This window comes from Heteronotia binoei, chromosome 1 (assembly GCF_032191835.1).
Source record: "Heteronotia binoei isolate CCM8104 ecotype False Entrance Well chromosome 1, APGP_CSIRO_Hbin_v1, whole genome shotgun sequence".
Classification (NCBI taxonomy): Eukaryota; Metazoa; Chordata; class Lepidosauria; order Squamata; family Gekkonidae; genus Heteronotia; species Heteronotia binoei.
Window position 1 is genome coordinate 246,525,700 of NC_083223.1, and position 287,127 is coordinate 246,812,826.

Below are 287,127 nucleotides of genomic sequence, written 5' to 3' on the forward strand. Positions count from 1 at the left end.
ACTAAGGCCTGATTTAAAGGTGATGCTGGCAAAGAAAAAGCTGGCACCCATGCCACTTTGTAGTCACATAGCCTTACAATTAAACTGACCTCCTGCCCTTTGAGAAGCAGGTACAAGTGCACAGGGTCAAAGCACCTCCTGAGCCGCTTTGGATCTCTGATGTGCTAACTAAACAATGTTGTCTACATTGGTTCTCAGGCTGCCACCTGCTGGCTGTTCTCCCACTTAAATTAGCTTGCCTGGCCATCAGTTAGAGACTTATTCCTGTTCTGTTATAGCTCCCACTCTGCAGAGTGGGTGGCCTGAGGAAGTGAGGTGGATGGCATCTCTAGAAATCTTCACATGGCACTGCAAGATAATAATAATTTTTCAGACTACAGGTATTTTATATGAAACGAGGTTATTTTTGAGGCTTTATTTTGTATGTTTTGAATTGTAATTGCAGGTATTTTATAGGAGGGAAGGGAGTTGAGGTTTCATTTTGTATATTTTAAATTGTAATTTGTAAACCACATGGCATAGCAGGATAGAAATACTGTAATAAAACACTTTGCATAGGCAGAGCAAGATCCGAGTCTAGTATCACCTTAGAGGCCCACAAGATTTGCAGAGTAGAAGCTTTTGAGGCCAATGCTCCCTTTGTCAGAGTGTTGACTCTCAAAAGCATATACCCTGGAAATCTTGTGGGTCTTTAAGGTGATACTAGACTATCTTGCTTTTTCTAATGCAGTCCAACACATGCCACCCACCTGAAACTTCGCACAGGTAGCAGCTCCATTTAAACAGGAAAGGATGCTATGTGAATGTGAACTCCTGTAGACAAGTGTTTTGCCTCAAATACCTCATATTGTAATCAGGCTTACAGCATACTGTTATGATTCCCAACAAGTCTGGAAAAGAGTCTTAGACCCCTTTAATAGTGGCTTAATATGATGCTATTTATCGCCATGCTTCAGCTGCCCATTTCCACACATTCTAAGGGACAGGACATTTTTTTCTCCACGTCCAGTTGTCAGCACCATGGGCCACAAAGCCCTGCTGTAGCAATTCATATCCATTCCTCAGAACCTCTACTGATCTGTTTATTTTTGAGATTTAGATCCTACCCTATTCCTGCAGCAGGGGGCTTGAGGTGACTCCTAGCATTTTTAAAAAATACATTAAAATCATACACTTCATCATTATTAAAACGGTCAAAACCTTGACATTCTCTCAGTACCTAGAAATGTGCAAAAGAGAAAGTGTCTACCAAACCAATAACAGATAAAAACAGGCTTAACCAAAAGCCTACTGGAACAATTCCACCTTGCACATCTTTCCTCTGAAAAAGCACACCACCAAGATGGGTTATACGATGGAAAAAGGCCTCAGCCTTGGTAGAAGCAAGACTTCCCAAGGACCAGGCACTGTCAAAAAACTGTGCGATGATGAGCACAAGCAGGTGGGGGATTACATTGGGATAGGCAGTCCTCCAGGTATGCTGTTCTCAGACCATTTAGGGTTTTAAAGGTTGTTATAACCAGCACCTTGAACCTAACCCAGAAACAGATTGGCAACCAGTATGGCTGCCCCAAGATTGGCTGTGTATGAATAGTCCAAAATGAGCCGGCCAACAGCCTGGCAGCTGCATTCTAGACCACATGAAGTTTCTGAAATATCCCCTAGGGCAGCTCTGTACAAAGCACATTGCAGTTGTCCAGTTCAAAATGGATGCGACCATGGCATGGATCACTGTCAGGCTGGGGCAAATAGGGGGTCGTTTGGCAGGCTTGGTGTAGAGAGAAAAACTCTGACCTTGGTGCTGTGGACACCTGTTTGTCCAACAGAAGTGAGGAATCAAGCCATGCCCCCAGGCTCTTTACTGAGTCCCCTGGACTTTCATGAGTCTCTGCTAATTTCTTCAAATACACTTCCTACTTGCCCAGCAGGGGAGTTGGGTGTTATCAGCATATTGATAGCACCCAACCCCAAATTCCTGACAAGTTCCACTAGAGGGCGTGAGCGTGTGTGCATGAAACAACATGAGGGACAGGACCAAACCCTGCGGAATACCCCGATCTAGTGCACGCAAATAAGGTTAACCAAGACCAAATAGTCAACACTGTGACCAATTTCGTACTAGACCTTTAATCCTGGTTTAGCCCTGTCCCTAAACTGACATTCTACACTAAAATCACAGAATCATAGAGCGGGTTTACCTGATTCTATGATTCTAGTGTAGAATGTTAGTTCGGGGACAGGGCCAAACCAGGATTAAAGGTCTAGTTCGAAAATGTGTCAAATGCTGCTGACATCTAATAAAATCACCAATGCCAAACCGCCTTAAAGGTAAAGGTAGTCCCTTGGGCAAGCGCCGAGTCGTTACCGACCTATGGGGTACGTCACATCACGACGTTGTCTTGGCAGACTTTTTACGGGGTGAGTCCAGTGGTATCTTTAAAACCAACGACGTTTTATTCACGGTGAGCAGTAAATCAGCACAACATATAGCATAATGAAGATGTTTTGACAGATTCAGGAATAACGAGTTAATTTGCATGGTTACCATTTGTTTGGGTTTAGTTCCGAGGGGAAACATAACGAAGGAAATAAATATGTTTAATTGGAGATTGATGCATCCTTAACTGTGGGATGCTGACAGTAATTAACGGAGTCACTGCCATTACGCGCAATCGAGCTTTATGTATCCTCTGTCCTATATGCCTATCTAAAGTCCACCTTTTGATTTTACTGTAGCTTCCTTTAACGTGTTGCTGGGCTCCTGTATCTGCCGTTTTATTTTCGCTGGAAAAACTAACTCAAGCTGCTGCCCCACCCGGATGACGATTACGCGAGCGCAGCTTTCTCAGGGAATTTGTGAATCAAAGGGTGGGAAAGCTGAAAAGAGAAGGCGAGATCTTATTGGATCCCATAGTTTGATTGACAATAGGAAGGCCGAGTCAGGGAGGAAATAACCCTCAGGCCGCGCTAAGGAGGCGGGACTGACAATAGGAAGGCCGAATCAGGGAGGAAATAACCCTCAGGCCGCGCTAAGGAGGTGGGACATTGTCAGGTTACTAGGGAATGGGTGTATCGCCTCTTTCAAGATGGTGGCGGGATGACGCCCAACTGCCGTCACGCATAGGCTGATCTCGGGCGGCGAGCGGGAAGAGAGGGGCGGGCTATGACAAAGCGGGGGAGGGAGGCGGAGCGAAGTACGGATGCCGAGGAGGGGGTCGCGCTTTCCAGTCACTCACGAAGCCGGGTGGTTCTTCTGCGCATGTGGGGCCGCCGCTGCTGCTGTTTTCTGTCTGAAGGTGGGAAAGGCGAGGCGGGAGGACGGAGCGACCCACCAACCTCGCGCTGCCCCTCTCCCTGCGCCCCAGCCATGGCCGGCTACGAGTACGTGAGCGCCGAGCAGTTGGCCGGCTTCGACAAGTACAAGGTGGGCATTTCGGAGAGGGGGTGGGGGCTCTCCCTTGGGGTCCCTTCGGGGGAGAAGGAGGAGGAGGAGGAGCATCTGGCAATAAGGGCGAGGGGGCAAGAGGCGGCAGAAGGGAGGAAGGGTGCTGAATGGCGGCTCCCGGGAATTTGCAGAGGGTAGCATGCCGAGCAGGGTGCTAGTAGCAGCACATGGTTTGCATGCAGAAGGTCCCAAGTGAGCTTGGGTAGAGAATCGCTGCCGGGTAGGGACGGCGCTGGGCTTTGCTCTGGCTAATTCCTACGGGGTGCATGTTGATGGGCTGTGGGGAGCCGGCTGTCCGACAGTCTTTGGTGCTTGATATCGCACTTTATGCATGCGGAAGGTCCCTGGTTCAATCCCTTGTTGTCCCCGATTAAAAGATTTAGTTTAACAAATCTGGGAGAGTCCTTTCTCTGCCCGAGAGCGCTGGGCTGTAGTCTGATTTGCTGTGAAGGGTCTCCATACATTACGTTGCAAATACGCTGTGATGGAGAAGGCGTCTGGCTTGGGAAACTATAAAGGGGAGCATGATATGATAATGCATGGCTGGGTGCATGGTAATGCCTGGCTTCTAGGTAGAAGGTTAAATCTCTGGGGCTTGAAAAGACCTCCTTTGGGTTTCTTCTTACCTGAGTCTATTGACAACTGTTGTAGCAGTTTAGTCAGGCCATTGCATGAGGTATTTTTATATGTGAAATTATTGTGCAAGACATACTCTTTGTGCACAGTTCCTTTCTACTGATTGTATTTCAAAGAGAAGCCTCTACATCGTCAGTTCTCCTTCACCTTTTCTTCCTTGCCTCTCTCCCCCCCACCCACACACTTAATTTTGGGTAATATAAATGGCAGTGGCTGGATTGAGGATGTAAACTACATATAATCCCCCCCCCCCCATTGGAGCAGAGCACTAGATTCATTCTCCTTTCCAGTTTCCCATTTCCCTGTTACAATATTCAGGAGTGTATTAGTGAGGAAGCTCATTTTCCTCCTATCTGTCCTGTAAGGCATTGCCCCTTTTTGTATGTATCTGGTTGGCAACATCAGCAGGCTCTGCATTGGCAAGAAAAAAAGGAGGTGGAGGTAACAGCAGCAGTGCAGAGATAACCTTCCACTAAGGTATTTCTGTGCTTTTCTGCTGCTTTCAAAAGTACAGCTGTGTAAAAGCAGATGGAGTGCTGAGTCTTCCTAGCTTCTCAGTGTCCTGTGTATTGTTGATGTATCTAAGGTACATAGTGTGAAACCTACTTGGCTTCCTGTGTGAATGGATTTATGTGCAAGCTCTTCCCCAATTCTCTTCATGCCATCTTTCAGTCATGGATTTTACTTCTTCCCGCTTTGTGTAGTGATTAAGAGCAGCTCGACTCTAATCTGGAGAACTGGGTTTGATTCCCCATAGCTCCACATGTGCCCAGTTGGGTGGTCTTGAGCCAGCCACAGCTGTCTCTCAGAGCTCTCTCAGCCCCACCTAACTCATGTCTGTTGTGGGGAGAGGAAGGCAAGGCAAATGTAAGCCGCTCCAAGACTCCTTTGGGTAGTGAAGGGCAGGTAAAGCCAACTTTTCTCCTTTATGTTGCAAAAGGCTTGCCTATGGTATACGTGGAAAGAATGTAGAAGACACGGGAAAAGGGGTGGAGGTGCAACTACACTTGCCTCTGGGATGTGCTTTCCTCCTACGCCCTTGCAAACAGTGCCAACAGTGAGATGTGTGCAAGTGATACAGTCCCTGCCCTATGAGCTTCCGATAACTGTTGGCTTTCTCTTCTTCCTGATCCTGTCACAGTGATCTTTGTGAGGGATCTTGCTATAATTAAAGCATGATAACCATAAGTTTAGCTTGTTGGCTGAAGAGGTGAATATGTGCTGGGACTGTACCTAATGAAAGTCCTTCTGTATTTGCAACAGCGGACAGGTGAAATTGCATGACTTCCCTGGCCTACTTGAAGAGACGCAGCACTTTTATCCTTGCAAAAAAAATCCTTCAGAGCACTGCTTGCCTGCCTTTTGGCTAACTATTAAGGCTTAGTAGAAGCTGATATAAAACAAGATGGATAGCCATGTTTGTTGAAAAGAGCAAAAGTCCAATAGCATCTTCAGGACTAACACAATTTGTGGTAGTGTATGAGCTTTCATGAGTCACAGCTCAGTTCAGATACACTTCTTCAGATCTGAAGAAGTGAGCAGAGATTCAAGAAAACTCATACCCTGCCACAGACTTTGTTAGTCTTTAAGGTGCTACTGGTCTCTTGCTCTCTTCTAGATCCTGGTATGTGTTTGCTACTTACTACTAGTTTGGTCACATCATGAGAAAACAAGACTCAGTGGGGGGTGTGTGTGGAAATAATGCTAGGAAAGTTGGAAGCAGTAGGAAAGGAAGACTCATCATGAGATGGATTGACTGAATAAAGGAAGTCATGGCCTTCAATCTGCAAGAAGCCATGGCCTTCAATCTGAGCAAAGCCGTTAGTGATAGGACATTTTGGAGGCTGTTAATTCGTAGAGTCACCATAAGTCGGATGCAACTTGACAGTGCATAACACACACACACACTTAATATTGTAGTATGTGGAGCCTGGTGATGTGCTACATGTTCTTGCACCTTTTAGTGCTTTCAGTTTAGCTGTTCGGTTCAACAAAGTAAATCAGATGTAGTGCTGATTTTACTGTATAAACGTTTGATATTTTTGCCATTAATCATTGAATGCTTCAGTTTTAACTGAGCTGTGGATGTTGCTGATGCTTTGCTTCGGTAGCTGGTAGCACAGATTTCCCTTCGGGAGTTTGGTTTTACACAGTTGCTTCTCTGTGGAAGTCCTGTTGAGGGTGGTTGTATGAGTTACTTTCACTTGTTGATTGCAGGGGTAATGCAAAAGATTCTTGTGTTGTCTTTTCCTAGCAGGAACTATCCCTATAAGAGACACAATTTTTTCTCCATTCAGTTATGCTCCCTGGAACTAACCAAGTGGTGCTGCTGTAGCAAGCACACATGCTTCTCTGTCTATGGTGCAGTTTGCCGGTAGCTGTGGATTTGTAGTGGCCTGTCAATGTTACTGGGTTTTCTTGGTATCTGACTCACCTGAGAATCTTCAGTTGCACATGGGCTCACCCCAGATAATTTTTTTTTGAGCCAACAGGTGTGGTTCATGGTTGCAAAACTGGTGGTGGTAATTCTCTCGTAGCTCTGAGAAACCTTGGCAGTTGCGCCTAGTTTAATTAGGCAGTGCATCAAATTGTTATTTATGTTGGCAGCCTCTTTATCACTTTAAAAGGTTTATGCTTCTCTGTGCCCCCAAACCCATTGCTAACACTGGAATAAATTTCTCATTAATTAATTGCATATATATTAAATGTAACGGTTTATTCTGTTTCCAAAGGTAGATTTCAAAAATCTGCATATTTTGAGTGAATATAGAAGTGAGATTATGGCCTTCATATGCTCAGTTATTCTTTCTATTTTGACCTTTAACTTACATTATCTACCTTGAGTTGAATGGGTACAGACATGGGTAGTGTGTTCTTCTATGTCTCACTGTGTCTTCCTAGTGCATTATCAAGGGTATGGTGACTTGACAAAAATGAATGGGCCTTCACAAGGCTGAGCTTTTCGGGCAAGTAATTTCTATGTTATGGGGCTAAATTATGGGAAACTTGTTGACTGGTTTCTTTATTAAACTGAATTCAAGCATATATAGGCCACATTGGTGTTTCTGGTATGTAGCATAATTATTCACATTTAGCCGATTGCTTTCCCTTTTGAATTGGGTTTTCAGCAGATCAAGTCTCCACAGCAACAATTCTTCCTTGCCCCAGTGGTTTATAGTGCAAGGGAAATCACAAGTAAAGCTACCTCCGTTTAGCAAAAGAGCCTTCTGCTATTCATTTGCTTTATTTATACCCTGTCTTCCTCCACAATGCAGACTGAAACTGGCCTACATTTTTTCTCCTCCATTTCATCCTCACAGCAGCCCTGTGTGGTAGGTTAGGCTGAGAGAGTGTGACTGGCCCAAGGTCGCTCAGTGAACTTCCACTGGAAATTGGGGGTTCAATTTGGGCATCTCAGATGCTAATCTGAGACCTCATCAACCACACCACACTTGCTCTGTATCTAGTTGCCATAGAGATCTTAGTTGGCAGCCTCTTTATCAAATCCAAATTTGTTGAAAATTTAAGTTCCTTTGGAGCTAGTAAACATAAGGCTATCACCTGGTTCTCCTTAACCCTTCTGTCATAAAAAATGTGCATGCCGTTGTTTTGCGCCAACTGAAGTTGTTGAACCATCAGAAAGGAGGACCAGCAAGTGCATCACAATAGTCTAGCCTTGCATTTACCAGTGTGAATTTGCTAGGACTGAACTGAAGGTGTGTAATTGCAGTCTTTTAACCAAAGAAACTGGAGAAAAGCTGTCATGAATGTTGTGGCACCTTGACATTCCAAGAATAATGGTGCAGTCTTCAGAAATCCAGGAGTCTTACCTAAACTCATCTTCAGAAATATTATTCTGACATCTCCAGTAGCTTGCTTGTGGTTTGTTTTCCTCTGTTCACCGTTGACACTACTTATATGAGTGCACTGCTTACAGAAATAGTATTTGACTGGAAGATGCTACCATTAATGACAAATTAGATGCTTGTAAGGTCTAAAGGAAAGTCCTGCTAAAGGATAAGAGTACAAGGGAAAACTTGTCTCCAGTTAAGAGAATTGCTGCACACTGTAGAATGTCTTAATGGAATAATGTTTTCCAGGTAAAATGCTTCTGTTCTTAAAAGGTGGTATCATTTTTCCAACTTCCTCTTCTTGGCCAAACTTCAGCTTCTCCTGCTTTCCTCAAATCTGGTATGCATCTTCTTACTGGTTATACCTGTGACCCTAGGGTGTTTGTTTCTCTCCTGATCTAATATTTCAGTGGCTAGGACTGGAGCATAGGGCACTGTTTCTGAGGGTAGCATAAGATGAAGATTGTTTTTATCCCACGCCTGTAAGCAAAACTTAAGAACATAGTGCCTTGTCCAGAACAGCACTGTTCTTTGTCAAGAGCAGCTGGAAGCCAGGAAGAATTGACAATTCAGAGTCTGGATCACAAGGAACTGCTGCCCCATTTTCCTGCAAGGGTGATAGTGTCTCATCAACAACAACAAAGACATTGAATAGTGGCACAGCTTTTTAAAGGTTACATTGCAGCTCAGCACATCTCTTGCTTCTGTCCTGTAACTGTGGTGCTTTGCATCAGGTTATTTCTTTTTCCCTTTGTAATGAATGCAAAGTCCCCTGAGGTTTCATTCTTTGTATCAGTTGCTCTGACAGAAGAGCTTATGGAGTGATCTGCTATCTTTGCTCATTCAAGTGCTGGAACAAACTCTTGCTTAAATGAGTGGGAGGTTCAGGGAAGCAGATGTCACAGACTCTCTTGCTAGCTGGATACCTAGTTGCTTCATTGCCCAGTGCAATTCCCCATCTTCTGTTTGTAAGTGAAAGGCAATTGCTGATACCTTGAAAGTTGAGGCAAGATTGTGAAACAATCACATAGGTAAAACCTCGCTGAATGAAAGTGGTGAACCAGTTCTGACCCAGCTGGGTTTGTGATCCTTTCCCAGTCTCAGGGGGATGTTGTGTAGTGGAGTTGCAATAATTGTCCCAAGTTATTAACTTTCACAGTTATCCAATACAGATAGTGGATGTCTTTCACTATATTTTTTTGTGTTGATCTAGGGGACCTTATTAGTGCCATCTGTCTAGCTCTCCAGTGAGTTCTCTGCTTCAGCTTGTGATGATGATGTTTGTCATAGAAGCCCTGTTTTGGGATTTCAGCATCTATGCCAAGTTCATCCTGTTGAGCTCTGGCAACGACTTCGTGGCCTACATAGCAGCAGTGGTACTCTCCCAAGTTGTTTAGGGCCTGATTGGTAAAACCTGGTGTATGTTGGAACTTCTTCACCAAGCAGAAGTTGGTCTGGTTATGGGACTTGAATGGAGACCACTTTCATGGTGATATCATTATCTTCTAAAGGTTTCTGTTGGTGTTAGCTCTCCCCTGACCCTGCATGGAGATGAACACATTAACTGTCCAAAGATGGATGGATCTTTTTTGCTTTCAGAATGCCCTGGGGAATAGTGGAAGTCTTAGCAGAGTCAGCTGAGCACCTGGTGGCAGCTTAGAATTGCATGTTGTCTAAGTCAGTAGACAGGAACATTGCAGGCTTCCCATGCTGTCTCTTTTAGGCAAGGTGATTTCACTGATGTGACAGAACAACTCCAGAGCATATTTTCCTTGAACCTTTTAAATCTGTTTTCCAGGCCAGTCATGACATTGCTTTAGTATTGACAGTGGATGATCTCTGGATGCAAAATGGAGAAGAGGAATCTTCCTTATGAATTCTGCTGGAGCTGTCTGCAGTATTTTTAAAAAAGTTGTTTTCTAGGGGCCATACTGCTCTGTTGATCCACCTTGGTCAGTTTTGGAAACAGATGCATCAGTGGCAGTTTCCTGTAAAGGGCTTAATTGAGCATCCATTTGGAATTTTGCAGTAGGATGTCATAAGAACATAAGAGAAGCCATGTTGGATCAGGCCAATGTCCCATCCAATCCAATGCTCTGTGTCACACAGTGGCCAAAAAACCCAAGTGCCATCAGGAGGTCCATCAATGGGGCCAGGACATTAGAAGCCCTTCCACTGTTGCTCCCCCCCCCCCAAACACCAAGAATACAGAGCATCACTGCCCCAGATAGAGAGTTCCATCAATACGCTGTGGCTAATAGTCACTGATGAACCTCTGCTCCACATGTTTATCCAATTCCCTTTTGAAGTTGTCTATGCTTGTAGCTGCCACTATTTCCTGTGGCATTGAATTCCATGTGTTAATCACCCTTTGGGTGAAGTACGTACTTTTATCCATTCTAACTTAACTGCTCAGCACTTTCATTGAGTGCCCACAAGTTCTTTTATTGTGAGAAAGGGAGAAAAGTACTTCTTTCTCTGCCTTCTCTATCCCATGCATAATCTTGTAAACCTCTATCATGTCACCCCTCAGTCGACGTCATCCATATTTTGAATACTATACATTTCTTTATCATCACCTCTAAATATAGCTGTTTCTGCCCTGAATCAGTGTTTGGAGGCCATAGTCAAATGGAAGATGACAGACAAGCTTAAATCAAATCTAGACAAAAAATATTGGTTGGCAAGGCAGATGTTCTTGAAGGGACTTGGTTGGATGGATTCAAGTTGTTTCTGTGGATGGTATTAATAGACTGTGCTTCCAGACCTAGACTTTTCTTTTGAGAAAAAGTTTGATGCTGCCAGGAGTGCTTTCTATAGTTTCTGTCTAGTTAGAAAGCTCTCTTCCTTTTTGACTCTGCCAGCCTAGCAACATTGATTTATAGAGTAGGAATCCAGTAGCATCTTAAAGACTAACAAAATTTATCACAGGATATGAGCTTTCATGAGTCACTGCTCATTTCTTCAGATACAGCTAGAATGTGAGTTCAGCTGTTCTATATTTTGCAGAGTGGAATGTTTTCAGATGCTAAATGACAATACCCAATGTGATTTGATTAGCTGTGTTATGTAGAGGAGTGGTAGATGTGGAGAAATCAGCACTGGTAATGAGACAGGAAACCTTAGCCTTGATTTGGTCCAGGAAGATGCATTGTCCTGAGCTTCATTATCAGTTGCAATTCAGCAGCCTCTCTTTCTCATTTCCCTTTGACATTCCTTTGTAAGAAAACTGCTACTTTTAGCAACTGAATGTCCTGTATCTTCCAGATTGTACTGTTCTGTGTTTACATGAAGCTCCTCTTGAAGGTAAGTCAGAAGCTTGTGCAAAATGTGGCAGACCACCTTTTGGCAATGATAGCATGCTGTACAATAGCATTGGTCTTACATTGACTACATGGGTTGCCTGTTTATTTCTCGATGCCATTCAAGGTGCTGATTTTAACATTTAAAGCCCTTCACAGACTGGAATTCACATACTTGAAGGACTGCCTCCCCCATTTAAGACAGGTCCAGCCACCAACTCTGCCAGCCCTGTGCCTTTTTCAGAGAGAGGTATATTGGTGTTCCATAAGATCAAGACCTACTCCGTAGACTGGCTTACCCAAAGAGATGCATAGAGTTGCCAAAGTTGCACGGTTCTGGAGCAACGGCATATGGCTGTTCAGTTTTGTTTGCCAGTTTAATTATATGGTTGATGGGCATGAAATATGGTTTGGAGTTCTGGGGTTAGGCTGAATTTTTTTGGTAGATAGATCTTGGTGGGCAGCCATGCCAGTTTGAAGCAATAGAACAAAGTAGGAGTCCAGTGGCACCTTTAAGATCAACGAAGTTTTATTTAGAATGTAAGCTTTCATATACATGCATACAAACGCTTACATTCGGAATAAAACTTTGTTGGTCTTAAAGGTGCTACTGGACTCCTACTTTGTTGAATTTTTAGTTAGCTTTCCTAACTGTTAGCTGTATTGATGCCCTGCTAACAGGGCACAGTTGTTGTTGTTTTTTAATGGAAATTGGTGTATATTATTTGTTGATGCCTCTGTGCTACATTTAGCCTGCACCTAAAAATCCACTCACAAGATAATTGGGTTTCTTAGCTCTAAGCTTTTTACGATATTTGAAAAACGTGGTCATAAAGAAAAAGAGAACTGGTAGTTTTCAGGTGGCCAGCTTCAGTTAGCTGTATTGAAACTTGGATCCACTGGACTTTCCTCTTCGTTGCTTTTGTTCTCCCTGGAAATAGAGCCGGGGAGAATTCAAATCCTGAAAATTTCCCCTAAGCAGGGCAAATGATATGGTTGCTAAGGGATTCTAGGAATTGGATTCCATATCTTGTTTAGCACTGGTGCCTTGTGAAAAAGCTGGGGTTGTGTAGCAGAATGGAAGATGAAGAATAAGTCAAAGTGATGGCAAGGTGGGGGAGTGGCTATGGTTTTGTAGGCTGACATGATCCTGATGAACAGAAACCTTTTGCAATCTCTTTTTACTTCCAGAGAGTTAAGCAGCCATAGACCACGATGTCAGGCTTTCCCCTACATTTCTGGGGGTAGAAACTTTGATCTGTCCAAAGTTCTGGGTGACTTTATCCTGTCCTCTTCCATAGGAGTAGAGAAGGAACCTTTTCTAGACACCAAGGCCCATTCCATCCTTTCTTCTAAAGGTGGCCACCAAACATGCCTGTGGAAAACTTGCAAATGAGGCTTGAAAGCAGCATCCTGAATGCTCAGCTTTTAACATATCAGACCTTTTATATATGGGGAAAAGGGTAAAGGTAGTCCCCTGTGCAAGCACCAGTTGTTTCTGACTCTGGGGTGACATCGCATCATTACATTTTCATGGCAGACTCTTTACGGGGTGGTTTGCCATTGCCTTCCCCATTTATGCAGGGACATATATATGGGAACAAAGGGACAATTGTGCAATCAAGAGTCTTTTGAGCTGATCAATAAGAAGTGAACTTGTGCCTCTTTAGTGCAGAAGTGGAGGAATGATTGACAAGCAAGAGAGGTAATGACATCCTTTATTTCCTTCCGTTGTATGTGCTAGCAGTGAAGAAGCAGGATTATTCTTGTTTCCCTTCAACCATGGGTCTCTCATACACCTTGAGATTATACCGTTAGTCTTTTTAAAATTATTCAGTTATGTTATATAATAACCTGAACTGATCGTTTCTTTTTTATTCCCCTCATGTGTTCATATCCCCCTCTCCGGTCCAGCAGGGTCTGGTGAGGAGAGTGGCTTAAACATATTCCATGTGTTATGGCTTACCAGTGCAGTTTATTCTGTAATACTCTCAGATTCCCTTGGGATTTTTAAGGCTAAAAATAATTTGTTCTCCTTAGTGGATAACTTTGATGTGTAGCAAACAAATTAACATGATGGCTGCTGTGAGAAAAGAATCATCTGATCTGCCCCTTTTCAGAATGTGGGAAGGTGTTAATGCATGTCAACTCTGACTACTAGAGTATGTCTTCATCTGCAGTTCATGCATATCTGTATTGCTTTTAAAAAATCTCTAGTTTGTTTTTAATTTGGGGCAAATCAGTTTAGAGTTTTGTCTGCCATTCAAGCTACCTATCTAAAATGTGAACAAATGTATTTCTTTAAATGGAAGGCTATGGTAGAACCAGAAAACATAAGAGGAGACCTGCTGAATCAGACCAGTGGGTCCATATATTCTAGCATCTTTTCCCACATAGTAGCCAGTCACTTCCTCTAGAGGGTCAACGGCAGAGCATAGGGTTGAGACCTTCCCTGATGTTGCCTTCTGGCACTGGTATTCAGAGGTTTACTGCCTCTGAACCTGGAGGTTTCCCTCAGCCACCTTGGCTAGTAGCCACTTGACAGATTATCCTCCATCAATCTGTCTAATCCCATTTTAAAGCTGTCTGTCTGTAGCCATCACTACATCCTCTGGCAGTGAATTCCACATTTTAATCACTGTAAAGAAGTATTTCCTTTTGTCTGTCCTGAATCTACTGCCCATCAGTGATCCATGTATGCACAGAGTTTATATGTTAGCATGTTTCAATGTGTTGCCCTCTGCAATATTTCATGGGAGGTTTCTGAAGATCCCTTTGTAAGGAAAAGCCCTCTACTTTTCATACATATGGACATCGTGATCACCAGTATGGTTGCCAGGGTGCCTGGAGTTTTGACTCGCACACATCTGTTCTAAGTAGTGGACTTTGCCCACAGTTTCTAAGGCTTATGTGGATACTATAAGCCTCAGCTTTGCAGCAGCATTCTACATCTCTGGACAGGTGTTAGCCAGAACTACAGACGAGCTTCCAGCTGCTCCTTGTGTGCCCAGTCTTGGCCGCTGCAGTAGAAGAAGCCATGCCGCCATGTTTCCAGCCTGTTTCCATGAACCAAAGGCTAACACCACCAGAATCCATCTTGTTTTCCTGATTCCATATCCAACAGCTGCTTCAATTTCTGCATAAGGCAATCAAGCTTATCCAGGCATGGATCCTGCCAGACCACTCAAGCCTTTGTCTAACGAAACCCAGGACAAAGACTGGTGCCAGGAAGAAGACTAAGGAAGAGGAAGACCAACTTCAGCCAAAAGCCAAGTTCCATTGTACACCGGGTGTTACCTAGGCCAACATTTGATTCTCTATTGTCACCTTTTTAGATAAGTCCATTTAATTTTAAGTGTTCCCCACCCAGTAATCACTTCTATTCTTCCCAACTGTCACTTTGGAGCCTCCCCCTGGTCCGTTTCAATCTGAAAGTTCTCTCAGGTATCCAGAATCCAGGCAAGTCCATTGGTCAAGAGCAAGCACCCAATTAGGTGTCACCAATGCACTTTCTATTGGCTACTGCAGAAGTCCAGCCTTATGGTCACTGCAGAGCCTCCCCTTTCTCCTCCCCTATACCTCCGAGCCCCTGAGGGTCTAAGGTAGTCTATTTAACCTCTGACCCAACTCCACTCATGTGTGCATCTAGCAGTACCCCAGTTCCGCTGTCTAGATCCATCCCCAATTCTGGCCACAGTTTTGGGTCCATTTCCCCCGTCCTCTTACGTCGCCATTGGAGCCTTCCTTGAAGACTACGATAGGTAAATATCACCCTGTTTGTCTACCCATGTGTTGTCTCTCTCTCTATATATATATTTCCTAGGACTGTATGTATGATTGTATGAGTATTCTATCTTGTATGTATGCCTATATTTTCTAGAATAAATTGTAATTGTTTTACTTAATTAGAGTCCCCATTATTTAAGCATTACTTGCTGGATGGTTAATCTTGTATACATTGGGAAAAGATCCCGAGTGAGCCAGGTGCCCACCTGACTTATTCCCCAACCTCGTTTTGAGGGCATCCCGAGTGAGCCAGGTGCCCACCTGACTTATTCCCCAACCTCGTTTTGAGGGCATTTCGGCTTACACCTTTACATGCAGAGGCTATGTGACTGGAAGAAAGGAAGTATTGAGCATGTTCTTCTATATTGTGATTATTTGACATTTGTGTTAAGTATTTAGATTGGTTGTTAGTGGATTTAATAGAAAGAAACGAGGTAGCTGTATGGATTTAATAGGCCAATCTGATAACAATATATCCCTTTTTCTTTTTTTCTTCAAAAAACACTAACTATTGACATGGTGGCAATTTTTTTATCTGGCTTCAAAAAGGCGTTATTTGCTTTAATTGTATTAAGTACTCCTTATCTCCTGTATACTTCTTAGTGTATAATGTCATTAAAGGTTGTTGTTGTTACTGCCCATCATCTTTGTTGGATGCGCTTGAGTTCTGGTATTTTGGGAGAGGGAGAAAAACGTCTCTTTGTCAATTCTCTCCATCCCATGTATAATTTTAGAAATCTCTATGTTCTCTCTTAGTCATCTCTTTTTTTAACTGAAAAGAGAGACAGGAGAGCCCTTTTAGCCTTTTCTCAGCATTCTGCTTCTTCACCCAAAAGCCTGATTGCTCTCTGGGGATAGCAGACATGTCTTTCCAAAGGACAGCTGAACAGAACTGTCATGAGTCCCCATCTGGTCCCAGTGACCTCCCATTTTAATCCAGTTTCAAAATCAGACAATATTTTGGGTAATCTCTATGGTAAGAGGAGGAACAGAACAGGTTCTGTTCTACAGGGGAATGACTGATAGGCTTAGTACAATCTAGAGCAGGAAAAGAGCACCTGTCCACAGAGGGAATGTGACTATTGCAAAAGTGGAAGGAAGTAGAGGAAGGAAGGAGAAAGTAGAGAAAGAAGTACTTTTCTCCCGTTCTCACAATACAAGAACTCGTGGGCATTCGATGAAATTGCTGAGCAGACAGCTTAAAACGGATAAAAGGAAGTACTTCTTCACCCAAAGGGTGATTAACATGTGGAATTCACTGCCACAGGAGGTGGTGGCGGCCACAAGCATAGCCACCTTCAAGAGGGGGTTAGATAAAAATATGGAACAGGAGTCCATCAGTGGCTATTAGCCACAGTGGGAATATATATATATATATGTGTGTGTGTGTGTGTGTATATAATTTTATTTTTGGCCACTGTATGATACAGAGTGTTGGACTGGATGGGCCATTGGCCTGATCTAACATGGCTTCTCTTATGTTCTTATGAAGGGAAAAATCACGGTTGCCTTTCCCAGGAGTAAACAAAAGAGGAGGAGACTCTTGAAGTAAAAGAGGTCCATGTCAGGCCGACATGGCTTCAGGATCTATGGAAAACTGTAAACTAGGAAACCAGTTTATTCAGGTTGTGTTGGCTTGCTATAATTTATCTGTTTTGTATTTTCCCCATGTGCATGAAATCCTTCTGGTTTCTTTATTTATACCTTGCAAGTATTTGCATCCATTTTCCTTTCTTATTCAGTTTTCCACAGATAAAGCTGTTTAACATAGCTTGTTTGATTCCCAGATTGCTTGGGTGTGAAAGGACTTGAGTCACCTTAGGCCACCTCTGAAGTGCACTAGGCTGCACTGGGTGTTGACAAAGATGCAGAAGTGGACCTTGTAAATGTGAAGGGGCCTGTTGTTTCAGGGGCAAGTAGCCAGATGGGAGACTGGTGATGTATAGCTATCCATCTCTGGTCCCCCCCCCCCAATTGTCCTGGAGTACCAGGGACAATAGCAAATCACAGATTAGGACAAGTGGTTTAATAAGACAGGGTTGGCCAAACCATGCCTCACAAGCTAATGAAAATGGGCTTAAAAGATGCCCCTTGTGTTAGGCCTATGGTTTTTTTACCTGGCCTAAAGATGAAGGCACAAGGTCTCTGGCAGGGAACCAAGATCAGGCCAAGCAGGAGCTGGATAGCAGAAGCCTTGCTGTCCATGAGGTGTCCAAAACTTAGCATGATCTAGGTCAGCTCTTCCCTTTTGAAGATTCTTTTAGGTGATGTTTTCCTCTTAGATGTTGCCAGTGTCCTGTGCATGCAAAGGATAATGAAAAACCTGGAGACAGAGATGCTCTGTTTCTCCTTCTTAACTAAGTGTTAAGAAGGAGAAACAGAGATCATATATTCATACGTATTGAATCTGGTAATGCTGCATGTAGGTCTTTAAAGGCCAAAAGGGAGGGAATTCAGTCGCTTTGTCCCCTGGTAAGCAAATAGTTAACTGCTCTGGCCTTTTGTGGGATTAGCTTTTGCTAACGTGGTTTTTCTAGGTCACAATTCTGGTTTTCTTGCTAACACTTCAACTGCCCTATATATGCCCATATGTGTGTGTGTGTGTGTGTGTGTGTGTATGCCACACCATGATTTGTAGGCTTTCTTTTCTGGTTCTTTGAGGCAACTGGAGAAGAGGGGTGGGTTTTTTTGTAACAATATTATGAACAGCCTATTGGCTTTCCTCTTAACCTTGTGTTTTGTGTGTTTTCCCTCTTGGCTTTGTGGACATCTGTGATCTGTCAACTAAGTGCTCAGTTTATACTTATACTTGATGTTGGCCTATCGGAACTCAGCGTGTTCTATGGAACATAGTTTCAGAGGGTAGGCATGTTGGTCTGTGGTAGATAAGCTCCTTTCCTACATGTGTCTGTTGAAGGGAGTTTTGACTCTTGAAAGCTTATTCCCTGGAACTCTTATTGGTCTCTAAAGTGCAGCGGTACTCAACTCTTACTACTCACTGAATCTTCAGGTGAGTGGCCAAAAGGGACGTGTCTCATTGAGAATGAATAGAGAGAAGGATTTTGAGCCACCCAGCCTTGGTTTCCAGAACTGATCCAGTAACACAACTTATCACTGAATTAGTTGCGGTGACTTGGCATCTCTTTTGTCACAGTTCTTTCCTTTTTATTTGTGTTTTTGTAATGCATTTGTATGGCTTGTGAAGCAGTAAGTGTTCAGAGTTGACCAGAGCTGCTGTCAGGAGTATCCTGTAGCATACTGCCTAATTTTTTAAGAATGCTGTAACTTTTTCAGAACTTTCCAAGAAGATGATGATGATGATGATATTGGATTTATACCCCACCCTTCACTCTGAATCTGAGTCTCAATCTCCTTTACACCACAAGAGACACCCTGTGAGGTAGGGGAGCTGAGGGAGCTTTCCCAGAAGCTGCCCTTTCAAGGACAGCTCTGCAAGACCTGTGACTGACCCTAGGACATTCCAGCAGTTGCAAGTGGAGGAGTGGGGAATCAAACCTGGTTCTCCCAGATAAGAGTCCACACACTTAACCACTATACCAAACTGGCTCTCAGGATCCTGGTTGGGTGAAGTTATGGCTAGCCTCCTTCCCATTCTTTTCTGCTTCTGGGGACCCTGCTTTTTGCATGTTCTGACATTACTGTTGGAGCAGAGCTGCGTGTCATGTCTGAAATACCATATGTTACAAATGTTTATTTTGTCCAGCACTAATAATAAACATTTCCTTGTGAAAATTAACATCCCTGCTACTGAAAAGAAATGGGTAGGGGGAATGTGCTTTTCTGGGGGGAGGGGGGATTTTCCTATTTTTTCCATCCTCATTGGCTCTTGCATCTCTATTGTAGATAAGCTTGCAAATATTTAGATAATGAGTTGGATCCAGACTAAATTTTCCAGTGACAGACTAGACTGATCTCCAGAAATGCTGCTCCCGAGGACTGGGGACTCTGAGGAATGTGGGTGGATCTGCAGCAGGAAGAGAGAAATGGTTGGAAACTGCCAACTTAATCTGGATCCATCCTTATATCTACCAAAGCCACAGGAACCAGATGTGGACTTCCAGTGACTTTCTGCCTCTGCTGTACAGCCTTCTGCCCCATGTCTGTGCACTCCTCTCCAGCAGCAGAATGGATTTCCTTTAATGAGTTGCTTCTCTATTAAGGCTGTGAAAGGAGGACAGTGTGTGTGGCTGTCATAGCACTATGAAGGTTTCTAGTGCTATCTTTAAAGTGATGTGTGTGTGTAATTTCGGTATGGAAAGAGTAAGTAGCAGCCTTGTGATGTTCCAGTCCACCGTGTAATTAATAAAAAGTTTCCATGTGACTCATGAAAATAATAAACTGCTTTTGAAAATCCTAGCTGCGTTGAACAAGGATCTGCTTTGAGGCAGGAAGGATTCACTGGGGTGGGAAAGAACTTTTTAATGAATTGTAATAAGCTATAGCCACTCTGGCCCCTTGAGAACAGCTTCTTATCTTTATCCAGCAGCCATTCTGTATTCTTCTTCCTTACTGGACAGCACTATATCTTTTGGAAAGCAAGCTCACACCTTGAATAAAACTTCATTGGTCTTAAAGGTGCCACTGGACTCAATTGGAGAGGGGAGAAAATTCACAATGGCCTCCCATGAAACCTGACACAGTGCTCTTATCTGTATGTCCCATTTTCTATTAGGTTGGGGCACAGTATGGTGTTATCAAAAACAATCCCTTAATTGAATATTATTGAGAATGGTCTGTAACTGAAGGCTTTTGTTGGGGGGGGGCGGTGTGGAGAGAGTCCAGATAATTGTCACTTTTCCTAAGCATCACATGTGCAGAAGGCTGTTTGTATCACTAGTGACACTACTAACATGCATGCTTGGCTGCAGTTCCTTGCTACTTTTGTCATCACCAAAACCTTCTTGGTCTTCATTCATGCTGATTAGGAAGGTATTTAGAGCATAGCTTGTGAGGCTACCTTGCATAATTTAACAGGTTAGACTTCTCATGTATGCATGTAATGTGTGAGGTGAGTTACTTCATCTGTGTGACAGAAATGTGGTTGCAGAGCAGAACCTGTGTTTCCAAACATCTTCTGCCTTTGAGGTATACCTTCTTGTTGGCATATGTGGCTGCTGTAATATCACATTCTGTCTTTCCCTGAGAATTTGTAGTACAAAGGGAAAAAAATCCATTGTACTGTGACCTTACCCCAGAGGGCAAATGCAGAGCCAGTTAATAAATTCCAGGATTAAGCTTGCTTGTTTGTCAATGGGCAGTTTGTTTAATCTGGTGTATCTGTGCTATAAAGTCAGTTTGAGGGGTTGTCCTTGGTTACTATCTCTGCTGCTTCCTTTGGACTTGATATGGCTTTACATAACTGAGGCTTTTCTCTCTGGTTTTCATCTGTTAGGGCAAAAGTAGCTGCATGATAGGAAAAAATGGGGTATAGCTGAAGAGCTAGGATGGCATATTGAAGTACTAATTTCTACAACACCGAAGCCTGTCTTATGAAATTCTAAGAACACTACCTACTTGGGTTCAGGTGAGGACTGCCTCAGCAGTTCCCAGCATGTCTTTGGGCATAACACAAAAAGGGAAACAAAGGTACAAAGGACGGATCAGAACTTGTGGCTTACTGTATTTTTTGTAAGCCTTGGAATAAACTCCATAAAGTAGTTGTGATTTTTAAAAAACAAATCCTTTGTGGAGTAGGAGGAAGAAACATGCTACTCTCTTAAGCTTCTGCTCATGGGCTTCCTGATTCATGCGAGGAATGCACATGTGACTGCTGGCAGCAGTTGGCAAATGCTTTCAACAGTGGTTTGAATTGTCAGGAGGATGGTGGGCAAAGTCAGTGGGCAAATACTCCGGAGCAAAGGAGCACTTGAGCACATTTTTCTCCACAGAAAAATTACTTTCAGAATTCTATCCTAAAGTGACTTTTGATGCTTGTGAAGACCCCTCTCATGGGCAAGTAAGAGATGCAAGAACTACAGGACACTACACTGTTTCATGACACTGCTGTTTCATGCAACTGTCTCATGCGTGTTGGTAGCTGTACTGTATGAGCCAGTCTCGTGAAAGGTAAACCAGGCATGTGTGTCTGAGAACTGTTCTGGATCATGGTTTATCCTGGTTTGTGGATACAGAGTTTAAAACTAGTGTGTGGTAGAACAGCAGCATCCAAGCATACATGGAAGTCCCCTAGGAAACAGGAGTCAATTTTGAACCTGAGTAAATCAATGCCCAAGCGTTCCTAGGTCCATACCAAGACTGAACTCTCTGTCTAGGGTAGTGATATTCTGTATTCTTGGTGCTGCGAGGGGCAAAAGTGGGAGGGCTTCTAGTGTCCTGGCCCCACTGGTGCACCTCCTGATGGCGCCTGGTTTTTTGACTACCGTGTGACAGAGTGTTGGACTGGATGGGTTATTGGCCTGATCCAATATGGCTTCTCTTATGTTCTTTAACCCTGTTAATCCTCTGCATAAAACTGCTTCGTCTTCCAGCTGGGATGCACCAGAGTGTGGTGGGATTAGAGGAACATAGTATTCAAACCTTCCTGAGCTCAACTGACTATAAACCAGGAGCAAAAATCAATAACTGCACTTGAACTTGCTCGTTACTATATTTGCCAGGAGGCGGGCAGCTAGATTAATTGCTCTGTAGCTGCACGAATCGTCTGCTTTTGTCCCAAGGGTTCTTGATGTAATACAGTGGGCAAATCATGCATTTTGTTCCCCTTGCACGCTAAATACATAACTTCAGATGGCTCCAATTGAGGTGGGTTAGCTTGAGACCTGTTCACATGGCTCCTATAGGAACATGCAGAATTTGTGATGTGTAAAATGCTTGAGCATGACTAAAGCAAGCACATTTGTTGTATAGGGATGATGTGGCTTTTAAGGGAATGCTGGTTGGATGAAGCTCCCTTTTGACTTTACTGTGCAGCAGACTCTACAGAGGGGTGGGGTCAGTGGCTCAATGGTAGAGCATTTGCTTAGCAAGCAGAAGGTCCCAGGTTCAGTCCCTGGAATCTCCAGTTAATAATAACTTTATATTTAACTTTATATTTCTATCCCGCCCTCCCCGCCAAGGCAGGCTCAGGGCGGCTCACAGCATAAAAATACATTATACATCGAGTTATACTTATAAAATCATGGTTAAAACAAATTACAGATTATATAAAAATTAACATTAACAGTATGGTGCTATAAACATTAGATCTTCAATAGAATTCAGTAACTAAAAGCATTTTCAACGGCACTTCCTAGCTTGTCATTAGTTGAAGGCTATTTTGAAGAGGTGAGTCTTACAGGCTCTACGGAATTGATCTAAGCATTGTAAGGCCCGTACCTACGATGGCACACTATCGGCCGGTCTTAAATTTGCCCTTTTTGGGCAAACTTATCGAGAGGGCAGTGGCGTTGCAGCTACAGAGTTTCCTGGAGGATGCTTCTGTCCTTGACCCCTGCCAGTCTGGTTTCCGCCCGGGCCATGGGACGGAGACGGTGCTGGTCGCCCTGGTGGATGACCTTCAGCGGCATCTGGATCAAGGCGGCTCGGCGGTGCTGATGCTGTTAGACCTATCGGCAGCGTTCGATACGGTCGACCATCGGCTCCTGGCGTGCCGCCTTGCCGACGCAGGGATTCAGGGGCTGGCCTTGCAATGGCTTTCCTCTTTCCTTGACGGTCGGGGACAAAGGGTGGCGATTGGGGAGGAACTGTCCCGGAGACACACGCTTGATTGCGGAGTGCCTCAAGGGGCGGTACTTTCCCCGATGTTATTTAACATCTATATGCGCCCCCTTGCCCAGATTGCCTGAAGGTATGGGCTGGGTTGTCATCAATATGCTGATGACACCCAGCTCTATCTGCTTATGGACGGCCGGCCCGCCTGCGCCCCAGAAAATTTGGGCCGGGCGTTACAGGCAGTGGCTAGGTGGCTTAGGCTGAGCGGGCTGAAGCTGAATCCGGCGAAGACAGAGGTCCTTTGCTTGGGTCGCTGCGGCCCGGGAGGGGAAATCCCCCTGCCAGTTTTTGACGGCGCGCCGTTGATAGCGGCGAGCAGGGTCAAGAGCTTGGGGGTACTATTGGAGCCTTCACTGACAATGGAGGCTCAGATAGCAGCCACTGCCAAGTCCGCATTCTTTCATCTTAGGCGGGCGAGGCAACTGGCCCCCTTCCTGGAACGCGACGACCTAGCAACAGTGATCCATGCTACGGTCACCTCGAGGTTGGACTACTGTAATGCCCTCTACATGGGGCTACCCTTGTGCCGGACCCGGAAACTGCAGTTAGTGCAGAATGCCGCTGCCCGGCTGCTACTAGGGCTCCCAAGATGGGAGCACATTCGGTCGGGACTCCGGGATCTGCACTGGCTGCCGATAACATTCCGAATCCAGTACAAGGTGTTGGTTATTACCTTTAAAGCCCTATATGGCCTAGGACCTGCCTACCTTAGGAACTGTCTCTCCCCACACGTTCCCCAGAGAGTACTACGATCGGGTTCACAAAACCTGTTGGTAATCCCCGGGCCAAAGGAGGCCTGCCTAAAATCCACCAAGGATCGGGCCTTCTCAATAATGGCACCTTACTGGTGGAACCAACTGCCGGAGGAGGTGCGGGACCTAGGGCAGTTCCGCAGGGCCTGCAAGACAGCCCTCTTCCGGCAGGCCTATAACACCTAACTGACAATGAGAAAACCTTCTGGATGGAACAAAAATGTACTTGCAGACCGCTGGTTTTATTTTATTTCTGTTTATTAATTATGGTTTTAACTGTATTATGTAAATGTTTTTAAATTGAATCTATGTAAATTACAATGTTGTAAGCCACCCTGAGACACTTCGGTGAGAAGGGCGGGATATAAGTTCAAATATAAATAAATAAATAAATACCTCCTATGGGAGTTGATTCCACAGCAGTGGAGCTGCAATAGAGAAGGCCCGATCCCGGGTGGCCTTCAATCTGGCCTCCCTTGGCCCAGGGATATTCAGCTGGTTTTTTCCAGCTGACCTCAGCGTTCTCTGGGGCTCATGTGGGGAGAGACGGTCCCTCAGGTTAAAAGTATGAGGTAGGAGATGATGTGAAAGACCTCAGCCTAACACCCTGGAGAGCCACTGCCAATCTGTGTAGGCCATCCTTGATATATCAATGATGGCCTAATTCAGTATAAGGCAATTTCATGTGTTCAAACCAGGGCTTAAGTGTGTAATGTGTGAAATAGCTTAGAGGGGTTAAGAGGAACTTGGAGATTCAGATGTGAGCTTCCATCATTTGAACTAGACAAAGTATCAATCAAAGTCTGACTGCCAACAATAGTTGTAATTGAATCAGTGCCCCGTATAGAGCTTAGAAGGGAGTAGTTTTAGGTTGAGGAAGAAGTTGGCTCAGTCTAGCAGCCATATGTGGAATCTGAATTGATTTTGTTCAACAAAAATGCATCCTCTGCTTGTCCTCCAAGAACCTTGGAGCACGATTTAAGTCTTGCTGCACATAAGGCCTCTGCTCTGCTTTCTAGTGCCCACAAATGACTCTCTCTAGAGAGCTTTCTCTTTGGCAGCAGCAACCTCATTTTGCTAACATGTTAATAGGCCAGCATGATGTACTGCAGCTCAGAAGGAAAATACTGCAGGGTTTGGCATGTTTTATCCGTTTGCATATGGTTCTTCCCCACCAGTCTCACGCTGCAGTAAGGAGAATTCAGCCATTTCACCTGTAGCAAGCCAGGGGATGTCTTATCTTGAACTTGGTGCTAGTTACAGTGCATCAAGCTTCGAATGGGGATAGTTTTCCTTTCCTGGTGGACTGTGAATGACTGGAGAGGCAGGCAACTGTTTTGCTGTCTCTGAGGAAGGGGGGGAATCCATCAGATAAAATTCTGTTTACAGAGAAGCTGGATTCGCTGAGGTTCCAGGCATATGGCACTCCAGATATTCTGTGCGTTTTCCTCTACTTGCTTGAAATTGTGAAATGCACACTGCCCAGCTATAGCTACAGATAAGGTCCTGATCTGGAGCAGTTCTGGCTTTCAGGGGGCAAGACAGAGTAAGCATGAGTTGCTTATGCTGGTTTTGGAGATCAGGGGGCCTGACCTGGATGGGAGGTGCCAGAGCAGCACACAGCATAGACAATATGTTTGTGAGTTACTTTTCTTTCGTAGTGTGTCTGATATCACCAGTGTCTTAGTAAGCAAGGAAAGCTGGGCGTCCTCCCTTCCTGATTATTGCAGGAACATGACCCTGATGAAGGTAGCACATGTTGCAATCCAAGCTAGGAGGCAAACATGTTCAAGTGTAAGGCCAAGCCTCTTATTTGCACTGTGTTTGTTTAGAACCCAAGCCATTGCTTGAGCTCAACATATGAAGTTGCCTTATACTGAATCAGACCCTTGGTCCATCGAAGTCAGTCTTGTTTTCTCAGACTGGCAGCGGCTCTCCAGGGTCTCAAGCTGAGGATTTTCAGGCCTACTTGCCTGGACCCTTTTTAGAGATGCCAGGGATTGAACCTGGGACCTTCTGCTTCCCAAGCAGATGCTCTACCACTGAGCCACCGTCCCTCCCCTTTGAAACCAGAAACTGCTTTGAGCGTGAAAGAAGCCAAACAGATGAGTGAAGAATTTAAGGGATGCGTTTTGCCTCCTTTGCCACTGGACGCCCTGCGGCTGCACCCCTTTGGGGCTCTCAGAGGGGCCGACAGTCAAACTTTAGACAAAAGGTAACGTGGGGCTCCCAAACATTTATCAGGCAGACACATGGATTACAGCTGCTTGCCCTTCTTGTTTTTAATTGTTGTTTTGTCAATTTGGGCATTATGCCATATCACTGCTGAGTCTCCCAGGTTTGGCAGTGTGGCATGTGCACTGAGCCAGCGGCAGAGTTTGTTTTTCTGTGCAGTGATTCACAAAAACTGCTTGCTGGTCATTAGATTCCCAGTCAATGTGATCATTATATAGGTCCATTATTTTTAACCATGCAACTGAGGTAAGAGTGGAATTGAGAATTCTTTTTCCATGCACCAGCAGCTGTAATTAAAAGCCAACCATGTTCAGCCCAAACTAAGTTCACTTTTTTATTTAGCTACATGACATCACCTGCCTGCATCCCCCACAAGGTCTCTGAGTCCAGCATATTGCTTAATCCTGTGATGCAAGCAGAAAACACAGTGGAGATTGTATTAATACTGAAGAAACGTTATCAAATGGTACCCCAGTTCTCTTACTGGGGACAGAGGTTTGGTTTTAGTATTATTTGGCAAGTGTCTTGACTAATTTAACTTGCTAGAAAATGGGACTGATTTGGAGATGCATGAATTGTGGAAGAGGCTTGCACACAAGACAATTGTCTGTCTGTCTGTCAGTTGAGCTCTGGCTCACTGCCATTGAGACTGAAGCTTATGTATATGCTGAGCAGAGATTAAAGTCTATAGGAAGCATCCAAAGGCCATTTCCATTGCCACAATCTGTGGCGTCTGTAAAGTCATGCCGTGTTTACTATTAAATACGTGTAGTTCTTCTATGCCTTCCAATACACAAGTTCAGCTTGTTTTAGACTTCGCTTTTTGTTGTTGTTTTGGGGACCGAACAATTGAATTATGTTGAAACACCATGATCTGCCATTCTGTAATAGTTCCCTGGGGTTTGAAAATCATAGGGAAACCTCCTAGAAGTTCGTAGCTGTCTCTTACCTTCTTTCTCCTTGGATCTGATCTCTTGTGCTCTGTCTTTTAGCAAGAAATTTTTTGTTGGGGTCTGCTTAGTTAAATAGCCTGGGATAGTTTCAGCTGTTAAAATAAGTCTCCTTCCCCAAAACTGGTTTTATACATCTCTTAATATTTTCATACCATAGTCCGGACAGTCCTAGGCAGCCTGGCTACCATATAGATCAGTTTCCAAATAGTCATCAAAAGCAGCCCCAGATACAATCTATTTCACCAAACATCTAGATCAGGTACCAGAGAATGGATGCCTATATCAAGATTACCTTTTCATCCAAGAATGGTCCCAGTTGAAGAAGAGTATGTTTTTATTCCCTTACATTCTCTACCTTAAGGAGTCTGAGTGGTTTACAGTTACCTTTCCCTTCCTATCCCCACAACAGACACTAATTGTTATGTAGGTTGGAGCTGAGAGAGTTCTGAGAGAACTGTGACTGGCCCAAGCAGTTCTGTCCTGCAGAGAAGTAGGGAATCACATCCTGTTCTCCAGATGAGAGTCCACCACTCTTAACCACTACACCATGCTGGCTTTGCTTTTACTAGCCTTAGCTGATAGATCTTCCAAAGTGTTGCTTTTGACAATATACCAAACATTCAGACTTAGGCTCTAGGTAGGAAGATGACACTGCTGCTCCCATCTCTTTTAAACTGTTGGTATAGGTACACACACACACACACCCCCGGCCGCTGCCATTTTAAGGCTTGACAGCATTTGGCAAAAGGAAATGCAGCACTGCAGTTCAAGTGTGTGTCTGAAGTTGTCTCCAAAGACTGTATTTGCAAGCATTTGTGTTGCAGAGTTTTGAAATAAGAGCAGGTACTTCAGTAATGGAAACAGAACCAAGCAGTATGAACTCTGGAGTTTACACAAGTAATTACAGCCCTGTCAGGTAGACTTTAGACCTTGATAATCTCATTTGTCCTCATCCTCCTGGAATTCATTGACAAAAAATAAACCTGAACACAGTCAGTTTCTTTTTTTTTTTTAATTGTGTACATGGCTTCAACAGTGCCATGCTTTTTCTACCGAAGAATGTTGGCAAGTGAGGCAGACTTTGAAGTGCAGAGAACTCTTCTTCCTTTCATTAACCCATAACCCTGACTTTAACTTAAAGGGCATCTACCATGCTGTGTTTTTCTCTTTTCTGTCCTGGAATATTTCCATTTATGTTTCACATGAAACTGCATTTCTTGCATGACTATGTCTATGTAGAAATATTATTTAAATGGTGGTTGACGATATAGGTGGGCATGTCGCATGCTAACAGGGGTGATATCCATGTGGGAAATCTTATGATGTGAACAACCTGCTGTTCCCATAAGATCACAAATGGAAAATCCAGGCTGGCTGCCATATCCTCCCAGACTGCTTTCACCATGTTCCTGTTTTTATATGCTAATTATTATGAACTGTATTGTTTATAGAGTCTGTCGAGTCTGTGATCTACTTTACATAAACTTGCAGTAATCTTTTAAACCAACTCAGGAAATAAGGTGGCTTTTTTATCCTTTATTGCTGGTTGGGGGTGAGGGGAGGACTGAAGTTAAAAATGAGTGAGATGCCTGATAAGTTCATGGCAGAGGTGAGATTTAATTTTGTGCATTCCACTTTTGCCCCTAGTCTGTAGGTTAAGCAGACATTATTTTTATTTTTACAACATTGACAAACATTAGTAACTAAACTCAAGAGCTACTAAATAAACATCTGCTCCCACACATTCAGTGACTTGGCAAAGGTTTCACTACTATGAGATTTACTATTGACCTTCATGATTTAGAGGCAGGTTAACTGTATCGGGTGCATCCTATGAACCACCAGTACAAGGCCCTCATGAAGATGGGTTGTTCCTTATCTTCCAACCCCCCCCCCCCCCCATCGAAAACCTGGTGCTGGAGGTCAAGGGAGTTTTGTGGACAAAATACCTGGAGGTGTAGGGAGCCGCAGTGAGAGGGGGTGTAGCAAATTGCTTTAGTTCCTTCTTGCATTGACCGAGGAAACAGAGCAAGCTTTTTCCACTGATACAAATGGGAAGAGAGGCATTTTGTCTGATGTGCCACTCCACTGCAACCCTGCCTCCAATGCTATTTTGTCCCCAAGGCTCTCTTTGTCTGTATTAGGTTTTTGGTTGTATTACTGCTCTTGGAGAAGACAGGGGAAGATCTCCCAGTATCAGTCCTTCGGTCATAGTACATAGCGCACCCAGTACATTACATTTTCTGCAATGATAGTGTGATAGCCATTTGATTAAAATAGGCAGTCTGTGTTGAATTAGAAGCTTATGGATGCAGCTTATGGATGGACTCTGCTCTCAAGTAAAAGCATTTCCTGCCACCCAGGACACTCTCAGTTATACTGATTCTATTGCTACCAAACAGAGACATAGCTGTGCTTTCCTTTTTTGCCATGAAGTTGGCAACCGTCTGGGGTCTTCAAGGCAAGAGATGTTCAAGGATGTTTTGTCATTACCTGCCTCTACATCATGGCCCTGGTATTCCTCGGGGTCCCATTCAAATGTTAACCAAGACAGCCTGCTTAGCTTCTGAGATCTGATTAGATTGGGCTAGCCTGGGCTATCAAGATTAGGCCTAATTTAGCCCCTGTCAAGAATATCCAATATGGTTTTACAAATATGGTTTGTATAAGAAAATGCCCTTACATAGAGGCCTGCTGATTGTTTTGCTGTTCAGCCCATTCCATTAACATTCTATGCAATACATTTACCCTGCCCTATCTTGTTAGTCCAAAGTGTCTTCCTAAATAGGCCAGAGGACCAAAAAACTCAGCCTACCTCTCAGCACGGTGGTGGTTATGAAGATAAAATGGAGAAGATGATGATGATATTGGATTTATATCCTGCCCTATGCTCTGAATCTCAGAGCGGTCACAATAGCCTTTACCTCCCCCCTCACACACACACACACACAACAGACACCCCCTGAGGTAGGTGGGGCTGAGAGAGCTCTTACAGCAGCTGCCTTTTCAAGGACAACTACTACGAGAGCTATGGCTGACCCAAGGCCATTCCAGGAGCTGCAAGTGGAATGGGGAATCAAACCCAGTGCTCCCAGATATTAGTCGGCGCACTTAAACCACTACTCCAAACTGGCTCTCTGACGTGATTAGGAGATCAGGGATCAGCTGTGGAACTAGGGTGATGCCTCTGTTTGTGTGGCTGGGTGGTCAAGCCTGGTCAACACTACTTTTTATAAGTGGATGATCCCAATGCGCTTACAGTGTTTTTTCCCCTTAGAACAAGGGTGAATCTTATTTATTCAACCACTTAAACAGTTAACCCAGACTGGATAAACAAATACTGTGTTCCTTATATGCTGCTTCATCTCTCATTCTGACTGCCTGATGGCAGCTGTTCATAGAAACCTTCCACCACATTTTCCCTTCTCATCCTGGTACTGGCATAAATAGTGATCCTTCTGGTCCAACTCCTCTTTGTATGCTGCTACAGTTCTTCTCTGTAGATCAGCATTTTGGTAGCCCCTCCTTGTCTGTGCTGGTTGAGTAGTTCTCGTTTTATCTGAAGAATCTGCCAAGGTAGATGCTGCTGCAGGGCATCCTTGTTTAAAGGCAGTCTCCTCACCATACGTCTCCAATCAATATGGCAAGCTTTCCTGCATGTTTGACTAAACAGACTAGCAGTGTAGGAGAGAAGAGGGATGTAAAGTGCTTTGCACGTTGTGGAGAAAGGCAGGGTGTAAATTAAGTAAATAGAAGGCTTGCAAACTCAACACATTTATACTTATTACCTAAAAATAATAAAGCTGCTCCTCTCTTTTCTTCTTGTGTGCTTTATTTCTCTCATGTTATTTGTGGCTTAGTGGTAGAGCATCTACTTGGCATGTAGAAGGTTCCAGGTCCAATCCTTGGCACCTCTACTTAAACAACCACATAGCAGGTGATGTGAAAGACCTCTGCCTAACACCCTGGAGAGCTGCTGCTGCCAGTCTGAGCAGACAATATTGACTTTAATAGACCAGTGATCTTAATCAGTATAAAGCAGCTTCTTGTGTTGAGATTTGTGTATCCTCTCTAGCTCTTCCAGTTGTCAGTTTTCAACACACATTTCTCTTCTCCCATTTTTTTGGTTTTACTGTTTTATAATCCTTTTGTGACTCAGTCTAAATTCTGTCTACTGAAGCCAGAAGCAATTATATGATCCTTCATGCTTTGGGTGTTTGCACAAGCTCACAAAAGAACAGTTTGTGTAAAGATGCTCAAATAGAGTTATTTGAAGTTCTGAAGAACACTTTCAAGGTAAATAAGCCCAGTGCATTTTCAGTCACGGTCTTTAACAGCCTGATCCATATTTGTTATATAATATGCATTAACTTTTTATAGTCATCAGATCTCTTTGCTTTCCCCTTCTATGCTTGGGAGCCTGTGGGAAAGAAGGGTGGAGTGAAAACAATGGAGAAATCAGATAAGCCGTGGTACCAGTTTCTGCTTTCTGCCACTTCATTAGTCTTGTGTGGGCACTATTTTACCCACTGCCAGTTACTAGCACAAGCAAAAGACTTCTTGTCTTGCTTGCTGCTTTGAGCCGTTTTTGCTTGCCAAACTGGCTTCTTTTGGAAGATGGGGGAACTAACCCTATCCTCTCTCTTCCCCTTCCAGAAAAGAGACTCATAAGTCCACTTACTGATGAAATAGGAAGAACAAATCTACAAAGAGCACATAGTCTGACTCCCTTCCTTAGTGTAGATGTGCTTGCAGGAGAGGAGGAAAGAACAATCACTGCACACTTCACCTTGTCACTCTAGCCCCATGACCTATGTGGCTGTTTATCTCTATGTGCAATTCTGCAGTTCCTTGAATTCTTTTCAGGACTTTCTTTCCAGGATTTAGAAGGGGCTGCAAAAACCAGGAGGGGGAGAATATACATGGAGTTGGAGGATGCTGTCCATTATCAGTTGTATTATGTGATAGTATTTGATTTTGTTAACTAGTTTGTTTACAGCATTTGTGTAACACTTTTCTGCATGCTCAGGGCCACCAAGGCACCCAGCAGTTAAGAAGAGCCCTGCTGAATCAGACAAATGGTCCATCTAGTCCAGCATCCTGTCTCTTACCAGTTACTATGGAGGGGTAGGGATGGGTGTGAACTGGGAAAATGAGGGTTTGTGGGGTTTCATGAACTTTTCTGAATAACTGATTCAAAGTTTGTGATACAATGTGACTTGCAAAAGCCCTTTAAAGGGTTCCCTTTAAATGGGGTTCGCAAGCTGTGCTGCTACTATGACACAACTCTCAAGCGAACTCAAAAGTGCCTTGTGAGATCACTCGCTGAGTTGCGCCATGGCAGCACAGCTTGGAGAAGGCATTTAAAGAGACCGTAGCCTCTTTAAATGCCTTCTCCAAGCCCCGCTGCCATTACCAGGGCATCTGTTGACATGAACCACACAAACCTCCCAAAGCCACGGGGGGCGGGGGGGAGGTTGTGGGGGCAGGATGGCACAAACCAAGGTTTTCGTGATCTGCAAACCAGCCTGGTTCGTATTGAATTTCAGTTCATAATTCAGTTTGTGCCAATCCCTACAGGGTGTTGAGGCCAAAGCCTTCCCCTGATGTGACCTCCTGTCACTGGGTTTCAGAGTTTCCTTTAGTTACCATTCTTATAGACCTAGCCTTCATTGATCTAATGCCCTTTTACAACCATTGATACCTGTGGCCATTGCTGCATTCTCTGGCAGTAAATTCCATATATTGATTACCCATTAAGTGAAGAATTATTTCTTTTGTCTGTCCTGAATCTTCTGTGCCTTAACTTCATTGGATGCCTCTGAGTTTAGTATTGCAGGGAGAAAAAGTTCTCTGTCCACTTTTTCTACCTTATGCATAATTTTATAAACCTTTATCGTGTTCCCCTCTCGTCATATCTTTTCTAAACTGAAAAATCCCGGATGCTTTGACCTTTCTTCATAGGAAAGGTACTCTAACTCCTTACATTTTATAACTTTGTTTTAAAATTATCATAAATTCTTAAACAAAAATAAAACCTAAATTACATATTAGAAGCACATAAAATAGTAAATAGTGCAGGAAGGAAGATCATTGAGGGAATGCCAGATGAAACAAAAAGATCTTTATCTGCTCATGGAAGATGTCAGCAGGAGGGGACAGACATATCTCTGTGGAGAGAGGTCTGGAGCTTTGGTGCTGTGTCTGAGAAGCCCCCTCTCAAGTTGCCCGCTTCCACCTAATCTCACACAGCAAGGACTCCCAGACCTCACAAAATGACCGTAGTGGCTGAGTAGGTTTGTATGGGAGCAGGCAATCCTTATTTGGAAATGATTCAAGCAGTTGGAGCAAAAACAAAAGAAAAGTGCAAAGTACATGCACATGCTATAATATGTCGCTTGAAAGGTCAGTAAGATTGGCTACCCTGGTGGACATAGGATTCTAAATTGTTTGTGCTTTTGGAACTGCTTGGTATCTTCCTCAAGCACAGGAATAAAAGAAAATGGCATTTGGGTGGCGATGACTGCATATCTTGAAGGACAAAAAGATGCACTTGACAAGTCCTGGTTCAACAAGACCAGCTATGGCTCAAGTTTCAAGACTTCCTTGGGGTAATATATTTTTTAGCAAGTATAACAAAGGCATAAGGAGCGATTTTTGTTTTCAGTCTCCAGTTGCGTAAAAACTCCTGTAAGAAAATACCTAAGTGGCCGTATTGTTTGGTTGTATTGATAGAGGTGCTTACCCAGATTCCTTTAAACTGGATCACGTTAAAACTGGATTTTCTGTACCTTGTGTGAAGATTACATTACTTTTTGTGGACAGATTTGCTTCTCTGTTCTTCTAGGCCTGGCTGACACACCCCATCTGTTTGTTTGGGGTTTTTTTCTCTGTTTCTGTGAAACTTTCCAGTAGTAATCTTACACTCTAGTAGTGATTAAAGGCTTGTAATGGGAACATCCTGGAGGCTGGACTGTGGCTGCCAGAATTGTCAAGGGCAGCAAACTGGTTGCTTTATCAAATGGGATAATTCAACTGGCTGTGAAATTAAAGTTGACTCATCTCCGCAAGGGCTTGTGTGCAAAGTGGCACATGTAACATGGTCCTGCTTTTAAAAAAATCAAAGTGCTACACCAATGTATGTGTAACCAAAAATCCGAACCAAGGAAAGCTGGATTCTGGGTTCTGTGTGTGTTATCCTATCAAGCATATTAAGGTAACATGAAAGCTTATACCCAGAATAAAACCATGTTAGTCTTAAAGGTGCCACTGAACTCAAACTTTAATTAGAAATAGACATTCTGCTCAGTGTACCGTCTGCTTGTTTGTCCACACTCTTAGCGTGAGCTGCCTGAAAGTCTTCTGGCTGTTCTCCCTTTCTTCTAATTTTGCCCTGAAGGTGTTGCTCTGTCTTGGGTCACCTACTGGGTGCCATGACTCTGCCTTCAAACACTTTCTCAAAAGCCACCTTCTCCCATAACCCCTTGACTTAATCCCCTGGTCCCTGTCTGTAACACAGCTTGAGAATGTCTAGTTAGCCATACTAGTTCACATCCTAAGAACATAAGCGAAGCCATGTTATCTCAGGCCAATGGCCCATCCAGTCCAATACTCTGTGTCACATAGTGGCCCCCCCAAAAAAACCAAACGGGTGCCATCAAAAGGTCCATAAGAACATAACAGAAGCCATGTTGGATCAAACCAATGGCCCATACAGTCCAACACTCTTTGTCTCACAGTGGCCAAATTTTTTTTTATTTATACACACACACACACACTGTGGCTAATAGCCACTGATGGACCTCTGCTCCATATTTTTATCTAACCCCCTCTTGAAGCTGGCTATGCTTGTAGCCGCTACCACCTCCTGTGGCAGTGAATTCCACATATTAATCACCGTTTGGGTGAAGAAGTACCTCCTTTTATCCGTTCTAACCAGACTGCTCAGCAATTTCATCGAATACCCACGAGTTCTTATATTGTGAGAAAGGGAGAAAAGTACTTCTTTCTCTACTTTCTCCATCCCATGCATTATCTTGTAAACCTCTATCATGTCACCCCGCAGTCGACGTTTCTCCAAGCTAAAGAACCCCAAGCATTTTAACCTTTCTTCATAGGGAAAGTGTTCCAAACCCCTAATCATTCTAGTTGCCCTTTTCTGCACTTTTTCCAATGCTATAATATCCTTTTTGAGGTGCGGTGACCAGAATTGCACACAGTATTCCAAATGAGACCGCACCATCGATTTATACAGGGGCATTATGATACTGGCTGATTTGTTTTCAATTTCCTTCATAATAATTCCCAGCATGGGGTTGGCCTTTTTTTATTGCAATCACACACTGTCTTGACATTTGCAGTGAGTTATCTACCACAACCCCAAGATCTCTCTCTTGGTCAGTCTCTGCCAGTTCACACCCCATCAACTTGTATTTGTAGCTGGGATTCTTGGCCCCAATGTGCATTACTTTGCACTTGGCCACATTGAACCTCATTTGCCACGTTGATGCCCACTCCATCAGTGGGGCCAGGACACTAGAAGCTCTCCCATTGTCCCCCCCACCCCCCAGCACTACTACCTGGTGGTCTGAAGCAACAGCAAAGTTTGAGTCTAGTGACATCTTTGCAACCAAGTTTAATTTTGTGTGCTCACACACTTCTTCAGACACATTGAAACAGACTTTGCCAGCTGTTATATATAGGTGGGGGACTTAGTTGCCAGGAAGAGCTAATTGGAGTCAAGATGCATAAGTAGCAGTGATAAGTATAGTTAAGATTGGTAAATAGCAGAAAACCAGTAAATAGCAGCAAATTAGCGTACAAATAATTAAAGAGCTAAGAAACAGATGTGAGAACTGAGTGACTTAGCTTGTGTAGTGAGATAAGAACCTGATATCTCTTAAGCCCTGGGTGTTACATTGTCCTTAGTTTGTTGTAATTAAATCAGTATTTTCCCATTTTAGCCTGTTTCTGAAATCCCTCTGCAATAAAACACCTACTTTAAGGCCCCCCCCCCCCAAGTGCCCTGGGAGGTTATTGTTCACTTCCTGATACCCTTGACCCACCAGCTTTGGTGTCCATCCTTTTAGCACACCCAGAGACTCTAAAATGTAATCTGGAAGAGCCAAGTACACAGATAACCTTTTATAAATAGGGATATCACAGCTTTGGTGAAATCCCATATTTTTGAAAAATGCTACTGAAAAGATGTAACTGGAAATCAAAAGCTTCATTTAAGTATAGGTGCCAAAATGAAAACAGCAAGACAGTGGGTTTACAGATGGAGTAGGCGAAGCCCCTTGAAAGTTATCTTCTTTTGAGGTGCATCCTCGTAGAGCCAGAAAGAAAGTATTCCATCTCACTGTGGTGTTTACTATATCCCAAGGTAGGATGCTGGCTATGGTGGATTTCTCCTTTCCTTTAAAGACCTCATTGATTGTGCCTGTGCCTTTTTTGTGTCATTCTAGATTGCTGCAAATTGGAGTGAGGTAGTAAATGGAAGGCCTTATCTTCTGGCTAAATTTTGGGTCAGGTGGCCCTCCAGTTCACTTCCACTTCTAAGGTTTTCATACAGTGCAAGCAAACATCCAGCTTGAGAGATCCTTTCACTCACTGACTCCAAGAGACCAGACCAGTCTTTTTCTAATTCTGCAAGAGGGATAGAGATAATGGGATATAAACAATCTGCCAAGTATCCCCCTCCATTAACTGAAATCTCATTACCTCCTAAATTACTTTGGAGTTGTGCTTTCAGAAATGATCTTGAACAGGTTCTGAAAATGTCAAAGGAACGTGATTATATGTAGGATCTTTTGGGTGCTCTGCTTGCCTTGCCTGTCTGAAAGAGGTTGCTGCTAGTACACCACAAAAACTGTCATTCCGGTTGGCTTGTTGCTTTTGATGTTAAGGTTCAGCACAGCAAAGGTTAAGAGAGGGATCAAGCTGGAAGCTTCATCAGAGATGGAAGAATGTCTTGAGTGGGCTGGTATAAAATTTGTAGGACTATTCAGATGTATGCTGTACATGGCATGTGGTCAGACCTGCACTGCAACATCTTCTGTTCTGAGGCAAGGGATCCTCGTATCTCACCTTTTAAATTTGAATGGCATGTACTTTCATTGATGCTCCTGAATGTATATTGATGCCTCGCAAGAAGATTGCATTGATCCCTTATATATTCTACTGGACAGTGGTATTCCCCAGATATAGATAATGTAATAATAATAATAATAATAATAATAATAATAATAATAATAATAATAATAATAATAATAATAATATTTTATTTATATCCCGCCCTCCCGGCCGAGGCGGGCTCAGGGCGGCTAACAACATTTCATAAAATTATACAGAGTTTAAAATCACATTAACTTAAAACATTCCAATTAATCAAGTATTATACAGGTTTCCAGCTGCTAATTCCATTTATAAATGATAATAGCGAAAGTCACCCAACAGCGGTCTCTCAGCCAGCAAAGGCCATCCTGAAAAGGGTGGTCTTGCAGGCCCTGCGGAACTGGTCAAGGCACCGCAGGGCTCGCACTTCTTCCAGGAGCTGGTTTCATAGTTGTGGAGCTGCGATAGAGAAAGCCCGTGTACGGGTGTTTTGGAGTTTGGCCTCCTTTGGTCCAGGGATAGTCAGCTGGTTCTTCCCTGCTGACCTCAGTGCTCTCTGGGGTTCGTATGGGGTGAGACGGTCCCTCAGGTAGGCAGGTCCTTGGCCATATAGGGCTTTAAAGGTAATAACCAGCACTTTGTAACGAACCCGGTAGGTAACTGGCAACCAGTGCAATTCGCGTAGCCCCGGCTGTATGTGCTCCCACTTCGGGAGCCCCAATATCAGCCTAGCCACCACGTTCTGCACCAGCTGTAACCTCTGGGTTCGGCACAGAGGCAGCCCCATGTAGAGGGCATTACAGTAATCCAATCTTGAGGTGACCGTTGCATGGATCACTGTTGCTAGGTCCCGGCGCTCCAGGAAGGGAGCCAACTGCTTTGCCGGCTTCAGATGGAAAAACGCCGACTTAGCAGTGGCTGCTATCTGGGCCTCCATTGATAGTGAAGGCTCCAGTAGAACTCCCAAGCTCTTGACCCGGTGCGCCGCTTTCAGAGGCACACCGTCAAAAACTGGGAGAGGCATTTCCCTCCCCAGGGCGTCGCGACCCACGCAAAGGACCTCTGTCTTCGTCGGGTTCAGCTTCAGCCCACTCAGCCTAAGCCAAGTTGCCATGGCCCGCAATGCCAGGTCCAAATTCCCTGGAACGCAGTCAGGCCGGCCATCCATTAGCAGATAGAGCTGGGTGTCGTCTGCATATTGGTGACATCCGAGCCCATACCTCCGGGCAATCTGGGCAAGGGGGCGCATATAGATATTAAATAGCATCGGGGAGAGAACTACTCCCTGCGGCACCCCACAATCAAGTGTGTGCCTCTGGGACAGCTCTCCCCCAATTGCCACCCTTTGTTCCCGACCCTCGAGGAAGGAGGAAAGCCATTGTAGGGCTGGCCCCCCAACCCCTATGTCAGCGAGGCGGCGGGTCAGTAGCTGATGGTAGACCATGTCGAATGCAGCCGACAGATCTAATAGCATCAGCACCGCCACGCCGCCTCGGTCCAGATGCCACTGGAGGTCATCTACCAAGGCGACCAGCACTGTCTCCGTCCCATGACCTGGATGAAAGCCGGATTGGCAAGGGTCCAGGATGGAAGCGTCATCCAGAAAACCCTGCAACTGCAACGCCACTGCCCTCTCAATAATTTTACCAAGAAACGGTAAATTAGAGACAGGTCGGTAATTTGCCAATTCGGCCGGGTCTGCTGTACTTTTTTTCAGGAGGGGACGGACCAAAGCCTCTTTCAAGGGTGTTGGAAAATGCCCCTCAGAGAGGGATCTATTTATGATGTCCCGTAATGTTGAATGCTGTAAGGCAGGGAACATTGAAGGGTCATCCGACTATGTATAAAGCTGTCAAATCCGTAAATATCACCCAAATATTGCCATGTTTGTCTTGTCTTGGCATAGACGCTTTGGCAGTTCCGGATGCTCCGCCTCTCCTGCAGACCCTAGAACATGCAATTGAACAAAATAAGCCAGTCCGTGTTTTATATCTATGTCTGAAAAAAGATGTGCAATACTCTATGGAAGACTTGCAATGTCAATGGAGCGAGGAAATTAACTGCCCTATTTACCCTTTTCAATGGGCAGCTATCTGTAGTGGTCTCCGCCATTGTTCGAAAGATCTTCGTTTGATTTTAATTCAACAAAAGCTTTTGTTCAGGATTTATTGGACTCCTCTTCGTCTGTATAAGCATAACTTGGCTGAATCCTCGGCTTGTTGGCGGTGTCTACGCTCAGAGGCAGGTCTGGTTCATATGCTGTGGAAATGCCCGATGTTAAAAAATTTTTGGGATGGGATTGCTCGATGGATGCAAAAGGTACTTAACATTGACCAGTCTATTTCAGCCATGCAGATATTACTGAATTACTTCCCGACAACCTGGTCACTGACTCGCTGGCAGCGAAGATGGGCGGCACGTGCGATAATGATTGCGAAGCGGCTTATCCTGCTGCAGTGGCGTGAAGACTTCACCGGCACAATTACTACTTGGCTAGAGGGAATGTATGCGTTGGCTGTGCAAGAAAGGATAGCATATCGCCGGCAATGTCAACAACAACAATTTGAAGAGATTTGGGCGGCTTTTCTAGAAGCATCTAATGTTTAAAGCTCTGCATTTTGAAGTCTGGGACTTGTTTACCCGGGGGCTCCTGAGCTGGGGAACTGGCACGCCGGCATCTAATTAACTTGATCAGTTCAGGCAGTTCAGATTAGGAGAATATGTGGTGGCGGTGCACAAGGTGTTGGATGAGTGCCTCTGTTCGTTCGATGGAATGAATGTCCGTGATATGCTTTATGGAAAACTTAATAAAGTATAAATAACAAAAAAAAGGCAGGGAACATTGAAGATTTGGAGCGAGTGTTGTGTAGTGGTTATGATGTCCTGTAATGTTGAATGCTGTAAGGCAGGGAACATTGAAGATTTGGAGCGAGTGTCGTGTAGTGGTTAAGATTAGCAGCCTCTAATCTGGCGGACTGGGTTTGACTCCCTGCTTCTCCACATGCAGCCAGCTGGGTGATCTTGGGCAAATCACAGTTCTCTCTCTCAGAACTCTCTCAGTCCCAGCTACCTTGCAAGGTGCCTGTTGTAGGGAGAGGAAGGGAAGGCAATTGTAAGCCACTTTGAGATTGGTTGTTGTAGATTTTCTGGGCTGTGTGGCCATGGTCTTGGCATTGTGAGACCTGACATTTCACCAGCAACTGTGATTGGCATCCTCAGAGGTGTAACCCAGAAAACTGAAGTTCTCTCTGGGTCAAATTGCCTTTGAGATTCCATAACATAGAGAAAAGCAGGGTATAAAAACCAACTGTTCTTTTTCAAAAGATCCAACTCTTTCTCTCCTGTAATTCTCACTTGATGGCACTTAACACACACATACAATCTGCAACTGGCCACAGGTAAGTGGTTCTTTGCAAGCTACTTAACAAAGGGATGTGAGTCAAAAGCGTTGGGTAGCCCTTGACACGTTCCAAGGCTCTTTTGCCTATCTATATCCCAGGAAACTTGATAATGTGCATATAACAGGTCATATGGATAGGCCCAGATGAACATATGAACAGTTAAAGCTTCTTTATACTAAATCAGACTCTTTATCCATCAAAGTCAGTAGCAGCAGCAGCTCTCCAAGGTCTCTGGCTGAGATCTTTCACATCACCTCCTACTCGGTCATTTTAGCTGGAAATGCCAGGGATTGAACTTGGGACTTTTCTGCATGCTAAGCAGATGCTCTGCCAGCCACAACCCCTGATCTGTGAAGACTTCCCTAGACCAGTAATACTTAAATTGTGTGATGTGTAGGTTGCCCTGTAACTTGAGAAAGACCTGTGCCTGAGGCCCTGGAGAGCTGCTGCCAGTCTGAGGAGACAAACAGACCAGGGTGGACCAGTGGTCTGATTCAATATAAAGCAGCTTCATATATAATCTTCATGATGGATTGCTGTTTTTTCTGCACCTGTATCATGTGTTGACCCTTGGTCTGTTTAGGGTGCCACAGGTTGGGGTGCCAGTATGAGGCTTGGAGTTAAGACTAGAAAGGGGATGAGTCTTTTGAGAATAGTCTTTGCAGGTGCTAGGAGCTCGATATAGACCTCTCAAGAGCTGTATCTGAAATTGGAGTCATGTTGTATATAAGACCTTGCTGTGTTAATATCACAGAGTAAGAGAAGCAAAATGAACCTCTCTGAGACCAGAATTTGCTGGCGAAAGGTGTGCAGGAGCTTCCAAATAGCTGAAAGTTGCTTGGTAATACGTTTGGCAGCAGTGAAGAGGATGCATCTTTCTTTGTATCAGTTAGAAGTGGGGTTCCTAAAAGATTTGCTGAGGCCTTCAGCCTAACCTCTTTCCATCTTTGTCTCCTTTACAGTACAGTGCCGTGGACAGCAACCCCCTCTCCCTGTATGTCATGCACCCATTTTGGAATACAGTGGTTAAGGTGAGCTGTCTTCCTTCGTTTTGATTTCTGCTCTTCTGAGTGTGTCTGTGCTTGAAGTGAACCTGCTTTAACATCCCTGTAAGTAGAGAAATCTCCAGAGCAGCCTGGTGCTTCCTGGTTGACAAAGCTCCTGTCTCTCTGTCTGTGACTAATGCAAAAAAGCTTGGCCTCTCAAAGGCGATGTTAAGTGTTTGAAGACGCAATCACGTTATGGTGTGGATGTTCCTGTGCTACGTGCACAGAGGTGACTATTGAAAACTAGCCTTGTCTGGTACTAACAGTCACATTCTGGTCTCTTGAAATGCCACAGAGGCCTTTTGTATATGCTAATTAATGTGGGTTTTTTGCATGTGTTCTTACTGCTTTTCCGTAGATTTTCCCTACGTGGCTGGCCCCAAATTTGATAACGTTTAGTGGCTTCCTGCTGCTTGTCTTCAACTTCTTCCTCATGGCATACTTTGATCCTGACTTTTATGCATCTGGTAAGGCTGCCTCTTTTTTTAAAAAAATGTGTATATGTTTATGGACACCAGAATGATAGACGTGGGAGATGCATGTTCTTGGCACTGTGTCTCTGCACCATGAAGGGTTCTGATTGACGTCATTCACCGTGGTTTGACGGCAGCAATGTGAGGGTCCTAGTAGTATGTCCCTGCATGTTTCAGGAGCCAGACAACTTGGTTTTTCCTTGCAGGGCTGCTTTTGAGGAAGGTGCAGGTGAAGGTTGCCCCAATCTCTTGCCCATCTCAAGAAGGCGGGAGAGTAATGACCTGTGAGAATAGAAGAAGTCGGCAGGGAAGATTGAGGCTCTACCATTGTTCACTATTTATCTATTCCCCTGGGCTATCTTCATGCATGGAAAGAGGAGATGTGTCTGTGCTCCTTGCCATGGATTGATCATTAGGAATGGTTCTGTTGCCATTTGTAGACCACAGATCTCCCCCCACACCCTGCACACACACCATTCTGATTGGCTGGCACTAACAGGGTCCCTAACATTTTTGAACCTGTGGGCAGCTTTGGAATTCTGACCCAGGGTGATGGGTGCAACCCCAGAATGGCTGCCAAAGGAGGCAGAGTCAACCACAAACTGTCAGGGAGTGAGGTCAGGCTTATTGAAGAAGAACTCTCCAGTATTTCAGGCAGGAGCTCTGTTTAGCAGACTGCCTTTTTAAAATGAACACCCTGTTTAAAAACATTTTCTTGCACGCACACACACACACACACACACACAGTTTACATACAGTCACACAGTGAAGATTCTTGTGCTGTCATATAGCTGCTGCAGACGTGATTCTTTAAAAATCTGCAACACCAGTCAGAAGCCCTGCTGGGCAAAAGCCCTGCCTGGCCCTTCCCACTTTCAAAAAACTCTTGATGGACCCCAGGAAAGTTGTCTTTGGGTGGTGCCCACAGGTCCCGTACCTTGATATGTTCTCTTCCTTAACTCTTGATGGTGTCATTATGTTGGGAATCTAGTGGCAGCAGCGTGTTCGTTTCCTAAGTGATAAACTCCAAAAATATGCTTTGGATTGTGACACATAAGGAACTGTCAATTTGGCGAGATGGCATTTCATGAATAGGTGACAATTGATCTGACTTTGAACAATCTGGAATGCGGTCATAAACCCGCATCAAGTACAGTTCTGCTGACCTTTCCTTTAAGCCAGAGCCTTGTAGTCCCTTTTTCTCCTTGCATTCTGTATCACTGTCAGAGATGCATCTTTCCCTGCCCCTTCTTGTTTCCTTGCTTTTCATATTGCCATCCTCATCCTCTGTGAACCTAACCTTGACAGTTACATTATTGCTTGGCTTTGTTTCATTTTCAGGTAATATATTCCAGGACGGTATAATACTCTCAAAAATCATTGAGAGAGATTGCAGGAAGTTTCTGCTGAAGAATCTAAGATCATGGCCAGGATATTCATATTTATTTTCTGAGAATGTCTAAGGGTCAGGAATTATTTAGAGAAAGGGTCAGTCAACCAGACTGGTGCATCAGCAGAAACTGGCAACAGGTACTTCCCTGGCCATTGCTGCAAAGAATCTGTGAGCACCTCCAAGCTGCAAACCTGATTTTTAGGGGTGGGAAGATTGCATCCCCCATCCAAAGCACAGTGTAACTTGGTTCCTGGATTAGCTGAAGCAACAACCGAGAGACCCTTAGGTGGATTAATTTTTTTGTTTTTCGCCACATCCAGTCCATTACTGCTTCCAGGCACAAGCTCCCTAGAATTTGTTGGGCAAGAAAGATAGGGCCAAGTGTCGCCTGCTCAAATGATCTCCCTTGATTCCTTCACATGGAAGTTAAACAGTAAAGGGATAAGTAACTTTCAAAAACTGTAAACAATGAGTACCTTGATGGTGACACTTGTATGGGGCTGGGAGGGAAGAACAATCTCAGTTTTTAAGCTATGAGCATCTGATCTCAAAGATTTCAGGTTTTCACAGCTGGTAACATCATTAGGGTTTGTAGAATCTTTCGGGATCAGAGCATCTGATCTGTTTAGATGTTAAAATAACATCATGACTTTAGCACCAAACTAACTTTGATTGTTTTTAATTACAAAATGAGTAATTTTATAGAATGTATAATTTATAATATGTATTGTTTTAATTGTTGGTAGTGAATTTATGCTGTGAGCCACCCTGAGCCTGCTTCGGTGGGGAGGGCGGGATATAAATCAAATCAAATAAAAATAAATAAATAAAATAAATAAATACCTGGGTCTTTCCCCCCAGCCTTGGTTCCTTAGCTCAAAGGAAGCAGATTTCAAGGGAAGACATGGATGAGTCCAGTTTCTCCTTCCTTGACTGTATTCCCGGGTAAAGGTGAAAACTTGGGTCCTAAGGAGAGTTGTGCTTATGGGAGGGGTTGTGGCTCAGTGGTGTAGCATCCAAAAGGTTCTAGGTTCAGTCCCTGGCATCTCTACCTACCAACTGATCTTTTTAGCTTAATGTGGATGATTTCAGACCCTGGAGAGCTGCTGCCAGTCTGAGTAGACAATGCTGATCATGGTGGTCTGATTCAGGATAAGGTAGCTTTATGTGTGTGTAATGGAAGGCAACTTCCCTTCTTTCTCATTGCAGTCTTTTTGATTCTCCCCCCACCCCCCAAAAAATCATGCTCCTTGGTTTCTAGGCCTGAAGGAAAGCGGAGGTGGGGGGTGAAAGTCTGCAGCAGGAAGGGTATTGCAATAATGTAATTTCCTCCTCCACAAATGGAGACCTGTTCCCTCAGAACAGCTGCTGCTGCACCAAGGATACACCATCCAAGCCAGTGCCTTCAGCACTAGGCAGTGTTTGCATCCTGTGAAACATGTATGTGATGGTGCAGGGTTACTCCAAAAACTTTGCTTCTGCAATATATTTTTAAAACAGGCAACTAAAAGTTCAGAGCAGATTTTTTTTTTTGCCATTGAAGAGGTAAATTCCTGATGCCTTTTGGAGATTCTTCCTCAGGAACTTTTAAAACCCAACTTCTTATGGTGAACTAGGGTGGTTGTTTCCTTACCCTGGATCAGTACATGACAGTAGTGTTGGGAGGTGGCTCCTGTGTTTTGCCAGAAGAATTTATAGATTGAGAGCCACCATGTTTTATTGGCTCAATTATCAGACTGGGGTCTGGGAGGCACTGGTTGAAATCCCTGCTCTGACACAGAAGCGTAACAGGTACCTTGGGCCAGTCACATACCCTTTGCTTAACCTGCCCCACAGGATTGTTGCTCAGGTAAAATAGAGGAAGGGAGAACAAAGTTGTAACGTTTAAATAGAAAATCCCTTGAGGAAAAATCTCAGAACAAAAGAGCACCTTCTTGTAATTGCTTACAGATTAAAAGAGTGACATGCGTCACTTGAGGAGGTAAATTCAATTAACATAGTTCTGTATTAAATGGCAGGACCTACTTATGTGCTTACAGTTACTACCTCAGGTAAGATTTCCAGCCATCAGCCCTAAACATGCATTGAACCAGGGAAATTATGCTTTTCTGCCTGCTTTAACTTCTGACAAATTACAGTAACTAGATGGGGTTGATGAGGCTGTAATATGTGTTTAGTAATCGTGTGTGTACCCCTGACCTGGATAACCCAGGCTAGCCTGATCTCATCAGATCTCAGAAGCTAAAGCAAGATTGGGCCTGGCAGGTATTTGGATGGGAAAACTCCAAGGGATACCAGGGTTGTGACACGGAGGCAGGCAATGGCAAACCACATTGGAACGTCTCTTGCCTTGAAAACAGTATGAGGGTTGCTGTAAATTAGCTGTGACTTGGTGGCAGTGTCGACCACCAATTGTGTACATGACCCCAGAGAGACTTTCAAAGATTGTGAGATCTGCACTTGGCCTTCTAGACCTACATTTCCTTGTCTTTAAAAAAGTAAAGGTAGTCCCCTGTGCAAACACTGGGTCATTGCCGAACCATGGGGTGACGTCACATCATGTTTTCTTGGCGGACTTTTACGGGTTGTTTTGCTATTGCCTTCCCCAGTCATCTACACTTTACCTCCAGCAAGCTGGGTACTCATTTTACCAACCTCAGAAGGATGGAAGACTGAGTAAACCTTGAGCCAGCTACCTGAACCCAGCTTCCACCGAGATCAAACGCAGGTCGTGAGCAGAGTTTGGACTGCAGTACTGTAGCTTACCACTCTGCGCCACGGGGCTCCTCTTCCTTGTTTTTAGCAGCCCTTAAATTCTAACCTTAAGTCAAATTCAGCTGTTGTCTGTATTTGCTGGATGCTCTTTGGAAATGTGAAGTGCCCTGAGAGGACAAGAACTTGAAGGCATTGCTTTGGCAATCCACTGTGAAGTTAAAACAGGCTAACACATTTAATACCCATCCAGTTTCCTTTGGATGCCCTCTTAGAGTGCTCAGAAGGAAGTGGGATAAGCAGTTTTCGGAAGAGAGCCACATGCACAACACTCCTTGCTCAAGTGGAAGCCCTGAAATTACTTCTAGCTAAATGGAATTGGCTGTACCTCCACTGTCTTTTCTGTCTACATGCCGAAGACTTAGCATAAGGTTTCTATTCTGGGGCAATTTTAAAAGGAGATTGGATACAGTTGTGCAAAACATCTATTGTGGATTCAGTTGCTCCATATGCACATTGCTGTCATTGCATGAATAATTGCATTGAAATACTATATTACAGGCCTTGTGCTACCACGTGTTTATTTATTTATTTGTGCAAACTGAACTGCACTAGTCTGTTCACATATCACTGGATCCAGCCTGTTGCAAGTTAAGTTCTTCTAAAGGCCACAAAGTAGGTTGGTTGAAGGCAGCTGAATGAGCTGAGTGCCAAGAGAAGAAATAGCCCCTCGTCTCAAGTGTTCTGTGCATATTTCTCCCTGTCAGCATTTGTTGTGCCATCTTGCATACTTAACTCTGTTCTCAATGTTTTCTTTCTGCAGCACCTGATCACGTGCATGTCCCAAACAAACTGTGGGTCATAGTGGGCCTTCTCAATTTCATCGCTTACACGCTAGGTAAGAGTTTACAGCTTCCTGCATGTTGCATCTATATGTAATAGATAATACGGGCAAACTCCCTGAACTTGAGTACCATATACTTTTCATGGCCTTCATTCCAAAATGCGCACTCAAGGCAGGCTTTCCTCCTTTTTCTTTGGTGTGGAGCCTGCAGCAGCTGCCGCCTCCTGTAACCAGCTTGTGCTGTGATGGGGAAGGAAATTTCTCTCTGAGGCGGAGGAGGGATGGTTCAGAAGCCAGCAAGGTTTGGTTATTTCTACATTAGGGGATTCATCATAACTGAGTATTGTCCCTCTATCTCAGACTGAAGGCAGGCACGAGGCCAGATGCTGGAAGACACCAGCACCTTATTTTGAAGTAATCTTTGGCTGTGAAAACCCTTTAGGAGGAATACTTCTGAGTCTGTTAGTGAATTCTCAGTTTCCATTATGAATTAAGTTAGAGTCAAGATGGATGACAGCAAGAGGGAATTTGACACTGAGTTTTTTTAAACAAGCATATATGTTAGCTTTGGGTTTTTCCTAGTAGTTTTCTTCTTTCAATGCCAGTTGCATCCAATCACTTGGGCTGCAAGCAGTTTTAGACTGCAGTGAATGTTAAATCATGCCTCTTCTTACACTCTTTGTATCTCCCTTCCCAGATGGCGTGGATGGGAAGCAGGCTCGCCGGACCAAGTCCAGCACCCCACTTGGCGAGCTCTTTGACCACGGCCTGGACAGCTGGGCTTGCATGTTCTTCGTGGTGACGGTTTACTCTACCTTTGGCCGGGGATCGAATGGTGTCAGCGTCTTTGTCCTCTACCTGCTCCTGTGGGTGGTTTTGTTCTCGTTTATCCTCTCCCACTGGGAGAAATACAACACAGGGATTCTCTTCCTGCCATGGGGATATGACATCAGCCAGGTGGTAAGTGTTGACTCTCTCACCCTGCGAATTTCTAAAGGAAAGCCTAGGGGAGGAACTGTAGCCCAGCATGCATGTGTATTCAAGAAGTGTGTAATTATGCCTGTCAGTGGCACAAGACTATCACCCAGTATGCATCATTTGTGAAATAGTTAAGGGCTACCCAATTTTTATATATATATATAGGTGCCTTCAAATCACAACTGACTTCTGACAACCCCAGTCAAAGATTTTCAAGACAACTGAGAAGCAGAGGCAGTTTGCCCTTGTTCTCCCTTCCAAGTACCGACCTTGCATAGTTTACAAGATCTGATGAGATCTATACCATGCCACCTTCCTCCCAAGGGCTGACTGACCAGCACTTTGATAATAACTAGATTGCAATTCTGCTGCCTGTTTAAAGCCAGCCTATTTTAAATGTGTAGACACATCCTGTCAGATTGCTGGAAAATGCATGAGCAAGGCAAGACAGTGATAGCTGCCCTGTTTCATTCCCAACTTCTGGTGATGACTTTTTTTTTTAATATGGGGGGGCTACATTTCTAATTTTCATGGCTGCATCCATTTCAGCTTGTCATGTGTTATATAGCAGTTATTAGCACCATCTTCTGTGATTGTGAGCTTTTTTGTATTTTAAAAAAGCACCTAATTTGACCCAGAGAGATTTGACCTAGATAGAACTCCAGTTTTCTGGGTTACACCTCTGAGATTGCCAGTCACAGTTGATGGTGAAACGTCAGGTCTCACAATGCCAAGACCATGGCCACACAGCCCGGAAAATCTGCAACAGCCAAAGCACCTGATTACTGTTGCAATATCTTGTGGTCCCAACCTCTTTTACAAAAGGCATGTCCAGAAATCACTGCCTGTTGTCATGTGCTGCACAACACTACAGAGCAAAAGAGAAGCGTAATGGCATAAGGGACGTCTCTCTGGGAAGCATAAGGAAACCTAGAGAAGATGTTATGCAGAGAGCCTAGTGGCAGCCCAGATCCTAAAGCTGTTTCCTGACCTGTTCAGAGAAGAGGAGTTGTTGCTATTTTTTTATGTGTTGTAATCTTTCTTAACCACCAGCTGCTTTTAGTTTGCTGAGGATTCTATATACATTACACATTGCTGTTAAATTACATGCTATTAAACTGTTGAGAGTCAGCGCATGGATGTTTAGTATCAGTGTATGTAGACAGTTGCATTCTGTTCTTGATTTGTTGCTATATTAAATTATTATTATTATAATATATATAATATATTATAATATATTATTATTATTAATATATTAAATTACCAGTGTAGTGCTATGTGGAAACAGTTGAATTGATCATTACACAATTACACTTTAATCCCCCCCACCCCGGTTTTCTCAACCCTTTTGGTTTACTCTGCCTGAGAGCCAATGTGGTGCAGTGGTTAAGACAGCAGACTCTAATCTGGAGAACCGACTTTGCTTCCTCACTCCTCCATGTGAAGCCTACTGGGTGACCTTGAACCAGTCACAGTTCTCTTTTTCAGAACTCTCTCAGTCCCACCTACCTTGCAAGGTGCCTGTTATGGGGAGAGGAAGGGAAAGTGATTGTTAACTGTTTTGAGACACTTTAGGGCAGAGAAAAACAGGGTGTAAACACCAACTCTTCTTTTTTGGTTGGGTGGGTATTTTTCCCTTTTCTTGTGTGCTCTCATCCCATGGAATAGCTTCTGACACATGACAGATGTGATTGCCCAGGAGTGCCAAGGACATTGGGAGAAGATTGTTTTCTGGATTTTGGCCATTATTAGTTTAGTCAGCTGTGGTCCTTTTCTTCCCTTCTCTTGTTTGCTTAGCAGCATTTTGCTGTAAGAAGATCTGTCTTCTGGGCTTTTGAGAGGTGTTGTGGAGCATTTTCCAACTAGTAATTATGCTGGAGCCTTTTGGAAGCCCTTTGCATTCTTACATTTGTAGCCTCTCCCAGTTAGTAGGATTTTGTTGACTGGAAACTTAATGGTTTAATGGCTGATAAGGGAACTGAACCTTGGTTTCTTGTACCTGGGCCCAGCTCCTTGTCTCCCTCTGAAGAATGTTGGCTCATAAACTGCAGGTTGACAACATTTTGGGTGTGAAGGAATTTGCCCAAAAGAGTGCTAATAAATGCAAGAAGGTGGCTTCATATACCAAAACACCAGTAAACGCTGACATTTCCAGCAGTGTAGCATAAATTTCTGCCAGTCTGTTTTTCTTTACAAGCTTCAACCAAATTCCTTCTGATTCTCAAGACTGATTATTAGTTTTGGATTATGTGATTTCCCTGCAGCACTCACTGCCAGTGTTGGATGAGCCCAAAGAGAAAAGGGGGTTTGGGCAAGTAGATGACAAGCAGCAATAGAGGAATACGTAAGTTGGTAGAGGCTGTTGTGGATTTGGAAAAAGATGTTCACAGCTTCTGGACTTGCTGTTGCTTGGTACATTTACTTCCTGCAAGAAACTTTGGACAACATCAGTCAGTTATCGCTTTTATCCTTCCAGCAACCCTATGAGAAGGATTACCAGTTTAAGGTCACCCAGGTTGCTTTGTGGCCTAGTAGGGACTTGAATCCCAACGTTCCCTGCTTAAGAACATAAGAACCACCCTGCTGGATCACACCAACGCTCCATCTAATCCAGCATCCTGTCACACACAATGGCTGACCAGTTCTTCTAGAGGGCCAACTACAGGGCAGAGAGATCGAGGCCTTCACCTTATGTTGCCTCCTGGCTCTAGATTTCAGAGGCTCTCAACATGGAGCTTCCTTTCAGTGACCATGGCTAGTAGTCACTGATAGACTCATGGAGGATAGGTCTATCTCAGGGGTGGCCAAACTGTGGTTTGGGAGCTACATGCGGCTCTTTCTCACATCTTGTGTGGCTCCTGAAGTCCCCACTGCCCCATTGGCTGGGTTGGAGATGGCATTTGTTTTTTCAAATCACTTCTCCAAACCAAGCCAGCTGGAAGCTAGGAGAATGCATTTAAAGTTATTTTTTTATTTAATCAGATCTATATCCCGCCCTTGCCTGACGGGCTGTTAAAGTTGCTTTCCTTTCTCTCTCTCTTCCTTACTGTTTTATGGCTCTCAGACATCTGATGTTCATGTCTTGTGGCTCTCAGACATCTAACACTTATTCTATGTGACTCTTACATTAAGTAGGTTTGGCCACCCCTGGCTATCTAATCCCTGTTTAAAGCTGTTTGTTCCTGTGGCCATCCCTACATCCTCCTGCAGCAAATTCCACATTTTAATCACTCCCTGTGTTTGCTGATACTGCACTTGCTCTTCAGTTATGGGTGTGCTCAAGGAAAGTGGAAGAATTGACATCCAGCAATATCATAGAAAAAGCTAGATTCCAAAAGGAATGGGACAAGATAAAAGGCTTTAAATGAACCTTAGGATTTATAAAAGGACACTTTTGCATATGCTACAAGTTATCGTGATTATCTTTGCAACTAAAGCAAGCAAAGTGCTGCTTATCCCCCCCCCCCCCACCTGTTTCAGGTGAGAGACAGGAAGGCTGTGCAAGTGACTTGACTTGGGCCACCTGGTAAGTTTGTGGCAGAGGTTGAGACTCTAACCAGGCATTTTCTGGCTTGGAGCCCTCACACTCTTGATCTTCTAATTAAACAGTTTGGTTGCATTGTGTTTTTTGTGTGAACTTTGACCACGATGGAGTCTGGATGCCAGCTGCTCCCAATGCATAACCTTGAAAGTTCAGTTGCATGTTCCTGGGAAGGGATGACCAGGAAGAAACAGTTCTTGGAGTAGAAGAAGATGAAGAAGAAGATATTGGATTTATATCCCGCCCTCCACTCCGAAGAGTCTCAGAGCGGCTCACAATCTCCTTTACCTTCCTCCCCCACAACAGACACCCTGTGAGGTGGGTGGGGCTGGAGAGGGCTCTCACAGCAGCTGCCCTTTCAAGGACAACCTCTGCCAGAGCTATGGCTGACCCAAGGCCATTCCAGCAGGTGCAAGTGGAGGAGTGGGGAATCAAACCTGGTTCTCCCAGATAAGAGTCCACACACTTAACCACTACACCAAACTGGGAGTAGTTTCTCCCTCTGCAACTGCAGGTTTCCTCATGTTGTAACGAGATATGTGTAAGAACCAGTCTAATTGTTAGGCGGTGCTGGAAAAAAGATACCTGATCAGATCAATTTCTTCAGCTGCTAATGCTCTGCAATTCTTTTTCCAGACAATTTCCATAGTGTACATAGTGACCTCGATTGTGGGAGTGGAGGCCTGGTACAAACCTTTCCTGTTTAATATCTTATATAGAGACCTATTCACTGCAATGATTATTGGTAAGGAGCTCCCTGTTGAAGCCTGCTTTTGTAATTGTCACTTTTTTACACAATCCAGTGTTTTTGTTTAATTTTTTAAAATATTTGATTATTCTTGTTTTAAAACATATCAAAAGAATTGGGTCACAGCTAAGTAGCTGCTTGTTCTAGCCTAGCCCTGTTTAAACTTACTGACTCTCTCCTGAATACAAGCATCGTGTCCAGATTGGTGGTGGAACGTGCTGTCAAGTCGCAGTCCTGTGAGGCTTTCAAGGCGAGAGACCAACAGATGTGACTTGCCATCTCTTTCCTCTGCATATCAACCCTGGACTTTCTTCATGATCTCCTATCCAAGTACTAACCAGGGCCGACACTACTTAGCTTTTGAGATCTGTCTAGAGCGAGCTAGCCTGGGCCACCTTGTGTCCAGATTACAGTAGAGCTAGACTGGAGTAAATAAGATTGTAAATAATAATAGGGTTCTTAAATGAAATGGATCAATAATATGGTTTGGGTGATTCTAAAATAATGGCTGAGATTATTGCAGACTTAGCTGTGCTTGAGATCTGAATACTCCATGATCTCTCTTTAGATTAGACTCTCCCTTCCTCTGAAAATTGAAACCATGTGGGTAACTTCAACTGTTAGACTATGGGTGCAAGAGATTTTGTTGCAGCATTTGGTAGGGCGTGTCAGCATCGAACAGGAGGGAAGGTGCTTCCAAAGACTGCGCAACTAAAAAGAAGAGAAGCCTGTTCTATTTCTGTTCTAGGCCTCTAATGATTGCAGCTGAACTCTTGTCCTAGATGTTATCTGAGCCCTAAAAACATGGACAAATCACTTAGGTGGTTCCTTTCTGGCTCATCCTGATAGGCAAATGTGCCACTAGTCACTTGCACAAGCCCTGGCTGTCTCCCTTGTTTTCTCTGACCATCACCTTCAAGCAGAAATCCTTGCAAAATGGGTACCAACCTTACTGCTGCTCATTGGGTAATGAGCTTTTGATACCCTTTAGCAATTGTTTGGACTTGCAAATGATTGCTAAAGTTTATTAGCCCAACGTTTGAAAGCAGGACTGGTTCTGGTAAATTAACATTCCTTTAATGTCAGCATTTGAGTTTGCTCCTCTTCCCATTAATGTATCTCCCCCCCCCTTCACAGTATTGCAATTGGGTTTGTGCAAGTAGTGGCAACCTCTCTGTCTTTCCTTTTGTGTTTCTGTTAACTGAGCTCTCCGAAACACTGCTCTAGGAGGAGCAGGAGAGCTTTAGGAAGAGAGGGGGAGAAATGGGTGGAAGTTCCTGCAAGTTCTTGGCCTGAACCTGATACCATCAGCATTAGAACAAGTGCATTCCAATAACACTGTGACAATGAAAACAAACTGCAAGTCAGATCATCAAAAGCACCGCAACGGTCCCCTTATTGATTTGTTGGCTTGTATCCTGCTTTCAGTGAAGTCTGAAGCCTTTCTCTGTTGAATTGCTTTTGCGCTGAAGGAAGAGCTGCTTCCATCAGAGGAAAGATCCTTAGACCAGAGGAAGGCTTCATGCTTTCCTGAGCTAAGTGTTACAATGCAAACCATTGTTCATAATAATTATAAAGTGCCTCAAGCAGGGCTTTGGGAGAGGCACTGTAGAAATGCTCTCTAGGTAAATAAATAAGCAATAGATGAGGGTTTCTTTATGATACTGAACTGGCCCGGCCTGCTTCTCTAGGCAAGGCTGCTTTCCCTTCGAACACCAGCTGAGTTGCAGAAGCCTCTGGTCCAGACCTTCCCTGTGGATCTTAGCATATTGATGATGTCATAGATTAAACTGCAGCTGGATCCTCATGTCTCCCCTTTTCTTCATACAGTGAGTCATAAGATGTGTGTACACGTCAAGTTGCCTTATACTGAATGAGATCACTGGTCTATCAAGGTCAGTATTGTCTACTGTGGCTGGCAGCGGTTTTCCAAGGTTTGAGGCTTAGGTCCTTCACGTCAGCTACTACATGATCCTTTTAACTTGGAAGTGCCAGGGACTGAATCTGGGACCTTCTGCATGCCAAGCAGATGTTCCACTACTGAGCAGCAGCTTCTCCCCAATAGGTCTGAGACATGAGCTAGCCAGAACATTAAGGCGTCGTTTGGCTTCATTGCTTTGAACATTGCTATCATGGCTCACTATTAAAAACAAGCCATTTATCACAGGAGGCAAAACAGTATCAGATTATTGCTAGCTAATTCTATCAACAACTTGCAGCACCTTTTACCCAGCCAATGTGCATCCATGTATGTGGTAGACCAGTTTTGTAACCTTTGCATGTTTTGCCTTCTAGCAAACTGAAAGACTTGAGTTTGCAGCATGTAGGGAGTAGATGGTGTTGGTGCCTTAATGGGCCCCTTATAGTCTACCAGTATCTCTGTAAAACAAAGGCTTTTTGACACAAAAATTCTGTGTGTCTGGAGTTTCCTGTTCCATATATTTTAATAAGGGTTTTGAAACTTGTCAGTTTTCTCTTGAAAGATAGCATGCTTCCCTCTCTAGAGAATAAAGTCCTGAAGAAATCATTTAAAGGCATCTTCTTGTGGATGAAAACATGGATATGCTTGTGAGTTGCAGGTTCATCCAGAGATGTCTATAAAAGTAACCAGGATTGCATAGCCAGGATAAACCTCCCAAGGGAAGGCCTTTAGAACAGGTTTTGGAGCTTACCAAGTAATCACATGGACCTAAATGTATGTTCTCCTCACATTTTTGTGCATGTTAGGTACATTTGTTCTTATGCACCTAATCTGTAGGAGTGCTTTGGAGGGACCATAGCTCCGAGGCAGAGCATGCAGAAGGTCCCAGGTTCAATTGTTGGCATTTCTAGTTAAAAGGATCAGGTAGGAGATGGTATGAGAGACCAGAGACATTGGAGAGCCACTGCCAAAGTAGACAATAATGGCTTTGATGAACAGCTTCATACATATCTCCAAAAAGTAACGTGAGGCTGCTTTTTAACTTCAGAGCAGCTGTAATGTGGAGGAGGATTGCTGATGGATTTTGCTTAAAGGAACTTAGATGCTTCTGCTGGAGTAGTAACCTGCCCTTTCTTCCCTTAGGTTGTGCACTCACTGTGACCCTTCCCATGAGCCTGCATAATTACTACAAGTAAGTGCTTTCCAAAATCAAGTGTTAGTGCTTGATATGAGCTATAGCACTGCCTGGCCATCCATCCAGTGCCTTCTTGTGAAAGACACCATGGGTATGAATCGAGGAGCTTTCCCTGAGATAAAAAGGGTGGGGAATATTGGCTGTCCACTTCTCTATTCTGTTTGGCGAACAAAGCCAACTGCTCCATTGAGGTTCATAGCTTCAGCTGTGAAAATTTGGGGTAGGGGTAGGCCTGCCTTTATTGATACTACCGGACTGCTGTTTTCAGCCCATTTTGATGACAGATCTCAGTCCTGACTGAGGCATTCAAGTGGTTGGAGATTTGTACTTGGTCCATGGAAAGCACATGCTCTGCTGCTGATCTCTATTCCACTCTCTCCCCGCCCCCCCCCATCCCCCCTTCTTCTCAGAGACACAAAGAAACACTGGACAATTCTAGGCTTGGCACTGCAAAGCTTTGTTTCCCAGTCCAAGCATGGGGGACACCTAAAGAATGGCCAGGGTGGGGAAAAGGCATTGGCTTCTATGTGGGGTCGTTTCCTTTGCTCCTGCCTGAATGCTTCAGTGTCTGCCTGGGGGTGTGGCAGAGACCTGCTGAAGTGGAGTATATAGAAGAAGGGGAAGGGTGCTGTATTTCCATTATGTCAAGGTTCAGTGCTGCCACTTGGCCCTTTAAGACAGCTTACAATACCAGTCCGTGAAAACAATCAAATTATACCACAGTTTAAATCCCAACAAGAAAATACTTGTTTTAGAATGCAACTACCTTGGTTAAAAAAAAATAGCCCTCCCATTGGCAGGTAAGTAAATCATCTTTTCCCAAATGCTATCTGAAAACACTCATCTTTCTAAAAGCCACAAGCAAACTGGGGACACATCCCTTGAAAGAGGGGAGCCACCACTAGAAGGGCCTTGCTCTCCATCACATTATTTGATAATGCATTGGTAGTATGAGTAGTATGAGCCTCTGTTCTTTCCTGGATCTGCATTTTCAAGCTGCCCTTGAAAAAGATTAAAGGCATTTCCAAAGCTGTCTAAAATTCCCTCAAATTGGTGTTTCTTGCTAGTGCTAAATATTCTTCTCACTAATAATGCCCATTTCCACCCCTTCCTGCTTTTCAGAGCTTACTCAAACAAAACGTTGAAGCATGACTCCTTTTACGAGGCGATGCTGCCTTTTCTCTCACCAGTGCTGCTCTTCATCTTGTGCACCATCTGGATCTTCCAGTCGCCATCCGACATCCTAGAGGCCCATCCTCGCCTCTTTTACTTCATGGTCGGGACAGCGTTTGCTAATATTTCGGTAAATCCTCCCCACCTGTGTTAAAACCAACACACAGGGGCAAGTAATGTTTGTTGATGTAGGGCAAGTGCCTTGATTAGTTGTCCAAATTAATTTGTGGGGCAAGAAGGGGAAAAGCCTGCACTCCAGGATGAAAATGCCCTGCCTAGAGGTAATGAAAGGGGTCCTGCACAAGTTATGCATTCCCTACATAGCTGCATCCAAGATCACACCTGTTCATGCAGCATGCATTCCACAAGTCTGGGGGATTCGTGCATGAGCTTAGAATCAAACTAAGGATTGGTAGTTTTCAACCCTTTAAAGCTATAGAGCAGTGTCCAGAATGCATAGGTGACTGTCGGTGGAAGCTCAGATTGCCGAAGTGGGCTGAGTCGGGCTTCTGGTGAGCAGTAGTTTGGGTTCTCCATATGAAGCTGATTTTATCATCAGCCCATGGGTCTGTCAAAGATGGTATTATCTACTCTGATGGTCCAAGGTCTTGGATAAACATCAGTCATATTGCCTACTACCTGATCTTTTTAACTGGAGGCATGAAGGATTGCTCTGTGGCTGAATAGCAGAGCATCTGCTTCGCATGCAGAAGGTCTCAGGTGTTCAATCCCTGGCATCTCCACTTAAAAGGATCAGGGAGGATCTGATATGAAAGACCTGGTCCTGAGATCTGCCTGTCTGAGTAGACAATACTGATCTTAACAGACCACTGGTTTGATTTAGTGTAAGTTTCATTTGTTCATGTACATGTTTCAACCTGGGATCCTTGCTTTGCAAAGGAGGTGCTCTACCACTGAGCCAACCTTTCCTGTGATTACTGCTTTCCAGTTCTGCAAGCTACTTTTAAAAAAGAGAGCGAGAAAAGTTCAGCCAAGTATATGGAGAATAGGTCTGTCAGCAGTCGTGAGCCATGATAGGTATGTGGAACCTCCATATTCAGATAGCATTTGATGCGAAATCAACAAAGGGAGAAGGTTGTTTGCCTTTGTACCCAGCTTGTGGCCTGGCTGGAAGAATTTTGGTCTCTTTTGGAAACGAGATGCTAGGTACCTAATAAGCCACCTTGGTTGATTTCATTGGTGCTGTTCCACGTCTGTCTTGAGCTTCTGTAGCGATGGAAAGTGCTGTCAAGTCACAGCCAGTGTATGGCAACCTCACAGGGTTTTCAAGGCAAGAGATGAACAGGGGTGGTTTGTCATTACCTGGCTCTGTATAGCAGCCCTGGACTTACTTGGTAATTTCCCATCCAGATACTAACTAGGGTTGACCCTGTTTAGCATCCAAGATCTCATGAGATCAGGCTAGCCTGGGCCATCCAGGTCAGGGCTGCTCTACCATAATTAGAGAAAATCCAGATTTCTTGAGTATATGATTTTAGAGCATATGAAACGGCCTTCTTCCAGGTTCAGACCTCCTGATTCATTGTTGGACTGTCAGTGGCTGTGCAGAGTCTTATGTCTTTTCCAACATCTGCAGATGATCAGGAGATGCCAGAGATTGATCTTAGTACCTTCTGCAGGCAAACCGTGTATTCTTCTACTAAGCTTTTGCCCCTCTGGATTGCTGACACCAAGTTATTCAAAATAGGCCCAGGGCTTTTTTTTTTGGTAGCAGGAACTCCTTTGCATATTAGGCCACACACTCCTGATGTAGCCAATCCTCCAAGAGCTTACAGGGTCTACATCAGGGGTGTGTGGCCTAATATGCAGTGGAGTTCCTGTTATTAAAAAAGCCCTGAATAGGCCAACGCATATAGATCAACCTATCTTAAATTTCATGATAGAATCTGGATTCCTTTGGTATTTGTCTGCAGCCCGAGAATGATCTGGTTGTCCTCAGCTAGGGCTTTCTCAGCCCTGGCCCCTGCCTGGTGGAACACGCTGCCAGAGAATATTCGTGCTCTGCAGGATTTACTAGCCTTCTGCAGGGCAAGCAAGGCAGAGAGATTCTGCCAGGCATTTTAGTTGAGGACAGCAATAGGGCAGTACATAGCCTGGCACTCTCTCGCTCTCCTTCACTCCCTGGGAAAACCTCCAGGAGGCCTAGAAACTACCTTTTTTATCTGTAACTGGGAACCTTTGTATTGATCTGATTTTAACATTGGTTTCAACCTGTTCGTATTGTGTACTGCTGTAAGCCGCCTTGAGCCCTGCTCACAGGGAACGGGCAGCCAATAAATCCAATGGAATAAATAAATATTTTTGTCCCTGGGAGCATTGCCTGATGGCGAGCCCAGCTTTTGTGCCGCATTGTGTTGAGTCACCTTTTGATGCTTTCTCTCCCATCCCTTCCAGTGCCGGCTGATCGTCTGCCAGATGAGCAGCACCCGATGCCAGCCTCTCAACTGGATGCTGCTGCCGCTCGCCCTGGTCATCCTGATCATCATGTCCGGGCTAGTCCCGCAATACGAAACCCTCCTCCTCTGCTTGCTCACTGTCATCATCACCCTGGCGCACATCCACTATGGAGTCAGCGTGGTAAGTTTTGTTTCCCAGCAGCCATGTGTCTTCCCCGCTTTCAGACAAATAGATCCTCTGCATTTGCTCTCTCCCCAACAGGTGAACCAGCTCAGCAAGCATTTCAATATCCGGCCCTTCTCTTTACGGAAGCCCAACTCCGATTGACTAGACTTGGAGGAGGCGGTAGAAGAGGAGAAAGTCAGCCTGCAGTCTGCAGAGGTGCTGTAAATTCAGCCGCCTGTGTAAATATACTTCAGCCATCACCATGGAACTAAAATTGACCCAGTTTGGAGGGTCATGGGGAGGGGGCAGAGAACTCAAGAGAGACTGGCAGTAGAGACTGTTCTTTCCCTGTCCCCTCCATCATGCCACATGAGGGGGAAGAAGTGTCACAGTCATGAGTCTGCGTTAGACCAGCAGAATGCACCCCAGGCAGCCTGAAGCCCAGACATGAAGGCAGTGCCACTCGGAAGCCTTGAGACATCTCAAAACAAAAACCAGGCATTAACAGTGGCTCGGGAGCCACAGAACATCCATGAGCTGCACTGAAGATGTGGCTTTTTGTCATCCAAGAATGAAGAGGTGGACTTCTGCACAGGTTCAGTGATGCCAAGGGGCTTTTGTAGAAGAGGCTTGATGAAAGTCATTTGGTTGAAGCGTAACCAACATGCAGAATGCTCCTCTCTCTCCACACACACACCATTCTCCCCTCCACCTACTGCCATTGTGGCCCTGCAGATACTGATGCTGCAGAATCTTGTAAACTCAAATATGTCTGGAAGGGTTGTTGTTCCACCAATTGCGAGTAGTCACACTTGGAGCACGAGGTACTTTGGTGAAGTAGTCAGATTCTCCTACGTTATGTTTACTGAAAGGTTTTTGTTTTGTTTTCTGGTGTATGCCGTTAACTTTCTTGTGATAATCTGTGCACTCGCATCTACAATATTGTGGAACTGGGAGGCTCTTTTGGCAGGCATATTAAGTATATGTACACAAACCTTCCTAGTACTGTATTGTTCTAGTTGGGGAGAGGAGGTGATTAATTTGCATTCTCTTTTCTTGGAGGAGGGATGGGGGGAAATGCAAAAGAGAAACTAATTTCAGAACCCATCTTTAGTAGACCCCTCTAACCACATGGCTTTTTTCTGTTTCTCCAACTGGCAATATTGTTTTCAACCATTTCTTAATCCTAGTTAAAATTGAAACGATGGTGAAAATTCAAGTGCTGATTTTTTTCTCTTCTATTGCTTTATTTAATGAAGAATACTTATTTTTTAAAAATTGTGCTTGTATGAAGAGTGCAGCCTAAACCCAAGTTTCTTGGAAAGGCCGCACCCGGAAGAAACAGAGCGCAGCAAAGGATGTTCATATGTAATTTACAGCAGGGTAAAAGTTTCATGTTATGAAACGAAAAGGAGAATCCATCTTGGAATATCCTTCTTAGGGGTGAGATGTATTTCTATAGGGGGGAAAAACCAATTCAATTGTGAAATTACTATTTAACTTCTTTTTTTTAAAACTTGAATCATTATGTCAAGCAAGATGTAAGCAATGTAAAATTCAGGAACCGGTTCTTAACTCACTTTTCTTTTTTCTGTATATAGATTTTTTTTAAATTAAGTTTGACTATAAATTCTGTTTGTAATGTTTAATGTGCAAGAGAAGAGCAGATTCTGATAATTACTGGTACATTTTGCAAAAGGAGTAAGGGAGGAAAAAGAGGCATGGATGATGAAACAAATTCTGATTTTGCTTGTCTAGTGAATGTTGAACAGATGTGAGAAAGGGGATTTTCGTACCCTTTTTCATTAGATGACTTTGCACAGGAAAAGCAGTGTACAGACAGAATTAAGATGTGCTTGAGCAACTAATGGCTGTATCAGGCGGAATCAAATACAGTAATGGGTTGTAAATTGCACCTTGAAAAAAATGTAGAGCAAGGTTAAAGTCTTACAGAGCCATACTGCCCAGCTCTGAAAGCTGCTGATTCAGGGCAGGAGCAAGGCTTTTGTGTGTGCGTGTGTGCATGTGTGTTGAATCACTGCAGGAATGCTCAGTCCCCCTTCTCTTTCTTTTGAAGCAGGGCTTGTCTAACTGGGGGTTCTATGGCAGTGTGGTGGAGGCTGCTGCCTTGTACAAAGACTGACTTTTCACAGAGGGCAAAGGTTTTAATAGGGGGGAGTATATCACCTGCATGCAAAACCCTGGCTTGATGATATTGTGCAGTAAATCATTCCTTCAGTAACTTCCTGAAAGCATAGTCATTATTACCCAGGCTCAGTTGCACATGCGCATAAATGCGCCAGGACAAACTTCCGCTTGACAATGTTTCTGTGTTTAAGTTAACTGGCTTATTCCAAGGCACAGCTCTTGTCTGTATCCTTCTGTCTGAGTCCCTGGTTCTACTTTTCTATCTGTCTGAGCTTCTCAATAATAAGGAAATTGGTGCCTTACGTGACTTGCCTCAAGCTGAAGAAAGAAGTCAGCTGTCTTAAAAAAAAAAAAATTAACTTGCTGTCCAAGCTAAAGGTGAAAGGATAGTATCTTCTAGTATGAAAATAGGGAGAATGAATTTAATTTGTGCTGGTTGTCTTAATTGTAGTAATATTGAAAGCATTATTGCAGATTTAATGAGAATCAAATGCACCAATTTTTTTCTCTAAGTGTTTGTAGCACCTCTGTGAGTGTGTGTGTGTTGTAAGTATTCTTAAAATAAAGGTATTGTGTACTGCAGTGGGGGGGGGGCTGTGCATTCTGCCACTCTCTCCCCTGCATCCAGAGGAATTTGCAAAAGTCCAAAAGATGTTCCAAGCCTCCTTTGCTCTTCTGGATTCCTTCTGTCAGTAACTGGCATTTTTCTCTGCCAGTGGGGCAGGGGCAGTCATTTTGCTCAACCTGGTGTTCTTTTTCCTCGCCATTTGCAACAACTGCTCCATCGTGCAGCTTTGCTTTTTGTGGCTTCACTCCCTGCTCCCTCAAGAGCTGCTTTGATTTCTCAAGGCCTGCAGGCCTTCAAGAAACTGGTCTCCGGGCAGAGACCTGCTGCAGGGCAGATGCCACATCCGCATCCTGCAGGATCCATACTGTGGAGGCAGAACTGGGGCCAGGAATGCACTCCAGTGAAGCTTGCACAGGTGCTAAACAAATCCTGGAAGATGAGAGAGAAACCTGGCTGAGTCCAGGAAGTTTCTGTAGAATCAATTTCAACTTCTGCCATGAAGGTAAGAGTAAAACAGATTGGAACTGGATAAGGAATGACTAGCAAAACTTAGTCAGCTGGTCTACAAACCTGGTTGCTTCTAAGTTGGCACCAACTTTGAGGGGTGTACTCATTTGGGAGTGGACCCGAATAATTTGGGCTGATCTCATGAGGACTTGCTGGCTATTTCTGGACTGGATCTCATAGCAGAGTGCTGGGCAACGCTAACAGTAAAGTGCTGGCTTATTCCAGTAATGTGGATTGGGCATTGTGAGTATATGCAAGTCAGTTTGAAAGTACCCTTTGCAAAGCGATCCAAAGGTATAGAGTTGTATGATGGTGATTTGAGAGAGGTCTTACTCTTATAGGTTAGTTTCTACTGCACCTTTCCCTAGGTTTAGCACCAGCTTCTCTACCTATTGTTCTGGGACTGGAGGCATGTTCTCTACAGGAGGCCCATCTGGAAATGCAGGCATTTCAGGCTTTGGCTCTGCCTCTATAGCAGAAGGTTACATTAGGCCTTCCTCTAAAGCTGTATATATAATGAGAAAGAGGCTCTCCATCCTCTAGCAGGGGCAACAGATGTTGCCTCTTCAGACATGGGAGAGTTGCCAGGCCAAAAAGGGTTCATTGCTGATATTTCATAGCTGGAAAGAGAGCAGGAAGTCCTTTTCTCTGCACAGGACAGGGACCTTACCTTGCTTGCATTCAGAGTAAGCCCCTTCAGGAAGCAGGTGCCAGCTCTCTCACAAATGAATTACTCATAAATTCTGGATTTTTTTTGTTTTTGTGGGAGAGGGTCTTTCCTTGATCTTGGGTTTTTCAAAAAGATTATTTGCAGATTGTTGCCTGAAAGATGGACCCATTCTCCAACTGAGAATACTTGGAAAAGCCAAATCTGGCACATGTCTCTCTTCTCTTCTCCCCCCCCCCCCTCCTTCCCTTGGTGGAAATGTAAAAACTGAGTCCCATTTTGGAATTTGTCCTTTCAAGCAGTGGCTTGGTCTTTGGTACTCTCTGCCTGGAAGAACTTACCACAGTTCTAAGGCAAATAATTCTCTGATTTTGCAATGGGTTCAGTCCACCAGGCTTTGACCAGGACTGGCTGAATCAATGTAAACTGATTGTACAGATTATTATTAGGGGAAGAAAATTGCTATAGGAAGTGAACACTGTCACAGTGTGTGGTGGGGGTGTCTCCCGGCCCTCCATACTTTGTCAGGAGTCATACCTGTCTTATACATGCATTATTGGGAGGTTCCACTGTCTTACAATGGATTTGAATTCTGATCTATGAAATGCTATTACTGGTAAATATTTATTGTATTAAAAAAACTTACTATGAAAATAAACTACAATAAAAAATTTTCCAAGCTTTTTAAATATCTCTCTTATGGCCTCTCATGGTGTTTCTGTTGAATTCTTAAAGCAGATAATTTGAGGGTTAAAGCCAGGCTGCTACATGGAACAAGTGTTCCTTTACAGCTGGAGGAGGAGTGAGTGAGGCTGACAAGAACTAGCTGAGTTTCTAGGAGTCTAGGTGATAGGAAAAGTTTATGAAGGCTCTTTGGACCAATACTCCCTCTAAGCTGTGGAGTCTTGTGAGCAAAAATTCTACTTTGTGAGCTTCTGGCATTAAAATTGTGAGCGAGCGATTTGGTTACTGCATAAACTAGTTTGCTCTGGGGCCATCCTTCCTGAGCGAAGACAAAGATCTGGAGGATAAAAAACTGAGCTAGCTACACTTCTCAGCTTAAAGGGAACATTGCTTTGGACTTGTTTTTAAAGAGAATTTATATGCTGCCGCTTGAGTCCTCCTCAGAATATCTTGAGAGAACAAGGAGTGCAGCGGAATAGTGCAGTGATTTCAAGTGACCCAAGATTATTTATTCTATCATGCTCCATCTCCTGCCCCTAACAGGCAGCTTTATGTTTTCTTCTCCCCAGCCCCTATGGTAACCATACACACTCCATGCCACAGGAGGACTTTTAATTGGCAATTGGTAGATCACTACAACACAGTAACATTATAATCCATTGCTACCATTTGTTAAGTCCTCTTATGGATTAAAAACTGGTTCATTAACAGAAAACAGAGTGAGTATAAATAGGCAGTTTTCACATTGGAAGATAGTAAGCAAGGCTGGATGTTGGACTGGATGGGCCATTGGCTTGATCCAACATGGCTTCTTAATGTTCTTAATTCTGAAGTCTTTGTTCTCATAAGTCACCTTTTTGAGCCCCTCATCTCTGCAACAGAAAGGGCTAGAGACAAACTCTTACAACAGAGGCAAAATGCAAGCAGTACCAGCACCACCTTTTGAAACCTACCACTGTCGAATGAGGCTCCCAATCCTAACCTGGAAATGTGGTCCAAAAGGATGATACCATGATCAATTGTATCAAAAGCCACTTGAGAGATCTACCATGGAAATACCATAGATGCATGAAAGCTCAAGAATGGCATTTTTTTCAAGTAATCCCATTTTATTAAGCAGTGTGATGTATAGCTTCCTCAAACCCTGCAAGAGTAGTCTTCCTTCCTTGAGAGAATCCCTGTTTCCTGATAATGGAGGCATTGTTAGATGAGGTCCGAAGTCCAGCAGCTTCCATTCCACTACCACCCCTCGCTGTAGTCTTTAATCCCTTGCATGACATTGATGCTTGGATCCACAACTTGATATGTCATAAGCTGAGCTGCCTGCTTTCTCCCAAGCTGCTCACTCAGTTGCAGACACTTTTGAGTCACTCTCTGTGAAAAGGAAGTAAAATAATAGTTAATTCTACCTAGCTAAAATCCCACCCTGGCAGAAGATGGTGAGGAGCAGCTGAAATAAATAGATGTGTAGAAGGTGGAACCAAGAGTGGCACCACCAGCCAATGGAAACAGGAGGCAGCCCCATTTGAGTGTGGAGTTTCGGCTTGGTGTAGACCTGTAAGATACTGAGGAGGCAGAGTGATGAGGTGATAGAATGGCATGTACCATTTCAGATGGCTGGTGGTGTTTATGTTTATTTGAAACTCCTCTTCCATTAATAATCCATTATTATGGAAAACTAGCACAGCATTCAGTTAGGCTAAAACCTTGCACTCTGCTATTTTTTTTGGGGGGGGGGAGTTATAAAGGGAAGCATGAAACAATACTTTTTCCCCTGCAGTCTGAAATGGTGTAGCCAATTTTACCACGCATACACAGAAACCAGGTCTTTACAAGCAAAGATTAAGCAAACGGTGAAGGGTGGGGAAGAAGCCCTGTTTGAAAGCCCTGTTTTGAAGCCATGGGAATTTGGCATGAGCATAAACTGGCTTGACAAGTTGTCTAGTGCTCTGTTTTGAGGGTGCCTTCAAGAACATGCTGGTTTTGAAGAAGGCTGAACCTCAGAGCTGCTTTTGGTTAATTTGAATGACAAGCGTCACTCTTCTTTCCTGCTGATGCCGCTCTAGCTGTTACCTGCAAATGGGAGGTGCCCCAAAAGAACTAACAGTGATTAATATCATCAAGCATCATTTGAGGGATGTTCCTTGATGTGTGTTTTTTTCCTTGACGCTTTTGACTTTTAGGTTTGGTTTTGGTATTTTTACAGTAGAAAGGTGCTGCTCTTTTTGTCCTGCCACCAGCACAAAACAAAAGCATTGCTAGGCATTCTTTAGGTCAAGCAAAAAGAGCCCCACTCTTGGTTAATTTCCCTACTCTTCCAGTTTGGAGTCCTAGCAGCAGAAGCGAGAGCCACTGTCCAAGCCAGTTTGAGGTATTTTGTCACCCTAAGTGTGGTGTACTCATCACCATGGGGGCCTGTGCTGTCCCAGCTGGGCTCTGTGCCAAGCCTCTGGAAGCTAGATTGGGAGCTAGTCCATAATAGCACACAAGTTTAGGCACTCCTGTGCCTCTGGTGGCTGGCCATGAGCCTAGCCCCTGTGGTTTATCAGCATTGTCTTGCTTGTGCTGTCCCAAGCAGCTACTTAAGAGGAATTAGAACTGGCTTTTGTCTCTTTTATCAGCAGCTGGATCTATTACCTATCCTGTCACTTCTCTCTCTCCCTTTGTCCTGCTCCTTGTGTCTTCTGTCATCTCAGACAATTATGAGCCACTACCTATAACCTTTTTGAGCCTGAATTCAGACACAGCATAATGGCTGCAGGCATAAAATGGCTGCCATAAAGCAGCTGCCACAAGAGGGAGAATACAAGAAATCAGTAAAGTTTTTGGGCCAGTCACTCTCTCACCCTGGTCTACCATTCTGGATATTTATTAGAATTAAATGAGGGAGGGGGGAATAATGTGAACCACGTTGAGTCTCCAATGAAGGGCAGAGAGGGGTCTACGTATCTAAATTAAAATATTGTGGCAGGACTTGGATTTTCTACACACACTGACATGTCCCCTTCAAATCAGACATGGCCTTGCTTCCAAACCAGTTGAACAAATGTGTCTAGTGTTTGCGCAGTTTGAACCCAATAGGGGAGACCCTCACCATCTGTAATGTCCAGCAAGTCTTCCATTTCCTGCTGAATGCGGAGACAGAGGACTTCATGCAGCAGCTGCTGACGTAGGCTCTGTGGCACTATGCCCATGCGCTCCATTGTCTCCTCTGTCAGCCTCAGCAGTGCCTTGCCAGAGATAGCATGGTTGCTTGCTGCCTCCAGCAGGGGCCCCCCCTGAGCCCCCAAGGGTCTGCTGTCCAGCCAGGCACACACCTCTGATACTGTCCAGTGGGCCACGGATCGCTTTGTCTCTTCATCTTCTGAGCCCTGCAAGAAGAAGAGATTGGATTTATACCCCAGCCTTCACTCAGTCTCAGAGCGGCTTACAATCTCCTATCCTGTCTCCTCTCCTGTGAGGTAGGTGGGGCTGAGAGAGCTCTTGAGAGAACTGCTCTGAGTGAACTGTGACTAACCCAAGGTCATCCAGCTGCTGCACTTAGAGGAGTGGGGGATCAAACCTAGTTCTCCCAGATTAGAGTTTGCAGTCTTAACCACTACACCAAACTGGCTCTCCAGCAAAGCATCAATCTCTTTCAAAGTATTTTTTTACATTGATCTCAGTATGTATTCAATGCAATGATGTGTATTTGCATATCATCGGATATTACATTGTCGTTCAGCAATAACAATATTTGCAACTCGATTTTCCTGTGTGGGCAAGCCAACCCAGTTGCAAAATTATTTATTTTTATTTATTACTTCACATTTCTATCCCGCCCTTCCCAGAATGTCTCAGGGCAGGTCACATCAAGAATAAAACAATTTACATAATTTCAAAAACAACTAACAAACATAAAACAAACCAAACCAATGGATTAATTAAAAATTCAGATGACCATTTTGAAATCCTGGTCTGTAACTGAACAATAACAATAAATGACAATAATCATAATTCAATAATGTGTGGATGCAGTGTTGGTGGAGTCACTGCATTCTTAAGGTTCTCCATTAACTCCATTTGCCCAAGAGTCATATGTTCCTCTGTCCCCTTCTTTGCTTTAAACTATAACACCTTTCTCTTGGGAAGTAGCATTTTTAAATGGCAGAGATGAAGTATATCTGAGCCAAAACACAAAGCATTGTGTGAAAGTTAAGATGTGAAGAGGGGAGTGGTTTACTTCATATTACAGAAGTCTGTGAGTATCTTTAAAAAAGTAAAGGTAGTCCCCTGTGCACGCACCAGTTGTTTCTGACTTGGGTGATGTCACATCACAATGTTTTCACGGCAGACTTTTTTCAGAGTAGTTTGCCATTGCCTTCCCCAGTCATCTACACTTTATCCCCAGCAAGCTGGGTACTCATTTTACCAACCTTGGAAGGATGGAAGGCTGAGTGAACCTTGAGCTGGTTACCTGAAACCCACCTTCCGCTGGGATCGAACTCAGGTTGTGAGTAGAGAGCTCGGACTGCAGTACTGCAGCTTTACCACTCTGTGCCATGAACTAACAAAACGGATTCCAGCATCCGCTTTTGTGAGCTCACTTCATGCATCTGAGGTGTAATGCTTTCTGACTCATGAAAGTTTATGAGGTAATCATTATTTTTAGCCTTTATTAATCTTCGAGCTTCTTGATTTATTTTGTTGGTATAGCTCAACATTCCCCAGTTGTGGATCCTGCTTCAGTTTAGCTTGTGTCATGTGAAAGTTATCTTGAGGAGCTTATATTTATTGCCCTTAAAGTTATTCAAAACAGCCTTCAGAGCTACCATTTTTAAAGCGTTGCTCAAATTTTAAAAGAGGCAGGCCAGTGGTCTTGTTAAACTTCCTCCAAAGTGCTTAGCTCACAATTTCTGTGCTTGAAGTAGCTGCTGATGAGCTGTGTGCTGTTCAGCACTCTGGGACAAAGAAGACAGCTAAGTAAGTCTCTGGGAGGCCCTTGCTCCAAAGCCACCAGAAAGAGGGCCAGTTGTTTAACAAAAGGGCCTATGAGGGCTGGGGCTTTTTTTTTTTTAAGAAAAAGCCCAGTAGAAACTCATTTTCATATTAGGTCACACCCATTGGCATCACCATTTTCACACAGGGTTTTTTAAAAGAAAAGACCCAGGAGGAACTTATTTGCATATAAGGCCACACACCCTGACACCAAGCCAGCTGGAACTGCATTCCTGTGCATTCCTGCTCCCCCCCAAAAAAGCCCTCATTGAGGGAGACTGTTTTACGGGTGCTCAGCATGTTATGAGTGCAAGCTTTCATTAGTTTACTCAAACATCCACAGCAGCCAGGGCTTATAAGAAAAAGTGTTATCTTTCATCAGCATGGATAGCCAGATTTTCCCAGCTTCCAGCCCCCCATCTCCACTGCCAGGTTTGTGTTGGAAAATACCTAGAGACCTTGGGGGTGGATCCGGGAGAGGGCGGGGTTTGGGGAGGGAAGGGGCCTCAGCATGGTACAATGCCCTAGAGCCCACCCTTCAAAGCAGCCATTTTCTCCAGGGGAGCTCATCTCTGCCAGCTGGAGATCGGTTGTAAAAGCAGGAGATCTCCAGGCCCCACCTGGAGGCTGGCAACTCTACCCCAAGGCAAAAAGCATTCAAGCCAGGACAATGATGGAAGAAGAACGAGGTCTTTAAGAATTAACAAGACTTGAACCCCAAACCTTCCTTTCTCAGCAAGGGGTTTTTCCTCTCACCACTCCCTTCCGTTTTGCTTAATATTTATTCAAACAGGAAGCCTGCAGCCAGGCACCTGTTGAGTGTTGACTTACAACCAGGACCTAGTAAAATGTTACTGTAAATAGGAAACCATTATTTTAAATTGTTCTTTGTCTCAGGAAGTGTGTAGCTGGGGGTGGGGTGGAGGAAATGGGAGCTGCCCTGTCCTCTGTATGTTTGTATATAAAGTGCTGTCAACTCACTGCTGATTTATGGCAACCCTGTAGCGTTTTCAGGTAGTGTTGCCAGCTCTGGATTGGGAAATTCCTGGAGAGTTGGGGGTGGAGCCTTGGGGAGGACTGGGGTTGGGGTACATGGTCACAGGGTCCTCCCTTCAGAGCAGTCACTTTCTCCTGGGAACCTGATCCCTGTTGTCTGGAGATCAGTGGCAAGTCCAGGAGATCTGCAGACCCCACCTGGACATCGGCAACCCTATTTTCAAGGCAAGAAACTAACAGAGGTGGTTTGCTATTGCCTTCTTCTCTGTCCTCTGTATCCTCTGGCATTTGTCTGGTGAAACCAAAACACGGATGTCTGCCAGGAAGCAGAAAAATTCTAAGTTGCCCCTTTATGAAAACAACCCTTAAAATTTGCAGGCTATTCATATAGTGTTTGAAGCACTTAAAATCACTTGTTGCCTACAAGTGGGTAGAATTTAACTGCCAGAAGAGAATCTAGGTCAGAAGAGAGTTTGTCTGAGGATGTTTTGCTTAACAGAAGATTGGGTTGATAGAATTTAGAGAAGAGAAATATTGAGAGCTTAGAAATTTAGCTTCTGTCAGGCTTAAGCATCTAACTTAGAATCTAGTAGGTATAAAATTGTATAAGACTTTCTGTCTAAGAAAAATAGTGTGTGTGAGCCTTGTTATTAAAATTGGAAATTGTTGTAACTATAAGGTGTAAGAGTTCTAACTATAAGAGCATAGTGTGTAAGTTTGTTATCTATAACTGAAAATTGTTTTGCTTCCTTGACAAGCAGCCTGAATATGCTGTTTTTAGAGATTGCTGAAAAATAAAGTCTTATCAGTTGTGTGGAACAGTTAATCTGTGTCTCATGTATTAGACACTGGGAGAAAGTCTTGTTTTGAGAAACAGTGGTAAGGGAAAGTGTCTGTGTAACCATAAGAGAATATAAAAAGCAATTCCCTGAAACTACAAGCAGCTGCTGGCTCTGGTAGCTCAGGTGACTGGCATGCTTCACCATATTGGTTCTTAAATTCCAGCATTCAAGAAAATGTTGGTTTTCTGTCACAATGCTGCAGTGGACTTTCTGTAGCAAATTATTCAAATCTAATTCCCCACTATTGCATTTTGCCTTTTCCTAAGACCATTCATTAAATGTATCATACCAGTGGCCTATCTGCTCTAGCATCCTGTTTCATACAATGGCTAGCAGATGCCCCAAGAAGAAGGACAGAGAAGCCCAGGCTTCTACTCCTTGCCCCACCCCAAGAAATCAGGTTCCATTTAGCTATCATGGCTAACAGTCGTTGCTGGACCAATGATCCATGGATTTGTTCAATTCCCCCTCTTTTTTAACTTGGAAGCATGCATCAGTAAAGTAGCAAAGTTTTTTTTTAAGCCTGCCTTTGCAGTGATGAGAACTGTGAAATAGCGTAGAAAATCCTGGGGACAAGGGGGAGAAAGTCTGGGCTGGCTAGCTGAGCTGGACTTAGCAGTCGGGGTGGACTAGGATCTGGGAGACCCAGGTTTGAATCAACATTCTGACATGGAGGCTTGTGACCTTGGATAGTCATACACTCTCAGCTTAACCTACCTCACAGGGTTGTTGTTAAGATAAAATGGAGAAAGGGAGCATATTTAACTCACTTTGGGTCCCCAGTGGGGTGAAGAATGGTCTCTAAAGGAAGCAAATAAATAATGAACCCCAGGACTTTTTTTTAAGCAGGAACGCAGTTCCAGCTGGCTTGGCATCGGGGGTGTGGCCTAATATGCAAATGAGTTCCTGATGGGCTGTTTCTACAAAAAAGCCCTGATGATCCTCACCTGAAACAATAATACCCCCCATTTCCTCTTCTCTCTTCCATACGCTATCACCCCCCCCCAAGTACTCACACAGGCCGAATTCTCATTATTTCAAAGTCCATTGTAAAAACACGAGTATTTTGTCACCACAACTATTTTTGGAGAATTTGTGCCAAAATTAGATACAAATTAAGTACAGTAGCAGCAACTGGTGGCCTCTCAACTCCCAGTCTGGGGCCAGAGGTTCATGTACCCTGGCTGCCATGCACAGAATCTGACATTTGTTTAATTACTTCATCATGGCTTTGCATGGGCGGGAGGTAGGTGCAAGGCAGTTAGTTCAAATGGCCAGCCAACAAAAACATGAGCAGCTTTCTTCAGAAGCCTGAAGGTTCTTGGGCTGACATGAAAACAGAGACAGGGCATGTTATACAAATACATCCAGCACATTATGCACTCACCATCCAGCAGAGTTTAGAGCTGTTGTGCTAGCAAAGGTCCTTTTGGACAATATTCTTGTGTTCAATGTGGGTGGTGGACGGGGGTGCCCTGGGCTGGCTGGGCACCCGGAAAGATGAGATCTAAGGTGCAGCTGGTGTCCAATCCATCCCCAGATAAGAACCCCTCGGATTCATACGCAGCCTTTGGTCTGCAATAGACCCAGTCTTTGTGTCGGTCTCTAACCGTACCAGGGAAGTGATCTCAGCTCTCTTGCCTTCCCACATTCCCCATGGCTCCTCCTCTTCAAGCCCAAACAAGACTCTGGGCTCTTGGCTTGCAGTCAACAAACCCACACACCGAGACGCAGAACAAGTGGTAGTAAAGTCTAAGAAAGAAATCTACCTCTCCACACACACTCACACAACAACACCTGACACACTCATTTATCTAATCTGATGTACCCTCTTGCAGAAAAACATCCTAGTTTCACTTAGGCGTGCTCTTTCCATGGGCACACCCTGAAATTGGGTGTATGTACAAGCATACGTTGATAAACCTCACCTCTTCTTTCACTCTCAAGCAACTCTGGGCCAGTATAGTGGCTAAACTTTAGAGGGAAAGATGCCAGAACTCGCATCAGCCTCTGAGCTGGAAGCTTTGCCCCAAATCATACAGGAAGATGGAACAGGCTGAGATTGATTTATGGGAGGAAAATATGCTAATTTATTAATTATTCCAGAGCTTTTAAGTGATCCTGCCTTGTCCAACCTGACCTACCTCAGGCTCACAGGGTTGTTGTAAGATAACATGGAGGAGTGGAGAGAACCAAATATGCAGCCCTGAGCTCCTTGGAACAAGTTGGGGGTAGGGTAAAAAGGAAACAGAATAGAATAACTGCCATACCACAGCAGCACATGGTTGCCAACATTCAGGTGGGGCCTGGAGTTCTCTCAGAATTGGTACTATCTCCTGGCTGCAGAGATCAGGGCCTGTGGAGAAAATGGCAGCTTCAGAGGGCAGACTCCATGGTGACCTCTTCTCTGAGCTCCCTCCCCTTCTGTGTATTCAGCTCCAGTTCTCACCAGTTTGATGTAGTGGTTAAATGCCTGGACTCTTATTTGGAAGAACTGGATTTGATTCCCCACACCTCAACTTGCAGCTGCTGGAATGGCTTTGGATTGGCCATAGCTCTCGCAGAGTGGCCCTTGAAAGGGTAGCTTCTCTGAGAGCTCTCTCAGCCCCACAGGATGTCTGTTGTGGGGGGGAAGGTAAAGGAGATTGTAAACTGCTCCAAGACTCTGAGATTCAGAGTTAAGGGCGGGGTTTAAATCCAATATCATCATCTTCTTCGTCGTCTTCTTGATAGATTTGTGTGTCGGTTTTAATGGCTTGAAAGATGAGATTTTATTTGTATGTTTTAATTTGTTGGCCACCTTGTTAATAAATAATAAAATAGCATGCAATGTTAAAATCTAGGCTGGCCTGCTGATGTGTTTAAGCTACACTAAGTTTTACTGGTTATCTCCATAGGCCATTCCTGTCGCTATTTAAGAGCCCATTCCAGGATCCACTGCAATTTCTTGAGTCCACTCCAGAGTTTTGGACAGACTGTAATTAGTTTATTCCGGAAGTTGCCCAAGATTTTCTGGAGCAGAATGAAACCATTCAATTTTGTAGTGAATTTAGCATGTTGTCATCTACCATTTTTGTGTATTAGATATCATGAAGAGCAGGACACAAAGAGAAGTTATCTACCCCACAGGTAATATTATTTTAACCACAAAGATACATCGATGAAACCTGGAACTGAACTGGCTGCTAGCAAGGACCAAACTGAAATGCAAATACAGTGTTAAGCTGCTCTTGCCAACCTCCAGCTAGGGCCAGGAGATTTCCCAGAGATCAGTTCCTCTGGAGAAAATGCCTGGTTTGGAAGGTAGCTTCTATGGCATTATACCCCACTGAAGATTGGGAGCTGGAAACCACATTCAGCCTCTTATCCTTACCCACTAGATCTTCTCTAAATCCTGCTCCTTGGTGACTTTTCCAGGCCCAGCTCCATGAGCCTGAATGCAAATTGAGTCCCTGATCTGCATCCTGCCCGCTTTTGGTCCTCCACCTGAGCACACACAAGCCTTGGGTTTCATCCTGGCTGGATCTTGGACTTACTGCCTCATTCATTTGCATTTCTGAGCTGGAGTCAGCTTTAGCTGGCGGACATGCAGCGTAGGAAGCTCAGGGACAGACTTGCTGGAGGTCACTTAGGCATGATGCTCCCTTGTCTGTTTTTTGTGTCACTAATAAGCTGCCTGCCTCAAAGTTTGGGATCCGTTATGGAAGGAGCTGCACATGGGGTAAGTCTCACTTCTGCTTTTCCTAAATTTCTTTGGCCATCCATTTGCCCCACTTCAGCTCACAGATTTAACTTTTGAAATCTATATTCACCCACCTGCTTTGCCTTCCTTGGGAGCAATTGCACAATTGGGAACAATTGTAGTGAATGCCACAATTAGGTAGGATGTTGGGTGAAACATGGCTGAGTCAATCCTTCCACCTGAGCAAAAAAAAGTCATAGTTTTTGTTGTGATTCAGTCTGCAGAAATTTTTTTGCTCCTGCTCAGGTTCTGACAGGTCTTTGCAGTTCTTACCGGATAAAAGCTCTGGAGTGGATTAAGGGCTGGTGAGATGGATTAGCTTTCTTGGGTCGGAAGTTTCTCCTTGCTCTGAAAGGCCCTTCTCTGCATTGCCTCCACCAGCTGCTCTGGATGTACATTTGATGAGAGGTGGTAAGGGGGTGATTTTGGAACAAGAAGGTCAGCCTAGAGATGCCAGCCTCCAGGTGGGGCCTGGGGATCCCCTGGAATTACAGCTGCTCATCTCCAGACTACAGAGATCAGTTTGCCTGGAGTGGAGAATATGGATACTTCGGAGTGTGGACTCTGTGGCATTGGACCCCACTGAGATCCCTGACCTCTCCAAGCTCCATCTCCAAATCTTAAGGAGTTTTCCAACCTGGATCTGGTGGCCTATCCCACTGGTAGCTAAGGGAAATGTGGCAACCCTTGATCAGCCTCAATGTGCTTTTGGATCCCTGCAGTCCTGGAATTCTATGTCAGGAATAGGCTTCCCTTAGCATGACTGCTGAACAGCTTGCATGCCAGACCAGTTTGCTTGGAACTGGTTCTCTGCCCAAAGGACTGAGTTGAGTCATGAGGTCTCACCCCTACCCTTTGATTTCCTGGGATACCAGAGAGCCAGTTTGGTGTAGTGGTTAAGTGTACAGACTGATTCCCCACTCTTCCACTTGCAGCTGCTGGAATAGCCATTGGTCAGCCATAGCTTTCTGTGAAAGCTCTCTCAACCCCATCCACCTCACAGGGTGTCTGTTGTGGGGGGAGGAGATAAAGGAGATTGTAAGCCGCTCTGAGATTCTGATTCAGAGAGAAGGGCTGGGTATAAATCTACAGTCTTCTTCTATTTTTAAAGTAGGTGAGGGTCTCTTGACACATGGGCCAAAAGATTGCCTGTGTGTGCGCATGTAAAGTGCCAACTTAGGGACTTATCGAGACCTCACCAAGGAGCTTCAAGGCATGTGAGAAGCAGAGGTGGTTTGCCATTGCCTTCCTCTACAGAGCCTTAATTGGTCATCTCGCTTTCAAGTACCGACCCTGCTTAGCTTCCAAGATCTGACAAGATTGGGCTATACCAGGCTGCCTTCCCTCCCCAAAAGCTGCCAACTGGTGCTCTATGGGACTGAGAAAATGATGTGGCTTCTGCCCTGGAGGGATATCTTTGTTCTTTAAATAGGACAGATTGGGAGAAGCAGAGGATGAGTCAGAAGAGAGTCAGGCAGGAGGAAGTTTGATCTCCAGGTCACAAGGTTGTTCTCAAGGAGAAAATTACTGCTTTGGAGAGTGAACTCTATGCTGAGCTTATGGTAACAAAGATGTAGATAAATTTCAAATATGCACCATGTGCCAGTCAGTAGAAGCCAAAGTGAGTAATAGTATATAGTGCCTGAAGCACAAGAAACCCATTTTCCTCCCATTGAAGATTCTCTCCTGGATCCATCTTGCATGGCTAAATTTGTTGTTCTCCTAAAATAAATTGTGGCTGTAGGTGGCCACATTGATCTGAGTGTGCCTGAGAGAGAAGGAACAGCAGACTGAAACAGCTGAGACTATGGTTGCCAACCTCCAGATGGTACCTGGAGACCTCTTGGAACTACAACTGGTCTCCAGATGACAGAGATCAGTTCTCCTGGAGCAAATGGCTGCTTTGGAAAGTGGACAGCATGGCATTATAGTTCTCTAGTGTACCTCCCCTCCTCAAACCCCATCCTCCCAGGCTCCCCACCTAAAATCTCCAGGGGTTTTCCAACCTAGAGTTGGCAACCCTAGATGAGACTTGACTGTAGTCAAGACAAAATACCAGCTTGCAAAGAATCCCCCAGTCTCCACACCACTGTGACCAGGTCTTGTGCCCATCCATCCCTCTCTGCTTTGGGCTGGCAATGCATGCCCCAGAAACTGCATCAGACCTCCTGTGAGCCCCCTCCCCCTTCACCAGAGACTGAGTTTTGCATGCAGATGGGCATTTCCTGTCCTTCCCAGGAGCTGAGAAAAAAACATATGTAAATCTGAGGATGTTTGCTCCCACAAGTTGACACAGTTGGGGATGTTCTACAAACTGACCACTTCCTTGTGGGACCAGCAAGTAGGGGTAGCCAGTGTGGTGTAGTGGTTAAGAGTGTGGAGTCTCGTGTGGAGAACTGGGTTTGATTCCCCACTCCTGCACATACAGCTGGTGGATGACCTTGGGTCAGTCATGAGTTCTTTCAGAGTTGTTCTCTCAAGAGCAGCTCTCATCCAGAGCTCTCTCAGCCTCACCTACCTCATAGGGCATTTGTTGTGGGGAGAGGAAAGGAAGGAGATTGGAAACCACCCTTAGACTCCAAGTGAAGAGCAGGTTATAAATATAGTCTCCTCCTCTTCGAAACCTAAGGCAGCGCCACAAAACAAAATCCTCTTCTTATGATCCTTCAAATGGCCTTGCATTTAGTTTGCAGAGCTCTTTGTGCCGGGGCTTAAACATTCCTGGAAGCCATTTTATCTATCTTGGGGGCCCTGCCACTTGTCTTAGATATGCTGGGCTTGGTCAAGGCTGCTGAATACAGATCCATCCCCTTGGTTCATCTGCCTTAAACTAGTGATGCTACATTCTGCACAAATAATGTGTTCACAGTTCCTGTTTTATCTTGAATTGAGCATCCCATATTCTTGAATTACTGATTTGTTCATAATTTATAGCAAGCAGAATAGCAAGAATATTTGTACAGTTGGCAGAATTTGTCATCACATAGGCAGCTAGTCAGTAGCCACTAGTGGCATATACTCAAAATTCACTGCGTCAATGGGGATTGTAAATTTCGGAGTCATTTGGGAAAGCAAATATATAATTTCCCATCAACTGCAACAAGACAATTATGGGGAAAGACTGGGAAGAGTAATTTGCCAAGGTAGGCCCCAATCAGAGCCTATCTTCTAGAATTTGTTTAATCTTTTGTAGCGTGGGGGAAGTTCAACAAAGGATATCAGTTCCTGTGATCCTTCAGTTCGAGTCAGAAGAGCAACTGGTGAGTAAAGATAAGAGAACTTTAGGATAAAAGAATAAATCAGGGTTAAATTGGGGATGAGGGAAATAGGCTGTCTCCTAAGGCATCTGGAAGGAGGCTGCATGTCTTTTAGAAAAAGTTCTGCTCCAGGATAGGGAATTAATTAGCAAATGTGACATTTTCCACATGTATACCTACAGGGGATGCAGCACTTGCGTGTCACCTGGTTATGGCCACTAGGATGAACATGGCATATTCTGGCTTTACTAGAGATTCTTTATTAGGGATACCTGTGGCCTGCCTGGGGATCTTATGCGCTGTACCCCTGAGCTGCCCCTATCTCCAGTTTGCGTGTGTTTGCTACTTCAGGCACCATTCGTGGTACTGCCTACATCAAGCTGACCTCAGTGGCCCCTGCTACCACGGACTCAGCTGAGGCTCAGAGTACACTCAGTATTGTGAGTGTCCCCCGGACAGTTGCTGGCACAACAAGCACCATCATCAGCCTTGCTGTAACTACAGGTGAGTAGCTGACAGACCCTGCTAAAAATGCTCCAGAATCACCTATCAGCAACTGTGTTTGTCCCTCTGAATAGCTCTCCTACACTCTAACAAATCCAGCAGGGAAATATAAGCCCTGGCACTGTTTTTTTGTTCCGTCACATCAAGCCTCTAGTCCGTAGTCTTGTAGTTCTCAGTCTGAGTCTCCTGATGCATTTCATCCCCTTGCTTTGTCTACTTTGCCATCAGTGCAGTCTAGGAAGAAAGAGGGGGCACCACATAATGGATTCTAGGAGGGAATTCTAGGCATCGGGGCAGCAAGGGAGAATACAGTGAGGTGTTTAAAGAAGCGGGAGACCTGGATGTGGAGGATCTTTCCCTATCCTTGGCCCCTGCTGCTCAAATACTACCATTCTGAGTCTTGCAACAGCCTTGTGTTCTCTGAAGACACTACTGCAGGGGTCCCCTAGCCTTTTTGAGCCTGTGTGCACCTTTGGAATTCTGATACTGGGCAGTGGGTACAATCACACAGTGGCTGCCTCAGGAAGCAAAGGCATACAGATAGCTTAACTGCAGGAGAGAAAAGGGATAATTTTACAAAATACATGGGGAAAAGAGGAGTGTGAGAGAATAAAACAGACACTGTGCTGGCAGCTGCCACTGAAACATCATTATTTTAATCTGACCAGCCAATCTGATCTCCAATAGTCATTCAGAAGCTCTGTTGGGCAAGTGCTCTGCCTGCCCCCCCCCCCCAATTTTCTAAAAACACTTGGTGGGAGCCAGGAAATGTGTTGGCGGGTGCTGAGGTGTTCACAGGCACTGCCCTGAGGACCCTGCCCTACCTGTTATCTCCTTCACCCCCTGAGTTCTAGAACTCTCTATGTTATTAGAAATAACCTTGTGGTGCTTCCTCACTCTCCACCCTCACAAGTCACTTTTGGCATAAATATATCCTTCAAGAAAAATTTTCAAACTGCAACAGCCAAGCCAGGAGAAGTGCCAAAGTTGCTATAGTTACAGACATTAAAGCCATAGCCATTTCAAAACCTGTACTTAATTCCTCTCCTCCACCACTCCCTTCTTTTGTTGCAATCTGGCCTGCTGCCTCAAAAGAGGGTCTCTTGACTTGGTTTACAAATGTGACAGAATGGAGACTCCTGAAGAGGTCAAATGGGCACTACTATTTCAGGCTGCAATTGTTATGTGTGTGTAGGGGGGAGACCACGGTTTTCTCTTAAAAACTCCCTGCAAAATAAAGGCTTAGAATATTGGTATAGAAGGTTGTAGCTCAGCCCTTTACAGGCTATGCAGTTTTTGCAACCAAGGGATTATTAATGTAGGTGAACACTGAAACATGTAGTCTCTCATGTCTGCAGTCCAAAGTGGTACAGTCCTCAGCGTTCTGCTGCTTTACCTATAGACCAGGCACAGTTGATCCTATTTGTGACTGCAAGTCAGGTTGAGCACCTGTGACATGACTCATGTAACATGTACTGCATTATTTTGGCCTTTAATGGAGGAAGTGCCAGACAGCATCTGAGGAACCTGAGTGCAAGATAATTGTACTCTGCTACCTCCTACAAGCATTCCTGGTAGAGTGGTCCAGAGGCCTCTGCTGGTGGTGAAAAGTGCCATCAAATCACAGCTGACATACAGTGACCCGATGGGGTTTTCAAGGAAGGAGATTAGCAGAGGTGGTTTGCAATTGTCTACTTTTGCATAGTGACCTGGACTTCCTTGGTGGTCTCCCGTCCAAGTACTAAGTAGGGCTGCTTCTGCTTAGCTCTTGAGCAGTGTTCCCTCTAAACTGAGTTTCTGTGAGCTAGCTCATAGGTTTTTAGCCTCTGGCTCACACATTTTTGTCTTAGCTCAGGAAGGATGGGGCAAACTCAGAGCGAACTAATTTATGCAGTAGCTCACAATTTTAGTGCCAGTAGCTCACAAAGCAGAATTTTTGCTTACAAGGCTCCACAGCTTAGAGGGAACATTGTGATCTGATGAGATACGGCTAGCCTGAAGTATCCAGATCAAAGCAAGGCTCCTCTTTTTGGGCAGCATTTCTTCTGACTCCTTTTAGACAGGATGATAACGATGAGCATGCTAAAAAGTGTAAAATTAGAAAGTTTCACATTGTTGCCTCCAGTATAGCCATATTTCTAGCCAAAATGGGGAGCAGAATAGAGTTCAGGAGACATTTGAGACGTGGGGAGGAAAGTGACCAAGACTGGAAGTGGAGAAAAGAGTTGTCAGGGGAGCCTAGACCAAGTGTTCAAAGGCTCATGAAATTTCTGCCCGTCTGTTCTTCCCTTCTTTTTTTCCTTCCGCCCAGAGTGTGATCCATTGCAGAGAGGTAGCTGGAACTGCCGCTGCCTTCCAGGTTATTGGTGGAACAATGACTTCTGTGCAAATTTGCAGGCCTGTGAAGATGGTGGCATCTTCCAGCCCTTCGTCTCCATCCTCCTCCCATCCCCTTGCCAGTGTCTTCGCTGGACTTCTTCAAACACGGGTTACTGCCAGTCACTCTTCTCAGCCTGGAAAGGTAAGCCTCCCCTCCCCCCCGGGCTGCGCCCACACAATGGCTCTGCAGTTTTAGCATGATCATCCAGAAGAAGAAGATGAAGATATTGGATTTATATCCCGCCCTCCACTCCGAAGAGTCTCAGAGCGGCTCACAATCTCCTTTACCTTCCTCCCCCACAACAGTCACCCTGTGAGGTGGGTGGGGCTGGAGAGGGCTCTCACAGCAGCTGCCCTTTCAAGGACAACCTCTGCCAGAGCTATGGCTGACCCAAGGCCATGCCAGCAGGTGCAAGGGGAGGAGTGGGGAATCAAACCCGGTTCTCCCAGATAAGAGTCCGCACACTTAACCACTACACCAAACCAGCTCTCCTGATTATCATAGGGTGTGAAGAAGAGATGTTGGGTGGGCAGGAGAGGACACAGGGGAAATGTAGTGGCTGCTTGGGAATGCACCTCTGATTGCATCTTAAGGCCCCTCCCAACCCCCCTCTCCCCCATGCCTGATCCACACCCTCTTTCTTCATTTCAGTCTCAGAAAGTTCTACGCTGCCCCCCAAACAAGCTTCTGTGGGAGCCAACGATGACTTGACTCTCTCCTTCAGCTTGGGAGAAGGAGCCACTAATGTGAAGTGGTACTTGCTCAGTCCTGAGCGGAGTGAGGCAAAGGCGATCCGCACTGGGACGGAAGTGATGCTAGTGCAAAGCAGCTCAAAGGCTGTGCTGACTGTCTCCTCTCCCTCCCCAGACTGGGCTGGTACCGTATTTCTCTTCTCTTTTTCTAAGGAATGGGTCATTTCAGTCTAAAGCTGAGGCTGGGAGAAACTAATCTGAAATGCAACAATTCTCTGTGCATGCTCTTTTGCATTGGCAAGACCATCTGCACAAGACTGCTGTACACACTTTATTCCACCAGCTGTTAATTCCCCTGCATTTTCCCTCTGCTGTGTGCCATTGAAAGGTCTTAAAAAAACACACACACACAGCAATTATCATTGTGCTACAGGGAAATAACCTTACAACAATTTGAAGGAACCCTTCCTTGTGGCTTTCCAGTTTATGGGTCTAACCACCTACTGGCCTCACTAAGGAGGGATAGTTTCTTTTAGATACTGGGAAGAGAGTGGTCTACATGCAGAACAGGCACAAGCCTTTTACAGCAGGTCCTAATTTTGCATTCGTAGAAACTCTGTTTTCTTAAGTTCTTAGACTTGATCTCAGCAAGGGTAGGGGAAGCTCAACATTCTGTTTGCAGTCAAAAGAGGTAGGGCTTCAGGCTTTTCAGTGTGGGGGTTACTGAATGATTGAATCCTGAATAAATTATGCATGTGTAACAAATGTAAGGGAGGGAAGGAGGAATGGTATAGCTCGAGGTTGTCAAATCTCAGAAACTAAGCAGGGTTGGTCCTTGGGAAGGATACCACCGAGGAAGACTGCAGAAGGCAATAGCAAACCACCTCTGCTTCTCTCTTCCCTTGAAAGCTGGGACTGCCATAAATCGACTGCAACTTGAAGTCCTTTTACACCCCCCTCCTCAAATGCTTCTTTTTCTGTAATTTCCAATGCAAACCCTGGGATTATTTTGGACTTGAAGTAAACCTAGCCGTACCCAAAAGGCAAGCCTTGGTGCCATCCTCCCTCCCTCAATGTGCACCCCCACATATAGGTCTATGCGCACACGTTCAGTGCTCAAGGGCAAAGGGTAGGTGCAAACTGCTGAAAGTTCTGCCTTGTCTATTGCACAGGAGAATATATCTGCCGCTACTGGAATGGAAAGGCCCTACAGGAACTGAGGCAAAAGGTTACAGTCCCCCTTGTAGCAGCAGACATTGTCCAGACCCTGTCCCAAGTCTCTATGAACTGCAGTTCCCCAGATAGAGTGTCGCTGCAGTGCTGCATCCGGAACAGAGGGGTTGCATTAAATGCATCTTGGACTCCTGGAGCTCCAAACCCAGGTGAGTAAAGGGGAAGGGGGCATGCCCAGATCTCTTCATCCTTGGATGTGTCAGGAACAGGGTCCTGACAAGTTATTATACATTGCATATTCATTCTAGGGGACAGCAACTGTATTTTGGATTATCTCAGTATTTTTGTCGTTGCTTATTAGGCAGCTATATATTTTCCACATTTTCATTTATATTTCTTTATGTATTCATTGTTATGTATACTCCAGATGTTACCATATATAATCCATATATCCAGGGCTTTTTTTGTAGAAAAAGCCCAGCAGGAACTCATTTTCATAGTAGGCCACTCCCCCTGACACCAGCCAGCCAGAATTGCATTCCTGTGCGTTCCTGCTCAAAAGAAGCCCTGCATATAACCACATGTAACCATATGTAGTCCAGATATCCATATGTAACCATAGGGCCATATATAACCATTATTTTCCATTGGATTTATTTATAGGCTTAAGGATATAATAACATTACACCAATGGTAGTATATAAGAGTGTGGAAGATTGGGGCCTCCGGGAAATGAAAGCATCTGTGAAAGTTTATCACGTCTCTGTGGTTAGAGACAGATGTGTCTACTTTGTGAAAACGGCCTTGGGGGAGAAACATCAAAGTCTGGGAACGCAATTCGAAATAACTGTTGGTGGGAGGTTTGAGTGGGAGAATTTCTGGCCATTAAATTGTGTTTATAAAGGGCTGCTAGGATCTGGTTTATATCACCTAGTGCATGAGCACTTGTACAGGGCAATAAGATTTTATTTGTTAGTATTTTTGTGTGTGCACACATGCACCTGGAAGTCATGGCGACCTCTGGTGACTGACCCTTACTGGAGGCCTGGAGGATATTCAGAGAGGTGGCGGAATACGGCCTACCCTGTTCTCCTGACTGCTGGTATTCCAAGGAGGTCTCCCATCCAAGTCCTTGCCAGAGTCGATCCTGCTTAGCTTCCAAGATTTGACAAGATTGTGCTTGCCTGGGCTAGCCAGGTCAGGGCAATAAGATTTTGTGTGAAGTAAGAGGCATCTTTGTATTCTTGCCATGTAAAATGTGATCATGTACATTCCCAGAGTGCAACGAACTGGGTTGCCATTTTCAAGCCAAGGAGAACCTTCAGCCATTTTTCTCTCACACACTCAAACTACTTCCTCACTCCACTGAGCATGTGATGTCCTGTCTCTTCAGTTAACTTGGTGGGCTCTGAAGACCCGCTCTGCCACTCCCTTGTCTTGGATTCCTGTCCCAGCAGCGACACCATGTACCAGTGCACGTTTGAAGGTGGAGGCCTTGGATCCACACAAACCACTGTGGCTCTGAGCGTGATTCAAGGTAATGTGATAGATGAGGAAGACTAGAAGCCTAGGGTGCTTTTTAAAAATTGCTTACTTATTTGGCAAATATCTAGACCACTTTGGGGAAGCTTTTCCCTATTAACTTGCTTAACCCCAGTTTAAAGTCATCTGCCCTGCTGAACAAGATGCACTGGCAGTGAGTTTCACAATTTGACTTTGCCTCTTCTGCAGCAGAATGAGTTATGCAACTTAAGTGTAAGTATGCAAAGCTGTGTAAGTTCATAATGCATAATTTGACTCTTTGTGTGCATGTACATGAATACAGGTAGAACGCACACCTTTAGGAGGACAATCGCTGTGTGCTTGCTCTGTGCTTTTATTGTGCTGCAGATGGAGATCTCTTTTGCGCCGGCGAGAACCTGCAAGGGAGGTGGAATGTGACAAAGGCAGGGCGAGTGGCTGAGATCCTGTGCCCTGAGGGCAGAGAGGGGATGATGCTGCGGAGCTGCTTCTCCAACGGGACCTGGGGAGCCGTTCAAAATAACTGTACAAGCAAGGAGCTACGCTCCACGTTGCGCGAGGCTCAGGTGAGAGAGGGTCTCTCTTCTTACCTCCTTTGGGTGAGGGTTTCTTGATGAGAAAGGGCAAGCCAGGCCCCATATACTGTGCAGTGGGACTAAAGGCACAAAGACAGGAGCTGGGGAAGAAGGCAGTTCATACATTACAGATAAAAGGATCTCCTTTATTAATCTAACCCTTTTAAAAATCTTTTTTGAGCAGTGGATATTTAAATTTCTGTGGCAATGAGTTTCATAGGAATAGATCCCTTTCTCCTTTAACTCTTTTTGGTTTAATTCTGTTTAGGAATGGGTACCCAACTACATTTTTGTGGTTTGTGCCCAAATTACAAACTGATTTGAACCAGGAGGTTCAACCAGTTTATACAAGTGCTGTGCAAAAAGCAGGGGTTTCCCCCATGAAAAGCAGCCGGGAGCAGGAAGGTTGGAGCCATTTAAACCCCTGCTTTCTGCTCTTCCTGAACTACCCATGAACAGTCTTAAAATTTGCGGAAGTTTCTATTCTTACATCATTAGAAGCAGTCTCACTAAATAGAAGAAGAAGATATTGGATTCATATCCCGCCCTCCACTCCGAAGAGTCTCAGGGCGGCTCACAATCTCCTTTACCTTCCTCCCCCACAACAGACACCCTGTGAGGTGGATGGGGTTGGAGAGGGCTCTCCCAGCAGCTGCCCTTTCAAAGACAACCTCTGCCAGAGCTATGGCTGACCCAAGGCCATGCCAGCAGGTGCAAGTGGAGGAGTGGGGAATCAAACCCAGTTCTCCCAGATAAGAGTCCGCACACTTAACCACTACACCAAACTGGCTCTAAATAGGCAAACTGTCAATACATCTACTATATAAAGAAATATGTTAACTACACTCATTAACATTACTTCTTCAAGATCTCCCTTATTCTGAATAAAGCCTACCCTGTTCTCCTGCATATCTCTTATGCAGATAGCATAATTGCTGTGCAATTTGGTAGACTTGCTAATTTGGCAGATTTGCTTTTAATATGTTAGCAGGAGAAATGGTTTATTTATTTATTTATTTATTTATTTATTTATTTGGTGACTTCTATCCCGCCCTTCCCACAAGTGGCTCAGGGCGGCTTACAACAACAATAAAACAATAAATAAAGTCCAGCCAAAGTTTCCTACAGCCGCTGATTAGCAGGGCGTCACCCTCCACTTTTTCTTCTCCGTGATTTATCTTGTCAGCCTTGTTAGTCCCGACCGCCAGGCACGATAGTAAATCACCATCAACACTGTCACTAGAGCGCTTATCCGTCCGTGAAGAGAAGAATATACAAAGTTTTGTTAAGCCTCTTTGTTCTATCCGTCCTACCGCTCCTGGGAGTGGTCGGTCCTGCGTTCTCACCTCCAAAGGGAACAGAAACAAACGTATCCGCCTTCCTTTTTTTTTTTTCCCTTTCCAAGTCTGAGGAACCGCAAATAAACAGCAACTTCTCCACTATCCTGGTTTGAAAGTATACAGCTGAGCCTTCAGCATTTCATTGTGCAGCAAATCGCCTTGCCGCGGCTTCTCCTCCTCTTTCCGGAGGTCGGAGCTAAGTCGCCATTAGGCGCGCTTGGCTTCAAGACAGGGAGGAGAGAAACGTCTTCGAGACAAAACTCCTCCAGACGCTTCCCCTAGCCCCCTCAGTGTACTGGCCCCCCCAACAGGGGTCTGTACGGACAGAACGTCCCTCTGCGAAGCCAAGTTCGGCTCGTCTCTTCGGAGCTCCTCCGAGACGCGACCGCCTCGCTCTGCCAAACCCGGAAGCAATCGTCAAGAGGTGATTTAAGGAGGTCAAAGGAGACCAAGACTGTGTAATTGGAAGTGGTGGAGAAAAGAAGAAAGGTGGACTTTTGTTTGAATCACTTTGCTTGTGTGCTAATTATTGATTACCTTTAAGATATCTGTTAATTGGTAATTTTCTAAGCTGTACACCACTGTTAGTTAGTTACTGGTTATTAGTGGGAGAACAGAGGTTGGCTGAGATAAAATGTCGCAACAGGCTAAGTTTAAAGGTTCCCCGGGTCAACCCAAAACGGTGGCAGATTCCATAGCTCAAGACTCTCTTAAAGAGATCCAACAGATTAAAGAGACCCAACAGACTTTCTTAGAGGCCTTGAAACAAGTTCAAATAGAACTAAGCAAGCAGACAGAAGCTCTAACAAAAAAATTTGAGATTTTAGAGGCGAATTATAGAGATACTAAGGAAGACATTAATGAGATAAAAAATATTACAAAGTCAATAGAAGAGAAGTTTAGTAAAACAGAGGACAGAATAGAAGAACTAGAGATAAAACAGGAAGAACATGAGATTAAGCTAGCTAAGTTAGAGATGGTCCAAGCGGACTATATTATTAGGTTACTAAATATCCCAGAGGAGAAATTGGAGAATCTTTTGGATATAGTAGCTGAGGCATTGACTGAAGTCATAAAAATAGAGAAGGAGGATATAATAAAAGAGATTGATTTTATACATAGAGTTGGTACCCAATACGCGAAAAAGAACGATTTACCAAGAGAGGTTCACATAAAGTTTGTTCGTAGGTGTATGAAAGAACGTGTGTGGCGTGAGTTAAGAGATCAATCTCTCACGATTAAAGGTACAAAAATTAGAGCTATGAGAGAGATCCCGTGGATAATAAGGCATAAGAGGAGAAACTATACTAATTTAGTGGGTATGCTGCAAGACCGAGGGATAATTTACAGATGGATGATCCCGGAAGGGGTGTTGTTTACATATGGTGGTGTAAGATACAAGATTGACTCCCTAGAGAAGGTAGAGGATTTTATACTTAATCAGGCTAGAACGTGGGAGAAGAAAACGGATAGAAGGATCTCTAAAGGAAATTGGAGTCCAGGAAGGCAATCAGACCCAGTTGAGGTTCCAGATTATCGTTCACAAGAAGAAAAGACTGAAACTGAAACTGATCAAGCGCAAGAGCGAGGACAGAGAGAGACAAGAGCTCAAAAGAAAAAGAAGAATTTTTAAGGAAGATTAAGATATTGTTTAGATTCCTAAATGATGAATAGTTTAAAGATTTTGTCTCAGAATGTAAATGGTCTGAACTCGCCTCAAAAAAGGAAACGTGTTTTTCAGCAATTAAAGAAATTAAATTTGGATATTATATGCTTGCAGGAGACTCACTTAAGAAAACGGGATGAGGCATATCTTTTTAATAAGAAGCTAGGTAATATGTTTGTGACCTCAGAATTGGAGAAAAAAAAAGGGGGTTTGGTGACCTATGTTAATGAGCGACTGCAAGCCAAATTGATTTTTCAAACAGAGGATGCAAGGATGCAAGGTATAGAGATAATTATGGAAAAAGTAAAATTTTTGTTAGTTAATATTTACGCACCTAATGTTAAACAGACCCAATTTTATAGAGATTTATATACAAAGATCAGTGCATACAACTATGATGAGATTTGTCTATTAGGAGACTTTAATGCGGTCACTTGTCCCATGCAAGATAGAAATTCTATAAATCATAAAAAAGGTAGGAAAAAACTAGGTAGTAATACACTACCAGATAATTTTTTCAGGATGGTAGATGAGTTTACCCTGGTAGACCCCTGGCGAGTCATGTATCCAAACAAAAGTGATTTTACATTTTTTTCAGGCAGACATAATTCCTGGTCGCGTATCGATATGATCTGGGTGACAGCTGGAATAATTAAGATACTGGAAGATGCAGAAATACTACCATGCACAATAGCGGACCATAATCCGATTATGATATCTATAAAAGATGTTAAGAAAAGACCAGGATGGAGGTTTAATATAAAGCTTTTAGATGACAAACAGTTTGTGAAATTTATTGAGGAGATGAAGGTTTTTTTTCAAATTAATTCGCAGAGAGAGACTTCCCACAGATTACTGTGGGAGACTAGTAAAGCGTATATGAGAGGGTTAGCAATAAGCTTTAACACTTTTAAAAAACGAGAAGAGAATAAAACTTTAACAAACTTAACTGAATTGCTTAGGCAGAAAGAGAGTTGCCTAAAAGAGAAACCTTCGGTTCAACAAATTAAAGCTGAAATGAAGTTAGTGCAACATAAGATACATTTAATATTCTTGGATGAGATGAAAAAGAAGATTCAATATACCAGATCTCAATTTTTTGAAAATGCAAATAAGCCAGGTAAATGGCTGTCATACAAGATAAGAAAAGAAAAAGAAAAGAAAATAATAAGGGTCTTGAAAGATAAAGATGGTAGTCAGAAAGCAGCAGCAGAAGATAAGAAAAAAATAATATGGGATTTCTATTCTCAATTATATAGTAAAGAGGAGGTAAATTCCGACAAGATAGAAGCTTATTTCAAAGAGAAAAAAATGATACAGAAATTAACGGAAGAACAAAGGACTAGCTTAGCTAGTCCAATTACAATTGGTGAAATTGAAGAAGTATGGGCTAGATTAAAAAAGAACAAGGCAGCGGGACCGGACGGGCTGCCAGCCGAATATTACATATGTTTTAAAGAAGATATTATAATCCAATACAAAAATCTGATTGAGGAGATTTGGGAAACCCAGCTAATTCCGGAGTCTTGGAAAAGGGCAAATGTATCACTCATTCCCAAAACATCAAAAGATCTAGAGGATATTAAGAACTACCGCCCGATCTCTCTATTAAACATAGACTACAAGATTTATACGTCTATTTTAGCGAACAGACTTAAAAAAATTCTGGCAAATATAATTCATTCTGATCAGGCCGGATTCCTCCCGAAAAGATATATGCGAACAAACATCAGGATTATATCTAATATATTAGAATATTACGACTTACATAGAGAAAAACAAATGATTCTTTTGTTTATCGATGCCGAGAAGGCTTTCGATAATGTTAATTGGGATTTTATGATCAGAGCATTAGGGGAGATGAGTTTTGGTGAGATTTTTATTAAGAGCATACAAGCCTTGTATACAGAACAAGTTGCTAGATTTATCATTAATGGAGACTTAACAGAAGAGGTAAAGATACATAAAGGTACAAGACAAGGATGCCCACTCTCTCCGCTGCTCTTTATTTTACTATTGGAAATCTTAAATAACTTAATCAGGGCTAACAGCAAAATTAAAGGACTGGAAATTAAGAAAGAGTCGTATAAGATCTTAGCATATGCCGATGACTTGGTATTGATATCACAAAATAACAGAGAGTCCGTGGTTGAGATTTTAAAAGAATTAGAAGACTATGGTCAAGTCGCGGGTCTAAGAATAAATAAACAAAAATCTAAGATGCTTAACAAAAATATCTCTCCTCAAGAGGTGAGAGAGCTTGAAAGATTAACCGGATTCAGTAATGAAACAAAAATAAAATATTTGGGGATAACTTTCTCCAATAAGTGTAGCAATTTATACGATAACAATTATGTACCGCTGTTAAAGGAAATTGATTTTTCTTTAAAAAAATGGGCGAACATGAAATTATCTTTTATGGGAAGGATAGCGCTAATTAAGATGATGGTTCTTCCTAAAGTCATGTTTCTGTTTCAGATGATTAGTTTTGGGATAAGGAAACCCTTCTTTACTAAAATAGACCAATTAGTAAGAGCCTTTATTTGGCAAGGTAACCGACCTAGGATAAAATGGAAAATTTTAAAAGACAAAAAAGATATGGGCGGATTGGGACTCCCAGATTGGGAAACATACTATGTTGCATGCGTCACACTCTGGCTAAAAGAATGGATTCGGTTGGAGAATACGCGCATACTAGCCTTAGAAGGCTTAGATTTACAAGCGGGATGGCATGCTAACCTATGGTATGTGCAAAAAGGGCAGAAATATTTTAAAAATCATTTGATTCGCAAAACCATTTATGAAGTTTGGTTAAAAATTAGAAGATTGATCTATGCTAAGACACCAAGATGGATATCCCCTGAAGAGGCGTCAATTCTGCCTCAACTGTATAACTTCAAAAAGATAATTAGGTATCAGGATATTTTGGATGATAAAGATAATTTAAGAGAAAAAGAAGACCTAGATTCCAGGGGGATAAGCATGGATTGGTGGACCAGAAATCAAGTAATAACTAAATATAATTCAGACAAGGCGAAAGGATTTACAAAAGCAAATTTTGATTTTGACAAACTGTTATTAAGAGAAGAGGAGAAAATAATTAAGAAAGTTTATAATTATATTCTGCAAATCAAATTAGAAGACGAAGTGGTTAAAAACTCTATGGTGAAATGGGCGCAAAATTTACAACGTAATATTAGTCTAGAACAATGGTCCAATTTTTGGAAAAAGAACTATAAAGTGATAAAGCCAATTAATTATAGGGAAAATTTTTTTAAACTATTTCACAGATGGTACCTCACCCCGGTACAGATAGCTAAATTTAATAATGCAATGTCACCTGTATGTTGGAAGTGCAAAGTAGATATTGGTTCATTTTATCATATGTGGTGGAACTGCAAAGTGGCTAAAACTTTCTGGAAAAAGATACACTGTATGATAAAGGAAATTTTAACTAGAGATTTTGTTTTTGAACCAGAAGTGATGTTATTATCATTTATTAAGAATACAGTTCCACAAGAAGATGAACATATGGTGATTTATATTATAACTGCGGCAAGGATAGTGTATGCTAAATATTGGCGTCAGGAGAGGGGTCCGAACCTGAGTGAAGTTATCGAAAAAGTCTTGGATGCCGCCGAGATGGATGTACTTTCAAATATGCTAAAAGGAGAGTCTAAAGATGACGCTGTCAGAAACTGGGGCAAGTTTTATGAATGGTATCAGAAAAAAGAAAGTATTTCTATCACTGGCAAAACTGAAAAAACTGAAAAAATTTAAAAATAATGATTATTTAAAAATTATCTAAAAATGATTTGTTGTACCTATAATTTGTTTTCAATTTTAGAGAGCAGATAAAAAGTTATGTATTTGTAATGTTATGTAATGACTCAAAGTTAAATATTTTTGTTAAGATAGAAGCCGTTGACTTCCTCCTCAAGGAAGCTTAATCAACTTTACTTATGTTAACAACGTGTATATATTATGTGACTGTAAGTTGAGGAAGTGGGTGTATTATCGATATTGATACAAAGAAAATAAAAAACTATTATGCAAAAAAAAAAAAAAAACACAATAAAACAATAAAACAGTAAAATCAGAGCAAGTTATTACCTCTAAAATCAGACAATTAAAACCTAAAAACCTTAAAATTAAACATTAAACTATACAGTATAAACACAAAAATCTGGTAGCTACATTATCTCATCAGGCATAGGCTAACCGGAAGAGGGCTGTCTTACAGGCCCTGCGGAACTGAGCAAGGTCCCGCAGGGCCCTCACCTCTTCCGGTAGCTGGTTCCACCACATAGGGGCCATTGTGGAAAAGGCCCTGTCTCTAGTTGCCTTGAGACGCACTTCCTTGGGCCCGGGGATGATGAGCAGATTTTGAGTGCCAGACCTCAGTGCTCTCTGGGGAACGTGTGGGGAGAGACGGTCCCTCAGGTAGGCAGGTCCCAGGCCATATAGGGCTTTAAAGGTGATGACCAGCACCTTGTACCGGACTCGGTATATTATTGGAAGCCAGTGCAGAGCCCGAAGGCCTGGCCGGATGTGCCCCCACCTTGGGAGGCCCAGTAACAGTCGGGCCGCGGCATTCTGCACTAGCTGCAATTTCCGGGTCCGGCACAGGGGCAGCCCCATGTAGAGGGCATTGCAGTAATCCAACCTCGAGGTGACCGTGGCATGGATCACTGTTGCTAGGTCGTCGGGGGCCAGGAAGGGGGCCAACTGCCTTGCCCGTCTAAGATGAAAAAACGCGGACTTGGCAGTGGCCGCTATCTGAGCCTCCATCTTTAGGGACGGCTCCAATAGCACCCCCAGGCTCCTGACCCTGTCCGCTGGCCTCAGCGGTACACCGTCAAAAGCTGGCAGAGGGATTTCCCCTCCCGGTCCCCGACGGCCCAAACAAAGGACCTCTGTCTTCGCAGGATTCAATGTCAGTCCACTCAGTCTGAGCCACTCAGCCACGGCCTGTAGTGCCCGGTCCAGGTTTTCTGGGGCGCAGACCGGTCGGCCGTCCATAAATAGATAGAGCTGGGTGTCATCAGCATACTGGTGACACCCCAGCCCATACCTTCGGGCAATCTGGGCAAGAGGTCGCATATAGATGTTAAACAACATCGGGGAGAGAACCGCTCCCTGGGGCACCCCACAGTTAAGTGAGCGCCTCTGGGACAGTTCCCCCCCCCCCGATCGCGACCCTTTGTCCCCGACCTTCAAGGAAGGAGGAAAGCCACTGCAGGCATAGACAAAATATTCAGTTGTATTTGATGTATCTCATGTAATTTGCTATGGACAAATAAATGATTTTTATGTGCTTCTTTTAATAAGGATTTTGCTAAATCAACAACTTAATTTGTGCTTATTATAGACGTAAGTTAAATTAGATAAACTTGACATTGAGACAGTCTTGAAAGAAAAAATCTTTTTTCTTAACTGGTTTTATTTAATTTGTGTTTAAGAAGAACTGTTTAGATTTACATTGCTTTACTAGTTTATTAAAAGAATTATTTTTTTATTCTGGTAAAAGAAGAAAGGAAGGTAATATTTAAGGAGATTTTTATACTTGTAGGTAGAATGATTTGAGCATTTTTATTGGGAGGTGGAATTATAATTGATATATTTGTACTGGTTTCTGTTTCTGCCATTCTGTAAAGGCCCCTTTTCCCTCTTTTCCCCTCTTTTTATGTATCTTCTGCAATGCTTCTTTTTTGTAGTTTAAATCAATAAAATTTAAAAAAAATTGTGGAAGTTTGTGGTGGCTCTTCAGTTTTTGAACGTTAGTTCATGAGTGATGAACCAGCCAAAATTCATCAGGAACTTAATGTTTGTGAGCTGGTTCATGCCCATCCCTAAACTTGTCAGTCTATATTATGGTATGATTCCACTGACACACAAACATATATCCTGCTCTACAGTTACTGCGGGCAGGGCTGGGCAGCCCCGAAAGTGAGATCCCTTTCATGATTGAGTGGCTGAAGATGGAGATGATGCCCAGCCACAACCAGCAGATCTACCCTATGGACCTCTTGACTCTGGTTATCACCATGGATGTCATCTCTCAGGTGGCTATGGATTCCAACATGCGGCTAGACAGCACTTCTGTGACTGTAAGTGCACAGGGAGGGTCCATGGGCAGAAAGACCCAGGTTCAGTCCCCTAGTGGTTCTTTGACCCCAGCACCAATTTTTCACACGCCATTAGTGACTATTAGCCGCAGCGTATTGTTGGAACTCTCTGTCTGGGGCAGTGAGGCTCTGTATTCTTGGTGCTTGGTGCGGTGGGGGGGAACAGTGGGAGGGCTTCTAGTGTCCTGGCCCCACTGATGGACCTCCTGATGGCACCTGGGTTTTTTGGCCACTGTGTGTCACAGAGTGTTGGACTGGATGGGCCATTGGTGTGATCCAGTATGGCTTGTGTTCTTTGAACTTGGAGGTTCCATTTTCTGTCTTGACCAGTATCTGTTGATATGCTAATCTCTCTGTTTTCCTCAGATACTGGGTACTATCTGCTTTTTAAAATGAATGGAATGGCATGCAATGATGGGGAAATGCTCCTCTTGCTTTTAGGACTTGCTGGATGCTGTCAACTGGATGTTGGACTTAGACCCTGAGACCACATGGTCTGAGGTCCAGGCTCGGAGGCAGTCAACTGGCTCCATGTTCCTGCAGGCGATTGAGGGCCTCACTAGCCTTCTGATACCTCCAGCCCAGGAGCTCAGCTTCACCCTCCCCAACCTTGAACTCCAGAGCTCCATGTTTAACTTGACTTGGGTTGATGACTTCACCAAAACCTTTGACACGGATCCACCGCTCTGCTCTCATATCTCCAGAGAAGAGCTGGAAGACGTGGTGCAAAGAGAGCACAATATCATCGTCAGCAGCCTGGTACTGAAGAATATGGATCGCATCCTGCCAGGGCATTATGGGGCGGACTCCAGCCACGTCCTTGGGAGTTTATTGATGTTCAACACCATCACACCCCATAATGGGAGCGTGAGACAGGTCGATATTGAGATGATGTTCGGCCTCTGGAACACAACCCGCAACATGGAGGAGAAGCTGGCTGCCCAGTGCGTGTTCTGGGATCACAGCTTGCTTGAGGGGATAGGAGGCTGGTCTTCCCAGGGATGCCGGTCTTCCAGCACAGAAATGGTTGCTAATTGTTCCTGCCAGCGCCTTGCTTCCTTCTCTGTCCTCATGTCCTCCCACCTCATGCCTGACAGCTTTGCCTTGACCGTCCTGAGCAACTTTGGGGTCTGTGTCACTATCCTCACCATTGCTGCCAGCCTGTTAATCTACTGTCTTGTCTGGACTTCCGTGGTGAAGAACAAGGTCTGGACTAGCTGCAAATAAGTCTCTTTTGCACATGTGTGAGCACACACATATACTCTTCAACACTTGAGCTAGCTCCTTCCCTGCTTATACCAGTAAGACACCATTATATGGCAGGGGTGGCCAACGGTAGCTCTCCAGATGTTTTTTTGCCTACAACTCCCATCAGCCCCAGCCAGCATGGCCAATGGTTGGGGCTGATGGGAGTTATAGGCAAAAACATCTGGAGAGCTACCGTTGGCCACCCCTGCTATATAGGAAACAATGCCAAACGGTTCTGAGTGGCTCAAACAAGTGAGCCAAGCTGTATATTACCAATGAGAACAAGGCCCTCTTCTCTTATCCCTCTTCCCTGACCCAAACATGGGAATGAAGGAGTTTTAGTTCATGAGCTTACCCTGTTAACTTATTCCAAGGGAAGTTTTGTTGACAGAATTAAAAATCTAAAAAGAGCACTCAAGCTTATTCTAGACATGGAGGAGCATTAGTATGTCCTGTTAACACCAGAGCAGGTGGATAAATTAAGACTAGAGAGAGTTAAAAAAAATTGGGCCTCCTCTGTCTCCCAGTGAGTGGTTGTGGCTAGTTAGCAGCTTTTTGACAGAGCAGGACAATTTCTTCAACCTAACCCCAGGCCCTTCTCACCTGCCCCTTGGCATAGAGCTTCTTTCTTCTAAGCCCTGCATTGTCTTTCAGGACAAGAAAAGATGCTTTCAGTTGTCAGCTGCCAGCCCTGAGTTCTCTTGCTTACTCAGAACACTGGTAACTTGCACACATATAGCAACATCTTGGGTATGTAGAGTCCAAAGTCCTGTAGACAAAAAAGGTGACCCATGAATGCTCTGAAATAACCTTCGAAGGGAAGATGGGTGAATCCCTCCAGAATTCCATAGCCACATTGATCAGGGATGTTGTCCTGGTTAGTATTTCGGTAACAGAGCCATAATATATAAAACCTTCTTCTGATTCCAGATCTCCTGCTTCCGCTACACCACCCTGGTTAACATCTCCTTCTCTCTGCTGATGGGGAGCTTGTGGTTTCTGGGTGTCTCCAGAGCCAGTCATGAGAACAAGCTTTGTGTGGCTGTTGCTTTCTTCACCCACTTCTTCTACCTGGCCGTATTCTTTTGGAAGCTGGTTCAGGCTCTCATACTCTGCCACCAGCTGATCCTTGATTTCCACCACCCGTCCATCAGGACTGCCGTGCCTGCTATGGTCGCCGTAGGCTACGTCTGCCCTCTAGTCCTAGCTGGAGCTACGGTGGCCGCCTTCTTCCCTAGGCAGAGCTACCTCCAGGAAACCACCTGCTGGCTCAGCTTTCGCAGCAAAGCGATCTACGCCTTCTGTGTTCCAATCCTGGTCATTCTGACCGTTAACCTCCTGATCCTCTTTGTGGTGCTGCTCAAGCTGATGAGACGGTCGGAGGGGCCCCAAGGAGAGGAAAAGAAGGCTCTGCTCAGCATTTTCAAAGCCCTGCTGATCCTCACACCAGTCTTCGGGGTGACTTGGGTGCTGGGGATCATCACCATGACAGCGGCTGCCTCCCAGTCTATCCGTTACGCATTTGCTATTCTCAATTCACTCCAGGTGCGTAGATGCTTGTTAAGGTTCCATGGGGACTGTACCTGTGGTAATGGTTGTTTGCTGATGTGTGGAAGAAAACCGAGAGAATCTTGTTAAAGCTCAGCTCATAAAGCTTGGCCCACTTCTGCTAGAATTTTTTGTTTGCTGTTTTGCTCCTTCCCCACCCCCAAGCACTGGTTCTTATCTTCATAACCTGGGATCCACATATCCGAAGTTACAAACAGATGTGGCAAAAGATTGCAGATCTCAGTCAATATGATAAAAATAAATTGTGTGCACCACCATGATGCTGGCCACTTGGGAAAAGGATAGAGGACTGAACAGTAATCCCCAGTCTGGTGCCCACTTGGAGATCAAATGTAAGAGGTCTTGAAAGAACAGAAACTAAGAGAGCTTTGGGTCATTGCTGACTGGCTGACAAGACTCACAAAACGCTGACTTCTTTCTTGTGTCCAGAGCTGGATTTATGCATAAACAAGCTTCATAGGGCTTATATTATGAAGGGCCTCTAAGTACAAATTACTGACCTCCATAGGGCTTTTTTTGTAGAAAAAGCCCAGCAGGAACTCATTTGCATATTAGGCCAAACCGGATGTCACCAGAAGTGACATATTGCATATTCTGCATATTGACACAGTAGTGTGATCAGCTGCATTTCATCTATGTGTATTCTCACACAGCTGAATGAGAGACGTCATCCCTCCCCCCCAACACAGCCGGAGAGAAAGAGCCACGTGTGGTTGAGTGGGCAGCAGCAGGCCCAGCTTCTCCCAGGAGGGGACGCTTATGGGTGTCTTCGCGTCTCTTGCTCTTTGCAAGCCTGCTGGAGGCAGCAGAGAGGACTGAGCGCGTGGTCTGGGAGTGCATGGCTACCTAGTGCCTTCCCTCTACCAGAGACCATTTTTTTGAGCCAGAGCCCTGGCCAAGCCAGCCACAGCTATGTTCCTGCTAAAAAAAGCAAAACCCTTGAGCTCCACAATGGCTTATTGTTCCTCAGATCTTGCAGACTGAGAGCCAGCACTTCCTGTATATTTGGTCTTCCTCTTTTCCTACTGCCTTCAACTTTTCCTAGCATTAATGTCTTTTCCAGTGAGTGCCGAAATTCAATAACCTGTTATAACTTAAGTGATACCTCCATGTTAAAGCGCTCAGTCACACAAGTATAAAACACACCTCACAGCTGCAATCACTCCTCACTCCTAACTTATACAATCCTCTTAAAGAAATAGACACATTTTTATCCTACACTTCTTAGAGGTTCTTGGCTTACAAAACCTTAAAAAAAAAAGGCTTAAGCAAATAACTGCCACACCAAGAGTAGTTTTGCTAACCAGAATTATTCTCCTATCCAGGGGTTATTCGTTCTGGTCTTTGTCTGCCTAATGGACAAGGAGGTAAGTGCGTCCCTGCCTCACCAGCATCCGTATGTTGTTTTTTTTTTTGTTTAAAGCAAGAAAGCCTCACAGCTGTGGGAAAGGGTTGCAAACTCCAGCTTGGGAAATGGAGATTATGGGGTATTGAGCAGGGATGTGATGCCATAGACTGGAGTCTGCATCCCCAAACTGTCATTTCCTGCTGGGGAACTGATCTCTGTAGTAATTCTAGGAGAACTTGAGGTTCCACCTGGAAGCTGGCAACTCTGAGAGAGCTATTCCACAAGGGTTTGATGCTGTTGGGAGGGTTCTTCCTGCTAGCCTAGCTTTTCCTTGATTGTTCTCTTTTGTTGGCTCTGAAGTTTAGGGAAAGATCCTAGTGAAGCCTGACTGACTCTCCTGTGAGTGGGAAAGTCCAGGTGTTTCTGGTCCCATCCATATCTGTCCCTGTGACATCCCTTCAGTTTCATTAGAACATGATAGCCATTCTGTGTTTCAGGTCTGCTGAATTCCCAGCTTTCATTTTAGTTAGTCTCTAGCTCCATTAAGTGTAGAGATTGAAAGGCATACCTCTGGGACAAAAAGAGCTAGATAGTTCCTTTGTTTTAAAAAATGAAAGCTGGGAATTTAGAGAACCTGATAATTGCCAGTTTAAAAAAAAAAAGATCTGGAAAGCCCTGCTGATCCTCACGCCAGTCTTTGGGCTGACTTGAGTGTCACTGCCAGGTAACTGGGGCAGGCTGCAAGAAAATTGCCACCTGGGAGCTGTTACAGCTGCACTATTACAGCAACATCAGGGAAATCACACAAGTCTGCTCCCATGGGGAAAACACCCCACACTGATGGCAGGAAACACATGCGTCTTTTCCGGCACCAGTACCATGGTCTACAAATGCAGAAGTGAGAGGCAATCAAGGCCTGAAGCAGTAGAATGGATAGCATCTCTCTAGAGCACAGGTGAGGAAGTGCATTTTCAAATGCTCCCTGCATGTGGAAAACTAAACCAGGAGGGAATGGATTAGAACCTCTTTCTCCATTTTGCTAGACCTTTACTCGATGAGCATTCAAACCTGTTGTCTCCTCAAGTTACCTGCTACCTTTTGTTTTAAAACTAATTTTTCAAGCAATATTTTTGGCTTTCAAAATAAAAGGCCAGTCCATTTTGCCCCTGGTTCTTTTAAGCTTGAGTGAATCAATGCATAATTTGAATGGACATAAGTAGCTCCTTTTGCACCAAAGTGCCCTAGAATGGAAGGCACAAGTAACTACTAAGGGGTACCTGTTTAGGTTGCAGTAACACTGCAAAAGAAAAATGCCCAAGGTCATGAAAACCTGTCAACTTTGTGTTCCTCTGCTGGCACCCAAGGTTGGTGTGTTTCCTTGCAGGTGTGGGAAGCTCTCCAGAAGCGCCGGTGCTGGTCACGCACACATAGGATAAATTTATTTCAGGTAAGCAAGGCCCAGTAAAGGAAGCCACAGCCCCCAGTTTGCAAGACCTGAGAATGGCTGTTAATGACAGGACATTTTGGAGGACATTAATTCATAAGGTTGCTAGAATTTGGAGTAATTGAGGGCAATTAGCACAACACACAAGCAAGGCCCATTCTGGCTGTTTCTTCTGGGCTTCCACACCATCACCCAAAAGATAATAAAGGGGCTAAGAATTGTAACCTTGGCTTAAGACTGACCGATTTCCCACTCGCCTTACGCCGCTCTCACGTTTCTCTTCTCAGTGGGGCTTCCTTCCAATTTCACACTATCTGCCCCGGGGCTGCAGCCAGCATCTGCATTTTTGCGTGACCAACAGAAATTGGTTTTTAGCAGTTTGTTTGCTGCGATGCTGGTTGCAGCCCCGGGGCAGATAGTGAAATCGGAAGGAAGCCCCGCTGAGAAGAGAAACGTGAGAGCGGCGTAAGGCCAGTGGGAAATTGGTCTCCATTATCCCTGACAGATGCCTGTTCCTTTTGGAAATCTTACAAATGCCCTCCTTTCAGCTGTGTCCATTGCTGTGCTGTAGAAAGGCTTCCCTTCTTGACCAATGTTTGTCTCTCACTTGCAGAGAGTGGGAGGTGGGCTTACATGGTGACGAACTTACCGGTTCCTGGGTGAAGCAGCTGGGTCTGCCTGCTCAGAAACCTACAGGGCTCTCACACAGAATTGTCTACAATGTTCATGGAGTCCTAGCTCACCTCTGCTCTTTCCCTGTTTTACTGGAAAGGAACGTGTCAAATAGCAGTAACCTCTCGCCAGGCACAAGGAATCATGTCATCAATGCTGAGGGCTGGCAGGAAGTTTAGTTATTCCTGTACTGTGTCTGAGGTGAGATAAAATGGGCCGTGGAGTACAGCAGGGCAAGACAGAATCTCAGAGCAAAAAGCCAGTCTAGTTCCATTGTTTCCCCTTTTATTTCAACTTGTGTTCACAGATCAAAGAGTGAAGCTATAAATTCCAGACTCAGTGGCTAAAGAGGTTGGAAAGCTGGTGAGGTAGGTATGCGTGTACATGCATGATTCCTGCTTAAAAAATATGCAAACCACCCCCTCCCCGCAGAGAGGATTGTGAGGTTCAGGAATAATATTTAAATAAGGAACCTCAGGAAAGGACCACTTGCAGGCAGCTAAGATCTAAAACTGCATAGCAATATCCTACAACAGTAATGAGGAAGAGGGCTAATTCTTTGCAGCTGCTCTGGGTAGGAGAATCGAGAAGAATGGTGAGCTTTAAAAGACAAGGTCAGAAGATGGCCTTAGCTACACCCCCTGCTCGAACAAGCACGAAACAGCAGCCTCTGCCTGTTGCCCACCCTGGTCCCCTAAACCCATTGTGCAGTTCCCCCACTTGCTTGCACGGTTCGTTTTAAAATCACTGCTTCAGCCCACCAGAACTAAATTTGCCATCTTCACTTTTAAACTGGTGCAGGGTTAAAACATTTGCTGTTCTACCCAAGTTACCAGGGTCACAAGGATCTTACTCTCATGTCCCCCTGCAGACCCTCATGATTAGTTGTATAGGCAATGAAGTTTCTAATGCAGGGAACAAGCTGGACTATATGATGCAAGGATGAGTTCTTGGCATTCTGTGTATTATGGAAGACTATCAGGCACATTTATACCCCATCTCAGTTTAGGGCTGCATACATGATTCTCCCTAGCCACGGCAACATGCCAAAAATGAGTCTGCTGGCATGTTTTCAAAGGAGTCAACTTCAGCCTTCCCTACTCTCTGTGCAGTTCGGACCTAGGCCATGGCTAAATGAGCACAAGGAAGACCAGATCTCAGCTCTAGAGGTGTTTCCCTCTAAACTGAGCAGTGAGTCATTAAAAAGGGGAGGGATGGTGGCTCAGTGGTAGAGCATCTGCTTGGGAAGCAGAAGGTCCCAGGTTCAATCCCTGGCATCTCCAACTAAAAAGGGTCCAGGCAAGTAGGCGTGAAAATCCTCAGCTTGAGACCCTGGAGAGCCGCTGCCAGTCTGAGTAGACAATACTGACTGTGATGCACCCGGGGTCTGATTCAGTAGAAGGCAGCTTCATAGGTTCAAATGGAAGCCAGTCATTAACATAGGAAGCTCCGCTCAGCAGTAATCTGGAGCCATGCAAGGTCTTGCACTGTCTATTGCCCATTTTATATATTCCGCTCAGGAACTGCTGCATTTAGTAGGGGGGAAAAAAATAGAGGGAGACATTTCTGGGTAAGCATGGCTAGTCACACACTCTCAGCCTACAGTATGAGGTTGTTATGAGGGTAAACCTTGTCTGCCTCATACCAGATACAGAAAGCAGAGCTCCTTAACAGAAACCATCAGCCCCTTGCTCCGTCTCAAAATTCCTTTTTTATTCCACCCATCAAGGCAGTGGCACTTCAAGAGCTTCCAAACTATCTCTTGCTTCCCAATAGGCAAAGTGAATAAGTGGATGGCCACAGGAAGAGAGCAGCTGTGAGTGGGGTGGGGATGACACAAATACAAAGAGGGGTAAGGGCTGCTGAGTGAATATACAAGGGAAGTAGTTGAGGGATGGAAAGATTCACACAACTGTCGCTTATGTACTAAAGACAGGCCCACAAGGGGCTTTGTTTTTATGTGTAAAAAACCCTCACATCTAAATTAAGGTTGCAGAGATTGCAGCTGGACAACTTTAGGCTGTGCTTCAGCCAAACTGATTGCATACCAATAATGGAAAGATCCATTTTAAAGCTTGGTAGGGTATATTAGCAAGCATTTTCTCCATACTGTCCCGTATCCATTTTGTTAACTGCGTATTGTAGCTGCTGAGCAGAAAGTCAAGAATGCTTTTTGTTTTTCAGCTGAACAGCAGCCCTGCAAAGAGGACCATGGACTGGCAGAGCCACTTACTTGTGAAGCCTTACTCTGGCCACTGGACTGACTCATTGTAAAAGAAGAGAGAATGTTGGAAACCAGAGAAACTATTCTACACAGCATGGGATAGTGATGCTACTCTTCCCTTATTCTGCATGTAAACACAAATATTGTTATGAATTGACACTCAGGGTACAAGAACTGACACACAAAGACTTGCTTAACCTATATAGAGAAGTGCCAACTGTCTTGGGAAACTCCTGGACTTCTGGAGAATCCACCCTCCAAAGCTGCCATTTCCTCTAGCAGAACTGATTGCTGTAGGATGGAGATTAAATTTGAAACCTTCTGCAGCCAAAGTAGATATTCTGCCACTGACCCATACAGCTGCTGCAATGAGCACAACTGTGAAAGCAGCAGACAAAAAGCAAGAACACCCACACCTTGACATTTCTCGTTTATTAAGGCTGATGTGTGATGACAGACATTGTATCCCAATGCAGTTCATAGCCCTCTTCCTGCTGACTCAACAATTTTGTGCTAGCCTTCCACTGTAATAGATAACCTAGTTAATAATTTCAGTTCAAATTACAGATCCTTTTTAAAAAGCCTAATCTTTCATACAAGTTGTGTTAAAACCAGAACCATTTATCACTAGGCAGTCTCTTTCAGCATTACTGCACTCCTGAACACTGTTCTCAGATAGAGAAACTCACCATTATTTGTTGGACAAACTGCAGACACCCCTTACTGACATAAATATATAGAACTTTTCAGGGACGTATGTGCCTACTCTTAATTAGCTTTCATAGGTAGTTAGAAAATATTTACAAAGGCCACCAGAAGTCCTTTTTTGCAAAGGATTAGACACACTTATGTTGCACAACTGCACTGGAGCGGCACCGTTGTTTCAGGAAAAGCCATTTGCAGCCATTCTTCGTGCCCTTACTGTGGGTAAAGTTCCACTATCATTGCATGACCCTGCAAGAGGAACAGCAACAACTAAATTAGAAGCATGCATGGAAGAACAGACTCACACCATATACAGGAAGGAGAAATAAAACATAACTAGGTGAAGGCAGCATTACCGAGGCAAGCCTGGTTTTTCTTGCCCCTGGAATGCTGAGGCCCCAAAGTGTACAGAACTTGCCAACCGCAAGACAGGCAAACCTTCCCATACTTACCTGTCCACCAGCAGCACATGCAGCAACCAGCGCATACTGTCCTCCCTCTTTCTTCAATCTGTGGGCAGCAGTGGTTACCAATCGGCAGCCGGTGGCACCAAAGGGGTGTCCCAGTGACAAAGACCCACCCCAGTTATTGAATTTTTCAAGAGGAGGGGCTCCAACCTGCAAGAAGCACCTTGAATAAATTATACAAGTCCACCTATAATGGGATACAGTAAGTTACAAAGTAATGGAAGACTAGGTATTGATAACACACACACACACAACATGAGGCAGTATTTTCAGGCCAGCCAGCGTAGCTGCATAAAGACCACTGCAGGAACGCGCCCTTGCAGAACAGTAGGCTGGCGGTGGCTGAGGGACCTGGTTATTCCAAGTAGTTAGTTCTAACAATATCCAGGATGAGGTGGCCTTTGCCCTGCCAGCAAACAAGCAACAGACACACAGAGAAACTGGAACATGAACTGAGAGCAAGCAGGGTTCATCTACGTATAAACACAGTTTTACAATAAAACTGCTAACTGGAACTTTACCTTAGACTTTCTGCCCATATAGTTCTGAGCAAACCAATCTGAATCCATAGCTTTCAAGTTAGCCAAAATTTGGCCCTAAGTGGGAAAGAAGAAAAAAAGAATAAAACTGTAGAAGAGAAGTTACCAAGTCAGATCCAAACACACTAAAAGGATCTCTTACGTCACTTTGAATGGGGACATCTGATAGATAAAAGTGCAGATGCCCAGGATTTAGATATTGCCACAACTATCAGAAACATACTGAGACTTCTTACTGTTGAAGCAGGGGTCCCAAAACTTTTTGAGCCTGCAAGCACATTTAGAATTTTGACACAGCATGGCAGATGCAGGAACAAAATGGCCGCATGGTAGACATAGGAAGAAAATAGCTCTCACAAAATGGCTGCCTCAAGAAGGGGACCCAGTGACAAAATGATTGCCACATCTTAACTTCAGCAACAGTGCAGATCCTTGTGCTGTGGTGGCAGCTGCTGCCAAAGTGACACTTTAAAAAGTCTGCACAGCTAATCAAATCTCCAATAAATCAGAACCCTTGCTGGGCAAAAGCCCTACCTGACCCCATGGCATCCATGGGCACCATACGCTGGGGACCCTGATCTGAAGTGTTTTACTCTTTAAGTCGCTCATTCTCATAAACCTTGTCAGCAGTCAGCTGTTCTTATTTTGCAAATGGAGAGCAAGGGCTGAGAGCTGCCTCTTGATTTGCCAAAGGATATTTGGTGGCTGCATTCAAACATTGTGGCAAGCCTGTCCCTCCAAAAAGGGCACCAACCCAGCTTGTTGTGTTCACGTGCTCCCTGCACATCCCCTCCATGGAGAAAAGGACATGAAACTAAACTGTGTTCATGCCTACCTTGGAGAGAGGATTTTTGCAACATCTGAATGCAGTCAGCAATTATGTGGCTGAACTGAGATTTGAACCCCGCCAACAATGCTACAAGTTGTACCATTTAGTTAGATATCCTTGAGAGACTCAAACAGTGAACAGTCAGTGAAGGATGCTGTCCACAGAACTCAATTTGCATGTTTATCTTTGGCTGCACAACTCCCAAGATTTCCTTGCACATGGTTTAGTCCCTTTCAGTTATTAGGGAAGGTGTGTGGCTTTTCTTCCTATGGAGAGTATTATCCCAAAAGCCCCTCCTAACACACCACTTTAGAAATACTTACTGCAAATGCTTCATGAAACTCAAACACATCAATATCTGCCATGGTCAGGCCAGCCTTCTCTAGCACCTTGGGAGTACCGTAGGTGGGGCTGATGGAGAAAGGAAAGAGTTGCACTCAGGGGCGTCTTGAGAAGAGTTGAAAATACCAATACAGAAGGCACCTGCAGCTGCCACTTCCTTTCAGTACTCAAGAACAAGCCCTTGAGAGGGGTTTGCCTATTGTTCAGAGCACAGAAGTAACAGAGAACTTGCTACCATCTGCGTTTGGTGTACTGAGATGTAACAGAGAGATGAGACAATAGTCCAAAGATGCTTTCCCACACCAAAAAGAAAAAAAAATTATATGGTTTCTACAAGTTGCTCAGACTTGAATTCATGATTATGCAAGACTCACTTCCAAAAACCCACGCACCCAAACTGGTATTTCTTGCCATTAGTTAATGGCTCATCACCAGTAATTTTAACTTGACTGACTTCAGCTTAACTATGGCTCCATCTTGTGGATAGATTATGTAGGACTGGGGGAGAAAAGGGCACATGCCAGATTCTCCTTTGGGAGACTACTTGTTTCACCTCATACACCTACTACTCAAATGGAGTACCTCCTGTCTAGCTCTTGGTAACTTTATCAACATATTAAGCTGCCTTATCCTAAAACCAGAACTATTTTTATGTGGCAAAAGAAGGGAATGGGGGTGTCTCTAAGGATTGCGTTTTGAGAGAAGGCATCCCATTGCATTTTTTTCTAACTTCACTGAGATCAGAAGGAAAATACAGATGTGCTGGACTCTAAGAATTTATCACAGATGTGTGTCTTATAAGCATTATTCTGGGCCCTTATAAAAATATTACTTGTGTTTTATGTCTCTTTTGAAAAAACTATAGATGAACCAGACTAAAGATGCAAGATGACACATGAATCTCCTGATAGTTTTGTTTTCACTTTAATGCGGCTCTACAGACATCCCAATCTGACTAGAGCAATGGGCTAATTATATCAGGGTTCACATACCTTTTACCTCAGCAGGAAGAACAGTAGGTTTAGGGGGTGGAAAAAAAGAGATTCTGACTGAGGAACAGCCCATGGGAGAAACAGTAAAGGATCCGTTCCTCCAGCTGAGGTAACCCTATCAACAGAATGTATGAACATATGAAGCTGCCTTCTACTGAATCAGACCCTGGGTCCATCGAAGTCAGTATTGTCTACTCAGACTGGCAGCGGCTCTCCAGGGTCTCAAGCTGAGGTTTTTTACGGCTACTTGCCTGGACCCTTTTTAGTTGGATGCCGGGGACTGAACCTGGGACCTTCTGCTTACCAAGCAGATGCTCTACCACTGAGCCACCGTCCCTCCCCTTTCCAATGCACATGTTGGAGATTGAACTGGAACCTGTACAGCAGATGAGTGAGTAACAGGACTCCCATCACCCTTTGACATACTTGGCAGCCAGGATTAGAGTGCTAGAAATCACATGTGTAGATACTGGAGGGTGGGGAGAGAATATCAGAGGGCTGGCTGGGGGTGGTTCTGCTCATGTTGCAGCTTGGGAGTCTTGCTGAGAAAGAATGGTTTTTTAATGGCACGACAAACACTGAGAAGCCTTTGAGGCCCAATGGTCTACAACTTACCCAAGCAGGAGCTGGTCTTTTGGGTCCTGGGATACATACACAAAATCCCTGGATGAGAGAAGCACAGCAAAGAGCTATCAAACAGTGGACAGGAGAGAGGACAAGCACAACACAGGCAGCAATGAAAGCAGAAGACTTCCACTCACCTGAGGTAGGCCTTTGGTTTGTATCCCATTGCCAAAGCTTTGTCTTCAGACATCAAGAGGACTGCTGAGGCTCCATCAGTCTGAAAAAGGAAGTCAATAAACAAGTTCGAGCAGGTGAAGCAACAGAACAGAGGATGGCTGCACTGAATACAAGTGGGGCTGCATGAGACCCCAGGGATGGGGGAAGGCAGAGGATATGCAGTGGGTGAGTTTACATGCCATACTTCTGCCAAAGGAGTCAGAAAGAATTGCATCTCACAACTGCAAAAAAACACTCTTTGCATGAGGAACACCAGCATGTTAAGGGAAAGCTTGTAAGCACGGCTCTTTTTGACATGCCAGGTTTCAACGTGTAGAAATGTTTCTTCATTGGGAATATCCCATCATGTGAGGCCCCACCCACAGTCTCAAATAGTACAGCGTAGGGCACAGGTTTACAGGGACAGAAAGTGGCTGATCCAAAATCACCCAGACTCAGTCATCTAGTCACTGCACCAGTATATTCAGAAGGCATACTCTCTCAGTGTACAGGGAGAATTACAGGTACCCACATGAGCGTGCACACACACAGAGAAAAGTTATCTGCCCTTCACCAGACCCTTCCTCCCTGCATGTTGTTGTCTTCCCTTATGTCATGTTTTAGACTGTAAGGTTCTCTGCAGTTGGGACCTAGTTTCCTTCATATGGTAAAGCTCCCATGTATTTCAATAGTATTGTCATCTCCATCTCCTTAGCAATCAATTGCAGCCATTATTTATCGGCATGTATAACCTATTCCAAAGGTGTGGTACAGGTGTGATTCTAATTCAGAAAGACCTGATCAAGTGGTTCCTAACCTTAAGGAAAACCCACCCAAGCCATTTCATTCATGGCCGAAAACCTGGCTGAAGAGTCACCCAGCTGTAGCCATTCACAAACATTCTAACTACTTGGAATCTATGGTGGCACTGGGAACAAAACACTGACATTCAGCTCCTGGGAGGGAAGAAGAAAAGGCCAGTTTGGGTGAGAAAAAGTAACACAGAAAGGCTAACAATTGGAAGCAAAATCTGCACTGCCAATAGGGCAAGAGAAATTGCTTTGAATGGAGGGTTGGGAGGAAAGAGAAAATATTTCTGGGAAGAATGCTGAAGAGCACTTGCTTGAAGGAAACAGGGACAGAAAAAGCAGGAAAGAGGACAGCAATAGGAATGTGGTGGGAAGGACAGTGCACACATTGCTGATAGAAAGAGTTGATGGGAAGGGCAGATAAATGTCTGTTGGCTGGATATGGTTAAGGAGCTATGGACCAAGAAATCCAGAGAACTGTAAGAAAACAGCTAAATTCCATATATGTTTTAAAGCTAACCAACTAAATATTTTATCACAGCTTTCAAGTGTACTATTGTCAAAAGGGCTTGAAATGCAGGTTTAACATTACCAAGAAAGAAGAGTTGGCGGCTGTGACAGTTCCATAAGGTTTGACAAAAGCAGCTTTCAATTTGCCCATCTGCTCCAGTGAAGAAGGACGGATTCCATTGTCCTTCACAACAGTATCCCTGCCTGCGAGAATTGATTGAGAGAGCCAGTTGAGAGAACAAGCTGCCTATTGTTGGTTTCATTTCAGTTTCTAGCCATTCTCATCCCCCATCCTCTTGGCCTTTTCTTTTTCTCCTACAAAACTTCTTTTTCTAGGACCCTGCATTCTCAGCAAACAATAGTTGTACAATTGTAAGTTTAGGGCTGTTGATGCTATGACAAACACCAACCTCTAGGATCAGAGTACATCAGAGGCCCTTTGAACCATGAACTAGGCAATCACTGCCAGTGGCTTCATCCCTATCAGTAAATCCCTTAACGTTTTATCACTGAAGCCACAACCGCTTTTGTTTACACAGGACAGAACCCTGCTTGAGGAAAATAAATCAGTTCTTTATCATATGGTAGCTGAGGGGGCTGGGGAGAAACTGGATGCTTCAGTCATGCTTGTAAAACTGGAAGTGACAAGACTAAAACTGTGTGGTCAATGGGAAAAGTGGCCTGGGGATATAATGTATTTGTTGGGATCCAACTGTAGTAATTTCAAAACTAACTAAGGCTATATCAAAATTCAAGATGGCTGCAATTTCACGCAAGCAGACTGGATTGACTCTGCTTTCCCTATACCATAACCATAGGCTATAGCCATCATATCGTCTACAGGACAGAACCTACCCCCTCCTACTGCAGACATCATGACCCTCCCCCCCCCCACTGCTGCCACGGGGGTTCAGAGGATGCCAAAGAACTGAGTGCAGCATAAGGATATGCAGTGTGTGGAGGTAACTGGCAAAAAACCCTGTTAAAAGTCCTCTTCCATTCATGAAAAACAAGTGTAGGATATAACACAATGTATCTCAGATGTTCAACTGTTTAAGAACAAACTCCAAATGGATCCAGATCCATTAGTTAGATACAGATAACAGGGCACAGGTGGGAGAGCTTCTATGTTCTTTCTCTGTGCAATTTGGGTATGATTGGATGAGTGAGATTTAATTGGTTAGCTGCCCTGAGTCTGCTTGTGGAAAGGGCAGGATAGAAAACTAAAGTAGTAGTAATAGTAATAATAATAATTTATTTTATTTATTATTTTATTCAATTTATATCCCACCATCCTCGCAAAAGCAGGCTCAGGGTAGGCTTACACATCCATCATCATTATTATTATTATTATTATTAACATTTGGATATTACTGTTGCCAGTACTGGAAAATAATGTAGGAAAAAGGGGGCTCCATGAGTTTAAGCAAAGCTATAATAGAAGAAACATCAGGGTGAAACTATAAACACTATTCTATCAAAACACTTATTGCAAGAAAATAATGGGGTGATGAGAATAACTCTGTGACCTCTATTTCTAAGTAGCCTCTGCTTCTTAACAGTCTATAATGAGAAATACAAGTGTGCATACAGGCACTTTAACATTCCAAAGCCTCTGCCTTTAAACAGACCGCAATAAAATACACAAGAGTGCACACAGGCACTTTAACGTAACCTTTTTCCAAACAGACTGCAACTGAATGAATCCAAACAGTCTGCAGTAGAATAAATCAGAGTGCACACAGGCACTTTTAGCGTGCACACAGGCACTTTCAAAAGGTTAAGAGTCTGCATGTGAATTATAATCCAAAATATTAGAAAACAGTCTGTAATGAGTTCTTTCGTCAAGAGTGCACACAGGCACTTTTTAATGGGTTCCACATGAAATCCTCACATCAAACAAATTATTCCACTTCATAGTCATGCACACTCAGTCAACTATTGTTTCAATGACGTGTTAGGATAACGAGAAAGTTGTTCACATAAAGAAAGTCCACGTTAGCCGGTGTCAAACATTTTGTTGCCTTTATCAAGACTGATGGCTTTTAAGTGGAACCCAAAAATCCTCACAAGGCTTTGTAAAGATGGAGTGGGTTCTGGAAAACAAAACAATGACCAACTTGGGGGCAAGGGAGGAGAGGGCTGGATCTTGCTGCTTTGTTTCACTAACAGTAAATGTTCTGATCCCTGCGACTGCCTTTTTTGGCATATGAAAATATGACAACACTCTATGAACCTTCCACATACTCCCTTGGGCAGCTGCCTTACCTGGCACTTTGAATGCCACTATATCAGTAAGAAGCCCATCATCTTGGGCTTTCTTGGCCAGGGTGTGAGACCGCAGGGCGTATTCATCTTGTTCGGCACGTGAGATGGCGAAGGCAGCTGCCAACCGGTCTGCTGAGTGTCCCATAGTCTCGCTGGTGGAGAACTCTGCTACAGCAGGCAGCTGCAGAAAGCCAGAAGGCATTCACTGAATATCAGCTCCCAGGAGCATGCACGGCCAGCACAGCAAACATTGTTCCACCTGCATGCATCCCCCAGAATTTCTCAAGGTCAGATTTCTGTACTTTCATTCAGACTCTACACTGAGGCTGTCCCCTTCTATTCCCCTTTAATCTTACTTCTGGTTCTCATCACAAGCTCATCTGCTCTCAGCTCCCTTGGCTTCTTTCTTCCTCCACCACCTTCTGCCATCCGTGCCTGAAGAGCCTCAGCCAGGTCTCTTCCTCTTCCACACCTACATCATCCTTTTGCAAAGTCTTTCCCAGAGTCAGCTCTACCCTCACTTGCTTTCGCTATACTAAGACAGGCATATACTCTTGCACCCTCACGGACAATTCCCACTGGCTACAGAGCATGTGATTCTGGTTAAATCTTAGTATACATTTTCTGTTCTGAATGTTGCATACCACTGCCTTAACTAACACTAGGTCACCATCCTCTCTGTAGCAAAGGGGAAGAGGGGGTGTCCAGATTGCACACAAACATTCAGTAGCCCAACCACAGCAGCCACAATTCTGAGAGCTCTCGAAGTGGTTACCATTCATGATATCTCCGAGATGGACAAACCTTTAGCCAGAGAGTCACATCTGGGTCTATGCCCACTTTTGAGGCCTCCAACTTGGATGTTGGCTCTTCCTGTTTCTAGCCAGAATGCTGGAAACAGGAAGAGCAAGCATTCAACTCCGAGCCCTGAAAAGTAAACAGAGACCCAGATGTGGCCTTCACACTCACTCTACTATTATTGATGATCCTTGAAGCACTTAACATTTCTTCAAGAACACAAATCCATTAGCCAATGCTGTCCAGTGGGCCAAAGTTGTTAAGAACCTGATGGACTGGATGAGATGGATGTAATTTGGCCACGTCTGATTTATTCTCAAGAGCCCCATGGTGCAGAGTGGTAAAGCTGCAGTACTGCAGTCCTAAGCTCTGCTCACGACCCGAGTTCGATCCCAGTGGAAGCTGAGTTCAGGTAAAGGGCTCCAGGTTGACTCAGTCCTCCATCCTTCTGAGATCAGTAAAATGAGTACCCAGCTTGCTGGGAGGAAAGTGTAGATGACTGGGGAAGGCAATGGCAAACCACCCCGTAAAAAAGTATGCAGTGAAAAAGTTGTGATGCGATGTCACCCCAGAGTCGAAAACGACTGGTGCTTGCACAGGGGACTACCTTTTGCCTTTGATTTATTCTCACTCTTTAGTTACAGAACAGGCAAGCAAATAGCAGACAAATGGGGGGAGGGGGGAAGGATTTTTACCTCAGGAGCAAAATAATTAGGACGGATTCTGGAGATCAAGGACAGCCTCTGAGCCACGGTTTTTGCCCTTGTGAGGCCAAGCATTGTCTTCCTCATCTTTCTGCTATGTCTGATGGGAACATCTGACATCAGTTCAACGCCACCAGCAACCACTACATCACACTGGCCAGAAGCGATGAGACCAACTCCTATGGAAGACAGCACCAGCATTATTTAGCAGAGAAATGCAACTTTTTTATTTAGGAAAGGAATGTCCTCTGGCAGATTTGTTCCCTAACATTCAGTGTCCTTCCATAGCATTCTCCCTCCCCAGAGTCCACCATTCTTTAAAGTAACCTAGTCTTGTATTTGCATATTCATAGGACTGCTTAATCACTTCTTAGTTCCAAGTCCAGCAGCACCTTAGAGGCCAATAAGATTCCCAGGGTATAAGCTTTCAAAGGTCAAAGCTCCATGACAAAGAAAGCTTTGACTCTATTGGCTTGATTCTTGCTCTTTGACTGTCAGTCAACACAACTACCCACCTGAAATGAGTTACAAAATACCTAAGGCAATGTATAACAGCACAACAATAAGTAACAGCGTGCACAAAGACAGGGAGTTGCATTTTTTTCTCAGAGCACAGCTGCTGCACCGACTGTGTTAATTTAAATCCCTACTCAAAAGCCCATCTTCATTATACAGCTTTCCTCCAAATTCACTTTGTTCACAGTTTCAGATGGCTTCTTTCTTACTCAGTTTGCATTGCTAAACTGCCATTCTCCTTTTGATCCTTTTTGTTATTTACAGTAAAAAGTTCATGTTACTGTCCTTTCTGGCTGACATACCTGTGGTCATCGCTTGGTTTGAAGAGATACAAGCCATAGTGACAGTGTGAGCTGGAGTCTTGTCTGAGAAGCCAGCTCCCAAGGCAGCCTGGAAAACAGAAAGCACTCAGACCATCATGCGCTTGCCAGATACAGCATCAAGAACAGTCTCATTTCTACAGTATTCTTCAAGATGTAAAGAGCTTTACAGCATCTGCCACTTGAACTCACAAAAATGGCATGATGTAGCCTGGGCTGAATGATGGAGGCTCTTACATTATGTTCATACTGAGAAGAACAAGATAGTCAAAGCACAACCATGTTCCGTTGTTACTGCTTTGCTAATACTACTGCACATGCAGGTTTGTGGTATTTGAATCAGTCTTTAAGTGCAAAACCTGTTACTGAATGCCAGAGTGGTCCAGCAAGTGGTCAAACAAAGCTGGACTTTAAAAATCCTTACAGCCTTCAGGCATCCTCATATCAGCAGGATTGTAGCAGCTCCCACAGTCGTTCATGCAGTCAAAGAACACTAAAAGACATGAACCTATATAGGTACATGTAAGATGTTATCAACTGAGGAGATACCACTGCTTGGGAAGTATGCCATGTACATGACTGCTAGCCACAACATTCAAGGTATCCCCATGGATGGAAGTTTTTAGATGTCTTCTGACTGGCATGGGAGCGGCCAGTAAAGTTGCCAGACGTATGCCAGTAACATAAATTCAGTCAGTGCACTGGCAGATCATGTGCAAAGGGCTCTAGCTATGAACCATGAAGGTTAATGGAGCCTCAGTGATCAGGCAGAACCATTGTGGTCTAGTAGCAATAAATATCAGACTAAAATTAGGAAGGGACATGGAGTCAAATTCCCACTTTGCTGTGAAGTTTGTTGGATGACCTTTGTGACCTTGGACTATACACTCTTCTCTCAGCCTCACTTACCTCAGCGTTTTTGTTACAACATAAATGGAAGAGAAAATATCGTACACCCCTTGGAGGAAGGGTAGGATAAACATGTACTATATGGTATGCTACTGAATACCAATTGTCAGAGGTGGAGAAACAGTGTGGAAGAGCCCTCATGCCCTTCTTGTGTGCTTCCTGGGGGCATCTGGTTGGCCTTTGGGGAAAACAAAATACTGAACTAAACAGACTTCGGTCTTATTCAACATGGTTGTCCTCAGTTAAGAGCCAGGGCTTTTTCAGCCCTAACCCCCACCTTGAGGAACTCTCTGCTGGAGCACGTTTGTACCCTGAAGGATTTGCTACCTTTCTGCAGGGCATGTAAGGCACTCTCACTCTTCCATAACACCTGGAAACCCCCAGAGGGCTCAGAAATCGTAACTTCTTGCCATCTTGTAAATAGGGGCTTTTTGCTGGACTGGTTTTAATGTAGGTTTATACTGTAAATTATTTATTGTATACACGTTGCCACCCTGATCCCTGTTAGCAGGGAAGGGCAGTTAATACATTTAATGAAATAAATAACTAAATGGTTCTCAGAAAATATACCATAGGTACCCATTATTGCTCTGGAAAAAGAATTACATTATTATCATTTATGTCTGTGGTGTTCATTGGTAGAACTTGTTTTACATACAGACTGTCCCAGGCTCAAACTTCAACATCTCAGCTAAGACACTGGAGAAGAGTTGCTAGGTAATACTGAGCTATGTAGGTCAAAGGTCTGAGAGTATAAAGCAGCTTCACATGACAGCAGCAAAATGTCTGAGTCACACATCTATTGCCACAGACCGACACACCTCAATTGACACACAGCCAGCTGGGTTAAAGGTTAGGACAGCACAGCAAGTTAAAATTAAGCTATCCTGTTCTTGGACAGATGGAACAAATCTGTTTAGCAGAACAGATTATAAAAACTCTTAACTGCAACAATATTTCTGAAAAATATCAGGTTTGCTACTGGAGGTTCACATTCTCAGAAAGACATTCAGTTACCTAATGCTCAGCTGGTAACATTTCCCCACCACCACCACCATAGTAAGCAACAGATAGTTTTCACATCATCATCTGTGGTGTCAGAGACATCAAAAAAACAAAAACCCAGAGCTGAATCTAGCAGGCTAGTTCATAGCATATGGACAGAGTATATTCCTTTAATCCAAAAGGAATAACATTGCTGACACATCTTCCGGGTATTACATTTTAACAGAAGCCATGCTCCACTCTTCATAGAACACTGAAGCCACCAGGAGATGACTTTCACAATGGCAGTCTGATCACTTGGGTGCCAGCTGCCAGACTAAGCTCCTCTGCCTGCTGCTCTCATTCTGTTAATGTTTTCTGGTCGGCAGGTCAACCTGGGTTCTGGGCCTCAGTATTCAGAGCCCAGGTGCCATGTTTAGCAGCCATGTTCCCAACCCAGCCAAGGTGGTTACAAGTGTGCAGCTGGCTTCCCTCTCCTGTTCTGCCCCTGCCATCTGCAACTGCCTGACATTGCAAGTTTCAGCTACAAAGCCTTGCATAACAGTGCTCTTCTGTTACGCAGACTTGCCTGTACTTGAAAAGCACCATGGCTTGCAACACAACACTGGTACAAAGACTCATTTGGTATAACATCCTGCAGGATCAAACCACAAGTAGACCAAAAAGGATATTCAATTAATATAGCAAATTAATATAGCAAATCTAGTTAAGGCTTCCACTTAAAGTGCACTACTTGAACAGATTTAAATGAAATTGTTTGTGATGTCTATAGTCCACTCCTGCCAAAAGTGAGTTCTGAAACAGCTTACAACAATACCCCAGATATAATCCACTACACATAAAGAGAAGGAAATCTAGATTGGAAATTAGCAGAAAAGGAGGGTGAGATAGTTGTACTTCCCATAGCCCTGTTAATAATGCTACAACATCACCACCAAAGCATGTATCTTCATCAACAGGGACCCTACAATTTTCAGCTTGCCTTTGTAGCCCATCTAAAATTTGTAGTTAATGGGATACGACTTACTCCAGGGGAGATGGGGAAGGTCCTGTCTCAAACCTCAAGCTGAAGCTGACCTAAAGAGACGCTTCACAGACTCTCCAAATTACTACACAAGATCAGAGGCAACCTGCCCCCTTCCCCTTATTATAAGTTTTGAAGAAGGGCACTGTGCTTCTGAGCCACTTCTAAGGCACAGTGCTTGAGCATCACCCTTCCTCCAGAGCTTGGGGACAGTGGCTCCTTTGGAAGTGCAAGGTGACTAAATAATTTCACTTTCTTTCCTTCCAGCAGCAGATATGGAAGAAAGTCTAGTCTGACATGTTGCCCAGACCAGACTTTCTTTCATATCGAATGGTGATGATAAAAAACTGAGTTGCTGGCATCTCTTAATACACAATGAGTGTCCTGATGAATCCAAAGAACACTCAAAGAAATCCACAGACTTTGCTTTTGAAACCAGACAGCACAGGGATTCAAGATAACATTCCTTCTGTTTCCCTCACATAGTATCTTAAGATAGCTGCCTAGTGTTTTTTCTTCCATTTAACTCACCTCTCTAGCAACATTGCTTGTTTTCACTTCCTGGATAACAGTGCCATAAACAATGTAGTCAACTGCTTCCTTTGGTACATTGGTCCGGTACAGCAAGCCCCTGTGGGAGGAGGTCAGAGGAAGAAATTATTTTCACACAATCAAAAGAAACCTCTAGCCGATCACAGCTGCTTGCTAGAAGCAATCTGTGCTTCGTCTCTACTCCCAGAGAATGTTTTATCCTAAATGCTGAACGGAGCCACTTCCAAGCCCCCCTCCCCTTCTGAGGAAGGGCATCAACAGCTGGGCTCACAAAATTCAGAACAGTTCTGATAACATCAAGACTGCAGGGACTTGCTAGTAAGAACAGACCATCACCATCCTTTGGACTCCCCCTGGCTTCTTCTACATCCCTCCTGTCAGGTCTTCTTCCCCAGTTATGCTTTTCCCCTTGCATACAACAAAAGAACCACTAGCCAACCTCTATTAAAAACTGAGTCTGCAGCAGAATGTGCCTGGCCAAAGATTACATTACATATTCAGGGCTACTTCATGTGTACTGGCTCTCACACTGTGAACCACACGCAAAGCATCCTTGCTCAACAGGCTTATGACTGGAATGGCAAAGAAAAGATAGAAACTGACAAACCCACAAAAGTTATCTCATTCCACAAGGGCAGGACAGGAAAAATGGGTCACGAAAGGTACCACTAAGGAAGGACGTGGAGGAGGAACCTGGAACAGAGAGGAAGGGTGTTCCAGGCCCAGAGGCAGGAATAGGAGGACAAACATTGGCTGCTTTAAATTGCTACACAATCATCTCTGAACAAAGTGATACTTTTCTGTATTCCCTTTAATACAATGCACTGCTTACTGTAATGACGCTCTGCTCAAGTCATGTGGCATCAGATCTGCATACCTTGGGATTAAAGAAGAGAAAAAAAAACAATGAATGCCTCAAGGATGTAGGATGTTTCAATGCCTTACTTATTTTATCTCATTCATGTGGTCAAGGAAGAGTTTAATACTTACGTGGTTCCTGACAGCAAAAATGGGATGCGAACCCCATCCACCAGTACAATATTCTTCACCCCAGTTTTGGCTAAAGTCTTTTTAGTCTTGGGCTGAACTGCAAAAAGAGAATGTCACCTAACTACTGGATACAGCTTACAAAGACCTACAAAACTTCTGCTTAAAATAATGTTTTCTTTAAAAAGCAAGTCTCCGCTCCAATCACAGCCATCATTTTGCCTCAGAAGCATCCTCTATTCTGAAATATCAGCAAAACTTAAAACACTGATAAGTATATATAGCTCTCTAAATGCTCAGAAGCACTACATAACAAAGCAACACTGTTGACTACTCTCCCAAGGGTTAAAAAGGTTAAAGGACTGGACTCTCAAGCACAAATAGGAAAAAGGTGGAACATTTTGTTTAAAATATGTGTATTTTTGATGTTAAAGAACTTGGATTTAAAACACAAGGTACCCCTCCTCTCAAGTAACTTGCTTTGAAAGCTTTCCCTGCTCTGTATCTTAGCCCTTTTTAGGTCCTGATGAAACATTTCTTTGTGGCCTCCTTTTGACTATATTTGCATTCATAATTTTTCAACTGTCTCAAATATATTAAAAAAGGGACCGCTCTTACTGCTATAAATCAGTGTTATATATTAACTATTATTAAACTCTTTCACATTGGCTACCCACTCACAAAATTCCCATAAGCTACTGCTGTCTCTCAGCACAAGTCTGGCCACCCTGCTGCACACCCTTCTTAATCTTAGTGAATATAGAAGAGATTGGATTTATACCCTGCCCTTCACTTGGAGTATCAGAGTAGTTCTCAGAGAACTGCTCGTGAGACAACAGTTCTCAGAGAACTGCAGCTCACCCAAGGTCACCCAGCAGCTTCACGTGGAGGAATTGGGAAATCAAACCCCATTCTCCAGGTTAGAGTCCTCCATTCTTAACCACTAAACCAAAATGGCTTTATAAATAACCAGTTATAAGTTAAAATGTGGAAATCAGAGAAGCCTTCCCCGGGTGGGGTGGGAGTTGTTGCTGCCTTAAAAGGAAAATGGATAACTGCTTTAGCCATAAACAACTTAAGGCTGCAATGCTAAACATGATTAAGTGAAAACATTCAATTAGATTTATTTCCATCACAGATTTATACTTATTAAAAACAGTTCGAGAAACACAAACAGGAAATAAAGATCACAGCAAGGGGCTGAAATCTGGAAAACAGGGAACAGAGATGTACACGTATGTATGTGTCTTTAAAAACAGGTTGTGTTTCTCGTATGTTAGCTCTGTAACCACAGACTGAACCCTGTGCATCTGTTTTTCAGCCAATGCTTGTGCTCTCCCAACACGAGAACCTTCTTGCATCAGAGAAATGTTCTGCCATTATCAGAACAGATCCCTAGGATGCAGTCCAGTAGTTTGTGTTTACAGCTTTAACACATAAGAACACAAGAGAAGCCATGTTGGATCAGGCCAATGGCCCATCCAGTCCAACACTCTGTGTCACATAGTGGCCAAATATATATATATATATATATATGACTGATGGACCTCTGCTCCATATTTTTATCTAACCCCCTCTTAGAGCTGGCTATGCCTGTAGCCGCCACCACCTCCTGTGGCAGTGAATTCCACATGTTAATCACCCTTTGGGTGAAGAAGTACTTCCTTCTATCCATTTTAACTGTTTTAACACAGTAGCCCTCTATTAATAAAAAAAGTTATTGCATATTCTAACTTATGAAATGGCACAAACATGCAAGTAAAGCCCTCAGTTAGCTATATTTAACTGTATGTTGTTGCTTTACCTGCTGTACTTAACCGGTGTGAACAGCTGAATGACCTCACAGCTGAAATGAAAAAATAACAAAATACTCAAGTTTAAAGCAACAATATTTTTGCAGCCAAAGATTCCAACATCTAGAGACACCAAAAGCAGAAACTAATAAAGTATCCATATAAATATTTCAACTGATATAAAAGATTACATTTTGAAATATGAAGTGGGTTCTAAATCAAAGTGAGCTTGAACAGTTCTGAGGCTATCATACTTTGGTTGCATTACAAGAAAACACGACTCACCAAAGAAAACAAAAATTGCAGGAAAAGAGGAAGACCCAACATGAGATGGATGGACTCAATGAAGGAAGCCACAGCCCTCAGTTTGCAAGACTTCAGCAAGGCTGTTAACAACAGGGCTTTTGGAGATCATTAACAGGGTTGCCATAAGGTGGAAATGATGGACAGCATTTGACAGACACACACACAGACCTATTGCATGTAATCAAGTTTCCTGGGCTATGTGCCACCACGTGAGAAAATAAAATTACTGTATATGAACAGAAACTCAAATAGTGGCAGAGAGTCTGATGTTCTTTTTAAAAAACAGAGTAGTCAGATGTTCCTAAAAAAAAGAGTAGTTTCACGCTAGACTCTTTCTGCACTGCACCAGTGCAGAGGAGGAGCACTTACACAATCGGGCAGTCCACATTGTGGCAGCTGGAAGGGTTCTGACAGTACAGGTCAATATGGATGTCATTTTAAAACCTGGAAAGGAAGGACAAAGTAGTAATTAACTCTGCTGGAGTGTCAGCAGCATTCATAGTGGGCATCCAGCCCAGTTCATGTGCCCATCCAAGAAAGTCAAGCTCACGACTAGAATGACTTCAAGATCACTGCCAAGTCTTTAAAAAGCTCCTCCAAGGCAGAAACCGCAACCTCATCTTAGGCCGTGGTGGTGCTACTATCTTCCTTGAGCATGAAAGATGCAGTCTCACTTATTAAGTTTCATGCTAGAATCTTTCTGCATATTGCTGAATATTTTCCTACAATTTGTTGAAACTTGTTTTTTGCTTCTATTTTGTTTGCTGGGTTAATATAATAAGGTGTCTTGCAAAACCTAAAATGACTACAATCAAGCTTAGTTTTTCTCTGATTAAAAATTTCTTTTTAAAAAGAATATGTTTCAGTGAACTATTCACAGCCCATACTTAAATCCATCATCTACAACTTCACATTTTATTTTTACTTTGAACAGAATTCCTAAGACTTTGGATTTATAAGAATGTACAAAGCTCTCTGTCTATAAAGCATGGTTTCACACAGCCTACTTTGTTCAGCAATTAGCTCAAAGCTGTTCTTTCCTCTCCTCCAGGCTAGGAAATCAGACCTTTTCCTAAAGATCCACTATGGGAACAACATTTCAGGGGGTATTCTAAGCTGCAGTGGGAGAGGGAAGGGAAAAAAAGTTAACTCTCCAGAGGGAAATCCTTCCCTGCACAGAGAAATGCTAGTGGATCTAAGGTAATGTTGCCTAAAATTCTTGTAGATTTCTAACAACCCACCCCCAGTCTACATATCCTTCATAATTTGAGACCTGTGTTACAACAAGCTAGTTAGCTTTTAACGTGCTACAAGACTGTGTGGGTTTCATATGACATACAAAGGTAGCTCGCATTTCACAACTATACAGTAATAACTCATGGGCCTGTTTTCATAAGAGCTGCTCTTTCCCTGGACTGTACCCTATAATATGTATTCTGATTTGTTTTGCAGAGAAAGAGCCTCCTCCAGTCAACACTATACCAGCTTTTCCTTCCAGTCTAAAATCCTGGAAGGATGTCATTCTCCCAAGCCAGACCTCAAACCTCATAATACTTAATGAAGGCTTACTCTTAGACCTTAAGATTTTTAAAGAAAGGTCTATAGACTATTGTGACGATAAACAGCCTCCCCTCTTCCAAAACCTACAGCAACATGCAACGCTAGTGTCTCCCATAAGGAGAAAGAAGAAACAAACATACCCATAGATATTAATCGTATTACAAATACATGTTAATTTTATAGCATGTAAAGCTGGGGTAGCAAAGACAACTAAATTAGTCCTGGGCCTATCTTTCACATCTGCCAGGATGGCATCAGTAGTATAGGCAACAGCTTCTAATCATTAGCAATCAAACTCGGGTTCTTCTGAGGAAATTCACCTGTGCTTTGCCCATTTTGTACTTGTCATAAAGCAATTCCAAGAGTGAAGCCATCATCAGGGAGGACCTGCCTACCTAAAGGACCGCCTCTCCCCATATGTACCCCAGAGAGCACTGAGGTCTAGTTCCCAGAATTTACTAACAATCCCTGGGCCAAGAGAAGTTAGGTTGAAGGCTACTAGGGAGCAGGCCTTCTCTGTGATAGCCCCTCGTTGGTGGAACGACCTTCCAGAGATGGTGCGAGCCCTGCGGGACCTGAACCAATTCCGCAGGGCTTGCAAAACATTTCTTTTTCAGTTGGCATTCGAGATAGAACCTGATTAACTAACGAGCAGACACCTAGCCATCTTGTGTACACCATGATTACAACAATTTAGCACCTATTTTATATGTTTTATCTATTTTAAATAACTTATTTGTAACTGATATTTAAACTGTTATGTTGTTTTATGTGAATCATGGGACTCCCATGTCTGTTATGCTGTTTTATGTAAATCATGGGACTCCCATGTCTGTTAGCTGCCCTGAGCCCGCCTGGCGGGGAGGGCGGGATATAAAAATAAAATATTATTATTATTATTATTATTATTAGGGATGGACATTTTGAGGCCCAACTACTAGAAACCATCAAAAGGAAGGAGTGAGCATAGAGGATTGCCCCCTCTTACCCCAACTCCCAATTATTGTACTTGGTTCTACTAAATGACTGAACTTCTGTGTTGTCAGGCTGCTACAGATAATATACTCGTTCACAAAGCTTCTTTCACTAAGTAGAAAATAACCAAAACATAAGAACATAAGAGAAGCCATGTTGGATCAGGCCAATGGCCCATCCAGTCCAACACTCTGTGTCACACAGTGGCAAAAATTTTTATATATACACACACACTGTGGCTAATAGCCACTGATGGACCTGTGCTCCATATTTTTATCTAAACCCCTCTTGAAGGTGGCTATACTTGTGGCCGCCACCACCTCCTGTGGCAGTGAATTCCACATGTTAATCACCCTTTGGGTGAAGAAGTACTTCCTTTTATCTGTTTTAACCTGTCTGCTCAGCAATTTTATCAAATGCCCACGAGTTCTTGTATTGTGAGAAAGGGAGAAAAGTACTTCTTTCTCTACTTTCTCCATCCCATGCATTATCTTGTAAACCTCTATCATGTCACCCCGCAGTCGACGTTTCTCCAAGCTAAAGAGTCCCAAGCGTTTCAACCTTTCTTCATAGGGAAAGTGTTCCAGCCCTTTAATCATTCTAGTTGCCCTTTTCTGGACTTTCTCCAATGCAAAACTGCACACGTCAGTGACTAGTCTTAAAAAACCTCATGGATTTAAATTATAAACAACTTTGGGAGCCGATCATGACTAAAAATTAAGTGCAAGTACTTTACACCAATCCATCAATCAATAAAAGAGAGGACAGGAAGCAGAAACCTCATGTTTGAATCTCAGCACTTACAAAAACTCTTTACTGGGCCTTAGGCAAGCCTCTTAGTTTCAGCCCTCCAACAGCACTATGGGAACAATAACACTTGCTTCCCCTACAAGGCTAGAAGCTCCTACGAGGCAAAAACCCGTCTGGTTTTTTGTTTTAACGTAGAGAGCCATTGAAAGTATTGTAATTAATTACAGAGTAAGCATGATTAATTACAATTCCTGCATCGATTCTCAGCTTTTTTTTTAAAAAAGGAACCTAAACAGGTTCTTGTTTGTTAACTAATATCAGTCATTACTTAGTAATAATTAAGCCAAGGGGTACTTTTCTGACCTGTTCCTCTGTCTTCTAACAACATACCACTAAAAGGAACTAAACTCCGCCCACAACTCCTTACTAACCCCTGCCCCAGCTCTTCAGATCAACCATTCTCCTCTGCCTCATAACCTGTGGCGAAATTTGAACTCACAACCTTCGGGTAGAAGAGAACGGAAAAACCCACCTGAGTCTTTCGTCGGCCGCCTTTACTTTCTCCGCAGCTGCTCCTGAAGCAATGAGAGGATCCCCTCGCCAGTCTGACACACTAGAACCCCGCCCTTTTCTGCCCTCAAAAGCGCCGTTTCCAGTGAGGCCCCCTTACTAGTCCCCTCTGCAGTTCTACATGGTTGCCCTAACCTCTGCCTAACCATTGCTCTTCTTCCTCCGACGTACCTCCAGTGTCTCCACATAAAAATCTGATTATACCAGAGAGAAGGAAATGTTTAAAAGACTGGCCGCTAAGTAAAAGAGCGGCGTACCGACATTTGTAAGCAGGCACTGCTGAAGACAGACCTCTCATGAGACTGCTGCGCCCACGAAAGTAGAAGGCCCCGCCCACCTTGCCTGCCGTGCCCTCCTCGCCAGGGGTGCCTCCGTTTCTTTCAGTCCGCTCGACCTCCCCTCTGGGCTAAGATGGCGGCAGCTGTCAGAGCTATTGGCAGCTTGACGCGCTTCACGGCCGCTGCCAAGTATTGCCCGTCTCGGCACCGCTTCCCAGGTGAGGTGAAGGTGGGGCGTGTGAGAGAGAAGGGGTTTGGCAGGTAGCCCCGCTTCCTCTGAGAGTCTCACCTGTCTCCCGCTTGTGTCTCTATTCTGCTCCAAGCCACTTTCCCCCGTTTTTCTCGGGTGTCTTTTTCTCCTAGATCCAGAGGAGTTAATCGTGTTAGTCTGTTGCTGCAAAAGAGTAAAGAGTCCAGTAGCACCTTTAAGACTAATAAATGTTATTGTGGCATAAGCTTTCGAGAAACACAGCTCTCTTAGTTCTCCTAACCTCCCATGTTCCTGGCTTTCCCAGAACCGTTTGTATTTTTTGAATGGGGTCTTCTCTAATTCATACAAAATAAAGCAGAAATACAGTAGGCACCTTAAAGACATTCATAAACCTCCCCTCTAGCATAAACTTTGTTAATTTAGAGTTTATTGCATCAGATGTATGAAATGAATTCTGAGTCATAAAAGCTTATGCTGGAATACATTTTGATAGCCTTTAAGGTGCCCATTGGATTCTTTCTTTATTTTGCTGTTACAGCCTACCTTTCTGGAATTCTCAGTCAAGCAGACAGTATCTAGAGTTAAGTCTGAGTCCAGTGGCACAATTAAGACCAAGAAAGTTTTATTCATGGTGTAAGTGTAGATGACTGGGGAAGGCAATGGCAAACCACCCTGTAAAAAGTCTGCTGTGAAAACGTCATGGTGCGATATCACCCCAGAGTCGGAAACGACTGGTGCTTGCACAAGGGACTGCTTTTAGCATTTTAAGTTTCTAGAGTTGGGAGACAGTTCAGAAAGTCATTAAGGCCATCTTGTATGACATCCATTTTTCCACAGTGGCTTGCCAGGTGTTTTTAGATAGCCTGCAAGCAGAGTTAGCACCCTTCCGCTTTCTTATTCAGTGGTACATAGTCTTTGACATAGAGGCTCGTTTTAGCTATCACAATTAATAGCTGTCCTTAGACTTTTCAGCATAAATGTGTCTAATCCCTTCAAAGCCATCTAAGGCTCTCTTCACATCATCTGATTTAAAAATGTGTAAGAGATCCAGGGTGTGACAATGATGAGAACTTTGGGCTAGGACTGGGGAAACCCCATGAAGCTTGCTGTATGATCTTGAACCCCCTTGCGCACACTCTTAGCCTAATCTACCTCACAGGGTTGTTAAGAGGTGAGTGCTGCTCTCACTTTTTGCAGGAATGCGGGGACAAAAATCTAACTTAATAAATAAGCAAATTAAAACGGGCCTCTTCTGCTGTTTGCCACTCAGCACCTGAGGCAGAGAAATCCACTGAATCCACAGATTCCCTTTAGTCATATAGTAGCTGTTGCTAGATTATGAATCTGGTTGAACTCTTCTGACATCATCTAAGGGACAGAGGGACATTCTGGGACAGAGTCAGAATAGCACTATTGCTGCATCTGTCTCCTCTTTTTAATCATGGGTGGTCCAGATGTTTTGGAAAGGTCAACAGGTGAGAAAGGGTGCAAAGGATCCTATGTTACCTGCCCTGCAGGAAATGATATTCAGATACATGCTGCTACTGAATTATGTTTAGCTTTCAGGACTAAAAACTTGATGTCTATGAATTTCTTTTCAAAGGTATGTTTTAATCTATTCTGTGATGAGCACTCATGAGAAAAATAAAGGCAAAGTGTTTTGTGAATGAGTATTCCCAAATGTTTATTGATTAACTGAAATGGCCCCTGATTGAAGAGCTGAAAGTCTACAGAGAAATTTCAGGGAGTAGAGTGGTGAATATTATGTAGGGAGTGTAGTGCTAAGGATAGTGCAGGCAAAGCGAGTCTGAATGGTTTGGAAAGGATTTATTAGTTTTTATTTTAAAGGAATGGGAGATGCTATCACAGGGAGCAGCATTTTAAGAGCATGTATGTGCAAAGTTTGTTTGCTGTGGTTCACATCTACACATTTTGAAAGTATTGATTATTCCTGTGCAGGGTTTGTGCAAAAATGTTGGCTGATGCCCAGGGGTTTGGAATATAGTGATGCTGCATTAACTGTACACAAAGTATGGAATGCTTAGATCATTTGACTGAGATTCTATAGGCAGTGTTTGTAACAAAAGGATTTGAAGTCACCTTAGAGTCAAACTGCTTGTCTTTTCTGTCCTCTGTTATCTAATCTGGTTGGCTCTTCTGTTTCAGTGGTGCTCTTTGTGGTTTTATTGCTTCTAAGGCTATTCCCTGTTTCGAGGGCTGTTTGTGGACTCCAGATCATAACACTTGAGCAACTTGTTTTTTAGATCTTGGTTATAATTTCATTTTGAATAATACATTTGTCAAAATGTGGCTTTGTTGCTTAATCCTGACTGGCTACACCAAGAGTTACCAGTTCCATAATGTAGGAGTTAATTGTGTAAATGAGAAAGGGAGGTTGTGAAATACGAGGGTTCTGTAGGCCAAATGCTTGTAAATTAAATTTCAGTGACTCTTATAGTAATATTCTTACAGGTGTATCCTCTGGGTTCCTGTTTTCCAGTCATAGTCAGACTGCGAATGTATCATTTGATGCCATAAGAACATAAGAACATAAGAGAAGCCATGTTGGATCAGGCCAACGGCCCATCAAGTCCAACACTCTGTGTCACACAGTGGCAAAAAATGTTATATACACACATACACTGTGGCTAATAGCCACTGATGGACCTGTGCTCCATACACTGTGGCTAATAGCCACTGATGGACCTGTGCTCCATACACTGTGGCTAATAGCCACTGATGGACCTGTGCTCCATATTTTTATCTAAACCCCTCTTGAAGGTGGCTATACTTGTGGCCGCCACCACCTCCTGTGGCAGTGAATTCCACATGTTAATCACCCTTTGGGTGAAGAAGTACTTCCTTTTATCCGTCTTAACCTGTCTGCTCAGCAATTTCATCGAATGCCCACGAGTTCTTGTATTGTGAGAAAGGGAGAAAAGTACTTCTTTCTCTACTTTCTCCATTCCATGCATTATCTTGTAAACCTCTATCATGTCACCCCGCAGTCGACGTTTCTCCAAGCTAAAGAGTCCCAAGCGTTTCAACCTTTCTTCATAGGGAAAGTGCTCCAGCCCTTTAATCATTCTAGTTGCCCTTCTCTGCACCTTCTCTAAAGCTATAATATCCTTTTTGAGGTGCGGCGACCAGAACTGCACACAGTACTCCAAATGAGACCGCACCATCGATTTATACAGGGGCATTATGATACTGGCTGATTTGTTTTCAATTCCCTTCCTAATAATTCCCAGCATGGCATTGGCCTTTTTTATTGCAAACGCACACTGTCTTGACACTTTCAGTGAGTTATCTATCATGACCCCAAGATCTCTCTCTTGATCAGTCTCTGCCAGTTCACACCCCATCAACTTGTATTTGTAGCTGGGATTCTTAGCCCCAATGTGCATTACTTTGCACTTGGCCACATTGAACCGCATCTGCCACGTTGACGCCCACTCACCCAGCCTCAACAGATCCCTTTGGAGTTCCTCACAATCCTCTCTGGTTCTCACCACCCTGAACAATTTAGTGTCATCCGCAAACTTGGCCACTTCACTGCTCACTCCGAACTCTAAATCATTTATGAACAAGTTAAAAAGCATGGGACCCAGTACCGAGCCCTGCGGCACCCCACTGCTTACCGTCCTCCACTGCGAAGACTGCCCATTTATACTCACTCTCTGCTTCCTATTACTCAGCCAGTTTTTGATCCACAAGAGGACCTGTCCTTTTACTCCATGATTCTCAAGCTTTCTAAGGAGCCTTTGATGAGGAACTTTATCAAAAGCTTTCTGGAAGTCAAGGTAAACAACATCTATCGGGTCTCCTTTGTCCACATGTTTGTTCACCCCCTCAAAGAAATGCAACAGGTTAGTGAGGCAAGATCTTCCCTTGCAGAACCCATGCTGAGTCTTCCTCAATAACCCGTGTTCATCAATGTGCCTACTCATTCTGTCCTTGATAATGGTTTCTACCAACTTTCCCGGTATTGAAGTCAGACTGACTGGCCTGTAGTTTCCCGGATCTCCTCTGGAACCTTTTTTAAAGATGGGGGTGACATTTGCTACCTTCCAGTCCTCAGGAATGGAGGCAGATTTCAATGAAAGATTACAGATTTTTGTTAGAAGATCCACAAGTTCAACTTTGAGTTCCTTCAGAACTCTCGGATGTATGCCATCCGGACCCGGTGACTTATTAGTTTTTAATTTGTCTATCAGTTGTAGGACCTCCTCATTTGTCACCTCAATCTGACTCAGGTCTTTCAACACCCCTTCCAAAATTAGTGGTTCTGGGGCGGGCAAAAAGTTCTCGTCTTCTACAGTGAAGACGGAGGCAAAAAATTCATTTAGCTTTTCAGCCATTTCCCTATCCTCCTTCAGTAATCCTTTTACCCCATGGTCATCCAAGGGCCCCACTGCCTCCCTGGCTGGTTTCCTACTTCTAATATATTTGAAGAAAGTTTTATTGTTGGTCTTTATGTTTTTTGCAATATGCTCCTCATAGTCCCTTTTTGCCTGCCTGATCACAGTCTTGCATTTGATTTGCCACAGCCTGTGTTCCCTTTTACTAATCTCACTTGGACTGGTTTTCCACCGCTTAAAGGAGTCCTTCTTACCTTTTACAGCTTCCATTACTTTATTTGTTAACCACGCAGGCCTTTTCTTATGCCTGTTTGTGCCTTTCCTAACTTGTGGTATGTATTTTATCTGAGCTTCTAGGATTATAGTTTTAAATAGCGTCCAAGCTTTCTCAAGGGTTTTGACCGTATGTACCTTTCCTTTCAGTTTCTTCCTCACATGCCTCCTCATCTCAGTGTATTTACCCCTTTTAAAGTTAAACGTGGTTGTGGTGGTCTTTTTGGACAACTCCCTATTTATACAAACGGTGAAATCAATAACATTATGGTCACTGCTCCCAAGCGGCGCAATCACTTTTACATCTCTCACCAAGTCTTGGGCATTACTTAGGACCAAATCCAGGATCGCCCCACCCCTGGTAGGTTCTGAGACCATCTGCTCCATAGCACAGTCATTGAGAGCATCAAGAAACTCAATCTCTTTCTCTCGACCAGAACACATATTGACCCAATCAATCTGCGGGTAGTTAAAATCACCTATTACAACACAGTTTTTACGTTTAGCCGCTATCTTTAAGCCTTCCATCATATTATAATCGTCCTCTCTCTTTTGATTTGGTGGGCGATAACAAACTCCCATAGTTAAATTTCCTTTTGGGCCCTCTATTTCAACCCAAAGCATTTCTAAAAGTGAATCTAATTCTCTGATCTCAGCCTTACTGGACCGTATATCCTCTCTGACATACAGAGCCACCCCACCTCCAACCCTTCCCTCCCTATCCTTCCGATATAGCTTATATCCAGGAATCACCGTGTCCCACTGATTCTCCTCATTCCACCAAGTTTCTGAAATTCCCACAATGTCTATGTTTTCTCCCAGCACTAAACATTCCAATTCACCAATTTTACTTTGAACACTTCTAGCATTTGCATACAAACATCTATAATTTCCCAGGCGAGCTAGGCCCGCCACCTTCCTCCTGCCGCCTCGAGACACTGGCAGACAGTCCATATTGTTTGTCACCTTCACAGTGGACAACTCCGGTCCGTTACCCGGTAGAAAAATAGCAGCTAACCCTTCATCTCTTTGAGACGAGTCCTCCCGAACCAGAGACATTTCGTCTCCTGTCGGCTTTCCCCCAAGATTTAGTTTAAAAACTGCTCTGCCACCTTTTTGATTTTAAGCGCCAGCAGCCTGGTTCCATCCGGGGACAAGTGGAGACCGTCTCTTTTGTACAGCTCCCGCTTGTTCCAGAAAGCATCCCAGTGCCTAACAAACTTAAACCCTTCCTCCTTACACCATCGTCTCATCCACACTTTTATTTTATTATTTATAAATTTTATTATTTACATTTTATTATTTTATTAATAATTTTATTATTTTATTATTTATTATTTTATTAATAATTTTATTATTTACATTTTTAAGAACTTTTATTTGGTCTTTCTTAGCTAGAGCTGCTGCTCTTCTTGTTCTCCTTACTTTCTCCCTATCCCATCCAAAAGATAAGAATATATGAAAAGCCCTGCTGGATCCCACCACAAATCCATCTAGTCCAGCATCCTGTCTCACACAGTGGCCAATCAGTTCCTCTGGACAGCCAACAAGAGGGCATAGGCCTTCTCCTGATGTTGCTTCCTGGCTCTGGAATTTAGTGCCTCTGAATGAGGAGGTTCCCTTCAGTCACTGTAGCTAGTAGCTACAGTGATAAGCTACAATCTTATCAGTACACTGATAAGATTTATCCTCCATGAATTTATCTAATCACCTTTTAAAACTGTTTATCCTTGTGGCCATCACTACATCCTCTGGCAGCGAATTCCACATCACTCTCTGTAGTATTTCCTTTCTCTGCCCACATCACTCTCTGTAGTATTTCCTTTTCTCTGTCTCTGCCCATCAGTTTCATTGGATGCCCTTAAGTTCTAGCATTTTGGGAGAGGGAGAAAAATTTCTCTTTGCCAACTCTTCTAACTTCATGCAAAATTTTGTAAACCTCAATCATGTCCTCCCCTTGGAAATGGAAAAGTCCCAGATTCCTAACAGGGAAGGTGCTCCAATTCCTTAATTATCTTGGTTGCCTTTTTCACCACTGCTACACACAGGGTTGACACTTTTACTGAGTTATTCATACAACCCCAAGATTTTTTTCCATCCCAGATAATGATAGCAGTGTTTGAGACCCACTTTGAGTGGCAACACAGTTGTAGGCTGATGCTGTATTAACTGTACACAAAGTATGTGAGGAACTCCAAAGGGATCTGTTGAGGCTGGGTGACTGGGCGTCAATGTGGCAGATGAGGTTCAGTGTGGCCAAGTGCAAAGTAATGCACATTGGGGCCAAGAATTCCAGCTGCAAATACAAGTTGATGGGGTGTGAACTGGCAGAGACTGACCAAGAGGGAGATCTTGGGGTAGTGGTAGATAACTCACTGAAAATGTCAAGACAGTGTGTGATTGCAATAAAAAAGGCCAACACCATGCTGGGTATTATTAGGAAGGGAATTGAAAACAAATCAGCCAGTATCATAATGCTCCTGTATAAATCGATGATGCGGTCTTATTTGGAATACTGTGTGCAATTCTGGTCACCGCACCTCAAAAAGGATATTATAGCATTGGAAAAAGTGCAGAAAAGGGCAACTAGAATGATTACAGATTTGGAACACTTTCCCTATAAAGAAAGGTTAAAACGCTTGGGGCTCTTTAGCTTGGAGAAACGTCGACTGCGGGGTGACATGATAGAAGTTTACAAGATTATGCATGGGATGGAGAAGGTAGAGAAAGAAGTACTTTTCTCCCTTTCTCACACTACAAGAACTCGTGGGCATTCAATGAAATTGCTGAGCAGTCGGGTTAGAACGGATAAAAGGAGGTACTTCTTCACGCAAAGGGTGATTAACATGTGGAATTCACTGCCACAGGAGGTGGTGGCGGCCACAAGCATAGCCAGCTTCAAGAGGGGGTTAGATAAAAATATGGAGCAGAGGTCCATCAGTGGCTATTAGCCACAGAGTGTATATATATGTGTGTATATACACACACACACATATATAAATATAAATTTTTGGCCACTGTGTGATACAGAGTGTTGGACTAGATGGGCCATTGGCCTGATCCAACATGGCTTCTTTTATGTTCTTATGGAATGCTTAGATCATTTAACTGAGATTCTATAGGCAGTGTTTGTAACAAAAGAAGTGGCAAAGTTGTTTATTTTATAACTTGATTCTATTGGCTCTGCTTGCCCCAAGGCTGCTTTTACCTTTCTGTTGTGTACAAGCCCCAAGACATTCAGATAGGAACACCTGCTTAGCTTGTTCCTGATGCAATGGAAGGCAGCCCTCCAGCCATGTATTGTGGCCTGTCAGGATGCTTGTCACTCCTGTTCTTCCTTCCATGAACAGGTGGCAAAACCCAGGAGTTTTCCTAAGCCTCCAGAGGGTTGCATTCTGCTTAGTTGGCGTAGGTGTGGGTTTTCCAGAAAAATTAGAATTGGAAAACCTTTGGAGGAATTAATGCCTTGGAGAGATATCTTATTTAGAATATTTATTTTATTTAAAATATTTCTCTGTCACATTTCCATCCTATTCAAGGTCTCCCTGAACATTGATATTAAAAAGGTGGGGAACATTACAACAAAACCTCAAAACATTTAAACATTTCAGACATTAGGAATAATTCAAAATAGAAATATATACAAAAATATATATTTTTACAGCACATCACATTAATGTTATGCCCGAGAACGACAAATATTTGAACTGGGATATTTGATTGGAAAAAACAAATCAATATTAAATTTTCTATTTCAATGAATGTGGAAATTATTTTTACTGGAACAATGTGTGTGTTAAGTGTCACCAAGTCGCTTCTGATTTATGGCAACCCTATGAATTAATGATCTCCAAAGAACATCCTGTCTTTAACTGACTTGCTCAGATCTGTCAAACTGAGGGCCGTGGCTTCCTTTATTGAGTCAATCTATCTCATATTACATCTTTCTCTTTTCCTGCTTCTTTGAGCTTTTCCTAGCATTATTGTCTTTTTTCTAATGACTGGAAATGGAACCAAAGTACAATAGCCTCTATTCAATTTATTTATCTTTTTGGCGGTCCATGGTATCTGTAAATCCTCCAGCACCAGATTTCAAATGAATCATCTTTTTTCCTGCTTCAACGGAAAGGGCGGAATATAAATCTAATGAATCTAAATCTATCAGCTTTTTAATGGTCCAGTTTTTATATGGATACACAGTAATGGGGGAATAGTCTGGTATGAGTTATCTTGATCTTGGTCACTAGCAATATGCCCTTACACTTAAATTGGAACAATACTTGCAGGAATTTAAAGACAGTATAGAACTGCATGTCCTGACCTGGATGGCCCAGGCTAGCCCGATCTCATCAAATCTCAGAGGCTAAGCAGGTTCACCCTGGTTAGTACTCAGATTGTACTAACTCAAGAAGTCTTTAGTTGCTACACAGAGACAGGTAATGGCAAACTACCTCTGTTTGTCTCTTGCCTTGAAAACTGTACGTTGTCACCATAAGTTGACTGCAAGTGGATGGCATTTTCCACCAACACATAGAACTACAAAGCAGTGAAGCTTCTCACGGTCTTTTGCTGGTGTCTGGGGTAAGTGGAGCAAGATGGAGTCTCCTGGAGAATGAGAGAGAAGATTAGTGTGGGAGTAGATGAGAAAAGGGGATGAGAACAGACCATTGTCATATTCCTTAATAGAATTATAGAGTTGAAAGGGACCTCCAGGGCCATCTGGTCCAACCCTCTGCACAATGCAGGAAATTCACAAATACCTCCCCCTAAATTCACAGGATCCACATTGCTGTCAGATGGCCATCTAGCCTCTGTTTAAAAACTTCCAGGGAAGAAGAGCCCACCACCTCCCGAGGAAGCCTGTTCCACTGAGGAACCATTCTGACTGTCATGAAGTTCTCAGGCTTGTTGCAACAAAGTGGTGTCCCACCAGATGGATGATGGGACCTAGTTCTTGAAGGAAATCTTCAGCTAGTTCTGTCCAGCATTAGGACATTATCAGTCTTCTGACATTTTTCCAGGCTAGGGTCAACATTTTGCAATAAGTGATTATAAGCAGTAATTTCCTCTGCACTATGAGAGGCCTCAAGGCTAAAGTCCATGCACTGTGAGCCAAACAGGCTGTGTGTGCTACTTGATTCCTGTGGGTTTTTTTTAAACAAGTAGTTTCTTGTCAAGCACCTGAAGCTCCTCTTCTGTCTAGTGCCTGTGTTTTAGAATTTACTTCAAAAATGATAGAACGATTTTTGCAGGATTTGGCATTAGTGTTGGTGGTGCGATGGAGAATTTAGATTGCTGGCATTTTTTCAAGAGGACATTACCACTGCATTTCCTTTTCAAACTTGCTTCAAAAAGGGTTCAAAAGGGGTAATTTATTTTGCCTCTGGCTTGCCAGTACAGCCCTCATGGCACCTTAGTGGTTCTAACACATTTATCTTAGCTGAAATTTTCAAGGGTTTTAGCTCACATTCAGTTGGGCAAGGGATCTGTGCTCAAAACTACAACCAGCAGAAGCGGAAAGAAGAGTCATTACAAAGAGTAGTAGGCCCAGTTCTCCAAAACCAGATGTGTGAGTCTACATTGTAGAATACAGATAAAAAAGAGATCAGGTCAAGAGGAAATGATCCATTCAGAATGGGTGTGGACTTGCTGATGAATGGACAAAGCTGGGTATATCTGTAGAGTGTACATAAACCTGTAAGAAAAAACAGCTCTTACTTGTAGTGAACAAACTTTCCCAAATCACAAGCAAGTCTGATAGTATCAAAGCAACATATGAATTCCAACTGTGTAGGAAAGAGGGTGGAAGGGAAGGTGGGAAGAAGGGTTCTTGGCTACTGTTACTGGACTCTGTCCCAGTATCTGACTCAAGCATGGAAATTATATTAAACATGTACACTTATGTTGACATGTTATTACCTGCTTATTATCTGCTCTGGCTTTCTTCTTTCTTGCCACATTGAGGGTGTAAAGACATAAATAATTAAGCCGTAGGAATTCAGAAAGCAGGACGAGGTTGCTCTGTACCATCTAGGCACACTGTGGGCACCATAATGTGATGTACTTGAGTGCATTTAACTTTAAAAAAAAATGGCAAGGCAGGCGCCATCATTCAAGAAACTTCAGGCTCTATTTTGTGATGCTAGCCTGAAAGCCTGGGCAGAGAAGTAGTAGTGTTTGTGCCCCAGGATGTCTTTTAGAGCCATGTGTTCTCAGAAGCACAAAACGCATCCCTTGTAGAGAGAACAGGAATGCTGCTCTGCCCAGAAGAAACTCATTTGGAATTTAAATGGGAGGGATGTGCAGTGCAGGCTCCAAAGTGCCTGCAGTTCTGACCATGGTGAAATATAGGTGAAAGGTCCCTTCCTGTCTGCTGTGGAAAAAGAGGGCCAGAGGGCATGGCACACCTCCAGCTCCATGGAATGGTGCTTAACTCATACAGCAAAGCCCTTTAGTTCTGGTGGACTTTCTTGCTCTCATGTGGATTTGTGAGGTTATTCTCTTTAGACCAGGCTAAGGATCATCTGTGCTGGCCTCTGTCTTCTGTTAATGCCATCTGAATTAAGGTTAAGTTACAGAGTTTTATCTAAATTGGGATGCCTCATGTTTCAGACTTTCAGGAACCCATGCCATAGCACTATAATACACTGAGGGAATACTGTGTCCAAGAGATTTGCTGTTACGGATTTCTGGAGGGGGAGGGGAATACATTAAAAGTAAGGCAGTCCTTCAAGCTCCAAGTTCCATAGAGACCAATGCAGTGCCTTCAGTTTAGACAGATGGTTTGTTCAGGCAGAAATGTCATCAATATGACTTTGTTCAACATTATTTTTGTGCAACAATAAGCAAAGCAAAGTGGGCAGCAGGACTGTGCTGGCAGTGCTGTAGTTGAATGTTTGGGGGTAAGCCTCATTGGACTTACTTCTGAGTTAACATGCATAGGATTGTTTCTGGGGCATCTGATGCTACAGTGGAATTCCACTTGACGTCACCAGCTAGCCACGTGCTTGCTGAAAGTCTTGTTCAAGTTTTCTATAGTTGGCAGCGTGATAAGTAGCCTGTATTCAGAAGAGCACTTGCCATCAGGCCTTTTTAAGCAGCTGTCAGTCTCACAGGACAAGTAAAATATTAGCTACCTTACCTGACTTCTATTGTTTAAAGTGGCAGGAAAACTTCTAGAAGTTTTGAAGCATCTATCACAGAATGCAATGAAGTGTTTCTTACCATGCACTGTAAATTTTGTACTATTTAGATAGGTTCAATTTTCCATTGTTTGCTTCACCATAGCAAAATAAAGGATATGCTGAGCTTGATTTTAAAAGGTTGCTTTTGACATGGTAGTGCCTCCCCCTAGAAACTTTTTAAATCAACTTGATATGGTGAGAGAGTTTTGAAATGGGAGCTTTGGCTCATAGCCTATGGCTGGAAGATCTGCTAACACAGAGAGAGGAAAATCTGCTTCATATTTAGAAACCTTCTCACCTTTTCTGTTGTTTTGGGTTTTTTTAAAAAAATATCTTAAGCTGCTTAGGGTCACCACTGGGGAGAAGCCCCAGGATACAAATAGTGAATTAAAATTAAACAAACTTCTAAGCCTACAGAGTAGAAAGTGAATTAAAATTACAAATAGTGAATTAAAATTAAACAAACTTCTAAGCCTACAGAGTAGAAAGTGAAGTGTTGTGGTACTCTGATGAAATGAACATGTATCCAGAGCCAGTTTGGTGTAGTGGTTAAGTGTGCAGACTCTTATCTGGGAGAACTGGGTTTGACTCCTCCACTTACAGCTGCTGGAATGGCCTTGGGTCAGCCATAGCTCTCTCAGGAGTTGTCCTTGAAAAGGTAGCTGCTGTGAGAGTCCTCTCAGCCCCACCCACCTCACAGGGTGCCTGTTGTGGGGGGAGAAAATATAGGACAGGAAGCTACTCTGAGTCTCTGATTCAGAGATAAGGGCGGGGTATAAATCTGCAGTCGTTGTCTTCTATCACTACTAGGATCTCTGTGGCAGCTTAAAGACTGACAAATGTATTGTGGCCTTTGTCATGCAGTACTTGCAGTGGGAAATCAGGAGTCTTCAGAAAAAGTTAGTGGTTTCATTGGTACAGAAGAATGCACTGTGAGAAATATGACTTGTCTGCGTTAAGGCTCGTGTTTTCAAAGGGATAGCTATGTTAGTCTTTTGAAATAAAATAAAACAAATTACTCATGACAGCTTGTATTGAAATGTTGTCAACTTTCAAAGTACCCCTGGACTTTTCTTTATGGTCTTTTCAAATCAGCATCCAGTTCTGCAGAAGAAGCCATCTTGTGCAACTAAATCATGCGTGTTGTAAACCCATCCCATTTTATCATTTGGCTTACGGACATTTAGGGCACTGGAAGCTCTGGGGTTGCTTTGGGAATTGCTTTTTTCCCAACTAGTACAGGTTTTATGTTGGATTAAGCACATTTAAAATGATCAGGGGCATCAGGGAGAGCTGAAATACCAAATAGTAGATTGAAGTTAGTTTTCTAGTAGAAGCAGCTACTTCAGAATGCCTGTAACCTGAAGTTGACAGAAATCCTGGATGCTCATGTGCCTACGTGTTGCCCGTAGGGATCACAGAGCCGGTGCAGTATAATGATGAGTATGAGACTCAGTCTGGCAGTCCTGGGTTCGACTCCACATTCTGCAATGGAAACTTGCTGGGTGACCTTGGGCCAATCACGTATTGGTCTGACCTACCTCAAAGGGTGGTTGTGAGAGTAAAATGAAGGTGAGGAGTATGCAGTTTTGGGCTCCCACTGAGGAAGAAGATGGGGTATAAGTAACATTAAGTAAAATTAATCTGAAATACCTTTGTAGCCCTACTGTAACTGGAATTCTTCTCTTGTAGGTTATGCCTGCCGAAACATTAGCAGCTCTCCATCCCTTAAATGTAAGTGTAAACACTTGGGTCTGATTGGGGAGGGATGCACTGACAGAAATAAATTAGCCAGTGCAGGCAAATATTATTAGTTTTTTATTATTACCGATTTATTATTACCAATATGCACCAATTCACTTCTTATTTTTGCTGTCCTTGCACTCTGATTTTAATTTAGTTGGCAGCATCTTTACTTTCATCATACACTTGTAGTAAGAATTATAGAAGCAGGATAGGGATAAGGAATGCTTTGAGGACAAATAAGCGTCCTAAAGATGGTGGGATATCAAATGTGGGAAACTGTCCCTTTGAAGTTTTCCATATCTTTAATCCAGCTTGGTTCTTCTCGCCCTCCAAGTCTTGGGTCTCTGGGTATGGGAAAGTGTGAATAGGGGGCACTTTATTTTGTTTATCAAATTTATATCCTGCTCCCTCTCCCCTGAATGGGACTTGAGATGGCTAAAAACATATAAATATACCCAATAAAAAATAAAAACGTATAATAAATGAACTTTAAAATATAAAATGATTAAAAATCTATCCATTATCAAGCAGGGTAGAATGCATGGATAGTGAAGACACAGCTAGAGCATAATTTACTAGCTGTCTGATGGATCACAGTCACCCAAAGGCTACCCAAAAAAGAGCGGCCTTGCGTGTTCTGTGGAACCTATGGAGGTCCCATAACACATGCATCCTTTCAGGCAGCTGGTTTTCTCAGGATAGGGGTCCCAAAGGTTTGAGGGTTTCAAGCCATTTAGAGCTTTAAAGCCTTTGAATTGGCATCAGAAACTAATTGGGAGCCAGTGCAGCTGCTGTAGGGAGTCTTAGAGAAATATGCTGAAAAATGAGGATGTCTTATCCCTCACAGTGTGGTACAGCTGCAAGGTTTATGTTCAATAGGAAGTATCCCATCTTCTGATTTCTAACCTTCCATCTTCGACCTTTACAAACTTGCTTATGCAGAGTAAAACCTGAGAATTTTAAGTTCCTACAAGTTCTCTGGATTCTGTAAAATGCCTTCAGCTAAAGGCTTATGGCTTGGTACGCTAAGCTTTGTTGAGGTTCAGCATGGATGAAAGTAGCCATTCTACTTTCCATGGATGATGATGCATCTTTCTTTCTCTCCAGCTAGGACCCATGTTAGTTATGACATCAAAGAAGATGTTGCTGTGGTGCGTTTTAATGCGCCAAACTCCAAGGTAGGTTTTTCCCACCTGTTGTTTTTTTTAGGCACAAGTTGTTGAAATGTAGAAATAAAATTTGTCCTCAGAGTGCAGTAAATCAGGGCACCCATGAAGACCTTGTGTGGAGAGGTGTTGTGCTTGTGTTTAAAGAGAATCCCTTAAAAAGGAGATGCAAAAGGTATGACAGGCTAAATCAGAGTTCTCTAACTCCAGATTCAGAATGCAAATGGGATCACAGGATAAAAAATCTAAAAGGAACAGAATACACCTTACCATGCTAAATAATATATCAAAACAAATGCTTATAAATCCTCAAATTGTGTCTATGTCCTGTCTTATTATAAATGGAATAGAGTTTATAATAAGACAAGACATAAAAAAAATTGAGGAATTATAGTAAGAATTTATTTTGATACATTATTTAGCATGGTGAGGTGTATTCTGTAACTCCAGATTTAGAAGCAGCCAGTAAAAGGAAAAAAAGGAGACACAGTCTGTAAATCACAAAACACTGATCTTCAGACTGCTACTTATGTCCTCTCCATAATGATGCTGTGAGGTAGGTTATTAGTAGTTTTATTTAACAGATGAGGAACTGGGACAGAAGAGAGATCCAGAGCTTTGGAGTCCAGTCCAGACATCTCTAACCCTTGTCTTCAGCAGAGGTTACCCAGATTCTAACAGTGGAAAGAATACAGGTGGCAAAAGACAAATGATGGCTGGTTACGCAAATGCTTTGTGTCACAAGGCATTGTGCTTATTAATTCTTTGTATAGCAAGTTGTTCTAAGCCCTCTGAGCAGCTTGAGATGTGCTTATAGTAGCATTTGCAAGGTGCTTGTTAGCTCCCTGCAAAATTCCAAAATATGGTCAGGCTAAATCTTTCTAGATTACTGTGTGGGGAGAGCTTACAGCTAAAGAAAAAGAGCTCCTTTGTGGTATGTTCAGTCTACTGTGAATTTTATGGTCCCCATAAACATCAGAGCATTTGTGTTTGGCTTTTAAACATAACTACCTTCCTGAGTGTTGTCTCTTCTCAGCACATCAGAATGGGAAGAGCTGTTAACAGGCGCTGGATGATTTCCATCCAGAGCTGAAGTTCTCTGTTTCCCACATTTTGTTTCCCTCCAGGTCAACACGCTATCCAAGCAGTTGGAAGCAGAGTTCAGGGAAGTTATGAATGAAATCTGGGCCAATGATGCTATCAAAAGTGCAGTCCTTATCTCAGCAAAACCTGGTTGCTTTATAGCTGGTGCTGATATCAAGTAAGTTCCAAGGGGGGGAAGCTCTTACTAAGATAAGCAAAGAAGTGCATGCTCATCTTGTAACAGAGGATCTAGTGTATTAGAATATGCTGTGGCGCATGCCTAAATGTTGCTCCTAGGGATCTGGAATATCTTTCTAGCCCTGTTGTGTGTTTGCAGTGGCTCCATGTTAAGGGCTTTGGTTCTGGGTATTTAATAGTGGTTGTGTACAGAGAGGGCCCATAATTGAGTTCAGAATTCACCACGGGTCTCCTAGACAAGCTTAGCCCAGGCTTGTCAGAGCTTGAAAGTTCAGCAGGGTTGGCCATGGTCAGTACTTGGATGGGGGGGGGGGAGACCTCCAGGGTTGCTATACAGAGGAAGGCAATGGCAGGCCACCTCTGCTCTTCTCTTGTCTGGAATACCTCATGGGTGGGGACACCATCATTTGCAACTGGCTGGCATGTTCTGCTTCTTCCCCAAGTTAGCACCCGTCCAGTGAGACTGTATTTTCTTTCTGCCATGTCTCTGCAAACCTTGATTGTGCTTTATTTTCAATAAGAAGCCACTAACATAACCAAGCCCCTAACAAGCCATATATTGCAACCCTAACATGACTTTTCAGGTCTATAGAGCAAATGAGGGGAAACACATTCAGGAAGCAGTTGATCAGTTACTTTTCCATGCCCCCTTTAAAAAAAAAACAAACATTTCCATTGAAACAGTTTTCAAGAAGAAACTAAAAGCCCACTCAGTTCAGCTGACTCCCAGTGGTGCAGAACAATCTGTCTTCCAGTTACCCGGAGACAAAGTCATGCAATCCAGACTGTAGTAGAAAGCAAGTGCTTTTCAGGAAAGGTGCCTATGCACAGTGAAGTGAGCAGATGATTGCCCTGCCCGCAACTGCAGCTTGTGCTTACTCAGCTCTCGTTCTGGCATATCCAAAGCTGTGCAAATGTAGGAGCTTAGTGAACCGGGCGCTATGAGGGGGAGAAAACTTGGGCCCTCTTCACTGCCTGGTCAGAAGCCCTCATCTTTGTGTCTTGCTTGCAGCATGATTGAGGCCTGCACTTCCAGTCAGGAAATCACTCAACTTTCTCAGGAAGGTCAGAAGATGCTGGCGAGTCTTGAAAAATCTCCAAAGCCTATTGTTGCTGCTATCAGTGGTTCCTGCCTTGGTGGAGGGCTGGAGGTATGCTAAGTGGTCTCGAGAAGGGGAGGGCAAAAGGTGGCTCACAGCAGATCACAGCTGGGAATGGATTAGAACATAAGAGAAGCCATGTTGGATCAGGCCAATGGCCCATCCAATCCAACACTCTGTGTCACTCTGTGGCCAAATACACACACACACACACACACACACACACACACACACTGTGGCTAATAGCCACTGATGGACCTCTGCTCCATATTTTTATCTAACTCCCTCTTGAAGCTGGCTATGCTTGTAGCTGCTACCACCTCCTGTGGCAGTGAATTCCACATGTTAATCACCCTTTGGGTGAAGAAATACTTCCTTTTATCTGTTTTAACGCAACTGCTCAGCAATTTCATTGAATGCCCACGAGTTCTTGTATTGTGAGATTATCCCATGCATAATCTTGTAAACCTCTATCATGTCCAGCAAGTCTCATTCTCTGGCTGAAAGTTAAGGCCTGACCAGCACGTCTACTCCCAGTCGTTAACAGATGACCCCAAGGGCTGTGGCTGCTTCATTCGGTATTTGAGAAGAAAAATTCAAGTGCCATATGAAAAAGTTCTCTTTGCTGGCCTATTTCAGAGACTGATGACCCCAGGGCAGTTTTGTGGCCAAGAAAAGTTGATAAACCTTTGCCGTTTTTGTGGACCAAAGTGCTTGGGAAGAAGTGATTCTATCTGTTGATGTTTTCTTTATCTGCTGTCCTTAGGTTGCCATTTCTTGCCAGTACAGAATAGCAACCAAGGACAAAAAGACAGTCCTAGGCACACCTGAGGTGCTATTGGGATTGCTTCCAGGGGCTGGAGGCACTCAAAGGCTCCCAAAGTTGGTGAGTAAAATGCCCTTTTATGTATCCAACTAGGATTCTGGTCATCTAGTTTCATGGTTTCTAGCTGGTGAAATTTGTTTTTTTTTTATGTTTTCAGGTGGGACTTCCTTCTGCCTTTGACATGATGTTGACGGGGAAAAACATTCGTGCTGACAAAGCAAAAAAGATGGGGCTTGTTGACCAGCTGGTGGATCCCCTAGGTTAGATCCAGAATATCCCCATGCTTCTGCCTGATAGGACAGTTTCTTGCTGAGTCGTAGACACAGCCAGGTTCTGTACTGCTCTTGCTACATTTAAGAAATGTTGAAGTAGCCAACCAACTCTAGCCTCTAGGAATCCTCAGCATTTAACCATCCAGTAGGACTGGCGGTAACAATTCCTGTAACTTCAGATAAATGTTTTGCTGCCATTTCTGGTGCGTAATTGTTCAATGTGGGAAAATGCCACATCTTTACTTTTAGTGGAGGAATTAACCCAAATGCAGCCTGCAGCATAACCACACAAAGCTGATAACGTGACTTATTAAGCAATAAAAAAGTTATGTTAAATGTTTTGCTGATGTTCCACTCACCCCTGAGAAATAAGAACTATCTAAGAACATGGCAAACTATTAAGTTAAGAAGTCTGAATGGCACAGAAACTACTAGCATTTTTGCATTTACAAGGAATTAAGAAGAGCCTCTTCAGAGGAAGGGCTTCTAGATGCTGTGGGTGGAATTTGAGAGTTGGCCTAGCATGAATGTATCTACCTGCCTTATACTGAATCAGACCATTGGTCGATCACTGTCAGTATTGCCTACTAAGACTAGCAGCAGCTGAGCCAGCTCACGTTCCTGAGTCACTGAATAAAGTCATTAGTAACTTCCTTTTTAATTATAAAGGTGCCTTGAAAGCACTAAGCACCATCCATCTTTGTGTGTGTCAAAACCCACTTCCCAGCACTGTTTGTGACATATTGAACATGACTGGAAATGATGCCGGGGGCTGGTTTGGAGTAGCAGTAGGGGAAGAAGGCAGTGGCTCAGGCACATTGATTTCCTCCCAACCTATCCCAAGCAGGCCAAGACACAGAAGTATATTTTTCCTCCCCCTAACTGTAAACCACAAGACCCTTTCTTGAGGTGGGAATGAACAATCTCCACCTTTACCAGACCTGCTGCTGGGTTGCCTTTAGGGAGAGAGAAATCTTCTGCATCCCTAGAGCTGCCTTCATGAGCGAAGCCCTTGCCACTGTCCTGGCCATGTCTCCCCGAGTGAGCTCCCTGTTCTGTTTTTCCTGGCAAAGAAGAAAGGGCTTGGCAGTGACAGAACTGGGGAAAGGCAGCCTTTGGAGGGGGGTTGGACAGAAGAGGACACTGGGGCAGAGCGAAAGAGCCAAAGAGATAGGAAATTGGGGGGGTGGGTTGCAAAGAAGGGTGGCCAAAGTTTGAGATGTATGCTGACTGGGGAAGGCGGGATGTCAGTTTGGAGATGGGGGAGGTCTGCAGTGGAATGTGGCTTAAAGGGCCAAAGCCATGTTTTCATTCCAGACCAGCACCTAGCCTTTTGACGCTGCATCATAACTTACCAAGTTCCTGCCTTCAGGCTGCTGCTCTGAATGGAAACACAAGACAAGGGAGAGGGTCCTTGGAAGTGAAGGTGGGCTTGCACAGGCTCAAAAGGTACTTTGGCCCTTGTAGTTTTTCTCCCTCCTGGAGGAACTTTTTCTGCGGGGAAGTCAGCCGCCTGCTAAAAGTACAAAACCTAAGAGAAGCCATGTTGAATCAGGCCAGTGGCCCATCCAGTCCTACATTCTGTCACACAATGATAAAAAAACAGGTGCCATCAGGAGGTCCACCAGTGGGGCCAGGACACTAGAAGCTCTCCCACTGCTGCTCCCCAAGCACCAAGAATAAAGAGAATCACATGGCCCAGACATAGAGCTCCATCTATACCTTGTGGCTTATAGCTTCTGATGGACTTCTGCTCCATATGCCTATCCAGAACCTTCTGATGGCATCTTCAATTCCTGCAAAAAAGAATCTTTGTATTTATAGGACCAGGTATAAAGAGTCCCGAAGAACGGACCATTGAATACCTGGAGGAGGTGGCGATCGTATTTGCAAAGGGGCTCGCCAACAAGTCAGTTTCTCGGAAAAAGGACAAGGGCCTGATTCAGAGTGAGTGACACGCGCAGCTTGGGCAAACCAACCTCCCTGTACTTTGAACCTTGGATGCGTTGCTTTGGCTTTGCCCTTCCTGAGGTCTCTTCGGTTGGTTTTGACTGCTAAGATGTTAAGGTAGCCAAGGACTGGATTTTTCCACTTCCATTGTCTTGCAGAGGTGATGGACTATGCCCTGGCTATTCCATTTGTGAGGCAACAGGTCTACAAAACGGTGGAGGGGAAGGTGCAGAAGCAGACCAAGGGACTGTATCCTGCTCCCCTGAGTATCATTGAGGTGAGGCATGTGCATCTGTGGAGTCACTCTAATTCTCTGCCCATGGTTGGGTGTATAGTTGCTGGATGGTTGCAACAAAAATACTGGGTGCCCTTGATAAAAAGTTATTGACCTACCCCACCCCAGCCCAATGTGGAAAGTTTAATTATGTCATTGAACCCTGTGGTGCAGAGTGATAAGCTGCAGTACTGATCTGAGTTCAATCCTGGCAGAAGCTGGGTTCAGGTAGCCTGCTCAAGGTTGACTCAGCCTTCCAATCTTCCAAGGTTGATAAAATGAGTACCCAGCTTGCTGGGGGTAAAGTGTAGATTACTGGGGAAGGCAATGGCAAACCACTTCATAACAAAAAGTCTGCCAAGAAAATGTGATGTGACGTCACCTCATGGGTCGGTAATGGCTCGGTGCTTGCACAGGGGACTATCTTTACCTTTTACCCTTTTAATGATGACATCCTACATTGCATCTTATTTCTTTCTATTAATCAATTACAGATCACAACCAGCCATTTCCACATAGATATATAAAATTCTGCCAGGGTCAATAAGTCACAAATAAACAAATACTAATAGAACTGGTCCTACTTTTTTTATCGTAACAGGACTCACCAGTAGCACTTCTGCCTTGTCAGGAAGGCAGTCTTGTTGAGATGGAATAGGATATTCAAAGTATGCTGGAAGTTAACATTCCAGTTCATCTGAACCATTCAAATCCAGAAAGCTGTTCTGCATTAAGTTTCCACAAGATGAACACGCATGAGTCTGCCTTTGTCCACCCAGACTGGCAGCAGCTCTCCAGTGTTTTTGGCGGAGGGCTCTCACTTTACCTACTACCAGATCCTTTAACTGGAGACTCCGGAGATTGAACATGGGACCTTTTGTGTGCCAAGCAGATGCTTTGCTTCTGAGCCACAACCCAATGGCCCTGGATATCAATCACACCTGTTATAAGAACATAAGAGAAGCCATGTTGGATCAGGCCAATGGCCCATCCAGTCCAACGCTCTGTGTCACACAGTGGCCAAAAAGCCCAGGTTCCATCAAGAGGCCCACCAGTAGAGCTAGAAGCCCTTCCACTGTGCTCCCCCCCTCAAGCACAAGAATACAGAGCATCGCTACCCCAGATAGAGAGTTCCAACAATAAGCTGTGACTAATAGCCACTGATGCTTATATGTTGTTATATGGGAATATATATAATCCTGCTGGAGGAGGGTGTTGTACAAGGTGTGTATGAATTTGTGTGATTTATATCAAGAAAATGGTGCAAGAGGAATGGTGTTAACCCCCCACTTTTGCTGCTCCAAGAAAGTTTAAAAAAAAAATCAGGAGATCCCGCCAGGTACATACATAGGCCTTGAATCTGATGGGAATTAAGATTTCCCTGTTCCATCTCCAAGAGCCCCTATTTATTATTAACTTGCTATATCCCAAACAGAAAGCCTAGAGTGGGACTGCAGATCTTCCAGCCAGGAGGAGCTGTCTGGCAGACCTACTCTGCATCCAGTCCTTGGAAGAAACTGGGAAGCTTGGTGAAATGGTTCACTCTTGTGTCTCTTGATGTAGGTGGTGAAGACCGGCCTGGAGAAGGGTAATGAAGCTGGCTACCACCTTGAATCACAGGTAAAGGATCTTTTGCTCTCCAGCTTGAACTGTAAAAGTGATGGAGTTGTGCTTAAGCAGGGAGGCTGACTTTTGAGAGAGAGTGCAAAGGAGGAAGCCCTCTAAGCTGTACAACAGCTCACCCAAAATCCCTTAGAGAATGTTGTGCGGAAAGAATTAAGTTGGTGGAGATCTGAGGAAGTGCTCATGGCTTCTGTAGCAACTTCCCTGGGGATCCTTCCCTGCCATTTTTGAGTGCTGCTTGTCAAGAGCTTGTTAAAGGGCTACTAAGGGTACAGGGGTCTTAAGGGGGCATTTATTGGAGGTGTACTGAGCATAGGGAACCAAGGGCGCCTGGAGGTGCTTCAGAGAGAAAATAAGAAGGGGCATGATTTGGGGCTGAGAGACTACAATTTCATGACTGGAAGTGAGTCGCCAGTTCACCTTCGAGGTTGCTGCTGCTGCCTAGGAACAGGGTTATGTTCCAGCGTCCTTTCCACTGCATGGCTGCTCCTCTCTGCACCTGTGCTGGAGCCACTCTACCTTACACAGGAGTTCAGTGGGATACCCACTTCCCACAGCCACTTAAGGATGAGGGAAACCTCTGGCAGGCTGCAAAGTCAAGCAAATTTTGGGGGTGCAGGTGGAAACGTTTTGTCCTTCAGCTGTGGGTTGTATTGACCCCACTTTACAGCATCACCCCAACTTTGGTGTATCTTTCTCTTGGGTATCCTAACACTTGGCTGGTGTTTCTTGCTCACTGCTTGAGGCAAGGCCAGTGCTGTCACTTGAGTTGTTTCATCTCCATATACAGACTGATAATATTAATGTCCACCCTTTTGTTCCCTCCTCCCAAGCATCCATTGCCAATACATCTTATCAGTGCTCTGTTTCCTTAACGTAGCCAGTGCCTCACTTTGTACACTTAACATAGCAGAGTGTAACTGTGCTCTAGGATGCTAGCATCACTTTCCTGTCGTTCTTGCTTGTTGCTTTAAAATCCCCTGTTTGGTTTTTCTTTTGCGTTCCTGTGTTGGATCCAAAAATTTGTCCATCTCTACATTTTGTTCTGCTTCCATCAGGGGCTTATGGAGTATGAAAACGCCCACAGGGGTGGCAAGAACAGCTTACCGTTAACCCTTCTGATGACTTCATTTAGCACAATTCCCATTATTGCAGCAGCTTATTTTCAGAAGTGGGCTGGTAATGAGCAGAGGCTGTTTCTATTGATGGCATCCCCCCAGATTTTCTGCTTTGGGTTCTGAATCTGTAGGGTGCCTGCATTCTGGTTGAGATTGCTCTGACTAACACTAGAGCCCTCCAACTCCCTGGATGAGGCCCGATCTCAGAAGCATACCTGGGCTATGTTTGTCTGTTGCCATTTGTGTCTGTAAATAGATAAGTGCTTCTACAAGAGTAGAAGCTGTTTCATCCTGCCGATATAGTGGCGGAGTGACCAGCTGCTGATACCTTGATCTCGTTAAATAGCTTACCTGGGATTGGATCCCACCACTCTGCCCAGCTAAGTGCAAAGCCTTCCTCTTTTGTGTTTTGAGAAGTGCAAGGAATAAATAAGGGGAAATGCTGGAGATTTTCACTATGCAAATGTCATCTAGCAAAGCTCTGGGCAAATGTCATCAGAAAAGCTGCTGCCTCAACTGCTTTACAATTGCAGATATTCTGGGGTGCAGCTCTACACTGGAACAGTAAGGAAAGTGCTACAGCACTGTGATCCAGTGACCCAAACCTCTAATCATTATTGTTTCCTCCTTCCTCCCGCCTCTCTGTCGCTTCCAGAAATTTGGGGAACTCGGCATGACCCCTGAATCCAAGGCACTGATGGGGCTCTACCATGGGCAAGTACAGTGCAAGAAGAACAAGTTTGGACAACCAAAACAGCCGGTCCAGTAAGTCCAGCTTCAGATCAGCTGTAGTTGTAGCTTTCCTTTCTTACTTCAAGTCTAGCCCAGGGGGTAACAGCTAGCAAGCCTTCCTTGTGTGTGTGCATGCACATGCATGCTTGCATGCCTGGAAGTCATAATGACTTCTGGAGACCTCTGCTGAGACATGGATGTTTTTCCGAGAGGTGGCTTGCTTGCCTGCCTCTGTCCCGGCCCTGGTATTCCTTGGAGGTCTCCCATCCAAGTACTTGCTTGCTTAGCTTCTGAGATCTGACAAGATGGGGCTTGCCTGGGCTATCCAGGTCAGGGCTCAGCTAGCAAGCCTTCTGAAGGGGAAGCAGAACAAAGCTGTGAGGTCCTGATGTGGTTGTGGCCAGAGTTTTGTCCCAAGAGGGCATTAATGGGTTAATTGCAGCAAAGATTTCAGGAATCTTGCATGCCAATGAGATTTTGGGGATTGGAGAAGGAAGATATGGCTACTTCCAGTGAAATGAGGGGGAAAAATAGCAGCAAGTGTGCTTTTGAGTGGCTGCTTTTTAAAGCAAATGGACTCATAGAATCATAGAGTTGGTCATCTAGTCCAACCCCCTGCACAATGCAGGAAATTCACAAATATTGCCTCCCCACACCCAAATTCACAGGATCTGCATTGCTGTCAGGTGGCCATCCAGCCTCTGTTTAAAAACCTCCAAAGAAGGAAAGCCCACCACCTCCCGAGGAAGCCTGTTCCACCAAGGAACCGCTCTAACTGTCAGGAAGTGCTTCCTAATGTTGAGCCGGAAACTCTTTTGATTTAATTTCAACCCGTTGCTTCTGGTCCTCGCTCTCTTGACATTACTCTCTCTTGCCTTCCTTTATTGTCCAATCTGTGCAGAACTCTAGCTGTTCTGGGAGCCGGCCTGATGGGTGCAGGAATTGCTCAGGTATCTGTGGATAAAGGGATGAAGACAATCCTGAAAGACACCACCTTGCAAGCCTTGAGCAGAGGACAGCAACAAGTCTACAAAAGGTAGGCTCTCAATGCAGCCATGGGACACTTGTGAGTCATGCATGTCTTTCAGTCTGAGCCAGGGCTCTGCTCTGGATCTCGTCTCGAGTGCCAGGGCAGGCTCAGCTCTCAGAGGATCTTTAGTGGCAGTGTAGAGTGTCAGCATGGACAGAATTCCGTCTCTGATCAATTAGGGTGCCTTCGCAGTTCTGCATCTCTTAAAGGCAAGCAGCAGGACTTGCCTGCAGGTTCTTTGAGTCCCAGCTCTTCTCAGTTCCAACTTCCAGGTGTAATCTTGTGTATACCTGGTGGAAGGGAGCAGGAGTGGCTAGCTCTACACATGAACTGCTTCTGCCATGGGAAGAAGCACATATTCTGCCAGATTGGTTCGGGCTGGCAAAAGTTCATGTGCTGATGAAATATCCTGGAAGCAATGAAGCTAAGAATGGGAGAGTAGGCCACTGGAATGTTATACTCTTCATGTTTCACAACTTTCAATATATTTTTCAGGGAAAGTACCTCTTTCAGGTATAATTTGACTTAGCTCACCCTTTCCCTGTCATCCTCCTTCAGCTTTGTGGAGGGCCCATAGCCACTAATCAGATGAGGGATTAGGGCCAGCCGAGCATTTGGCTTTGGAAGAAGAAGACGACTGCAGATTTATACCCCGCCCTTCTCTCTGAATCAGAGACTCAGAATGGCTTATAATCTCCTATATTTTCTCCCCCCACAACAGACACCCTTGTGAGGTGGGTGGAGCTGAGAGGGCTCTCACAGCAGTTGCCCTTTCAAGGACAACTCCTGCGATAGCTATGGCTAACCCAAGGCCATTCTAGCAGGTGCAGGTGGAAGAGTGGGGAATCAAACCCGATTCTCCAAGATAAGAGTCTGCACACTTAACCACTATACCACACTGGGTCTCCCAAACTGTGACCCTTGGAATGTCAGGATCTGTAAAATCAAGTTTCTCACGGTTGTAAAGAAGTTTGGAAACTTGGACAGCTAACTTCAGACTAGGGCTCAATCCCAAGGCTGTCCTTGATGCTGAACTTGCCTGTCTGTCTGTCTCTGGATTGACTCATGCCTGCTCCTCCCCAGTTTGAATGACAAAGTGAAGAAGAAGAGCTTGACGTCATTCGAGAGGGACATGATCATCAGTAACATGACAGGGCAGCTGGATTACAAGGACTTCTCAAAGGCTGACATGGTGATCGAAGCTGTCTTTGAGGACATCAACATCAAACACAAAGTGTTAAAGGAGGTGGAAGCGGTACGTGGGGCGCTAACAGTAACACGCTTTAAGAACATAAGAGAAGCCGTGTTGGATCAGGCCAATGGCCCATCCAGTCCCAACACTTTGTGTCACACAGTGGCCAAAAAAACCCCAGGTGCCATCAGGAGGTCCATCAGTGGGGCCAGGACACCAGAAGCCCTCCCACTGTTGCCCCTCCTAAGCACCAAGAATACAGAGCATCACTTGCCCCAGATAGAGAGTTCCAACAATATGCTGTGGCTAATAGCCACTGATGGACCTCTGCGTTGATGGGACTGTGGGGTGTGTTGGAGATTACTCTTGGCCCTGCTCATCTTGAAGACAGTAGAGTTCTCCCACTGGTTTTCCAGACATAACTTGCTGGCCTTGTTTAACATTTGGAGTGTGGCCATGTGATGGGATTAGATTCAGTACACCCAGAGATATGGCAACCCTGCACACCCTTTGAGGCAACATGATGGGTGCTTGGAATTGTCAGCTCTTCAGTCCACATATGAATGAATGCTAAGGGCTCAGGTGGGGATCAGTTTGTGAAACTTCACACTGTTGCCTACTGTTTTGCAGTGCCCGTGCACCAAAACTGGGGTACGCCAGACTGCGTTAGTGAGGTTGTGGGGTGAGCCATTCCAAATTATTACAAATCTTTAATGTAAACAGTTGCATTGGCGGGCAGTGGAATGAGGGAATGTGACAGTTCTGCTCAGGTGCTGCTTGCTGAGAATGAGAGTCATTGTCTAGTTCATTGTTTCCCATTTGCAGGGTCGTGACCCGGCATCGGGCTACAGAAGCCTCAATACCGGGTCACAAGAAAAGCCAAAGCTAGCTCCGCCCCCAGCAAAACATGAGCTCTGCTCTGCTTCCTTCCTTCCCCCATCTCTCTGTTGTGTAGAGAATGACTGATCTTGTCTTTGTAAAATGTATGGGCATGTCATTGCTGTATTGATAAACATTCAATAAAGTTTGTTTATTTAAAAAAAAAGAAAAGAAAAGCTAGCCTTGAAGACTGACACAGGCTGCAAAGCCTGAGCTCTGTTTTCCTTCCTTCCTCGCCCCATCTCTGTGAAATAATTCCTGCCTTCCAGCTCCACCCCCAAAGTCTCCTGGCTCCACACCCAAATTTTAGTGGGCCACGAATGAGGTGTGAAAATAACCAGGCCACAGGAAAAAAAGTTTGGGAAATCCTGGTCTAGTTGTTTTTATAGCACCATCACTTAACAGCACTGAATATAGTAATGAAAGAAACAGAGCTGTTCTCTGCCCTAAGCAGCATACAATCTGAAGATCTTGAGGAAGAATAAGAAGGGAGAAGCAAGGGGCACAAAGTAATGAATGGGGCATATGCAGTTTCAGAATCAATTTCAGACAAGGGGGTGCTTGGGGATTAATGGCTTCATGGACCTTAGGACATGAATCAGTCACTTAAAGCTCCAATTGTCTATATGGTCTGTCTGTGTGTTTTACTTGTTTTACTAGCTGCTGTATCAGGGATGAGCGCTTCACAAATAGCTGGCTTGTTCTATGTCACTACAATAGGGAGGTGTCCTTCAAGCCATGGTCTGATCCAGTTCTTAATGACTGATAAAGACTACATGGTAATGGAGTATGCATGCTTTCTGCACATTTGTCCTGTACTCTGAAGTTTCCTTTTTATGGTGACCCTGTGGGAAGTAATAGCCAACCAGAGTCACTGCTGACACTGGGGAATGGCTGTTGCAGTTTTAAAGGGTAGAAATTATGATGTAGCAACTGCTGAACTTTCAATCTCTCCTCCTGCAGCCATTGGTAACCTAGTGTGCCAAGTGCTTTTGCTGGAAGCACTGACGTTTGTACAGACCTAAAACTATGGGAATCTTCCCTTCTCATACAATGCCTGCCTCTGTCTCCCCAGGTTATCCCTCCACACTGCATCTTTGCCAGCAATACATCTGCTCTCCCTATCGGTAAGATAGCTGCAGCCAGCAAAAGGCCAGAGAAGGTGAGATTTGGACCTGCCAAGTACTACTCCTAGGGAAAGAAGCTCTGAAACCCAGCATCACATTGCCAAATGATAAGAAAAAGAGGAAGATGCTATTGGATTTATACCCTGCCCTTCACTGAATCTCAGAGTCTCAGAGCAGCTTACAATCTCCTTTACCTTCCTTCTCCACAACAGATTCTCTGTGAGGTGGGTGGGGCTGAGACAGCTCTCCCAGAAGCTGCCCCTTCAGGGACAACTTCTACAAGGGCTATGGCTAACCTAAGGCCATTCTAGCAGCTGTAAGTGGAGGAGTGGGGAATCAAACCCGGTTCTCCCAGATAAGAGTCCACAAACTTAACCACTACACCAAACTGGCTCTCATAGAGGACTTCTTCTTGCACAAGCATAACTTAGGTCTTTGAGGGGCCTGTCTCTCCAGCAGGATATTCTTTCTTATCACTCAGCCTTATTAGAATGTTAGTGCTTTAACTTTCATGAATCTGAGTGCTTCTGACTATTCTGAGACTTTAAAATGAGTTGGGCAGTGATAGTGGCCTGTTCTCCTTTACTGCCTTCCCCTCCTGGTATTTTTGTTTACATGTCCAATAGCTGGTTCTTGCACAAGGGATTATTAGAGATGGCCTTTCCCTCTAAGAATGAGAAGAATCAGCTGTTAAGGTTATAAGGTACTTTGAGCTATATTATGAGGCTTTAGCAATATGCGATTATACTGTTGATCTGTTAAAACACAGATAAAATGTTCTGAGTGGTTGGCTAAGGACTGACTCCCATTTGCGCCCACTGAGTTTTGCTGAGTGTAAACTATAGTAGTTCTGCACAGAGTTCCACCTTTTAGACCAGCGGTTCCCAACCTTTTTGGCACCAGGGACCAGTTTCATGGAAGACAATTTTTCCATTGGCTGAGGAGGAGGGTGGCACTGGGGGTTTTGCTGCCCCCCCTGCCTTTGCCCCTGTCCCTGCCCCGCATGGAGTTTTTTAAATGGGGGGGAGGAGACTAGGCCAGGCTCGGAAGGAGAGCTGGGAAACTGGGCTCGGAGGAGAGCACACGCCAACATGCCATCCTGCTACTCTCAGCTTCCCATGTCTGTGACCTGGGAAGTTGAGAGCACCATGCCTATGTGGCCTGGTTGCTAACAGGCCATGGACTGGTACCAGTCTACAGCCTGGGGGTTGGGAACCTTTGTTTTGGACTACCAGAGCCGGCATGTCCATTAGGCAACATTCGGCAGTTGCCTCAGGGACCGGCTCTTGGGGGGGGGGGGGGGTGCACGTTGTTTCTGCGTGCTGAGGGGCCATCCACCCGCCTCATGTGGAGGAGGAGTGGGGAAGCAAACCCAGGTCTCCCAGATTAGATTAATCTGCCATTTCTAACCACCACACCACACTGGCAGGTCAACAAACTTCAGCCAACTCATTTGTGTGGGCCCGTGGGGCTGCGGAGCTGAAAGAACACACACCAGCAGTGCCATCCTAAGTGAAGTTACACCCTTCCGAGACTTTTGAGGTCACTGGGCTTAGAACAGTATAATTCTGCCTGGGATGGCATGGCCAAGTTTTTTAGGATCTTCTTTGGGGTATGAAAAAGCATCAGAAACAACTTCTCTTTCCCACACTGAGACACAGCATTTTTTCACCAGGCTACCCTATAGGTTCCTTCCATCTCTCCAAAAGGTAATACGCATATTACTTAAAATGCTATTAGTTGGCTAAAAAGCAGCTAGTTTAATATGCCATAATTTTTACTCAGCACTTACCATGTATTTACACTAAGTCATGTACTTTGTGGGGAATGTGGAGAGGTGCCTGTAGTACTTCCAGAGGGCACTGCCTCCCACCCACCCCACCCCAAGAGTTCCTCCAACCCAACAGCATCCAGAAACAAGGTGGCGTTTTCAATCCTGGGCGCTTCAGAGCACCCAGGATTGAAATTGCAGCATTGTTTCTGCAAGTTGGGGGGTTGGAAGAACACTCATCAGCATGCAGAAACAAGGCGGTGCTTTCAGTCCTCCCTCCCTCCCACGGGGACACTATGTACCTGGCCCTGCCCACCAGTGCCTGCCTGCCTGCCACCCCTCCCAGCCCATCTCCAGTCAGCGGGGAGAAGCCCTGACCTCGTCCGGAGGCCTGGTGCTGCCTGCCGGGCCACCCTCCCTGCGACTCAAGCCCAGTCCTCCCGAGGGGCAGCCGCTCCCCCACCCCCCCGGAGCTGCTCTCCGGCTGGCCCGAGGGGGCTTCCTCCTCCAAAACCATGTGGGGGGCGAGGGAAGCAGGAGTTTTCCAGTCTCTCCTGCCTTGCACGTATTTCAAGACTGAAAATGCTGGGAGGTGGGGGGGAGAAGGGGAAATGAGAGGTTTCAGGTCATGGTGCGACCCACAGCGACCCATAGCTTCCTACCTAGCAGCCAAGAACAGTCCACACCTGTAGAGACAAAATGGAAATTTGCAAAAAAAAAAAAGGAAATGGTCACCCCTCTCCCACAGAAATCATGTTCCATGTTCCGTGGCCATGGCAGTCCAAAATGGAAGCTCCAGAGCACCCAGGACTGAAAGTTCAGCGTTGTTTCTGCATGCTGAGGAGTTGGAAGACTCTCTTGGCCCTTCAGCGCGCAGAAACAATGGTGCATGATGACATTACCATGTGACATCATGCTGCTCGTGGGCGTGTGCTTTCTGTGCGCCCAATCCCTTTTTCGGGGGTGAGGGTGGGAGCGTGTCGGGGGTCTGCCTCAGGCGGCAGAACCCCATGCGCCGGCCCTGTAGGCTACGTATGGCCTTTGTACCAGGTTGTAATGTTTGTCATCTGTCTTAATTTTGCCTGCTCTGACTGGTTGCAGTTCTCAGAGATCTCAGGCAGAGAGAAGTCCCCCCCTCCCCCAGCACTTAGACTGGACCTGCAAAACACATGTTCTGCTACCAAGCTCTGGCCACTCCTACTAGGAGGAGATGATTTATGCAGGTTCTAGAAGATCGCCTTCCTTTCAGTGTTCTTCTGCAGACCCCAACATCAATCAAGAGTGCATCTTTCACAGTGCAGTAGAGTGCAGCATTGGAATGCAGAGAGGGTGGTGCTGGTAGTTGGTCCCCAACAGTGGGAAACTTATACAGGGGGCTAAAGAAATATAGTTACAGTACAGTTGAAGGGACAAAAATGGCCCAATGGCTGGACTTCTTTCACCCCCAAAACACACTTAACACAGACCCATCATGCGCACTCTCCCCTACATTACTGTTCTAGAGATCCCACTGAAACCCCAAATTCTAGATTTAGAGTTATGCAGCCCTGTGGGTCACATCCGTGTTTTGCTTTGGGAGAGGAGCCAGCCCTGTTCCAGTTTCCCTGCTTGCTTATTCCAGGTGATTGGGATGCACTACTTCTCTCCCGTGGACAAGATGCAGCTGCTCGAAATCATCACCACCGACAAGACATCGCCGGAAACAGCAGCCTCTGCTGTTGCTGTGGGCCTCAAGCAGGGCAAGGTCATCATTGTGGTTAAGGTAAGGGATGGACTTAAAAAAAATCCTTTTGGGGTGCAACCCCAAGAATAGCAAGCAAGGCATAAACTCATCCTCAGAAAATCCTGTGTGGCCAGCTTGAGCAGGGAGTTCAGCAAACAGGGGAACTGGCTGCAGTTGCCAATTCCTGTCTTCATAGTCCCAGAAGAAGCTCAACTCTGCACATGACTGGGAGGATGCAGAATTGTTCTTGCACCACAGACTGCACTGACCTCTCCCCCCCCTCTCATACCCACCCACACAAGTTCCACAGGAGAGCTTAGGAAAAGTCCACTGCTGAGCCAAATGCATTTTAATTTTATATTTAATTTTAAAGATCAGCATGATCAATACTGCAAGCTCATTCCAATGTCCCGTCTTTCTTAGACTATTTTCATTATCCCCTTCAATTCTGTAAATATAATTTAGGCTGCTGAATGTTATTCATATGCCTATGGCCTATGTTTGTGGCTTGTTCTAATAACTTCTTTGTTATTAATCCCTGCACTGCTTTAATAGTTTCAATGCATAGTCTTTGTGGGGTCACTCTATAGCTTTGATTCCGACTTAGCCCCAACCATTAAAATCTCTCTCTGGCAAGACACTTTATAACACATACAGTGGAAGACTAGTTGTTGCAGTGTAGAAATCTCCCCTGTTGTGAGCAGCAACTTCTGCCTCTGCCAGGAGGTGGAGAAGTATACCTGGACTCTTTTTTTGGTGTTCTCCTTGCCAGGCTTGTCTTCAGTGTTCTGTTTCCTCCTCTACAGGATGGTCCAGGTTTCTACACAACCAGATGTCTTGCGCCCATGTTGGCTGAAATCATCAGAATTCTTCAGGTTAGTGTCAGTCGCAATGGTTGGGGTTCTGGAGCACTTTCCTATTTTGAAGAAGAATTGCAGATTTATACCCTGCCCTTCTCTCTGAATCAGAGACTCAGAGCAGCTTGCAACCTCCTATATCTTTCTCCCCCACAACAGACATCCTGTGAGGTGGGTGGGGCTGAGAGGGCTCTCACAGCAGCTGCCCTTTCAAGGACAACCTCTGCTAAAGCTATGGCTGACCCAAGGCCATTCCAGCAGGTGCAGGTGGAGGAGTGGGGAATCAAACCCGGTTCTCCCAGATAAGAGTCCGCACACTTAACCACTACACCAAACTGGATCTCTCCAAACTACACCAAACCGGATTTTAGAGGCGGAAGCAGCTCAGTAGGCAAAAGGAGATAGGGAAGCACACAAAACCCCCCCCAACCTCTGGCAAACCTCCAAAAGTTGATATAAACAATGGCTTGTATCCGTTAAACTGTGTGTTGGGAAGAGGAGTGGGCAACTTCACCCTCTCCTGCCCCTTATTTTAGCCTTTTCTCTTGTTAGTGGGTTCATCTGTGTGGGTCCTGCTGCCCAGGAGTTACCAAACCAGGGATTAAAATGGGTCATAGAGGGGAAGAGGACTGTGGGGGAAATCCATGCCTGTTGCATTGGTGGTGGTGACTGAGTAATGGAAGTGCTTCAGACTTGCTCTGCCTGATACACTTCAAGTTCTTTTTTTCAATCAAAGGAAGTACACAGTATTGAAACAACGCTTCTTGGAGAAGAGTCATCACTGAATGAGGGAGGAAAAGGAGAATAGTTAAAACTTGTTACCTTGCAATCTTTTGCCTTGGAAGGGGACATCAGCATTTGAAGCAAATCAGATCTAGCAACTTTGGGCTATTCTGATAAAACTCTGTAGTAGCTTTTTGAAATCTCTTTGGCTCCATTTGGCAAAGGCTTTTTGTCTGTTTGTTGGGAGCCCAATCCTTTCCTTACTTGGACATCTGCAAGCAGAGAGGCTTATCCTGTTGCTGCTGAGAGATATGTCCTCAGTAGCCCCTCTATCTCTCCCTACCACCTTGACTGCATAAAGAGGTAATCTGCCATGGTGGCACCTCCTCTGCAGGAGCAGCCTTCCAGAGTACCTGTGCTCACTTTTGCGACACGTTCTATACCCGTGTTTCATTTTCTCTGCCGAGGGATGAAGCAGTCACAGTCAGGATGGGGCCTTCCTGGTATTCTGTTTTGGCAACAGACCGCCTCACGTTGCCCTCAGGAGTCTGTGCTTAGACTATACCTGCCTGTCTTGTCATGACTTTCAGTCCCCTCCCTGAGGCTTCTGCACTGCCTCCCTGATGCAGTCTGAGCTGGGTTCAGGCTTCTAGAATTCACTGCAAAAGGTCTCAGATCCTCCCGTTTCTGGTTGCTTCTCCTTTCCTGCCCCCAACATACACAAATTTTCCTACTGTTGGGTGGGGAGACTGACACAAGGATGACTGACAGCAATGTGTAAAACGCCGTCAAGTCACAGCCAAGTTATAGTGACCCTGTAGGGTTTTCAGGGCAAGAGATGAGCACAGGTAGTTCACAGTCGCCTGCCTCTACATCATGACCCTGTACTTCACAAAGTACATCCCCATCCAAGGACTCACCAGGACTGACTCTGCTTAGCTTCTGAGATCTGACCTGGGCCATTCAGGTCAGGGCAGCCAGGCACTGGCAAGCCCAAAAGTTTCATGCCTGACTCCACTCTGTCTTGCACAGGAAGGTACTGATCCCAAGAAAGTGGACACCCTTTCCACGGGTTTTGGCTTCCCAGTCGGTGCTGCTACTCTGATTGATGAAGTGGGCGTCGATGTAGCCACCCATGTAGCAGAGGATCTTGGCAAAGCCTTCGGTGAACGGTTTGGAGGTGGAAATGTGGAGCTGATGAAAGCCATGGTGGCCAAAGGCTTTCTGGGTAAGCAGCTGTGGCCAAACAAGGAGTGTTCCTCTCTTTCTGCACCTGCCCTCCCCTTCCTGCTGTCTCTTATTATCCTGTAAGAAAACTTCCATCCGTTTCCAAGCCACTATCCTGGTAAAAAACATGGAGGAGCCCTGCATGTTGGCAATAGGTGCAAGGAACACAAAGGAAGCTGCTGTTTCTAGCGAGTGACAGCCAGCCAGTGGGCCCCTCGCCATAGGTAAGGGGTAAAGCCAAATGGTTGGCCCAGCTGCAGCTTATGCAGAGAGGGCTTGCTGAGGGCAGCTTTTCACTCTCAGGGTTTTCTGTGCTCCTGGGGGTGGCTGAGGAATGGAGGCTCAGAGGATCTTTCTGCTGTCTGCTTTCAGCCCTGGGGTAGAAGGCAAACCGGGCCCAGGTGCCATTTGGTGTGCCTGACACAGCCCACTTTGTCTGAAGTTGGTGGATGAAGGTGCCATGGAAAGTTCCTCTGTTGGAATGAGCAGCTGGTGGGAGGTTTGGCCTTGTGGGCCCACAGAAACCATGCTGCCACACTCATGTATAGTTCCCGTGGATTGCATTGGTAATACTAAACATACTGGATTACTAAACTCATCTGTAATCCAAAACTTGCTTCTCCAAGCACCTGCTCTGCAGGTAGGAATTTCAAAGGTGTGCACCAGCTGTCAATCAATACCTGACAGCAAAGGCAAATGCTTCCCTCATTTGTAACAAACGTCTTGTCATCATAGGAATCTTTTTCCAGCACCACTTTGCATGGCCAGTCATTTTTCAGCTCCTACAGTGACCAGTGTTCCCTCTAAGCTGAGTTAGCGTGAGCCAGCTCACAGATTTTAAGCCTCCAGCTTACACATTTCTGTCTTAGCTCAGGACAGATGACCCCAGAGCACAATAATTTATGCAGTAGCTCACAACTTTAATGCCAGTAGCTCACAACTTTAATGCCAGTAGCTCACAACTTTAATACCAGTAGCTCACAAAGTAGAATGTTTGCTCACAAGACTGCAGCTTAGAGGGAACATTGACAGTGACCTGTGTTGAGACTGGGGAAAACCTGGCTGTGATTTACCATATCACCATACCTCCTGCAAGCATCTTGCACTGACTCCCAATCTCTTGATATTCTGGAAAGAGATCTAGAAATGCATGCACAAACATAAGAACAACAAGAGAACATATGTTCAATTGAGATTCTGGAAAGAAATCCAGAAATGCATGCATGAGTAGAGTTGTTGGTTGTGTTTGGGAACGAAACGTCCATTTTAATATGGCCTTTTCCCTCTTAAAGCAAATATTTATATAGGGTCTCCTGACAAGTATCACTTTGCCTACTGTACACATATAATACAATGAAATAGAATAGAATCAAAACTTTTACAAAGGGAAATGGTAGAAGAAATGTGGAGAGCAGGAGATTTCCATTATCATCATGCTGGGGGAGATTGAAAATAACCAGAGAGCCGGCAAGTGAACAGGGAAGAAGGGGTCTGGGGAAAGAGTTCTACATGAAGGTGCCCCCATCATAGCAGCTCCCCAGTGGCTTAGAGATCGGAAGGATGGGGCTGCATGACCCCTTCGCTCCTCGCAAAGGGGCATCAGAGCACAGGCATGTGTCTCATCTAACTGTGCTCCTTGCAGTTCTCATTCATTACAGCAGGGTTTGTGTGGGAGAACTTTCACGTGGGGTTGGGCTCCCCTAGGGCAGATCTCTCTCTCTCTCTCAGTAGTATAAAATCTGCCACTTTTGGCAGGTGTGCCCCACCTTGCGGTTTGGCAAGGTCTTGTCCTGTGGGCATGCTGACGCCAACTTGCTTGGCAGGTGAGCCTAACATTTCACGCAAAGGCAGTTCCTGACCCCTAGATGCCACTTGCCTGGAGTGAAGAGACTCTCGCTAGCTGACAGCACTGGATCACAGGGCTTCCCAGAGACTTCCCTGCCCAGCCACTCTTGTGGACCAGCATCACTGCCTGGATTGTGAACCAGGATCAAAGGAAACCTGGGGGACTCACAAACCTCATACTGCAAACTATAGAAGTTGTGGAACTGCATTTTTGATCTTGGGGCATTTCTGTTTTGCTTGGATGTGGGAATGGAATCCGGCAGAGCTGTTTGGCGAGCAGGTGCGTGCATCACAAACTCAGTGAGAGATGTCTGTTGCGTGTTAATCCCCAACAGCAGGCATCAGTGCTTCTGGTGATCATGGGTATTATACACAGAACAACAAAAGGACCGTGGTGGAAGTAACAGTAATACAATACATAACCACACCATGATTATGGAACTAATATTGAATTGTAAAGTATTCATAACATGAACTTAGCCTATATATATATATTTTTATATATCCAATTTCAACATATTATTATTCAGGACAATATCTGAAGTTCATGAATTCAAAAAGGTTCATAAATCACTAAGCAACAAAAGTTAATGAGCTTCTCATAAGAAAGATGTATCGCTCACCATCTGCTCCAGTGGTAACTAACGAGGATGGTGAAGAATCAAGACGATTAATGAGGAATACAACCACACGCAGTAATGCAACAGAGACCTAGATGAACTCTGTTCCAGTCCCATGCCGCCTTCAAGCCTTGCAACTCTGACAAGTCTCACACCTTCTTCAAGCCTCAAAGCTCCAGAAAACTTTATTTCCTGCAATCTGGAACCAAAGTCTGCATGTCAAATTATGAATGTTTGTTGAATTCATGAACTTTGAATACTGTCCTGAATAATAATTTTTTGGAATTGGATATATATTGTTTAGCTAGGTTTACATTATACTTAAAAATTTAATATTGGTTCTATAACCATGGTGTGGTTATGCATTGTATTTCTGATCGTGGCTACTAGCCACTGAAAAATCTACTCCTTATACACTTATCTGAAGTGCTTTCAAGATCCATGATGCTATTCACTGTGACAAGCTTGTAGTATTTTTTTTTTTTAATTCATGTTTGCAACACATGTAATCTCATAAACCCTTGGTCATGTCTCCTTCTCCCCACCCCTGTAACTTATGTGTCCTGTCCTAACCGCAAATGTTTAATGAAAGCATTTGTCATCCCTGGTATAATCTTGATCCCAAACATTTCCCCTTCACCACCCCACCCTTCTGCCTTTCTGTGGCAGGCCGCAAAGCTGGAAAGGGCTTCTACATTTACCAGGAAGGTGTGAAGAACCGGAACATCAACACAGGCATGGATGAGATCCTGGAGAGGTTCAAGATACCGGCCAACCCAGAAGTGTAAGTTATGTGTAAATGCAAGGCTTTTGTGGGTGAGATAGGCCTGGCTCCCGGGCTCTGTGGCTGTTAACCCTGTTTCTTGAGAGGACATTACCCCATGGGAAGTCTGCATTGGAGCCTGCAACCCAGGCTGTTGCAGTTTGTTCCGGCTACGTACCTCTTCCATTGAGTGGCTTAATGAACAGCCACTCTGTTCTCCACCTTTGCAGCTCCACAGAGGAAGACATCCAGGTGCGCCTGGTGGCCAGGTTTGTGAATGAAGCCGTCCTGACCCTGCAAGAAGGAATCCTCAGCAATCCCGTGGAGGGAGACATTGGAGCCGTGTTTGGCCTGGGCTTCCCACCATGTCTGGGAGGTAAGGAGTTATGCTGATTCATACATTATTTTGTCAAAAGTGTGTAACTCAGGCTCATTTAAGAGTTGCTGTGACTCCCTTTTACTGTTGTGATGGGGTGGTACTTTTATTTGCATGTATTTGCCTCTCCCAGTTTCTGCTTTTAAAGACAGTGTTACCAACTTCGTTGCCTTGACCTGGATGATCCAGACTAGCCTGACCTCATTAGATCTCACAGTCTGGGCTGGCCCTGGTTATAATTTAGATGGGAGAGACCACCAAGGAAGCCTGGGGTTCCTAAGCAGAGGCAGGCAATGGCAAACCTCCTCTGAATGTCCCTTGCCTAGAAAATCCTACGGGGCAGGTGACTTGGCGGCACTTTCCACCACTACCCACAACAACTTTTAACAAGTCTCCCTTTCCTCTTCTCTTCCCACCCCCAATCCTTCCAATGTTGTGGCAGGCCCCTTCCAGTACACAGATCACTATGGGGCCCAGCGGCTGGTTGACAGGATGAGGAAGTATGAGGATACCTATGGGAGCCAGTTCACGCCGTGCCAGTTGCTGCTTGACCACGCCAAGGACTCCAGCAAGAAATTCCACAAGTGAACTTGTCTGTGCCTCCATCCACTGGCATGTGAGCCCCTTTCCAGGCCAAAGGAAGAGGGAGGCCCGCTGTCCAGGAAGAGAGTCTCTTGCCCTAAGGCCCAGGGGGTCGTGGGCATTAACCCTTTAAGTGCCTTAGGTGCTCGGGCACTACCTCTCCCCGACCCCCCTTTCATTGAATGGATGTTGGCCTCTTTTTATCTGGAGAAGAAATCAGGGCTTTCTCCTAGGTCTCAGCTTGGCCCCCTACAGATCCAGGGCCAGTAGGGACCACTAGTGATGAACATAAAGCTCTTTCTGTGTACAGGACAGGTGTCCAGGTGCAGTTCACACCCACACAAAGAGAGTTCTGCAGAATAAATCCCAGTGTCTCTAGTGGATTCTTTGTGTCATTTATTCTAGAGTTGCAACCAAAACTTCGCTCAGGTTGAAATTCGAAGTGAAATCTCAGGGTTCCTTCTTGGTGAAGCGTCTTAAAGGGAAGTTTCAGCAGTTTAGATAACATAAATCCAATTTCTAGGAGCCAGGTCTAGAAAGATGTAACTAGTGCAGGTGATGTGGAGTTGTTTTCTGTTGCCCCAAAAGATCAGACCAGAACCAACAGGTTGAAATTAAACCAGAAGAGTTTCTGGCTAAACATTAGGAAGAACTTCCTGACAGAGCAGTTCCTCAGTGGAACAGACTTCCTCAGGAGGTGGTGGGCAGTGTTCCCTCTAAGCTGAATTAGTCTCCAGCTCACACCTTTTTTAGTCTCCAGCTTGCACCTTTTTGTCTTAGCTCAAGGATGACCCCAGAGCACAATAATTTATGCAGTAGCTCACAACTTTAATACCAGCAGCTCACAAAGTAGAATTTTTGCTCCCAAGACTCTACAGTTTAGAGGGAACATTGGTGGTGGGCACTTCTTCTTTGGAGGTTTTTAAACAGAGGCTAGATGGCTATCTGACAGCAATGCTGATTCTGTGAATTTAGGCAGTTCATGAAAAGGAGGGCAGGAAAGGTTGCATCAGTGCTTAGTTCTTGTGGCCCTTTCTTATACACTCAGGGAAATGCTGATCACCACTCTGGGGTCAAGAAGCAATCTTTCTCAAGGCCAGTTTGGCCAGGGATCATGGAGGTTTTTACCATTTTCTGGGCATGGAACTGGGGTCACTGGGGGTGGAGGGTGAGGTATTTGTGAATTTCCTGATTTGTGCAGGGGGTTGGACTAGATGACCCTGGAAGTCCCTTCCAGCTCTATGATTCTAAGCTTCCTCCAGCTCTAGCTTGAGAGGCTGTGTATGCCTACTCAGTTGGGGAGAGCTCAACGAACATCGTGGTGGTGGGGGGAGTGCGTTCATTCTGGGCAAGCTGCCAAAGAGAAGCTTTGCCTCATGACCTACTGGCTGCTACCTATACTTTTTCCCTACTTAAGATCTTGTTGCAAAAAGGAGGAAGGCTGAGTGACAGAGACTAGATATCCAGAATTAATCCTGGTTTAGCATCAGCATCCTCCTTCCCCTAGGTGCAGCTGCCAGCCATGGCATTTGGGATGAGAGCGGTCCAGCAACTGCTGCTTTTAGTTCATCTGTGAACAAATGAAAACTGCCTTGTACTCAGTCAGACCCTTTGGTACATCATGGTCAGTACTTTCTGCTCTTGAGTGGCAGCAGCTCCCCAGAATCTCAGGCTGAGGCTTTTCTGCATCTCCTCCTAGCTTTTTATCAGAGATGCCGAGAACTGAACCTGTGACCTTCTGAGTGCGAAGCAGGTGCTCTACCTCGGAGCCACACTGCCCTTGGGTGGTGATCTGCCCCAGCTTTCCCCTTTGTAGAACCCCTGTTCTGTCTTAGAGGTTGACTGGCTTTTTGCTAGCCTTGCACTTTTAAAGTGTGTAGTCCTCACCGTTGGGGACGTATTTTTATTTAAGGGCAATCCCTGCTTGATAGGACTTTAGGGCTTTGCCCTGCTTCCTACTTCCCTCTTCCCCACCCCCTTTGTTGGAAATTACTCAAAAGAGAAAAAAGGCAGAACTATGTCTAATATGGTATGTAGATCTTTTCCCCCTCAATGCTGTCTGGGCTTTGTTCTATGTAGCTAGCATTGCATGGTTCCAAGTGCTGTTCTCTGCCCATTGAAACACCACATCCAACTCATGCATTTGCCTTTTTAAAATAAACTGGCTTTATTTCACTAATCGGCAAGGATTAAAGTAGAAATGGACACACACAGTCTGCCAACCTCTAGGCCTAAACCAAACAATCCCCATCCTGTCTGAAGACCAAACTGGTATTCCCACTTGCCAGAAAAAGGTGAATCCTTCCAGCAGGGAACTTAGCCAGACAGCAGCAGATCCCAACCGGCCCCAGCAGAGAGGTGAAAGATAAGCAGGATGCTGAAACTTGCAGGATGGGTCAAAAAGAAAACAACCAATTGTCTATGCATAGTGTGAAGGAGCAGTTAAAGTAACTGCTGTACAAAAGGCCATGTTGGGTTCTGCCTGGCCCCATGATCTGGAAAGAGTGGCAGCATACATACAGCTCACATAGAGAAATGGTCAACACAGGCCAGAGAAAATTCTTCTACTTCTTCCCTTCCTCTTGACTATATGAAATTTTGGGATTGCCTCTGCTCCAATCACATGTGCATGATATTTATAATGGACAGCGTGACGCTGGGGTTTTGCCAAGTTTCTAGGCATTATGGAGATGTGCTTGAAAAGGAAGTTTCAAATATTAGGGAAGAGGCTTCAGTGTTCCACAAGGCTTGCTGCAGTATTACATGGTACAACTTCTGGTGGACTGCAACACAGCAAAGCACAAACCCACTGAGGGGTGGGTTACGGCTACACTCCAACCATATGTATAAAAAGTATCTGTAGGTAGGAAACATATTTAAGGCAAATGGCTACCCTCGAGTCCTCACTGGCAGGCTAGCTTTCTATCTAGGTGAGAATTTTTTCTGCAGGGGAGCTTTTGTTCTCCACCCACCCACCCCTGCTGTGGCGATTTAGTCCAGACACAGACAAACCACTTATTTCTGCTACCAAAATGGGGAGGACGAGGACTAACTCCAAGAAGAAGTTCCCATCTCTCTAGACTTTAAAAGGAATAGTTTCACAGGCAAGAAAGGATTTTACTCTCAAGAGTGTTTCCTTTCTGAACCTTTATTACTTCCTGGAACTGCATGGCCTTCACCCTTTCCTTGCAAGTTCAAAAGCATCTAGCAAGTATAGGGGCAGCTAGGATGCCCTAACATTACATTTGCAGTGCAGAGCAGAATGACACTATTGAACTCTTGCTCTCCCCCTGCCTTTGAAACAGTGGACTGACTGGAACTACCAACCTAGCTACTTTTCGCACTCCACCTCCCTGGGCACAAGCTTGTGGAAGCCCCTGCTAAGAGCCAGGATGTGGAATGCTACTCCCTATCAACAGCATGTGAGATACCCCATTCCATAAGGCTGTGCTGGCATCAAGTCTTCCTCTGAGCAGCCAAAAGTGGCACATGGTCTCCACCATGTCAGGTCATTCCAGCACTTTGTTCACTATATGGTAGTTCCCTCCTGGTGCACAAGTACTGCACTTTGGGGGATTCTGAACAGAAGACCCATAAGCCTCACGTGCAGACCTGGCAGAGAAGCCCCTCAGCCCTTGACTGTGCAGGAGTGAGCAGCAATGTTTGTGGTCCTAACAGCAGGTCCAGGTGGCCACCAATATTGTATCTCCATTAAGGAGGGAGGCAGCTGTCAGTTCTTGGGCCCTGCCTGCTGAACCAGAACCTCCATGCCCAGGTCTTGTGCAAGCCTTGCTAGAAACTGGCAGTCATCTTTCCAGTAGTTGTGACACTGCACAATGGCAGGCAGGGTTGTACCATCCTTTAGCGAGAGGCAGCCTGGGTGTGTATAGGAGAGGCCTTATCCCTGCCCCCTGTATGAGAGAAGGGAATCCTGTTATCTTGCCTCTCTTGGCCATTGATCCTCCTTCCCCCTCCTCAGTTCACAGGATTAAGGATTAGGGTTAGCCTTCTTACCCAGCCTTCTTCATTAGTCTTAGCCCAACAGACCCATGCAGCCCCCCCTGTGCTATCATCTGCTGCTGGCCTAGCATCTTTGCTGAAGGCCATTCATATCTCTCACCTCCCTTGGTTCCAGGGAGGAACCATCCCCTGTGCTGCTCTCTAGGTCTCCCAGACGTTCTAGATCTTGGGCCTCCAGCCCTTGATAAACTGCATGATTTTCTTGACCTGAAGCTTGGTGAGATGGAAGTCCTCCAACAGGATCTCCTCCGTGAGCTGTACGAAGATACTGCCATCAATACGCTCACGGGCAAAGAAGGTGACCACATCCTCGGAGAGGCCAATGAAACGCAGGCACCTGGACACCTCCTCGAGTGACAGCACAGACAGGTCGGCTGGGGGCTGCCAGGGTGAGCCATCCCCATTGAGCCGGGCAGGTGGCACCTCAATGACCCCCTGGGCCAAGTATAAGCGGGTGACCCCTCCCTCGGCACCATGAACAATGGTAGGAGACAATGGAGCCACAGCCGTACGAATGACAATATTTTCAGTTGCCTCAAAGGCCTTTGCTGGCCGAGGAGGGGGAGCAGGACTGTAGTGCAGCTCCCCTTCGGGGGAGGAATTACCCTCAAAGGGGTCAAAGGTCTCTGGAGAGGATGCAGAGGGCTTCTGCCATTCGAGGGACTCCAACCAATCTGAGGAGCTGGAGGAAGCTGGGCTGGAGGAGTAGGCCGGATTGGAGAATGGGTTGAGTGCCCCAAAGGGGGCAAAGCGTTTCTGAGGATGGGGAGGTTTCAGGCGGGGGCAGCTGTGGTAGCTCTTGATGGTGGAGGAGTCGCTGCTTCCCAGTAGAGGGGTGGATCGGCCAGTCGCCACGCTAGATCCCAGGTCGCTATAGGCCCACGGATCTGACCATGAAGACAGCTGGGCGGGCTGGGGTGGAGACTGTGGTTGGGCCTGGGGACTGGAGAGCTGGCGGGTAGAAGACTCCCCAGCTTTGCAGTCACCCCACGTGCAAGGATAGCAGTACAGGGAGTAGGAGTCCGGAGACGGGGAGCAGCTACCACTCCGTGGTCTTGACCTGGGTGGAAGGAGAAGAAGAGAGTCCAAGAATCAGCCAAAGGGGGGAAGAATCTCTGCTCAACAGGTAATCAGGATTTAAAGACATAAAGGACAACAGCTTGAAGAAGTCAGAGGCTCCAGGGGAGCCACAGAGCCCTACATAGCTGATACCAAAAGGGCAGAAATGCAGGTGGGTTCCAGGCTTGGCCAGTGAACTTCATCAGTTGTTTTCAGGGCTTTTTTTGTAATATGAACTCATTTGCATGTTAGGCCACACCTCCCTGATGTAGCCAATCCTCCAAGACCTTACAGGGCCTATTGTAAGCTCCAGGAGGACTGGCTACATCAGGGAGGTGTGGCCTAATATATACAAAGGAGCTCCTGCTACAAAAAACAAAAGAACATAAGAGAAGCCGTGTTGGATCCAGCCAATGGCCCATCCAGTCCAACACCCTGTGTCACACAGTGGCCAAAAAAAAAACAAAAACCCAAGTGCCATCAGGAGGTTCACAAGAGTAGCTAGAAGCCCTTCCACTTTGGCCCCTCCCCAAGCACCAAGAATACAGAGCATCACTGTCCCAGACAGTTCCAACGATATGCTGTGGCTAACAGCCACTGATGGACCTCTGCTCCATATGTTTATCCAATCCCCTCTTGAAGCTGGCTATGCACTGGTTGTTTTGCAAAGCCTTTCCATGCACTGAAGATGCACAGCTGAACATTCCCCAAACACTGACTCGAACTCTTGCAATGGCTGCTGCCAGCTGGCAGTGGGGACGGGCAACTCCAGAGGGACAGCAGTCTCTACAGAATGCCCTTCCTCCAGCTGACATTGTTGGGCTTCCAGGAAAGTCACACATAGCACAAGTCTCAGGAGCCCAGCACAACGTCAAGGCAATCCATCCTCAACAGTAAAGGCCAACATGATGTGAATTACCTTAATCTCCAAAGCAATGATAGTGTAGGAGGGGGAGGGAAGGGTCCCCTGCCCCAAGAACCCAGAGCTGGTACCACAAGCACCCTGTCCTGGGCAGGAGTTCCTTCCTGAGCTCTGCTGTCCTTGCTTACAAGTGGCTACCTCTGGGAGCCTTCAATCAGCACTTCCAGAGCTATAACACTGACTCCCAGGATTCTTCTATGAAAGATGGTTATAGGGAGAAGCAAGGTGCAATTTCTTTTTTTCCCATAACTTTGAGCCAGTGAGACTCCCAAGGAGAATTCTGCTTCCTTCTCTCCATAGCAATACAGGTGTCAGTCGCCAAAGAGAATGCTTTGTTTGCAACCCTCCAAATAACCATCAGGTTCGGGCATCAGAAAATTCAGGTAATGAAAGCTTCCAGCACACTAAATGCATCAAGATCAAATGAAGAACTATCAAACCGTCTGACCTCCTTGGTTACACAAAGATCAGGAATGTTAAGATTGTCGTTGCAGTTTGGTCAGGAGCCCCTTCCTTCTGAGATTAGGCAGATGGCAACCCATGAGCAGTGTTCTCTCTAAGCTGAGTTAGTGTGAGCTAGCTCACCATTTTTTAGCCTCCGGCTCACACATTTTTGTCTTAGCTCAGGAAAAATCACCCCAGAGCAAACCGATTTATGCTGTAGCTCACAACTTTCATGCCAGTAACTCATGGAGTAGAATTTTTGCTCACAAGACTCCACAGCTTAAGAGGGAGTAATGCCCATGAGTAGGCCTTCTCAGGCATGGGTCTCGAACTCTCTCCCTCAAGAGACTGGCCTGTCCCCTTCTGTTGCCATTCCTTGCCAGAAGCTGAAGACTAATTCTTTGTTTCATCTGGTATTCCCTCAATGACCCCACTTTTCTGCCATGTTTTTAATTATTCCTATGTATGTGTATTTTATTGGATTGTATATATATCTTAACTTGGTTTTAATTGTCTGAATGATGTGTATTTTGATTTGTTCTTAAATTGTGTTTTTATTATGCATGTTTTCAATCCGTTAGCTGCCTTGGTGGCCCTGATGAGGGCAGGCTATAGGTTTTGTAAATAAATAAATTCATGGGAATCTCCTCCATCTGGTAAGTACACAGGACTGACCCTAGCAGCAGCAGCAGCCGCCACCATCTTAATGAAGAATTCCACCCAAGGATGTGTGTGCCCTTGATCCCCTTTATACCAACAGCATGGGACCTAATCTGTGTCAGAACACAAGGGAAAAGAATGTCCCTGAGCATCTACAATGTGCCTCCCCCCACTACGGAGCGCCCACACAGCCAGACCTTCTGGCACCTCCACCTATAGCAGTCAGCCACGGCCCTCACTTACACAACGTCGTGTAGTCCAGATGAGTAGTAGGAGAGGCTGGAGCTGGGCGAAGCAGCCGGCTGGAGCTTGGGGAAGTGCAGAGGCACTGGAGGGCTGGAAGAGGCAGACGGGTGGCTACCCCGTGGGGGTACTGGGGGTGCAATGAGAAGGCGGCACTCCTCCTTTACCTGAAAAAGACAAAATGGTAGGGATTGTCATTTACTGTTGGGGGGGGGGAGGAGCTGGATGCCTCTCGGGAATTCAAGCTCCTTCTTTAAGATGGAGCGATACCCAACAGTTTGAGTTTGGATGCCCAAAAGTCTTATGAGCATGGCATGCGCAGGGGCCCAAATCTGGTTTTGCCAAGTGGGTGGTGGTGGGATTTTATAGGGAGCTAATCAGCTGGTGGAAGGAAGGCAAGGTGTCTAAACCTTCTTGCTGATAGTTCCTCATAAATGCCCCCTCCAGCTGGTAGAATTGTTCTTCCTCTAGCAGAGTTCACATCCAACCATGGAGACTGCCTGAAGGAACAGAGGCTTGGAAAAGCCTAAGGCAGCATTTGCAGGGGGGAAGAAAAGGGTGAAGCATCACCTCCCCTTGCAGCTTCATGCCTGCAAACTTTCCCCTTTCTACTTCATTTGCCTTACTGATGAAATGCTAGATTCAGAATATATCCCCCTTCTGCCTTCAATCAGTGATGTTATGAGATGCTGTTTTATTTCTGATCTCTTCCCTAGCTATTCTGATTACTAATTCTTAACTAGAATGGCTGGTTGGGAAATTTGGCAGTGAGATCACCTAAGAGGGAGGAAAGCACTCCAAATACTTCCCAGGCCCCAGCCTAAGCTCTTTATCCCTCATGTATTCACTGCTCCCTGTGGGAGCACTAGGCAAGAAGCATGCAAAGCCAGCCCCTGGAGGGATCCGAGGGCCCATTCTGCTGGAGCTGTGAGGAGCAGAGGATTATTGTGAGGGGGATGCCAAGCAGGAGAGAGAAGAGAATTCTAAGATATACACCGCCTGCCTACATTCTGTGAATTTGATCCACGAGTGAATCACAAAGATAAGGAAGTCTGAATTGACATGAGAACATAAGAGAAGCCATGTTGGACCAAGCCAATGGCCCTTCCAGTCCAACACTCTGTGTCACACAGTGACCAAAAAAAACAGGCACCATCACAAGGTCCACCAGTGGAGCCAGGACACTAGAAACCCACCCATTGTGTCCCCCCAAGCACCAAGAATACAGAGCATCACTGCCCCAGACAGAGAGCTCCAATAGCCACTGATGGACCTCTGCTCCATATGTTTATCCAATCCCCTCCTGAAGCTAGCTATGCTTGCAGCCACCACTGCCTCCTGTGGCAGTAAATTCCACCACAGGGCCGCAAAGGCATCAGGAGACATGTGCAAGATCACCCTGGCCTCTTCCCGTCTACCTAGAACTACTTTAACAGGATGCCAATGACAGCATTTTGCTCTCAAGAAGAACATTCAGAAACTGAAGGGACATATTTTGTACAGAGTCAGTTGACATCTGACTAGTTTGAAACAAGGGGTTTTCACTCACAATGGATAGTGTGCAATTCTGAAAAGATATGGTGTACATTCAAATGAATTTATAACCATCAGGCCATGTACGCAATTAATATAAAGCTTTAGTACAGTACAAGTCACCATCTACTAGTTTATAAATTACAACATATACCAAAAGAGCAAATGGATGCAAATTTAAGTCAGATTGGGGAGAATTTTCCTGATCTGCCCTGGGCAGCTTCCACACAGACGTCTTGCTCCGCCTTGGTTTCTTTTACCTCCCATTGTGCTGTTTATGGAAGCATCCACATGAGGTCATCCTCTATTCGCCCTGTTTTCTATGTTTCTCCTTGCTTTGCTTCACTCTTCACCAAATCTAGTTTGGTACGATCTTTCCAGGAAGATCACTGGTAAAGCACCTTTAGATGTCCAGCCCAGTGGATGGGAGGGGGTGCATTTTTGCAGGTCCCACCAGATTGCTGCCATTTCCCTTGCCTCAGCCCCCATGGCAGCTATCTCCCTCCACCCAAAGTAGGCGGCTTTTATCAGGCTGTTAAAGAAATTTGGAATTCATAGATTGCCATAGAGTTATAATGCAATAATCATCTATTCAATTGCAATGCTGCAACAGTTCTCAACTTTAAAAAAAAAATTAAGCCTGTAGCCTTTTTCATTCTAGAGTTATAGAGTGTGGCAAAAGATCAGTCCAATGCTACAGCAATGAACCAATTCCTGGTTTGTTTGTTTAAAGTTCCCTCTGGTGAAGGAGGAAGAAATGGGGGCTGCCAGGAGGTGGGGTGATTGAGGAAAGTGTGGGGAAATCTGTATGGGTGCCCCTTTGCCACTGTGAACCCATCTGCAACCTCAATGACAACAAAAGCGACACTGAATATCACCTCTGTGTGGATGCAGCCTTGGAGCAGACTGGCCTTCAAGGACTGAACAAGACACAACAGCCACTAAATACAAACAGGCTGACATTCGGTTCCCACCTTCATAAACACCAGTTTAATTTATTTCGTGTAGTGCTTTATTATCCTGCCTTTCCTTCAAGGAGCTCAAGCAGCATCCAACCCTGTGAGGTATGTTAGGCTGAGAGAGAGTGACTGGCCCAAGGTCACCCAGCGAATCTCATGGAAAGTTGAAATTTGAATCCAGGTCTCAAAGATCCTACTCCAGCACTCTATTGCACCTGCTGGCCCTCCAACTTACCCTGCATCTTGACTTCAGGATGTCCTTTTCCCTGCTTCTGCTCCACATCACTGGCCGTTGCTGGCAGGGCAGAAAAATACACTTCCGAATAACAGCCCAAGGCACAGCAAATTAACTAGACAATTGGGAGGGGAGAACTTGAAATGGGGCTCCCATTGGAAGTAGCAGCTCCAAAATCCTTAGTTTAATCCTCAATCCATTACCCTGTTCCACCCTTGCCCAGTCTCTTACAGACCGGTCAACACAATCCCCCATTTCCTACAGGGAAATCAGTAGGCAGTGGGATGGGGAGGAGAGAGTGCCTAGAGAAGTGAACAGCTGCCTCTATGAATGTTTAAAGCCCTCTTAACTAAAGGTTATACATCACCTTTAGAGCAGGTAAAAGGCCATGTAATGGTCACTGAAAGGATTTTTTGCTTGAATCCCTGGAGAGCCCCTGCCAGTCTGAGCGGGTAATTATAAATACTGATCTTCATGGGCCAAAGGTCTGATTCAGTGTATAAGGCAGCTTCACAGGCTTACCTCCACTTCAGGACATAATGAATGTCATATATTAGGTAGCAGAAAAGAGGAAGAGTCCAATAACCCCTGCCTGGTGGAATGCGCTCCCCCTGGAGATCTGGGCCCTGTGGGATCTACTTTGATTCTGCAGGGCCTGTAAAACAGAGCTCTCTTGCCAGGCTTTCAACTGAGGCAGTGGATGTCACTTGTTACCGGCCTCCCCCCTTCATTCCATCCCAGTGCTATAGGACCTGCTGGACTGGACAATAGGCCATGTCTGTGAGGCAGAATTTGCCATGTTAGTCTCTATGGTTATATATTTTAATCAGTTTTAACTGCTGATTGTCTTTTTATGATGGAACCCGCCCTAAGCCTGTTCTGTGGGAAGGCTGGAATAAAACTGAATCAAATAAATAAATACAAACAAAATTTGTGGCAGGGTATGAGCTTCCATGAGTCACTGCTTCAGGTATCTGAAGAAATGAGTAGTGAATCATGAAAGCTCATCCCACCTCAAATTTTGTTTGTCCTTAAGGTGTTACTGGACTCTTGCTCTTTTCTACTGCCACAGGTGAATATGGTTACCCCTCTTGATATATTAGTTATGCATTCTGTGGAAGGATCTGGGTGAGAGTAATATGAACTCAAGTATAATACAGGAGCCAGGGTCCTGGAATCCTGATCCAGTTCATGACCAGCAGCAGAGGAACACAGCTTGGCCAAGAATCTAGCTGTCAAAAACTCCCTTGTATTGCTGCAGATTGCTGACACCCTCAGGGCAGCTCAAGCGGAGATCAATTCTAAAGAACAAGGTGATCTCACCCACAGGGCCCCTGTAGGTGCTGGGCCTGTGAACAAGGCAGAGAACCTCCTCCCCTCACCTGAGAAGGTGGCCACCTGTTCAAAATGGCTCTCTCACTTCTAAAGTTCCCCAAATAGAATTGCCTGGAGGGCCCATGTGGACTAATTACATCCCCCTTTCATTTTTAAACTCATTCACCTTCTATCTCTGCAGGTTTCACTTTCCTTCCAACCTTTCTCCAAGCACCTGAGGATGGCATAGAGGGCTACCCGCCCCCCGCCTTTATCTTCAAAATCATCCCATGTAGAGGGCTGCATCTAATATGGAGACTCACTGAAAGACAGTGCATCCTCTGCAATCAGCTAGCAAGCTATTTTGGTGGGGGGCAGAAGAGCAGGGGTATGAAGCCAGATCTCCCTTGTCAAAGCATGACACTCTGGCACACTTGCAACACACACTCTCAGCAATGTTCCCTCTAAGCTGCAGAGTGCTGTGGGCAAAAATTCTCCTTCATGAGCCAAAACCATTCCGGTTCACTATGGGGGTAGACCTGGCCTCCTAAGACTAGGTCTACCCACCCTTGTATTTGGGCATCCAGAGAATAGGTCTACCAGTTCCTTTCCACTATACTGGTAGACCTGCCACCTTGCGCTAAGTCTAAAATCTCCTACCAGATAGAAGCTGGTGCAGCAACGCCCTCTAGTGCAGCTTAGTGGGAACACTGACTCTCAACACTGCAACCTCAGACTCTCTTACCGCTTCAGATTTCGGTGGGACAGGGGGAGGCATCTCCCCCAAAGGCTCGGCTTTCAGGTAGCCTTGGCAACGTGAGGAGCCGAGTGGAGAGGAGATGCTTGCAAAGGAGATAAGATCCCGTTGGCCCTTGTTGGCACTCTCCAATCCTGGCAGGTTGCTGCTGGGTTCTGAGTAGTTTTCAGTGCTTTGATTGGTCCACAGCTCCTCATATGGGAGCTCCTGAGTCCGGAATGTGGGTTCAGCCCAGTCGGGCGTCATGTACTCGCGCTCAGAGTCTGAAGTCTCGGTAAGATGGGCAGAGTGCTCCTGACGGGAGGGGAGGAGCAATCGCTGGCTCCTCCCTCCTGGGGCAGAGTCTTGGCAGCCACTCTCAGTGGCGCTATAGAGGCAGAGTGAGAGGCGCTGGAAGGACTGGGCCAGTTCGTCACGGGCATAGCCCTGCAAGCAGAGCCGTACACGACGCGGGCTGGCACACTCTTCCGAGAAGTCCGGCTTGGCCTCACGCACAGCCTTGGAGTATTCATTGGGGTCAAAGCACTCCTGGCAGAGGGCAGCACACTCATGCAAAAGCTTTTCCAGCTGGGGATCTCCACCTCCACGCAACATCCCCTCTGGCAGCAGGAAACGGGGCATGTCTGTGAGCAGGAGGAAGTGGAAAGGTGCCACCTCGTCCCTGCGGAGGATGCAGCACAGCACCACCGTCTTGGAGATGATGCTCACCAGCTTGTAACAGTGGCCCTCGCGGATGGCATGCAGGTCGTAGGGGTTGCGAGGCGGGCGGCTGGGGACAGTCACATTGACGGGCAGCCGGACCTTCTCAATGATGCTGCGGATGGTGTGCTCCCCCTCCTGCATCTGCAGCTCCAGTGGGGAGCGAGTGCTGAAGCGCCCTTTGCACTGGAAAGGCAGGCTGAGGCTCTCATTGGTCCGGTGGTTCATGCAGATCAGACAGGGCATCTTGCCTTTCAGCTGCTTGCTGCCACCACCTCCGCCACCATTCCCGCTGCTGCCACCACTGTTGCTGCCAGGGCCTCCTGCTTTGCCCAGCTTGCGGAGTAGTGTATTGAAGCGTGACTTCTCTTTTGCAGCCTTGGCACACAGGATCTCTGCCTGCCCCATGAGCGTCAACTCGTCCCCTGCATGCAATGTGAAGTTGTACACCTCGCTGTCTTCGCTGAACTCACCCGACACAACCTGCAAAGGAAATCATTGGGAAGTCGAAGAAAGAGGAAACAAGGGGAGTTGGGCTTGGCCTATTTACTCTGCCGTGATAGAGCCTCTGCTGCTGCAAACAACCTTCCCTTCCCTTTATTTCCCCCACCTTTTCTACCGAAGGCTTTGGGGTGATGCACATGATTCTCCCTTCTTCCCTTTCATCCCTGCAACAACCATGTGAGGTGGGCCAGTTGGACAGAGAGTGACTGGCCCAAGGTCATCCAGTGAGCGTCTTGGGCTAAGTGGAATCTAATCCTCTCTAGTCTTATTCTGATATTCTCTAACCACTGTACCTCATGGTCTTTATCTGAAAGTTGATCACATTCTACCAGCAACATATGGCAATCTATCAAGAGCACAATAATTCTTCTGTTGTCTCAGCCATGGATTGCACCCCCCCCAAAAAAAAACCCAGAGGGGGGAGGTGGTTTCCTGAACACCTGAAAGGCCTCAATATGGAGGGTTGGCACAAGATTCTATGCTGAGAATTGGGTGCCTCTACCTCAAAAAACAACACCCCAAGCCCCAGCTACTTTCTGTTAATGCTGGAATGGGGGGAGGGCCTCCAAACCAGGGGCTCCCCTGCCCCCAACTGGGGATTGGCAACCCAGAATCTTGCTAGGAATCTTTTTTGGAAGGGTAGCTATATTGATCTGCGGTAGAAGAGCTAGATTTGAGTCTGGGAAAACACAGGGCCCAACAAGGTTTCCGGGGTATAAGCTTTTGAGAGTCAAAGCTCCCTTCATCAGGGGAAATCTGTTGTATCCTTAAAATGCTCAATAGTATCTGTTAGTTGTTCTATTCTTGAGCATGTTAATCACTGGGCAGGAAGAGGTTGAGGTCTGAAACGTGATGTTGGCAGAGCAAAACAACTCGGGGGGGGGGGGGGCACTCCATAGCAACTCACAGAAACTACGCTGCAACCCACACTGCAGCTTTGCACAGGAGGCAGCCCAATTTCAGTGAGACCTGGTATACATGCAGGGGAGTTCTTCTGCCTCTCCAGCATCAGGTTTAAATCAGATCTTAGACGAACCTCGAAAAGGAAGCGAGTGAAAGCCCCTGTGCTAGGGCTCTGTCAGACTCATACAGGGAACTGGGAGGGAAAAAATACAGATAGGAAACTGGAACATGAAGCTTTAAGGTCAACCAGGCATTTAAATGATCCTTCCCCTAATCTTCCAGTCTCTGCAGATTATTAAAGTGGAGCCAATAAAGCCAGGGGGAGATATTTAAAACATCTGCAGTCAGATTTCTCAAAAACAAGTCTATTAAGATGCTTAATATTTAAGAACAGATGAGCGGCCCAGCCAGACCAGTCCATAAATGTCCTTCTTCTCAATATGGCATCCTGTTCTGAACAGCAGCCAGCCAGAGCCTTCCAGGAAACCCAGAAACAGGGAATGAAAAAAACAGACTGCCCTGCTTGAAAGCCTAAGGATAGGGGGTGGGGTTGTTTTGGTTTTTGTTTTTTTTTAAAGAAGACTTAATTATTCTATTTTGTGTAGATGACTCCCATCCTGAGTTTACAGCAAACAAGCTTTGCTTACATGGGGTTAAATCTGAGTGTGGGGAGGTTTTCTCATGGAAAGGATCCTTAATCTTTCACCCCCATTCATAGTTTTGATTACCAAGAAGTGAATGAAAAGTGCCACTTTAAGCAGAATGACATTGTGCTAAGCCCACAGACCTAAACTTAGGCTTGGGGAGACTGAGGGACAGTGCCTGGAGAGGGCACAATCTGAGGAGTGCTCAGCAGGCAGCTTGTAAAATACTGGGTTCAGTGGGGAAGAATGAGAACTCCCAAAGTAGTGATCAGCATCTTTTACTCAGTGATTCAGCATAGTACAGATAAGGCAAAAACTAGCATGCAAACCCCAGGCTGTGGCCTGTCTATATACAGAGAGACTCCACCCATAGGTCCATTAAAAGTGGCACAACAGCCTCCTATAGGTGGCCCCAGGCAGCCTGACCAACCAGGCTGCAGATGTTTCAGTCCTGGTGCCCACTGTTCTCAGGGATGAAGCTCACACAGTCTCTAAAGTTTAGGCAAGGACATAACAGATCTGATGGCTGATGTCCAGGTTAAAAGACATCTCTTCCAACTCCTCCCATTACTCATAGGGTTGCCAACTTCCAGGTGGCACCTGGAGGTCTCCTGCTATTAAAATTGATTTCCAGATAACCAAGATCAGTTCCCCTGGAGAAAATGGCTGCTCTGGAGGGGGAACTCTATGGCATGATACCCTCCTGAGGTCCCTCCCTTCTCCAAACCTCACCTTCCCCAGGCTCCACTCCCAAAATCTTCAGGTATTTCCCAACCTGGAGCTGCCAATCCCACCTTCCTGTGAGGTCACTTCCTCCCATCAAACCTTTGGACTGAAAGTTGACTCTGACTTGAGGATTTGGCTTGCACTGGACCTAGACCCTGACATATCCTTGAAGTTGGCAGCCCTAATTTCAATGGTCTTAAAAGGCTGTAATTCTGCTTTGGGTGGCACTGCCTGTTGCAGAAAGCCTGGGTTTGAGTCACCAGCTCTGTTGTGATACAACAGCTCAGGTTTTGCAAAGTTCATTTGGAAAACCCATGAACAGGAACAATGTTGCCTCAGCAGAATACTGACTTCTAAAATGCCTTACAAACTAGAAGCACTGCAAAGGACAGGCTCACCTCTGAGCTCTTTGTTAACAGCCAATGACACCATTTAAAGTGAACGAAGATAAAACAGAGCAGCTGAATGCAAGAAGCTGAACTTCAAATAATGACAAGGGAGATCCGGGTCTCCCCCTTCAAGTGAGAGAGCTGTGGAGAGAATTCTCATATATGCCCCCCCCACACATTCTCAGTTGCCACACACGCTTAGCAGAGTCTACCGCAAACAGGGTTGTTGTTGAGGATAAAATAGAAGACAAAAGAATGATGTAAGAAGGGCTTTTTTTGTAGCAGGAACTCCTTTGCATATTAGGCTACACCCTTCTTATATAGCCAATCCTCCAAGAGCTTACAGGGCCTACTGTAAGCTCCAGGAGGATTAGTTACATCAGGGGTGTGTGGCCTAATATGCAAAGAAGAAGAACTGCAGATTTATACCCCGCCCTTCTCTCTGAATCAGAGACTCAGAGACCCATATCTTCTCCCCCCACAACAGACACCCTGTGAGGTGGGTGGGGCTGAGAGGGCTCTCACAGCAGCTGCCCTTTCAAGGGCAACTCCTACGAGAGCTATGGCTGACCCAAGGCCATTCCAGCAGGTGCAAGTGGAGGAGTAGGGAATCAAACCCGGTTCTCCCAGATAAGAGTCCGCACACTCAACCACTACACCAAACTGGCTCAAAGGAGTTCCTGCAACAAAAAAAGCCCTGGATGTAAGCCACTTCAGTTCCCCATTGAGGGAAAAGGCAGGGTATAAATGAAGTAAATATATAATGAACAAACTATGCTTGGGGGAAGATACGCTCACCCTGCGGAAGCACAGCTGACCTTGACGCTGAAGGTGATGGCCTCCATCACAAACACTCGATCTGGGAAGATGCTGGCCACTTCCTCCACACTGTTGAAGTACTGGACGGGCTCCCGGACGTCCCTGTCCTGGTCCAGCAGCTTAAATTTCCCTGCAGGATTGGAAACCAGAACACATTTGTTTGGTTTTTGAATATGCTTGCTGGGAAACCCACTCCAGGTACTTCCCAACCCTTAAAGGCAGCCGAAATTCAAGACTAGCATCCCTGAAGACCAAGTGGCAAGAAGGGAAGGACAAAGCCATGGTGAAACAATACCTCTCACACCTCCCCTCCAGGTAACTAGTGACAGATTTGCACCTTGGGAAGAGCAAAATTTAATTTGCACTCTGCTAAGGCTCAGACATTCTGAAAGGAGAAGAGGTAAAAGAAAGGGCTGGAAGGAGGGCTGGCTCTTCTCCAAGCAGAGGAAAGAAAGAAATTTGCCTTCAAGAACATACAGAAATCTGGTACCGTTAGCTTATTTGGGCTCTCTCTTAACAGGAAAATATATTTAGAATAAGGAAAAGAGGACTACAGTTAATAGAGAGCCAGTTTGGTGTAGTGGTTAAGTGTGCGGACTCTTATCTGGGAGAACCGGGTTTGATTCCCCACTCCTCCACTTGCACCTGCTAGCATGGCCTTGGGTCAGCCATAGCTCTGGCAGAGGTTGTCCTTAAAGGGCAGCTGCTGTGAGAGCCCTCTCCAGCCCCACCCACCTCACAGGGTGTCTGTTGTGGGGGAGGAAGGTAAAGGAGATTGTGAGCCGCTCTGAGACTCTTTGGAGTGGAGGGCGGGATATAAATCCAATATCATCTTCATCATCATCATCATAAATCCTTTTTAAAAATTCCACTTTTGCTCAGTAGCAGTTAGTCATTTTTCTAATTTCCCCACCCCACACCCTTCTGTATTGGATGAGTTTATTTACAAACAGTGAACAATTGTCAAGAAATTCTTGTGATCATATAGAATCAAAGAGTTGGAAGGAACCCCCAGGGTCATCTAGTCCAACCCCGCACAATGCAGGAAATTCATAAATCCCTCCACCTAAATTCAAAGGATCAGCATTTGGGCTCCACACAGGCATCCACTCGGCACAGCACAAACCAAGTTACAAAAAGCATGCTGGGAAACTTGTGTGTGGATTTGGGTTACTAGCAGTGCAGTCCTAAACAGAGGTGTACCCTTCAAAGTCCATTGAGGTCAATGGACTTAGGGCCCTCGTAGCTGTGCCATCTGCCACAAGACAGACTCGGGATTCCCAACCCATTTTATAGACAGATGTGGAGGGGGGGGGGAAGGACTGAAATCCCCAAGTGCACCAGGAATGCCAGGGAGTCTGGTGCAGGGAGAGGAGGGTTCTCCTGAGCCAAAACAGTTGCTGTGCTTTATGCCACATTATTTCACCTTCTCCACAGAGACCCATGTCCATTTGCATTCTCTTGTGTATGCGTCAGTATGACAAAGTGGTTAGAGGGCCAGGCTACAGCTATAGGATCACGGCTCACTTCCCCTACCCGCCAAGTTCATTGCATGACCCTGGGTCAGCTAGTCACTCACTCAGCCTAAACTACCTCACAGGGTTGTTGTGATGGAGGAGACATGGGGGAGAAATCAGAGGCATAGCTGGCCTGTAGACCCTCACATCAAAATGGTTGGATCCCACAGACATATTCTGGTAACAGCAGAGCCTCCCCCAAGTGAAAGCAGCCTCTTGGATGAGAGGAATGTTCCTCCCACCCAAATGGCAGTGATCCCATTAATGGAATGAATCCATATAATTCAACCCTTTCTCCCAGCTGAGTCCAGTTGTGATTGCTCATTGGTGAGGAAAAGACATTCTGGTGGTGGTGGAATGTTCTATTAAGTCACAGTTGATTTACAGCAACCTTGGGGTTTTCAAGGCAAGAGATGATCAGAGGTGGTTTGCTATTGCCTGCCTGTGTCATGACCCTGGTATTCCGTGGTGGTCTCCTATTCAAATACTTGCCAGAGCCATTCCTTCCCATACCTGGGCACAGGGCTGCCAGACCCCAACCTGGGGTGAGAGAACCTCTGCTTTTAGGGGGTGCTTCCCTGCCACCAACCAGCTGTCTGGCAAGGAGAAATCCCATCCCAAACTGGCCCAAAAGGCGATGAGATTACATCACCCAGAAATGACATCATCACATCACTGATGTTGTACAATGGTGCCCTAGACTTTGGGCAAAACTCAATGGTAAAACTGGCTACAAACCATAGTTTTGCCCAAAAACTAGAGTGCCCCCCTGATGTCAGCACTTCTAAGTGATGTCGTTGTGCCACGCATGAAAAATGTGCATGAGAGAACCTCCCAGAGAGGAGTGACAATCCCTCCACCAGCTGCCAGGGAGGACCTGGCAACTGTACCTGGGCCATCTAGGTCAGGGTCAAAGACATTCTGCACATGTTCAATTTCTTATACCTGCTCTGAAAATAAAATTAAACATACCGTAATAACCCAAATTCCAGGGCTGATCTGGGTGATGAATGTGAGCACTGGGGAGACATTCTGCACAGTCTTTTTCCAAACTTGAGTTTTGGTACTAAAGACAGGTCCAGTGAATGCATCCCCAGCATTTATATCTGCCTTTAGAGAAAGCCAAAGCAATGGATTAAATCAGCTGCCCCTTCTCCCTGTGGGGCCTTTGTAGCCATGGAAAAGAGGAGGAGAGGCCATGCCAAAAGAAGCAGCAGTGAGATCAGCTCCATTTATGGGAAGGCTCCCTCCCTGTTTCTGCCCCCACGTCAGAAAGTCTCTGAAGACAGAAAGACACAGAAATACCAGAATAGAGAGGAAGCTAGCAAGAGAAGGCCAAATCAATGTGTCAATTGCTTTCCAATCCATCACAGCCGGCTCTCAGACTCTCTGACCATACAGCAGGGCAGACACGGAGGTTTCATAGCATCCCACAGTCAGCACTCCTCCAAAGTGCCTAGCAGCCCTCAGATGTTGTCAGTGGCTCTCTTGGGACACAAAATTACCTTTCCCAGGAATTCACTGGGATGAGCTTAACTCACCTATTGACCCCGGTTGCTGTCATTTATTTATAGTGGACAACTGACCCTCGTTCTTGATGAACCTGCATTTAAAGTTCTGAGAGAGTAGTCTTATTGATCTGCAATAGAGCAGCTAGATTCCAGTCCAGTAGTACTTTTCAGACCAACAATGTTTTGGGGGCATAGGATCAACCAATTAAATAAAGTCACAGTGGAGGAATAGTCCATCTCTGGCTTTCAGTCATAATGAATAAATGGACCCTCCACATTTAGAGAAAGGTGGACTAGATGATCGTGGGGGCCCCTTCCAACTCTATGATTCTATGATGGGTAACTCTAGCTATTTAAATAATGTATTTAAATCTGGAAAGCTGTTCTTCTACCCCCAACCCCACCACATCGTACTTGTGGGCTTCTGGAAGTATCAGTCCAGCCACTGTTGGAAGCAGGATGCTGGACTTGGTGGACCTCTGACCTGATCCAGCATGGCGTTTATATTCATAATTATGTGCAAGAAAAAGGAGTGCCTTTGAAAACACCATTAGGATAGGAAACAAACCTGCTCCAAGTGATCTTTGGTGACCCTAGACTTTGAAAATCAAGCCAGCCTCCACCTATCTGCATAGCCTCATCCACATAGCCTCATCAGAATCCATGGATTCTGTTTCTTGGTCACCCAAGAGAGTGACAGAACAATGGGAGCTGGTTTTTATAAAGAGGAGACTGAGAATTCTCCGCTTGGAGAAAAGGAAGTGGTAAGAATTGGTTTGCAAGAGATTTCCAAATGGTCAAAAATGTCATTCAGCCAGAAGAGGGGGAAGCAACCATTCATCCCATCTGTCTCCTCCAGATGGGAAACAGCAACAGAGGCTCAGAGTCAGATAGCAAGTCCTTCTATAGCTCAGCCTCCCAGAGCACTTTGGCAGCTGCAGAACATGCTGACTTTCACCTTTAGAGACTTGCAAGAAGCAGCTGGGCAGGCAGGTGTCGAAGATCCCATCCTGGAGCTAGTGAGTAAAGGCCAGTTTTGTGGTCCCCCCAAACTGGTGGTCAAGTTCACCCATCAGGCCCAGTTTCCTCCCTCTTTCTCCTGACAAAGGCACAAACAGTTCCTCTCTTGGGCAGCCACTTCCCACAGAGGACTGCAAATGGAGCATACAGATGAAAGTCAGGAGCATTAAGGGATAAATCAAGGATTAGGGATTGATCGCAAGGGCCTGCCCGCTCTGTGAGCTATAGGCAGACCTTAATGGACTTTCTTCTCCCTCCCACCTCCCCTTCACCCATCCTCCCCTCAGATACAGTCTTCAAGCCTTTTGATTTAAATTGAGCTCAGCTTCAGATAAAGATGAATTTATCAGGCAGGGATTGGGTAGTTGGGATGACCCTAAAGGCCTACAACTGGGGAGCCAACAAGTAGCCTTAGATAGGTCTCCTCTCAGCCTCAGTTGCAGATTGCCTGCATGTCTATCCCAAGTGGGTCAAACAACCATTTGACAGGCGGGAAACACTGTCTCTGTGTGAGGAGGAAGTGTTAAGCTCCCTGTGTATGGAAGGCCTAGTCACAGAATTTCTAGCATCTCACCCATTATGTCATTGTCTGAAACAGGGCTTTTTAAATAGCAGGAACGCACAGGAACGCAGTTCTGGCTGGCTTGGTATCAGGGTGTGTCGTCTAATATGTAAATAATTTCCTACTGGGCCTTTTCTACAGAAAAGCCCTATGTGAAGCTAGGGTGATGTAAGGGGGTGTGGTCTAATATGCAAATGAGTTCCTGCTGGGCTTTTTTGGTAGAACGATGTTTAAGGAGGTCTCTAGAGAGGTCTAACAAATTTTCTAACTAATTTACTAAATACTGAGTTCTTTCAATTCCCAAAATGACAACACTCAAATTGAAACCATAAAACAAACCTTTTAAAAGCCTACCAGTAAAAATGAACCATTAAAACAAGCATTAGAAAGAGCAGGTGGGATAGGTATGAGCAAGGTTGGAGGTCTTTTTACCACATCTGGGTCTCCCCCTTCCCACAGAGCCCCTAAACTGCTGCTCTGGAACTCAGAACACTCCAAAACAGACAGAGAGACAGACGGCACTCTCTCCCACTTTACTGCTCTTAATGACCCTGAGACCTCAAAATGCTTGACGATTTTTCAAAAGCATTATCTGCTAGCTGCTGCTCCAACACGGTTGGCGGATGTGCCCGACCAGTAAGCAATCTGAGGGATGGATGTGGCTCCTGGGCCATTGATTGTCCTCCTTTGAGAGAGAATATAAAAGCACAAAACCCGCTGTCTAACTTGACCACTCCAGTGTCCATGTGTGTGCATTTACACACATGACCATGATGAGCAAGGAGGGGGGGGTTGTAGAAAAAGCCAAGCAGGAACTAATTTGCATCTCAAGCCATACCCCCTGACACCAAGCCAGCTGGAACTGCGTTCCTGTGTGTTCCTGCTCCAAAAAAAAAAAAAAAAAAGCCCTGATTACGAGAGATGAGATTTCCCCCACCCCAAGCATCTACTTCAGATTTATCTTCCAGGGAGCTGGAGTAGGGAGCAAAAATCTGAGGAATAACACCTCTGGCAATTCTCAGTAGTGATGTTTTGAAAAATCATTCCATAAAGGCAAACCAGGTTGGAGGGGAAAAATACATATACATCTGTAAACAACTCTGCCCAAACCTTCATATCTCCCCAAATGCACTGAAGGGAGAGGTGAAATCTAAAAAGATATTTCAAGTATTACTGTCAATTTCCATTCAGCAAAGAGCTTACAGCTATAACTTCGAGAGCCAGTTTGGTATAGTGGTTAAGTGTGCGAACTCTTATCTGGGAGAACCAGGTTTGATTCCCCACTCCTCCACTTGCACCTGCTGGAATGGCCTTGGGTCAGCCATAGCTCTTGTATGGCTTGAAAGGGCAGCTGCTATAAGAGCTCTCTCAGCCCCACCTACCTCATAGGGTGTCTGTTGTGGGGAGGGAAGGTAAAGGATATTGTGTCCACTCTGAGATTCTTCTCCATTTTATCCTCATAATCACCACCATGCTGTGAGGTAGGCTTTTTTTTTTGTCTTCTGGCCTTTTTAGGGAGACACGTTGGGCTAACAAGATAAGACAGGCTTCATGGAGGCTTTGTCAAGAGCCTCAAGACTTCATCTGTTTTTGTTCAGGATTTGTCAAAGTATTCTTACCCCACTTTGCCACTAAAATAATCTAGCCCTGGTGTATGAATCACAGATGAACACAGATGAAGCTGCCTTATACTGACATCAGACCATTGGTCCACTGAGGTCAGTATTGTGTACTCAGACTGGCAGTGGCCCTCCAGGGTCTCAGGCAGAGGTCTTTCACATCACCTACTACTTGATTTCTTTTTAACTGCCGATGCCAAGGACTGAACCTGGGACCTTCTGCATGCCAAGCCGAGGCTGTTCCACTGAGCCACAGAAGTAGTGTAAGACCAGGGAGTTCCAGCTTTGACCAAGTTCAAATTCAGTTGCCTCAGCTCTCTATTCCTACATAGCACACCCTTCAAGCTGTTATCGAGGGGATGGGGGGACTGCCCCCCATGCCATGCACCTTTCCTCATGGAGATGGTGCCCTATCTGCAAACACTTCTTCAAACAGTGTGTTTGCTTAGCAAAATTCTTGTATCCAGCAAACAAGAAATTCTCAGGAAGATGGGATGCACAGACGGGAGCCCAAAATGAGACCCACTGTGACAAGGAGCAGATGCAACATAGGCAGAGAGCTAGACTTGTACCCCACCCCCAATCTATCATTCTGCAGACAGCTGTGTACCTTAATCTCACCCCCACACTACAGTAGAGATGATGTGGAAACAGGCTGCAGCTGTAGGGAGCGGAGAGGGGATGAAAGTCCTTAATGTACCAGTTGGAAGACGTACAGGAGCTTTACAGTAGATGGAAATATGTAACCATGGTACCTGTGGCCTCTTCTATGCCTCCTTCCTCTGTCGCAATCAGAACATGGAGACTGGATAGCGAAAATAAATGGGTGCCTTAGTTGTAGCCCCCAAATCTTCCCTTGTGATCTTGCAAGTCAGAACCACAAAGAACCAGTGTGAATCAGTACTACAAAGAACCATCACAGATCCCCAGACAAAGACTTCTTTTGCACACATCCTCATCATAAGAACATAAGAGAAGCCATGTTGGATCAGGCCAATGGCCCATCTAGTCTAACAATCTGTGTCACATAGTGACCAAAATCCAGGTGCCTTCAGGAAGTCCACCAGTGGGGCCAGAACTCCAGAAGCCCTCCCAAACATCAAGAATGCAGAGCATCACTGCCCAGACACAGTATTCCATCTATACCTTGTGGCTAGTAGCCATTGATTGATCTTTGTTCCATATGTTTATCCAGTCTCCTCTATGCTTATAGCTGCAAATACTTCCTGTGGCAGTGAATTCTACATGTTAATGACTCTTCGGGTGAATAAGTACTTTCTTTTATTCATTCTAACCTGACTGCTCAGCAATTTGAGTGTCCACAAGTTCTTGTAATGTGAGAAAGGGAGTACTTCTTTCTCTACCTTCTGTACCTCATGCACAATTCTGTAAACCTCTATCATCCTTCAATTGTTGTAAACATCCTTCGATCATTGTAACTTCTGTCATGTCACCCCTCATCCACATACCACCCTGAACCAACCAACCAAAATGCCACAAGAAAGCAAATCACATGTTTTACTCAGCTTTATGGTGCCCAGGGTCCCCAGAATCTGATCCTCTAAGTTCCTGTTTGGTGGCCCTATCATGAGCTGTGACTTAACACCCCAGATTCAAATCCTACCACTGCCATCAACTCTCTAAGTGGCTTCAGAGGTCAGTGTCTCCCCAGCTCCAGAATGTGGGGGTAATGCAGAACTACACAACAGGGCTGGTGCAAGGTTTGTTATAAACAAGGATAAGCTTTCAGATGCCATAGCAAGACCAGTGAAAAGTCGGGAAAATGAAGCCATGCTTTACAACACTTAAAATACTCTGATTGCAAGCATGATACGGGGTGGGGTCCAAGGGTGCTAAAGAGGCAATAAATGGTGTCAAGGGACTCTGAGAATGTGTCCCAGACTCTTGCCATAATTTGGTCACACAACTGTTAAAATTCAGCCTGCTCATTACGTCACTGAATGAGGGGAAAAACCTCCGCCAAGGTAATTTAATGAGGCTTTTAAGAAAAACAGCCATCATACTCAAAAACCAAACTCACAAGGATGGGAAAAGGGTGGACCTCACTCCCCCCCCCCCCCCCCCAATACTGTATTACTTGCTCCAGGATGATGACAAAATTCAGATCCACTTTAGAGAGAAGAGAATTAGGCGATCTAGTTTTTCCAGATTAAAGAAGCAAGGCAGTAATTCTCAGCCTTTTGCAACCCAAGGGCTCCTGCTGTGATTTAAATTCTAACAGACCAGCAAGCCCTTACCCCCTCCTTTGCCAGCACGGCCCCTTTTTAAAGTGCATGTGACCCACCCTTTGTGTCCCTTGGAGGCTTCCATCCTCTAGTGTCCACAAAACAATATGAGACACTTTTCAGCCACACTTTCAAAGCAAGTTTAAGCAAAACGTTTATATTCTATGCACATGGCCTACAAAGTCAGGTTTGGAGAGGATAAAATAATTTTGTTGGGCCACAACTCAAAAGGTTCTTACCTAACTTGTAATAAATCACACACCCTGATTGGAAGTAAGTTTCTGCCGTAGAAAGCAAAAAAAAACCCCTCCTTCCTTTTTGGTTAATAACTTCTAATAGAAGCTGGTTGATAGGGCTGCCAAGTCCCCCTGGTCATCCAAAGGGGTTGGAGGGGATAAGGTTGCTATATCCATGTTGGGAAACTCTGGGAGATTTGGAGATGGAGCCTAGGGACCATCTCCAGAGACCTCAGTGGAGTATAAGGCCACAGAATCCACCCTCCAAAGCACCCATTTTCTCCAGGGAAACTGATCTCTGTTGTCTGGAGATGTGGTGTAATTCCAGGGGATTCCCAGGTCCCACCTGGCGGCTGGCATCCCTACGAGTGACTGAACAGTGGTGGAAAGGGGCATCACATAAGATCTGAAAACTACCATTGGCTATTAATTGTCTAAGGACACAGAATGACATCTCTCTCTCTTGCTGCATGGAAATCCTTTGCATTGAAAAGTAGAGTGAAACCCTGTTCAATTTTATACCAGAAGTAACCATAACAAGTGCACTAGGATCATACCTCTTTGGTGCCACTTTGGGCCTTTGTGGACCACTGTTTGGGAAGCGTAAGCATAGCGGTAAAGAGCTGGGCTAAAACTGGGAAGGCCCAGATTCAAATGAGTCACTCTCTCTCATCCTGTCCTAAGTCATGCTGCAAGGATAAAGTGGAGGCAAAACAGAGCCTTGGAAGAGCAGGATACAAATTTAGAAGAAAGAGAGGGAGTGAGATTTGAAGTTCTGTGCAACCTGTCCCAAGATGGAAAATCCAAATGGCACCTGTTTCCCCTGAATTAGCATGGGGAACCTAACCCACCAGGAAGTCCTGTTGCTCGCCCAATTATTCCACATGAGAATTTCCCAGACGACTGTTTCAACCAATCAAGTCTCTCCTTCCCCTGTGTTAGGACCAGAGCATGAGGGATATACAAGTATGCCTTCTGTGGGCTGTCTCTTTGTGTATGACCCTGTCGAAATGGACTCCATTCCCCACACTGCGGACAGAAGCCAGAAGCCCTGTCCCTTTCCCTGCAAGCTGAGGCAGGAACCAGCTGCTCCGATTTTATGAATGGGGACAGCAAAGCAGGTTAACACACTCTTCTCCTCTTTCCCTGTCCCGTTCATCTCCCCCAGGAGTGGTGATTAGCAGCCCCTGCTGGCCCATCTCCCATTATTTATTCATTCTTGCACATCATTACCCAGGATGGGAAGCACTTAGTGGACTCATTAAGGGCCAAGGATGATCTCAGCCCCGTTAATTCCCAGCTCTGGTCACTCCCCTCCTACTGCACCATCTGTCCGGCCCATTCCACTGCCTCCCAGCATGGCGCCAGTACAGCTCTTTCCTCCCTCTGACACTTGAGTCCAGGCACCTCTTTATACCCCTCTCGCAAGCACAGGCCAGCAGTAACTGCTACATTCTGAATTGCAGGTTTGCCCTTGCCACGTCTTTGCAAAGCACATGGCCAGTATCTGCCTGGCAATGCTTAAGGAACTATCTGAAGCTGTGAAGAAACAAATGGCCACCCACCGTGCAGGGCCACCCGTGACATTGTCAACAGCACTATTGTTCCACCAGCACTGCATCCACCCAGTGTAGACCTGCAGAACACTTCCAAGTAGTCAGAGGCCTTTAGGGCCAACAAGAGGCGGACTGCTCTGCAACCCTGTGCTATCATTTTGCAAAGCCCTTCGCAGATAAAAACTCAACCATTCTAACTTGGAGTCTGCATTAGCAGCAACAGGATCAGATGGTCCCAGGGGGCTCATTTGTCCAATGGTGGGATACCTTTCAGCTTGCTCAGTCTGAGGATTCTAGGGCATTTAAGACCTACCATTGGTTTGTTTGACCCTTGTCCCTCCTGGCTGCTTGAATATGCTGGAGGGGGGTGGCTACTGGCCTGCATCTGGGAGAGATGGGGACGGTTGTTCCTGCCCTGAAATGGACAATGGTGTGTCCACACGCAAAGAATAACTACTGTCCAGTCTCAAATGTACCATTCTTGAACAAGGAGACTCAACAAGTGGTTACTGGTCAACTTCAAAGATTCCTGAATGAGCTGTTGTTATTTGTGAACCACCTCATCTCAGCCAATGCCTGGCTCTAGGTGATGTACAACAAGAAATAAAATCAATAAAACCAGTAAATTAAAACAGTTGCAACCCAATTAACATACTTTATAATGTGCTGTAATGGCTTGTTTTGATCCATTGCAATCTGTTTTCAGGCCTGGCTGAAATGGCCTTGGTTGGCCTGGTCGATGACATGCACTGGAGATGGACGGGGGATGTGACCCTATTAATTCTCCTGGACCTCTTGCTGGCTTTTGATACCATTGATCATGGTATTCTTTTGGATCACCTTTCAGCACCGGGACTGGGAGGCACTGTTCTGCAGTGGCTGTGGTCCTACCTTGAGGGTAGCTTTCAGAGTACCTTGACTTCCAGAAAGCTTTTGATAAAGTTCCTCATCAAAGGCTCCTTAGAAAGCTTGAGAGTCATGGAGTAAAAGGACAGGTCCTCTTGTGGATCAAAAACTGGCTGAGTAATAGGAAGCAGAGAGTGAGTATAAATGGGCAGTCTTCGCAGTGGAGGACGGTAAGCAGTGGGGTGCCGCAGGGCTCGGTACTGGGTCCCATGCTCTTTAACTTGTTCATAAATGATTTAGAGTTGGGAGTGAGCAGTGAAGTGGCCAAATTTGCAGATGACACGAAATTGTTCAGGGTGGTGAAAACCAGAGAAGATTGTGAGGAACTCCAAAGGGATCTGTTGAGGCTGGGTGAGTGGGCGTCAACGTGGCAGATGCGGTTCAATGTGGCCAAGTGCAAAGTAATGCACATTGGGGCCAAGAATCCCAGCTACAAATACAAGTTGATGGGGTGTGAACTGGCAGAGACTGACCATGAGAGAGATCTTGGGGTCATGGTAGATAACTCACTGAAAATGTCAAGACAGTGTGCGTTTGCAATAAAAAAGGCCAACGCCATGCTGGGAATTATTAGGAAGGGAATTGAAAACAAATCAGCCAGTATCATAATGCCCCTATATAAATCGATGGTGTGGTCTCATTTGGAGTACTGTGTGCAGTTCTGGTCGCCGCACCTCAAAAAGGATATTATAGCATTGGAGAAAGTTCAGAAAAGGGCAACTAGAATGATTAAAGGGCTGGAACACCTTCCCTATGAAGAAAGGTTGAAACGCTTAGGGCTCTTTAGCTTGAAGAAACGTCGACTGAGGGGTGACATGATAGAGGTTTACAAGATAATGCATGGGATGGAGAAAGTAGAGAAAGAAGTACTTTTCTCCCTTTCTCACAATACAAGAACTCTTGGGCATTCGATGAAATTGCTGAGCAGACAGGTTAAAACGGATAAAAGGAAGTACTTCTTCACCCAAAGGGTGATTAACATGTGGAATTCACTGCCACAGGAGGTGGTGGCGGCCACAAGCATGGCCACCTTCAAGAGGGGGTTAGATAAAAATATGGAGCAGAGGTCCATCAGTGGCTATTAGCCACAGTGTGTGTGTGTGTATATATATATTTGGCCGCTGTGTGACACAGAATGTTGGACTGGATGGGCCATTGGCCTGATCTAACATGGCTTCTCTTATGTTCTTAGTGTGGTGCTGAGGGACTGCTGCTTTGCCCCTTGGCCTGTGGGGGTTCTCCAAAATTCCATCTTGCCCCCCACACTTTTCAACATCTAGATGAAACCACTGAGAAAGGTCATCTGAAGAGTTGGACTGAGTTGCCTCCAATATGCAGATGCCACTCAGCACTATCTTGTGCTACCAGCAGATCCCAGGGAGGCTGTGGAAATCATGATTAGGTGCCTGGAAGCAATTTTGGAATGGATGAGGGCTAACAAGTTGAAACTTAATCCTGATAAAATGAAAGCGCTGCTGGGGGTGGGGAAGATGGTCTTAACCTAGTAATGGACTACTGCTTGTTTTGGATGGGGTTGCACTCCCCTAAAAGGAACAGGTTCATAGCTTGGGGTGCTCCTGACCAGGCCTTGGATTCAGCGAGAGCTCACAGGAGCACAGCTCCTGAACCTTTCTGACAGTTCCACCTCCTCCTTCTCACCTTGTGCACTGAATAGTAGGTACAACTGCATAACAATCCCTGGATGAGCTCCACCGCCTTTTTTTCCTACAAAATGACCCTTGCTCCTGACCTGATAAGGTAAGAAAGACAAGAACATATACCGTGGGTGCCTTTCAGCAGCTTCAGCTGGTGAGCCAGCTGCAGCCCTTCCTGAACAGAAAAGATCTTGACACTGTGGTGCATGCTCTGGTAACATCTAGATTAGATTACTGCAATGTGCTTTACACAGGACTGCCCTTGAAGACAGTCCAGAAGCTACAGCTGGTACAGAATGCTGTGGTCAGAGTACTGACTGGAGTGGGTCATAGGAAGCATATCACTCCAGTCTTGTGCCCCCTACACTGGCTTCCAATTTGCTTCTGGACTCAATTCAAGGTGCTGGTATTGACCTTTAAAGACCTGTACAGCCTGAGACCAATGTGCCTTAAGGATTGCCTTCTATCATACAAACCTATCTGCTCACTCTGGTCACCTATGAAGGCCCTGCTTCAGTTACTCTGGTCATCTGAGGCTAGATAGGTGGTGACCCAAGAAAGGGCCTTCTCTGTCCTGGCACCAAAAACTTTGTAACTCCTCTCCAGGGAGATTTGTCTGGCTCCCTCTAGTGGTGTCTTTTGCCAGAAGGTGAAGACTTTGTTTAGCCTGGCACACCCCCAATAATGCTTACTGCCCCTCTTTCTAGTGTTGTTGGTTTGTGTTTTTAATTGAATTTAATGTTTTTAACTATATTTTAATTGTTTAAATGGTTTACTGTTTTTTATGTTTGCTGCCTCGTGGGCCTTGGTTGAGTGGAAACGCAGTATATAAATATTTTTAAACAAACGAATAAAAGCATCTAGGAAATTGCTGGAGGCCTGTATGAAATGAAAAACTGTGGTAAAATGGACTCTGGCATCTAACACTTAGACTCGCAATGGCCTAAAAAGGAAGTGACAGTCTGCAAAGCCAACTGCAGTCAGAAGTGAAGCAAAGAAAAGCCCAGATCAACTAAAGCCATTTGGAGGAGCAGATTCCCCAGCCAAGTAGAAACAAAAACAACTCCCTCCCAATCTGGACAGGAAGCAGTTTGTGCAAAGGGGCTGTTTGGTCCGCTTTGGGACACCCAGTCTGTTCTAAGGAGGAGTCAGGATTGTTTGGATCTCAGTTTCGATGACCAAAAACTAGCACTATGAGACTCTCATCTTTCACTGCAGTACTGTTGGATGGGTTTTTTTGCAAGACTTGGGGGCGGAGTTCTTTATCTCCTGTGTAATTGTTTCCTTGGGGAACCCTGAAACAGGCCCAAAGTCTCTCTCCCTTCTCATTTTCTCATGACGTTCCTGGCCTGACCCATAATTTAGCCAGTCCGGCTGATCTCCCTTGGCTTTCTTCATAGGCTGTGTTTCTCCTTCACCCTCCCACACAGCACAAGGGAACTGGTTTGTCCTTCCAAAGCAACCCAGAACAGTGGAATGAGTGGCTGACACCACTCCAGAAAGTGGTGCTTACCCTGGAACAACCCCCACAGCAGGTTGCTTTGCCAGCCATGACTCATGTTGGGTGAGCACTTGATGGGATGTTTTCAAAAAGGTTACAAGTAAGTCTCCCACCCACATAGATATTCCCCTCTAAAATGCAAAGGACTGCCCATTAGTGATGAGGGAAGGAAACAAACTGGTAACATTGTCCAAACAGTGACACGCATAGCTTCCTTCTCATGTGTGTTTCACAGAACATTGGAAAAACAGTTGCACACGGAGGAGATGCAGTGTAGAATCCTTACATTACTTCTGGATCCTGGGGAAGGAGAAATACTGTGGCACCTCCTCCAGAAGCAGCATTGGGGGCCTTAGAAACCTATGTACTCCCAAGTCTTTATCACCGATTTCCAGGAAGCTTCATGCCTTCAAACTGAGAGCCAGTTTGGTGTAGCTGTTATGTGTGTGGACTCTTATCTGGAAGAACCAGGTTTGATTCCCCACTCCTCCATATGCAACTGCTAGAGTGACCTTGGGTCAGTCATACCTCTCTCAGAGCTGTTCTCTCAAGAACAGTTTCTGTCAGAGTTGCCTCAGCCCCACCTACCTCACAGGGTGTCTATTGTGGGGAGGGAAAGGGAAGGGAAAGGAGATTGTAAGCTGCTCTAAGACTCCTTCAGGAAGGGGAGAGCAGGGTATAAATCCAATCTCTTCTTCCTCTTCATTTACACACACCCTTGTTACTCCCCTCAATTTCAGCCCCACTACTCATCTGCATAAACCACACTCCTTGCTCCATGCCCACAGGTTGCTATACAAAATTATTATACAAAGAATACATTCCTTTATGGAATGTCTGTAAGGAATTATGCACAGGCTTAAGTTTTGGTAGCAGCATTGAGAACAAGCAGACACGGCATTAGTACTTTTAGAAGCTGTCTCAGAAGAGAATAAACTCTTCTTGGATTTCTTTTTCCCTGTTCACATTGTGGAACATTCACTCTTCCTGTTAACAAAAGATGCAAATACATAGGGAAGCACCATGGAAAAGCAGTAAAGAGACTGGGGTCATTGTGAGCCAGGTTTACGAGTGCATTTGCACAACAATCAGCAAAATGCTTGGAAACCCAACGCTCTCTTCAGTTTAAGGTTACAAAACATCCCTAGACCAACAACCTCCTATTCCTCTTTTTTATAACTGCAGTGAAATTAGAGAACGAATTTTGCATTCTCATTAGCATTATTTTGGGGTTCTTTGTATAATACCACCACCATCACCACCCTCCCAAAAAAACCAGGCATTAACCCTCTTCCTGTTTACCCTCCCTGTGCTTGTGATATATAAAGTTCAGAAAGGAAAATACATCTCATTATTCAGAGGTTTCCCCAGGGAATTATAGAGTGGATGGCAGTGACATACAGTGGGCGATTCCTTTCACTAACAAACTCCCCTTAGCCAGTGGAATTTTATCTCCACACTGTGACAAATCACAGGGGCCTCTTTTTGTTTTGGGCTGGAACTTATCCACCTGACACCCCTTTAATGCCAGAAGGGAATTTTGTTCTCCATTCTCCATCCTGGAGCTTCACAAAGCAGAGAGACTCATAAGGCCACAGCATTTCTTCTGTGGCTCTGCCTCTCCCTCAGCAGCACTTCTAGCCCATACAGAAAGAATCGAGTCCTCTGCTGTGTAGCTCCTTATGGCCGCTTGAGCTGGGCTCCCACCAGTCCCCTCCTACTTATTCCTTTGCTGGAGCTGAAGGGAATGCACAGCTCCCCTTGGGGCTGGCCAGGGTTCTTTTGAATCCTGACATTCTTTTTAAGCAGTTAATAAGGCATTTTCCAATTGGCTGAAAAATTCCCTAAACCCGCTGATTTGGTACATTTGCAGGCAGCTGGGACTCTTGTGGTGTGGCAGAGAAGGACAGCAGATTGTATCTGGGCAAGCTAAGTGAGCAGGAGACAGCAGGCTAGAAGGATAGTCTACCCGTGGTTATAGCATAGGTGGACGTGGAAAGAGGAGGGCTTTTTTTGAGCAGGAATGCACAGGAATGTAGTTCCAGATGACTTGGTGCCAGAGGGTGTGTCCTAATATGCAAATGAATTCCTGCTGGGCTTTTTCTACAGAAAAACCCTATGTGAAACAATGGTGACACCAGGGGGTGTGACCTAATATGCAAATGAGATCCTGCTGGGCCTTTTCTACCAAAAAAGCCCTAGGGGAAAAATGCAAAGCAGAGCTGGAGACCTGTTTGCTTGCCTCAGCCAGGCTCACAGCCACAGAATGATCCATGCAAAAGGGACATAGGGGGGCCTTGGACAGAGTTGTGGAGAGGAGAATCAAGTTACCCTAGAGAGCCTAACAGAATAGCCAAGGGGACCCACCACATGAGACAGGGGGCCAGGCATGCCCTTGTCACCTCTATAATTTGGACAATGGTTTGGAATGGGAATTAGATAGTCAGAGGCTGAGGCCCTGTTGGGTGAGCCAATGAGACTGTGTGCTCAGAGCTCTCTGCAAGCCCAGATTGGAATGGGGTATGCCATATTGGTCCTTGTGACTGGCAGGCAGTATGATTCCCTTTGGGTTGGTCTTCTAATCTTTTCTAATCAACAGAACAGAATCATCTGCCTGCAGCACTTTGATTCACTTCTTCACACACCCCAGGCCAAGATTCAGGAACCCTGATCAGATTTCTACACTTTTGTTTCTCCTTGCTCTCCCAACCACCAAAGTTTATTCTGTAAGTTCCTTGAGGCACGGACCATATGGTAAACCACCATACACATAGAGAGCAATGCACTGTTAATTTTCATTTGTGCATTAAAGATGGCAGATTATGTTGTAGTAGCACATAAGCAAATAATCACATAAGCATGATGCTGGAATGCTCTACAATTTATAGAGGTATGTAGGATTCCAGAATCTACGAACCATGAATCCAACCCAAGATATGTGGAATTAGTGAAGCTATGAGCCTCTGCTTATCTTTTCTTTCATCTCTTAGAATGTGATCCTCTCACCAGAATTTGAATACATGAAGCTATTTTGTATTGAGTTAGACCATTTTCCCATCTACCTGAGAACCATCTATGCTAACTGAAAGAAACTCTCCATATTCTTGGGTACAGAATGATGGGTACCAATGTTGCAACCTGTGACACCAGGGATTGACCCTGGAACTTTCCACAAACAAAGCATGTACTCTACCACTGAGTCCCTTTCTTAAATGCTGCACCTCAGTTTTCCCATCCTGTTACCTGGGTATTGGAGGGGGATGTCAATCTTGGGCCCAATGACGTAGTGTCCCTCTTCCAGGCTGTGGGCTGTCACCGTGGTCCACTGGCGGCAGGAATGAACGAAAAGCACATCATGCTCACTCACCCCTTCCATGGACTCTCCTGCAAAGGGGAAGTAGTGAAGGGCATGAGAGTTCAGCAAGGCCTTTGGGTAGCCTCCCTGGCCTGTTTCCTTGGCATCTTACCCCTCACCCAAAGCCCACCACACACATACAAACTTAGCAACACCCTTGGAGGGCAGTCTCCTCTATGCTGGAAATCTTTATCATATCACTCTATATAAGACTTACCATAACAAACACATCCGGAAGCTGGCAAGCAATTCCACAGCAACCAATGCACACACACACCGGACTTCGCCAAGTTTTGCAAGCAGGGGTGGAATTCTACCAGGAGCTCCTCTGCATATTAGGCCACACACTAATGTAGCCAATCCTCCAAGAGCTTTTCAAGGCTCTTTTTTGTAATCTCTTGGAGAATTGGCTAAATCAGGGGTATGTGGCCTAATATGCAAAGGAGCTCCTGCTAGAATTCCACCAGTTTGCAAGTCTGTCTTAAGCATTTGTGACCACCTACAGATGCAACAGGGATGTAGCAGAGACATAGTACATCCTGTTCATGGCGCTGATGTTGGTCTGCCACTTTCACCAGTGGCACTAAGCCAATGTGGTACAGAAGGCACCAAAGAGGTTCTTTTGCACCACAGTCCATTCATTCTGTTGACAGGCATGGGAAAGTGTCACATTTTAGAATCACACAGCAAAGCACCTGAAAGTACACATGAGGATCACAGGCAGCTGGAACTGGTGGAGGAATTGCTTTCACCTTCCCCCCACTCAGAGATCCCTCGAGATGGCTCTTTAAACAAGGCCACATCCTCCGTTCTCTGTTCTCCTTCCCCAGCAACACATGCAGGCAGGCAGGCAGGCCTTTGCTGCCAAGAGTGACAGGTTGCCCTGGAAACAACCCTTTGTTCCTGCTAAATGGCCAGAGAGCCGCAGGCCCAAGTGCCCATCTGGAGCAGCCTCTTTTATTGACACTGTATCTGGCCTATGGGGGGTTCAAGCCAGGCCTTGCTATGGGCAAGCAGAGTGGACAAACACCTCTGGTGGGCCAAGGCTGAACAGCATGAGGGTCTCCATAGAAAGGACAACAGCTGAACAAATGCAGACATCTCCCCCCCCCCCCTCACCCTCAGAGCCAATCTGGTGAAAACAGGGCATATTCCTCTCTGGGAATCCCTAATCCCTGCTCCCTGGTGTAGATGTAAGAATGAAATTGGTTTTGAGCCTTAGAAACACAAACGCTCATTTGTGTGAGAACAGAGGCAACACCAACACAGGTGAGCCAGTGCTCATCTGGAGTCTAGGTTCCTGTGAGCCCTTCCCACTAGACCTTATCACTGGAATTCTGGTTCCTGTGAGCCCTTCCCAATAGCTCTCATCTCTGCAAGACTCCAGAAACAGCCCTTTGGATGAAGCTGTCTCTTCATCGGTCAATATTACTGTTTAGAATGAAGGAGTTTTATTTTTATTTTTTTAAAAAACAAAAACTTTACTTGGCTTTCTAAAGTAATCCCTTTCTAGAGTTCCCAGTTCCAGGTTTGAAACTAGGGATGCCAGCCTCCAGATGGAGCCTGGAGATCCCCCAGAATTATAGCTCTTCAGAAAATGGATGCTTTGGAGGGAGGGCTCTGTGGCATCGTACCCCATGAGGTCCCTGCCCTCCCAGGCTCCATCCCCAATTCTCTAGGAGTTTCCCAACCTGGATCTGGCAACCCTACCCCCCCCCATCCCCCACTGGTGGCCAGGGAGGACCTAGCAACCCTAGAAATCCCTGGACATTTGGGGAGTACAGAGTGAGGAGGGTGGGATTTGGGAAGGAGCCAGACTTCAGTGTGGTATAATGCCATAGAGGAGGAGTGTCAAATTTAAGGCTCAGGGGCTGGAACTGGCCTGTCCAGATGTCTTATGTGGCCAGCAAGCAACTAGTGCAAGGGTGGGAACAGGGACTTCTTGGGGAAGTGAGCAGAGCCACTCTGATTGTGGCTTTGGCATGGTGGAACAACCTCGTCTGCAGCAGTCAAGCAGTGTGGAAGCATCTGCCCGGTGCTGCACCGCTGGGTCTCCAGTCTGCCCCTATGAGTTTTCCTTTGAGCCCCCCTCCCAGCCCATGGGGCCTTGCAGTGAAGATACACCAACTTGGAGCTTACTAGCTGATGCCCTTTAGATCTCTGAGCCACTTTAGATCTAGCTGAGCCACTTGTGGGAAGGGCGGGATATAAATTCTAAATAAAATAAATAAATAAATCTCCAGTACCTGGCATTACATTTTATGGTACACATGGCTCAGCCCAACAAACAGTGCCAGATTAAACCCTGTGGAGGCACCTAGGCAGTTAAAATATCAGGGGGGGGGGGCCTTGCAAATTATCTCCTCACTCTCCGCCCCCCAAATGTCCAGGGATTTCTAGGGCTGCCAGATCCTCCCTGGCCACCAGTGGGTGATGGGGGGGGTAGGGGTGCCGGATCCCCCCTCAGGAGTTTCTTGGTGGATTTTTAATGTTTTTTTCCTTAGCGTCAGGCAACTGAAGGCTGAAGAAAGGGGGAAATCCCTATGCATCCCCATAGAAATTACACAACAGTTTTCTGCATGAAAAGGCTGCTGCTTTTATGCCCCTCCCTCCTTTCAAGTCCCTTCTTCCCACAAGGAGAAGCTGGTGGTAAAGGGAATGAAGAGCCTGGTTGCCTTCCTTTCTCTGCAGTAGGAGGTTTGCTGAACTGGCCTGTAGGAGTGGGCTAGGGGATTGGTACAGCCTAGCAGAGCAAATCATTCAGGGCCCCTTCCCACTAAAGCAAGACTGATTCAAGACAAACCAAGTTTTGTGGCCTGACAGGAATTCTGCAGGAAGGCTGAATGCTCCTCGACAATGAATCCTGGATAGGATTACTGGCCCATTACACATACACAAATTTTACTGCAGATTTTCAGAGCAGTAAGCCTTTAATCTTGACTTTGGATTCTGTGCCCACCTTATGCACCATTCTTTTTCCTCTGTGTATTTATTCTGCAGCTATAATTTAAAACACACACTTCTCTAAATCGAGACAGAATGTCACTTGTGTAGGAGGTAGTTGCCCTATTGCAGCTGCATAGAAGCATCCAGCTAGCACCTTTCATTTAAAGCATCATGGTTCATGTTTTGCACATGTATTTTAGCATTAGTTCCTTGAATGAAAGGGAACAGAAGCAGGCAAAGGGGGAAAACCTAATGCTGAAATTGAAAAGACTTTAAAAAAAAAAAACCTGATAAGCAGCTGCAAAGCCTATTTTCCATACTGTGAAGCAAAGGGGTATTCTCTGCTGTATTATCAGCCACTGTGAAAAATGGGGAAGTCACATGATCTTATAATATGGAGAAACATGTTGAGTGTACAGAATTCTTAGAAGACCCCACAGACACAGGCATTGCAAGCTGTGATCGTTGGCAACATGTGGGTGTGTGCATGCACCTGTACAAAGTCAGCTGCAACTCCATCACACTTTGTATAGGGGTGTAATTTGTATGGGGAAGTCCTCTGGCAGAAGCTCTGGAGAGCTTTTTTTAGTCTTGTGCCACTAAATTGGGGGGTGGAAGAGTATTTTAACTGATGCCCAAAACAGCTGCATAGTAACTATTTCCTGTCTTTCCTTGCAAATTTGCATGATTTTCTCTTTTGTTTCTCTAATTTGATCTCGCACATTGTACATGATCTTGGCAGTTTTTTAAAGCCTGTCCTGTGTGGTTTATACTTTTCCATCAAATGGATCGATCTCAAACAATTCTAAAGTTCAGTGGTTCACAGAAAATTCATGCGGTTCAGCCACCATTTTAATGTTGGGCTTCTAGAGACTGCCAAAAAATTTTGTTCATTAAAGCTTTAAAGAGGAGAATGTCTTCAGAGCTTTAAGTATCCCATCCCAGTGTCTTTCTCTCTCCCTCTCTCTTTACATCTTATATAAATTTCATTCTGTGTTTTTGATCTTCCCCTTTATTCTGTTTGCAGGCAGCACTGAAACTTTTTTTTTTGTACTGGGGACTCTGCATTTGCTTCCTCTCCAATCTCTCTTACAAGTCAATACCAGCAGGGACTACACCTCATACAGCTCTTTTTAAGCTTTCTCCCATCGTTTTATTTTTTTTATTCAGCAATTTGAGTCCAGTGATAGTCTCATATCGCTAGACCCATGCCATTTGTAAAATAAATTTAAAATTTTAATCAAGGGGGGAATAGAGCTTGTATGCTGATGAAGGACAGCAGAAGGTGCAGAGGGGCAGAACAACCTCAGTGTGGGCAGGGAGTGACTTTTGAGGGGCGGCAAAAGGGTGGGGGGAAATCTGCGGGAATCTGTATGCTTTTAAATTACCTTCGGCTTGGAAGCAAAACAAGGGGGAAATCGACACAAAATCACTCTCAGAGAAACCTAGGGATAGTGACCAGAAAGCGAACTGAGCACCAAAGGGAGAAAAATCAATGCAGAATGACAAAGAAAACCCAACAGACAAGCACAGTGAAAGCGAGGGCAAACACCTGTGCGTTAAGAGTCCCCAGTCTTTTTTGACTTGCCTTGCTTCTGTGCTTTGAAAAACAGCCTGCCAGTTCCTCTCAATGACAGGAAAAACTTAATTTGCTTAATTTATGTGTCTCGAGCTGCTGCTAAAATGCTCAGGAGCGGGTCAGGGAGTAGCCATACATAAAAAGGATCCTGATAAGTGACATTATATGAAGATATCTTCCTCTACCTGGAAAAGTCAACTTCTATGATTAATAAAACACACAAGTGGACATCTTTGAAAGGCACATTATAGGACATTGTATCATTAACTTTTACTTGCTTTGCTTCTAGTGCTGTTTGTTCCTTTTATACAGAAAATTAGGGTCGCCAGGTTCCTGCTGGCCACCAGTGGAGGAGGTGAGGTGGGGTGGGGTGGGACTGCCAGATCCTGGTTGGGAAGCTCCTGGAGATATGGGGATGAAGCTTGAGAAGGACAGGGATCTCAACTGGATTCAACGCCATGGAGGCCACCCTCCAAAACATCTGTTCTCTCTAGGAGAACTGATCTCTATAGCCTGGACATGACCTGTAAATCCAGGGGACACCCAGGTCCCAGCTGGAGGCTGGCATTCCTAGAAAAAGCTGTCAGGAAGCAGATTTGGGGCATTATTAAGAGTGGCAAAGAGGGAGTTACTAGCTCTGGCCCTGGAGGTACAGAGTTGCCAACTCCATACCTTTAGAAATTGAGAGCACCTTGAGAGCAGTGCCTGTGGAAGGTGGTGTTTGGGGGGAGTGGGAAGCTCAGCAGAGATGAGGTCTAACCTCTGAACCGACCTCTATGATGTGAACATCCGTTGTAATTCCAGGAGAAGACCGCAGATTTATACCCCACCCTTCCCTCTGAATCAGAGTCTCAGAGCAGCTTACAATCTCCTTTATCTCCTTTCCCCACAACAAACACCCTGTGAGCTGGACGGGGCTGAGAGGGCTCTCACAGCAGCTGCCCTTTCAAGGACAACAAGAGCTACAACTGACCCAAGGCCATTTCAGCAGCTGCAAGTGGAGGAGCGGGGAATCCTCGGTTCTCCCAGATAAGAGTCCGTGCACTTAACCACTACACCAAACTGGCTCTCTGAGAATCCCAGGCTCCACCTTGAAGCTGGTAACCTTCCAACCTATCAGGACATTCTCTTGCACAAACCTTGCTGAAATGAACAGGAGTTATCAAAAAAAATAGGAGATTGGGCAGAAGAATTTCACAGTGGATTGTGCCCCATATCAGTTAATGGGAAAGGAACCATTTATATTTTCCATGTCAGATACCAAACGTCTTGGGCCAACCCTGTGGACTGCTGGTGTTGTCAGAACCTCAAGAAGTTTATCAGTATTCTTTCTATGACTTCCAGGAACAAAAGATGGTAGTTGTGCAAGATGATTAGCAGAACAATACTATTTAGCATGGAATATTTTTAAAACAACCATGAACATATATATTATGCTCTGGGGTGCTCAAAGCTGCTCAGAAGGATTGTCACCAATCCTTACAACAGGTTTGTAACGTACCTCAGTATTGTTATCTGCATACAGATTATGTGTTTGCATGTTCATTAGCTGAGAAAATAGTGGTTTAGCTAAGGTCACTTACTGAAGACATGAAGCTGCCTTCTACTTTGGTTTGGTTCCCAGTTTGCCCGGGGATCCTGGAGGTTTTTTGCCAGCTTCTGGGCATGGAACAGGGATCACTGTGTGTGTGTGGGAGGTACTTCCGAATTTCCTGCATTGTGCAAGAGGTTGGACTAGATGACCCTGGAGGTCCCTCCCTACTCTATGATTCTATACTGTGCCTGATTCCCCACTAGCCTTGTCCCGGTCTCACGCCCCTCTTCTCCGCGGGGCTTCTGTCTGATTTTGCACAAGCTGCCACAGGGCTGCGACCTGCTCCACCTCTTTCCCATGGCAAGCAGAAACTGGTTTTTAGAGGATCTTGCTTGCAGTGGGAAAGAGGTGGAATGAATTGCAGCCTCACAGCAGCTTGTGAAGAGGAGCATGAGACCAGGACAAGGCTAGTGGGGAATAGGAAGCTGCTTTATACAGAGACAGACCACTGGTATATCAAAGTTGGTACTCTGGCTGGCAGAAGCTCTCCAAGGTCTCAGGCAAAGATCTTTTACATCACATCCTGGTGGTGGTAGAAAGTGCCATCAAGTCACAGCTAACTTATAGCAACCCTATGGGATTTTCAAGGCAAGAGACGTTCAGAGGTGGTTTGCCATTGCCTGCCTCCATCTCACAGCCCTGGTATTCCTCAGAGGTCTCCCATCTAGGGCTTTTTTGTGTGGAAAAAGCCCAGCAAGGGCTCATTTGCATATTAGGCCACACCCCGTAATCTCACCATTGTTTCACACAGGGCTTTTTTGTAGAAAAAGCTCAGCAGGAACTCATTTGCACATTAGGCCACACCCCATGACGCCAAGCCAGCTGGAACTTGTGAATCCTAAACAACATGCTGTTTGGTAGTTTTGCTGCCTATGTTTATAAGATTGTTGATTGTGCTGCTCCTGATTTTATAATGCTTGTTTTTATGATACTATTTTAACTCTGTCTGATTTTACTGTTGTAAGCCACTCTGAGCCTGCTTGTGGGATAGGGCAGGATATAAATCCAAAAATTAAATTAAATTAAATTGTGTCCTGTGCGTTCCTACTCGAAAAAAGCCCTGCTCCCAAATACTAGCCAAGGCTGACCCTGCTTAGCTTCTGAGATCAGATGAGACCAGGCTAGCCTGAGCTATCCAGGTCAGGGTACATCGCTTCCTACCTGATCTGGAGATGCTGGGGACTGAACCTGGGATCTTCTGCATGCCAAGCAGATGCACTACCTCCCTTTCTCCAATTTAACTGCCGAGTTCACTGCAGAGGTAAGATTTCAACCAGGGACTCCTTGTTTCAATCACAGACCAATTTTAGCCGCATGAAGATCAGCCCAGGAAAGGCAAAGCCAGTAGTTTTTTTCCCCCTTTTGACTGCATGCCTCCGATATGACATGAGCCAATGGGTATCAGGAGGCAAGCCACGGGTGCTTCACTTCCCCAATCAGCCCACTGAAAATGCCAGGAATGGTTACTAGGGTAATATGTTTTTGCAGCCAAAAACAAGCACTCTTGGCAGTGAGCAGAAGATTACAGAGGGGCATGGGAGGGCAAACACCCCTAAATTCATTTATTTAAAAGTTTGCAACTTGGTTTGTCCCATACGGAAAGCAGCTAATAATCCTGGTATGATGCCAAGATCCCTCATAGGTGTGGCCATGTTTCATCTTGGTGAACATCACCATGCAAGATACTCATGGCATTTCCCTGGCCATCAGGAAAGGAGTTAAGGAGACATCCAGACGCAAAGAGAACTAACCACACACAACCTCATGGTGCGTTCTTTCTGTTTCATACGTGCCAGGACCACATCACATTCACTTTCAATGAGATTGCCTACACGGGTTCAAAGCGCCATATGGGCTAGGATTGCCCCATAGTCCTTGGGCTGGAAGCTGTCACAAAAAGCGATGCACATTTCTGCTGTATCAGAAGTTTTACCTTGTTGTCCCTTGACTAGCAAGAGAAAAGCTACTAGCTTTGTATGCAGCACCCTTTCTCCCTGCCCTGTTGCCAGCAGGGCTCATTGTGTTTGCATGAAATGCCAGTAGCCCCTTTGAAACCAATGCTTTCCCCCAAAGTGGTCTTGAAGACAAGATGCTGAATTCCCTGTCATGCCAAATTAGCTGTCCATTCACCCTTAAAGAACCTTGAACCTCCTTGAGGCCCAGTTTCTCCCAGGCAACCATCTACTGGGAGGAAACTTCTTCAGCCTGACCTACCTCTATGTCAGGCTTCTATTAGTTGTAAACTATGTGGCAGGTGGGGACATCTCCTCTCAGTCATCTGACCCATTCTGCCCCGTAAAGGAAGACCCGTCCTAGAATTGCCCTGGGGGGGGGGGATTCTCCTGCTGAACTGACTCAATGCCACAAGGGGACTGCCTCAGCATTGCTTTATCTGGCCAAGACTAGCCAGTGCTGCTAGATTTCTGCATCCACAAGATATATAAGCCTGCCTAGGATACCATCTTGAAATTAAATCATCTTTTGTTGTTGCTGTTGTCCTTCTAGCAAATGAGAACACCAACGTGTTCTCACAAAGATATTTGCTGCAAGGGCAATTCTCGTATCTGGCTTCAGCCATTCCTCAGAAGTAGGATTCAACAGTTCAAAGTCAACGGTTTCTATGGCAATTTACAGTGCAATCCTAAACAAGAGTTACACTCTTCCAAATCCTTTGAAGCAAGGTGCCCTAACCCTGTGGAAATTCATTTCTACTCAGGTTCGGTTCAAATCTGAATCTTCACTCTGCCCTGGAAGCCTGCTGGGTGACCTTGATCCACTCACATTCTCAGCCTAACCTACCTCACAGGGTGCTTGTTCTGAGGATAGAATGGAGAAGAATGACACAAGCCACTTCAGGTCCCCATTGGGGAGAAAGGCAGGGTATAAATGAGGTCAATAAATCATTCAACTCATGCTTCCCTCACCCTTCCTTTCCCATCCACCCTATCCTGCCTCCCTTGCTCTCAAAGTTTAAGCCACTCTGTAAAATGCTGCGGCCACTGACAGCCATTTCTAAGGAGTAACTACTCAGGGTTTCCAGCACTTCTTTGAGCAAATACATAACTACTGTTGCCATTTTGTATGTCTGGGGGAGCCAAAAAAGATGGGAATCTACTGATGTAACCAAGAGTCATTTCATACAGGGTAGGCTCCCTCTGACTAGCTATCTAAGTCTTAAAAGGCACCTTGTCAACAAGTTAACCTGTTTTATGATATCAGCATTCATGGACCACAGCCCACTTTATTAAATGCAAGAAGCCATGAAGCCTTACATATATGATGTACTTGTGCTGGTAAACACATGTTGTGCACCATGTGGGAAGGCAACATCCCAAACTCTATTCCTTGGCACAACCTTTCCCCAAGATACAAAAGGTGAAAATACACAACTGCTACACTACAAGATACATAAAGGTGAAAATACACTACAAACTGCTGCTGCAGTTTGGAAACATCTTTAAAACACCGAATGTCGAGTGGCACAATGCATTCAAAGCCAAAGGGGGATTTGAACCCAGGACTTCCCAGAAAACAGTACCAAAGAAGACACAGTAGCAGCATTCACACCTGCAAATCTTTGAAACATATTCCACAGGAATTTGGGAAGATAGCAGGGTTGCTTCTATGTAACCCTATTAGCATGGCACGGCATGGCAAGATATTCTTCTCTGCATCAGAAGACCTGGGAATTAATCCTCATTTATATCCCCCCACCCTTGTTTTATTTCTCTGTTCAGTTGCACTCTGGCAGTCTTCACTCTGAAGCATTTCCAAAGCGATTTGCGTTAATTCTTTCTTTGCATTCAGAAAGCAGCAGATCAGAGCCAACACCAAGCCAGGAGGGGGGTGGAGGTGGAGAGAAAGTGGTGGAAAAACTTACAAACAAACAGCACCAACATTGTTATCCCAACCACTCTTTAGAGGCAAGTTGGTCACAGGGAAGCCAAAAACCTGTCATCTGGACACACACTGGGGGACACCTAGAATCAAAGGCCCTTGTGGTATGGGCAAGGAATAGAGTTTGGGATGTTGTTCCTTTCCATATGGTGCACAACATGTGTTTGCCAACACAAGTACATCATATGTATAAAGCTTCATAGATGCATTTAATAAAGTGGGCTGTGGTCCATGAATGCTGATATCATAAAACTGGTTAACTTGTTGACAAGGTGTCCTTTAACAATTAGACAACTAGCCAGAGGGAGCCTACCCTGTATGAATGTGGAATGGGCAGCTGGGAGTTAGGCATGCTCCTTCCCAATATGAACTCTCCTTGCTGATGTTTTTAATTATGAATTTGTAGAAGATATTTCTGTACAGAAAAGCATTAAATGATCGCTTCCTGTATGACACGTTCTACCTCAAAGCATCCAGTCTTGAAAGCATCCCTCTTGGCCTCATTAACTATCACAGAGTCATCTGGCCAACCCACAGCAGCAATCCCCACCTAAAGGATCTTTGTTTGGAGGAGGGGGAACGCGCTGTTCACACTCACCTCCTGCTTTTCTCCCTTAACATCTTGAGCATGTTTGAAGACATCAGGTACTTAACAGGGCATCACACAGCAAAGCGAAATTTCATTCCCCACCTTCCCACGGCACTTTACAAGAGCCCTCTCCAGCCTCAGGGACCAATAATAGACTCCAGGTGCAGCACTTCTCCAGTCTAAACTAGGGTGAAAGGAAGTCAGTAAAGATTGGGGTGGCAGACTGGTAAGAAAATGGCCAGTGTGGTATCTCCCATCTTCTGCTTCATGCACCACAAATAGAGAGACAATGTGGATGTGCAAAGTGGCACCTTTAAGACCAACAAAGTTTTATTCAGAATGTAAGCTTACATGTGCATGCACACTTAGTCAGATGATGAAATGCTATATATAGCTGGCGAGCAGTGGTTAAGTATGCAAAACAGTACAAAGTTAGGATCCAATGACAAAACAGTGAAATTAACAAACTGAAAGAACAGCAAGTTTGGTCTGAACATATGAAGCTGCCTTATACTGAATCAGACCCTCGGTCCATCAAAGTCAGTATTGTCTACTCAGACTTACAGGGTCTCGAGCTGAGGTTTTTCATGCCTATTTGCCTGGACCCTTTTTAGTTGGAGATGCCAGGGATTGAACCTGGGACCTTCTGCTTACCAAGCAGATGCTCTACCACTGAGCCACTGTCCCTCGATAGCATTAGTTATGTGGGATAACAGCAAAGGCAATAAACATGACAGAAATGGAGAATAATGGTGAGAGTCCACCATCCTAAGGCAATAAACGTAGAGTCTGTTAATTGCTCTATCTCTCCTCAAGCATGGGTTAAACTGACAACATCTTTTTCTTAGAGTTGTGTCATCATGTCACAACTGACTTATGGTGACCCCAGTAAGGGACTTTAAAGACAAGTGAGAAGCAGAGGTGGTTTGCCATTGCTTCCTCTGCAGTCTTCCTTGGTGGTTTCCCATCCAAGTGCCAACCATGCTTAGCTTCCAAGATTTGACCATATCAGGCTGTATATACCATATCATCAGGGCTTTTTTTTTTTTTTTAGCAGGAACGCACAGGAATGCAGTTCCGGCTGGCATGACATCAGGGGGTGTGGTCTAATATGCAAATGAGTCCCTGTTGGGCTTTTTCAACAAAGAAGCTCTGTGTAAAACAATGGTGATGCCAGGGGTGTGGCCTAATATGCAAATGAGTTCCTGCTGGGCTTTTTCCTACCAAAAAAGCCCTGCATATCATTCAATATCACAAGAGACCCGGGGGGTGGGGGTGGTTGCAGGGAATGAAGTTTCTTTTAATTCTGAATCTGGTCTTAAAGGTGCCACTGGACTCAGACTTTGTTTTGCTGATTTAATGAGGTTAGACTCGAATATCTCTGCAACTGAAGTAACTCTCCCCAGGATTAGGCTCCAAGTTTCCCTATACTAACCTAACAAAATGTTTTTCAAGCAGGCATCTGATTGAAACAGATGGAGACTTAAATGTCACTAATGTTTTGTAAAGATGATAACAACAATAATAATACTTTTTTTTGTAGAATCAGTTTAATCACTGTTAGGACAATTATTTTAACTCCCCCATCCCCCAATGTAGGACACAAATCTCTGCTTGAAAGAAAAAAGAAATGCTTACATTTGAAGACCTCACACATAGCTTTGCCTTAAATTTTCAGAACTTTCACGTATCTCAGACTGTCTATTCTGGCTGGCAATGGCTCTCCAAGATTCTTCCCAGCTGCAGATGGCAGGGATTGAACCTGGGACCTTCAGCATGCAGAGAAGGTGCTCTACCTGTGTATTGTGGCTCCTCCACACTTCCTCACATCCTGTTCTAACACAGTGCCCTCTCTCACCCCAATTCCTAAGATTCCTAGAGTACTTCCTAGTGCCCAAACATTTTATCCTGGCTCATACTGTAATTGAACATTACAGGACCATAGGTACTTCCTTCCTCCTCCAAGCAGCCCAATCGGAAGATGGCTCTCCTCTTATCAGCCTCCTTTCTTTCTGCTCTGAACAGACTCCAAACTCCTTCCACCTTGCCTCATCTGTCAAACTTTCCAGGGATCTGCACACATTGCAAACAAGACAGAAGATATCCCAAAAGATGGATCAGCACCTGCATTATGGCCTGAAGGAACCAGGAGATTACACCTTGACCCAAAGAAGGATTCCTGCCAGTGCTGTATTAAACTCTGTGAAAGCCCCTAAGTAAAAATCTTGGGGAGCCCCTCAGAAATTATCTCAATGTTTGAGCCCTGCTGCAGCCTACCGGCACCTTCTCAAAAGTCCCTTTGATAAAGCTGCAGGGAGAGGCAGAGAGAGGCAAACTTGGTGACGACGCCAGCAGCAGCCACACCAGGCAAGTCGGGCAAAAAGTGGCTTAGTTGCTGGCTGCGCTTGCAAGCTGGGAGGGCTGCAAGCAAGAGGAAAACCAGGGGGGAAAGTTGGCCCGGGGTCCCTAAAGGCTTGGGGCCCCATAAGCCAGTGCCTACTTGGCCTAATTGTTAATCTGGCCCTGGTTCCTGCACAAACAGCCTGCAATAGATTAACCTACATAATTCAAATGACCATGTGTCATAACTATGCTATCCACTGGGACTGATTTCTCCTCCATGTATTCTACAAAGAACAACTGAAGCAAGCCCAGGATGGCCTTAGTTATCATAGAGGGGTCCCACCATCCTGTGATGCTACTGGAATAGAACAGATCTCTCAAGAAAAGGAGCCAAGTCTTGGGGAAGGGTTGTGGCTCAGATGTAAGGTATCTCAGTGGAAGGTTCCAGTTTCAATTCCCATCATCTCCACTTAAGAGGATCAGGTAATGCTTAATGTGAAAGACCTCTACCTGAGGTTCTGGAGAGCTGCTACCAGTCAGGGTAGACAATACTGACCTTGATAGACCAATGGTCTGCCTCAGTATAATGCAGCTTCCCATGTTCATGTGCACATTTTGGGACTCCTGATCCTGCAAAGAACAAGTGTGGGACTCCCATTCAAATGCACTTATAGCATCTCTCTTTGGGCCACCTACATTCTTCTAACCTCCTCTGCACAGTGTGCAGACTCCCTCCTTTTCCGTGCACACAATTCCTGAACAGAACTCTTGGCCAGCCAACTGCATGTGGCACACTATAAAATTCAGTCACAAATGACGCTGCTAAGAACCCATTTTCATTCAAGTGGAATCCCTTGCCAGGTTATTATAATGGACGCAATAGAAGAAGGTCGGTCATTGCCACAACAGGAAAAGGTTAGCCGTCACAGCATCCAGATCTACATCCTAATTCCCTGCAATGGTTTTCAAAATTTCTTCCAAACAAACTTCCAAATTTAAATTTATTCCCAAATTACAAATCAACACATATTACAAAAAACAAACAAACAGCCAAAGCACCTCTTTTTGAAGTCTGCCTGATTTGTGGAGTGATATGCCGGGCAAAGCAAATGCTGAGCAACGATCTAGAACTAGCTGACTAGCACCCTGAAGGCCAACAAAAGTTTCCAAGGTATAAAAGCTCAGATCTGACTAAATAAATTTTGACTCCCCAAAGCTTATGCCTAGAAATTTTCAGTGGTCTTTAAGGTGCTAGTGGATTCAAATTCTGTTCTATTGTGACAGACTAACATGTACAAATTGTGGTCAGCCCACCTGCCATCCACCACTCCTGAGGCCAACTTGTGTTAGAAACCCAGTTACAAATGAATAGAAAAGAACTTTTCTGTACACCTGCTGGTTGCAGTGGCTGCCAGCAACCCAGTCCCTGCATCCATGTGCGGTAAGGAAAACACGGCTGCAAGGACTTAAGACGCTGGTAGCCTCCACAAGCAGCGCCAAAAGCTCTGCAGCCATGAAGAAGAAAATCTCAACAGGCCTGATATAGCCCATGGGAAGCCAGTGGAGAATCAAGACATCAGCACTGTTTGGCACAAGGGCCTTCTGGGTTTCCTTCCAGATTCTCCAGTTCCACAAATCAGACAAACTCAGCAGGCACTGGAGAAAAACCACAATGCCAGTCTGGGGGGAAAGAAAGCATCTTAGAGTTGACACTTTTTGCAAAATAACAGCATATGTTGATCCAGCTGGCACATGTCCACATGCAGGTGGGAGATGGGCAAGGCATGAATGCCACAAAGGCACTCTCCCTCTCTGTGAAAAGGGGGGGGGAGGCCAGACTGACAGCTGTCTGTTTCCTTGATGTCATTTACACTTCTGAATGGAGGTCAGGTCCCGGATGCCTCATTAGGCTTCCCCGGCAACTGAAGAGTCACAGAGGGGGAGATCAGGCATCAAGAGCTGCTATGGCTTCTCCATCCCTGCCCCCCTCCTCAAACTCATTCACAAATAAAACAGGAGGAGGGGAGAGACACTCCGGTTTCCCCTCCCATTAGTATTCAAGGCATCACACGTACCACGGATGGAAAAAATCCCCATTCTTCTCACGGTGTACAAAACCCAAGCCGGGCAGCCTGCCACAGAAACATCCCCCCCCCCCTTGGCTCCCCTCTGCCAGGGGTTTGCAGGAACAGAATGAGTGCCATCTGCAACCAATCCCTCCTTAGCAATCAGAGCAACAGAAATTGGGGCGGTTGGGGGGGGGAGAGAAGTGCAGAGATGTGAGAGATACCAGCTGCCAGGGTAGGCGATACTCTGGTTTGAAAAGATGCCTCCCTCCTCTTCCAATTGTGGGACACATTTTCACATTCTCACACAGCCCCATAAAAGCCATTGCAGAGGGCTTAAAATACCACCACCACCCCAAAAAAGTTTGCCCCCCCGACAGATTACAGAGTCCCACTAAAGGGACAGATGCTTCTTTTCTCACCCCCACCAAACGTACTACCTGCACAGACACACAGAAATGAGATGTCTCCCCCCCTCCCCTCCAAGGCATCAAGGAAAACAAGCTGGAGTCGCAAGTAGGATGTCTTTGGGGATTTAAAAAAAAGAACTCCTGTGATGAAGTTCATTATTCTTGCTGCAGCAGACTGAAAGGACTCACTGCTGGTCAAGAGCTGTAAAGTGCCTTTTCCAAAAAGGTAATAGAGCTGTGATTTAATAAAGACAGGCTCTCAGGGACTCATCAAACAAAGGCTGCCTTACCTCGAGGCAAGGTGAAGGAGGCATCAGGTCATGAAACAGGGTGCCACAACGGGTGACAGGGTGGAAAACAGATCTGACTGGAAGGGCACAACCTGCTTCCACCAACCCCACTGAAGCAGTGGGACTGATGCAGGTGGCCCTTCCTGGGGGCTCATATCCCCTGCCAGAGAATGGGAAGCAAGGTGGATCTTCCACCTCAGGCCCCAAAATGCCTTGACCTGAGGGGAAGCTTTCATCCCAGGCACCTCAAAAAATTAGAGTGGTGAGAAGCCCCTCACAATAGACCCCTCCTTCCCCCGACCCCGTCCATTGGCCCCAGAAAGTTCAGCGCCCCCCTCTGGAGACTCAAGGCAGTGAGCTTTCCTGGGGAGCCCTCCCCGAGAGCCCCGCTGCACAGACAAGTGTAGAGGACCGTGGGAAATGCCCGCCCGCCCCTCCGACGGCTGACCCACCGGGCCCGGGGCGCACAAGGGCAGGCAGGCGGCACTTGGCCACGATGAGGTCGAGCGGCAGCGGCGGTCCCGGGCTCCACGCAACGCGCCCCAGCGCCGCCGCCAGTCTCTCCATGCTGGCCGCCCGCCCCGTCGTCGCAGCGGCATTGCCCCTCAGCCTCGCCCGCTCCGTCCAGGCACACGCTCGGCGGCAGCCCAGGCCACCGCGCTCCTCCACCAATCGCCCGGCCGCTCCAGGCAAGAAGCGCGGCGGCGGCGGCAGCAGCAGCAACAGCGTCCGCCCCGTCCGGCGGCAGGCCCCGCTCCCGGGCAGGGCGCCCCGGCGCGCGAGCGGCAGGCTGCTCTCCCTCCGGCCGGCACCATCCCCGCCTCCGTCCCTCGCCTGGCTTGGCCGGCCTGCTCAGGCCCGCCCCCGGAGGGCGGGACGGCCCAGCCGTGCTCCCACGCCCCTTCCTTCGAGGCAGTAGGCCTGCCACCTGCCGCCGCTGCAGGGGGACTCCAAGGGATGGCGTGCGTGGCCGCTTCTTTCGTCCCACGAGCAGCTTCTGCATCTCGCAGTCCAATGCGCAGTTACGAGTTCGCCTCCAGGCTGGCACCGAATGGTGACTACTGCAGAGGCACAACACGAAACCTCTCTTAAAGTGGGAGAATTGTCAGACCCCAACAAAGGATGACTGGAAGAGGTAGGGGTGGCCCATCCGCAGAGGAGGATGCCCGTTGCATCTCTGTTTGCTTTCATTGTTCTGGTCTTTAACCATAAATTAATGACTGGAAACCTACAGATGCCGGCAACATGGTAATTAAACAATTATCTTGTTGTTGGCAGCTGTAGGCTTCTAACCCTTTTATATTTTAATTGTTCTTAGCCAGCTAGCCCAACGGTGGGCTATATATATAGTTTAAACAAATATGTTGTTTCATTAGTTAGCTTCTCATATCACATTAGCAGTGCATAGTTTGGGAATAACTACAGTATGATACAAGCACACAGACACAATTTGCACACTTCATTTTTCAAACTTGAGAGCTACTCTGACGTTTGAGATCAAATAACATATAGCACAGGTAAACGCAAACTTCAGTCACACTTTTTAGCAACAGCAGCCATGTCTGGCCAGCATAGCCTTCATCAGAGTGATGGTTGATGTTTCCCTGTTTTCCCCAGTTGCATGCAGGGGTTAGACTAAAATGACATCGAGCCAACAAATAGGGTTGCCAAGTCTTGGCCATCAGCAGGTGATGGTGTGTGTGTGTGTGTGGGGGGGGGGGGGTTGGATAGGGTTGCCAGATCAAGGTCAGAAAACTCCAAATTTGGAAGCAGAGACTGGAGAGGATAGGGACCACGGGATGAGGGATTAATGCCATAAAGGCCACCCCCCAAAACATCCATTTCCGCCATTGGAGCTGATCTTTGCGTTCTGGAGATAAGCTGTAATTTTGTGTGTGTGGGGGGGGTGGTCCCTCAGGTCCCACCTAGAGGATGGCATACTTACCAACAAAGCAATTATGTTCTTCCAGGATATCTCTGGGGGAGGGGGGGTAGAGAGACAAAATGGCAGCCACAGGGATGGAGCCAGTCATAAAATCTTACCTTCAGTCACAGTGAAGATCCTCCTTGTGCTGTGGTGTCCCTGCCCACTTCAATAGGCAGGCACCAGTTCATCACATCGGGACACCTGGTGTTTCCCCAAACCCCCTGTATAGGAGACACTGCTAAGAACTGTTAAGGGAGGGGGGTTGTGGAGGAGGAGGAGTAGGAGGAGGAAGAATTGATTTTTATACCCAACTTTTCTCCATTTTCAGGAGTCTCAAAGAGGCTTGTAATCACCTTCCCTTCCCATAACAGGCACTTTGTGAGGTAGGTGGAGCTGAGAGAGTTCTGAGAGAGAACTGTGACCTGCCCAAGGTCACCCAGCAGGCCTCATGAAAGAGAAGTGGGGAACCACCTGGTTCTCCTGAGTAGAGTCCACTGCTCTTAACTACTACATTCACAGAAATGTATTGGGGGGGAGGGTGACACTGCCAGCAGTCAGTTTGAGGCCAGGATCTTCACTCCTTGCTTACCTGTTTGATATGCATTGTCTGTACATCCTCAGATGGAGCTATAGAAGAGCCAGTGTGTGTGTGTTTAGGTCAGAAGGTGGAATACAGGTAGGGATTCTGAGGAGAACCGTGTTAGCAACATGTTGTAACAGTGTAAATATGCTTGTGCAAAGAACACTTTCAGAGATGGGCAGCTGAAGGGTTTTCATGACATGAAGCTAAATACTTCCTCCTGACAATGGCTGCAGATGATACCACCATTAAAGGGACAACTGGAAGAACCTGTTTATATGTTGGCAACCTCACACACTCTGTATTGCCTGAGCTGTGTGTAGCCTATCAGCTAGGTTATATCAGGGCGTTTTTATTATTATTATCATCATTATTATTACTTTTTTGAGCAGAAACACACAGGAATGCAATTCCAGATGGCTTGGCTGCAGGGGGTGTGGCCTAATATGCAAATGAGTTCCTGCTGGACTATTTCTACAAAAAAAGCCCCGGTTTATATATTATGTTTCAGAGGGCTGTGGTTGGTTGGAGGCTTAGTCAGGCTTCTTATTAGATGTTTAAATTCAGTTTCATGAAGATATAGGGATGCCAGCCTCTAGGTTGGACCTGGTGATCCCCAGGAATTACAGCTCATTTCCAGACTTTAGAAACCAGTTCCCCAGGTTTCAAAATCTCTGCTTTGGAGCATAGATTCTATGGCCTTGTACCCCACCAAGGTCCCTGTCCTCTCCGGGCTCCACCCCCAAATCTCCAACTATTTCCCTAACCCTATCCTAGGAAAAGACAGTATCCAACTCAAAGCCCTTTAAAGCTGGTGGAGATTGAGATGTGATCCTGTCTTCTGTTCTGTTGCTCTTCATGGTATTCAGCCTTTAAAGCAATATCATATCACCTAGAAAGCCTTTGTGGCCTTGGACACTCATATGGACGGAATCACTTCTGTTGCTGTGCTTCACCAAGACAGCATCAGTCATCTGAATAAAACCTTCCAAAGCTACCTTTATCCAGATGCATGAAACTGATAGGTGTCCTGAATGTACCTTCTTTGTTGTGGCCCCTACTCTGTGGAATGGCCTGCCTGAGAAACTCAGGAAGGTGCCTATACTTCTATCACTCTGCAAACTGTAAAACCAAATTGTTCAGGACTTGGGAGAGCATTTTTATAATGGGAATAAGACTATACAGGATAATGCAGGGATCCCCAACCCTTTTGAGCCTCCAGGCTCCTTTGGAAATCTGACTCAGCATAGTGGGTGCAGCTACAAAATGGCTGCCTCAGGAGATTTGGAGCCAGCTACAAAATGGTTGCTACAGCTTTCCATGGAATGGTTCAGGAGGGTGCTTTTATGAAAGGAACAGGATTGTAGTTCATTTCATTGTTTATTGTATTCCCCTTGCTCTTACTGCCCTGATTTCTACATTTGTTATTCCGTTTTTGCACTGTTTATGGCATATCATGTTTGATACTTGGGGGGGGCATTGTTTCTAATTGTTGTGATTGCAGTCTTATTGCATGTTGCTGGATGTCTCATTCTGTTTGACTGCATTGTCTCACACTGCGTAATCCCTCTTGAGTCTCAGCAAGAAAGGCCAGTGTAGGTAGGGGTGCTAATCCCCAGGTGGGAGCAGGGGATCCCCCAGTTTGGAGGCCCTCCTCCACTTCAGGGTCATCAAAAAGCAGGGGGGGGGAGAAATGTCTGCTGAGTACTCCATTATTCCTTATGGAGACCGATTCCCATAGGGTATAATGGATAATTGATCTGTGGGTATGGGGGGGCTGTTTTTTGAGGTAGAGCCACCACATTTTCAGCATAGCATCCAGTGCCTTTCTTCAAAACACTCTCCAAGTGTCAAAAAGATTGGACCAGGGGGTCCAATTCTATGAGCCTCAAAAGGAGGTGTCCCTATCCTTATTTCCAATGGAGGAAAAGCATTTAAAAGTCCCTTTAAATGTGATGGCCAGAACTCCCTTCGGAATTCAGTCATGATTGTCACAACCTTGCTACTTCCTGAGCATGAAATGTACCTCATTCACTGCTGCCTGCGCATTGAATGGACATTTTCATTGGGCTGTCCACCATGAGTGCAAGATCTCTTTGCAGTTAGTTCATTGCAAGTTTAAATTTCATTAATCGTACTTACAATTTTTGCCCTATATGCATCACTTTGCATTACTCACCATGCATCATATTTGCCCTTTTGTTGCCCAATTTGAAAAGCCCAATTTGTTCTGAATAATTTGGTACATTTTCTTGTTGCTGTTTCAGAATTGTGCAACATTCTCCCTGATATGTTTAAAAGTTATTTTTGTGTGCTTTTGGTGACTGATTAGGGATTTAACTTTGCTGCATCTCTGCCAATTAGATTTGCATTTGTTTTGACTGATAATTTCAGGGCTTTTTCGTAGCAGGAACTCCGTTGCATATTAGGCCACACACCCCTGAGGTAGCCAATTCTCCAAGAGCTTACAGGGCTCTTAATACAGGACCTACTGTAAACTCCAGTAGAATTGGCTACATCAGGGGTGTGTGCAAAGGAGTTCTGCTACAAAAAAAAAAGCCCTGGATAATTTGATTATAACTGCATGCTTGATTTTTTACAGTTTTGTGGATGCTTGCTTAAAATGTTTACAACTATTTTACAGAAATGATAAATCCACAGATGTGGCCACTTCACTGCTTTCCCCTAACTATACATCATCCATGAACAAATGAAATCAAGCTGGTCCTCCTAATGTGGGGTGGAAAAATTTCCCAAATGGAAAATGTTCTGATGCTGTATTTTTCTGTGGGAAATTTTCTGCCCCACATATGTAAATATGGTCTGTTTGCCTATATTTGCCAGGGCTGCTGAGCTGCAAATCAATCCTATTAAGATGGGCAAAATGTGACTTATGAAGCATGGATAATCCCTCATTGCCTGTACATGGGACAGGTATTTTTTGGAGGAAGATTCCATTGCTTGCTTCTCTCTGTTGGGATCATGGACCATTATTTATTTCTTAGACAATTACTGCTCTATAAAGAGGACCTTGACCTCTTATTCTAAGACTGCTGAGTTCATTCTGATTTTCATTTTTCATTTTTATCTGAAGAAATGTTCTGTATGATTCAGAAACATACATCTTTATTTTTCAATCACTCTAAAAAGTATTTCTTCATAGACTGAGAGCGCAATCCAGAGGGAGGGTGTGTGGAAAGTCTTTTAGGAGCAGATGAGCCAGTACATTGGCGCAGGAAGGGTTTGCGCCGATGTACAACTGGCACCACCCCAGAAGAGGGGAGTTCCGTGGGCAGGAGGACACCCAAGCGCCGCTCCGTCCGAGGGCAGCAGCGCCTGAAGGCTGCGCCCGAGCGTGGGCGGAAGTGAGGCAGAGTGCGGTGTTCAGGCAGAGGAGGGGGTGGAGTTACGGGCATGGGCAGGCTTAGGCGGCTTCCTGAGCAGTTCGGCCCATGACACGCCCCCCCCCAGAGGCGCAACTTTACGCCTGCAAAAATGGCAGCGTGTCCCATAGGCACTCCTGGAAACCAAAAACAGAGGTTGCCTCTGCTGTTGTGTAAGCTTGCAAATTCGTTAGTGAGTGGCATGATTGCCTTGCCAATCCCCTCATGCCTCGGGCTGACGAGCTCCCTCCCCAGCACCCAATTGTGGTCTCCCCCCTCCTAGAAATACTTCCGCTCTGGCCTTGCACAACTCAGTTGTTAGGGAGAGGAGCGCGTGGAGGGAAGCTCTGCTAGTGAGCTCCCGGCCATACAGACTTAGAGTGAGGGACAGGCAGGCACGTTGGTGACAGGTTTTGCACCTCGTGGTTGCTTTGACAGTAACTTTGACTTGCGAGGGGGAGAGAGAGGTCTCTCCCCTGGGGCTCACTGCTCTTGTTTCCAGGTCTTCACAGGTTCCAGGCTCCTGGAGTCTCTGCATGTGAGGACTGCCGCCCAAGGCTGGGTAAGTTCCATTGTCTGTCCCCCCCGGCCTCCTTCTCCCGTCGCTCTTGACCGCTTGGTGTGCGAGCGTCTCTGGCACTTGAATCAGGCAGTGGGCTCTGGCAGGGGGCATTTGCTGACCCCACTCCCCTGTGCTGTGGCAGCTGCCCCATTGTGGGGAGGTGGGTCGGAGACTGTCCCTTTAAGAGAGCACCCAGCTGAAACACAGCCCGCTCTTCCAGCCGCCGCCCCTGCAGGTGCTCTTGATCTCTATCTCCGTTGTGCAGGTGGGACTCCAACACAGAGGCTTCCGCGTGTGCTGCTCCACCCCCACCCCCACTCCCTCAGCTGTTTCTGCCGGCTGCTCAGAATGGAGCCCCGCCCACGGCGAGACTACCCAGCATGCGCCAGGGAGACCGTTGACTCTGTTCCGGAAAAATAAAGTCTGAGCTGTGCCCTCTGTTGACTCTCCTGCTTGGCATCTGCTGCACATTCCCTGGGCAACCCCCGCACCCCTGTCAGTGGCCTCTCCAAGGGAATGCCTGGGAGGGTGGGCAGACTTGTTTTTTGGGGGGGGGAAATTGTCTATGAGCCACCACGCTGCCCCCCGTGTGGGTGGACAGGGGAGGAGAGTGCCGCCCCTCAGCCTGCCCAGGCTAACAGCCTACCTGACCCCACAGGGCTGTTGTACGCAGGGGGGCCGATGAAGTGGACTCACAGTTCTGCGGCTGATGCATTCGCACTCTGAGTTCTGCGGTCCCCGGGGGAGGTGTTCCGTGCACATGGCAGGGGGCATCAGGGCAGCACAGGGGGTCCCTGGGTGGAGTGGTGTCTGCTGCTCACTCCCAGACACACATTCCAGCCGCTGTCTATGACAGCGAACTCCTGCACTTGGTACTTCCTGCTTGTCTACCTGCCATTGGCAGAGTCTCTGACAGCAGGAGGGTGTGAGGGGATTGATGGCTTCTCCGTGGTCCTATGCAGGCCTGTCTTGCCCCCACTCCCACCTCGCCACCAAGCCAGGCTTCTCGTGCGCACATGCCCAGCCTCATTCCTGTTCCCTCCCCATGTTGGTAGGCCATATCTCCTTTGCCTGTGATGGTCTGTCCATCATTGGCTCCGTTCTCTGTTTGGGGGCAGGTTGGGGATGGCTATCAGCCTCTCTGGGGCCGCCTCTCCCCATCCCTGTCATGAGCCGCAGCGCATGCGCCAGGACTGGCCAATGAGGGGGTGGGCTGGCCCTCCCCTCCGGCTGCCTCCACCTCCCTTGCGTGCCTCCGCCAGCGGCATTGCCATGGCGACTGTCTCCCTCTCAGCAAACTACGCCTCTCCCCTCCCCACGCTCCAGCGTGCCAAAGTCCTCAGGAAGTCTACTAGGTCGTGGCAGCTACACCGTGGCCACCTGCCCCTTATCTCTGGATTGGACTGCCTATTCCCAGCTCACCATCCTTTGTGAACCTGTTCCCACCCTCTCAGTCACCATTTGTGTTTTATTTTTCCAAGACAAGCAGATGCTGCTTGGATTGGCTCCACCTATCCATGTATCTTAATTTGCAACTTGGACCTGTCTGGGGATACTTAAATCTAGAGTTTGGAGCCATGACAAATCTTTCTGGAAACCTGAGAAAAGCCCCAGGGTTGCAGAAAAATCTGAAAAATAAACAAAACATAGGCGGGTTAACCCTGAAATAATAGAAGCAGTACTTGTAGCTTAAAGGACCAAACACCCTTAATTTGCATTTCTAGGCAACCACAACAGTATTGACAGCTGAAGCCTTGGTTTCTGTTAGTAAAAGACAGGGGGAGGAGGCAGGGCCCTTTCTAGGGCTGTTTTGGCTTTTTATTTATTAATAGCTAAACTGTATTCAGTTAAAACCAAAACCAAAATAGCCAATCCCAGATCTCTCCCAACTCCCCTCTCTCCTTTGAAGGAGCATTCATCAGGGCCAGGCTCAGTAGCAACCATCAGCAACTAGGTACCGCACGACTTGAATTTCTCAATCACCTAGCATGGATTGCTTATTGCTTTTCAGTATCAGCCAAGCTCATAAAAGCCAGTTTGGTATAGTGGTCAGAGTTTCAGATTAAAATCTGGGAGACCTTAAATTCAAATCCCCACTCTACTGTAGAAGCTCACTAGACAATGTTGGGCTAGTCTCACATACTCATCCTTACCTATCTCGTAGGGTTGTTGGAAGGATAAACTGGAAAAGAATGCTGTAAACTGCTTTGAGTGCCCACTGTGAAGAAATGTGGCATATAAATGAAGTAAATAATAAATATAGTTGAAGATGGGGGACAGGTAAAGTGGGTGGGTAAAGAAAAAAAGCAGCATGGAAAGGCAAAGATATAGATGTTGACAGGAAGTGGAAAAGAATAGTCTGGGGACAGGGATATCGGGGCAAATTTGCAGCAACTGGAACCAAGCAGAGCTTTCCCATAAAGAGGCTGTGAGGGGGAGGGAGGGAAAGCAGAAAACAGTGAGGCAGAAGAAGGTAGGTTGGTAGGTAGATGGGGAGGAAAGAGGAAGCAGGAAAAGGGGAGAGGCTATGGGGGCTTTCAGGGATGGGAAAGAAGAAATAGTAGGGGAGGGGAAATGAGCTCCCCCCCAAGGCCTTGTCTGTCCTCTACTTGTTGCTTATTTTTCTCATGTTCTTTCAGTAGTACAGATTAAAAGATTTAGTAGAATCTACAACAATAAAGCCTATTTGGAACAGACCAACAAAATGGTGTAGTAGTTGTGTGTTACACTACAGTCTTGGAAGCCTGTGTTCAAATCCCCAGTTTACTATAGAAGTTTATTGGAGGAACTTGGGACAGTCACACACCCTCAACCTAGCCTCAGTCACAGGATTGGAGGAGGGAGGCATGTAAGCCACTCGGGGTCTCTGCAAGGAGAAAAATGGGGTATTAATAAAGTAAATAAACATATCTTACCCTCAACACTACCAACATTTGACAGCTGTTGTTCTCCCACCCTCTCCTGTTTGTGGATCTCTTCATTTTGCCTGATTCAATCTAGTTTTATTTCCTCTGAGTTTCCCAATACAACATTACTGACAAGTGAAGGGACGGTGGCTCAGTGGTAGAGCATCTGCTTGGGAAGCAGAAGGTCCCAGGTTAAATCCCTGGCATCTCCAAAAAAGGGTCCAGGCAAATAGGTGTGAAAAACCTCAGCTTGAGTCCCTGGAGAGCCGCTGCCAGTCTGAGAAGACAGTACTGACTTTGATGGACCAAGGGTCTGATTCAGTAGAAGGCAGCTTCATATGTTCATATGAAGGTCAATTGTCCAAAAGCTGAGCTTGCTAAATCAAAGCAAAGCACTTTGAAAGCCAACACAGCCTTGTGGAACCCAAGCTGCTTGTTTGTTGCAAGACCTCAAAGCTCCCTTCTGATCTACTTCTCCTGTAGATCTTGTCAGCAGATCAGTTAACTCTTGTGTCAGTTAAGTGGGAGACACCTAAGCTAGAATGTACAAAGCAGAATAAGAAGTCTATCACTCTACTGTAAGACGCCTCCTTCCATCCTATATTTTTAACATGATTGGTTGAAGGTATTTACCGTAAGTGGTTTGTGCCATTTTTTAAAGGGAGCATTGCCCTGTTATTTTCCCTTGCTCAAAAAAGGTGTTTACTGGTGGTGAGACTTACTGGTTTGAGAGCAAGGTTGTAACTGAATTAAGATGAAACCAACTGGATACAAGTCTGAAAATGGAAGAAATATCCTCATCCTGCAATGTCTCCTCTCCTCACTATTGCATAATCACAGTTTTGAGATTAGGCTTTGTGGTTTCTGTATGAGAAATGTGATTTAGAGGAAGAATTGAAACCCCATCATGGCTATAAATTGAAATATTGAACCCTGGCTATAAATTGAAAGATTTGCTTTGTGATAAACTTGATTGCAGCACCCTCTGCTGGCAAACGGAGGTTCTGCTAGCAGCAATAATGAGTCTGGCTGAAATCTTGTCCAAGGTCCCTTTGAAATCAATAGAACTTACTTTGAACAAAAAATAGACCTATGAATCAGAACATCAGAAGGCATGGGGTGGATTTAGAAACATGCCTGAAGTAGAAATAATAATAGGAAGAGAATTTGCAGCTGAAATAGGAGCATACTGGCATCTTCTAGAGCAGGGATGGCCAACTGTAGCTCTCCAGATGTTTTTTGCCTACAACTCCCATCAGCCCCAGCCATTGTCCATGCTTGCTGGGGCTGATGGGAGTTGTAGGCAAAAAACATCTGGAGAGCTACCCTTGGCCACCCTGTTAGAGAAATGCATTTGTTGGAGCACGTACTAGAGTGAAGCGGGGCTAGGCAATGTCTGAATGCAAAGGCCACTTGGAAACCCCAATGTATATCAGTGTGAGTTCCCCATCAGAAAAGAAGGATTTAAGTTCAAGGAAGACACAATGCACTATTTTCTTAGATTACGAGACCAGACCATCTTCCTTGTATTTGGGACAGCACTCCAAAATGCATTTAAAAATCAAAAGAAAAAACACCATTAGCCTTACAACTGCACCATTTAACCTTAGGGCTCAATAGTCACAAACTGGGCGGGGGATCTGCATTCTTCTATGGCATAGACAACGGTACATGTTTGCTATGTGGTCTTTCAGTGTTCTCCCCCAACGGGCAATTGAGATCATGAAGTGTAAATCTTTGCATTTTCTCTGGTGGTCATCTAAAATGTACCTTATAAGACAAGTGTCATCTGAGGAAACCCAGTGCAGAAGAATGGCTTAATCATGCCCCATGGAGAAATCTTTACTCGTCTATTTCAGCACAGCTGCATAGAAGTCCCTTACTGGTGCCTCTTCACAGGCTCCAGGTGCAAATGCTGCTGAACTTAGCTTCTGGAGAACATGAATAGGCCTTCCTTTTTCATTTCACAGAAACTCAAGCCCTTAGCAGAACACACAAAAAAGATGAATGTGGTCTCAGGAGCAGAGGGGGAGGGGCCAGGGCACACAACACCTGTAAATGGAAAACTGGCCTGCAAAATGGTGCAACATGTCCTTCTACACGAAGTCAGTTCCCAACTTTCTTTTCATCTTAACATTAAGCTGTAACCAAGAGATTACAAGGAGACATTGGACTGTATGGTTAATTTAATGCTATTGAATTTTCACTGGTAGAGTTAGTGTTTTCTTAGGGATGTATGAAATGCTCCAGCTCTCCCCTACATGTTTTTCTGCCCTTACCTATTTAGTATTACCAATTTAGTAATTGCTCCAGGTCAGACCAGAACCAGTGGAGTTGAAATTAATTGTTTCTGGCTCATCATTAAGGAAGAACTGCCTGACAGTGGTTCCTCAGTGGAACAGGCTTTCTCAGGTGGTAGTGGGCTCTCCTTTGGAGGTTTTTAAGCAGAGGCTAGATGGCCATCTGACAGCAATGCTGATTCTGAGAATTAGGCACATCATGAGAAGGAAGACAGGAAGGGTTGCATCAGTGCTTAGTTCTTGTAGCCCTTTCTTACATGCCCAGGGAAATGCTGATTGACAAGTTCGGATCAGTCAGCAATTTTTCTCCAGGCCAGTTTGGCGAGGGATCCTGGCGTTTTTTGCCATTTTATGGGCATGGAACAGGGATCACTGGAGGTGTGTGTGGGGTGGGGGGTGGGGGAAGGCATTTGTGAATTTCCTGCTTTTTGCAGGGGCTTGGACTAGATGACCCTGGTCATATTAGCCCTGGACCTCATCTCCTGCCATTAAGGATTATGATCCCCTTGGCTCTGATGCCAGGCCCCCATGGATGCTTAGCTACTATGGACTTAAGTTTCTTGAACTCCCATGCATACTGCTTTATGGACATTAAATCCTGATGGACTATAAGCATTTGGCCTTCATGCCAGCCTCAGTATGGACGTTTGCCCCGTATGGGTTCTGCAGAAGTTTTCCAGCCAAGCTCCAGCCATCCTCCTGCTTGCGTCTGTGACTGTATTGTGCCTGCCTAGCAAAGAGGACTCCAGTTCGTGCTTCCCAGATGAGCTGCCCAGCCCTGCAGAAAACTGCGCCCATCATCCAGACAGCAGCGTTAGAAGCACACACCTGACAGAAGCCAAGTTTCTGAGATGTCCCAAAACAAGTCATTCCTGCAGACCTGGATACAAGGAAGATGTCCAGATCACATCCCAGAGGCCAGTCGTGTAGTGGTTAAGTGTGCACACTCTTATCTGAAAGAACTAGGTTTGATTCTCCACTCCTCCACTTGCAGCTGCTGGAATGGCCTTGGGTTAGCCATAGCTATCGCAGGAGTTGTCCTTGAAAGGGCAGCTGCTGTGAGAGCTCTCTCAGCCCCACACACCTCACAGGGTGTCTGTTGTGGGGGAAGGAGATAAAAGAGATTGTAAGCCGCTATGAGACTCTGATTCACAGAGAAGGGCAGGGTATAAATCTGCAATCCTTGTCATGCTTTGGAGATGTTAATGAAGAAGCCAATGGTTAACAATAGGGTTGCTGCAACATAGACCTCTTCTAATGTGTCACAGTAAACTTAATTTTTTTTTTGTTTTAAGGATGGTTTGCACTAGGTAAAACCACCATCGCCCATTAATCCTTTTGTCAAACTCCTGGCAGCCCTCCAGGGTGATGTCAGGCATTGTCACCTTAAGTCACGAATTCAGCTATAAGGCTGGTTTGGGCAGTCCAGCGTCTTACAGTACCCCTATCCTTGCTGTTTGAGCCACCCCCAAATACCTGATCAGTAATGAGGCCTGTTATATCTCCCCATCAAAGATGTAAAATGGCGCTCCTCAATCTCATGGAGAAAAACAAAAATGGCGACAACAGAAGCAGGAGAAGGAAGCAGACCATAGCCAGTCCTTCGCAGGCCTGAAGAAGCCCTATGGGGGCCAGATCAGGCACGCAGGCCATGCTTTTGACACCCATGATCTAGATTCTCAAAGCATTTGGATATTAAGACTATCAGAATTATAATGTATTTGCAAACAATATTTAACCTCCAAAAGTCCAACCAATAAGAGAGTTAAACAGGGCTGTATCTTAGCTTCCTCTCTAATCTTTTCCTCAATGATTTTGCACTAACTCTGTCTGGAGTTGATGGTCATAGCCCTAAACTCAGTTTTACCCATGTACCCTTTACTTTATTCATATGACATACTATTTGTTTGAAGCGTCCTCTAAATTGATGCCAGTTTGGTGTAGTGGTTAAGTGCGCGGACTCTTATCTGGGAGAACCGGGTTTGATTCCCCACTCCTCCACTTGCACCTGCTAGCATGGCCTTGGGTCAGCCATAGCTCTGGCAGAGGTTGTCCTTGAAAGGGCAGCTGCTGTGAGAGCACTCTCCAGCCCCACCCACCTCACAGGGTGTCTGTTGTGGGGGAGGAAGGTAAAGGAGATTGTGAGCCGCTCTGAGACTCTTCGGAGTGGAGGGCGGGATATAAATCCAAGATCATCTTCTTCTTCTTCTTAAGCTCCAACTGAATGATGAAAAATAAAAAATTCTTATTCATTCAAATGGGATTCGATGGAAACAGAATAGAGCAGATTAGACATTTTAAAAATCTAGGTATACATTTCCAATATAATGCATCCTGGCCTATTCACCAAAGGTCTGCACTTTTAAAACCAACAAAGGTTAATTCTGCGCATAAGTTTTAATGTGCATACTCATGAAATCTTACATCCATAATTAAACTTTGTGGGCTTAAAGGTGCTACTGGACTCAAACTTCATTTAATTGTTTTTAAAAACTTTACCACAGAGCTCAATGAGGGCCATAAGCACTACCCTGGATTTTGTTTTGTTAGTTTATCGGTTTTTAACCTGTAATCCACAACCAGCCAGTACATATGCAACATCTTCATCAAAAGCTCCCCCCCACAAATACTAGGACATAAAAACCGCACTTCAGACAAGGCTGTGTATATGCATATTTATGATATAGGTAAAAAGAGAGAGAAGCCAGTTCTTAAAATTACCTATTTTTTAGTCCAACTACCTCCTTTTAGAGAACTATTTCTATCTTGTCTTTGTTACTGTTACAGTGCCCCCTCTATTATTTTCTTTCTGAGAGTTCACAGAACACTGTTCAGTTGACAGGGCACTGATCTGTTTTGGGGGAGGGTGTGTTTGATTTTTATTTGCTGTGTTGTCTTAAAGGCCTCAAAGAAATCTAGAATTGCATCCTCAGCACAAGATAACTCTCCTCCTTTGGCTGGTAGAATCCATTGCAGAGAAAAGGTACCATCACCTTATATCTGTGTCCTATCTCCTATCTTGCAGACTGTTCAATTATGCGTCACTGGGTTGGATTAAGGTTGGACAGAATGGCAGGAAGAGACAATTCCAGAGATAGATGACCCTTAAAGAAGGCAACGCTACACTTTTAAACAGGCACTAAGGATGACTGGGGAAGGCAATGGCAAACCACCCCATAAAAAAGTCTGCCATGAAAACGTCATGATGCGACGTCACCCCAGAGTCAGAAATGACTGGTGATTGCACAGGGGACTACCTTTTTAAGTATAAAAACAGTAAAATCCTGAACAGAGGTAACTTCGCTTAGGAATTCTACTGAGAGTCATTCAGAGTTGTCCATACCCCGAAAGGGAGAGGATATAGAAGATACTACAAGGCCTACTGAACAAGACAGGACTGAACACTCCCACTGACTGTTTAATGTCACAAATATATAGCAAAGTCTGAACACCAGCTTCCCCACTTTCATTACAAGACCCTGAACTTCTACGTACCCTTGCATAGTACAGGTAGTCCATAAATGGGTCCTCTTTATGGAATGTGCCTCTATAAAGCTGCAAATTTCTACTGAAGCATTCTGACACTGAAGTTAAAGATTGGTCTTCATGTAGAAGTGACAAACATATACTCTGAGGGAAAACAGGAATTCCTTAATTCTGCACCCAACCCTGCCCAAGGCTTGGAGAACAGGCTAAATATGGACAACAGGGTCAGTGGGATGAAGCAGCATGATTGGAGCTTCCTGGGCACACTGATCAAGGGAGCTTGGCACAATGCCATGATTGTTCAAGGATTCTCTAACTTGCTCAGAAGCCACATGTGGCTCTTTTGAGTGCCACTTCCCAATGTTTCAGGAAAGTGAGCAAAGCACTTGTCTTATAGGGCTTCTGGCTGGGCAGGTGGTTCCCACCTTGAAACCAGCTGCTGTGGGAGAAACAGGTAGGCTGCAAGCCTCCTTGGGGTGCAGGCCTTATGCCAAAGATGAAAATAAATGTGGTTCTTTTGGCTAACAATAACTGTAAATATGGATTCTTCTGAGAGTGGCAAAGTGAATATGACTACTCGAAACAAAATAAAGGAACAGGGATGTACATACTGATGCTAGGAGGCTGGTACACTTCCAGCCATTTGCTGTCCCTCCTTTGGGGTTTCGTCTTTAGGCAGAACTGCAATGTGTTTACAAGCAGCGACGATATTAGACAGAGAAACAGGCATACTTTACATACTCTGAGAAATTAATGAGACTCAGATCACACTTCAATATCAACAGAAAAAGACCAGCTAGAAATATTTCAGTTTATTTAACTTGTTAAGTAGAATATGAATTTTTAGCTAGTAGTACCAGAGAGTGGACTGTTTTTGTTTGTTTTTTAACTGCTTGGTGCTTAATGAACACAGTTTTTACAAAGGATCTCAAAGAGATACAGGCGGGCCAAGCCCCAGGAAGCAAATAAGCGCATGTTTTAAACAATGATTATACAAAAAAAGTGATGCATACTCCATATTCCCTTTTTTTTGATAATGTTAGAAAGTGCAGATCTGAAAAGGTAGGAATTTCTATTTACAATGCTGATCAGTACATCAATATGCGAGGAACAAAACATTTGTTGATTTGTCACCTCAAGTCCCAGGGTTTTGCCCTTGCTTTAACAGCCACTCAGCTGGGAAAGGTTAAACAAGCACAGAAAGACAGACTGTCAAGCACAAGAAAAAGGAGGGGAGCATTACTACACTGGTGATACCAGATCAAGATGAAAGTTCCAAACACTTTCCTTTTATGAAAAATCATTCAGCATCACTGGTTGTTTTAATTAGCACAGAGGACCTTTCCTAAAAGTAAGTGCAAAAAGGTCCACCTCAAGGTCATCTCTGGAGCATGTTTTCTTAAAAGAGGAGTGGGTGGAGGAATGCAGGAATTTTTTTTTTTGCACGAGTCCTCCTGGGGTATGTGTAGGCAACCAAGTGGCAGGAAGAATGCTGTCCTAGCAAGGTGTGCAATATCAGCTTGAGGCTCAAAAGTAAGAATCCCTGCTCTCTGACCCCAGCTATGCAAGAAGTGAATGAGACCATCCCTTGTTTCAAAGCAGGTATCGCACTGATGAGAGGAGAGTTAGAACATCAGCTGGGAAAGCCAATCACATACCCAAGCTCAACCCCATCAGATAAAGCTTTACCCCCCCTAAAAAAAGCTAGGGTTCTGGGTTTTTTGCTTACCATTCCTCAACATCCATTGAAAGAATTAACAATTGCCCATGGTTGTAAACAAGGGATTTTTTTATTATGAAGAACGTAACACAGAAGGAGAGCATTATGGGGGGTGGTGATCATCTTACCCCTTCCCCCGCCCAAATTTTAAATATTTCCTGGGCTACCAAGTCATCTGCCTGGAACAGCAAACAAGAGAACCAAATTCATATTTATTTAATGGTTGCTGATTTGGGAACCACATGGCATACACGAAGAAAAGACAGCCACATCATCCTCCATAGAAAAACTAATGCATGCAATTACCGCTTCCATTACCATAGACCCCAATGACTGGGGGGGAGGGGGGAGAGGGGAAGGCATAATAGTAGGTCTGACGGTTGCTAGACAAAGATTAGATACTTTTTTTTTTTAACCTCAGAAAGCTAGATCAGTGCTTTGTATTTAACTGGGCATACATACTGTACTGCTGTCTCATAACACATCACACCATTTTTTTTAAAAAAAACACAAAACTGGCATGCAGGCAACAAAAAAAGAAAAAGAAAAAAAACTGCTAGTGAGAAAGAAAATGACAGCAGATACTGGTCAGAGATTAAGCCTCCTAGGAAAAAGGAGACACCAAGCGGGTTGGAATATCTTGCTCTAACCCCTTTGTCCTCAATTCACTACATCAACCACAGTAAAGTCATGGCAAGAGAGTTTAAATCTTTTTTTAAAAAAATGTGGCATGATCAATTGTGGATAGTAAATCTCCTGCTCATATTTCAACCAGAATACGGAAAGGGGGGGGGGGGGGGGAGAACCAAAGTTCCTTTCCACATAAGGCACAGGACAAAATAAACCCCATTTACATACTCAAGGCGAATGATTATTTTTTTTTTTACTGATGCAAATATAGTGACTCAAGCACATTATTCATAACAAAAACCCCACTGTTGTACAAAAGAAACCGTTAATGCTAAAGTTTTATTCTCGTATAATTTGCAGGCTGGAGCTGAAATGATTGCTCTAAGTTTTAATGTTAAGACCGGACTATAATACAACCAGAATGTGATGCTGAGTTGGAGCTGGTACATTTAAAAAAAAGGGGAAAAAATTCAGACATGATTTTCTTTTTAATACAGTTTGTTTCAAGAACGTTATAGTCAGCGAGCTCTCCTAAAACAGAAGAAGAATAAGGGTGCCGTGTTAAGATGAGGAACGAAAAAAAAAAGGTTAAAATGGGCAAAGTGGTTTACTCCGCAGCAAGAAGAGGAGGGGTGGTGGATGGCGCTTGGTGAGGGGAACGCATTCAGCAGCACTTGCTCTTCCAGCCTGTCACTCCTCCTCCACTGCTGATATCTACATTTTCACTGTTGGGCTCTTTTACAGGGGTCTACAACGAAGAAGCAAATACAGGAGTTACAAGTCATCCCTGAGATTCCCACAGCTGTTTCTCAATCACTGGAAACACATCAACTAGAAGACTTAGATAAATATTTTTCAGAGCACTTAGTGCCAAGCTTTTGTTTCACGTTCTTAAGGAAACAGAGCAGGAGGGGGCAGGCAGAAGCCATACTGAAATAAAATGGTATTTTAAGTACACAGCCATGTTCTCATGCATGCTGATTTCCAAGAGATTTTGGGAACACTGAACCACTCTTGATTTTAAGCGTATGGTCTCTCACAATGATGGCCTCGAGATAGGTTACTATTTGGGGGGGGGGGGGGGGAGATGGAGGCTGACATGACAGCTTATAGTTTCAGGGGGTGGATTTTATATACTGGGCCACAATATCTCAAAGCCAGAAATTAAGTACGTTACCTTTCGAAGAATGTCTTCTGCTAACGTGAGGAATGCCTTCTCAATGTTTATATTTGCTTTTGCACTAGTTTCGAAAAACCTAATCCCATGCTCCCTTGAAATCTAAACCAAAGTGAGAGAGAGAGAGAAAGAAAGAGAGAGAGAATTAATTTGGTAAACACTTTCTGTAGCTGGCACATTTGGGCAAAGGGCAACAGGGCTGTCGCTGCCCTAAGACTCCCCACCCAACAGTGTACAGAACATCATTTAACCAGAGCAGCAAAAGTCAGACACTCATAATAAAATATAAAAGCCAGTCTGGCAATTAAAGGGGTACCCTTTCAAAAGAGGCATGCCTTGCACAATGCAGAGAATGGGGTTAGCATGCTGAAAAACAAGATCCCATTGCATTAATATGCTGGCTTTCTAATGGGCCTCCAGACTGTTCCCCAGGGAACCTGTGGGAGAGAGCTCATCCTGAGGGGTAAAGGAGGAGAGAAACCATTTAAGAACATAAGAGAAGATGTACTGGATCAGGCCAATGGCCCATTCAGTCCAATACTCTTGGTGTCACACAGTCAAACCCCAGCTGTCATCAGGAGGTCCAGCTATGGTGCCAGAAAAAAAAATTGAAGGTTCTTTCTGTGACCAGACTAAGGTGGAATATTATAAGACGTCAAAATCAAGGAAGAAAATATTCAGTCCCATTCATTTTCAACCAGCTTCATATCCTGAGTTTTTTTGTGTTTTTTAAAAAGGAAATTACAACCCTGGGTTTTTCACACCTCACTATAATAGCAAAGGGACAATTCTGCAAAGCAAATGCAACAAATCTACTGAGTTTAGTTAGAGAGCTGCTGGGTCTGTGAAAAATTTCCACACACGCAAGTTCACTGCAGCTTTCCAGCCCTAAGCTGCCACACCTCAGTGCACATTCAAGTGAGGTCACACCACGTGGCAGCTGCCCTCTGCACACTTCCAGGTAAGATTCTCCCTAGCAAGCTTGATGATCAAAACAGAGGTCAGAGATTTCTCATTGGTCAAGGGGAAAAGTCTGGCCCATAGCCTCCTTGCCTCTGGACAGATAGCACTCACCTGCTCGCCTTTTGCTTTTGGTACCACCCTCTTGTCTTCCATGTCACACTTATTTCCTAGCAGCATCCTCTCCACATCTTCATTGGCATGCTAGAGAGGAACCAGAAAACACATCTTAATGTCTGCACTGAGCACCATAGCAATTTGAAAGCAGAAATGAATTTATGTAGGTATGTACAGGTCACCAGATCCTGCAGTGAGAGCCAGTTTGGTGTAGTGATTAAGTGTGCAGACTCTTATCTAGGAGAACCGGGTTTGATTCCCCACTCCTCCACTTGCGCCTGCTAGCATAGCATTGGGTCAGCCACAGCTCTGGCAGAGGTTGTTCTTGAAAGGGCCGCTGCTGTGAGAGCCCTCTCCAGCCCCACCCACCTCACAGGGTGTCTGTTGTGGGGGAGGAAGGTAAAGTAGATTGTGAGCTGCTCTGAGACTCTTTGGAGTGGAGGGCGGGATATAAATCCAATATCATCATCATCTTCTTCTGCAGTGTCTGAGGACCACACCTTTTACTCAAGGCTATCAAGTATTTTAAGGCTGCTGAAACCTTTCAAATAAGACAGTCAAAATATTCTATGGCAACTGAAAACTGTGTGGTAAGAGAATCAGATGCAAACAGTCTTGACCAGTTCTTTGCTAAAGAGCTTTCAGTGCCTTAGAAATGTATTTTAAGGACACTAAGTTATTTACTAGTTTCAATGAAGTTAATTTCCTGCCTCATTAAGACATGTATCACAGCTGTGTGCCTTTCCAGAGGCAAGGGATGGGTGATTAAGTCAACAGTTGCTAATGTGCTGTATAATCTAGCTTTCCTGAAGGAGAATCAAAGTTGTTTAGAAAAAAACCCAGTTTAGAAACACTTTCATGTTGGCAATACAAGCAATCATATGGACTCCCTTAAGCCCTTAACTTAATCAGTAACTGGCACCGGAGCAGCACCAGAAAACCTCTCCTATCTGCATAGTCCTATACCAGCTCCTATTTGAAAGCAGGAATGAATTAACCCCCTCCCCCAAGTTTGCCTCAGCTCCATCAACAAACACTGTGAAAGGTTAGGGGCTCAGCTACCCAATCACAGCCACTAGAAGTTAAAGAGACTGAAGTCAACTTAAACTTGGACTAGATGACCCTGCAGGTTCCTTCTAACCCCATGATTCTATGAAACTACCTCATACAAATATGTACAGGAGGCTAGTAAAGCTCTAGTTATGCCTAGTACTCAGCAGAAGTGCATTCAGCAAATGGCCTTGATGCGTCAACTGCCAGGATGCAACATGAGCTTGAATATGACCCTGCTTCAAGCCTTGGCTTGCCAAGCATTGAGGACACACAATTACCTGAGTCCAAATCTAGGCACCTCTGCAGTTTGCACTGTGGTCCTGCTGTGTAGCAGAAAGAGAGCCACGAAACAAGCATCTAATATGCTGTAGGATGCCACTCAGAACTGGGAGATGTGGGAATGACACACGTAAAGGGATTTTTTTTCAGCAAATTCCCAAACATTTAAGCAAGACAGGCAACCTGACTGACCTAACTTTCTAATTTTTGGAGGGGGGGGGAGAAAGAGGGAGGTTTTACTAAGAAGGAATGTCTCTTATAGTAGTATCTACCCCATGCACCATGCTAATGGCTTGCTCCATGACAGTTCTGAACCATACCAAGCCACTAACTGCCAATGCATCATACCTGTTGAAGTACTGTGTTGTCAAGTAAGACTTAGAAGTCTGAAACAACTGGCAGGAAATTAAATGTGAGGGCAGAATTGCTATTACCAGGTAGCTAAAATTCAACCAACAATTCCAAGGTTACCAAGCTGGTCCCATTGGCTCCCAGTTCTTCAGGCTGACAGCTCACAAGTATTTATTTATTTTTGTTAATTTGTAGTCCGCCCTTTCCCATGGTGGGCTCAGGGCGGATTCCAACATAGTAAACCATTAAAACTAACAATAAACAATCTGACAGATAAAAAGTAAACAATAAAAAGTAACATCAGGTCTGCCCAGTGTTTCCAACTAAGCCTCTCCCTTCCCTTGTGGCCTAAATGCAATGCCAGTGCCTGAAGCCCTGGTCTTTGCTTACTTACCCTATACCAGGGGTGGCCAACGGTAGCTCTTCAGATGTTTTTCGCCTACAAGTCCCATCAGCCCCAGCCATTGGCCACGCTGGCTGGGGCTGATGGAAGTTGTAGGCAAAAAACATCTGGAGAGCTACCATTGGCCACCCCTGCCTGGCAAAACTGCAGTTAAGGATGGGACTCCACCAACTTCCATGAAAAATCATAAGCATGGGGCAGTGATAACTGTGGTGGTAGCAAGGGGTGTGTGTGTCTGCTGCAGTAATGGAGGGTTCATTCCAAAATTCAGTTACTTAAATTTGCACTAGACTAATAACAAAAAAAAGATTCCACCAGGAACAGTGTGATGTGTTTTTGCTGAAGGCTCCAAAATCAAGATTAGCCTCAAGCAATGCTTCTAAAAGGCACTGTTGTGAATTATCACCACCCTCCTCCCTTATTTCTTCCTACTCCTCCATTCTCTTCTAAAATCTGTAATAGTTTAGATGTTGAGAAGTCTGTTTAAGTAATACCTGCCATATAAATTCCAAGCATGGACTACCTTCTGCCTTGTCAATTTGCTCAGCAGCTGAGAACCAATGAAATCCCCAAGGGTGTCAAACTCATTTGTTATGAGGGCCAGATCTGACATAAAGGAGACCTTGCAGTGCCAGGTCATGTTTGGCCGGGCTGGGCTGTGTGTGCTCCCATTTAAGATTAGGCAGCAGAGATAGAAACTTTATAAAGGACACAGACGATTAAAGATTTTTTTAAAAAAACTTAAAGCATGCTTAAAACAGCACTTGTTGGTCTTAAAGGTGTTTTCTTTGTATTTCTCCCATGGGATCCAAGGAACTGGGCAAAAGAAGCTCTGGCTCTTTCCTTCCTTCCCCAGGGAACCAGAAGGGGGAGGAGCCTCAGCCAACAGAAGGAAGAGAGGCTTGGCTCAGTAGCTCCAATGTGCAATTGAAAGAACCTGGCAAAGCAAGCTCTGCCTCCCCCTCCTTCCTCCCCAAAGGAGGAGCCTCAGCCAATGGAGAAAACAAATGCTTTACTCTGTAGCTCCTGTGTGATTGAGCAAGCCTGGCAAAGCAAACTGTGATGCAGAAAGAAGCAAGAGAGAGGAAGAAGGAAGCAGATGACAGCCAATTGCTCAGGGACCTGATGGGAATTCTCTGAGGGCCTGATTCGGCCCCCATGCCCTACACAATGACTACTGAGGGGAACAGTATGTTTAGCGGCCGTATCTCCACTAAGAAAATCTTTCCCAAGTAAGTATCACCTTATGTCAATGTGCTTCCTTCTAAGTGCAGGGAGAAATCTGTCCTATTCACTTAAGCAAGGGGTGGCTTTTAATAAAAAACAATAATTACAGGGGGAAAAAACATGTAGAGGGAAAAAACAGGTTTTAAAGCTACTTCTGATATTGCATAGCCTAACTTCAATTAATCTTGGTCAATTAGCACTAGCTAATCTAAATTATCTGCTGTTTGGTTTTATTTATAATTGTTCTAAAGATGGTCAGAAAAAGGAGAGAAAGACATTTTAGTAAGCAGAATCCATTTGAATTTTCCTGGAGCCAAACACAGTGTTGAGTCCCCTGGCAGTCCTCTTTATTAGCCACTGCCCGCCACAGAGAGCCCATCTGGATACATGTCAAGGATGATGAAGTAGGGTGAAAGAGAAAGAAGCCAAGGAGGTTCAAGATTAAAGCATTAACTGATGTCATCACCTAGAGAAGCCCTTGTGCTAACTACAGCTCAGTCATTTTCAGTAACGGTGTTGGGTCACCTCATCCAAGTGCCCTGCACTCCAACCTCATGAGCACTTCTATACCATTAGTATTACTTGGGTATCTTAAGCAGATTATTCTCCACTTTACATAAAAGCAGACATTAAATGGCTTCTTGTTGTTGAGCAGCACCGTGCCACCACTGTAAGTGGAACCAAGACCCAGAAGCCTGTTACCAATACAGACTCCTTCCCATTTTTATATTCAAGAACAGAAAAGGTGACCTTCATTTTGGAAGAGGCTGATTAAATTCAATAGTCATTACAAGGATGTTCATATGTCTAAGAGTCAAACTATTACAAAGAAGAAGAAGATATTGGATTTATATCCCGCCCTCCACTCCAAAGAGTCTCAGAGCGGCTCACAATCTCCTTTACCTTCCTCCCCCACAACAGACACCCTGTGAGGTGGGTGGGGCTAAGAGAGCTCTTACAGGAGCTGCCCTTTCAAGGACAACCTCTGCCAGGACTATGGCTAACCCAAGGCCATTCCAGCAGGTGCAAGTGGAGGAGTGGGGAATCAAACCCAGTTCTCCCAGATAAGAGTCCGCACACTTAACCACTACACCAAACTGGCTCTGAAAGAGCTGCAGAAACCCAAAGAGGCTGCAGAATCATCTGCTGTGTATATTTGAAATCTGCAAGATTTCAGCTCAAAGATGTGTTAGCTACAGAAGCTCTTTGCTGAATCTTCTTAATCAATCAATATGGTCCCTTTTGCACTTCGGGGCACATGCAAAACGCACATCCCACTCTGTTCCAGAACGCCGCTTTCTACTGTGCAGTCCTTCAAATGCACTGTAAGTACTGAATTTTCGTTCTTACCTCATCTATGTTTCTGAGCCATTTGCTGATGTTTTCAAAGCTTTTGGCATTGGTGATGTCATACACTAGCATGATTCCCATGGCACCCCTGTAATAGGAGGTGGTGATGGTGTGAAACCGCTCCTGTCCTGCTGTGTCCCTGTGAAGAAAAGCAAAGACACATTCTAAAATACATCATATCCATACCTTAGGTTTAAAAAGTTCAGCCAAATAGCAATATTAGACAGCCAATAGTTACAAAAACTAAGTTCCACTTCAGTATTGTAAGACAGTAAGAGAAATGATTGTTCTTTAGTACAGTCTACCTTACATTTTGGGAAAGATAAACCACCCTGTAACAAAAAGTCTGCCAAGAAAATTTTGTGATGTGATATCACCCCATGGGTCAGTAATTACTCAGTGCATGCACAGGAAACTACCTTTAGTACAGTCTACCTTACTATTTCAAGATCGGTCTACTATAGGATAGGTCTCTGTACACCTCCCAATCTCCATAAGAAGCCCACTGAGTAAAACTCAGTAATAAATGCTGGAGGGAGGAGTGAACCTGACATAAAGGTCCTTTTGTCCAACCACCATTAACTTCTGAGGTTCCCTAAATTTTCTGGACTGCAAGCAGATTCACATATACAGGTGCAAATCTAGAACACACAAGTCGGAGAAGCAAAAGCTTCCGAGTGAGGGCTGAGTAAATACACACTGCGTCACTCTGATGTTTATTTAAAACATTTGTATACTGCAATTCCAAAGCTCCAGGCAGCTCATGAACATGCAACGTAAAATTCACAAACAAAACCCAGGAACCTCTTCATACCTATCAGAAGGCAGTGAGTGAGGATGTTCTATGGCTCTGGTATCAGTGTAGGGAAGATAGTTCCTTGGTTATCTAACTTTGTGCAGTGAGGAGCCTCCATCACCATGGACTCCAGGGGTGTATGTGTCACTGTGAACTCTGTACACAGCATCCCAGAGTCCCTTGCAATCTAGAGGTCCTCCCCTCCACAGAATGCTCATAATAACTGTCATTTTACTAATATAGAAACGAAGCCCAGATGGCAGCTCCAGTCTGTCAACCAATTTCAAACCAACCCAGAATTACTGTACAAGAACACAGCATGTATAAATAAGCAGCAGAGCTCCACTTGAAGGAAATTTCTCTCACGAAGAACACAGCATTAAACTGAAGTGGGGAATCAAAATTACCTGACCATACAGGCACCCTTTCTGCCTGGATTGGAAACAGAATAACTTAATGAATCACAGACACAATAACAATTTGCAGGATATTCTCAGCAAGCTTCAGGGAGTGAGCTGTCGCCAGATGATCTGCAGGTACTGTATGTGCAATGTTAAGCCAAAAATCAAACAAACAAAAACACACCCTAGTGAAGACTTTCTACATGACGACTGAAGACAGTTCTACCACAAAGCACATGAGGTGCTTCTCCACTATCCTGGTCACAAGATTTTCAAAAAACTCACAGAAAGCTGTTCTATATAGGTCTCAGGAGTCCCCATAAAATAGGCACACTGATCTCTTAGTGGGCAACTACACAGGATAGGACAAATATCTTAGTCATGTACTGATGGAGGGGCTGCACTGCTGAAGCACCAATGGAAGATCCAGCAGGCAGCCTCCAGGAGGAGGAGATGCATGACAGCTGCCAGGCTCTCAGCCTGTTTTGAGGCTCACATCTGGAGCAAGGTATACGTTACCCATCAGGCTGCTCCTGTGCCTGCTGACCTTCTCTCTATGGCTTTGATGACAAGAGAAAATCAGTCCTCCAACCACCATCTCCTTGGTTTTGGTCTGCTAAGCTTTAAATGCCCCAGGCACCCCTCCTTGGTGGTCCTGCCCTCCTCGTTCTCTTCTCACAAGGCTTATAAGCCTAATGAATCTGGGTCCATCCCTTGAGCCTCCTCTATGGAGCTCTCTGCTGCCCCAAGGTGGCCTCCTAACACACTGCCTGTAGAAGACGGGGGCTGTCTGAAAGATGGGCAGTGTGGCCTCATCCAACAGCTGATCAGTGGCACGGATCTCATCAAGACTGTATGCATCTCCAGCTGCACTAGATTTGATCCTGGGGATGCAAGGCGAATCCTCACCAAGACAAAGAACTGGGTGGTTCAGGAAGCCATCCCTGAAGTCACTGCAGTGGGCTGAAACCCCCCTTCCTTGGAGGGTGAGTTGTAGGAGGCTGGAGCCAGGGCTGCTCCTGCCCTCTGACATCACCTTCTAGCTGCATAATCAAAATTAACCAGGGGAGAGACACCACCACTCAGTGATAGAGCACCTGCTTTGCACACCAGATTCAACTGAAAGTATCTCTAGTTTAAAAGATCAGTGTAGAAGGTGATATGAAAGACTTTCATCTGGAGAGCTGCTGCCTCAGCAGACAATGCTGATTGTGATAGAGACCAAGCGTCTAACTCCATATAAGGCAGGTTCACATGTTCCTTTGAAAAGTGTCCAAGCTACGCCAATACAGCAACACACTTCCCCCATTCCCTGCCGCCATACCACACCCATCCACTTAAGAAAGACTATCATCTCCATACCTATTATTTAAGCTACAGTCTTAAAACAGCCAACCTGTCTGCACCACAAATGTGGCAGGTTGGAGCTTTATGAACATTATAAACATTAAGGGGGGGGGGGAATCAAAGCAGTAATACTGAAACAGCAATAAGTTGGAAATTCTGTTGTAAGTTCAGCAACCGCCCAAGGGAGTAATGCTTTTACCAGGGAAGCAATTTTGTTATCGTAATGCTCTTATATTAACAGCAGGAGGATCATGTAACAACTATAATGCACTGCAATGCCATGAAATGCTAAGTAGTCCTTCCTCCACTGAAGGGATTTGTTGTCTTCAGCAATGAAAGCTTTCTTCATTTTCACTCATGGAATTTTACCAGAGTAGATCTATTGTAGCCTTTTAGCAAGTTAGTGACATTCCTGTTGGCTTTGCCCAAGTTCCTCCTTTCTAGAAAATTATCAAAACAATTTTGAAATTAGAAAAACTATTCACTAGTTTTTAAAAATTCCCCTCTTTCTCTTTATTCACACTAGGTTAAAGAAAGTACTTTCCTTACTTGCAGCTTCTGAAATCTCTTTTCAAACCAACAACCCGAGAGAGAGAGAGCGAACAGAAGTGTGTGGGTAGCCAGAAAAAGCAATCATTACAGAAAAAAAACATATATAGGGAAAAAACAGGTGAAAGGTTTTGAGAGAAGATAGATACATGGGATACTGTCTCACAGGACTATGCGCAGAGGTGGTAGAAAGCATTGTCAAGTAACAGCCAACTTATTATGATCCCATAGGGTTTTCAAGGCTACAGATGGACAGTGATGGTTTGCCTCACCTTGCCTGCCTGTGTGTAATAATCCTAGACCTTATTTGGAGGTCTCCCATCCAATTCTTAACCAGGGCCAATCCTGCTTAGTTTCCGAGAGCAAGCTAGTCTGAGCCATCGAGTTCAGGGCACTCTACGTGTAACACTTGGGAATGTATGTGGTGCAGAATTATAAGACATCTAGAAATAAAGCACATTCTGTTTCATAAAATGATACGTTATGTAAGTGAGAACAAGTTCTCAAGATTGTATGAAGGCACTTGTACTGCAAACTTCCAGTGCTTTCATCTGAGCCTGGAAGACTTTCTGCAGCAATCTCCTTGTTGATTCTTGCCATATTTGAACTCACAAAGCTGTCTTATACCAGAGATATTAGGGACAGAACCTGGGACCACCTTCTACGTTATACCACCGAGCAACAGTTCTTTTCTCTTTGATAACATTGTCTCCAGCACCTTTACAAAGCAAGCAACTGTTCTCTGCAACATTCACAATGCATTCCAACTCCATCATTAAATTAAAAACCCCTCATAATTCACATCCTCTTGAGGATTCGGCAGACACCTCATCTACAGAATTAGAGGTTCTAGTAGCCATTTACTGATCAACAATCATGGCTGTCAGAGAACATATACTACTAAGGTCACGGATCAGTGGAACGGCATGCATTTGGCATAAAGGTGACCCAAATTCAATCACTGACATCCCCAATTAAAGAATTCCAGCTCAAAGGCTAGGAAGTTTCACCCCAGATTCCAGAGAAAGAAAGCAGTAGTTCCTATGAGGTGGCGATTGAGAAAAATTGTTTTTCTCCATTATTGTTTACAAGAATGAAATCAAGTCTTAACAAAACTGTTCAAGGTGTACTGTGATCTGTCAAATAATAAGACCTGATCTCCTTGGGGAGGAAACTTCAGTTTAACACTGGGATGCTTTTGCTAGGGCCTTTACTGATGATTTCCGTAATATGATTGGATTTAGAAGCCAGTTTGATCGCAGACCCTGCTTATCATGGCTGCACAAAGAATTTTGGTTTTGTTTTATTGACTGATGTGGAAAGGCTTAAGCCACTGAGTGATGTGAAGCCTGCCATCTGCAAAACAGATCCTTGACCCTCCCAGCCAATTTAGTAATGCTGAGAGAAACTAGAAGTACTTCTTGGGAGGACTATGAAGTCTTCTCTGGTACAGAGAAAATACCCTTCAGTCTGAAGGTGGCAGTGGTCAATCCTTTGTTGAAGAAGACTTTATTAGCCAAATAATCTCTGGCTGATTATAGGCCTGTTTCAGATTAGGGATGTGCATTCGGTTCGGCCGAACCGTATATACAGCCGAATCACCACTGATTCGGCTGTATACGGAATCGGCTGTAGCCGATTCCCATTGACGCCTATTATGCCGCAGCCGAATATGGCTCGCCGTATACTGCCGAATAGCTATTCGGAAGTATACGGCTGTCAATGGAAAAGGCGGGAAAGTAGCTTTTGCAGCCTCAGGGGAGCTGCTTGCCTACTTTCCCGCCTTTAGTAGCCTCTTCCCGCCTCTCCCATAGCCTCCCTGGGATCAGGGAGGGGGGGGGAGGGGGAAGAGAAGCCCCAGCAGCCAATCCAAAGCATGCATTTGCAAAATGCATTGCAAATGCATGCTTTGCAGGGCTGTTGTGTAGCTGATGGCCCAGCCATCAGCTACATTGTTGTTATTTTGATCTTTTGCTTACTTGGGTATCTAAGTAAGCACTGTTGTCTGGCCAATCAGAGAGCAGTGCTATTTTTTGAAATTGCTCTCTGTAGGGCCAGAGAACCTTTTTAAGGAGTCTTCCTGGCTGGATTCCTCCATTGCTGCTATGTTGGTGTATGTGGGTTGGTGTGAGAGATTGTGCTGCTGCTGGCTGGCCCTTGGCTTCAGCTGCTGCCTGCTGCTCTCTCACTCAGCCTTACCAGACTTCCCTGCAGTAGAGGAGACAAGGTAAGACAGTTTTGGGGTTCTTGTTTTAGTTTTTGTTGGTAAAAGGACTAGAGTCCCTTTACTTGCCCAGATTTGGGTGGGTGAGTACTGGGTGGGTAGCCTATTTGGGGTTGGGCTTAGGTTCTGCTGGGGGTGGGGGCCTGGGGTGGGGGGGTTTGCTAATTTGCCCATATTTTAATTTAGTGAGAGGACTTTTAAAAGTGCAGTGTCCTTTTACTTCTCCTGATTTGGGTGGCTTGGATTTCTTGGGGTTAGGGTGAAAGGTGTGTTTTTTTTTGGGGGGGGGGAGTTGGCAAAGTTCCTGTATTGTTAAAAGTTGAGGGTTTTTTACTGTTTTAAAAGTATTCAGTGTTTGATTTGTTGCTGCTGTGTTGTGCTGCTGTTACTTTTATCTTCAGGTTATTGGGGGGGGGGTGCTGTTTGGCCTAATTTTCATTGTTTAAAAGGCCACTTTTGTCCCCCTTTTCCTGGTTCTGGTTTTAGGGGTGGGGGTGTTGTTGTTGACTGATTTGGCCTGAGTTTTCTTATTGGTGAAAGGCCACTTTTTAAACACTTGAGTTGCTTGGCCTTTTCTCCTGTTGTCCCTTTTCTTGGTTTGGGGGTGGGGGACTGGGGGTGGGTGTGTTGTTGACTTATTTGGCCTGAGCTTTCTTGTTGGTGAAAAGGCCACTTTTTTAACACTTGACCTTTTGTGATTCTGCTGGTTTTGTTTTGGTTTTTTTAAATTACCTCTGGTTGGTGTGGGGGTTGGCGAGGGTATGTGTGGGCTGGGTCACTTTCTTGTTTTTATAGAGTAGATTGTGTGTTCTGTGGCAGGGAAGCTGGCACCTGGGTGAGAGACCCAGAACCAGCAGGCTTTTGTGGTTGGCCAGCTCTCCCCGTGTTGTTTGGGGCAGGGCTGGAGAGCTGGCATCTGTAGATTGTGTGTTCTGTGGCAGGGAAGCTGGCACCTGGGTGAGAGACCCAGAACCAGCAGGCTTGTTGTGGTTGGCCAGCTCTCCCCATGTTGTTTGGGGCAGGGCTGGAGAGCTGGCATCTGGGTTTGCTGCAGCCAGGTCTGCCTCAAACCCCCTGCCCCCCAGTAGCCTCTAATTATGCCCTATGTTGCCATTGATGTCAATGGCCCATAGGTTATAATGATGGAATAGGGGCACCCTCTTTGGGTGCCCCTGGAATGGGATCCCCTGGCCCAATCTTTTTGGGACTTGGGGGGGGGGGGTTGGAGGGGAGAGTCCCCTGCAGGTCCCCTGCAAATTTGGGGGCTCTCCCTCAAACCCCCTCCCCTCCAGGAGGCTTCAAATATACCCTATTTGCCATTGATTTCAATGGCCCATAGGGTATAATAGGGCCGTATATTCGGAAATAGCCGCGCATCTACCGTATATGCGGCTATTCCGAATGCGGTATTCAGCAGTATACGGGGATTCCGAATCCCCCCCCCGTATACTTCCGAATCTGTGTAATGCCGAATTTTTTTTTTTTGCACATCCCTATTTCAGATCTCCACATTTTAAGCAAAGGGACTGAGCAGGTGGCAGAACAGCAAATGCAGCCATATCTAAAACATGCACACGTCCTTGACTTTTTCTGTCTGGTATCAGGCTTGCCTATATGATGGAGATGAATATAGTTATGGTAAATGATGCCCATTTGGACATAACTGTTGGAACTATCTGCTGCCTTTGATTTTATGGATCATACTATTTAATTACAATGGATGGAGAAGCTTAGAATCATAGAGTTGGAAGGGAATTCTAGGGTCATCTAGTCCAACTCCCTACACAATGCAGGAAACTCACAAATACCTCTCCCCAAATTCACAGGATCCTCATTGCTGTCAGATGGCCACCCAGCTTCTGTTTAAAAACCTCCAAGGAAGGAGAGCCCACCACCTCCCAAGGAAGCCTGTTCCATCAAGGAACTGCTCCAATGGTCAGGAAGTTCTTCCTAACGTTGAGCCGGAAACTCTTTTGATTTAATTTCAAACCACTGGTTCTGGTCCTACCTTCTGGGGCCACAGAAAACAACTCCACACCATCCTCTCTATGACAGCCCTTCAAGTACTTGAAGATGGTGATCATATCACCCCTCAGCTGCCTCCTCTCCAGGATAAACATGCCCAGCTTCTTCAACCGTTCTGTATAGGACTTGATCTCCAGACCCCTCACCATCTTTGTTACCCTCCTCTGAACCTGTTCCAGCTTGTCTACATCCTTAAGACGTGGTGCCCAAAACTAAAGACAATACTCCAGGTAAGGTCTTACCAGAGCAAAGCAATACCATCACTTCACATGATCTGGACTCTAGACTTCTGATACAGCCCAAAATTGCATTTGCCTTTTTAGCCACCACATCACATTATTGACTCATGTTCAGTGTATGGTCCACTAAGACCCTGAGATCCTTTTCACACATACTACTTGCTAAGACAAGTCTCCCCCATCCTATAACCATGCACTGGGTTTTTCCTACCTAAATGCATAACTTTACGTTTATCCCTGTTAAAATTACGGTAATTTTATTGGTTTTAGCCCAGTTTTCCAGCCTGTCAAGCTTATGGGGATGTAAAGAAAGGCTCTTTGTCAGCTTCAGTTTTTTAAATCTAAACTAAGGAAGTAGTTATTAGAGATCCGGAATAATCTAAGACTTTGAATATGGGATGCTAATTTTGTCCCTGCGCTCATCAATATTTATGCTCAACCACTGAATGAGATCATCCAAGAGTCAGGAATTAGGTGTCATCAATATGCTGATGACATAGAGCTATATATTTCTTTGACTAAGGCTCTACAAACTGCACTCCCCCCTCCTTGGCCAGCGTCTGGATGCTGTGAACAAGTGAATGAGGGAGGAACATGCTTGTCTGAAATTCAGACAAGGATAGATGTGCTGCTCTTAGGGAAGTCTCAGTTACTGGAGCAGATACAACTACTTGATAGTCCAAGTTACTATTAACAGACTCCGCCAAGGGCTTAGGGATCCTAATAGATCCTGTATTGTTGCTAGAAAAACAGCAGTGGCCAAAAATGACCTTTTTCATCTCTATCACATTCATAGACTATCAATCTTCCTGGAGAAGCTAACTAAGCTGTATAACCTCCAGACTGGTCTAGTAATATGCTCTATATGTAGCTGCCCTGAATTCAAGGTCCTGGTGCTTAACTTTAAAGCCCTTCATGACCTGAGGTCCCACATATTAGAAGGGCCATCTCTCCCCTCATGAATCCGCATGCCGATTAAGTTCTACTCATTAAAATGTGCCAAATAGAGTTGCACAGCTGGTCATGACACACTGACATGCCATTGATGTAGCTGCTTCAGAGCTGTGGAATGAGTTCCTGTTAGAGGTCTGTCAGATCTTATTGCTACTAGATTTTAAGAGGGTCGTAAAAACCTTTATTTCAAAGGGCATTCAAATGACGTTGGTGAACATTTTCCTACCTGAGTTTTTAATGCATTGTGATTTTATGTTCTATGTAAGAGGGTTTTTAATTGACGTTAATCTTATTATCCAAGAAGGATAAAAGGTTTCAATATATTTTTACAATAAACCATGATAAGACACTTCCTTATTTTCTTAGGCTGGGTGCTGCTACAATGGAACAAACTTTAAAACTATGATTTGCAAAACCATGAGCTGGGCTCATACCGCTCAGTGCCTTATTCATCTCAAGATTCAGACCTTAAATTGGAAATTGGGCAGCAGGACAACAAAATGTAGCAGGTAAGCAAAAAAACCTACAGTCTATCAGAGGCTCTACCTTTTGTCCAAGGATGCTGGTAACGACCTTAGTTCAGAAAAGCCACCCTGGTTCAATTTATTATATAAGGTTTGCTGAATTAGAACTACCCCAAAAGCATTCTTGAACTGAAAGCCCTCCTGGGAACAATCACTGGGCCAATCTGCCCTTTTTCTTCTGGGTATGCAATTAACTAGTGCTTGTCCTCTGAATGAATACCAACCAATACATAAATAAAATAAATCTTGATACATGGTGATTCTGATTTCTTCAGGCTAACACAGTTTTTGGCTAACATGACATATGTCCAATATTCAAGTAGGACAACACAAGAAGTTATCTTATTTTGACTGATGGGTCTAAACTTGAGGAAGGAAACAAGTTGAGGGGCGATTACTGCCAGAATGGTCGCCATTTTGTTTGAATAATTTCCCCTCAGCCACTCTAAGATCATGTAGCAAGCAAGACAACACAACACACTTCACAGCCTCCTCCCCTTCTCATCTCTTACATTCCTTTCCAGCGAGTCCCCCCTTTTTCTTGCTCTGACTCCCCTCCCCTTCTGCTGGCTCTACTAACAACACAACACTTGTGCAACCAGGCAGATGTGTTATAGAAGACAAAGCAAATTCAGAAAGCACTATCTTCTGTCTGAATAGGTGAGTGTTTTCATCCCTTTCAATGAAATCACCAAAATCTAATTGTGGAGAGAGTATGTGCTTTCTCATGCTGCCAGGAGTGCTTTAAATAGCCTGCCTCCACTCTTTTGACTTAGCCCTATGTACAGCAAATTCAGAAGTGTCACTTACCATATCTGTAGCTTGATCTTCTTTCCTTGCAATTCAACTGTTTTGATCTTGAAATCTATCCCTATAAAAATAAATGAAAGGCAACTTTAGCAATAAAGTATTATAGCAGGTCCAGAAAAGCTATTTAACTGCTATACACAGCAGCTATGAAAAAGCCTAAGCCCTTGGTATAGATGCATACACACTCTTCATAAAGCACTGAGCATATATACATGAAAGACTGACACTGCAAATTCAAACTACTAATCCATTACCACTTTATGCTGGTGAGCAACATACATAGCTCTCGTAGACAAGATCTAAGCCCACATAATTAAACCTTCCTAAGGGACATACTTTTAAGATAAACAGAACAGAAATCTTTCATTATGAATGCTACCATGTTCCAAGTCAGCATTCTCCCTCCATGAAGTAGACCAATCTCAGCTCTTATAATCCTGGCTGCACTTTCTATCTGATTGAAAATTCTGGTGAACAGCTCAATTGAAACATCAACTCCAGTTCACAATAATAAAAAAGGCAAATTCTTTCATTCCATGTGTGGGATCATTATGAGCTCATAAAGGTGCAAGAAAAAAGCAACTAATGCAATTGGTTGAGTATCTTCCCTATGTAACAGCCTGTGTGACGGCAGTGGTTAGAGTGTTGGATTAGAGTAGGATCTGAGAGACCCTAGTTCAAATCCTGCTCAGGCTTGTTGAGTGACCTTGGGTCAATCAGTCTCACCCTAATCTGTCTCACAGGGTAATTGCAGTTATGAAATGGAGGAGAGAACGTTGCAAGCCACTTTAGGTCAACATCAGGGAGGAAAGGGGTGCATAACTGAAGTAAACAAATAAAATAAACACATGGAAGGCTAAACACTTGAGGCTTTCCTATCTTTATAAAATAATCTGGAATGCAAGGTTAAAGAACATATTATGAACAAGATGGAACATGTAGATAGAAATGTCCACTACTCCATACATATTACTAAACGCTTAAGAGTCATCCAACAACATTTATATTCAATAGATTCAGAACAAATGTATAATGTATGGAATCTGCTGCCAAAATGGCATGGTGGGGGAGATTATGGAACACAGGTCTAACAGTTATTAGCCATAAGTATAGGTCAACATGTATTATATAGTATACCCTCTCTATATATTGGTTGGAGTTGGGGTGCTGTCACCCTTGGAAGTAATGAAAAAATTAAGATTTGGGGGAAACCAAAGCATTCAATAGTTACTAATTATGATTTAATTATTTTACTGCTTTAACAGCACAATCCGGGGGGGGGGGCAGAAAGTCTTTTGGGGGCAGACCAGCTGCTACGTGGGCGCAGGAAGGGTTTGCACCGATGTACGACCAGTGCCACCACAGTGGAGGGGAGTTATGTGGGTGGGGGGCTGCCCCAGTGCCGTTCCGCCCGAGGGCAGCGATGCCTGAGGGCTGCACCCAAGCGTGGGTGGAAGTGATGCGGAGAGCAGCGTTCAGGCAGAGGAGGAGGTGGAGTTGGGGGCATGGCCAGGCTTAGGCAACTTCCTGAGCAGTTTGGCCCAGGACATGCCCCCCCCCCACAATAGGTGCAACTTTACACTGGCAAAAATGGCGGCGTGGCCCATGGGCACTCGCTGAAACAAAAAACAAAGGTCGCCTCCACTGCTGCAGAAGCTCGCAAACTCCTTAGGGAGCAGCGTGATTGCTCTGGCCTCACACAACTCAGTTGTTAGGGAGAGGAGCGCGTGGCGGGAAACTCTGCTGGCGAGCTCCCGGCCTTACAGAGGGATAGGCAGGCACGCTGGTGACGGGTTTTACACTTTGCGGTTGCTTTGACAGTATTTTTGACTTGTGAGGGGGGGCTAACTGCTCTTATTTCCAGGTCTCCACAAGTTCCGGGCTCCCAGAGGCTCTGCATGCGAGGACTGTCGCCCATGGCTGGGTAAGTTCCACTGTGCCCCCCTGTCCTTCCCTCGCTCTCGACCACTCGGTGTGTGAGCATCTCTGGCACTTGAACCAGGCAGTGCGCATTTGCTGACCCTGCTCCCCTGTGCTGCCACCTGCTCCTTTCCCTTGGAATGCCCTTGCCGTGTTCCCAACCCCTGGCAGAGTACAGTGTGTGTGTGTGTGGCAGCTGCCCTGTTGCGGGGAGGTGGGTCAGAGACTGTCCCTTTAAGAGAGCGCCCAGCTGAAACACAGCCTGCTCTTACAGCCGCCGCCCCTGTGGGTGCTCTTGATCTCCGTTTTGCAGGTGGGACTCCAACACAGATGCTTCCGCATGCCTCGCTCCACTGCCCCCCCCACTCCCTCAGCTGTTTCTGCCCGCCGCTCGGAATGTAGCCCTGCACGCGGCAAGACTGCCCAGCACATGCCAGGGAGACTGCTGCACTCTGTTCTGGAAAAATAAAGTCTGAGCTGTGCCCTCTGTTGTCTCTCCTGCTTGGCATCTGATGCACATTCCCTGGGCAACTCCCCCCCCCCGTCAGTGGCCTCTCCAAGGGAATACCTGGGAGGGTGGGCAGACTTGGTTTTGGGGGGGGGGAACGGTCTATGAGCTGCCATCCTGCCCCCTGCATGGCTGGACACGGGAGAAGAGTGATGCCCCTCAGCCTGCTCAGGCTGACAGCCTACCCTTCCCCACAGGGCTGTTGTTCGCAGGGCACTGGGGGGGGGGGCTGATGAAGTAAAGTTCTGCGGCTGATGCACTTGCACTCTGAGTTCTACGGCCCCCAGGGAAGGTGTTCCATGCACATGGCAAGGTGCGTCAGGGCAACACTGGGGGTCTCTGGGTGGGGGGTGTCTGCTGCTGGGCTGCTCACTCCCAGACACACATTCCAGCCGCTGTCTATGACTGAACTTCTGCACTTGGTACTTCCTGCTTGTCTGTCTGCCATTGGCAGAGTCTCTGACAGCGGGAGGGTGTGAGAGGATTGAAGGCTTCTCCGTGGTCCCCTGTGGGACTGTCTCGCCCCCACCCCCGCCTCACCACCAAGCCAGGTTTCTTGTGCGCGCATGCCCAGGCTCACTCCTTTCCCCTCCCTATGTTGGTGGGACGTCTCTCCTTTGCCTATGATGGCCTGCCTATCATTGGCTCCGTTCTCTGTTTGGGGGCGGGTTGGGGATGGCTATTAGCCTCTCTGGGGCCGCCTCTCCCCATCCCTGTCATGAGCCGCGGCGCATGCACCAGGACTGGCCAATGGGGGTGGGGGGTGGGCTGGCCCTCCCCTCCGGCTGCCCCCGCCTCCCTTGTGCCTCTGCCAGCAGCGTTGGCATGGTGGCCATCTCCCTCACGGCAAGCTACGCCTCTCCCCATGCTCCAGCGTGCTGAAGACCTCAGGAAGTCTACTAGTGGCACAGCAGCTAAGCTGCGGCCGGCCGCCACTTAAGTCTGGATTGGGCTGTAAAATAAGATGCCTAATTTGTAACTACTCTAGGATTTGAAATACTTTAGAATTTATAGTAGTATAAAGCTTTCTACAAGCAAAACTGCAAATATACCTAATGCTATGTAAATCACTGCAAACTGTATGCTATGCTCATATTGCATGTGTACAGTTTTCCCACTTGAGGAGTCATATTCTATATTCAATACATTTCACTCAAGCTAAACTTCAAAGCAATGGGGGGGACTTGGAGGGCATGTAGAAGAGCATCCAGAGGAGATCCTATGTGACTTTGAAGGTTCTAGCTTGTACACAAATCCATTCTATACACTCCTGAAACTGCGCCTGTCATTTTCCCAGAAAGCACTTTACTGGGGGCACCTTCTTTGGGAGGATCATAACTTGGATCCTGTAAATCCAATCCTCACCAAACTTGGAGAGCAGATAGAGGAAAGTCCGTCAGAGATTCCAGGTGAGTTTGGTGTCTGTCACACGCCAGAGGGCCATTCTACTGCATCATGAACCGAACCAGTTCATTTGGCAGCTAAAAGCACACATTTTCCTGGTTTGGGCCCATCCCTTTATTTACCTTAAGACCTAGTTGAAAGTGAATAGAAACTAAGCTTCTCAGCTAATTAACCTGTTTATTTAAGAAGGCATCTGAAGAAATTAGCAGCAATTCATGAAAGCTCAAATCTGCCACAGATTTTTGTTAGTCTTTATGGTGGAACTGGACTCTTGCTCTGTTCTCATATTTAAGAGTGCATCACATCATTCTGACTGAACCCAGATCCAGTTCAAGTTCACTGCTGCCTAAGTGCATTAATATATTTTGATGTATAAATAGGTTTCAAAGCATCTACGAGGTGATTAAATACATTTGAATAAAAACTGGGAAAGCATTCAGCACTCCAGAAAGCAGAATTCAACTGCTGATTTACAGGCTGGTACTGAGGCAAAAGCCTCTGGCGCTAGCTATTCTACATGTCAAATCATGAGTCACATCTATGAGTCATGTACATTTCACTTTCACCTAAATCATCTCCTCATCATATCTTTTCCCCTAAATACACAACCAGAATTACTGCTCTGGTGAGACACTGGTCTGTTTGCAACTGTGGCCAGTCAGATGCCTCTAGGAAGCCACAAGCAGAGCACACAGGGAACGGAACATATTTTAATGATGGCTGCTTCACTCCTAAAGCAAGTGTGTCCCCCCCATCACTCCCCACAAAAAACCCCAGATTTCTTGCAGGGCAACAATTTATCTGCTCAGATGTATAGACATTTTCACTCAAAATGAATCAAGGCAAGACACACATCAAAGCAAACTGATTAATTTTAAAAATGCAGCTTAAAATATATCACTAAAATTACCATCCAGTGCTACCCACTGAAACACATGGTCAGTCAGAAGTACCTTTAAGATCAGGGATGTCAAGTTCAAATGGGTGAAGGACCAAATTCCCTACCCAAAAAAGACCCTGAAGGGCTATGCTCATAGTTCCAGCCCCTGGATGACATCTCTCATAATCTTCCACCGGCTCTTCCCTGATGCTGGATGTTACCCGACTCAATCCTCGGTTCCCCCATACTGGCCCCTCCTCTCCACAACGCAGTAAGAGAGAAATGGAGGAAAGAAGAAATGGGGTGTGGAGAAGAAAAAAAAGACTAGGGAGAAAAGTGAAAAGGTGGGAGCAGAAGCGTATGACATTGGCACCATGCAATGCTGTCACACACCAGGGCCAGAACAGTATGCAGCTGTTGCTCTATTCACTCACCTCACCTGCCTGGGGATCCCACTGCCACCCAGTCAAAGAGATAAAAACCAAGGGAGCAGCTCTGTGTTGTACCAGTTCTAAATAAGCAGAACTAGAGGACACTCAAAACAGGGCTGGGCTTCCTGCTATGTGAGCAAGCAGGGTGGATTCATCTTCCATCGTTTGCTCTTTTGCTCTGTGGGAGCACCTGCATCCAGATAAAAGGCACTAAATAAAGCAAGGGAAACTTAATATAACCCATGCCTATGCTGCCTTATTCAGAAGAAAATCTTACTCAATTCAATGAGACTTCATCTCAAGAAAGTTTTCTTAAGACCACAGCCAAAAGAGAAAGTGAAACTGGCAAATTCACACTTTTTTCAGCAGAGACTATCCCTGAGCAACCACTATGAAGACTTTAAACTCCTTAACCTAGAAGCCAGAGCACACTGCCCTGCCTCCTTCAGGGGCAAGTCCCAGGCAGGCTGACAACAAAGACATAAACTGTCTCTCCTAAGCTACCTTTCACAGATGAACTATGGGTTACTCAACATGCAGCCATTTTCCTGATGGAGGCTGTCTCACAAGCTGCAGGAGCACCCTCGGAAAGCTGAATGCAGCACACAGACCATATGCTTGACACCCCTGATTAAGATTCTTAGCAAATTTCATAAGGAAGCAGCTTCAGACCTGGGGGGAACTATTATGAGCTCCTCTTTAGGTCTTTCTTATTCAAGGTTGTTATATGAATAACACATGCCCCCTTTGACATTACCATTCTAAACTGGATGTTATCCATTGCTCACATGGACGGTTCTGAGTAAACTGATACAGAGACAGGGGTTTCATTCAGAAAACTTCATCCCATTAATAAGCTGTCTCTGAAGCGCTATGGTTCTGTCCTTTTTTGCTGCACAATCTTCCTCACCCTTCCCCCCCAAACATTCTAAGTTAAGCACTATACCAATATAGTCTCTCAGTGGAGTAAAGGTATCTCAATGGTGCCACTGTAACACTGAAGTGCTATATTGCAGGGGTGGGCAACAGCAGTTCTCCAGTTGTTTTTTGCCTACAACTCCCATCAGCCCCAGACATTGGCCATGCTGGCTGGGGCGAATGGGAGTTGCAGGTAAAAAACACATCTGGAGAGCTACCCTTGGCCACCCCTGCTATATTGGTTTACAGCACCCAACTCAGATTGTTGGGGGGGGGGGGGGAGGGTGTGAAGACAAGGGAGATTATGTGGCAAAAAAAGAGTTCTTATATATCAAACAGATTTTTGAAGAAAAATCCAAAATTGTTAAGATGGTTAACTCTTAGAGTGCGGGTGTCAAACATCCGGCCTGCCAAGGACTTTAATCAGGCCTGCAGGGTTCTTTTCTCCTCCCCTTCCCATCCTGTCTTCACCCTTTGAAGCTCTGAGGCTGCTGCAGCTCCCTGCTCTTTCTGTCTTGTCTTTGCTGCTGCAGCAGGAAGCAAAACTGGCAAGGAAAATCCATACCACATTTTCCTTGCAGCTTTGTCTGTGCTGCAATGTGTTTCAAACTGTTGCACTTTTCAAAGTTCCTATAGCCAGCTGAGCCTCAAAGAAAGAGTTGATGCTCTGACCCAGCTTCTCTCTGCTGAATGGGCCTGACCTAGTGAGTACTCTGACCTGGGAAACCACAGCCAAAGGGTGCATTCACACTACACTAAATAGTGTGTTTTGTAACTGGATTTTTACTGTATAAGAATCGCAAAAACTCAGTTGCAAAACACATTATTTAGCGTTGAATGAACGCACCGAAAGAGGGATATTACACTGGAGAGCCACTGCCAATCTTAGTAGACGGGAGGGGGGGGGAGGAGAAACTGGCAATGTCATTTCCTTGTTTTCCCAGGCTCAGAGCATTTTATATTTTGAGTTTCTGCTGCAACCTTTGTGCTTTTTCTTGATGTTTTATTTTAAAAACTGCATTGCAAATCCCACTATTCCCCCACCTTTCCATCTTAAACAAAATATTGCAAAGGTTTTAACTATGTTTATATTTTGTTTTAAAATAATATCTTTGTGTTTGTGGCCTTTGTAAAGTTTATATCTCTGCTACCTGGGGCATTTTATGTCACACACGGCCTAGCCCCACAAAATCACATTTATGTCAGATCCAGCCTTCCTAACAAATGAGTTCAATACCCCTTAGAGATTTAAAAAAAAATCATCTAGCTTGATACATACTATTAAGAATCCCCAAAGGAAAATATTAATTTTCTCAAAAAACATATTTCAGTCCTTTTATGATTATTTTCAAGATTTTAACAATTCTGGTGAACCTAAGGAAGCTCTTATAACTATTTACAATCTATTAATTTTAAAACTAAACCTACAAAAGACCATTTATAATTTATGGATAAACCTATATATGCAAATGAAATAAATGAAGCAATTCAACACTTGAACAACAACAAAACTCCCAGGAAGGACAGCTTTCCAACTCAATTTTACAAAAAATTTAAAAATCAACTCCTTGAACTATTAACTGAGGTATGAAATTACACCTTACTGCATGGCAATATGCCTGATACCTGGAGAGACGCAAATGTCATAGTCATACCCAAACCAGGCAATGACGGAGCAAAGGCTGAATCCAATATTTATATCTCTAAATCCTTAAACATTTGTTTGTGGGCATATAAAATATACACTAGATGGTATCTTACACCATGACAGCTTCATCCTTCAAAATATTAGAACAACCCCTCAGTGTTGGAAGGAATGTGGCATCAACAGCACATTTGTTCACTGGTGGCAGACATGCTCTAAAATAAACCATGTTGGAACAAAATCCTCAAAAATATAAGGACTATTACTGGTTACATGGTTCCAAGTAAACCAGAAATATTTTTGCTTAATTTGTGGCCTAAAAGCTCAATTTCTAAATCTACTAAAGAATTTATTGTTTTATTTTATTGCAGCCAAAAAAAATATTGGCCCAACACTGGAAATCAGACAAGATCCCCACAACTAGACAGTAGTTGCTGAAAATATGAGATATAATAGTTACAGATAAAATCTTGGAGCAATTGTTGCTTGCAGATAGCCTTTTGTTTCGGTTGCCATTTATGGTAAAATGCTTCCCCTTTTTTGAATATATAACCATGGCACAAAGGAAAGCTTTTTACCTAAGAAATATGTCAGTTTTTCATTTTATTAACAAGTTTACTGTAAAGTAAACTTTATGACTCATAGTGGTAAATCTGCAGTACTGCAGCCCTAAGCTCTGCTCACGACCTGAGTTCGATCCCAGCAGAAGCTGGGTTCAGGTAGCCAGCTCGAGGTTGACTCAGCCTACCATCCTTCCGAGGTCAGTAAAATGAGTACCCAGCTTGCTGGGGGGAAAGCGCAGATGGCTGGGGAAGGCAATGGCAAACCACCCCGTAAAAAGTCTGCTGTGAAAATGTGAAAGCAACATCACCCCAGAGTCAGAAATGACTGGTGTTTGCATAGGGGACTACCTTTACTGTAAAGATATCATCTTCATAGCTTTGTTGTTTAGATGATTTAGTTTGTTAATGTTTAAATGCTATGTTATGTATTTTGTATGTTTTGTATGTTTTATCTTTTATAATTATATATTTCAAAAATAAAGTTTATTTTAAAAGGGTGGGGAAAGTGGCTTAGTATGAAGCACTATGGACATTTTAAACAGCACAGTGATTCAGAAGCACAATGAAGAGGTAAAAATGGAAGAAAGCAGTTTCCCTCAAAAAAAATAGCTCAGCACCGCTTTGCCAATGGGATGCAAGCAGCTTTGTATGAACAGGTAAATTAAATCCCGTTAGCAGCCAGTTGCTAAAACAGTTTTATCTGAAATGACACAAAAAAATTATTAGCAACCTTCTACTAAAACGGAATACAAAGTGTGTCTAAAATGGGCCCCTCCAACTACAGGCTGATCAACCTTCTTTCCATCATAAGCGAACTATGCGCCAAGCATCTATTAATCAAATTAACTTCTTGGATGTCTCAGCAAAGAGTCTCAGGCCCTGAACAAATAGGGTTTAGCAAGAGCGAATCTACAGTAGATCACTGCATCACTTTAGCGCACCTGGCTGATAAATATACTTCTAGGAATTCCAAACTTTACACAGCTTTCTTGGACCTCAAGGGGGCATTCGATTCAGTAGATAGAGCGCGCCTATGGATAAAACAGCGTTACTGATGTAACAAACACAAATTTGAGCAGACCGGAGGATGGTGGAAGACAGGAGGGCCTGGCGTGACTTTGTCCGTGGGGTCACAAAGAGTTGGACAACAACAAAAATGGATAAAACTGTATCAACTGGGCATTGATAAGAGACTTCTCAAATTAACCATAATGCTATACTCCTCCACCACTTGTCAAATCAAAATCTCTGGGGGACTTACACCTAAAATTCCCTGCAATAAAGGAGTTAAACAAGGACGCATACTTGCTCCTTTTCTATTTTATTTATTTCTCAATGATTTGGCTCCCATACTAACAGAAGTAGATTGTCATCCCCCAAAATTGGGCTCCATGCATGTACCCATCTTGCTATACGTGGATGACACAGTACTCCTTTCTTGTACGAGGGTTGGGCTCAGACGACTATTGAACAGATGCCTTAAGCTTTTTTCAAGAAAACAAACTGCATCTGAACTATGAAAAATCTAAGATACTGGTTTTTGCTAAATCTCATAAAACCCACAAATGGCTATTTGATGGGAAAGAAACAGAACAGTTAGTCATTTTAAAAAACTAGGTCTCCACTTCAGCTACAACATGGCTTGGCCATGTCACCATAAATCTATAATTAACTTAGCAGCCATCAGTGGCATTAGTCACTTCTCAGTTTTTCTTCAATAGAGGCAAACAGTTTGTCCTAGTGGCTTTAAAAATCTATAAGGCCAAAGTAATCCCGCAGTTACTGTATGGTATCCCAACATGGATTAGTACCTTTGAGTCTGATATTGAAAGAGTTCAGTCCCAATTTGTTAGGAAAACGACCATTGGTACTTACCGTGAGGGGTCATTCTCCTCTGAGTACACGAGGACATCTTGGATGCTTTCCACCATCTTGTCAGGGAAGCAGGAAATAGAATAATTCTTCTTCCTCTTCCTTGACCCTGGAGCACCCAGATCTCCTCAGTTAAGGAGATAAGCAGTCTCTAAGCAGTCTCTAAACTATCAACCTTACTCACAATAAGGAAACAGTAATAACAGTAACAACAGTCAGTTAATATGCAAAAAGCATAACATAAGGAACTGTAAAGAACTGTAGAGCAGCAGAAGAAAATGGAATAGATATAGCAGAATAGACCCTAGTATGAGCGATGCAACGTGGTGGGCAAGATGTCCTCCTGTACTCAGAGGAGAATGGCCCCTCACGGTAAGTACCAATGGTTGTTCTCCCTCTGAGTCGGAGGCCATCTTGGGATCTCCTATAGCAGTAAATTAATGACTGGGTGGGGCATCGCTCTCTTCTAGGACCACATGTTGTAAAACCTTTCTGCCAAATGCTGCCTCTGCTGAACTGTAGGAGTTTAATTTGTAGCGTCGGAAAAATGTTGAAATAGAGGACCATGTTGCGGCCCTGCACACCTTGTCTACCGAGGCATAATTGTTAAAGGCTGCATTAGTTGCAGCACTTCTATCTGAATGTGCTGTAATATCTCTGGGTACTTTTAATTTCATTGCTCTATAGGCTTCCGCAATACATTGTTTAATAGAATAGCTGATGGCTGAAGTTGACATCTTTTGGCCCAATCTTGGTTGTGCAATGTTAATGAACATGGCATTTGTTTTCCGGATTGGTTCAGTCCTGATTAAATATGCTTTTAGACAGCGTCTGACATCTAAGTTATGCCACTTTGCTCCCTAGGATGTTTAGGATCTGGACAAAATGATGACAAGTGAAGTTCTTGAGACTTGTGAAATTTTGACACAATCTTGGGTTGAAAAGTAGGATCTATACGAAGAACTACTTTGTATTTGTGAAAAATACAAAGTTCTTTCTTTACAGACAGTGCATTGATCTCCGACACCCTTCTTGCTGAAGTGATAGCTATTAAGATTGTCTTTAAGCGTAAACATCTTAGAGAAATGCCTTGAATAGGCTCAAAGGGTGTTTTAGTGAGTGCGGACAAGACAGTGTGTAGATGCCACATCGGAAACCTATGAGTCTGTGGAGGGCACTTGAGGGTGGCTCCCCTTAAGAACCTCTGTACATGTGTGTGCTTGGAGGGATCTTTACCTTGTATCAGTCCCAATACGGAAGATAGTGCTGCTACCTGTCTCTGTAAGGTGGCTGGTTTCAATCCAGATTGTAATCCATTTTGTAGGAATTCCAATATGTCTTGAATTGATGGATTTAGTGGATCTATTGCTATTCTGCGACACCATCTATGAAAACCTTTCCAAGTGGTATTGTAAATTCTAATGGTGGACTTCTTTCTGGAGGCCAATGTTGCAGTGATCTCTGAAGAATAACCTAACTTCAGGAATGTAGACCGTTCAATTTCCACACGGTCAATTGCAGCCAATCTGGATGTGGATGCCAAATTGGACCCTGCGTCAACATGTCTGGAACGATTTCTAGCCAGAGAGGTTGAGTGGTTGATAGCCTTTGGATAGATGAGAACCATGGGCGTCGTGGCCACCACAGGGCTACTAATATGACCCATGCTTTCTGATGTTGTATCTGTCGAAGAAACCTTGATAACACCGGAATCGGGGGGAAGGCATACAGTAGGCCCTGAGGCTAACTCACTGTCAGTGCGTCCACCGCTGCCGCAGCAGGGTGAAAAAATCTGGTGCAAAAGGTTGTTACCTGGTGGTTGTCGTGAGAAGCAAACAGGTCCATTATAGGTTGACCAAACTGTTCGACTATCTGCTGGAATACTGACGTATTTAATCTCTATTCCCCTGGTTGTATGGTCGTTCAGCTGAGCCAATCTGCTTGAACAATGGCAATGCCCTTGATGTGTTCTGCCCTGATGGAAAGAAGGTAGTGTTCTGCCCAGCTGAATAATGTCTTTGCTTCCCTGGACAGAGCTGACGACCTCGAGCCCCCGTGATGGTTCAGGTAGGACTTTGCAGCCACATTGTCTGTTCTTACTAATACATGCTGTTTCTGTACCTGATCGGTGAAGAATAACAGGGCTATGCATATTGCTCGTAGTTCCAATACACTGATCGGCAGTTGGGTTTCTGATGGTAACCATCGACCCTGCGTTGGTATGTTGTCGAGCGTTGCTCCCCAACCTAACAGACTGGCATCTGTGAACAGCTGCATCTCTCTGGGAAGATAGTAAACTCTCCCTTGTCGCAGATGGGAATCCCTGGGACCACCACATCAGAGATTTCTTGACCTCTAATGTGACCTTGATCTGTGGATTCTGTTTTGTCATGATCCGGTACTGGTAAGGGCGGCTTAACCTTTGTAACAGTCTCGTATGTAATCTGCCCCACTGAACTGCATCTATGTTTGAGATGAGCAAACCCATCAATTTGGCTAAAGTCAATAATGGAGTGTGAGTGTTCCGAATGACTAAATTCACGAGTTGCTTGGTTTTCTGTATCTTGTCATTTGGAAGAAAGATAAGAGTTCTTTCGTGTATCTATAATCATCCCCAAGTGTTCCAACCTTTGTGTTGGTTCTAGAGAGCTCTTGGCTATATTTATAAGAAAGCCGTGTTCCTGTAGACACTGCATAGTTGCTTGGACATTTGACAGAACTTTCCGGTTGGACGCTGATCTGATCAGAAGGTTGTCTAGGTATGGATGAACATGCATCCCCTGTTGTCTGAGATGTGCCACAACATTTATCATCACCTTCGTGAATACCCTGGAGGCCGTGGCTAGACCGAAGGGAAGCGTTCTGAATTGAAAGTGTCTGTTCCCCACACAGAACCGAAGGAACCAGCGATGAGATAGCTGGATCGGAATGTGCAAATAAGCTTCCGTGAGATCCAGTGAGGTGAGGAACTCTCCTGGTTGTAAGACCTCTCTGATTGACTTCAGGATCTCCATACAAAAGTGTCGTAGATGAATGAATCTGTTGAGAAACTTCAGATCGAGTATTGCTCTCCAGTCCCCGTTTTTCTTGGGAACCATGAAGAATACTGAATAAACACCTCGACCCCTCTAATCTTTTGGAACGTATTCTATGGCACTGATCTCTAAGAGATGTGTGATGGCCTTGTTCATTATAGATCTTTTTGTAGAGTTCTTCCAGATCAGGGACACCAGAAAACATTCCGGTGGAATGCTTTTGAATTCTATTGCATATCCGCATGATACGATTTCTAATGTCCAGCAATCTGTTTGGGAAGCCTCCCAAGCATCTTGAAAATATTGAAGTCTTCCCCCTACCAGAGTTGAAGTCCAGTCACACCTTGTTGAATTTTGGCTCCCGGTCCTGCTTGTCTCTACGCTCTGAATTCTGCTTGTTGAATCTAGGATTATCAAACCCTTTTCTGAAGGGTTGTCTTGGTTGGTTCCAGGATGATCTCTTCTTATCTGCATAGGGTCTTGATCTGGCCAATGTGTATGAGGAACAAAAGGATTGAGAATAGAAGCTTGTTCTGTCAGTTCTGCGAATGGCTTTCTTTTTGTCTTTGGTTTCCACTAAGATCTTATCTAAGGCACTACCAAAGAGTTTTTCTCCTTGAAATGGATACGATATCACGATTTGTTTGGAATGGTTGTCTGCAGGCCATGCTCTAAGCCAGATGCCTCTTCTGGCTACTGCCCCTGACGCCAGACCTCTGGAACAGAAGGTGAGGGCATCTAGAGAAGCCGTGAACTCTGCTGCTTTAAGTAGTCTGGTGGTGCCCTCCATCAATTTCTTATTATTTTCGGGTAGCAATTGAGAAAGTCTCCTAGCCCAGACTATGGCTGCTCTAGATACAATAGATGATGCAGTACATGCCTTAATTGCCATAGTTACCGCCTCGTGTGATCTTTTTAAGGCTAGGTCAATTTTCTTGTCCCAATTGTCTCTAATGGAACTGTGCCCGTCTTCTGACACCAAACCCGGATTTTGAAGAGCCGTCACTGGTGCGTCCACTACTGGAACCTGCAACATTTCGTTTGCAAAAACAGGCAAATCATATAACTTTTTTACAAAGGCAGGAAACTGCCTATTAGAGTTAGGTTTTCCCCATTCAGCTTTTAATTGTCTCTCAAAGAATTGTGGAAAAGGGAAAACCTTGGTAGTGGTGTGTGAGCCTGGGAAAAACTCCCTATCCCCAGTAGTTTTATTCCTGGGATTGGTATCGGTACTGGGATTTCTCCTCCCCAGAGGCAGAATCTTGGAGCGCCAGTGCTGTCATGACCCTGGTTAACAAATACTGATAGTCATCAGCTTTAAAGCAGCGAACTGACTGCTCTGGGACACAGACATCCTCCACCTCCTCATCTGAAATAAAACTCTCTTGAGCTTTGGATTGTGACTCCAAATCCAACTGATTCTCCTCTGAATCTTCCTATAACAATCTAGAGTTAGAGATCTCTTTTCTGGCTGCCTTAGTTGGCCAGTTGCGCTCTCTGGAAAGATTTTTCTCAGGGCACCTTGAGGAGGCGGAAGGAGGGGAAGGAGATCTGGATCCCACTGACCCCATGCCCATAGCCCCTGATTGACAGGCATTAACATTTCTGCTCTAATTGTTTGCTGGAGCACAGTCATAAATTCAATAGAAAATGGCCCTTTATGGTACAGTACTTTACCACTTTGTTGTATTAGGGCTGGTTCGACTGTGGAGGCGTGATCCGATAGGGGTTGGCCTCCTGTATTGTCTCCCGCCAGGAGATTGGTAACCATCCCAAGGGGCAAAGCATAAGATTCCTGGCGCCTGTCTGGCGAAACGCGTGCCAAAAATCCTCCTTGAAAATGGCTGCCGTCAGATGCGAGCCTCTGGTGGGGAGGAACTTCAAGCCCTTCCATTGAAGCCCCTGGACGTTTCAGCCCGCGGTGACTAAAGTCACTAAAACGGGTAATGTTGCTGGGAACCGCAGCAAGCTGGGAAGACATGCCAGTCCCAGGGTCTACTCCCACAGCCTCAGTGCGAGGATTTACAGAGGACGCGTCTTCTAGGAACTCATCCCTGAAATTTTCCATCCGCTGCTCTTTGCCGCACTCCGCAAATGAAGGCAAGAGGGGGAAAAAAAAGTCAGTCACGCCGCTCTCCCAACTACTGTGGAGGTGTGAAGGCAGATGGAAAATGAAAGTAGCTCAGTGTAACAGACTGGAACTTAAGAAGATTGTTAGACAGAGGAGTAAGGTTGGAAAAAAGGAAGAATTAAATTAGGAATAAAGAATAGGATTAAAATTGCTTCCTATCTTCTAGGAGCTAAACTAGCTAGTTGCTCCCCCTCTAGAGGCAGGAAAGAAACTGAGGAGATCTAGGTGCTCCAGGGTCAAGGAAGAGGAAGAAGAATTATTCTATTTCTTGCCTCCCTGACAAGATGGTGGAAAGCACCCAAGGTGGCCTCCAACTCAGAGGGAGAATCATTGGTCTACCACTCTGTGTCCCATATGCCACTCTTTGTCTAGAATCAGGCCTCAGTATGTTAGAAACAAGAGCATGGCTTATATATATCAAATATTGGCTACATGTGCACTATTCTACTGACTGTGAGAGCTATCAATTCCAAATGCTGTCTGAATCCTCCTCATCCAAATGTTTGCCTGCATAGAGAAGAAAATATCCACCTTAGATTTATCTATGGATTCTCTCTACATGCTCCCTTTTACAAATGCATATGATCTAATCAGTGCTGCAAATAAATCTTGCTCCCCTTTGAATTTTGGAATTTCCCCAATTATTGGTCATCTGCCTTTTTACTCTCCATGTTCCACGATTGCACAGAGCATTTACTCTTGCCAGATGTAATACTATCCAATCAGCAGTTACATATGGTAGATATAAAAAAATCCCACTCTCATTAAAACTTTGTACATGCAACTTAAAACAAGTTGATTCATTGTCCCATATTCTTCTTTACTGCTCCCAATATGATACTATACACCTTAGGTTTCTAGACCCAATTCTGCCCAATATGACAAGTTGCTCAGATGCTGCAAAGGTATGCCAGCTTCTGAATGATTTGTCAGCTGAAATAACTGAAAAGGTTGCTTTATTCTTTAGTATGGTAATCAAGGATCAATTGTCCAATGTATAGCTGTATATGACCGGTTTATATTGTTATTTCTGTATCTCTTTTTTGCCTTATTTATAATCTGATATATGCCAATAAAGGCTTGTTTGTTGAAAAAGGAAGAAAGCAGTTTCCCTCAAAAAATGGCTCAGCACCGCTTTGCCAATGGGATGCAAGCAGCTTTCTATGAATAGGTAAATTAAATCCTGTTAGCAGCCAGTTGCCAGTTAAATCCTGTTAGCAGCCAGTTGCTAAAACAGTTGTATCTGAAATGACACAAAAAATGTATTAGAAACCTTCTACTAAAATGACTACAAAGGGTGTCTAAAAGGGGCCACTAAGAGGAATAGTGATTATTATTATTGAAGTAAAAAGGTAAAGGTAGTCCCCTGTGCAAGCACCAGTCGTTTTCGACTATGGGGTGATGTCGCATCACATTTTACGGCAGACTTTTTTACGGGGTGGTTTGCCATTGCCTTCCCCAGTCATCTACACTTTCCCCCCAACAAGCTGGGTACTCATTTTACCGACCTTGGAAGGATGGAAGGCTGAGTCAACCTGGAGCCAGCTACCAACACAGCTTCCGCCGTGATTGAATTCAGACTTTATAAACCAAGGGTTTCGAACTAATTTGTTATGAGGGTTGTCAGGCAGGACCATGCATGTGATAAAATGTGATGCCAGGTAGCACAGATATAAACTTTATAAAGGGAACAGACAAACACAATTAAACATTTTTCACTTAAATAAAGCATACTTAAAACATTAGCACACTTGCAATATTTTATTCAACAACTCTCCGATAACTGACATCTCTTGCTCTGAATTATTGCATCAAAAACTGGGGACAATCCCTGTACTGCAGCAATCCCGAGTATGCTGTTAAAGTGCATCTGTAAGTTGCAAACCTACTTTTGATTTATTGACATTCATCACAGAATCTCTCATTTTCAATGCTTTGAGCCTAATACCCGAGAAAAACATGAAATGGCTTGGCATTATGAGCTTCTGTACATAAATTGCTCCATGCATTGGTTAGACCATCTACAGTACTGTGCCTCATTAGGGAGAAATAAAAAATGGCGACTGAAGGAAGCAAGCGATAGCCAGTTGCTGGATTAGGCCCACGGGACAGACTTTTGACACCCCTGAAAGCCATTTAGACATACTAGCCAAGATAGCTTTAAGTGCAGGGCTCCATAATTTGAGGTCATTTCACTTTTTTTTACTAAATGAAGGAAGATAGGAGATAGCCATCACCATGATGCTGCTGCTTGTAAGCTTCAAGAGAATCTGACTAGGTCCTACTGAAAACAGGATACAGATTAGACAACATTCAGTCTCTGCCTGGATCAGGCCAATTCTTACATTCTTATGCCCATGATATTTTATTTGTGGATTTATAGGTAAAAGCTAATTCCTTATTCCAGGAAAGATCACAGCAATGTAACTCCAGAAACTCCACCCCTGAAAAGAGAGAAGCTGCTATATTACTTACGTTTGCCAGAACATGATTCCCATGTTCTCATCACAAGACTTTTACTAAGGTATGAAAGCAATGTCCACAAGTAATGGCTTATCAGTTTCCATGAATGGAGGGGCTTGACATATCCAGTTAAAGCAAGGGATACTATGGAATCAATGCCACCATAGCAGGAAGAACTAGAAAACCTGTAACTTTGTACAAATAGAATATATTTAGTTCTGATCTTGGTATGCTTTGATTACAACATTAAGCAACACCACTTGTCAGTTAGATATGAATGGGGTTTTTTATTACTAGTTTTAAAGTTTCATATTTTACATGATTAGTATATGTTGATTTTTGATCCCTTGTCACTTAAATATTAAAGAGCTGGATCCAAAGCCATATTTAGCCTACAGATCAGAATCTCAACATGTGAAAGGGAAGCAAAGCTTTTTTAAAAAACAACAACAAACAAACCAGATCACACCCTACTGCTATGAATCTTTGAGAGTATGAATCCTTTGAGAGAGCAACTTAATTTCAGCCTGATCAACAAAAGGAACAGAACAGTCCACCTCACCCTTCCATCAAATTGCCAAAACAATGGACACAAGATCAGGTAGAGCCATGTCATTGTCTGGAATCAGAGATGCCATGTTTCTGAAGATTATGAACTCATGATTCTCTATTTTATAAGAAAATAAGAGAAGCCATGTTGGATCAGGCCAATGGCTCATCCAGTCTGTGTCACACAGCGGCAAAAAATCCCAAGTGCCATTAGAAGGTTCACAAGTGGATCTAGAAGCCCTTCTACTTTGCCTCCCCCCAAGCACCAAGAATACAGAGCATCACTGCCCCAGAGAGTTCCCATAATATACTGTGGCTAATAGCCACTGATGGACCTCTGCTCCATACTTTTATCCAATCCCCTCTTGAAGCTGGCTATGCTTGTAGCCGCCATCACTTCCTGTGGCAGTGAATTCCACGTTAATCACCCTTTGGGTGAAGAAGTACTTCCTTTTATCCGTTCTAACCCAACTGCTCAGCAATTTCATTGAATGCTCACGAGTTCTTGCATTGTGAGAAAAGAGAAAAATACTTCTTTCTCTACTTTCTCCATCCCATGCATAATCTTGTAAACCTCTATCATGTCACCCCGCAGTCGACGTTTCTCCAAGCTAAAGAGCCCCAAGCGTTTTAACCTTTCTTCATACGGAAAGTGTTCCAAACCTTTAATCATTCTAGTTGCCCTTTTCTGTACTTTTTCCTGTACTATAATATCCTTTTTTGAGGTGTGGTGACCAAAATTGTACACAGTGTTCCAAATGAGACCGCATCATGGATTTATACAGGGGCATTATGATACTGGCTGTTTTGTTTTCAAATCCCTTCCTAATAATTCCCAGCATGGCGTTGGCCTTTTTTTATTGCAATCGCACACAGTCTTTATATTTTCAGTGAGTTATCTACCACGACCCCAAGATCTCTCTCTTGGTCAGTCTCTGCCAGTTCACACCCCATCAACTTATATTTGTAGCTGGGATTTTTGGCCCCAATGTGCATTACTTTGCACTTGGCTACATTGAACCTCATCTGCCACGTTGACGCCCACTCACCCAGCCTCAACAGATCCTTTTGGAGTGCCTCACAATCGTCTGTGGTTTTCACCACCCTGAACAATTTAGTGACATCTGCAAACTTGGCCACTTCACTGCTTTCTCCCAACTCCAAATCATTAATGAACAAGTTAAAGAGCATGGGACCCAGTACTGAGCCCTGCGGCACCTCACAGTTTACCGTCCTCCACTGCGAAGACTGCTCATTTATACTCAATCTCTGCTTCCTATTAATTAGCCAGTTTTTGATCCACAAGAGGACTTGTCCTTTTACTCCATGACTCTCGAGCTTATTAAGGAGCCTTTGATAAGGAACTTTATCAAAAGCTTTCTGGAAGTCAAGGTAAACAACATCTATTGGGTCCCCTTTGTCCACATGTTTGTTCACCCCCTCAAAGAACTGTAACAGGTTAATGAGGCAAGATCTTCCCTTACAGAACCCATGCTGAGTCTTCCTCAATAACTTGTGTTCATCAATGTGCCAGTTTGGTGTAGTGGTTAAGTGTGTGGACTCTTATCTGGGAGAAACGGGTTTGATTCCCCACTCCTCCACTTGCACCTGCTGGAATGGCCTTAGGTCAGCCATAGCTCTGGCAGAGGTTGTCCTTGAAAGGGCAGCTGCTGTGAGAGCCCTCTCCAGCCCCACCCACCTCACAGGGTGTCTGTTGTGGGGGAGGAAGGTAAAGGAGATTGTAAGCCGCTCTGAGACTCTTCGGAGTGGAGGGCGGGATATAAATCCAATATCTTCTTCTTCTACTCATTCTGCCCTTGATAATGGTTTCTACCAACTTTCCCGGTATTGAAGTCAGACTGACTGGCCTGTAGTTTCCCGGATCTCCTCTGGAACTCTTTTTAAAGATAGGGGTGACATTTGCTACCTTCCAGTCCTCAGGATCGGAGGCAGATTTCAATGGGAGGATGTGTGAAAATCTGGGGTGAATTCAAAAATGCAATACTTGCTTTCCTATCAAATTTAACATTTTGCTGCTTTAGCAATGTAAAATGCATAATTTATAACTTATTTAGCATATACAATTGCACTAATTGGCATTGCTGGGAACTGCTGCTCCCTATACAATCTTAGCATATGTATTTCTGCCATCTGAAAGGTAAGGAAAAAATAAAAGTTGAAATTAGAAAACAAGCCTATATGGTCACAGTAGGATCAGGAGTATATCTGGATATCAAAGAATACTGAAATCACTAAACTCTTTACAGCATATTAATAGTCATCAGAATTTTTCGTATTTTTAAAAACATTTTAAAGAATATGGTTGAACTCTACCATACACAAAGGGATTAGCAGAAGCCAATGCTGCAGATCATCCTACATAAAATTTCCACACTATACATTCTGAGTAAGACACTGTTGTAAAAAGTAATTCACTCATTTCAAAAGAGAGAGTTTACTTCACAGAAATTTCCCTCCAAATTTTCTCACTGGAAAAACTGAAAGTCCTCAAACGTATTTTTCTGAGCCTGAATCAATTACGTTCCTGAATGTGTACAATGCCTACCCTTTTAAACTGTTTTAATTATGCTGATATCTATTTCTACTTGTTTTAGCATTCTACTATATTGTTGGTATATATTTTATAGAAATAAACATTGGGAAAGGCAAGATAAGACAGAAATACCACAATGGTTCGTTTATATTTTGGCCAACAAGAGCATAAAAATCAATAAGTGAGAGAAGCCATCAATGTTATCTAATAAATTGCAACTAATAACATTTTTCTATCTATAAAATTGTTAAACAGATCTTACATCGTCAAGTGCAGATTACTTATATACTTTTGATTTTGATTTGGTCTACATACAAGTACATTTACATTCCTAACATTTCTGATGTTAAGTCATTGTAAGCATAAACATTTTGAGCATATATTACTCAATTCTGTCTCTTAATCCTTTTGAACTTTATAATTTTATTATTTTAGCCTCTAAAGCTTTGCAGCCTAATTTTGATCAGTTATATGCAAAAAATACATTCCAGTTTTCTTAAAATTCAGATTCTGGTCTATTATGCAAGTAAGATGTTAGCTTTGCTGTTATCATATGTCACTTAGTTTATTTTTCCAGTCAGTCAATTCTGGTCATATTTCAGCTTTCATTCTGTAATTTATTGTTGTGACCCATCCTGAGCCCACTTGTGGGAAGGGCAGGATATAAACAAAAGGAAATAAATACAGCAAGCAAGCAAGCACAGGTAAAGAAAGAAGTCTTCTTATAAGTGAACCTGCACAGGTTTTAATGTGATGAGAAATGCATGAAACTCAAACTCAAATATCTGAGTACACTGAAATCTTCTGTGCACATGGCTTCAAGGGGGCATCACAAATTATATCAGAAAAAGCAAGCCTAGTGTTTACTTGAGAGGCCATGAATACATCCTTTCTTCTGCTCTTGCTCAGAGATGCTCAGGATATCCCATAGTATTCAGAAAATAGTACAGAATACCTGGATCTAGGGAAGTTTAACATTCCAGTTACAGTTTGAACACTACAGAAAACTTTCATTCACAGGGAGCCTCACAACTCAGTACCATAAAGAACACCATCTAAAGCTTTATTCTTACAGCACAAAGTATGCTGCACTGACCGTACTGCACTATGATTTCTTGGAAAGTGCATATATCCATAATTCAGCTTTTTATTTTAACAAAATGGTAATGTTTACACCAATGACTACAATCTGAGAGAAACCCATGGACTACAATCTGAGAAAAGAAACACTATAGGATTAGACAAAGGTTTATGCTACATCGAAGTGTCATTTTTAGTAGCTTGTAGTGTTGTTTAAGTTTATAGTAACCATCCTGGAGTTAAATTTATCTTTGGATTTCCAAGAAGTTTTTGGCAAAGAGCCTCAGGAAAGGCTCTTAAACAAATACACTAGTCATGGGATAAACATGGGCAGGTCCTCTTAGGGATAAACAGCCGGAAAACTAGGAACCAAAGTAGTCAGAAGAAAGTAAACAGTAGAGTCACACAGGGGTCAGTTAGGGGAAAGAAGCTTATTTAACATTCAAAAGTAATTTGGAGTCAGGAAATTATCAAAACAGCTTTACTGATGGCATCAAACAATTCAGGAAGGTGAAATCCAAGCAAAGTTCGAAAATGCTCCAAAATGTTCACTTCAAACTGAGTGAATGGGAAATACAATGGCAAATGAAATGCAATGTGAGGAAAAATAATCCTGCATATAATCTATTTAATATTGGGAAGAGATTAATAAAGCAACAAGAAAGAAAACAGCATAATATAAACATGGCCCATCAATACTTAGAATACCATCAACAGTGCTAGTGTTTCAATCTCAAACAACTTTGGCCTGGTATTATAATGGGCAGAATGGTAGGACCTTTTAATCTCCTGCCCATCCTGAAGCATGTGGGGAGAATACCTTCTTATTTGTGAACAGATTGCTTGAGGTGTCTTTAGTACCATGTAGCTTTTGTTGGGTCAATTTAATTTCCCCGAGTGATGTCAATTAGATTTCAGGTTGTATGAAAGGTACCACCTGCAGTCCAGACCCCTGCTCAACAGCTTTTAAGATCTTATGGAAAGGTTAACAAGAACTCTAATCCAGAAAACTGTGAGTGCCTCTTTATTAGAACTGCTTTTTTAAGGTCCCTGAAAGAGGCAATTTTCAGACCTTTATTTAAAAAAAAAAACTTCCAGCAGATAAGCAGGTATTAGGTAATTACTCATTTGTGTCAAGTTTGCCTTTTCTGGGAAAAGATACTGAACAGGCAATAGCAGAACTCCATATTTACATGGATGACACATCTGCCCTTGACCGTTTTCATTCAAGCTTAAGACCTGCCTTCAGGACAGATGACTTCAGTAGTAGTGGTAGATTATCTTCATATCTAGATAGAAATTGCAAATATGTGCTCCTCCTATCAGTTCTTCTGGCTGCATTTTTAATCGTAGAATACTTCTAAAACATTTAGGAAGAGGAGAAAACTTGATGGAGCACTTTTCAAAAGGTCTAGACCAGTGTTCCCTCTAAGCTGAGTTAGCATGAGCTAGTTTACAGTTTTTTAGCTTCCAGCTCACACATTTTGTCTTAGCTCATGAAGGATGGCCCAGAGCAAGCTAATTAATGCAGTTAACTCACAATTTTTAATGCCAGTGGCTCACAAAGTAGAATTTTTGCTCACAAGGCTCCACAGCTTAGAGGGAGTATTGGTCTAGACCTTTTCTAATAGGCTATGCTCTAAGGGCAACAGCAGGAAATGCATACTTCCATATAGGAAATGCATAATCAGATCTATACAAATCCTTATGGTGTCATCAATATGCTGATACTACCCAGTAATAATAATAAGTTTTATTTATATCCCGCCCTCCCCGCTGGAGCAGGCTCAGGACATGGCTAACAGTAGCATATCACCTGCTCTAAACAACTGGAAGAGTAATCTCTGTATGGAGCCACAACCTGAATGTGGTAGCCATATGGCTAAGGGAGAATAAACTGAATCCAAATGAGACTGAGATGATGCTGATTGACAAGATGCTTGCAATTTCATTGAAAGATTCAGTTAAAATCTTAAAGGACTCCTTCTAGACCCAGGGCTCCTGTTAGAAAAGAAGGTAAATATAATAGCAAAAAATGCTTTTTTGTAGCTGCATTTAATTTGGAAGTTGTCCTCATTTCTGCAGACATCTGAACTGATTATACTGATCCATGCTATAGTAACCTTGTGGCTAGATTACTGTAATATAATATACATGGGCTGTCAATAAAAATGGTCTGGAAGATCCAGGTAGTACAAAATGTGGCAGCTCACTTGTCATCAGCAGCCACCCTTTAAAACCACATTACACCTGTCCTGAAGTCTTCTTACTAGCTGCCTATTTATATAATAGGTGCTGGTGCTTACCTAAAGGCTTTCATAACAAAAAACAACTATCTCTCAGTGTATAAATTCATGCAGCAACTGTGCTCCTTACAACAGGGTCTCCAAGGAATCCTTCCACTTTTTCAAATACAGTCTGCCTGGGCTTTTTCTATTACTGCTGCAATAATGTGCAACACCTTCCAGGGCAGGGCAAGACAGGTGCCTTCCAGTGAGGCCTTAAAATGGAGCTCTTTAAGACAGGTTGAAAGATGTTGGCTTTGGCTTACCTGTTTTCATTACCTTAACAGATTACTGTTTAGAATTGTATTACTATCCATCTCAGGTCCTGTCTGTGACGATAGGCAGGGCAAAAGAATATGCTATAGAATGGGAGAAGAAGCTGCTGAGATCAAGTAAAATGACTGGGAAGTTGGTTTCCTATGCTGACAGACTGAAGAGGTTGGAACTTAAGTGCAGCAACTTACCTTGGAGAGGGAGCTATGTATAGCTTTATAAAATTACGGATAGACAATAATTTTAATGACTTTTTTTTGCAATTTCAAAGAGAAACACTCCCTTTGCTTCTTTATCCAGGAGCTTCTAGGGTTATCTGATTTGTATACAGTACCATGTATACATATCTCCGTGTCCCCTCTAAAAAAAGCTAAAAACTGAACACTTGTACTCAGCCAATGAAACATCCCCTTCTCCCCTCCTATTTTTGCTCTTAACATCCAGCATGCTGAAGAGTTCTCAGGAACTCAAAAGCTTCTACTCATGTTGTGTGATACTGTGGATGGTCCTCATAAAACAGTGTTAGCACTAACGACTTTGGGACAGGGAAGGACAAGTCATGAAACCGACTTCTCCTCAAACAAAAGCTATGGTTAATACACATTTCTGAAAGCTTTTAAAAGTGCAAGTATTTCTTCACTTGACATGTACTTAATAAATCTATTCCTACAGTAAGTCATGATGGCCCCTAACTTTGCTGGTTTTTAAAGACTATGAAAGAAATTCACAGAAGCATATTATGACAGCAACCAGAATGTGATGTATTTCTGATTATCACATGCATGCAAGTTTCTTATGGACATCTTGATGAACCTTTAGCAAGATAATCCCCATGTTGATTTCTGCCAACTACAATTATTTTGTCATGACATCAAGTCAAGAAGGCATCATTTCGTTGATTACCTGTGATCCAATAAATCGTATGAAAACTGAAAGATGGACAGTATTTGTTTTCCATTTAGTATTCTAGAAAATGAGGAACCCAATGTACCTCAGTCCTGGGACTAATTTGATGACATACAATCACCATAACCTGCTCATTTTTAAAAGGGGATAGCCAAACTCGCAGCAAACAGTGAAATACAAGTTGTATTGTGTTCAGAGAGGATACTCTGTTATCTTGTCAACTACTCTATTCTTTGTTTCCTTATCCTCCTACTTTGAGCAGAAGCATCCAGGCCTATAGGCTCCTTCACCCCTCCTTAAACCTTATTTTACAAACACACAAATTGAGACATGTGAATAGTCAGTTTACAGCTTTCTTCTCACAACAAAGCACATACTGCTTGCTGTTTATAAGGAATTGATTGTTTACATACAAATGAAGTAGAAAAAAATAATTGTCTAAGACATCAGATCACTGCAAAGTGCACAATCCTGCCAGAGGTACTGATTTTAGTAGAATGTTATTCATTCATAAATCTCCATTACCTTTAAGACATCCATTTGATGTCTTTACCATTGAAAAAATAATTCCGTAAAGTCCATGAAGTAATTTTAGAAAGCTAGAGAAAAATGTCAAAATTTGTTAGACACAGGAGAAGGTTGGTGAGCTTGAACAAGCACTAGCTATCTGAAAGAAGTTTGATTGTTCAAGCAGGAATGCTGAGTCCAGGGCCACTTCCCTCTAACTGCTACAGCAAAAATATAGTCTTATTCTGATTCACAGGCAGCAGGGAAGTGATGGGGAGAGTGTGGGAGAGCAAAACATAAGAGTGGGATGCTGTTTCTTCCCAATCCTGCTGTATTCTATTCATTCCCTCCTTGCATTGATTTGCTATAGCTAACACTTTTGAGGTGGGAAAACAGAACCCAGCAGAAGCCCCATACATGGAAAAGCAAGTATTTTTGAACATATCCTTTTTCAAGTCCAATTTTTTCAAATAAAATAATATTTTAAAGCCATCTAGTAGGAAAGGAAAGGGAAAAGGAAATGACTGATGTTAGGACTGTGGCTACCAAGACAGAAGTAGGCTGTTTGGAAATTTTGGATGCATTAATTCCAAACCACCCAGCTCAATGCCAGAAATAAAATTATGGCTACAATTATTATTTCTGAAGCTTCTTGTACAACCAGTTTCACAACATTTGCAATAAAGTGCCCCAAGCCTCACAGGTATTCAGCCTACTATGAAGAACACAGCTTCCAGGATAGTTCCTCACAGTCATGCATTCAGAAAATCAATGATTCAGATTTTTCATGACTGGGCCCCACTATCCTATATTGCTGGGTTCTCTCTTAGCCCAGTTTTCCTTACATAAGCACCCTGATGAAAAGTATATAGAAGTCTCAATATCCACGGTTATTTTTTCAGTTACCTAAATATATGAAGCCACTCAACTTCATATTATGCATAATTCTAGAACAGGTGGTATATTCAGTAGTTATAATAAAGGGCAGAAAGTCCCAAGCAGTTCAGTGAACCCAAAACATTCACATTATACTACCTAAAGTAATTTCTGAATGACAAGGAAGTCAGGTGATACATCTGTGTGTGTTTAATTGGTGTCACCTCAAGCAAGTAGGTCTTTGGCCCATGTGAAATTAACATCCAAGTACTCCTAAGCATGTGAAGACTTCATGGCTAATGATCGCTGGCAACTCTTCATAAAAGCACCACCAGTACTTCTAAACAGGGCATCTGTTGCTGAAACTAATCACCTAACAGACAAGGAGTAATGGAAGACAGGGGAAAAACAGAAAAGGAAAAGAGTCTCACAAGTCCAATCTAATACATTTAAAACAAAAGCTGAGAGTGGTTTGTATTCTAATTTACTGTGCTTTCTTGGACTAATTTAAATGTCACAGCTTGCCTTTGAAGATAGAACCCTTGCTCTATTCAGGGCACTTATGATGACTTGGGGATTTTAGCATTGGAGTATATTTATAGCACCCCTAGCCAGGGTACTGAATTCATCTGCCCTCCAGTCAGTAACTTATTTTTTGAGAAACTGAGCCACAACTAAAAATAACCAAATGTTATACACTATTGGTCAGAAAGTATATCAACATTGTCAAAACACCCTTAATTTTGAAATCCATTGTCCCCTGAAGTAAATGTATCTGATCCTTGTACCAGATCAGTGTCAAAACCTCTAAGTATTCAGACTGCTATTTTGTTAAATGAAGCAAGCACTTGTAAAATTTTGCTCCACTTGGAAATCAGCAGATCTGTCAGGACTTGTTTAAAGACTACAAAAGAAAACTTGAAGGCGGCAGTACAAGGGGGGGAAGATGCCCTGAACTCACCTACCAATACACAAAGAATACCAAACCATACTAGAATTTTTAATGATTAATATTTGAAGTTCTAGCTGACTATCTTTCAGGGAAGTTATTCTACAGGAGTTACAGAAACAGTGTGGTTTTGCTGGTGTCTGCAATAGTAGTCACACCAGAGGCTTCCAGTATTTAAATAACATGCCTTAGAGGTTTGCTGAAGACTGGCAGTCTATAAATAGCCACTCCCAACTTTGCAAATAAGTCTAAAGATACTAGCCTGCATGCCCACACAGACACTTACAAACTTGTACAAGGCTTCTCTACCTCAAAGTGCAAAGAGGATTCTTCTTCACCACAGGTGACCAGGCTAGTGATTATTTATAAGTCTGAGCACCCTCTAAGTAAACATTAGAATGCAACTAGGAAGGACTGCGAAAGCAAGACATCAGTTCAATTCAGGAAAGCCAGTTGTCTGTAAAGCAACTGTAGCACTAAATTCCACAGCACAAGAAAAGATGTCGTCTTTTGTGCATCTCACAAAATGAGCTTCAGTTAATTAAATAATCATGAGATATTAGGACCATGGTAAATTTAATTTCAATTAAAAACTTCCAGATCAAATTGAATTGTCTGGGGTTCATTAACACTTTGTGCTTTCCTATGCTGTCTCTTTTGAGTCTTACATTCAGAAGGACCTGGGCAAGGTCATTCAGAATAACAAGACCCATTCCTTCCTCTAGCAACATAGGTCAGAAGAACATCTGTTTAGCCACACTATTCAGCAAGTACAGATCAGAGCTTAATCTAGCACAAATGGCAGTATATTACAATATGTGGACTGAAGCGCATCAGTTACTATCATGTAACAGTTCAACTAGCTGATACAGTTGAGAGATCTCAGCACATTAGTATCAATGACTAAGAGGAACTGCTTCATTGGCCAGGAAATAATAAAACCAAACCTCTGATTGTAACTTGAGATCTCCAAGGAATTTTTTCTTGTATAATGGACAGAGTAATGAGAAGCCTCTTACTTAATAGCTCCTGTTTTAAGAGATATGGGTTATCCAGTAGAAAGACCTACAGATACTAAATTTCTACCGTTGATTCTTTAGTTGCCTGCCACCTTCCTCGTGCAGATTAGGAGAGAGATATTACACTCATATTGTTTAATTGCTAAAAAAGTATTCTGATAGGAAAAAATACCTTGTAAGTGTCTGTGTTAGAGGCAAGGCAAAGAAAATGACTAGGAACGCCTTAAGGAAACACACTTCTCACCTGGTGTCCAAAGTCAGAGATGCAGATGCCTGAACAACAACACTGTAGTGCAAAAACTGTGCTACTCATTGCGTTCAACATACTGATGCTCTCAGTTTTCATTCAAAAGATAAGTTTTGGCTCTTAAGGTTTTCTTCAGATACTTTCAAAACCCACCAACCTAGGAATTTTCATAACTTAGACAAGTCAGAACTCATCTTTTCTTCCGACAAAAGAGAAAGAGAGAACAAATATACAGATAGGATACACAGCCATGAAATTAATGAAGATGACATAAAAATGGCTGAAGTCACCTTTGCTTAATGTCAAATATGTTAGTATTAGATAACAAAACACAATCCGGACATCAACTTTCTCCAACATATTCTTTTCTCAGTTTCTGATGTCCTCCACACTCCCTATTTCCAGTCAGGTCAGTCTACAAAACCTAAAAGAAAAGCAAAACTCCTCCTAAACTTGATATTCTCCAGAAGAAATCATGCATTGAACCCTGAATTTTTCTTATTTTTTGCAAACCTGTTCTGTAATCTACAAGGTCTTGTTGAACACAATTCTGAAGAACAGAAACAATCAATGTACTCAAAGTTATAAGTTTTGCATAATTTTTGATGTGATGAACTCCTGCCCTTGTGCATCCTGGACTGGCCTAAGTGGTGAGTGGTCAGCTATTCTTCTGTTTGCATACACATTCCCTCCATGAACACACCAAAGATACACATATTATGACATGACAGGGTGTGACATGCTGGAGAAAGATATTCTAAGAAAGAAAGAAAGGCATTCACAATAGACCTAAGGTTTGAGAAGTCAAGAGATAGCATAAAGAGAAGAAACAGTGTGGTGCTGTTAATCAGCAGAACTGACAGGTATAGCAGGCATTTGTCCACTGAAGATCAGCAAGAGCAAGCAAGCACAACAGAACTGCAACTATGTTTTGTATTACCATCACAAAGTAGGCCAACAGCAGGGGTTTGGCAGAGGTCCCTACAGTGGAGCAGCAACGACAGATGTGGCTATTCTCAGCAAGGGTGGAGAACAAGTATTCCAATACAGCCATACAATACACAACAAGCTTAAGCATCTTACAGTAATTAAGTTTCTTCATCAAGAAAAGGAAAACAAGATATTATGGGAAAGAAAAATAGAGCGAAGGAGAGAAATGAAGATTAGCCCACAGAAAAAAATAAGTCTATCTTGTGATGGGAAGACGGGGAACAGTGCACAGCATCCCACAGCAATAACTGGCCATTGCCCACTAAAATATATATTACTGTAATGAGATGACACCTTGGAGACATAAAAGTGACCTTTCTCACAACATTCTGGCTCATAGCGTGCTAAGCTGGGTATGTCCGTGGTGGGAAAGGAAAGTATCCACCATGAGGAACGCTCAAAGAAGGAGGGTCCTAAGGACAAGAGCAGGGAACAGGAAACTGGCTGGAAAAGAGGGGTAAGCAGCCGTATTAGAATCCAAGGGGTTAACTCCCACCGCCTTGTCCATGGCCGCTTAGTGGAGTGGGGTAGCAAAGAGTTAGGCCCTTCCTTACCGATCGTGGAGATGAAGGTGGTGTTGAAGGCATCGTCGGAGAAACGGAAGAGCACGCAAGTCTTGCCGACGCCCGAGTCGCCGATCAGTAGCAGCTTGAAGAGCAGGTCGTAGGTTTTCTTCGCCATGGGGGCCCCCCCGCGCCGTGCGCCCCTCCCTCGCCAGGCTCCGCCTCAAAAGGCCTCCCCGCCGCTGCCGCCTCCCGTTTCTCCGAGCCCCCCTGTCAGCACGAGACACTCCACGCAGGCCGGGCCGGCAAAGGGAGGGGGGACGGGAGGTACAAAATGGCGGCCCAGGCGGCGGCTGAGTTGGGCGGTGGGTGGGTGGCAGGCAGAGAAAAGAAGAGAGGGGAGGAGGGTGCCTGATAGAAGCAGTGAGCGGCGGCGCCCTCAGCCGGGCCTCCTCACGGGTCGAGGTAGGCGGCAGTGGCTAAACCCGGCTTCATGCCCTTCCCTCAGCCTCGCTCCTCAGGCAACGCGCCCGCTCCTGCTCCCTCTCTCGCAGGCAGGCCGCGCCACCAGGCCTGACTGACTGAACAGCGGAGCGGAGGGCGGGGCTTACGTACGCCCCAAGGCCGGGCGAGCAAGAGGGAGGGCGGGAGCGCGCGCACGCCGGCCGGCCGCTCCCTTTCTCTTCCCACTCGCGAGAGGAAGCGGATTTAGGATTCTGTACCACGTGATCGGCCGGGAGGCGCGCACGTAGCGACGTCGTCCTCGGTCAAAAATTGCGGCGGTATAGCGGTGAGGCGAGCAGGCTTGTGGTTACACGTACGTACGAAGGAGGCGTGCGGCGTGCCCAATCACAGTTAGAGCGAAAGGAAGGTTATGAAGGCTGGCCTTGCCCTTCTCTCTCTCTCCTCCCCGCCCCCGGTCGACCGCACACGCACGCGCCCTTAATGAGGCCTGTTGTGGGATAGGGCAGAACGATGAACTCCTGCCCTTGCGCATCGTGGATTGGCTGACTGGCTTTGACAGTGAGTGGCTCTATGCGAAGGGGCGATGAAGTTCCTCTAGGAAACGAGGCATGCGCAGATGGGCCCGAAGCAGCGTGTGCTCGAACTCATCTCCACCCCCACAGAGTAGTTCGCTCTGTTATGTTAACTGCGCACTTTGCGATCTATGAAGGATGAGTTTCACCTGCTTAAAACCCGGAAAAGGCTCGGTTTTCCTGGAAGACGGTATCTGAATGAAAAGCCTATGCACCGTGAAAACGAGGCATGCCTCCTGTGGATTTATTTATACAGCCCTCTGGTCCTCTCTGCAGACCTTGGCCTAAGATTAACCACTCCACAACACTGCCTTAAGTTGTGGCAGGACTTGCTGCCTTACAGCAAGCACTCTCAAACTCACACGATATCATATAATAAAACAGGCCTGTGTGAAGTCCTCCCTTGAGCTGCCCAGCAATCCTCTGCTGCAAGAGGTAGGGTTGCCAGGTCCCTGGCCATTGGTTGGGAATGGAGGGGTAGGTAGGGTTGCCAAGTCCAATTTAAAAAATATCTGGGGACTTTGGGGGTGGAGCCAAGATCAAGGCTGTGACAAACATAATTGAACTCCAAAGGGAGTTGTGGCCATCACATTTAAAGGGACAGCACACCTTTTCAATGCCTTCCTTTCATAGGAAGTAATGAAGGATAGGGGCACCTTCTCTTGGGGGTCATAGAATTGGACCCCCTGGTCCAATCATTTTGAAACTTGAGGGGTATTTTGGGGAGAGGCACTAGATGCTGTACTGAAAATTTGGTGCCTCTACCTCAAAAAACAGCCCCTCCAGAGCCCCAGATACCCGCGGATCAATTCTCCATGATTTTCTATGGGAATAAATCTCCATAGGGAATAACAGAGTTCCCAGCAGACATTTCCCTCCCCTCCCCTCCCCCCCCCCCGCTTTCTGATGACCCTGAAGTGGGGGGAGGGCCTCCAAACCGGGGGATCCCCTGCCCCCACCTGGGGATTAGCAACCCTAGGGGTAGGGCTTCCAGCTCCAGGTTGGGAAACTCCAGCAGATTTGGGGATGGAACCTGGGGAGGACAGGGTCCCCAGTGGGGTACAATGCCATAGAGTCCACCCTCCACAGCTTTCCTTTTCTCCAGGTGAAATGATCTCTGGTCTGGAGATACAATGTACTTCTGGGGGATCCCCAGCTCCCACCTGGAGGTTGACATCCTGATAAAAGGCTACCTTGATTAAAGATGTGTTTTGGCCAGTGACTGCTGTGATTGGATTCTGGCTGTTTTCAAATACCCTTGAAAGAAAACTGCCAAGCACAATGTTGCTGCTAGAAAATTTCTGGCCCTTTGGTTACTTGACTGCTGAGAAATGTGCTGTTGTCCAAGAAGCAGCAGTATTTTTTCCAGCTCTCTGGTTTTTTGTCATCAGGCTGGTCCTTTCTGACACAAAACTGGTGTGAGTACATCAGTACATGGGGGCTGAAAGAGCAAAACTATTTTCTCGCAATGGACCACTATTCAGAAAGTTAGAACCTGCCTTCTATAAAGCATTACGTTAAGTTGAATATTCATGACCCAGTCAGACTTATCTTAATAGTATGCAAACATGCATTTTTAACATTCTTAAGAACATAAGAAGGAAAGGTAGCATCAGGGAGGTATGGGCTGTGGCAAGAAGAGGAGCTGAGGGAGAGGATGGGCTTTGCCCGCAGCAGTTCTCAGTTTCAATCCCTATCCCACACCTTGCCCTATGTCTTGCTCCACATGTAAAAAGGTCTCAGGCAGCAGCTCTTGGACTGAGACCTACTGCTAGTCAGAGCAGACAGTTCTAGACTAGAGAGACAAGTAGCTTGACTCTGCAAAAGGCTACTTCATAAGAAGACAAAGCATAGCAGCTAAAGTGTCAGACTAGGTTGAAATCCCCATTGTGCCCCAGAGGCTTGCTGGGTGACCTTGGGCCAGTCACACATATTAAGAACATAAGAGAAGCCATGTTGGATTAGGCCAATGGCCCATCCAGTCTAACACTCTCTGGCACACAGTGGCCAAAAAAACCAGGTGCCATCAGGAGGTCCATCAGTGGGGCAGGGCACTAGAAGCCCTCACACTGTTCTCCCCCCCCCCCAAAGCACCAAGAATACAGAGCATCACTTACCCAGACAGAGTTCCATCAATACGCTGTTGTTAATAGCCACCGATAGACCTCTGCTCCATATGTTTATCCAATCCCCTCTTGAAGCTGGCTATGTTTGTAGCCTCCGCCACCTCCTGTGGCAATGAATTCCATGTGTTAATCATCCTTTGGATGAAGAAGTACTTCCTTTTATCCATTCTAACCTGACTGCTCAGCAATTTAATTGAGTGTCCATGAATTCTTGTAATGTGAGAAAGGGAGAAAAGTACTTATTTCTCTGCCTTCTCTATCCCATGCATAATCTTGTAAACGTCTATTATGTCATCCCTCAGTCGATGTTTCTCCAAGCTAAAGAGCCCCAACCGTTTTAACCTTTCTTCATAGGGAAAGTGTCCCAACCCTTTAATCATTCTAGTGGCCCTTTTCTAGACTTTTTTCCAATGCTATAAAATCTTTTTTGAGGTGTGGTGACCAGAATTGTACGCAGTACTCTAAATGAGGCCACACCATCGATTTACACAGAGGCATTATGATACTGGTCAATTTGTTTTCAATTCCCTTCCTAATAATTCCCAGCATAGCGTTGGCTCCTTTATTGCAGTTGCACACTGTCTAAACATTTTCAATGAATTATCTACCACAACCCCAAGACCTTTCTCTTGGTCAGTCTCCACCATTTCACACCCCATCAACTTGTATTTATAGTTAGGATTTTTGGCCCAATGTGCATCACTTTGCACTTGGCCACATTGAACCTCATTTGCCACGTTGACGCCCACTCGCCCAGCCTCCACAGAACCCTTTGGAGTGCCTCACAATCCTCTCTGGTTCTCACTACCCTGAACAATTTAGTGTCATCTGCAGACTTAGCCACTTCACTGCTTACTCAAGTCCCAACTCCAGATCATTAATGAACAATGAATATTCAGCCTAACCTGCCTCACAAGATCGTGAGGATAAAATGGAGGAAAGAACAATTACGTATCCTCCATTGTGAGGATAAAATGAAGGAAAACCACTTAGGGGCCCCACTGTGGAGAAAGGCAGAGTATTAAGTGAAGTAAAACATTTTAAAATGTCATGTGCCACCTCAGTCTCTGCAGGAGACAGGTTCCCAAATTTACATTATATGGGTGCTCACACCTTGCCCTATGTCTTGCCCCACAGGTTTATTTTTTAAAACATGGAACATAAAACTCTATTAAGTAATACTAACTTTACTGCAGCATCTTTTGTTTTGCTTTAAGGGAAATGTTAAGATGTCACCAATGTATCTATGGCAAGCGCAAACAATACCTGTTACCATGCTCCCTCTTTCAGTCTCTTACAGTTGGCACACAGTTTCTGGAATTAGGGAATCTTGAATCAAATTCCACTTTGTCCTCACATCCAAATGCAGGCACCTGGGTGATCTGTTTCCTCTCCAGTTTAGAATCCCAATTGGTCCAGGCGCCTGCATTCAGATGTCATAGCAAATTGGAGCTTGATCCAAACCCAGAAGCTTTCATTCCCAGTCTGCATACAAAGGGAGGGAGAATGAGAGTAGATCAGCGGCAACAATCGATGTTCCTATTTCTGAAATCAAGCAAGGATTTGGCTCAGCGAAGAACCAAGTGTTCATTGTCATCTATTAGATCCAATCAGCCACCTTCATTGCTAAGAGGGTGTGTCTTTATTGCTTCCAAGCAAATATTGTAGAAGAATGCTGGCCATAAACATCCCATCCTTTGCCAGTTTTGCAAACAGCACTTTTCTGTACCTCTGCTATGCACTGAAAGACCAATTCTAGTCCTCCTACCTCTTTTTTTATTCATGTATTTTCCCCAAGCCCCTTTAAAGTCAGCCTTCCCTTCACATGAGGTGGCCTCATTTTCTTTAAAAAGTGACATCAGCCATCTGTGAATGGAAAGAATGCTGAGCTGGAAACAAAAGAACAAGGAAATTAATTGCACATGCTAGTAAAGGGTCCTGCTGTCTCAGTGCCAGTGACAGCCTGAGAGATGATATCCTCACAGATTAGATTGGATTGAGCTGTACTGTTAATAGGAAATCAGCAGTTTTACAGGCATGATACAAACTTAAAACTCCCCCCCCCCCGCACACTCCTGACCAGGGTTCTCAAGGTGGTAGCTGCAACAGAACTGCATGGTAAGGGTCTGAAGTCAAAATTCTTTAGCATCCATCAGTACCATGGCCACTGTCTGTCCCCACTTCAGAACATTGAGGGGGGAGGGGTTTGGGTAATTGATATAATGGCTATGAACTCCCAGCTCTTGGCCCTCCACAGACTTTCTCAGACAGACCTGTTTCCCAGGCTTGTTGCTTCTCCTCGGCACTTGGTATGCAGAGGTACGCTGCCTCTAACCCTGGAAGTTCCATGTTGTGGTGCATCTTCTTTGAATTTGTCCCACTGTCTTTAAAACCATCTAAGGCAACAATCACCACATATCGGGATAAGGTCTTGATTTGGTTTGTATTACTCTGATTGGAGTCAGAGTACTCAAAGAGTAATTGAGATGGCCCACAGAGCCCTTTTTCACTTCCTGTTCCCCACCTATTAAATGGAAAGAGCACAGGGCTTTTTGTAGAAAAAGCCCAGCAAGACCTCATCTGCATATTAGGCAACACCCCCTGACATCATCATTGTTTCACGCAGGGATTTTTTTGTAGAAAAAGCCCAGTAGGGACTTATTTGCATATTAGGCCACATCCCTGGCACCAAGCCAACCAGAGCTGCATTCCTGTGCGTTCCTGCTATATATATAAAAAAGCCCTGGGAAGGAGAAATAAGTTTTTTAAAAACAGTGGGCTACTAGAACAAGTGGCCGGATATAGCAGAAGGTACAGAGCAAGCCATAATAAAATAAACATGGAATATGAAAGAGAAAGAGGTACAGAAAAGTGTCATAGCAGAGGTATTCAGCAATCACAAGGCATCACAGCTAAAGAGAGAGAGAGAGATGGTCTTATTTATCTATTTGATTTCTGTCCCATTCCCATTTCCTGCAAGCAGTACTCTGGGCAGTGATCTTGGCATAAAATATCTAGATTTGAGTCCAGTAGCACCTTAGGGATAAAGGAGCTTTTATGTCAGAGTTCCCTTTGTCAGATAGGTGAAGGGTCAAAGCTCATAGCTGAAGGTCTCTGAGTTGCTACTATACACGAATCTAGCTGTTTTACTTTAGACCAACATGGCTGTCTTCTGAAACTATTGCCATAAAATGTGGAGGTGACATGGGTATCCTTACAGTATCAACTGATTTTTTCTTTAGCACAAAGATCTTTTTTTCTTTTGCATAAGAGAGAAATGTGAATTTGAAATAGCATATTTCAAGACTTCTGAACACTACAGTGTGGCCCAGCTTGCACGTCATAATTATGGTGGTTGTTGGGGTTTTTTTCTAGAGCACCTCCTAGAACCAGGTGCTGTACATAAAAGGATGATACACAGTACCTTTACTGGGAAGAAAGGTATTCCTTTCCCATGATGTCTTGAGACCAGGGCAACTAGAGAGCAAAAAATAAGGCTCCACATACAACAGCACAGTAGGCAGTGCACTAGAAAACATTCTGCTGAGCTGCTGTTCAACTTCTTTAAAAAGAAAAAAAAGCATGGGACATGTAGTTTCTTATCTCAGAAGATCCATGCCTAGTGACTTGATTGCCACCTTTAAGAGATATCTTTGAGGATGAGCAAGGCTTGGGTGCAAAGTGTGGGAACAAGCGTAAAGACAGATATTAGAATAATAGCTCTTGGGTTTCATAATAATAATAATAAATTTTATTTGTATCCCGCCCTCCCCGCCTCGGCAGGCTCAGGGCGGCTAACAGCATTTCTCAATAACATACAATATAATAAAACCTTTAAATTTAACAATATAAAACGATATAAAACATTATTTAACAACATTAAAAACCAGTCTATACAATTAAATAGTTTAGTCTGACAGTGCTGATGATGTTTGACGCTAGTTCTGCCAGTTTATAAACAGCGGTCTAGATCTTTAAGCCGCATTGGCAGATCCTTATTAACAGCCTTCTTCAGCAGTCTGGGTAAGCAAGTTTAAAAAGGGTGGTCTTGCAGGCCCTGCGGAACTGGTCAAGGTTCCGCAGGGCCCGCACCTCCTCAGGGAGTTGGTTCCATAGGGCAGGGGCCGCGGTTGAAAAGGCCCGTGCCCTGACATTTTGATGTTTAATCTCTTTCGGCCCAGCGATAGCCATTAGATTTCCCTGCTTGATGTGACTGTTGAGTGGGGCCAGCCCTGATCCCAGAAGCCCTCTCCCCCCCTTCCAAAAAAAAGGCACAATGTGTTAGATGGGACAATTTGTTACTAGTGGAATGCACTATAAACTTAGAAGTGCAAGTTGCTTGCACTACTGACACGATGCCTCCCTTCAGATACACCACAAGTGCCTTTGTAACTGCCAAGCAGAACCTGGGACATGTTGCCTTTGACAACAAGGCCAAGAGAGGCTCCTGAGGAAGATGAATATCCAAGCGCTACAGAACTCTGATTTGCCTCCCCTTTTCAGGGGACATGGAGACTACAGAAGAAGGAAACAGCTGCAGCAAAAACATCAGCAGTGCCAGCCTAAGCAGAGAGGCATCCATCTCAGTTCATTGAAATCAACAGCTTTAAGGGTGTGACTGTTTAAGATTGCGCTGCTAGAGGCCTGGGGAGAAGGGCTGAATCGTCACACATGTCTCAGGTTTTCCTTTGGCCACTGCGATAGAGAATCAGCATCCTTGCCTCACTCTGCCATCAAAGAGAATTCACCATACAGGAAAGAGATTTATACAGATTGTATAAAAACAGGGAGGGACACTCCAGGGATGCTGATATTAAAGCACCAGCTACTTTCACATCAGGAGAAACAACACTAGAGAAGCTCACCTGAGAGAAATTATCACTTAAACCAGTCCCTACATTCACATTCTGTCAAGGCTGAATGTACTCCCTGCCTATGAAGCTGCCTCTTGTTGAATCATATTGGTCTATAAAGGCACATGTTTACTCTGAGTGACAGCCTTCCAAATTACCTTCTACCTGATCCTTTTAGTTGGAGATGCCAGGGATTGAACCTGGGACCTTCTGCAGGCAAAGCAGATGCTCCGCCACTTAGCCATAGTCCTCCCAGCCATTTGTTTAGGAAGCTCTTTGCCTCTCTGGGAAGGCAGGTGTACAGTCCTGTGCATTTCTGCCCCTGACTGCAATGTGCTGCCAATCTGCCTTCTGCCTCTGTACTTGAGCTCAGCCTGTAGGATGCATTTGTTCCAAGGCAAATGCATCTTTGTAGAGTAGCTATGGGAGGGCCCCCACCTATCAGGGAGAGCAGGAGCCAGAACCAAGGGCTTTCAGTTCACAATTGCACTGTTAAGGGTATTTGTTTTTTGCAGAACTGATATTGCACTACCCGCTCTAGGAATTATTGTGCCATACCCACATACCCTATATCACTTCAAGTTGCCACCCTTGAGCTTCTTCCCCTTGACATCCTGTTTGAATTACTAACCCCACTCCTGCTTCCCACAGAGCTTAATGGCAACTGTCCATCCTTCCTCTAGTGCAGGGATGGCCAACGGTAGCTCTCAAGATGTTTTTTGCCTACAACTCCCATCAGCCCCAGCCATTGGCCATGCTGGCTGGGGCTGATAGGAGTTGTAGGCAAAAACATCTGGAGAGCTACCGTTGGCCACCCCTGCACTAGAGGAAGGATGGACTCATCAGAGGTCAAGCAAAGCTGCAACATTATGGGTTTTCCCTGGAATGCCTATGATCTTTGCTTCTCTTTCCTACCAGTAAACTTGTGAGCTTGTAGATGTTGAGTTTGCCATTTTTACTAATAAAATCAACTGGAACTACTTATATTTTTGTCTCCTGCATGCTGTGATTTTTTTTTAAATGTCTCTTTTTAAAAGGTATACTTTAGAACTTGGTATACTTTAGAATGGCATAGATTTGAAATGAGGTTGTGAAGCTAAGTATCACTAATAAAAACCTAGACTTTAATTTGGTTCAAGGTTCATAATCTGGAGTCAAGTGAAATTGGTCATTGCTCAAACAAAGCTATATAAGACTTTGTGCTGGGATTTCAACAAAGCATCCCATTCTTTTGTGGGATTTTGTCTTTCCTGTAACATGGCTTATTTGCTTGAGCCATCCTCAGCAGCTTGCAGCATCCTGTAGCCATTGGGTATTGGCAGCTTCTGGGACCAACAGAAGAAGGTGTAGAGACATGAGAAGGGAAGAAAACTGTAAAATGGATTGGTGAGGCTTGTGTGGTCTCCTGGCTACCATTGGAGGAACAGGTTATTTGCAAGTCAGCTGCATGTGCACTGAATCGGCAAGCCCATTCAAAAGGGAAAAGAGGGGATCAGATCAGATATCTTACTGACTCAATTATTCAGCAGCTGTTTTGTCTCGCAGTCGGTAATTTCTGCATTCACACAGAGAACTGGATGCTGTTGTGACCAGAGCTTTCAGCTGCTGTATTCCATAGTTGACCTTGGAATAACCTTCCCACCACTGATATTCTTGACACCCAGGCAAGGGAATGGGTAAAGGTGGGGGCTTTCTTGGCATAATGCATTTCAGTGAGACATTTTCCAGTCTGTCCTCTCAGCCCCTAAGCTTTGAAGCAGAGAAAATGCACCAATTAACCAAAGGCCCACTTCTGAAAGACTTCATTCCTTTTCTCTTCACCTTGCCCTTGAATTTCAGACCAATTACCCAAAGGCCTTTGATTGCATTTCTGTTAACTCCCGCTCCCCTGAGCTCCCTTTTCTACTCACAGTTTTTTTTTAAATTTAAAAACTGACTACCATTGATTCAGTACTATGGTTTTATTATATTTATAATTTGCTGCACTTATTTTGTTGTTTAGTTGCTCGGTCGAGTCCGACTCTTTGTGACCCCATGGACAAAGGCACACCTCCTGTCTTCCACCAAGTCTGCTCCGAAGTCTGCTCATATTCGTGTTTGTTACATCAGTAACACTGTCCAGCCATCTCATCTTTTGCCGTCCCCTTTTTCTTTTGCCTTCTGTCTTTCCTAGCATCAGGATCTTCTCCAGGGAGTGCTCCCTTCTCATTTGGTGGCCGAAGTATTTGAGCATTTATACCCAGATTCAAAGTGGGGATTCAAACCTG

At 44.7% G+C, this 287,127-nt stretch overlaps 7 protein-coding genes across 10 annotated transcripts; 3 read left to right on the top strand and 4 right to left on the bottom strand.

The window, feature by feature from the left end:
- The first annotated feature begins 3,179 nt into the window (after positions 1–3,179).
- Positions 3,180–63,419, top strand: SELENOI (selenoprotein I). 2 transcript variants are annotated; one of them, XM_060250668.1, is made up of 10 exons: positions 3,180–3,424; positions 41,192–41,260; positions 41,634–41,742; positions 46,677–46,751; positions 47,395–47,657; positions 51,853–51,961; positions 55,029–55,077; positions 56,203–56,383; positions 58,669–58,851; positions 58,933–63,419. In XM_060250668.1, the coding sequence occupies exons 1-10, from the start codon at positions 3,260–3,262 to the stop codon at positions 59,059–59,061; spliced, it is 1,332 nt and encodes a 443-aa protein (XP_060106651.1). In that variant the 5' UTR covers positions 3,180–3,259; the 3' UTR covers positions 59,062–63,419. The 2 variants fall into 2 exon arrangements, with proteins under 2 accessions (XP_060106651.1, XP_060106660.1); XM_060250677.1 differs by having other exon boundaries at positions 3,190–3,424; positions 58,933–58,998.
- Positions 63,420–64,516: 1,097 nt separating this feature from the next.
- LOC132587652 (sterile alpha motif domain-containing protein 12-like) lies at positions 64,517–71,900 on the bottom strand. Its single transcript, XM_060259972.1, has 3 exons — positions 71,613–71,900; positions 66,505–66,781; positions 64,517–64,784 (listed from the first exon to the last, which is right to left on the bottom strand). The coding sequence occupies exons 1-3, from the start codon at positions 71,613–71,615 to the stop codon at positions 64,753–64,755; spliced, it is 312 nt and encodes a 103-aa protein (XP_060115955.1). The 5' UTR covers positions 71,616–71,900; the 3' UTR covers positions 64,517–64,752.
- A 2,025-nt stretch (positions 71,901–73,925) lies between these two features.
- On the top strand, positions 73,926–102,665 carry ADGRF3 (adhesion G protein-coupled receptor F3). Its single transcript, XM_060249152.1, has 15 exons — positions 73,926–73,946; positions 74,214–74,272; positions 77,553–77,728; positions 80,040–80,249; positions 80,760–80,984; positions 81,973–82,182; positions 83,367–83,510; positions 83,864–84,060; positions 92,976–93,185; positions 93,645–94,409; positions 95,382–95,996; positions 97,346–97,387; positions 98,753–98,815; positions 99,792–99,852; positions 101,669–102,665. The coding sequence occupies exons 1-14, from the start codon at positions 73,926–73,928 to the stop codon at positions 99,801–99,803; spliced, it is 2,949 nt and encodes a 982-aa protein (XP_060105135.1). The 3' UTR covers positions 99,804–99,852; positions 101,669–102,665.
- Positions 102,126–123,076, bottom strand: HADHB (hydroxyacyl-CoA dehydrogenase trifunctional multienzyme complex subunit beta). Of its 2 annotated transcripts, none has more exons than XM_060250746.1 (16): positions 123,056–123,076; positions 119,233–119,307; positions 118,569–118,610; positions 116,768–116,864; positions 116,610–116,654; positions 115,757–115,856; positions 112,270–112,357; positions 111,443–111,630; positions 109,950–110,130; positions 107,764–107,885; positions 106,344–106,423; positions 106,198–106,245; positions 104,572–104,659; positions 103,402–103,476; positions 102,866–103,030; positions 102,126–102,662 (listed from the first exon to the last, which is right to left on the bottom strand). In XM_060250746.1, the coding sequence occupies exons 2-16, from the start codon at positions 119,297–119,299 to the stop codon at positions 102,627–102,629; spliced, it is 1,422 nt and encodes a 473-aa protein (XP_060106729.1). In that variant the 5' UTR covers positions 119,300–119,307; positions 123,056–123,076; the 3' UTR covers positions 102,126–102,626. The 2 variants fall into 2 exon arrangements, with proteins under 2 accessions (XP_060106729.1, XP_060106738.1); XM_060250755.1 differs by having other exon boundaries at positions 122,681–123,071.
- HADHA (hydroxyacyl-CoA dehydrogenase trifunctional multienzyme complex subunit alpha) lies at positions 123,042–162,206 on the top strand. Its single transcript, XM_060250722.1, has 20 exons — positions 123,042–123,214; positions 136,718–136,759; positions 137,879–137,949; positions 139,065–139,198; positions 140,231–140,369; positions 141,085–141,204; positions 141,302–141,404; positions 143,241–143,363; positions 143,525–143,643; positions 145,204–145,260; positions 147,037–147,146; positions 148,015–148,149; positions 149,227–149,398; positions 151,290–151,376; positions 154,734–154,874; positions 155,642–155,710; positions 157,448–157,643; positions 160,777–160,891; positions 161,101–161,246; positions 161,689–162,206. Exons 1-20 carry the CDS (start codon positions 123,130–123,132, stop codon positions 161,832–161,834), a joined length of 2,310 nt encoding a protein of 769 aa, XP_060106705.1. The 5' UTR covers positions 123,042–123,129; the 3' UTR covers positions 161,835–162,206.
- A 3,687-nt stretch (positions 162,207–165,893) lies between these two features.
- On the bottom strand, positions 165,894–212,932 carry GAREM2 (GRB2 associated regulator of MAPK1 subtype 2). 2 transcript variants are annotated; one of them, XM_060250700.1, is made up of 6 exons: positions 212,509–212,932; positions 196,231–196,371; positions 178,658–178,788; positions 173,963–175,156; positions 169,177–169,343; positions 165,894–166,908 (listed from the first exon to the last, which is right to left on the bottom strand). In XM_060250700.1, exons 1-6 carry the CDS (start codon positions 212,621–212,623, stop codon positions 166,008–166,010), a joined length of 2,649 nt encoding a protein of 882 aa, XP_060106683.1. In that variant the 5' UTR covers positions 212,624–212,932; the 3' UTR covers positions 165,894–166,007. The 2 variants fall into 2 exon arrangements, with proteins under 2 accessions (XP_060106683.1, XP_060106692.1); XM_060250709.1 differs by lacking the exon at positions 212,509–212,932 and adding an exon at positions 197,038–197,138.
- A 15,065-nt stretch (positions 212,933–227,997) lies between these two features.
- RAB10 (RAB10, member RAS oncogene family) lies at positions 227,998–277,614 on the bottom strand. Its single transcript, XM_060250690.1, has 6 exons — positions 276,896–277,614; positions 246,337–246,397; positions 236,468–236,606; positions 231,802–231,891; positions 230,728–230,829; positions 227,998–230,298 (listed from the first exon to the last, which is right to left on the bottom strand). Exons 1-6 carry the CDS (start codon positions 277,020–277,022, stop codon positions 230,215–230,217), a joined length of 603 nt encoding a protein of 200 aa, XP_060106673.1. The 5' UTR covers positions 277,023–277,614; the 3' UTR covers positions 227,998–230,214.
- Positions 277,615–287,127: the final 9,513 nt, after the last annotated feature.

What these genes read in the sequence shown, in the direction of transcription:
- HADHA (XM_060250722.1), top strand. Translation starts at nt 123,130, where the DNA reads ATGGCGGCAGCTGTCAGAGCTATTGGCAGCTTGACGCGCTTCACGGCC. An exon ending in CAGCTCTCCATCCCTTAAAT is followed by an intron (nt 136,760 to 137,878) that starts GTAAGTGTAAAC and finishes CTTTCTCTCCAG; the next exon opens with CTAGGACCCATGTTAGTTAT. An exon ending in GCTACCACCTTGAATCACAG is followed by an intron (nt 145,261 to 147,036) that starts GTAAAGGATCTT and finishes TGTCGCTTCCAG; the next exon opens with AAATTTGGGGAACTCGGCAT.
- RAB10 (XM_060250690.1), bottom strand. Translation starts at nt 277,022, where the DNA reads ATGGCGAAGAAAACCTACGACCTGCTCTTCAAGCTGCTACTGATCGGC. An exon ending in CACCTTCATCTCCACGATCG is followed by an intron (nt 246,398 to 276,895) that starts GTAAGGAAGGGC and finishes TTATTTTTATAG; the next exon opens with GGATAGATTTCAAGATCAAA. An exon ending in CAAAAGCAAAAGGCGAGCAG is followed by an intron (nt 230,830 to 231,801) that starts GTGAGTGCTATC and finishes ACTTTGGTTTAG; the next exon opens with ATTTCAAGGGAGCATGGGAT.
- GAREM2 (XM_060250700.1), bottom strand. Translation starts at nt 212,623, where the DNA reads ATGGAGAGACTGGCGGCGGCGCTGGGGCGCGTTGCGTGGAGCCCGGGA. An exon ending in CCTTGTGCGCCCCGGGCCCG is followed by an intron (nt 196,372 to 212,508) that starts GTGGGTCAGCCG and finishes TCCCCTTTGCAG; the next exon opens with GAGAGTCCATGGAAGGGGTG. An exon ending in CCATCACCTTCAGCGTCAAG is followed by an intron (nt 175,157 to 178,657) that starts GTCAGCTGTGCT and finishes TTTCCTTTGCAG; the next exon opens with GTTGTGTCGGGTGAGTTCAG.
- HADHB (XM_060250746.1), bottom strand. Translation starts at nt 119,299, where the DNA reads ATGACATCCATATTGACCTGTACTGTCAGAACCCTTCCAGCTGCCACA. An exon ending in CTAATTATTTTGCTCCTGAG is followed by an intron (nt 110,131 to 111,442) that starts GTAAAAATCCTT and finishes GGCTTTCTGCAG; the next exon opens with CTGCCTGCTGTAGCAGAGTT. An exon ending in AGTTTCATGAAGCATTTGCA is followed by an intron (nt 103,477 to 104,571) that starts GTAAGTATTTCT and finishes TTTCCCACTTAG; the next exon opens with GGCCAAATTTTGGCTAACTT.
- LOC132587652 (XM_060259972.1), bottom strand. An exon ending in CTTGCTGGACATTACAGATG is followed by an intron (nt 64,785 to 66,504) that starts GTGAGGGTCTCC and finishes TCCTTTTCACAG; the next exon opens with AGAGTGACTCAAAAGTGTCT.
- SELENOI (XM_060250677.1), top strand. Translation starts at nt 3,260, where the DNA reads ATGTGGGGCCGCCGCTGCTGCTGTTTTCTGTCTGAAGGTGGGAAAGGC. An exon ending in TCCTGACTTTTATGCATCTG is followed by an intron (nt 41,743 to 46,676) that starts GTAAGGCTGCCT and finishes TTCTTTCTGCAG; the next exon opens with CACCTGATCACGTGCATGTC. An exon ending in TTTCATCGCTTACACGCTAG is followed by an intron (nt 46,752 to 47,394) that starts GTAAGAGTTTAC and finishes CTCCCTTCCCAG; the next exon opens with ATGGCGTGGATGGGAAGCAG.
- ADGRF3 (XM_060249152.1), top strand. Translation starts at nt 73,926, where the DNA reads ATGGAAGGAGCTGCACATGGG. An exon ending in CAGCCTTGCTGTAACTACAG is followed by an intron (nt 77,729 to 80,039) that starts GTGAGTAGCTGA and finishes CCTTCCGCCCAG; the next exon opens with AGTGTGATCCATTGCAGAGA. An exon ending in TCTGCCTAATGGACAAGGAG is followed by an intron (nt 97,388 to 98,752) that starts GTAAGTGCGTCC and finishes GTTTCCTTGCAG; the next exon opens with GTGTGGGAAGCTCTCCAGAA.